This window comes from Orcinus orca, chromosome 15, assembly GCF_937001465.1.
Source record: "Orcinus orca chromosome 15, mOrcOrc1.1, whole genome shotgun sequence".
Taxonomy (NCBI): domain Eukaryota; kingdom Metazoa; phylum Chordata; class Mammalia; order Artiodactyla; family Delphinidae; genus Orcinus; species Orcinus orca.
The window spans coordinates 75,011,247-75,297,520 of NC_064573.1; the positions used below are offsets into that span (position 1 = coordinate 75,011,247).

Sequence of the window (286,274 nt, forward strand, 5' to 3'; positions counted from 1 at the left end):
CTACCCTCAGAGCTCGCCCTGGAGGCGGCCCCGGCTGGAGGCCTGGCTCTGGTCTGCCACAGGGCATTTGGTTGGCACTGTGACTCTGCTGGAGCCTGACTGCTTTCCTAGCTCAAATGCTTAGCAGCTTTGAGCCCCCCATCAGATGATCAAACTTTCTGAAGCCTCAGTTTTCAGGTCTATCAAATGGGGTTAATCACAGAGGGTTGTGGTTAGGATTAAATGAGATAATGTGAGCAAAACGCTTAGTTCTCCCTGTGGATAGGACCTTGTTGCTCCAGGTGGTGGGTCCCAGAGGTTTAAAAGGGAAGGGACTTCTCCTTCTATGGTGTGGACTCACACCATTTATTAAGTGCCTATTGTATACCAGCACTGTGCTCCATTTGTGACAGACATTCCTTCCCCCGCCGATTCCTTCCTGAACATTGTATGTCTCATCTCATTTAATTCTCCCGCTCTTCACGTACATTTGGCCTTATCGAGCCCACTGTACAGATGAGGAAACCGAGGCTCAGAAGGTCAAGCCACTTAGATTCCCAAGGGCACACAATACAGACATTGCAGAACTGGAGCTCAAACTCCCAAACCCACGCCTTCCCCTATACATCACAGTTCTAATCGGCTTCCTGGTTTCCAGGCAGATCCGCATTCAAATCCTGCCTTTATCACATCCTTGCTGTGTGACCTTGGCCAAATACCTTTCTGAGGCTCTGTTGCTTCTCTGTGGAGTGGGGATAATAGCAGAGCCTGCTTAAAGGGCTACTGTATGGATTAATGTAGAAGTGTGCGGTGTTTAGTAAATGTCCACTAATGGTACCTACTATTTTCATTGTTGTTATCATTATTATTTCTCCACCTGTTGGGAATTAGAACCCATAATCTCCAAGTTCCCAGCTCAGGCTCCCATCACCATGTGGGGATGGCCTGGTCTTTTACATTTTGGAGGGGCTCACGTGTCTAGATGAGCCCCTTTGGGGAAGGCAACGGCAGGAGGGGCTGCCATTTCTGGATGCTCTCAGCCCACTTTTTAATCATCTGCCTGTTCCCGCCACGCAGCATTAGGCAGGGGTGTGTGAGCGTGGAGGGGCGCCGGGGAGGGAGGGGGTGGCTTTCCCCGTGAGGCTGCCTTCTGTCGCTAGACAAACAAACACACAGCACCCACGCTCGCTTGGAAATGGAGCGAGGCGTTAAATACAAGCAAACAGCAGAGGCTGAGACGGACGGCCAGCTTCCTTGGACCTCGCTGGCCATAGCCTCCCGCATGGCTACTCAGGAAGCAGCTCACGTTCCCTGGTGCCTGCTGCCCGCAGCCTGGGCTGACTCAGCACTGCTCCAGACAGCGACTGGAGGTTCACGCGGGCTGCAGTGTTTGCCTGGCATCTGCCACTGCCCCACTGGAGGGCAGCGAGGGGCCTCCGGAGGTCATTGTGGTGCCCCCCGCAACTTCTGAGCAGCATTTCCAGACAAAGCGTATCCACTGTGTGTCTCAGACTGCAGATCCCCTCAAGCGTGGCTAAGACCCCCCAACTATTCGGAGTACATCATGGATTCTGCCTTGGGAGAAACCCCAGCTGGGGAGACAGACAGGCCTGGGACCACCCCAATGCTGTGTGACCCTGAACAAGTCACCTCACCTCTCTGAGCCTCCCAAACCTCCCTATTTGTAAAATGGTAGGTGTAATAGTATCTACACATTGATTCAGGGGTTACAAACCAAGTATATAGAGTTCCTGACATACAGGTGGGCTTGATCAATGATGTATGTCAGCATGATCATTACTATTTACTATGTCCCGAACCTCACTTTCCAAATCTGCCAGATGAGGATAATTACATACCTACCCCAAAAACAATGAGCCCATGTTGCTGAATATACTTTTATTTTATTCCTTCCTTCCCCTTGGCCAAGTAACAATAACAACAACAACAATAATAATAATGGCTAAGATTTTGGAACACTTATATTGATTTAAGCCGGCGCTATACAATAGATAACCATTGTGACCGTTTAAATTAAAATGAAATAAAATGAAAAATTTGGTTCCCTGTCGTACAGTCACATTTTGAGTACTCAGTACCCACATGAGGCTTGTGGCCACCACGTCAGGCAGCACAGATATAAAACACTTTCATCATTGCAGAAAGCTCTTTTGGACAGCGCTGGCTTAGATCAGCATGTCTCAAATTTAACGTTGCATAGGAATCAGTGGGATAAACAGGGTTAAATGCAGACTCAGTTTCGGGAGGTCTGTGGTGGAGTCCGAGACTCTGCATTTCTAGCTCCCCAGGCCTGCAGACCACACTTTGAGTAGCAAGGATCTAGAGCTGGATGCGCAGCACGGTGGCCACCAGCCACACGTGGCTATGTAGCACCTGACACGTGGTGTATCCAAATTGAGACGTGCCCTAAGTGTAAAACACACAGTGGGCTTCAAAGACTTCGTGCAAAAAAATGTAAAATATCTCGTTAATACTTTTTAATTGATTGTATGTTGAAATAATATCCTAGACATACTGGGTTGAATAAAATATATTTTCAAAATTAATTTCAGCTGTTTCTTTATACTTTTTCTTTTTAATAAGGCCAGTAGAAAATTCAGAATAACATATGTGGTTCACATCTTTCTATTTGGACGGCAGTGATCTCAGCCCTGAGCGCTACTTGCGAACTATCTCATTTCAGATGTATAGTTTTAACGCATATCTCTTTAACTCTGCCCATTCTCTTTTCTCCCCTGCCCCTGAATTGTTTCCGGAGCATTCTTTGACTCCAATCAAAGGGTAAAATCCTTGATAAGAGAGGCTGTGTCAGTCTGCCCCCTTTCATCCATCCCAGCACAAAATGTCACCTCCACTTGTGTGAACCTGTCTTGCCCTAAAGAAATAGCATCTTGCTTGACCTTCCTTTTTGGAACTCTCCTCTCCCCCATGCTCAGGTCACACGTCTTGAATGGGGCTCACCCTCCTGGTCTCTGTGATTGGTCACGTGCCCCAGGTTTGACCAATTAAAGCATTCCATCCCCAGATCATTGATTGGCTCAAAGACAACCACGTGACCTGGGCTAGGCCAATGAGATGCAGACCCTGAACTTTGTTGGACTTGCCGGGAGATTTTGACTGGATTTGAAGCTCATAAGAGGATATAAACCTGGAAGTGCGGGGCTAGGCTGGTTGAGCCTGAGAATGAAGTCTACTGAGGGGAAAGAGATGAGTCCTTGACACTATCTGAGCCCTGGAGGCAGCCCTCTCAACTGCCTGGCTTCATCTGGCTTTTCAGTTAGATGAGTCACTAAATGCTCTCCCTTTTTATTATTTATGAGAGTTTGAGCTGTGTTTTTGCCATTTGCAACCTAAAGAGTCTCAGAACCAGATACCTAAGAGATGTCCGAGAGGGACTCAGGTATTTATGTCTTGGCAAGAAGGGGGTGGAAGACAGATCAAGTCTAAATCTTAGTTGGATCAGGCAACGGCTGGGAAGTGTCTCTGGGCATGGGGGACACTGGAACTGGCAAGGGGTAGAGTCTTTAGTCAACGAGCATCTTTTCCCATCCTGCTTAGAAGTAATGACCACTATTCTTTCTCCCTGTGAACAAAAACAGGCCAGAAGAGAATTGAGCTGACTTGAACTTGGAGTGTTATTTTGAGTCAGAGAATGCTGTCCTCCCTAAGAAAGGCAAGAAGGGTCTGAGGCTGCTGTGTCATAGAGTGTCCCAGAAAGAGATGGGGGGGAGGTGTTAGGGAGAGGACATTCAAGAGGGGACATTATGAGCAGGACCCTCTACTACCAACCAACCCTGTCCCCTAGACTGTAAACCCCTCTGCCTTAACCTCCTTCTGGAACCTTCTCTGATGGGTGCTGTGTATTTTCCAAAAATGACCATGGCCATATTTCTGACCCCACATGTTCTCACTTATCACAGAGAACCTCACCACCGCCCAAGCAAGAAGTGGAGTCTATTTTCCTGCCCTTCAACCCGTGTGACCTTGTGTTAGCTTCAACAATAGAATGAGACCAAAATGACACTGTATGATTTCCAAGGCTACATCATATATGGTTTCCACTTGACTCTCTCTCTCAGGACACTCACCCTGGGAACCCAGAAGCCATGTTGTAAGGAAGCCCAGGCTACACTGAGAGGCCATGTATAGGTGTTCTGGCTAGCAACCCAAGCCAACAGCCAGCATCAACCTCCAGACAGGTGAGTGAGCCACGTGCCATGGATTGAATATTTGTGTCCTCCCCAAATTCATATGTTGAAACCCACTCCCAAGGTGATGGTATTTGGAGGTGGGGCCTGTGGGATGTGATTAGGTCATGAGGGTGGATCCCTCATGAATGGGATTAGTGCCCTTATAAGAGAACCCAAGAGAGGTCCCTTCCCCCTCTGCCATGTGAGGTTAGATTGAGAAGATAGCCATTTATGAATTAGGAATTAGGAAATCTGATTCCCAGCAGATTTTGGATTTCCTAGCCTCCAGAACTGTGAGAAATAAATTTCTATTGTTTATGAACTACCCAATCTATGGTATTCTGTTACAGCAGCCCCGACGGACTAAGGCAGCACCCTTCAGAGGATTCCAGCCCCAGCCTTCAAGTCTTCTAGCTGATGCAGAATGCAACGGAGATGAGCTGTCCTCAAACTGCAGATTCGTGAGCCAAATACATGCTGTCATTGTTTCAGGCCACTGCATTTAACCAATAGATGTTTGGTACGCAACAATAGATGACCAAAACTGGCACTCCCCAGGCTGATTGCAACTAGGTATTTGCTATTTTAAGGAGAAAGGGAGGAAGTGTCAAGTTCATATCCCCTGATCTCATTCATTCATTCAACAACTATTTATTGAACTCTATTCAATAGTAGATGTCTGGACAGGACTAGGACAGTAAAGTTTGCTGTCCTCATTGAAATGATATTCTAGTTGCAGAGAGAGATAGACTGTTTCAGAGTCATTGATGCTACGAGTATGATTAAGCAGAAGTCCATGAAAGTTGCTGGTTTAGGGGTTGTCAGGGAAGGATTCTCTTGGAAGGGGTGACATTTGAACCTGGAGGGTGAGATGGAGCTAGCTGTGAAGACTGGAAGAAAAAGCCTTCTAGACAGAGAAGATGGAGCAAGAACAAAGGTCACGAGGCTGAGAATTCTTGACTTTCCTTGGAGGTTCAAGGTCTAGTTCCATTACTAATTCCCTCTAGGAGAGCCTCAGTTTCCTCATCTAGAAAATGGGCACAGTCTACCCAACTGCCCTGAGCTATTGTGAGGATGGTGAGAACACACTGATGGGAATGCTTGTGGTTAACCCAGTCTTGCCAGGTGTTGTGGGTGTGGGCTACTGGTGGCCTGTGAAGTTGGTGTGGGGGTGGGGTGCTCCACAGTCGCTATGGAAACGGCCTCTGGGATGCTCTGGGGTGTGAAGGAAGATGTGAAGACACAGGGAGGGGGCATTCCTCATGAGGAAATGGAGCTTGTGAGGCTTGCCAGGGTAGAACGGAGTGCCTTGATTTTAAATAATAATGCTAGCTTAGAGTGACCCAGTTCTTACAAGGCCCTGGTACTGTTCTGAGCATTTTCCACATATTATATCAGGTTAATTCTTATCACAGGGGAGAGGTTCCACTGCTGTCCCCATTTTCCAGAGGAGATGCCTGAGGCTTACTATGCCCTCTCAGCCCGATATCTCCCCTGACACATTGAACTTGCACATTTAGTTGCTGGCTTAGGTCCTTCCTGTTTTGCAACCTCCTGTGTGTCCGCACCTAACACTTCCTGGCGCAGGTGAAGCCCTAATACATGTCAGCTACTGTTATTAATAATATGCACTTATTTGTAGCAGTTTTCTGTCTCCCCTACAAGAGTGCCAGCTCCATGTGGGCAGGGATCTTTGTCTGTTTCACTCATCCCTGTCTACTCAGTGCTTAGCACGGTGCTGGGCACACAGTAGATGCTCGATGAATACTTGTTGAAAGAGAGATTATCCGCCCTTGGTTGAGTCCTGACTGATCACCGACCGGGGTGAGCTCCATTGGCCTGTCTCTTTAAGAACCTTGTCTTCCCTCCCCCTCTCCTCCCCAAAGTTAATTAAGTGCCCTGCCTCTGCAGGGTTAATCCTGTTATCAGCTGCCCGACACGCTTTAGCTGTGTGTTTACTATTTGTGGTCTGTATCCCTCCACCCACACTTAAACTGTCCGCCTTATGCATCGCTGTATCCCACAGAGCCTGGCACACAGTAGGTGCTCAATTCATTTGCATGGAATGAATGAGCTGACATCTCCCTTATTACATACCCAGGCAAGGAGAAGAAGAACCATTACCCGATGTGTTCAGACACTGGGAGACAGTGTGATGAGGTGGACCGATCTGCCCGTCCGCGGAGCAAGCCAGGACTGGATTCTTTGTCTGGGAGGGGCGGTGAGTAAATGTCGGCAAAGCCTGCCCCCTAATGCAGGGTTTGGGGACACAGACCCTACTGAGAGGCAGGTATAGACAGAATGGCCTCTGGCGTTCCTTCTTCAAGTCCAGAACATCCGTGTTTGGGAGATGAGGCCATGCAGGAAAGCCTTTCTTTCTGGATGTGACCTTTAAAGCCGGCAGCCTCTGATCGTGTGTGGGGCTTTCTTGGCCATTTTCAGACGTCCTTGGCTCAGCTATGCCATCTCAGCGGCAGCGGCCCCGAGCTCGGACGAGGGCAGGTCTCAATGTCCTCAGTGACTGCTGGAACGCCGAGTGCCCCTGAAGTGCAGGGGGAAGCTGGCCCTGTCTGACTCAGGGCTGGGTAACTCGGCCACCTGGGACCCTGGCCCATCTGGAGCATGGGTGGTCCACTGCCCCCCTTCCTGATGGACACAGCAGCTGTCCTCCTTCTTTCCCTGCCCCCCACCCCATCTCTTGTTTCCCTGTTTGCCCAGCGGCCTCATCCCAAAGGGCAAGTCCTGTGTCCTCGCTGGAGGAGGGCTCTGTGACCCGGGTCCACCCAACCCCCGATGGAGCGCCCACGTGTCTGCCACCTCCCGGGCAGGTGTTCAGCTGCAATGGGCTTCCACAGAGACCAGCCAAGCCTGAGCGTGTTCCTAAGACACACCAGGGCCAAATCCTGCTCGGTCACCTGTGCCGTGCATGTCCCTGGGCACGCAACCTCGCTGCTCATCTGTCAAGGGGAGTGTCACGGTACCAACGATGTGGGGTTGCTTTGAGGATCTGCCTGGGTCGGGGCCCCTAGAAGTGGAGCCTGGGGCAGGGACGTGATGCAAAAACCTGAACAGGAAAGGACAGGGGAAGGAGCCCAGGCAGGGTGTCCCCCCCGCCCCCATTCCCTGGCCTTGATCTCATCCCAAGGGGCAGAGAGGGGCCCTGTCCATTTCCACGGGACTTCGTTTACGGTTCAGTGTGCCCATCCCTCAGCTGCTGCAGCTGCTCCGGCTCTGCATTCACTCCTGCAGCTTTCCCGGGAGGATTGCCCCGGATGATTGGAGCTGCCTTCCCGGAAGTGCCTTGGAATCACGTCAGCCTCCCCAAGACAGCCGGGGTAGCCTGTAGTGAACGACTGACTCACGTGGGTACGAAAGCCCCATCCCCTTGCCTCAAGGTGGGACAGACTCTGCGGTGCAATTTATGATCCAGAGCTCCCCTGGTTATCAGGTTGGGACTAGACGTCACACCTTTGCTTGGCATCTCCCCCTGCCCTGTCCTTCCTCCCCCAGTCCCCTCGAGGTTTCACCTGAGAGCTTTCTCAGTCAGTCACTGGCTCCTTATGAAGCCCCATCACAGGTCTGCTTCGAGAGAACCTGCCTAGTGTTCCCTAAGACAGAGACTTCAGACAAACTCTTGGAAACTCATGGATTGCTGAACCACAAATTGGGTCTAATTACCCTGTTTTGGGCCAAGCATTTCAACTTCCTTCTCAAGAAGCCCTGACAACACTGGAGACTCAGAAACAACAGTCAGATATTACTGACAATTGCTATGGGGTCTAGGACAGGGCCTGGCAGAGAGTGGAGGATTCAATAAATATTTATTGAGGGAAAGACCGGGATGAATCAACGTTTCTAGTGCTGGGGAGGCAGGGGCTTCTGGAAGGACAGAGTGTGCAGCAGCTTTTCTGGAGCAGATATCCAGGAAGTACACAAGCTCAGGGACAGGCTGGGAGTATTGAAACGCGGGTCAGGTGCTCAGATCTTCAGAGGTTCAGCAGAGGCTTAGCCTAAGAGGCGGCAAGGTCCCAGAGGAGAGCCCAGACCGGGAAGGGAGTCGTGATCACAGCAAAGATTATAAGAGCTTGTCAAACAGAAAGCCCTCCTGGCAGATGGTCAGCTGGCTCCCAGGGCCCAGACGTGGGAAGGAAAGTCCTTTCCCATTAGGAATCCCAGAGGCCTTGAGACCACTGGAGCAAATCATGCCTTCCTGAGCTAACAACAACAGCTATAACAATAATAATAACGACAAAGCATTTAGCAATTACCGTATCCAACCCTCGCATGTATGGGGTTTGTGCTTCATAATAACCCCTGCAAGGGACACACTATCATTCCCATTTCACAGAGGAGGAAAATAAGGCTCAGAGAGTGGAAATGATGTGCCCAAGGTCACACTGGCGGCAGGTGGTAGAGACATCACAGAAGCCATCCGAAGTGGCACTGACATCACAGCCTCTACACCGTCAGCAGGTGCTGAATTTAGAAGGATGGTGAGGAATGGGTTGGGGAAACTGAGGCATAAAAATGATTAAAGATGTTGTAAGATCAGAACATATCTCCGGATGGATGGATACAGAAGAGACCAATAATAGTGGTTGCCATGAGTCGGAAGTAGAAGGGAGATTTTTATGACACACATTTTACACTTGTTGACTGTTGAACCATGGTGCAGTAGATGACAAAACCGGCCCCTCTGCGTTCATCCATCCCCCCATTCACACCTTCTGCCGTGTGATTTTGTAGTCCTCGTCCACTGTGATTCTGGGTTCATTCACACAACTTGTTTGGCTAATGGGATGTTAGTAAATATGACACAAGCAGAGCCCTAAGAATCACTAGCCCGATTGGGCTCACCCTGATTTTGGACAGGCCCTGGCTAACTTGCTGGAGGATGAGAGCCATGTGGGGCACAGCTGAGTCACTATTTATTCCCAGATCAGCTGACAGCCAGCCGAGGCCCTGACGTGTAGATGAGCCCAGTCAGGATTAGCAGAGCTGCCTGGATACTGGCCACCACACTGAGGTTTTGTGACGGTTTGTTACGCAGCATTATTGTGGTCATTGATAGCCGATACACATGGAGGTGCATTGCCTCTTCTGAGATGAAAAAAATACAATTTAAAGTTTAAATTTATACATAGTTCCTGCCCTATATGAGACCCTGAAATATAAGGGTTCTCCTGCTCCCCTCAAATGTACCTTTTCCATTCTGACTTTGAGGCTTGTATTTAAGCCTCAGAATCAAACTCACTTGACTGTTCCTCTAAACGCCACCTCCTCCAGGAAGCCCTCCTTACCTCCACAGCCCTCGGCATGGCTGCCAGGCTGCTCCTTCTAAAACATAGTATTATTAGAGAGAGCAGTGAACGTACGGTTAGCGCTGACCACGGCCAGGCACTGCACTAAACACGCTACAAACGCCATCACATTTAATCATCATTATACCCTGTAAGGTAGGTGCTCCTATCATTATCCACAAGTCATAGCTTGGAGACTGAGACCCAGAGAGAGGGAGTCAGTCGCTCAAGGTCACACAGCACGCAAACCCCAGAACTAAGATTCAACCACACAGCTGCCCAGCTGTGCCCCTCACACCCACCCTATTGGGCAGCCCATCTCCAAGCTGCAGGAAACTGTCCTCCTTTTATTATCTCTGCTTTGCCAGCTGGAAGGGGAGCCTAATGCTCTCATTGGTCAGTCTGGGCGTGAGTAGCACATATTCCAGTCTCATCCTCATCCTCCCCTGTCGTGGGAGGCAGGGACGTGGGGAAAACTGAGGACCACTTTTAATGAATAAACTGACCTGACTGGGGGTCACATGGCTAGTCAAGCACAGAGTGGGGACTAGAGCTTGGAGTCTCTGCATTCTGGGTCCAGGGCTCAGCAGTCACACACTGCACAGTGTGAAGGTCCTTACACGTATCCACACTTCCCCCTTCTGTGTCTTTTCTCAGTATCTCCCCTCCTCCTGGGGTCCTCTTTCCTCCAGAGGGCACAAGTAGAGATTTGAGGTCAAGCATTCTTGGGGGAGCCTGGGATATGTTTCCTCCCTCCCTCCCTCCCTCTTTCCAAAATTTATTCAACAAAAATGTATTGTGCACCCATTCAACGCCAGGTGCTCTGCTTGACTCTGGAGATATGGTGGGAGAGAAACAGACAGGGACCTTGGCCTTGATCTTATGGGACAGCAGGAAGACAGGAACTTAACAAATTGTTCAGACAATTAACTCGTTACAGTTGGGGGACAGGCTAGTGAAAACACGAAATGTGTCAGACATAAGGCACAGTCTGAGTTTAGCCCTGAAACTGGCTGGGTTGCCTTGGGTTGGTTAGCTGATCTCTCTGTGTCTTGGTTTCCTCATTTGGGGACCGTGAGAGTTAAAACGAGATGACCGAAAGCATTTAGCACAGAACTGGCCCCTGGTAGGCGCTCACGATTATTGTTACTGCAGCTGTTGCTGTTATCTCTGGACCCCGGCTGCCCCTTGACGGGAAGCTCCCACCCGCGTGGCCGTCTTATCTGGGACGAGGGCTGGCTTCAGTGGCCCTTCTCTAACCTTCTGAATCTTAACCCATCTTTAATGCCGCTGGAAGAAGGAGCTTTGAACAGGAACCAGTTCCGGCTGCTCCTGCTGTCCAGCGGCCAATCCTGGTCTTTCAAGGGCGTGACGAGTCTTCCAAATTCGCTCCAGGAACCTAATGCGATTGTCTCACTTCTGCAGCTCTGCTGAGAAGCCTCAGCCTGGGACTTCAGGCTGGGTTTCCAGATGCCCCTAGAGCGGGGGTGGGGATGGGGTGGGGGGAGGCCCCAGGGGATGCTTACGGGAGACCAGCAGGCTAAGGAACTGAGTCTGGAGAGAGCAGAGCCAGGGTGGAGGAGACCACGAGGGAGCACCTCCTATGTGCTTGGCAGGACCCGCCCAGGAAGAGACCCTTCCTCAGTGTTAACGGAGTCATGTAGACATAGTCACCTTTGATGACCAGAACTTGGGGCAGGGAGTCCCGATGCCTAGGTTCAATCCTACACTGAGTCGGTGCCCTTAGGACTAGCACCCGCTAGGTCTCAGTTTTCCCCATCTATAAATTGTGTGTCTCTTTTATAAGGCATGCAGTTCTGTGTTGGAGAGCTGACGCTCTGGATCTGGACTGCCTGGCTTTCCATCATTTAATGTCTGTGTGCCCTTGGGCCGGTTGCTTAACCTCTCTGTGCAGGTTCTGAGACCATAAAATATTGATAGGCATAAAACCTGGCTCTGTGGCCTCCCAGCTGGATGACCTCAAGCAAGTCGCCTCACCTCTCTGAGCCTCCGTAACCTCCTTTGTGAATCAGGATCAAAGAGAACACCTAATGCCTGCTTTATGGGGTTGTCGTGAGCATTAAATGGAATGACACTTGGCATGGGATAATCATGTTAGTGTGGACGAACTCCTGCTATTATCTTTGCCTCCAATCTGTCCTGGTCTCTCTTCCGCCTGTCTCCTTCCCTCCCTCCCCAATCATAACTTGGGCATCCACCATGACTCAGGCACTTTCCTTGGCACGATGCATCTCTAGAATTATTTTAAGAATCAAATGTACCAAATGGGAAAGAGCTTTGCAATGTCAAGGCTGATCTGTCATGGAAAAGAAGGGGTCATAAATTCACACGGTGGCTTGTGGTGACTTCTTTTTCAGCTCACTCACATCTAGCGGCATTAATTTAGGGCCCTGACTAGGATTTCTATCCTATGGGGCTGTAGTGACATTGATATTCACCAACCTCAGTTACTTGCGTATCACCATCATAATTGTTATGATTTGCCGTAGTCAAATACCCCATAAAACGATGCTTTAGATCATATTTTGTTCTGAATCCCACATTTTTAAAAAATTAAAATATAACCATAACCTACTGTTCATGAAACCAAAAGTTTGATGGGCTGGGACACATTCAACTAAACACTTTGCTATTATGTGAAATAATAGCCATCCCCACCCCCCAAAAAAGGGCATCCTCATGGGTACCATATCCTAACAGTATCTAATACCAGGCATTACCCTCTCACCATTCAGCTAAGTAGAAAACCCTTTGATTCATTGCTTCGTGTTTATTAAGTGCTATCTCCTTTCCCCAAGCCTAGGGCTGGCTGTCCTGTGTGGCTGTAATGGCATTCATCTGATGGTGCTAACTTCAGTTACTTGTGTATCACCCTCATAATCATCATTATTATTCTTTATTTGCCATAGCCACACGCCAAATACAACTATTACTCATTCTGTTTTGGATCGTTCTTTTTTCTCCCCCCGCCCCGCCTTAAATGTAACCTCAACCTAAGTAACATTATTTATGAAATCATGAATTCAGTGGGCTGGTTATGTATTTCTTTCTCGCACACATGAAAGTGAACACTTAGCTGTAAAATAATAAAATGTTTGCTCATCGGCCGCCCCAAAGTGTCTCTAAGTATGCCATTTACTAACGGTGAGCTGCTGTCCCATGCATTACTCTGTGTCCATTTAGCAAATTAGGAAACTCCTGGATTTATGGCTTCCTATTTACTGAGTGTGACCCCCTTTTTCCAAGTCTTGAGATCTATAAAGGCAGAGGGAGGTCAAAGCTCTGGTCTGGGGTGACATGGCAAACCCTGGAACTCAGGAGTCCTGGTCCTTGGAGACCTCCCTGTGGCCACGGGATCCCCAGCCTTATTCTGACCTGCTTTGGGTTCATTCAAAGCACTGTACAGCCCCCATGCTTTCCCATCCTTATCTTTCTCCTCCCTGGCACTCAAAGGGTTAACATCCATCTCCCACTCTTCTTGACACATCCCACCCTGTGTTCTCCTGGATAATCACTAGCTTCCCTTGAGCAATGACCTTGCCCACCACCATGGGGGTTATCAAGAGACAGATATAAACACCTCAAAGTTCCCAGCTAGTTCCCTTAATTGGCACCTTTCTGTTCTGCTTTAAATTAATCAAAGCCAGTCCGATATTAATACTGTAGGGGGAATTAAAATCATGCAACACATTAAAGATGTAATTTAAAATTAATAACTCATAATTATTTATCATGGCGTATCAGTGGAGCTATGAATTTTCCCTTCTAACCCAGCGCACATCCTACTGCCTTTGCTTTTAATAGCATCTGGACCATTACTGCGCCCAACCTTGGTTCTTGCAGACACCCAACGTAAGAGACGTAATTCATTTAATTTAATTTTGGGGGGCTTAATTGTGGTAAATCACTACTTAAGAAAAGACATCTATTTGAAAGGATAAATTGGGATAATTTAATAAAAGCTGGAGCGAAGAAACCCAAGGACTTAATCATGCACTACGGGTTTTGATCAGAGAAGCCCCCTAATTCTTCGATTTATTGAGATATGCAAAATTCAGTTTCAAAGTCTTTAAAACAATGGTACCATTCAAAAGGTTTAACGAACAATGGCAACAACCCACATGCCCATCAATATGGGATCAAAGAAATAAACCATGGTCTATCTATCCAATGGAGTACGATGCAGTCATATAAAAGAATAAGGATGAATTATATGTATTGATATGGAAGTATCGCCAGGACATATTAAGTAAAAAAAAAATGTTAGAACAGTGTATAGCATGCTATTATGACAAAAATAAACTATATATATGCAATTATGTATATATAGAGAGTATCCCTGGAAAGAATTGTAAGAAACTGGTATCATTGATTGCCTCTGGGGACAAGATTGGGTAGTTGGGGAACAAGGGAACGAGGAAAATCTTTCATTCTTTTTTTTTTCTTTCTTTTTTTTTTTTGCGATACGCGGGCCTCTCACTGTTGTGGCCTCTCCCGTTGCGGAGCACAGGCTCCGGACGCGCAGGCTTAGCGGCCATGGCTCACGGGCCCAGCTGCTCTGCGGCATGTGGGATCTTCCCGGACTGGGGCACAAACCCGCGTCCCCTGCATGGGCAGACGGACTCTCAACCACTGCGCCACCAGGGAAGCCCGAAAGCTTTCATTCTTTATACACTTTTGTGGCTTTGGAATTTTGTACCATGTGCAAGTACTACCAATTCAAACAGATAAAAAATTAAAATTGTAATAGTAGGAAAGATTTACCAACTTGGGTCTTGCAGACCTCACACGCTTTCACTCTCCTTTCAAAACACTTCACTGTGCTCCATGCAGCATCTCTATTTATGGTAATAATTGCTATCATGCATCGTGTCCTCTCTGGACTGGTCACTATGCAGACTTCATCCCGCTTGGTGCTCACATCAACCTGGTTAGACAGGTCTTATTAACCCCTTTGTCTCCAACATTTATTTTTTTTATAAGCTGAGACATTTTTTTAAAGTTAATTAATTATTTATTTGTTTGGTTGCACTGGGTCTTAGTTGCAGCAGGCAGGCTCCTTAGTTGCGGCACGTGAGCTGCTTAGTTGTGGCATGTGAACACTTAGTTGAGGCGTGCATGTGGAATCTAGTTCCCTGATCAGGGATCGAACCCGGGCCCCCTGCATTGAGAGCGTGGAGTCTTACCCACTGTGCCACCAGGGAAGTCCCTGTCTCCAACATTTTATTATGAAGTTTCAAACCTAAAGGTGAAAGAATTTTTCAGTGAACACCCACATTACTTTTTCCAGAGCATTTATCACCATCTGACATATTAGATAGTTTTCTTATTTTTCCCTTGCTTCCTGCTCTACAAGGAGAGGAATTTTTTTCAGATATAATATATACATTCAGATTATTTTCCATTATAGGTTATTATAAGACATTGACTATAGTTCCCTGTATCTGTTAATAAAGAAAAAAAAGTCTATATAATATTGCAAGCCATACTGTTAATCCCGTACTCCTAATTTATCCCCTCCATCTTCCTCCTTGGTAACCATGTTTGTTTTCTAAGTCTGTGAGTCTGTTTTGTATATAGATTAATTTGTATTATTTTTAGATTCCATATATAAGAGGTATCATATAATATTTGTCTTTATCTGACTTACTTCACTTAGTATGATATTCTCTAGGTCCATCCATGTTGCTGCAAAAGACAATATTTCATTCTTTTTCATGGCTGCGTAATAGTCCTGTGTGTGTGTGTGTGTGTGTGTGTGTGTGTGTGTGTGTGTGTGTATTTCACATCTTCTAAAACCAATAGTCTGTTGATGGGCACTTGGGTTGTTTCCATGTCTTGGCTATTGTAAATAGTGCTGCTATGAACATTGGGGTCCATGTATCTTTTCAAACTAGAGTTTTCATCTTTTCCAGATATACACACAGGAGTAGGATTGCTGGGTCATATGGTAGCTGTCTTTTTAATTTTTTTGAGGAACCTCTATACTGTTCTCCATAGTGGCTGCACCAATTTACATTCCCACCAACAGTGTAGGAGGGTCCTCTTTCCTCCACACTCTCAAGGAAAGGGGATCTTCATCTCTGTGGCTCACAGCTGTATGCCAGGACCTAGAACAGTGCTGGCATAGTAGGTGCTCACTAAATGTTAGCTGAATGAATCACCCAGTGATTCAAACTTAGGCATCAAGCCTGGCGCACACGTGGTGCCCAGACAATCCTTAGGACATAAATGACTGACCCAGCCTGCCCACGACTGGGTGCTGGCTTGTGTCTCTCCAGAGCCCCAGGGGTGTCTGTGCCAAACAGCCAGGGTCCCTGCAGCCTGATGTGGCAGCTGGAGGCTATGCTGGCTCTTAAGTAAAACCAACACGCTCAGCCCCTCTCAATGCCTGTTGACTGCGGCCAGAGGTGGAGAAATCAATATAAAGATGACTTTGGAGGAAAGGAAAAGAAGAAAAGCCCTTCTCTACTTTGTCGAGGAGGCAGCCCCAGAAAGGACAGGTGGAGGGGCTGACCAGCAGTGTCACAAGCAGCGCACGCTGATCTCTGCATTCCTGCCTCGCGCTCTGCTCCGTGAGCCGTTTGTATAGATTCCCTTTCCCAGGCGTCATTCATAGAGATGCTCGGCTCCGGACACCCTGAAAGTTCCCCCCAGACCACACTTTCTCTGCTCAGAGTATTTATCGCAGGCAGGAAGATGCCACGTCACTTAACGGGTCTGCCAGTGTCTGACACCAGTGTCTGGATGCTGGGAAGATAGCGGTCAAGACCGACAAAAATCTCTGCTTTCATGGAACTGACGCTCTAGGGAAGGAGAAAGATAATGAACAAGATAAATAAATAAAATGTGTAATGTGTTATGGTGGTAAATGTCAAGGAGAAAAACAAATCAGGGACAGGATAAGAGACGGTGGGTGCAGGGTTGCAATATTATATATTGACATTTTTTTTCTTTATTTTTTTGGCTGCGTTGGGTCTTAGTTGCGGCACACAGGATCTTTGTTGAGGCATGCAGGATCTTTTTTGTTGCGGTGCCTGGGCTCTTCGTTGCGGCGTGTGGGCTTCTCTCTAGTTGTGGCGTGCGGGTTTTCTCCCTCTAGTTGTGGCGCGTGGGCTCCAGGGTATGTGGGCTCTGTAGTTTGCGGCATGTGGGCTCTGTAGTTTGCGGCATGCAGGCTCTCTCGTTGAGGCGCGTAAGCTCAGTAGTTGTGGTGCGTGGGCTCAGTTGTCCCGCGGCATGTAGGATCTTAGTTCCCCGACCAGGGATCGAACCCGCGTCCCCTGCATTGGAAGGTGGATTCTTTACCACTGGACCACCGGGGAAGTCCCCTGTATATTGACATTTGATGAAGGAGCAAACCATGTGCTTATGTGGAGAAGGAGTGTGCCAGGAAGATGGAAGAGCCAGTGCAAAGTCCCTGAGGTAGGACTATACTTGGAGAGTTTGAAGAATATAGAGGGGGCTGCATTGTTGGAGTGAGTGAACAAGGGGAAAGTGAGTGGGAGGTGAGGTCAGAGAGGTAATGTGGGGGTGTATGTGTGAAACCACTCTAATTGTTGAGATTTTCTGATTGAGATGGGAAGCCATTGGAAGACCTTGAGCAGGGAACTGCATGGTGGCTTCCATGCTATTGGACGAAGAGAGTGGCAAAGGCAGAAGCAGGGAGGCAAGTTAATTAGGAGATGGTTGTGTTGGTGGCTTGACTAGGGATGTAGCAGCGGACGGTGTGGACTCTCATTCATGAATTCACTCCCAAACTCTTTCATTTAGAACTCATTCTCTTTGCTTAAAACATCTTATGAAAAGAAACATAATAACTTGTGGCTGGAAAATTCCAAGAGGGTAGGACCTCCTATTCCACCTTCTTCTGCAGCTTTGACCTCATCTTTCTTGGAACGTGACAGCTGTCCACACAAACTTCCTGTCCAGGCCACCGTGTCTTTCCACCCGAGCCACCATTTTCTCCTGCTTGTTCCTTGCTTCTCGAACTTACATCTACCCTATAATGCCCAGGTGATTCCACCGAGTGCCCTGGTGCCACCAGCCCTGTCATTGGAGGGGCAGAAGATTTGGAGGCTGGATGGGATGGGAACTTTTCTTTTCCACAGGAAGCCTGCATGATGTGGTGGCCAAGGGCAGCGACTCTGGAGTCAAGTCCCCACCCTGCCTCTTCCAGGCTGTGTGCCCTTGGGCATATGAGAACCTTCTCTGAGCCCCGTAGCTCTCTTCTGCAGAATGGGCATAAAAAGAGTACCCCCTTCCAGGGTGGGTCCAAGTTTGGCGGAGCCTGCAGCTTACACAATTTTGGAGGATCTAATTAAGAAAAAATTTAATTATGAATAAAAAATTACCTACAGAAGTGAATATTTTTTTTAAAAGGAGCCCGTGCAAGTAAGAAGCCCTGAAGATTCGGCTTCAGAAGTGCCTCGGTAAATCCGCCTTGGAGGATTACATGAGGCGATGCTCATAAATTCTTTAGCTCGGGGCTGGGCACACGGTTCTGGACAATTCGTGCGAAACGTTGAGGATGAGAAAATAATCATAATAACAGCAATGACTATTAGTGTGGAGTTTGCATAATTGTCTGAGCAGTAGACCCTTGGGCCATGGGTTCAAATCCTGACCCTACCACCAGCATGCACAGGAGGACACGGAGAAGTGGCTCGTCCTCTCTGTTTGACCTCTTGTTCCATGTGCAGGGGGTTAGACCAGGACAGCAGAGACCCAGGGGTCCTCCCCTCCAGCCTTCCCAGCCCCCCTCCCTCCTCCAGCATCCCTGTAAGGGGGGGAGGGGAGGGGGGGAGGGGAGAGGAGCCCGAGGTCTGGCCCACAGACCTTGCCGACCCTGGCTGCTGCTAGTTCTGCCTTCTCCGGGTTAGTGGGAGGAAACGGATTAAGGGCTTGCTGGGAAAAGTTTTGCCAGGATAACAAGAGCCCCTTGGAGGGCCAAGGTCCTCACATGCTCACTGCTGTAAGGGGAATTGGCAGAAGGAGGGAGGAGGTGGGAAAGGAGCTGGAGGCTGGTGGGGGAGAGGGAGGAGAAGGGCAAGAGGTTGAGGGAGAGATGGGGGAAAGAGTGGGGGAGGGGGAGGAGGAGCAGGAAGGGGAAGACAAGGAGGAGGGGGGAGGGGGAGGGGAGGAGGGGGAGGGGAGAAGTGGGGAGGGGAGGAGGGGAGGGAGGGGGAGGGGAGGAGGGGAGGGGAGGAGGGGGAGGGGAGAAGGGGGAGGGGAGAGGGGGGAGGGACAAGGGGAGACAGGGCAATTCTCTGCTTGGTAGAGAAAGCCTGTCAATGGCAAATGTTGGATTTCCCAAGCACACCCATTCCGGGAAGGACAGATAATGTACACACGGAGAGACTATCGTATAAATGTCAAGTGACACACTCCTCAAAGACCCCACCGCACCTTGTGGCCCAGGGACACCGAGTTAGAAACCGCAGGTGTGACCTGCAACTTCCTTTTACAGATGCACAGACTGACGACAGAGACAGGGCAGAGGTAATGTCCGTATTCTTATAAGATATAACCATTCTTGCCTCAGCTAATTGAGTGCTTACTATATGGTTGGCGCTTTATTTTCAAAAACTAACGCCTTCTGTTTATTTAGGTGTTTGTGGGCTCTTTTTTTTTTTTTTTTGGCTGCTTTGGGTCTTCGTTGCTGCGCGCCGACTTTCCCCAGTTGCAGCGAGCGGGGGCCACTCTTCAATGAGGTGCACAGGCTTCTCATTGTGGTGGCTTCTTTTGTTGCAGAGCATGGGCTCTAGGCATGTGGGCTCCAGTAGTTGTGGCTTGCGGGGTCAGTTGCTCCGCAGCAGGTGGGATCTTCCCGGGCCAGGGATCCAACTTGTGTCCCCTGCCTTGGCAGGCAGATTCTTAACCACTGTGCCACCAGGGAAGCCCATGATTTGCGGGCTCGTGTGTTTCTCATATGTCTGAGGTATATGGCTCTGTCCCTCTGTCTGCTGAGGAAGCTGAAGTTGGCACGTGTGCTGGCTGGAGCAGCCCCTCAGCACCTAATGCGTCATATCTCACTTAATCCTGACAACAAACCCATAGTAATAAGAACGTCTGGCATCCAGTTCATTCTTGCTGCCTACCTGGCACTGTACTAGTTGCTTCCTGTGACTGACTTCATTTAATCCTTACAATAATTCCATGAGGTATCAGCAAGCTTTGCTGTTCCCATTTTGCAGATGAGAAGACGGAGGTTCAGGGATGAACTGACCTGCCCAAGGCCGCCCAGCGTGTAAGTGGCAGAGCCAGTGCAGGAACCCAGGTCTGTCTGACTCTAGTGCAATTAGTCAAGTGTCATATCCAAACGTGGGAGGATGGCTGGGTAGGTTCTTTAGAACAAGAGGTAGATATCAACTACGGCATGCAGAATTTAAGTCAGCTTTAGAAAGGACTTCCTGACAATCTCATGGGCCTGAGGGGAGTTTCAGAGGTATCCCTGAAAGAATCAGACTTTCCTCTCTGTCCTTGCTTGGAGGCAGAGGGGTGGCCCCCATGACCTCTTGAAGTCACTTCCAGCCTGGATTGAACATAGAGGACCATGAGTCTCCCTCTGCCTCTCAGAGCTCGGATTAGTTTGCCAGGACTGCTGTAGCCAAGTGCCACAAATTCGTTGACTTAAAACAACACAGATGTACCGTCTTACAGCTCTGGAGGCTGGACGTCCAAGATCAAGGTGTCGGCAGAGCCAGCCCTTTCTGAGGCTGCGAGGGAGAATCTGTTCCTTGTCTACCTCCTGGCTTCTGGTGGTTTGCTGGCGATCTTTGGTGTCCTTGGCTTCTAGGCACATCAGCTTGACCTCTGTCTTTGTGTCCGCATGGCATTCTCCCTGTGTGCGTGGCTACACCCCAACTTTCCCTTCTTATAAGGACACCAGTCATATTAGACTAGCACCCATCCTAGTGACCTCATCTTGACTAATTACATCTACAACAACCCTATTTCCAAGTAAGGTCACGCTCGGAGGTTCTGGGTGTTAGGACTCCAACATAGGACTTGGGGGTGGGGGGGACACAGTTCAGCCCATAACAGAGCTCCATCAGGGTCCTGCTTTCCTCTTAGGCCCAGGCTCCAGGCTGGCCTGTCCCCTCCCCTGAGGCCACACATCTCTCTATGCCCATTCAAGCCATCATGGGTCTCTTTCTTCCCTGCTCCCCTCTCTCTCCTCCCTCTCTCAGGACGCTGCCCACCCCTCAGGACACTTGATGCCCAGACCAAGGGGAGGTGGTGGGGGGTGGAGCAGGTTTGGGGGTAGGGAGAGCCAGGAGAAGTCTGGGATGCACTTTTATGAAAGGTTGTCAGGGTGGCATCAGAGAGGGAATAGGATTTCAGCAAAGACTTGGAAAAGGTGAGAGCTTGCTATGAGGCTCTCCAGGCAAAGAATGTTCCGGGCAGAGGGAAACAGACAGTGCAAAGGCCCTGAGGTGGGGTCCAGGAGCAGAGGCAGCCAGTGGCTGGAGTGGAGTGAGGGAGGGAAGGAGAAGTAGGTAGTAGGGGGTGAGGGTGGCCAGAGGGGCCAACGGCAGGTCACACGTCCCCTTGTGGGCCATGGGGAGGACTTTGGCTGTTTCTCTGAGTGAGATGAGAGCCACGGAGGGTTTTGAGCAGAGGAGGGATGCGATCTAACTCATTAGGTTTAGCAGGATACCTCTGGTGGCCGTGGGGAGAACAGACCGTAGGAAGGCAGGGTGGAAGCAGGGAGACTGGACAGGAGGCTCTTGCACTAGTCCAAGCATGAGATGATGGTGGCTTGGACCACAGGGGTTGCAGTGAAGGGTGGTGGGTGGGATTGGGTCTGTTCTGGATGTTTCAGTCACACGCTCATTCTTTCACTCATTTATCCCATTATTCATAATAAATATTTGTGAAGATCCCCCTCTGTGCCAGACACTCGGGATACTAAACATTAAGCAAAACAGACCCAGACCCCTGTGCAAATGGAGTGGAAGTGTAGCAGAGAGACAGATATTCATCCAACAAGCATAAAAGAATGCGGTGCTGCACGCAGCAGGAAGACTCTGAGAGAGACTGTCACGGCCACATGCCCCAGCCTGGGGACCTTCTCCTTCAAGGTACCTGGAGGGGATGTGACTGGCTGAAGGTCACACAGCACGTCCCAGGCAGAGCTAGGAAAAGGACCCAGCCCACCTCTCCCCCTCCCTGGGTTTCTCAGAAGGTGGATGTCAACCACCCATCACCACTTCTCCAAGCCCGGGCCTCCCCAGATGCAGCCAGCCATGGTTTATGACCCCCAGAAGCCCCTGCGAAGTGTCTTGGCAGCGAGACCCTGGGCCACAGGAGATGGACTCGCCCCGCTTGGGCCCAGGCGGCTGCAGATCGATTGTGTGCGCGCCGCCCTGATACTCCGTCTCATTAGGCCCTCGTTTTCATCTCCCGGCTTCCTGGCAGCCTTCAAATTATCCCATAAAATTTATTTACTATTTCATGAATACATGAGCAGCAGGCAGGCACAAGCTTTTTATATATTTACACTGTATATATTTCACGGGAGACTTATAGCTGTCTCTAAGGCAGAGAAGGGGAGACAGGGAGAGAGCAAGCATACGGAGGCAGCAGCTGGTGGCAGAGGGAGGGAGGCGGCAGGGAGGCACACGGAGGCTGGGCAAGGATGAGGCCACGCCGGGCCACGCCGGGCCACGCCGGGCTGGCCTGAGGCTGGGGCGAGGGAGGGAGGGGAGCTCCACTCTGGGACACTCATCCTGCGGAAGTGGAGGCAGGGCAAGGGGCTTGGGGTGTGAGGATGGGGTTGACACTGATGCTCTGGTCAGTGGTTCTGGGGTGTGAGACTCCAGCTTTGGCACATCCATGGTTGCTTATGACCGCAGGGCAATTCTGACCCTAGTCAAGGGCTGGTCCCTCATCCTGGCCCCAGGTTAAGCCCTGACTCTTGCTCCAGACTGAGCCCTGATCCTGGTTGTAAACTGAGCCCTGATCCCAGTCACAGCCTGAGCCCTGATCCCTGCCACAGCCTGAGCTCTTTTCATAGCCTGAGCCCTGAACACAGTCACAGAGTATTCCCTACCCCAGTCACAAACAGAGCTTTGATCCTGCCCAAAGATGGACTGCTGATCTCAATCCCAGACTAAACCCCAACTCTAGAACCAGATTGAGCCCTAACACTGGTCCTAGACTGAACCCTGATCCCAACCATAGGCCGAGCCCCACCCCCAGCCTTACACGGCTCCTCCCCCTGGCCTGCATCTCACAGTCTTTCCCATGCACACGAGGAGCAAACGAACAGCTCACAGCCGCAGCCACAGGCCCTTCCTCCTCCCTGTGGTCTGTGCCGTGATCACCAGTGGGGATCATAGTGTCACCTGACTGATACAACCAGAACCCTCTTCTCCTCTGAAGGCAGCCACTCTGGGTCCTGCCCACTCCTAGTCACCAAGATTTCGTCCCACAGCAGGGCCCCAGGGCCCAGAAGCCGGGGCCATGTGAACAGAACGTGGATCGGCATATGAGGAAAGCCCTCACAGGGCGCCAGGCCCACGGTAGGCTCTCAATAAATGCCTGGTGAACTGAAAAATATGGGCTTTTCCCTCTGCTTCTGCCTCGGTCATTCTGACACAGTAGGATGCCAGTTCAGGACCCCTAAAGGACAGAGGTTGTGCCCAGGGGTTACTCTGGAGTGGAATCCTGACTCCAGAATCAGTAGTGTGACCCTGGGAGAGTCCTCCCACTTTCAGTGCTCAAATTACCCATCCGGGGAACGGGAAGAGAAATCCGAGCCTCTGTGTGTCTCTCTTGCTAGCTCCTCGAGAGATCTGGCTGGTCAGAGGCTCCAAATGCCAACCCACTGTTCCCATTCACTATCATCCTTTATTTACCCACTTATTCATCATCATCGTTGCTGACGTTTATTGAGCACTTACTATGTTCCAGGGCCAGTGCCTTTACTCATTTTAATCTTCATAGTAACTCTCTAAGGTCAATTCCCACTCTTTCATCTCTCCATGAGTTTATTTATTGACTATCCATCTAGTGATCTCATGTATCTCTCCCTCTCCCCATCCTTCCTTCCTTCCATCCTTCTTCCTTCCTTCCTTCCTTCAAGAGGCCGTCCAGTGCAGTGATTAGGAGCATGGGCTCTGGGTCCAGACTGGTTGTTCAAATTCTAGCTCATCCCTTACTAACTGAACGATGTGGGGCAAGGTAGGTAATGCATCTGTTCAATGGAAACAGTAGAAGTTCTTCCCTCTAAGAATTGGTGCAAAGATGAACTAGTTAACAGATGCAAACAGTTGCTTAGAATAATGTTTGGCAAGAGTGAGCGGTTAGGGGCTTCCCTGGTGGCGCAGTGGTTGGGAGTCCGCCTGCCGATGCAGGGAACACGGGTTCGTGCCCCGGTCCAGGAAGATCCCAAATGCCGCGGAGCGGCTGGGCCCGTGAGCCATGGCCGCTGAGCCTGCGCATCCGGAGCCTGTGCTCTGCAAGGGAGAGGCCACAACAGTGAGAGGCCCGCGTACCGCAAAAAAAAAAAAAAAAAAAAAAAAAGAGTGAGCGGTTAGTAAATGCTGGCTGTGATTATTCATAGAGCCAGTGACTTACCCACATGCACCAAGCCCCTTCTCTGTGCCGGATACCAGGCTTTTAGTGATGGACAAGACACAGGATGGTAAATACCAACAATGACCATTGGCGTGGTCACTGTGTGGAAGACACTTTATACTTATTATTTATATCCTCTCAAAAGCCCCATGAGATGGGCACTATTGTTATCACCATTTTACAAAGGAGTGAACTGAGACCCAGAGAGGGTAAGTGACTTTCCTGAGGACACACAGCTCATAGGTGGTGAAGCCTAAATTAGAACCCAAGAGGTCCAGCTGTTGAGCTTGTGTGCCTAACCATTGGGGAACACTTCCACCTTGCTATCACATGCATTCAAAGTGAGCAGTGCTTTCTGAGAGGGTGTGCGAAGAACTATGGATGGGAGAATGAGCAATGGACTCTGCCCGGGCCAGGGTGGGAGTGAGGTCCATTGAGCCGGACCACCCAACAGAATCTTCTGGACTCCCTTCATAAACAGCCAACCCCTAGGGATCTCTCCTGACCTCCCTGCTTGCTTGTGGAGCCCTTACTCTTTCCTACCCTCCCAGGGAAGTGGTGAATAAGCGCACCATGGGAGCAGAGACTCTAAGAACAGTCCCCTCCCAGCCTCCCCCTTGCAGAGCGGTGCTCTATAATTGCACAGAGCTGAAAGCAGAGGCAACATCGGGCCGGCTCGCCAACACATACAAAGCCTGGGCTCCAAGGCACCCACTTCATCGTAGCTTCTTTGTCCGGACAATGTAGCATTTATTATTAATGGTAATAATAATTATAATTGCTTATTGATCTCCCCCAATGCACCCAGCGCTCTACCCAGCACTGAATTCGGGTCACTGCCCGGCAGACTCACAAATCCATGCCCGGTGCGATGCATCGCATAGTGTTGGTGTTCAATAGACGTCCAATAATGTGACCACGTCCGCATGTCGAGTCCCTGCCTGCCACGTCCAGCTGTGCACACTTACCTGGTTCATGGCTAAGTAGATAGCCTCTACTTCGGCCACACGGAATCAGTCTCTGACCCAGAGGCATTTATTATTTGCTTTATATTTTTAGCATTTGCCATGGACCATGAAAATGCTCTCCTGGAATATAAGAAAAATAAAAGGAGGACACTCTGGTCTTCAAGGATTATCTAGGACTGAATTTCTTAACCTTTAACATGCACTCGCCTCACTGCACGCTGTTTGTTGAAATGCCTCAAAGGACAGTGGGCAAGGCAGGGATGATTATCCCTCCCATTTCACAGATGAGGACACTGAGGCCTGTGAAGGTTTGATTTATTCAGGCGTCCATTCAACAAGCATATGCTGGGTGCCTGCTGTGCACCCGACGTTGTGTTAGGAACACCATGGACAGGGGTTCAGGGGCTCACCTGGTGTTTCTTAGCCATCACAGAGCACCAGGATCCCTCAGGGAGCTTGTTAACATGCAGATTCCTGGGCCCAGCCCACAGAGATGATGATTCAGTGGATGTGATTCAGGGAAGGGCCAGGAATCTGCATATCAGAAAAAAACCAAACCAACCCTGAAGGTGACACCAATTCAGAAGGAGAGGAGGATTCGGGACAGGACAGAAGGACGCACAGGACCCAGAGTCGAGGCTGAGATGCACCCCAGTGTGAGGGCTGGAGCTCCCCGGCCAGCGGTTTCTTGGTCAAGGTTCTTTCCCTGTCCTTACGGCCGTCTGGTCTCCCATTGCCAAGATCCCCACTCGTTGTGTATCCCAGCCTCAGCGCTATCCACGTCACCTCAATAGGAGATTTTTCAGGTGTCTTGGACCAGGCAGGGACTGGAGCTTATAGGTTTTAATTTTACAATGTACCTTTCAATTGTAAAGCAATCTACAGTTTATAAAGTACCTGCCCACATTTTGAAGCACTTCCCAGTTTAAAGGACTTTGCAGAGTGTTCTCACCCTCATCACCTTTCATCAGCTTTCCTTTAAGGACCCTCTGCATCAGCCTTCAGCAGCTGAGGAGACTGAGTCTACAGGAAGCAGCCCAAAGGCCCCGGTGAGCTGGCCTTGCCTAGAACACACGAATCTTCCTCCGAATTCCCAGCTCTTTCTGACCAGGGAACCACAGAGATCAAGACATTGCCCAAAGTTTCCTCCAACATCTGAGGATGAAGCCTGCCACCCACTGATGGGAAAAATGCCCCAGCCCCGGGTGGGCCCATCTCCCCATGCCTCCCTCTCTCCTAGCATCCTCAGGCTTCTGGCACTTGGGATGACGTGTCCGGGTTACTGGATGAGGCTATCTCCCTGCACCCCTCCCCCGACTTTTCCAAAAGCTCCCACCGGAATAGCAACCCTAGCCATTTACATCTCATCGTCACAGCCCTGCAACATGGGATCTTTATACCTGTTACACAGAAGAAGAAACAGAGGTTCCAGGAGGTCAAGTCGCTTGCCTGAACTCACATCTACTAAGCAGATGTGGCAGAATCCCATTCTTTTTAATTCCTGTGTTTTTGGTCCTCACTGCTAAGTCACAGTCTCCGCCCTGTCCCGGAAGGTCTGGATTCTTGCCATGGGACTCAGAACCATCCTTACGTGAGCAGGGACGTGGACCGGCCGCTCCATCCACAGCTGTCCTCAAAGGGGAGGGAAGGGGGCTGCATCTCACCATTCAGACCGCCACCTGGTGGAGCCCACGTCGCTGGGAGTTTGGGGATGCTCTTATTACTGAAGACTACAGCAATTAGTTGCAGAGGAAAACAGGGGAGACAGGAGGGAGATAGAGAACTTGCTGGGCCGAGAGAGCCCTTTGAAAGATTCCTCTGTCGGCCGTATGGGGACTAAGAATAGACTTCCTCTCCCTGTGGGCTTTTGCTTAGGAAATGACCAAAGAATAACCTAAGGAGATCAGGCTGGGACTCGGGAGACGCGGGAAGGTCACTGGCAGCTCAGAGCCTGTGGGCCTGAAACAAACCAGTCCTGGGGGTCAGACAAGGCCACCGCGCAGAGTAGGGCAGACCGGTCCCTGCACAGAAGTCCCAAGCCAAGAAGATGCTCACCCAACCATTTTCCATGGCCCAGAGCCATGCCCATCTGGAAGAAGGGAAGGCTTTTTCTAGTTTTCACCAAGGTGCCATGTGGGCTTGCGAAGGTCCTGGTTCAGAGGCAGCGAGAACCTGGTGGCCAACAGGGGCTGCCCGCAAGCTATCAAGAGTCTAGAAGGAGAAGGCTTAGTTTCAGTCCCACTGAGTTACAGGGGAGAGAAACGAAAAGGAAGAAAATGGGGAGGGGGAAGATTATCATTTTGTTTTGACTTTCTAAATACCCTCAGCTGCTTGAAGATGAGAGCCATCGGGCCAGGTAAATACTTCTTTTTTATTTTCCACCTGCACGGCGTGGCATGTGAGACCCTAGTTCTCCTACCAGGGAACGAGCCCGTGCCCCCTGCAGTGGGAGCGTGGAGTTCTAACCACTGGAATGCCAGGGAAGTCCCTTTATTTATTTATTTTTAATTTTCTTCTTTCATAATGAAACTTACCTTCTTTCGCTTCTGATGGGAATAATGTTTTTTATTTTTTACATCTTTATTGGAGTATAATTGCTTTACAATAGTGTGTTAGTTTCTGCTTTATAACAAAGTGAATCAGTTATACATATACATATGTTCCCATATCTCTTCCCCCTTGCATCTCCCTCCCTCCCACCCTCCCTATCCCACCCCTCTAGGTGGTCACAAAGCACCGAGCTGATCTCCCTGTGCTATGCGGCTGCTTCCCACTAGCTAACTATTTTACGTTTGGAAGCGTATATATGTCCATGCCACTCTCTCACTTTGTCCCAGCTTACCCTTCCCCCACCCCGCATCCTCAAGTCCATTCTCTAGTAGGTCTGTGTCTTTATTCCCGTCTTACCCCTAGGTTCTTCATGACATTTTTTTTTCTTAGATTCCATATATGTGTGTTCGCGTACAGTATTTGTCTTTCTCTTTCTGACTTACTTCACTCTGTATGACAGCCTCTAGGTCCATCCACCTCACTACAAATAACTCAATTTCGTTTCTTTTTATGGCTGAGTAGTATTGCATTGTATATATGTGCCACATCTTCTTCATCCATTCATCTGTGAATGGACACTTAGGTTGCTTCCATGTCGTGGCTATTGTAAATAGAGCTGCAATGAACATTGTGGTACATGACTCTTTTTTAATTATGGTTTTCTCAGGGTATACGCCCAGTAGTGGGATTGCTGGGTCATATGGTAGTTCTATTTGTAGTTTTTTAAGGAACCTCCATACTGTTCTCCATAGTGGCTGTACCAATTCACATTCCCACCAGCAGTGCAAGAGTGTTCCCTTTTCTCCACACCCTCTCCAGCATTTATTGTTTCTAGATTTTTTGATGATGGCCATTCTGACGGGAATAATGTTTTAAAGTGGTTTTCACTGGCGACTTTCCTTTGACGGTTCAAAGTCTAAAGTCTCAAATCCTCTGGCTGTGTAAAATTCCTCTCTCCATCCATTCATTTATCCATCCACCCTCCTAACCATCCATCCACCCATCTACAGCCCCATTCACCCACCCATCCACCCATTCGTCCATCCAAACAATAATCCATCCACCTAAAAATGCATTCATTCATTCATTCATTCATTCATTCATCAACTTAGATATCCATTGAGCACCTACCACGTGCCAGGCCCTCTCTAGGCAATGAAGATCCAGTGATAAACTAGGCAAATGGGATCTCTGCCCTTATGGGGCTGATATGCCATTGGGGAAAAGACAGATCATAAACAAGTCAATCAATAAGCAAGATCGTCTCATCAATGACAAGGGCCACACTTAGAATTAGGACATTTCAATGTGCTAGAAAGGGATGGAGGCCTAACTTAGACCACGTGGTCAAGGATGGCCTCTCTGGGTGGGTGACACATACACGAGACCTAGATGGCAAGCAGAGAGCTCTTCCATGCGGCTAATCACTCGCTATTTGATCATTACAATATGGCCATCAACATCGTCAACATTAAACCCTGCAGAATTTTTTTTTTTAACCTGGAAATATTGAGCCAGGCCCAGAGTAGTTGACAAGGTCAGTCTCTCAAAGAGACAGGAAAAACACACCTGGTCTTTGGTAACTATCTTGAGCTGACGTCAAAAATCATGTATTGATTATCACTGATGACAATGACATGCTCCATTTTGGGGGGTGGAGTAGAGTGCAGGGAGGTGGGAAGATCATGGGGCTGGATCCCCCATCTCTTCCCCTGCTGTTGCCACTTCTAATCCCCTGATTTCAAGCTGCTGACAACATGGGCCTTGAGATCTGAGCTATAAATTCTGACTCTGTCATCTATAAGCTGTGTGACCTTGGACAAGTAACTTTGCCTCTCTGAGCCTCTATTTCCTCATCTGAAATGGACATCTGCCTATGTCCTTGCTTCTAAAATGTGTCTTTTCCCCCATATTTTAATGATTCTGAAAGCAAAATAAGTTTTGGAATGCACACAGTTTCCCTGGAGAATCTTGTGAAATTGCAGATTTTGGTTCAGTAGGTCTGGGGTGGGCCCAAGATGCTGCATTTTTACCAAGTTCTCAGGTGACAGCGGATACTGCCAGCCCACGGACCACCATCTGAGTAGCCAGAAAGTGGTCGCCTTATACATTTAATGTGGTTGTTATTAAATCAAGGGGGCAAAGCTACAGTTGATGGAATCCTCCATTCCAGGAAAGGCATTAACCCTGTGTTTCATTTTATCCCCCCAGTAACCCCATCAAAATGTTTGTAAAGCACCCAGCACACAGCCCGGCACGTTGAAACCATTAATAGATGTTAGCTCACTCCTTTGAAAACCTCCAGCACTGGTGCGGGATGTGAAGGCGGTCGCTGGACTTGGAGGTCCATCTATAATTGGATGTGATCCCCATGGGGCCCAAATGTAGGACGGGGCGGAATGCTGGCAGGCTCCTCAGAGAGAAAAATGTTAATTCCTCCCGCCATTCCCCACATCCCCCAGGTTCGGGGGACGTGTTTGATCAGGCCCGCGTCAAACAGCACGTTTGCAACAAGACAAAACAGAGTGTAGGGGACTCAGTTGTATTCGACTTGGTCCTGCTCACAGCCCAACCACCCCCAACCCTGACCTCCTTCAGATAGACGCGTGCAAATGCTTGTTTCAAGTCACCCAAACTGACAAGCACCTGGAAGATTCTGCCTGCGGTTAGGAACTCAGAGAGGAGGAGCAGGGAGAGGTGGGAAGGGGAAGCTGGGTTTTATTTAGGGACTGGGGACGTGAGAGGGAGAGATGAGCTAGGAAGGAAATGGGGAGGTACGGGGCTCTTTTATAATCTTCCAGCCACTCATAATAAGAATGCCACCTTGCAAGAAGCATATTCAACTTTGCACCTTCCAGTGCATTCTCTCATCTGATATAGGCGACAGGGTAAGAAGGAGGCAGTAAAGGACCTTATTATCTTTTATATTTCAGCTGAGGAAACTGTGACTTGGAGACTTGGAGGAAATGATACACAAGCGAGTGGTAAACTAGATTCAGCAGATGCAGGAGGTCCAGGGTAGGGCCTAAGACTCTGCATTCCCAACAAGCTCCCAGGTGATGCCAATGGGGCTGGTCCTTGGATCACACCGGGAGTAGCAAAGATACACTGACTGATATATTGAAGGGACACAGACCAGGAAAATGATCTGCCGCTACTCCCAGAACTTCGTCATTTATTTATCTTGGCCATCGGTATTGGGTATTTCTCATTGCCCAGGCATTGTGTTGATACCACAGAGGACAAGACAGGCCTGCTCACTGGCCTGGTGGAATCTAGACCAAAAGCAAATAAGTTAAACTCCTACAAATTGTAATAAGACTGGTTATGCTTATAGCGCATTGCAGTAAATGATATTTAAGAAAAGAATGTAGCATGCAGCATGACCATTGCAAAGAGCCTCTAATCAGTGTACCAGAGCCAGGACGTTGGCAGTCAGGCTCAGGCCCCAGATCCCCCTTGTCCTGGGTGTCTCTGAGCCCATCATGCCTTGATACACCCATAAAAGTGGTGAGAAAATCAACCCAAACCACAGCGTGGCTGCGGAAGCCCCAGCCCTTGGTACCATGAGACTTAGATCTTTGGATTTTTCCCGTTGACAAGGACGTCATCTACTCCAGTGTTTTCCTATCTCTCTGGGCATCAGAATCCTCTGGGCATATGGTTGCCAGATTTAGCAAATAAAAACCCAAGATGGCCAGTAAAATTAAAATTTCAGGTAGACAACAAATACATTTTTGGGTAGAAGTGTATCCCGTGCAGAATTCGGGACATACTTATACTGAACATTTTGATTTGTCGTCCATCTGAAATGCACACATCTCGATCTTATTGGCCGTAAGTATCATCAACTGCACTGACCTTTCTCTGCCCCAGCTCCCTCCCAGCCCATCGGAACTGTAAATGTCCTGCTGTCACCTTCTATCTATCCACCACGTCTCCAGCTTGGGTCCGGACAGCTGGGGCCACAAGAGGACGCTTATCCCTAAGCGATATCGTCCCCCACCCATCTGCTAAGCGGACAATAGGGGCAGAGAGCCCTGCTGGGGTACCGGTGAGGGCCCCCGTCGTGGCCTCACCCTGGGGCAGCAGCGGTAGCAGCCCTCACCGACCAGCAGGCCTGCTACCCTCACATTTGCCGCGCTCTGCTTGGTACGTTTCAGAGTGGATCCATTTATACTGGGTAATAAATAAGCCCATCAAGGCGGCACTGGAGTGGATCCTGCCTTCTCCTCTTCTCCCTTTTCACTGGCCCCTAGGGAGGGAGGGGGGAGGGGAGGGGGAGGGAGGGGAGGGAGGGAGGAGGGCAGGGGAGGGGGAGGGGGAAGGGGAGGGAGGAGGGGGAGGGGAGGGGGAGGGGAAGGGGAGGGGGAGGGGAAGGGGAGGGGGAGGGGAGGGGAGGGGAGGGGGAGGGGGAGGGGAGGGGAGGGGGAGGGGGAGGGGGAGGGGGGAGGGGAGGGGAGGGGGAGAGGAGGGGGAGGGGGAGGGAGGGAAGGGGGAGGGAGGGAAGGGGGAGGGAGGGCATAAATTCAGTCCAATAGCTTCACTAGCCTCCTGCCCTTCTCTGGGCCATGCCAGATGCAGTGGGGGCTGTAGGTGGTGGGCAGCTCAGGAAACATGCATACCTACTACGTGCCAGGCACTGTGCCATGTATCTGGGATCCAAGGATCAATGTTCCATGCCCTCTGGGAATATTGTGGGAAGGATAGGGGGTAGGTAGAAAACCAAGGACCAAAGGCAGCACGATGTCACAGTCTCTTTGCATTCTGCTATCATCTGCTTATTATTCAAATATTCCACATGAAACGGTCATCACTGTGCACTCACCCAGGGGTGGTTGGGAGCGCTGAACACATAGAATGCCCATCATACTGCCCGGCACATGGCCGGCCGGCCTTCAATAAATGAGAAGCAGTTTTGCTGGAGGGGTGCCGTCTGGGTGAAAATTCCAGCCCCACCTTGAGCAAACTCTGAATGTCTCCTAACCTCTGTTTCCTCATCTGTAAAATGGGGTGAATTATAGTAAGTCCCTTATCAGGTTACAGTCAGGGTGAAACGGGTTGACACATATGCAAAACTCTTAGACGCTATTGGGCACGTCTGAGTGTTGTGGAAGCGCCGTTGTTTTTCTTGCATGGGAGCTGTTGGTTTTATTTTCCTCAATGCAGCGATTCTTTGGGAGCTTGAGTTTTTACCTGGGAAGTGGGGATAATAACAGTACCTACCTTAGAGGTGAGGATTCAAAGAGGTCCTGTATATAAAATGCTTGACCCGGGCTTGCTGCTCAGTGGGCATGCAATATGCTATTAGTAATTAATATAGGTTTTCGTTAACCCAAAGCTTGCATTGGAATCATTAAAGAATATGACTTCCCCATCCTCCCAAGGTTCACAGTCTAATACTGTGACATATTAGGAAACCAACACATGTCTTAGTGCTGTAACCATATAAAACAAAGGCACGTGCCTCTGGGTAGCTCTGATGGGAATGTCCAGCCTCGTTGAAGGCAGAGGAAGCGTCCTGGCACCTCCAAGCCTTTGTCCTGGCTTGTCCCCTGCCCCGCGTGCCTCTTTTCCCTGTGTTAGTTTCCTGGGGCTGCCGCAACAAATGACAACAAACTGGGTGGCTTAGAAGAGCTGAATTTTTTCCTCGCACAGATCTGGAGGCTAGAAGTCTGAAATCAAGGTGTTGGCCAGGGTGTTTCCTTCTAGAAGTTCGGAGGGAACATCTGTTTTATATCCCTCTCTAGCTTCTGATGGCGGCTGACGAGCCTTGGTGTACCTTTGCTTATAGATGCTCGACTCCAATCTCTGTCTCCTTCTTCATGTTGCATTCCCTTCTGTGTGTCTGTTTCCACTCTTTTTTTTTTTCATGAAGACACCAGGCATTGGACGGAGGGCCCACCCTCATCTTGAGATCCTTAACTAAGTACATCTGCAAAGACCCTTTTCCAAATAAGCTTACATTCTGAGGTTCCGGATGGACACGAATTTGAGGGGCTACAATTCAACCCTGCACACTCCCTGCCTCTTCTTGGCAAACTCTCTACTTCCCTTTCTCTGCCTCTCCTCTCCCAGCTCTTGCCCCTGCATCTCCCCTCATGATGTTTCTGCCCCTTTAGTCTGCAACGAACTGGGTCCTGCTCACAGCACAGGATACGTCTGACTCAGAAGAGGGCAGCTGGCTGCTAACCCCAGCAAACTCAGAGGTGAGTAGACAGAGGGAAGCCCACATACCATATGTCTGAGATTTAAAAGTTATAAATGGAGCAAACCAACTCTTAAATAAAATATGTTCTATCCTCCTGCCTGGACAGATACGCCATCATAACAAACCGGAAGGCCAGCTTTGAGCCTTGCATTCTTAGATTCCGGACAGTTCTGTGCCCACACGAGGTGGCCCAGAGACAGCCAGCCCCTGGCCCACAGCCTAATCGCAAACAGGTCAGGATTAGGGTTAGCCAAAAAAAGTGCAGTCAGGGCTTCCCTGGTGGTGCAGTGGTTAAGAATCCGCCTGCCCATGCAGGGGACACAGGTTCGAGCCCTGGTCCGGGAGGATCCCACATGCCGCGGAGCGAGTAGGCCCGTGCGGCACAACTACTGAGCCCGCGTGCCACAACTACTGAAGTCCGCGGACGTAGAGCCTGTGCTCCGCAACAAGAGAAGCCACTGCAATGAGAAGCCTGTGCACTGCAACGAAGAGTAGCCCCCTCTTGTCGCAACTAGAGAAAGCCTGTGCACAGCAACGAAGACCCAACGCAGCCAAAAATTTAAAAAAATAAAAGAAAGTACAGTCAGATCCTGTATTTATTTAACACCGTGTTATTTTGTGTATCGTGGATTCAAGCACATCAGGCTAAGGGCTTCATAGGTATCATTTCATTTAATCTTCACAAAAGGCATAGGAGGTACTATAATCATCCGCATTTCACGGATAGGAAAACTGAAGCCCAAAGTCATACCACTAGGCAGTGGTGGGGTTGGGATTCACATCCAGGTCTGTATGATTCGCAACAATCAATGCACTCAAACTTCCCCTGGACTCAGCTTGTGCAGAAAGAACCCTTTTCTTCCTCCCCACCCCTGCTTGCCTCTTCCCCCCGGGGTGGGGTCTCCCACACATTTCCCTTGCCTCCACTGGCCCCGACCCCCTTTTCTCTCTCCCCAAGCCTCCACAAAAGGTGCTTTCTCTCTTCATATGCCATTTCGTGCGGCACAAACAGGCATTTCTGAAAGGAACTTTATTTCCTTTTGGCTTTCCCTCAGCTCCGTAGTGAAGAAAATAGAAATTGCAAAAATATAGACAAGTTCTCAGATTGCAGATTCCTGATCCTGAGAATTCCCTCCAGCCAGGACGGGTTGGCACCACTGACTGGTACCACGCCTGGCTTCCCTTCCTCCCAGCTTCAGGCCCCCACCTGCTGGGCAGTATCTCGTCTCCCATCTTCAGCAGAGGTTTACCTAAAATTAACAGTACGTGATGATCTTACTAGTAGAGGACGTCTGTGCTTTCCCCTTTACGTCTTCTAATGTTAAAGGCACCCACATTTTCTTAGGGGAGCCTCAGCTCTCAGGCCAGGTGGCCTTTATAGGGCTGACCCTACCCCCAGGTCCTGGGATAGGCAGGTGACCCCAGGCAGGCCAGTGAGAGTACCACATCCCCTCTCCCCATAGTGATTGGTTCAGGCAGAGGCACATGACCCAAGATGAGCCAATCAGAGCTAAGGAACAGGGATACCTGATGTTTGCTGGCGCTCTTGGGTAAAAGTCGCTCTCATTTTTGCTGTGCGTGATGCCTGGAGCAGCTGGGGGCCATCTTTGCCAAGCTGTGAGGAGAGACTGCCTGAGGATGAAGCCAACTCAGAGGAAAACACAACTTTCAAAATGAAAAAGAGACAAATTCTTGATGACATTGTTTCAGGACCTAGATCCAGCTGTACCTGAAGTCGTAGATATAACTATAAACTTTTCAGTCAATGAGAAAAACAAATTGTTTTTGCTTAAGCCACTTTAAACTGGGTGTCTATCTGGGACTTCCCTGGCGGTCCAGTGGTTAAGACTCGGCGCTTCCACTGCAGGGGGCACGGGTACGATCCCTGGTTGGGGAACTAAGATCCCACATGCCACGTGGCACGGCCGAAAACCAGACAAACAAAAAATAATAGTAATAAACTGGGTGTCTATCACCCCCCAGCTCAATCAATGCAGTAACTAACATTTCTCGAGCACTGTCTGAGTTTGGGTTCCCCCGAAAGCAGCATGGGGGTTTGATACAGCAGTCACAGGAAGCGAATACAAACCATAACTTAAATGTCCAGGCTACACTGTGTATAGTTCAGCAGGTTCCCATGGCATCAGACAAGACCTGGGACTGGAGGAAAGACACACAAAGATACTTTTTTTTTTTTTTTTTTTTTTGCGGTGTGTGGGCCTCTCACTGTTGTGGCCTCTCCAGTTGCGGAGCACAGGCTCCGGACGCGCAGGCTCAGAGGCCATGGCTCACGGGCCCAGCCGCTCCACGGCATGTGGGATCTTCCTGGACTGGGGCACGAACCCGTGTCCCCTGCATTGGCAGGCGGACTCTCAACCACTGCGCCACCAGGGCAGCCCACACAAAGATACTCTTAAGATAGGATGCTATCAACAAAGATGTGAATCTCAGCTTGCTTGCACAGACCTGCACTTAATTAGAGGTGGGCCGAGGGGATGTGGCAGGAGGAACCAGAGGCAGATGCCACAAACAGTCCCCATGGGCCAGCCACTGTGCTAAGTGTGCCACATGCAATATCTTGATTATGCCTCTATTCAAGTCAAAAGGATATGCAAATCCCCTGGGCCCCCAAGGACCTCTCATCTAATGGGGGTTCCAGGTCAAGGGTCCCCTCTTGGTGTGCAGCTCACTGGCACGGCAATGTTGAACGACCCACCTACTCTCAGAAATGATCAAATGGCCTCTCCCTGCCTCACAGGTTGTCAGCTCCGCCTGCCTCTTGGCTTTTCCAGGAGTCACCCTTCAGGTGCCCACATCTGATCACAGTCTAACCTCCCAGTAGTAAAAATATCCAGGAAGAGTAAGATACGGAAACAGAAACAGAAGTGGATTATTCTTTCCTCTGGACCTGGAAATGAGTAAAATGCAGCTGGGTGTAAGACAAAAAAGGGAGTGGTGAGGACTGTGGCAAACTGGAGACTGAAAGTAGTGACCGCTACTCATCTCCAGCAAGTGGCTGCCATGCAGAAGTGCAGGCCCAGCTTGGATAGACTTTCCTGTTTTTTTTAAGACCCCAGAAATCCAAATATTTATATGAGGTCTCCCAATTTTTAAATGTTGGCAACAAATGCAACTAAAAATCAGAACTGAATGAGGCGGACAAAACTCATTGTCTACATGCTGATCTGACTCACACGTCTCATTTTATAGATGAGGAGACTGAGGGTCAGAGTGGAGAAGTGATTTGCCTAAGATTTCATGGGAAGGGTCACCCTGACCCATTTTCCTGAGACCAGAAAGCAGGCAGTGCCTCTTCTCTGGGTCACTAACCCCAGCCCAGGAATTCCAGGCCCAGGAAATTTCCCTGTGGGCGGGGGGAAACCAGAGTAGGAGATGGAGGCGGGGCATTTTCTAAGTGCAGGGCTCATCTGGGGCTCCAACATTCCTGATGCATTTTATAGAGGCTGGAGAGTGATTCCCAGTGCATGGATCCAGCAATCCTCTTTTTCACTTTGGTCTCTTGTCTCTCTGCCTCTGTGTCTCAGTGTTTCTTTCTGTCTCTGTCTCTGTCTCTTTTAGCAACAAATGCTCTGGCTTTGACCCCTTCTGTCTCGCTCTGCATCTCTTTTTCTCTATTTCTTGGTCTTTCTGTCTCTCTTTGTTTCTCCCCAGTCTCTTTCATCTCCCTCTGTCCCTTCTTTCCATGTCTCTCAGCCTATTTCTTGGTCTGTATTCTTTCTGTCTCTCATAATCTCTGCCCCTTTCCATGTCTGTGTGTCTGTCTCTCTCTCTCTGTCTCTTCCTGTTTCTCTCCCCATCCATCTCCCTCTGCTCTTTCATGATCTCTGTCTCTCTCCATCTCTGCCGCTCTCACTTACTCCCCTCCCACAGCCCCCCGTCCCCCCAGGCCTCTCCTCTCCTGCCCTCCAAGTCCCTCTGGCCACCATGGAAAGGTTACTGTAAACGGGAATGAAGCCGAGGGCAAAAGTAATCAACCCCCTGACTGACCTCCGATCCCGCTCTCCACACCCAGGCTGGCGGAGCCGAAGCCCCGCGGTCTTTGGCTGCGCCCCCTCCCCCGCCACCACTCCTGCCCCCCTCCCTCTCCACCCCCAGGTCCCCTTGCTGACAAAAGGCCTATCTTCTCTCTGCCTAAATGATTTAAATTCTAATCAAACATCATTTATAGTACATCTCGGAGCCGTCTCCTGGGAGCTGCTCCCACATGAGACGTTGCCATGGCAACCGGGGGGTCTTGTTTCAGAAATGTCAGATTGTATTATTGTCTTCACACTTCTCTGATAACCTAGTGTCTCTCTCTCCCAGCTCCCTCACTCACACCACCATCCCTGGGATTTTATTCCTCCTCTCTCTCTCCCTCTCCCTACCCTCTATTCAACCCCCCACCCCCAGGCTCTTCCCAGGACCCCCAGCCTTCCTCCGGCCCCAGGAGAAAATGGCCTGATCGATTTCATCCCCAGCCTCTCACCAGGCCCGACGCCCCCTCCCGTGTTTCTGGCGCCGGGGCCTCCCCCCTTTGGGAAAGGTGTCTCCCCCACCCCTCATCTTTGGCAGACACGCTCCCCCCTCTAGGGGTTTGCTGGAGTGTTCTGGTGTCATTTTATTTTGCTAGATATGAAAATGAGACATAGATTTTTCCCGGCGATGTGTGTGTGAAGTTCTAATCTGGCTTTTCAGATTTTTTTTTTCTTTTGGGGGAGGGGTAGCAGTGGAAGGAACCAAGTTCCTAACAGGATGCAAACAGAGGGGTAGAGTATGGGGCCAAAGGTGTGGTGTGTGGGTGCACGCGCTGTGTGCATGCGTGTCCGTGTGTATGCCTGCGTGTGTCTGTGATGTAGAAGGCGCCCTTCACAGCCCGGCTTTGGCACCTAACACCTCTGAGAGTCTGGGCACTGCTTGTTTTCACATGGTCCTTGTAGAACATAAATGGGCGCATTTTACCAAGTTTCTCATATTCAGGTCAGGTTCATCATTACCCTGTCTGCTGTCAAGACGCAGTAGCCCTGCAAACGGCCCAGAGAGATTTTCTACACCCAACAATCCCCATTGCACAGATGGGTACAATGAGGCCCCAGAAGGAGCAGTGGCGTGATTAAGGACTGAGGTCCCAGTAGGGCCAGAGGTGGCACTGCAGCCCGAGTCTTGCCCTGTCGGGACCCTGGGAGATGGGCAAAGTGTAGGTGGGAACTAGAGCCCCACTGTCCTTCGGAACCATGGCTCTCAGGAGGGGGCCAGGCCAGCAGCTTGGGCAGCAGCCCCACCAGGCCCTGCAGTGATGCTCCCTGGGTGCCAGGCTCTACCAAGCCCTCTACAAGAATCATGTCCTTTAATCCTTGTAACAACTAATAGGAGGTACTATTATTATTCCCCATTTTGCAGATGGGGAAGCTGAGGCTCAGAGAGGTGATGTGAGACAGCCCGAGTTGGCAGAGGTGGGATTCGAACCTAGGACTCTGGGGCCCCAAAGCACACCTTTTCCATTCACCCTGCTGTTTCCTGTGGTGGGGGGGGGGGGAAGAGAAAGCCCTGCCCTTTCGAGCACTGAATACATGATGATGGAGCACCCCGGCTTTGTCCCGAACATCCAGAGGGTCTCGTCATGGGGCAGAACCAGAGCTGGAGGGACAGGCAGGGCTTAGAAGAGGTGGGGGGAAGGACAGTGATTTCTGGACACAGCTGAGTGTGTCCGCCGACTGCAGTGACCAGGAGCTGTAGCATGGAGAGTAGGACCCGGGCTACAGCAACCAAAAATCAGATGCAAAATGACCCCAAGAATCTTCCTCCTCCACTTCCCAGATGGGGAAACTGAGGCAGGAGTGGTCAGGAACTTGCGTGAGGTCCCCAGGGCTTATAAAGGGCAGTGGTGGCCCTCAGCCTGGTCTTAGTGACTCTGGTGATTTCTATCGTGTGGTTAGGAGTCAGAGGACAAGGGTCTAATCCCAGCTCTGCCCCTCACTGGCTCTGTGACACTGGGCTCCTTACCTAACCTTCCCAAACCTCCGTTTCCCCATCTGTAAAGTGGGAATAACTTATAGGGTGGAAGTGAGAATTCCATGAGTCAGTCCTTGGACAGCACCGGGGCGGTGCCAGGCCCGTGGGAAGCCTGGTTAAGGTTTGCTGTGTGATGATGATTCTGTGTGATGTGTGATGTGCAGCCACGAGCACCCTCCTGGATCCAGACACCTTCCTCACCCGATGTTCCGTTTCTTTTTAATGGCTGCGTTTGGCCAGGGACCATCACCCCCAGGAGTTCCAGAGACTGAGATCTCCTATCCCTGAGCTTTTGGGGATCAAACCCTTAAGAGATGCCAGTTTTCCCCTTCTCCTCTTCTTCTGGCCAATCTCCCAGTGAACTGGGGACTGGGAACGGCAGTGAGTGGGGTCAGCGTGGGCTTTTCCTACCCACCCCCCGTGCCTGTCACCTCTGCCACCTTGGACCCAGCACACACTTCGATCCTGGCAGAGACCAGGGCGCGCCCCTGGTGCCGTCAGGCAGAATCGTCTTGAAAGTCTTGTTTTTTGACATTTTCATTTTTCACTGGGCCCCACAAAGTATGTATTGACACGTGGTCCTGACTGACACACAGGTGGACACAGAGGAAAACAATGCATTGTCTCTCCGGGTCCTCACTGTGTCTGTGGGTCTCTATGTCTCACTGCTTCTCTGGGTCTCTCATTGTATCTCTGTCTCTGGGTCTCTCTCTGTCTCTCTGGATCTCTCACTGTCTCTTTCTGTCTCTCTGAGTCTCTGTGGATCTCTGTCTCTCTGTATCTTTCACTGTCTCTCTGGGTCTCTCTCTGGGTCTCTCATTGTCTCTCTGGGTCTCTTACTGTCTCTCGGATTTCTCTGTCTCTGTGGGTCTCTCCCTGTCTCTCTGGGTCCCTCTCTGTCTCTCACTGCCCCTGGTCTCTGTCTCCGGGCAGAGACAGCGTGTGGGAGTGCTGGAGACCGAGAGGAGCGGGGCAGCGGGCGGAGCGGGCAGGAGCGGGTGTTTGTCCAAGGAAGCGCATTGATCCCGTGGCCGCGCGGCCATCGGAGAAATCCCGGCCTTGGTAATGAACCTCGCCACACGCCGCTCGCAAAGCACACACCAGCCCTGGCCCCAGCGGTTAATATTTAACTGAATAAGGGCCATAAATATGGAAAATGGGACTTTTAATTAAATAAGCAGCTTTTAAAAGGGCCCTTGGGCGGGAGAGGCTTTTGTTTAAATATGATTGATTTGACATGTCCTTCCGCTCTCACACTCTCCCGGCTCCCTTCCGACGTTAACTCTTGGCCTCGGCCCGGGGAGCAAGTTGGCGGACGCCGGACTCTGTCCTGCTGGAGGAGGGGGGTGCGATGGACAGGAGGTGCCCACGGAGGCTGGGATTAAACCTCTGGCCGTGTGGCCTCCCACATTTGGGTTAAACCTCATCTGAGGCTGCCAGCATTGCAGGGAATGTGTATTTCAGCTTCTAGAAGGAGTGAGCTAGTGGGAGTGAGATACCTCCAGGTTCCGCGGGTGCAGGTTCCCAAAGACCTGGGTTTAAGCCACCACCCAGCTGTGTGCCCTTTGGTGGCCTACCTGGTGGTCCTTCCCTGTGTGCCTCAGTTCCCTCATCTGTAACATGGGATAACAATATTACCTACTTCACAAGGCTGTGTTCAAATTAAGTGTGTTCCCGTCCATGCTGGGGCCTGTAGAATGTTCCTTTCCGAGTGTCTGCCGGGATTACGGCTGGAGGCTGGGTGACCACTGAGAGGCCCAAAGAAGCAGCTTGGAGGGCACATTCCTCTGCCCAGCGTCCACGTTATGGGTTTGCATCCTGTAATTGCACAGAGCCCGGCGCTTAGAAGGGCCCCAAGCTTGGTTTCATGCTCTGTTGTCCCCATTTTGAAATTCTTAATAATTTTTTAACAAGGGACCCCACGTTTTCATTTTGCACTGGGCCCTGCAAAATACCCGGTCCTGCCTATACCCATCAATAGGCCAACAATCTTGGTGGCTTGAGGGGTAGTAACTCATCTGAGGAGCTTGGGACTCTCAAATTCCAGGGCTGGAAGGAGTGCCTCCTTGCTGGTGGCCTTTCACTTTCAAAACTTTTCCCTCAGTAGAAAACATATCCTATTTATTCTCAAATTAATGTTTATGAGGCACTTTCTACATGCCTGATTCTGTGCATGTCTGACCTCAGAATCCTATTGGTCTCCCCAATTCCTGGGTGAGGGACTCGGTGCTCAGAGAGGCCAAGTCATCATCCTGGGGTTGCCCAGCTAAGGAGCAAGCAGAGCCGGGATACGAACCCAGGCTTCTTTGCCTCCAGTGCCCATATCTTAAGTCCCATGTAGTTTTAGCCTGATGCAGGCCCATATCTTGAGACTCATGTCTGGTTTGGTCCTGACTCCTCTGAGCTGACATAGAAGTCACTTCCCTGGATAATTCTGCCATCTTCCATTGCCTAAGGCGGGGGGTGGCAAGGGGAAGGGGATGATGGTCACTTGGTTTCCTGATTTATCAAGATGTCCCTCCCCCACTGTTTCTTCCTCTTCCTAAGTCAGATAAGTTCTTGCTTATTCCCACTCATGGTCCACCTCTTCCAGGAAGACTTCCCAGATATGCTCTGTTGTGATGGTGCATCCCCTTCCTAAATCTTCCAGTATTGGCGGCACACGGTATTTAACCATACTCCTTTGTATTGTTTCTGCAACCATTCATTCATTCACATAGGCAGTTACCATTTATTGATGATCTGTTCCTTTCTTTCTCCAATTTTAAGATCAATTTCTTTTTTTCTTTTTAACATGTTGAAATTGAGCTATATTACATGTATAAAACCCACATCTATTTTTGGGAAACACTGTAATTAAATGAATGGTGCCTCTTACAATTGATGGAATTTTCAGACTCTGAAAATAAGAGTTTGTGCCCTGTGCTGGGTGTTGGGAGAATTGGAATAAATCAGAAAGACCTGCTTGCTACCTCCTGGAAGCTTACAGTCTAGTGCAGATAATATTTTATTTTATCTTTTTCAGATAATATTTTAAAACCATCCTTCTTTTTAATTCTCAGTACATCCAGTTCTGACTTGTTCACACTTTTACAATTTTATTTAACCCTCTGCATCTTCGTGGCTCTGTGGCCAGAAATGTGTTCCTCTCCTCCCGAGAATAAATGGTTTCAGAGAAGGAAAGCATGATGAGAATTGAACACACTTACTGTGCCAGACACTGTCCAGTATCATCTCACTTAATCTTCACTGAAATCCAATAAAGTGAGTGCTGGAGTGATCACTCCCTGATTTTGCTGATGAGGCCCAGAGATGTGGAGTTACCGGCCCAAGGTCACACAGCTAGTGAGTGACAGAGCCAGAGTCAAACCCACGCAATCTGGCTCCAGAGGCCACACCCTTAATCTTAACTCTTTTGACCCTTCTTTCATCCTCTTCCACCCCCGTGTGCACCAGGCCCGTCACAGAGAGGAGTTTCAGCTGAATGTCAGTCAATCCAGGGCTTGGGGCATCAGCTCCCATCAACACAGGAGGGGAGAGCTGCCAGGAGAAAATGGAAGCAGGCTGTCTTCCAGAAGGAACCATAATCAAAGGCATCATAGAAAGATCTGGAAGGACCCAGAGCCTTCTTTTGGGTTTTTTTGTTTTTGTTTTGTTTTTTGCCGCACCGTGCAGCACACGGGATCTTAGTTACTCAACCAGGGATCGAACCCACACCCCCTGCAGTGGTAGTGTGGAGTCTTAACCACTGGACCACCAGGGAAGCCCTGGAAGGACCCAGAGAGCTCCATCATCAGGTTGGCCCGGTGCTCTTCGTCTAGTCACATCCATGGGCAAACCTCTCCTTTGATGGGACGTCCAGAGCCAAGTTCCCCAGTGCCAGCTCCAAGGAGAGTTGATGGTTCATGCCTTCTGTCTACAGGGCAGCCAGTGGGCCGGGTATGGGTCAGTAAAATTCCCCATCTTGCCGTGCTGACACGCCTGTTGCCATGGCAACTCCTCCCGGGCATCACCAGGTTCTGGGTCTGTTTCATGGGCTCCGTGTTGGGGGGTAGGCAGGGCTGAGGCTAGTGCTGGTTTTGGGTGGAGACAGCAGGGTAGAGACACAGGGCCATTTCTAATGCTCAGTAATTTCTAACTACCAAGTTCTAGTCACTCATGGCAGGGACAAGGGCGGTGGGTGAGGTGCCTGGACTCCTCCCTTGTGACGAAAAAAACCTGTGTGTGGGACTTCCCTTGTGGTCCAGTGGGTAAGACGTTGTGCTTCCAACGCAGGGGGCCCAGGTTCGATCCCTGGTCAGGGAACTAGATCCCACATGCATGTCGCAACTAAGAAGTCCGCGTGCCGCAACGAAGATCCTGCGTCCCACAACAAAGACCTGGTGCAGCCAAAATAAATAAATAAATATTAAAAAGACCCCAAACCTGTGTGCGTACACTTGGGAAGGGACCTTCCTCCGAGACCATCCCTCCCAATACCCCTCAGTGAGCCCTGAGATTCCACCTTCCCAGTTTCTGTCCTATCCACGCTTTATTTCCCACTAGCACCCAAATTCAGCCATCAGCATCTCCCTCCTGGATGACGGCAAAGATCTCCTAACCGGCTCCTTGGCTGGCAATCTGCCCCCTCATATCCACGTTCTACCCAGAAGCCAGCTAAGCTTTCTTGAGTTGAAGGTTCTCCCTTCTTCTAGCAGGAAACGCTGGCTCTTGCAGCCCTCCCTTCACTTGGTCCAGGCCACGTCTGTGCTATGGGCAGTGCGACTGCCGTCAGGCCCTGGGAACGCCAGGAATCAGGGAGCTGGGGAGCAAAGGTCAGGGCGAGGCCAGCTCCTTTTGACGTCAAAGAAGATTACGAGTCCTGCTCTCAGAGCTGAGGTCTGGGGCCGAACTCAGCTTGTGATCCCAGTGAGCTGAGTTCAGAGGTCACCAGCTGCCCCCTTTGTGTGTCAATATTAACACGAGAGTCACCTAATTGGGGTGGGTCAGCCAGTGGACACAGCCAGGATGCACATCTGGAGAAAAGAAAGGGACCGATGGTCCCCCAGGCACTGTGTAGGGTGCTTGACATTATATTAATATTCCTACTAATAATCCTAATACAGAGGTAGCAGAAAATAGCAGTGACCACATACACTGGAGGCTGTGAAAGTCAGGCTTGGCTCCTGGCACTTCATTAATTGTCTCATTTTTCCAGCCTCCTTGTAAGTTAGGATTTTTTGCTACAGCCAAGGAAACTGAGGCACAAAATGGATACATCAGGGGTCCAGGGTCGCACAGCTTGAGTGGAGGACAGGGAGTTGGATCCAGTCAGTTTGCCTCCTCCCAATACTGGGAGGCAGGGATGACCATCTCCCTTTTATTGATGGGGAAAGTGAGGATCAGAGAGGGTTAACAGTTGTCTGAATCCACACAGCTAGCTGGTCAGTGGCAGAGCTGAGTTACGAACCCTCCAGAAGTATGACTCCTCCGGAGTCTGCAAGAGCATGTTGTCTCCTTGTTATTATTTATTTATTTATTTATTTATTGCGGTACGCGGGCCTCTCACTGTTGTGGCCTCTCCCATTGCGGAGCACAGGCTCCGGACGCGCAGGCTCAGCGGCCATGGCTCACGGGCCCAGCCGCTCTGCGGCATGTGGGATCTTCCCGGACCGGGACACGAACCCGTGTCCCCTGCATCAGCAGGCGGACTCTCAACCACGGCGCCACCAGGGAAGCCCGGTGTCTCCTTATTTTTAAGCTCATCCCTTCCATAGATTTTTTGAAGGCCACTTTTGTGGCCACTGTTCCTTCCTTCCTGGTCCTAAAGGCGTAGTGAAATTTAATTGACTAATGGATGCAGATCTGCCATCTACATGGCTCAGACTGACCACGTATAGACCCCACCACCCATCTCCCTTGGTTTCAGGATAGACGGACCCACGTAGACACTTGCCGAAATCATGGCATCCTGGTACCTGTCCGACACTCACTTTATGTAGGCTGAGTGATCAGAAACACCCCTTGCCTCAAATGATTGGAAACTGGGTTCAATAGCGGTTAATACAACTAACATTTCTCGAGGGTCGGCTGTGTGCTGGGCACTGGGCACTGGGCACATAGCAGTGACCAGAATCCAACACTTCCCTGCCTACCTGCAACTTACATTCGAGTGGAGGAGTGGACATTAATCAAATAACCATGCCTGTAATGACACATTGAAACTGTGACAAGAGCTACCAAGCGTAGGACAACGTCATGGACCAACTGGCCTTGGCCAGCAGGATTAGGGGAGGTAACCCTGACAAAAGGACCCTTGAGCTGAGAATCTGAAAGATGAGTAGAGGGTAAGTCCACAAGGAGGGAAAGGAAGGGCATTCTGGGTAGAAAGAATAGCTCATGTAAAAGTTTAACATACGTTTTCCCATCAGATCTATACTGTGATGGGACTATTAATAGCCCCATCTTATAGAGGAACAACTGAGGCTTAGAACAATGGGAGTCTTGCCTAAGTGCAGGGCTCTGATATTAATCTAGGTGTGTCTGATGCCAAATTTGATGCTCTCTCTGCTGTTCCACACTGTCGCTTAGAAATGACATCATGTGATGGTGGGAGGAAAGCTTTCCCTGGGAAAAAATAATGCAAACAGCTTTTTGGGTTTCTATGGTTAAAACCCAGCTCAAACTGACTTAAGACAAAAATTTTTGTCCTATGTAGCAAAAATCCAGGAATAGATGGCTTCAGGCTCAGCTGGATCCAGGCGCTCAAACCATCATCAGGGCTTGATGTGTCTGTCTCTCTTCTTCCCTGTTTCTGCCTCCTGGGTGTTGGCTTCATTCTCAGGCTCCTCATGATAGCTACTAGTAGTCCCCTGCTCAGTCTTTCTCACTGTTTGCAGTTCTGGAATAAGGAGAGACTCCTCTTTCTCAGCCACTCCAGAAAAACAAACATTCCTGGACTAGCTCCAATTGGACCAACTTGCTTATGTGCCCGTCCCTGAACCAATCAGTGTAGCTAGGGGACTGAAATGTTCTGATTGGTCAAATCTGGGTCACATGCCCATCCCAGACCAGTGGATGAGGCCAGGAGGGATGAAGTATTTTGACCAGTCCTGAGTCATGTGATCACCCCTAGATCTGAAGGTGGGTCAGCCTCACCCAAGCTCTGTGGACCTAGAGTTGCAGAAAGTGGTGATGCATTTATGGAAGAAGAGGGAATGCCTGAAAGGCAAAAAATCCATGGCTGGATCCCCAAAGGAAGCAAAACAGAAAAGACCTTCATCACCCCTTAAAATCAAGCTGGGTTTCACTTTACACAGGGAACACTCAAAAAGATGATTTCATATGTCCCTTCATGATGGCTCATCAGGCAGCATCACAGACCTTCACAGCATCCTATCATCTCCCAGGCTTTTGTGGTTTAGTCTCCCATTCTTTCCTGCACCCTGCTTCATGCCAGCTTCTGTTGGAATTTAAGATGCCCACCACCTTCGGAAGCTGCCAATCTCCCCCTGGATAGTTTATCCATCTCATCTGGAAACTGGAGATCATTATAATCCCACCGCTACAAACTTTAGAGGTCATGTAAATCAATTAATTTAGCCCAGTGCATGGGTCCATAGTTAACACTCTGTCACTGTTAGCTAACAGTATGAGCTTTACGATGCCTGTTTTGCAGACACATAAACTGAGGTAGAGAAAGGAAACACAGCTTGGTTTAGGCCACACAGTGAGTAATGGAACCAGACACGGCCAGATATGGTTCTTCAAAGCCCATGCTTTGTCATCTCGCCTCTGGAGCGGGGCTTCTATGTCATTTGCTGTGGTCGTCCTTTTAGCTGCTGGGGTCAATTCATGGAATGAGGTGCACTTATGCACACCTCATTTTATCATAATTATGATTGAAAGATTCCTTAGACATTGATCCAGCTGCCCATTGGTAAGCAGAGGGAATGTATGCAACATTAAAAATCAATAATTTAGTCTAAGATGCAGTACATGAGAATCAGAATTGAGAAGTCCAAGAGCAATCTGGGAGGGAACCAACAGGGCAGATGTGGGAAGGAGACATCCCACCTCTGACACCTTCACAAAGTTGCTCTAAGTGCTCTCAAAGGCAGCCATTGATCACACTCTCACTGTGATCAATGGCTACTCGTTCTTGAGCACCCATTATGTGCAAAGTCCATTAACATAATCTCATCAAACCATCCAACAGCCCTGTGAAAGAGGTATTATCATGTACACTTTAGGGATGAGGAAAAAGAGGCTCAGAGAGGCCAGGTGACTTGCCCAAGGTCACAGTTACAATGTAGCACAACCAGGATTTGAACTCAGGTCTATCTACATCTGACTCAAGGATCAATTTCATAACCATGATCTTCTGCCCTCTTTCAGGATGTCCCATGATTTACATAGCTGGTTCTTGATCGATCGATGCATAATTGGTTTCCAATTTTTTAGCAGCGCTAGGCATTTGCATGACTCTAAGAGTGAGTGCTTCCTTAAATTGTACACCCTAGGCACCTCACTTGCCTCACCCTAATCCTGGTCCTGTGTTTTTAGAATAACAGACAATACTTTGATTCCACAAGTCTTTACTGAACACCTATGATCTTAAGTGACTCCCTTGCTAGGCAGAGCCTGGGACGGGGATTCACAGGAAGTGTTTTACTGAAGGAGCATTTGCAGGAGAAATCTGTGAGGGGTGAGGGAAGCAGGACGGAGCAGGGGAAGGAGCTGGGTGAAGATGTCGTTTTAGCTAGAGTCCCATGGGGAGCTCGGGAGGGTTGCCCCGGCTCCTGAAGCAAGTGGTGGACCTTTTGTATTCCTGTATCAACCAGGCATTGGCTGTGGGCTGAGCTGGGGGACGGGGTGAAAAAACCCGCTACTCCACGGCAGCTCCCATTGGCAGAGGGCGTGTCTCTGGAAACGGAAGGAGCCGCCAGCCTTTAGCGGCCACCTCGAGGGTTGGGGATGGGTGCTGGGGAAAGGTGATGTGGGTGGGTTACCAGCGGCATTTGCTACACCTGCGATGTGTCGGGCACTATTTACCCTCACAGTACTTACCCACTTCTTGGAGAGCGGCTGTCATGTGACTAACACTCGGGACCCATGATTGAATCTAATTCTCCCTCCAGCCCTAGGAGGCAGAAACAGCCCACTTAACAGATGAAGAAGAGGAGGCTCTGTCGGTAGCCCAGAGCTGAGCAGATTGCAGAGCCCACCTCGTGTCCCACACTCCAGTCCCCCGGCCTGGCTACCCTCCTGCCGTGCTGTCCGCAGCCTTCAAGAAGGTCAGCGGCCAGGTGGACACCCAGCCAGCAGCAGGCCGGAGCTGCAGCAGAGGCGGCCTTAATGGCCCTGGCATTGTCTGACATTTGGGTTTCACTCTCTGTGTGAAGTGCTAATTACTCCTGTTCATTCAGGAGTCCAACTTAACTACCACTTGCATTTTATGGAGTTCTTTGGGGCCGCCATTTCTGCGTGACTTCCGGAGACCACGGTGGCAGGAGGCAGATGTACCTTTTCCCCCAATCTCCGGCCGGTGACTCTTGGGGACTCCGGCCAGATCGCAGCCACATGCTGGGGGTGCCTCCCTGGCCCGCTCTCTCTGTGCCAGGCACACACACAGCTCTGCCATCCCCCAAGCACCCCAGGAGGCAGGCACGGTGACTCATCCCTATTTTGCAGATGAGAAAACAGAGGTCCCGAGAGCGTTGGTAGCCTAGCTCCCCACGTACAAGCTGTGTGACTCTGGCCACCTCTCTGAGCCTCAGTTTCCTCATCTGCAAGACGGGGGTAAAAACAGTACCTGCCTCATAGGTTGGTTGGAGGATGAAATCTAAATGCTTAGGACAGCATAGGATGAATGCAAAGCTCTGGGGACAAGCTGGTGATTATTATAAAGGTGGCTCCAGGGTCACTTTGGGACACTAGTGAAGGTCCTCACTGCCCCAGGCTCTGCTTTCTCCTCCCCACTTGCATCCCTGGACCTTTGCTCCTCTCTCCCAAGTAGCACCTGCTCTTAATTGCTCCCACCTTGGCAGGTGTCCTGAATCCTCATGACTGGGGACCAGCAAGACTTCTGCATTTGGGGGGAATATTAGGCACTAGGTTAGGGAATCACTTTCAGGGAAAAGGAGGGGTCTAAGTCCCCCCAGACCATTGCATGTTAGAGCAAGAAGGAACTGTCTTGTCCAATGACCCCCCTCCGATCCCATGCTCCATTTTATAGACAGGGAAATGGCATCACCCAATATCTGTTGATGAATGAATGAGTGAGTCACATGTGAAAAGCTGGGGCAACCACGAGTCAAGCCCTGGGCTAGGGGCTGGGGTTGGGTGATGAGCAGAGCTGCCTGGTAAGGTCACTTAGCCTGTGCTTTGCACACATCCAGGGGGTGCTGGTCACAAGTCATAAGGTGATAGGTGGCCTTGAAGGAGTAGGGCAGTGGCTGTATGTCTAAGACACAGTCTTTGCTCCTAAGGAGCCCATGGATAGGTAGGGGAGAAAAAAGACAACCATTCATCATGTTAAATGTGATCCTAACAGTGGGAGGAAGCCTCTGCACAGCATTTTCTGAGCACCTACTACATGCAAGGCACTGTTCTAGGTGTTTCGTTGAATCTTCTCACTAACCCTGGAAGATGGATATTACCACACCCATTGTACAGATGAGAAAATGGAGGCTCAGAGAGGTTAAGCAATTTGCCTCAAGACCGCACAGGAAATGGCTGACACAGAATCCAAACCTAAGCTCATCTGGTCCAGAACTGTGTGTCCAGGACAGGGGAGTGTCCACTTCTTTAGGAGAGGAGGGGATGTGAGGCCGGAAGCTTCCCCTCTGGAATGTGGCGCCTGGGATAGGCAGTGGCCACAGCAAAGTCCACCCAAGTCAGAAGCTTCTTAGCCAACTCCCTCCTCCTCCTCTGAGCCTCCTCCTGGGATGGGATTGAAAGTGAGCTTAGCCCCTTTGTGTGTGTCTGGAAAGCGGACGTTCTGCCCCGGTGGGGGCTCTGGCTTCCGCTCCACCCCCTGCCTGTCCCCAAATTCCAGTGGCTTTCAGCGTCCCACCAGGCCCTCCAGACAGCTGACATTTTACACCGCCCCTGTGGTCAGCTCTGGGCAGCGATAACAGGATTAGCCCCATGGAGGCAGATCACTTAATTAAACTTGGGGAGGAAGAACGCTGTCGCCTCTCCTCTTCGCAGCCCTGGGGAAGGGGGAGCTGGGGCTCCGAATTGTGCAGGCTGAGGGATTTTACCGCCATCCCCCACCCCCATCATTAATTCTGACCCAGCCAAAGGCCAAGAGCATCCATCCGTCATCCCTCCACCTGTCCGTCCATCCCACAAATATTGGCTGAGATCCTCACCTATGCCTGGCACTGTGCTTTCGCAGGGATAGAGAAATGGTGGACCAAACTGGCTTCCATGCTTGGTTTGACCAAGAGATTATTGCAGAAGTTACACTACACCAGCTCCAAGCCTAGACCTCAAGAGACCTTGCAGCTTCAGCTCTCTCTCGTAGCCCTGCCTCCACCTGGAGACTGAGCCTAGGCTAACCTGCTCCTGGAGTGACTATATGGGGGAGAGCCAAGTTCTCCCAGCAGAAGCCATTCTAGCTCAGCTGAGCCTCAAACATGTAAGAGAGGCCAGCCTCCATCAGCACCCACCACAGACCACAGAGGATGAGAGAGCCCAGAAAAAGCCAGAACGGTGACCCATAGACTCTTGAAGCGATACTTAATGCTTATGGTTTCAAGCCACTGAATGTTGGGGTGATTTGTTTGGCAGCATTATTATAGCAGTAGCTGACTGATACAACTTCTCCTTGCCTTTTGTATTAAATCCAACCTCCCCCTGCACCTCATCTCTTCCTGCTCTTTCCTTCCCTCCCTCACTTCGATCCAGCCATGTTTGCACTTATTTCCTTGTAAGAATCTAGCTTCTTCCTGCTTCCTGGTCCTCCCAACCCTTTCAATCTGGCATATGGTAGGTCCTCAATCAATATCTATAGTATGAATGAATCAACAAATGAACATGGGGCTTACCACCCAGCGGAGGAGGTGATGATACCAAATCACAAACTCTACATGCTACGAGGGAGAGTATCAGGGCAGGAGACGCAGGCTGTCCAGAAAGGTTTTCTGACATCTGAGCTGAGGTCTGAAGGATGAGGAGGCATTGATTAGGTGAAGAGGGCGTGGGAGAGCATTTCAGGGAGGGGGGAGCAGCAGACGCCAAAACCCTGAGACAGGAGGAACATGATGACCTTGAAGATTTGAAGAGAAGTCAGAGTAGGGGGGCTTTGATTTTTTTAAATCAAAGAGGAGGAGGGAGGTGAGGAAATGAAGTGAAATGACGGACAGCCAGCACTTTTGTAGACTTGTGGTCGGGATTATACTAGGCACATCCCACTATTTCTTTTTTTTTTTTTTTTTTTTTGCGGTACGCAGGCCTCTCACTGTTGTGGCCTCTCCCGTTGCGGAGCACAGGCTCCAGATGCGCAGGCTCAGTGGCCATGGCTTACGGGCCCAGCCGCTCCGCGGCATGTGGGATCTTCCCGGACCGGGGCACGAACCCGTGTCCCCTGCAACGGCAGGCGGACTCTCAACCACTGCGCCACCAGGGAAGCCCCCCACTGAGTATTTCTAATCTTCCCAGTGACCCTGAGAGGTATCACAACTTGCTCTTTGCAGATGGGGCAACTGAGGCCCATGGAAGTAAAGTGACTTGCCCAGGGCCACACGGTGGGTGGTAGAGCTAAAACTAAAACCAGTCTGTCTGACTGTAGATTCTGTATTTCTCTTTAAAAGCTTCAGAGACATTTTTTTTTAAACGCATGAGAAATCGAGACCCATTACCCCTTGTTAATGTGGGCGACTGTTTGTGGTTCCCTTGTAATTTTCTATCGTTTCTGTTGTTATTATGATTGAGAGATTACAATAGGCCAGACACATTATATATAAGTCTCACTTCATCCTCTCAATAACCGTATGAGATGGCTCGTGTTCTTATCCCCAGTTGACAGATGAGGCAACTGAGGCTCAGACAGGAGTGCGATTTGCCCAAGCCCTCCTTGGGACGGTGCTGGGATTTGAACCCCCTCCCTCGCACCCCCACCCTGCAAGCTTCATCTGCCTTTGGTGAACATCAATGCTGTTACCTCCCATATCTTGTGTTTTTATGGTCCAGATTCTCCAGAATGTTCCCATCTGTTATCTCCGGTGTGGGTGAGGGGTGCAGGTGGTGAGTGGAGGAGGGAGTTCTTATCCCTCTTTTCTCGATGGGGAAACTGAGGCCTGAGGAGGGGAAGGGGGGGCCCGTTCAGCTTGGACAGCAAGGCTACCCTCCCTCCCACCCTCTGCAGCCTTCCCCCTCTTCCCGACCCCTTGCTCAGAGCCCAAAGCCCCCGTCCCTCCCTTGCAACCCCCCCCCGCCCGGCTCACCCCCTGAGGGAGCGCTGAGGTAGACAGTGATAGATTTGGGCCAGCCTTCATTTTCATCCTCTGGCCTCGCATCCCGGCTGGTTCCCCCACCCTCCACTTCTTCTCCTGCAGACGGATGACAAGTGAGAATGCCTGTGACCCAGAGAAATTATCTTCCCTTCTCTTTCACTGCATAATTTTCTGCCCTCTCGTCTGGACAAGCCTGGGTGATTTTTAGCTACAAAAAAAAGGGGGGAAATTATCATTCAGGAAAAAAAAAATAGAAGGAGGCTCCTAGCTACCCGACAGACAGGCTGTCTCCTGGGTGAAAATGAGAATTTCCTGCCTTGTGAACTCTGGGGGACTTGGGGGGGTGTTCACACTCGCAGGGTGATTGTGGGCACCCCGGAGGGCGAGGCCCATGGCTCCAGCAAGTTCCAGTGGCTTGAGGCAGGTGCATGTTTTTCTGGGGGCACCCCAGTGCCCATCCCCCACGTGGGTGCAGACCTTGAGGAAGTCAGGGGGACACAGCATGGCCCTTGGTCACCTGTGAGCACCACGGCATCACCTAGCAATCCAGTGTCATGGTGCCGGGAACCCGGGCAACTTTCCCCCCAGCTTGTGGCTTTCTGGAAGTTTCTCTCCCCGCCCCAACACACACACATATGCATAGGCACACACAAGGTCGCATACTCAGGGCCTGCTCATGGGTCAGCAAGAAAAGTATTATTGACTTTGTTTTTCAAAATCTCTATTTGTTTTTTGATTGAAAATTTCAAGCATTACAAGTAAAGGTCCATCTGTTTTCTCAGTCCTGTAAGTAACCACTGCCTATGGTTTAGTGTCCATTTTTCCAGACTTTTCCATTCAAACATCACGATTATAAGAATGTACACAAACACAGACACACGGACACACAGATACATGCACACACACATGCAGAGAACTCCCTGAGTTCTTCACCTAGCACTGCCACTTACTGTGTGGCCTTAAGTAAGTTACCTAACCTCTCTGAATTTGTTTGCTCATCTGTAAAATGGGCACAGTTATGGATCGCACATGGCAGGGAAAATTTAATGAATCAATAAATGTCACGTGCTTAGAACAGTGCCATGCATTTAGGATGTGTTCCATAAACATTCTTTATTATTTCAGTTTTCAAATTATGTACATGGAGCTCTGGGACTCTGTGGGGGTATTACTATTACTCTTCTTATGGAGAGAATCTTACTCTATTTATGAAGCACAAATACACACACAGCACATAGAAACAGACCTACAGTGTATCTGTGGTATTACAGTCTTGTGGGGGAGGAGGGGAAGTGATTAGGGGGAAAAATGTCTAATAAGTCTCCTGAGAAGGATGATAAAAAACAAAGGCTGAGAAACCTTGCTGTAGCTGACGGACAGAAGTGTGGGTCAGGAGCTGTGGCCTCTGGCAGAGGGAGACAGTCATGGTGACCCCCCAGCAGGGGGGCTGGTGAATCTGTACCCCAGTCTCTTTCTCCTTCTGCCTCTCATCTTCTTCCAGGGCCTCCTGCTGGCCACACACACCTGGGAGCCTGAAAGGGGGTCCATTGATGCCAGCCTCCCACGCACACAGCAGGTGGAGAACAGAGGAGAGTAGATCTGGGCAAACGGATGGTGTCCGGCATCTGATCCTGAGTTAATTTCTACCACTTACAAGCTGAGCGATTTTGGGTCAGATCTATTTGACACCATTTTCAGCCTGACTTCCCAGCTCCCTGCTGGAAACTTTATCCCTCTCTCCCTGTCTGTCCAAGAAATTGGGTCAGAAAGTGTGTGGTTCAAAAGTGGATATGTCAATCATGGTATTTGGGGAGCCTGTGGTTTAAGAAGGAGTTAGGCTTGCAAAATGGACAGTCACCCTGCAGGGAGGTGAGTCGAGGGAGGTACAGAGGTCATGTGAGGGGAGGAGAAGGCAGAGAAGAGTCTAGGGAGAGGATTCCCAGCTGGTTGAGGCCCTGAGAGTTGGGTAGTGCTCTTCATACTGAGGCTGGTCTGCCTCTGTGCCTCCGTTCATGCCATTCCACTCTGGAATGCTTATCCTTCCACTCTCCATCTGCTTTTTTTTTTTTTTTTTTTGCGGTACACGGGCCTCTCACTGTTGTGGCCTCTCCCGCTGCGGAGCAACAGGCTCCGGACGCGCAGGCTCAGCGGCCATGGCTCACGGGCCCAGCTGCTCCGCGGCATGTGGGATCTTCCCGGACCGGGGCACGAACCTGTATCCCCTGCATCGGCAGGTGGACTCTCCACCACTGCGCCACCAGGGAAGCCCTCCATCTGCTTTTGTTTGACTCATCTAACTTGAGACCCATCTTTTCCACAAAGCCTGTTCTTCCATGAGGTCTGTGCCAACCTCTTGCTTGAGATTTTTTGGAACTAGAGACAATCCCAACTTTCAATCATTTCTGATACCTTATCTCTTGGAACAGATGGGAAACATCTGGACGGAGGGAGGCTAGGGCTGTTCTTGAGACGGAAGTCCCAGGGCCAGGTTGGAAGCTCCATGTGTGGCTGTGATTGGCTCACCAGAGCAGCAGTTCTCAACCCTGGTTTCCCATCAAAATTACCTGGGGGGCTTTGAAACATCACCAGTGCCCCAGATGAGTTATTTCAGAATCCCTGGGGGGTGGGGTCAAGGCATGTGTTTTTAAGAAACTCCCCAGGGAATCCTAATATGTAGGCAGGTGCAGGATGAATCACTTAACAGGCTTTATAACTGGATGACACACAGGTGAATCTATAGTCTTCCTTTTCTAAAAAAATTAACATGCACATATAACTTAAAATGCACATTCCCATGAGTTTTTACCTAGGTAAACACCCATGTGACCACCACCCAGATCAAGATATAGAACATCTCCAGCCCATGGCAGCCTCCCTCGAGTCCCTCCGTCACTCGCCCGCTCCCCGGGGGAGCCACTGTTCTGATTTCTATCAGTAGCCGTTAGTTTGGCCTCTCCTTGAACTCTGGACCGATGGAGTAACCGCCGTTTTGTATCTGGCCTCTTTCACTCGGTGAAACACTATCTGTGCTGTTGGGTCCATCCTTTGTTTCTTCTTCTCTGCTGACAAGGATTCGGTTGTGTGAACAGGCCACAGTTTATCTACCCATTGTACTGTGGATCAGCATTTGGGTTGTTTCCAGTCTTTAGCTACTGCAATCAAAGCAGCTCTGAGCATTCTTATACAGATGTTTTTGTGTCTATGTCCTGATTTAAATGGTATTTTATTCCTTTCTTCCTTCACCTTACACCCCCAAATCTAATTTTTGATGGTAAATGTTCGCAAACCAACAGTCCATTTGTGCTCAGAAAAGGAAGTTAGAATACCGTGTGGCCACATCCCTGCAACAGGAGAGAGGACAGAGCTGCAGCAGTGCAGGGCAGAAAACAGAACTGAGTCCAAGGTACGCGGGGTCGCGGCACGTCTCCTACCTTCTTCCCTGAAATCTTTGTATTTTCAATGACACCAAGGCCCTGGGATACTTCCTCCAAACTGCTGGATCTTCAAATGATTTTCAGCATTCACGCCACTTCAGGCGTAGATCACATCCTGGTTGAGAGGCAGCTGAAAGCACACTTCCTAGCAGAGAAGGTGGCCGTTACAGCGTTCTTGAGTCTCAGTTCTCAGTTCTGCCAGCTACCTTGACATCCACCTTTTATGTTCATAATCCTTTGCACCCAGATAATTTCAGCACCCGAGACAGTATGGACATAGTAGGTCTTCAATACATTGTTTGTTGATTGAATGTCAACGTGCCCCAAGCTTAGGCAGAGAGCTGTGAGTTCAGCATCTGAGCTGCAGCATTGGCTCCTCCCCCTGAGGCACGATGGCTTCTCTTGGTCCAGTTGGCCCTTGACCTCAGCTGGGACCTGATTAAGGGAGTAGAATCAGGATGGCCCTGATGCCAGATGCTAGGAACCAGGGCTCCACATTCATCCCATCTGTGTCACCTGCGTTTTCAACCATTGCATTTCTGAGGCCTCAACTCTAGGAAATCTGAAGTCTGTGGCTACTGTATGATTTCTATTTCAATGCATACCTTCGCTGAACAAGGATTTACGTGGGCCTCTTGAGAGAACACAAAACACCGAATAAATGTTGTTTTTGCTTCTTCTTCTAACATTGTGTAAAGAATCTGCACATTCTCACAATTTTTCTTTCTTGTTCCACACAACATTTATTGTCACAATGTACCTCAAACCCAGAAACCCAGGGAATAGCACGAGGGCCTCTTCAGGGCTTGTGCAGAAAATTCCTCTTCCTCTCGCTCTTTATCACCTTTGGCTCTTTCTCCATCAAAATTCAAACATGGCTCCTCCACACCGGGTGCTCCATGTTAGAATCTCAAGGCTGCTGCTTTTGAACTCAGACTCACCCATATTGTTATTCACTTCTCTTCAGCCCCAATCCCTTACTCCATGTGCCAGCCCAGGGATGCTTTTGACAACACATAACAGAAAATCCAACTAACTATATCTTAAATGAATGGGGGCGATTCTTCTCATCTAATGAAAAAATCTAGAGGGCAGAGTGGATTAAATGGCTTGCCTGTCTTTGTGATTCTCTTGGCCTTTCCCTCAAGGTTGCAAAATGGCTGCTGCAGTGCCAAGCATCACATCCAAGTTAAAGGCAAAGAGACAGGTGCTGCAGTTTCACTCTTTATCCGGAAAACAAAAGCTTTCCTGCAAAGCTTCTAGCAGATTTCTGCTTAAGTCTGATTGCTTAGAACTGTCTCTTAGATGCCTCTAGCTGCCAGGGGGAGTTGGGAAACCAAGTGGCGGGCAGCACAGGTGAAGGAGATTGGAAACCACCATTTATCCCACTGCATCTGCTGCATCCTGTTTCTACCCCACCTCCCACGCTTCACTGTTGGAACATTTATGTCTTTCCTGTTTGAATGAATGGCGAGTCCTCGACGGTTGCCTCTAAATATCTCTCGAGTCCATTCTTGACATCGTCCACTATGTTCCAGGAATGCTGGCCAACTTTCTGTCCTCAAAGAAAGGTGCCCCTGCTTCTGGGACTCACTTGTCTCTCTGCCCGACATACTGCTCATCCCACCTCCATTTCCGTCATGCATGGGTGGTTTCTTTTCAATCTCCAAGTCTTGGCTTAAATGTCACTTCCTTGGAGTGGCCTTCCCAGACCAAAGTCGGCTCTTACACTAGCCCTTATCCCTACGTGAAATTATACATGTATTTGTATAATTCGTCTTTATCATCTGTTTCCCCATGAGACTTAGGGACATCGGAACTTTCTGTCCTAGCGGTATGTCACTGTGCAAACCACAGTGCCAGGCTCCCAAGAAATATTTGTTGAATGAATAAGGGAAAAGGAGGGAAACAAAGTCGATAGTCTCAGAACAGTTGGCAGATACCGTCAAGTGGAGACTACGGTTCAAATAAAACCAGACCTTTGAATAACAGCAATTCTGTTAGGAGTAAAATGTGTGTACGCAAACACATCCACGTCCACACACAGACTCCAAAATAAAACAAAACAAGAAGAAAAAAGTAGAGGAATTTTGAGGCATAATAAAGACACCCTCAAACTTCCCATCAGCCTTTTTGCTTCATTCCCGTCTTGGGGACCACAAAGGGGGCGACGGGCCACATCAGTGGGCAGATTAACAGAATTAATCATCTGCAGTGCTCTCTTATTTTATTGTTATTATTTTTCTCTCTTATGTTTAAGCCCCAATGCATTTCTTTTTATGTGGTCCCAGTGTTGCTAGTTTGTGCTAATCGAACCACGGCATGGAGGCACCGGGCTGTGTTTCACACAAAATGCAAGTGGGCACCTTTGTTTGGAAAAGACTTGCCTGAAAATTGCCAAGCCCCCCTTAGAGGGGTCTCAAGGCACGTGTGGCTCCTCGCCCACGAAGGCCACTGTAGCTGCCCTGCCTTCACCGTGGCGACCTCCCACCTTGATGCTCCCCTTCTAAGAGAGAATCTGCATGCAAAGGTCTTTCCCACTAAACTTTAGCCCGTCGATGCCAAGACCACGTCTCTCATCTTTGCCACCCTGGTGCCTGGCGCCGAGTGGGTGCTTATTAAATGCTGGTCGTGTTCTTATTGGAACCCCAGCTTCTTCCAATCTTTTGGAAGACTCTGCCCCTCCAGTAACCCCGCACCCTATTCGAAGCTCTTTTTTTGCACAGGATCTGTGGCTCTGCCCCTCGGCATCCAGCCTGCAGGAGCTCTGCAGACACAGACCTGCGGGGGCAGCTTTCAGAATGCTGGGTGCAAAGTCCCCGCTCCCGTGTACGCAGAGCAAAGGGAGCTGATGCTTTTTGAAAAAGGAGGTTAGAAACAAGCTTGGGGATGTCTCCCTCAGCCCCGCTTTGGCCTTTGGAATGTTCTGGATTTGAGAACATGAGTTACAGGTGAAGGGAGATGTGAGAGAAGCCAGCGAGCGGAGAGAAGAGCAGGGGTCAGTGTCTTCAGTGCGGTGTCACATCCCATCCACAGACCTCCTTCTTCATCTCCTTCCTTCCTGGACGACCTCCGCTGGCCGTGACATCCCCGTCCCCGTGCACAACGCCCAGCCTCTTCTCCGGTTGCTGGGTCCCCTCTGTCCAGCCAAGTTTGCTTCTTCGGAACCTGTTGCCACCCGGATTCTGCTGTGGCCCCAACTTTCGAGGGTGTTCAGGGAAGGGGAGCTGAAGCCCTGAGCAGTCACAGCCGGGGCAGAGCTGACCGCTCTGCGTGTCTGGGTGGCAACCAGGGGATGTCCAGGGAGGGTGGCAGCAAACGGGTGGGACTTGGGCAATATCTCCCCTTTCAAGGACGGGAGGGTGACCGCCTGGGCCTCGTCCGGAGCCCATGGAGGAGGCTTAGGGCTTTTTTTCTCCAGCGACGGCCGTTCTCAGAACCAGAAGAGGGAATCTGAATAAAGAGGAGCTGCAGGGAGAGAGTTGCCTCCCCGCCCCAACTGCGGTTTCCAGGCGACACGCGGGCTGTCGCGGTCGCTGTCATACAAACCCTCTTCCCGTAAGACGGCAGGTCCCATGGGGAGAAGGGGTGAAGTGGAATATTTTATCAGCCGTGTACACATGTAACCAGAAATGGGGCTGAAAAGCGAAACCTCGTTTCCCTGAATAGGGGGACAGAGAGCGGGTGGGTGGCTGGAGGGGACTTATCTCCACGAGGTCAACAGCCAGAACACAGATGCGACCGCGGTCTTCACCCTCCGTGTTGTCAACTCGGAAAACCTAACACCGAGGGCTGTTCTGGGGATGAAGTTTAAAAGGCCTCTTGTTTTTGTATTAAAAATAAGAATCTGATATGCAGAGAAAAGGTGAAGAAAAAACAAAGAATAAGAAATATTTAAAAACTGAGTAGGAACGGGAGGGCGACCCTCCGAGAGAGAATGGAGCTGGATTTCCCATTCATGGGCCATTCCTCACTCGTGGTTTGAGGACAGTTTTGCTCCTGTGGGGAGCAAGCCCTAAGTGCTGGCATCCTGGGGGTTGAAGTTCCAAGTTCATTCTGCAGCACGGGCGGGTCAGTGTGGTGCTTGGATGGAGAAAGTAGGGCTTCCCCTCGGGGTCGGGGGAGGCAGGAGGCTGTCCAGGTACCCAGAGTGAAAGGTACAATCTCTCCTCTGCTCCGAAAAGGCAGCATCTCTACCCTGCCTCAGTGAGTGCCATCCTCCGAGGGTCTAAAGAACGAGGGGAAAAAATAAAATAACGTGCTGAAATACTTGCTTTGCCCAAGGATTTAGCGTGAAAGTAACCAACCCTGCAAACAGTCACCAGCCCCTTTGCGCGGGGAAAGTAACCACTTGCACGGCGTGTCATAGAGGAGGCTGGTTTATTTGTGCATCTTAGTCTTTTGTGCTAGTTGGGGAAATCGAGGGGGAGAAGGCAGAGACGCACAGGCTGGCTGGGAGGCAAGGATGAAATGTTCTTCTGATGGTCAGTCTTATGCCCATTTCCAAAGAACAGAGCACAGACATGATCAGATGGGCAGACAGCACATCCTCCAACAGTTCTGCCCAGACTCAGGCTGGGGGCTTGCTACAAGCTCATTCAGAAGTTTGTGAGATTATTAAAGTTAAGCAAAGAGGGATGGAGTGTGAGCACGAGAGAGAGAGAAGAGGAAAGACCAAGAGAGAGAGGGAAAGAGAGAGAGAGAGAGAGGTGAGAAACGCAAGAACCCATCTGGGCAATGCATCACATTGAAATTGCCCCGTATTAAAAATTCACCAGCCAGTGAATTTTCAAGGGATTTGTAGTAATTAGATGACAAAATGCCGGCAAATCTCAGGCTTGCCAAAGATGTTACTCAGGGGTCAAAGACTCGACACTTTCGGCTGGGTAATTTGTAAGTGTCAATCACTTGCCGCCATCAGAGAGGAGGGAGCGATCTAACGGCTGCATTCTAACTAAGTCGAGGCGCGAGCCTTCAGCTGCCGTCTGCCAGCAAACCCCCAGACCCCGCGGCGCTCCGGCTCCGGTGCAGACGGCAGCTGCAGCCCCGCCCGGGGCTCAGAGGCACATCGGCCGCCCCAACTTTCCAACTTCTTGACTGGTTTGATTCCCCTCTGTCACTTTCAGGAAGCAGCAGCAGTTTGCCAAGAGTTGGACATCCCTCCTTCATGGAGGGGAGAGCATCTTGTGGCCGCCACCCCTGAAGGTTGAAACGGCGACTCTCTGCACCTGGACGGGCCCCGGGGCCTAGTCTTCTCATCTGTGAAGTGGGGCTGAGACTCGCCTGGCGGGGCCGTCCTTCCTGAAGGAGGAAGAAACCACTCTGTACCTGCCAAAGCGATTCCTTTGCTCGGTATCTGCCCGCCTTTGTCCCAGGAGCTGTGCTGGGCTCTGAGGACTGGACAGTGACCAAGAGGACACACCTGCCCCCAGGGAACATTCTAGTTGATGGGGAGGGCAGAACGGATAATAAACCAATCAACAGAAAGCACGTCAGAGGCTGTTAAGTGCTAGGAAGAAAATGAAACAGAGTCAGGAGGATTAGAGCGTGTCGGGGGACCCTACTTTACACGGTGATGAGGAAAGCCTCTTGGAGGAAACGAGGGCACGGAATGCTCCCCAGAGGGCCTGCAAGGCCAAGCCCCGAGGCCCGGGCTGGACGATTCTGTTCTGAGAATTATCGCGAGGCTGGAGACTGGGACGAAGGTAGGCAGGGATACGGCGGGGCTGGGCCCCCGAAGCCTTGGACGCTTTGAGGCCCCGCGAAGCCAGGCTCAGTGCAGCCCAGCCTGGACAGTCCCTGCTCAAATCTGATTTGGGTTCTAAGGGGAGGGAAAGCACCTGGAGATGCCCGTATGTGGTGTCCGGCCTGCCTGTGGGCCTGGGCCGACACTTGCCGGGGTATCTCATTTCAGCGGCTCACGCTGATTGAAAGCGAGCTACAAAGGGGAACAGTGAGCCGGAAGGTAAAATGATGCTATCAGGATGGCGGCTGGCCTGGAACTGCCTGGACCCCAGACCAGCCTGAAAAGGAGACCCTTTACGAGATGATGGGTGCAGAGCGACCCCTGTCTCCCTCACCGCCCCTGCCCAACAGGGTACTTTTTGGAAAAAGCGCTGGCTGTGGAACCAGACAGATCCTGGGCCCTGACTCTGCTGTTTCTGAGCTGTGTAACCCTGGAGAAGGTAGTCCATCTCTCTGGACCTCTGTTTCCGCATCTGGACAATGGGCACGTGAGCCCCACTCACACAGTACAGACAGGCGTTATTCGTAAGAACCTGGCTCAGGGGAGGCTCTCAACAGAAGCACTTCCAACTCCAACACAGCCCTGATAAATGAAAGATGGTCGTCTGGCTGGCCGCTTAAAGAGTATCTCAATTAGCAAAAGAATTCTGCGGCTGAACCACACTTTAGGGGTATAAGCCAGGGGGCAAACCTCTGCTTTAAAAGAGCTGAAACGGGGTGTCTTTGTATAGCCTGCAGCCTGGTTTGCAAAATAAATGTCCCAAGTGGAATCTATATGCTGGGGATATTTATGTATTTGGCTAATATTGGGTCCAGGGAGGGGCCCGGGCTGGGATCTGTAAATCACTTTCTCCCTTGAGCTCTTCCTGGTTATTTCTCATTTGTTGTTGGCAGGGGCAGGGCACCACGCAGGGTGTATTTATTCCCCTCACCCACCTCCTTTCCTGGGCCTGGGTCTCCATCCCAGCGAGCCTTTGCTGCAGGTTTCACTGGGCTGTGAAACTGCTCAAGGGGAAAATGAGAAACTACCCAGTGTTTCATGGGAGGCAGTGGGCTGGGCTTCCTGAGCTCCGATGGCCAGCCCTCACCACTCCACGGAGCAGGGATAACTGGAAGCCCCTGGACCAGGAGGCAGGAGCCTGCGGCACCCCCCAAATCCACGCCAGGCTCCCCTGCAGCTCGGAGGCCTGGAGGCCCACTTGAGATGCAGATGAAAATTAGCAGCAGCAGCAAGTTGGCTCAACTATTCCCCACGGCCCCTCGTTAATATCATCCATCTTTGTAGTTTCTACTGGGGAGTTTGGAGCTGACCCGGCATCTGCTTAAGAATCAGTGGGACGGAGAATCGTAAGGCAAACAACGCTGATCGCCCCCACGGAGCTGCCGTTTACTGAGCACTTACTTCATGCCAGGCGCTAAGCTGAGGCCGCTGGTGAGCTTCGGCTCAGCTGATCCTCACAAGGACCCAGGGATGGTAGATGACTGTCCCCTCATCAGTGGGACCATCCCTGAGCCCATGTGAAGGTGTCCCCCCGCCCCCACTTCCAGTGCCATCTCCGTGCTCTGATCTCCAGCCCTTCTCTCTGCCTGACGTTATATTACAGGCACTTCAAGGATGGACCCAGGCTTTGTTTGTGATGAAGGCGACCGACCTCTTTGCCTCCCTGGGTCACAGAGGCTGCGGTTTTTAAACTACCTGTTTGTTGCCCTGAATCAGAGGAAGAGCCGGTGCAGTGGGGAGGGGCGTGGAGGACACTGAATGCGCGTCCTGGCTGCTGTCTGAAGCCGAGGCTAAGCTCCGGACGACCCAGAGCTGCATGCGCGTGACTCCCCTGTCCTTTGCACAAAGGACCCACAGACACACATGCCTCAGCGGAGCTAGGGACCTCCCCAGGGCCCCTGGAGCATCCCCCACATCTCAGCAGTCCACTCCCGCCCAGCCTGCGGGCCCCGAGGGGCAGGGGCTGTGTCTGCCCTCTTCCCCCTGGACCCCGGGAGCTGGCCCAGGGAAGGTGCCGGTCAACGTTCTGATGAATGAATAAACGCACGCGCTCTCTCTCAAAGGCCTCGGTGGGCGGTCTGGGGCTTGGGGATGAACGTCAGGGAGACCCAGCAGGAACACCCCAGCCTCTCCGGAGCTGGGAGACTCTGGGGATGTCCCCGGAATAGCCTCGAGCCTCAGTTTCCCTAACTGAAAAATGGGGGGAGAGAGCAGTGCCCGTGGGTTGCAGGGCTGTGGTGAGTATTCAATCATGGAACATTGGACTTCATTTTATCATTGAATCCACAGGGCCAGAACTTAGCTCTCAGAGAAAGATGGCTGAGTCATTAGGACTCAGACCCCAGCCCTGAGACTCTGTCACAGGTGTGCCCGGAGGGCTCAGGGTCTTCTAATGTGGGCCCCCGGTTACTCAAGTCCTTACTCTGGGTTGACCTCCATCCCTGACAGAAGGGACTGCCTTTGGAGACACAGCACAGGTCCTCGCTGGGCGTCTGAATGCTGATGCCGCTCCCACACCCACGGGGAGGACGGGGTGGGAGGGTGGATGCCGCTTCTCGGAACGGGTTTCGTCCTAATAATTAGGGACTGTGGCACCAAGGTGGCATCACACCAGGAAAGTCAAGGATGCAGTAGGATGTAATCTCTGCAGACGCCCCGCGAGCTCTGGTTAAGAGTCCAAACACTCCTCCAGGTGCGAGAGGAAAAGGGACAGGCTCTGCCTGCCAGCAGCCTGGCTGGAGGGAAGCTTCCAGCTCACAGGAACGGGCAGAAAGGGTGGTTCAGAGCCTTGCCAGCCTTTCTCAAATGGGTGGGGCTGTGTTTCCAGGCAGAGGCAGACACGGAGGGTCAGGACGGGGTGGGGAGTAGTGGGGACGCAGCCTGGAGGTGAAGAGCACAGCCTGGAGTTGGCCGCCTGCTTCCCACCCTGGCTGACCCTGGAGCTGTGTGGTCTTGGGCAAAGCACCTGACCTCTCTGGGTTTCTGCTTCCTCAGTGGAGATGAGGATGGTGATAATGGTGCCCATCTCGCGGGGAGGTGAAGGATTAAGTAAGTTAATCCGTGTTTAGAGCAGTGGTGATTATGGTCACTTAGGATGGTGGATGAACCAAGCCCACAATGGGGGAGGCCAAGAGAAGGGAGGAAGGACCCTCTCCCAAGCCCACAGCGTGCTGGGGGCTTTATGTCTCTTTCAGCCTATGGATGGGGCCCTGGCTCTGAGAGGTGCAGTGTCTAGCCTGAGTCACACAGCAGGGCGATCCCCCGCCCAGGCCCGCTCACTGAATCCTCCGAGGTGGGCGTTCCTGTCATCCCCATTTTACAGAAGAGGAGACCGAGGCACAGAAAGCCAGGCCACTTGGTCCTGAGGTCACAGAGCTTGTCGTAAGCAGCGGAGCCGGGATTTCGACCCAGCAGTCTGGCTTTTCCCACCCAGCTGTGCATGATTCAGATTCCCTGACCTCAGGCTGCGGGGAGGGTTAGCGAGCTTGTCACCCACGGGAAGTGCTTGCAACTCCCAGGCCAGGACCAGCTCTTCCTCACTTGGTGACGAGGGGGTTGGTCCTCCTGGGATGGTCTGCCCCAGGCAACCGGTCTCTCCTGGGGTCTCTGGCTGGACCCCGTAACTGCGGTCAGGAGATCCCTGAGGGAGAGGTTAACCTCCTCTCCCTCAGAGGGGCCGGGTTTGGGGTCCCAAACCCTCAATGCCAGCCAGACGCCAGGGTGGGTGTCAGCACCCCTGAGAGGCTGCGTCCCCTCTCCCAGCCCCTTCCATGTGCTCTGTGTCCCGGGCCCAGAGCCTGCCCCCAGCTCCCCCGAGGGCGCTGGCTGCTGTGAGGGGACCCCTGCTCCCCATGCTGTCTGGCAGCTCCTTGTGGGAGCAAGTGGCCACGGGCCACCTTGCCATCTGCAGCCCTGCCTTCAGGTTTCCCAATTCCGGTCACATCGTGCCCACACCTGCCCGCCGCCGCACGCCATTGCCACTCTCCTTCCCCGGCCCTGGTTTGGGGTGAAAGCCTTGCTTATTAGTCAATCTGGAGCCCACTTACTGTGAATTACCAGGCCTGATTGATATTCATGAGTGGATACATCTGAAACCTCAGTCAGCTGCCACGTGACTCTGCCTTGGGGAGGTCTCTGCTCTGAGGACGCGGGGACCTGAGCGGCCCCGGCACACAGCGGCGGTCCCCGGCTGACGGCCGTCCATGCCCAGCAGTGGCCGGGACCGGGAGGTACCAGCTGGGTTTCCCAGTCCGGATGGTGGCAGGGAGGAGGGGCCGGGGGCTGGGGCGGAGGGAGGCCAGCAGCCAGCCGCCCCAGTTCTCACTGCTCCACCTTTGCATGGCCGTTCCTCCCACCCGGACCTCCTCCTCCTCTCTGCCTAGCTACCCGCTCCCCCCGCAGCTGGGACATCACTTCTGAGAGGTGCCTCCCCAGCACCCCCATCTGAGTCAGGCTCCCCAGCCTTATTCTCCTGGTGCACCGCACTATGTCTGCGCGCACACACCGCAGGGGCATCCCGGTCTGCAATCTCGTTTCCGGTGTTTGGGGTTGAGTTCCATGGGGACCTAGTCTTGTACCCCTGGCTCACCATCTGGTGCCTGGCACAGGGTAGCGTTCAGTAAAACTTGGTGGGATGCATGGTAAAGTGCTTCCCCCGGACTAGGCCCTGGGCTGTCGCTCAGCTCACATCTCCCCTGGGCTTGAAAGCCCCTGGGAGGGACAGTGTATTCTCTGTTTGCAGACGGAGCAGATGCAGAGATTCAGGAACCTGGGAAGCAGAACCTAGGCTGGTGTGATTCTCAAGCCTGTGCTTCAGGGTTAAAGGGAGGAACTTAACCTCTCACCCCCAAGGGCTTGGGTTTCTGGCAAGTACCGTGTCTTGAGGGTCTGGGGGCTTTTGCTGCAGGCAAGATGGCGTGAAAGTAAATATTGACGATCAGCTCAGAGAACATGCAAGCCCCTCTCCATCCTGAAAAGCTGCTCTGCTGAGTGGGGGCTGAAAGCATAGATCCGTCTATATGCTTCTTTGCAGATCAGACACCCAGCTGAACAGACGAGAGATGCGGAAACGGGGACTGCTTTCCAGACGCTTGGAAGTTCAAGGCTGGCCTCTCCAAGCAGGAACAAGGAAGGGCTGCTTCACAGGCCCAGCCCTGCAAAACGAGACGGGCGGTGCGCCCAGCCCTGATTCCCGGCTTCGAAAGCCAGGGCAGGGCGGCCTAGGGATTGGAGAGGGGTCAGTGTGCAGAGAAATGAAGCTAAATCCAAACTCCGATTTCGAAATTCAAACGTTTCCCAAAGAAAACAAGATTGGAACGGACTGAGTCTTGGGAACCAGAAGGAACGGGTGTTTTTTTTTGTTTTTTGTTTTGAAACCCGAGGGCTTATTTTAAAAGGGGGGTGGGGCGGGGATGGGAACCATGCCCCACGTACTGGGCGCTCAGGGCACTGTGGGGAGGGGCCGGCTCCCCTTCCTCGAGGAGGATTGGCGTTGAGGCCGCCCGGCTGGAGGGAATCTGTCAGTGACCCCCGGGCAGCTCTGGGGCCCATGTGGCTGTGACGATCAGAGGGCAAAGAGCAGAGAAACTTCCAGCAGGAGGATATTAACTCGCTGGCCCAGGGACACCCAGGGGCTTGATGAGCGCCATCTGGGTCCCTTGGCAGCGCGAACGCTCCGGAGGAGAGAGGATTCATCTCGGAGGCTGGGCTCACCTGCCTGGCTAGGACTTTCCTGGGTTTGGCAGTAAAGAGTCTCTGGATGGCCTGCTTCTCCAGAGGTCGGACTAGGGGCGACCTGGGTTCCAGCAAACGCTTAGTGGGAGCCCCTCCCCGCCCCGCACTTGTGGACAAGCCCTCGAAGGCTTCCTTTGGGGACAGAGCACACACACTCTGTGCCATGAGGAAGCACCGTGGCAGTGACAATGCTGAGAAGCTCTGAGGGAGGGCACCCGAGTCTTGGGTGGCCAGGGGGAGGGGGGAGACTGCTCAGAGCCAGTGGCGTCGAGACACGAAGGATGAGCAGGTGGGAAACAGTGGGGGAAAGTGGGAGACGAGGTGTCCCAGTCATCCGGGCCACAGATGGGTGCTGGCACTAAGATGGTCCCCAAGGGAAGGGATGGGTGCAGGGTATGCTAAGTCGTGTGTGGGATCCTGACTGCACTCACGGCCCGATTTTCACCCCCTCCACCACCACGTCCATGCATTTTGCTAGTCCCCTCCCTTGCTGACTTTGAGCTCCGCCATGTGACTTGCTTTGGCCAACAGGGCAGTAAGCAAACCTGTCTTCGCGCGTAAGCTGCGTGTAAGCAACAAGAGCCTCACGCTTTTCTGGGGTTTTTCATTGACACCTAGCGCTTGGGCCCTAAACCCGTTATCCAAATTCTTGCGTTAAGAATCCATGGAAAGATGTGGTATGTGTGTGCAATGGAACATTACTGAGCCACAAAAAGGAATGAAATTGGGTCGTTTGTAGAGACGTGGATGGACCTACAGACTGTCATACGGTGTGAAGTAAGTCAGAAAAACAAACATTGTATATTAACACATGTATGTGGAATCTGAAAATATTGGTGTAGACGATCTTATTTACAAAGCAGAAATAGAGACACAGACGTAGAGAACGACCGTATGGACACCAAGGGGGAAACGTGGAGGGTGGGATGAATTGGGAGATTGGGATTGACATACATATACTATTGATACTATGTATAAAATAGATAACTAGGGCTTCCCCGGTGGCGCGGTGGTTAAGAATCTGCCTGCCAATGCAGGGGACACGGGTTCGAGCCCTGGTCCGGGAAGATCCCACATGCCGCGGAGCAACTAAGCCCATGCGCCACAACTACTGAGCCTGTGCTCTAGAGCCCGTGAGCCACAACTACTGAGCCCACGTGCCACAACTACTGAAGCCTGTGTGCCTAGAGCCCGTGCTCCGCAACAAGAGAAGCCACCGCAATGAGAAGCCCGTGCACTGCAACAAAGAGTAGCCCCTGCTCGCCACAACTAGAGAAAGCCCGCGCACAGCAGCGAAGACCCAACACAGCCAAAAATAAATAAATAAAATAAATTTAAAAAAAATAGATAACTAATGAGAACCCACTGTATAGCACAGGGAGCTCTACTCAATGCTGTGACCTAAATGGGAGGGGAATCCAAAAAAGAACGCATATATGTATACGTATAGCTGATTCACTTTGCTGTATAGCAGAAACACACACAAGATCGTAAAGCAACTAGACTCCAATAAAAATTTAAAAAAAGAATCCATGGAAGAATATTTTTGGATCTGTGAATGGCGCTCACGTGGGGCTGAGTTCTAAAGTCAGCTCAAAAGGTGACAATCAGGGACAGTGAAATTGATCTTGACAATGACCCGTGAAGACGCCGGGCAGCAGCCTGGCTGCGTCCACGGCAGATGCTGCTATAGCCACTCCCACACTCCCTCTCCTGCTTTCTGCAGCACCGGGACCTCCATGTCTTAATGGGCCGACGGCCACCCAGGAGAATGACTATTTCCCAGTGTTCCTTGAAGGCAGGTTTGACCATGTGACTCTGTCCTGGCCAAAGAGATGCGGGCAGAAGTGACATGAGGCGGCCCAGGCTGTGTCCTCCTGCTGGCCGGGTCCTGCACAGAGAGAGCCCTCCTGGCCGTGTGATCTGGAGGCAGCCAGGTCCCTGCCACTATGCAGTGCCCTGTCAGAGCGAGCGTGCTCACCTTCCCAATGTCACGTGAGAGAAGTCCGCCTCCATCTTCTTGAAACCACTGATTTTGGGGTCTGTCACAGCAGGGGAAACACACTCTAATACACCGTCTGTCTGCAAGGCCACCACAGTTGGCGGCATCTCTAGCTGGCTTCTGTTCTTTGGTTGCGCACCAGGTGAAGAAGCTGGCTAGCATTTCAGTCTACAAAAGATCTCCCAGCTCAGAACTGTTGCGGTGAGATGCTTATTCTTTGAGGGCTGGGCAACTGAACCCAAGACTAGAAATACTGGACGGGGAGGGGCTTAAGGGCTCTGGACCCACATCCCAGCTCCTCTGGGAAATACAGTTTGAGAATCATTAAAGGAACCAGTGTTTTAGGCTATGTCTTATGTGGCCCACCACTCCTCAAGCGTCCTTCCTTCTCCCAAGCAGCCAAAACTTTGACTGTGGGCGGTGGCCAGTGAAGATGCCTGGAGGCAAGGGGGCCTGCCTTGTTCCAGCATCTTCCTGGAGTGTTAGCCATGCACGGCTCACTGCAGTCCTCTAGCCTCAGTTTCCTCACCTGGGCAATGAGAGCGACAGCCTCTGCCTTGTTGCAGCCGAGACTCAAGGCTGCGAGAGCACCTTGTAAACCGCGGGGCAACACACAGACATGCAAGATGGCGGTGATATTATCGCCTGGAATGTTTTTGGGGGTCCAGGAGAAGGGAGGGCTCCAGACAGTTCCTAGGGAAGGCAGAAGCAGCTGCCGTCCAGAAATCTGCACGACTACAGAGAAATGTCTGCTGTTGGCCTGAGCCCAAGGATGGGGCACTGCAGCCCCAGTGGATCGCTTTCATGAGAGCTGCAATTAAGGGGAAGTGGGGTCTATTAAAGAAGCTGGAGGGGACGCAGCCCTGGCTTCTGGCGATGCTCTAATTAGATTGCAGGGCCCCTCTTATTTTGCTGCTGAGCCAGAAGGCCCTGGGCTCGGGGTTTGTGCTGCGTGGTGGGTGATGGCGAGAGCCTGCCGGGGCCCGGGGGGCACGCCTTACGCTGCGGAATGGGGTAACTACGGCGAACGCTCGTACAGTGCTTGCTGCATGGCAGGGACCATACTGTACTCACTTGATCCTCACAACTCCAGGAGTCGTATGGCCGTTGTTCTCAGTTCACAGATGAGGAGACCGAGGCACAGAGAGGCCGAGGAGCAAGGTCAAGGTCACGCTGCAGGCAAGCGGCAGAGCTGGGATTCTGGCCCAGGGAGCCTGGCTGGGTCTGGGCAGAGGTGGCAGGATGGGGAGGGCACAGAATGGGGAGCAGTGCCACGGTGTGACCTTGGGGAAGCCACCCGCCCTCTCTGGCTCTGGCTTTCTGAGCTGCAAGATTAGAGGGGCTTGCTTTAGATCAGGGATTGGCAAACTTGATGTTAAGGTCCAGACGGTAAATATTTTGGGCTCTGCAGGCCATACAGTCTGTTTTAACTACTCAGCTCTGCTACTGCAGCAGGAGGGCAGCCTAGACCATCTGTAAACTAATGGGCATGGCTGTGTGCCAATAAAACTTTATTTTTACAAACAGGCAGCAGCTGGACCTGGTCCACAGGCCCGCAGACTACCAACCCCCAGTTTAGATCACTCATGTCCCTTATTTACCACTTTTTTTTTTGGCCAAGCTGTGTGGCTTGCAGGATCTTAGCTCCCTGACCAGGGATTGAACTCAGGCTCTTGGCAGTGAAAGCATGGGGTCCTAACCACTGGACAGCCAGGGAATTCCCTTTACCACTTCTGTCTCTCTTTTTTTTTTTTCCGTACGCGGGCCTCTCACTGTTGTGGCCTCTCCCGTTGCGGAGCACAGGCTCTGGATGCGCAGGCCCAGCGGCCATGGCTCACAGGCCCAGCCGCTCTGCAGCATGTGGGATCTTCCCGGACCAGGGCACGAACCCGCATCCCCTGCATCGGCAGGTGGACCCTCAACCACTGCGCCACCAGGGAAGCCCCCTTTACCACTTCTTCTTTGTATCACATTCATGTTCTTAATAATTTTCTTTATACAAATTCACTATTTTTTTTACCTCCTCCTTAGGGCTTGGCAAAACCATTGGCTTGATGAGCTAGCTGTATATTTCCAGTTGTAACATACATGTGAAAATAAACCCATAAGTTAAAAATTAAAAAAAATAAAGTTTATGGGCTGCCTGAAATCACCTCGTGTACCACGGAAGCCTGCACTCCATGCTTCATGAGACATGTTTACATCAGTGGTTTTCCAACCAACTCCTGACAGGGAGGATGAACACGTGCGGGCTCTTACACCCTGACTTTGAATAGAGCGGTTCTACTTTCTCTGTTTTCTACATTGGGGTTCTTGGTTTTTCTAAGACTTTTGCTTGGAAAAAGGGATCCTGTGGTCAAGAGAGTTTGGAACCACGTAAAAGTGGCTTCAAAATGAACTGGGAACTGGTGAGCTTTGAGCGAGGACATCCCAGCTCTGCCTGCACGCGGCTGTGAGCCTCCACGCTGCTTCTTAGATTTCCTAAAGCAAAGCAGATGATTTCCTGTTACACTTTTGGTCCAGCCCTCTCTCCTGAACTGGAGACACGCATCCTCTGGGAAGCTCTCCATCTCCACCCGACAGCTCTCTCCAACTGAACGCGTTAAAAACCCAACTCCTGGTTTCTCTTCTGGGCCAGCTCCTGCATGTGGCCTGTCTCAGCACATGCTGGCTTCTGTCTTCCCGGGGCTAAGGGCCCAGACCATGGCGCCGCGCAGCCCACAGCCAGACCTCTAGTCTGTCCCCTGGGCTCCACCTTCAAAACATCTGGGACCCGGCCGCCTGTCACCTCCTCTGCTGGCTGAAGCCGCCACGCCTCCCCTGGATTACTGCAGGGGCCCTGGGCTCGGCAGCCCAGTTGAGCCTGCACAGTGGTCTTCCCAGTCCCACTGCCCCTCCGTCCCTTCCTTCCCGCTCTGCTCTCACGCCACCTCCTTGGGGAGTCCTCCCTCGGTCCCTCCGGACACCCCGTACAGAAAGCAGCCTCAGTAGCACCAGAGGAGAAAACATCTGCTTGCTGTCTGTCTCCCCACATCCCACTGTCAGCTCCTGGGGACTCGGGAGTGTCTCTCCCAGCACCCAGGGCTGGGCCTGGTGCACAGCAGCCTGAGCAAACATCTTAGGATGCCTGCGCCCAGGTGTTTCAGGTTCAGACCTCTCCTTGGGCTCTGCAGCAACGGGAGCCCCCGGGGATGAGGCCACGGGCTCTGCCTTCGGGAGGTGACCGTCCTCCGGGGGTCTCGGGGGTACCCCATCACCCTCATGCTCTACCCTGGTGCCCTCCACAGCCCCACTGAGCCCCAACATGTGCCCGTGCACTGGGGATTGACGGCATTCGATGGTATTAAAAACAAAATCAAACAGCATGTTAGGAGTTCATGGTAAGTAGGTGCTGAGCAGGAAGAGACCTGTCAGGGGAAAAATGACTGGATGCCTTTCATTCAAGCCGCCCTGAGGTCAGATTGTTGATTTCCAGCACACGCCGGCCTTCCTTCCTGAGCCTCGAGCACATCTGTAAAATGGGACAGCAGCGCAGCCCGCGGTGCAGGGGTGACGAGAGGAGGGTGTGCATTAAGGCCCCGAGTGGGGCCAGGCTCTCCTGCGAGCACGTGCTGCCCCACCGCCCGGGGCAGGAGAGCTCGAGGCAGGTTGGAACTCGGGCTTCCCGCTACCTGGAGCTGGGCGCGAGTCCCGGGGCCAGCCCCTTGTGCCGTGTCACCTGGGAATGTCGCCTCCCCCTTGGAGGCTCCACTTCTGTACAATCTCGTAAACTTACCTCCCACAGCTGCTGGGAGGACAAAGTTGGCGTTCGTTCCTTCATCACATATTTACCAACCACTTCCTGCCCAAGAGGCACAGGAGATGCGGTGCACAGGGAACAGGTATGGACCCTGCCCTCCTGGGGCTGACAACCCCAGGAGGGAGGACAGACACGAAACCACGACACAGACAACCATTTACAGCTGTGACGGGGCCAGGGAGGCGCTTAGGTGTTACGAGGGCATGCAACACGGGGGCCTGGCTTGTCTGGCGTGGGGTTTGGAAAAGTCAGCTAGGGGAAGGTGCCTATTTCAGTGGCTGGGGCAAGATGGGAGAACAAATTTCTTATTAAGCCAGGATTCTATTAATCTGTTATTATTAATACTGCTGAAAAAAATGATTGCATGTTATTAGCGAAGCTCAGCAAAGAGAACCAGAGAGGCTTTTTCGTGGGAGGGGAGCGTGTTTCATTTCTGCAAGGCGTACCAAAGGGTTAAAGTCATTTTCATTAAAATTCAAATTTCAGCAGGCGCTCACTCTCCCTTCGCCGTCCTTTGAACGTTTGACTGGCAACCATTTCATATTTCAATCTCGGCAGAACAAATTGAATTAGATGTTGAAACCAAACTCGGCTCTGCTCACCAAAGCCTCCATGCTCGGCTTGCACTAATCCTTTCCTAGAAGCTGCAGAGCACAGACAGGCGCTGGGAGGGACGGGCCCCGCCACAAAAGACAAAAGAGCCCAAGGCGGCGGCAAAAGGAAAGGAGGAAAAACACGGGGGCAAAGGCCGCTGGAAATTGTCTTCCGCCTGATTCTCGGGTCTTCAAGCCCAGGAGACAAACTCCCGTGTGGATCCAGTGTTTCTGTCCCTGTATTCCTGGCACCCAGCACAGTGCCAAGTGCAGAGGGATGCCTAGTGTCCGATGGATGAATGAATGAATGATTGGGGGTGAGGATTAGCCGTTGGTTTGAGGACTTAACTCCATCACCCTCTCTCTGCCTCTGGCCTGTGCTGTTCCCCCCGCCCCCTTTCCTTTCTGAGACACTGCAAAATGCCTGGCGCCCTCCCAGGGTCAAGGTGCTTCCGCTGGGACCTGGGCTTACTTCAGTCCTGTGATCTTCCACACCAGCCCCTGCAGAGCGTGCAAACCGGCTGGAGGATGCCAGCTCGCGTTTCCCAGGGAGGAAGGGGGCAGACCTCACACCCTGGGATCACCCCACGGCTGAGGGTCTGTGGAATGACCTACAAGCGCTGACACAAGGGCCCGAGCCTGGCTTCCAGTCTACTGTGGCAATGGCATCGGTGCCCACGGGTAACCCCAGGATGGAAAAGGTCAGGAATAAGCACAGCGACACCGGCCGTTTCTGGGGGAGGGGCTCACTTATTTCCCGACTGCACCACGGCAACCGTGGGCCCATCCTGAGTCTGGCTTTGGCTTCGTATGAGGAGCAACTGGGTAAACCACGTCTCTGCTTGGCCTGCTCGGGGGCTGCTGGGCAGAGGTCACTCCCTCCAGGCTGCCTTCCTGGATACACGGGCTCCTTTCCACCATGACCCACCTCAGAATGCTCGTGCTTCCTCAGGTGCGACCTCGTGCTTTATTTCTGGAATTTCTCTCCTACGTCTTCTGGTGGTTTGGGACCTCTGATGTCCCATCATCATTCGAACTCACCTGAAGCCCCCTCCCTGGAAGCTCCCCCGGTGCCCCACTGCTCTGGTGGCAACAGTGACCGTCAATCTCCCCAGGGCCTTGGCTCCAAGGCCCGGAGTCTCCCCAGTTCACCCGGCACACACTGGGTGGAGGCTTTTCTTCTGAAATGCTTTCACGCAGTCCCTCTCCCTCAAAGGCGGAAAGATGGGCCCTCCTCTGGGCCAGGCTAAAGACCTGGCTTTATTTTATTATTACCTAGCTACACTTTTTATTCCAGAATACCAATAATAATGCTGATGATGATTATGATAATAAAAATGACGAGAGCTTTAGTAGTTCCTATTTAAAGAGTTACTTTCAAAGGGGTGGGGGACAGGGCTCAGGGTTACTGAGACACTTGTTCAGCCTCCAGGCGCCAGGTGCTGTGACTGAAAGGAACAGGGACAGGATCGGCTGAGGACGACATGGGGGCAGGGGCTGGGCATGGAGAGGAACGGAGCGTGGCTACTTTCCATAAGGTGGTCGGGGCTGTCTCTCTGAGGAAGGGAGGGAAGCTTAAATGAAGATCTCAGAGTGGCTGGTGGAGATGGGGGAAGGAAACAGGAAGAAAGTGGAGGAAGGGTGTCCCAGGCAGAGTAAAGAGCAGGTGCAAAGGCCCTGGGGTGGGACTGTGCTTCCAGGTCGGAGAGCAGTAGGTGAGCGGCAGGGGCAGGGCAGGCAGGGCCTTCTTGCTCATCGTGGTGAAGAGTGTGGTTTTACTCCAAGTGTGCACGCGGGGGCAGGGCCGAAGGGCTTTACACTACATTCCCCATGATCCAGCTCATGGCTGCATGTGGAGAATGCAGTGCTCCTGGGGCAGCGTGGAGTCTGCTATGGGCGTTGGTGAGGGCCAGGTGTGGCACGAAGGTGGGGTGATGGGTACCCCCCCCGAGATCTCTAGGGGAGTTGAAGTGACTGCTTCTATTTGCTTATGGGGGAGCCCTTCCCCCCCAGACAGTAAGCCCCCAGGGTTGGGGGTACAGACGCCAGGCTGGGACGGGCAGGCAGGAGGGAAGGGGCCACAGTCTCCCTGCGTGCGGCTGGCTGAGCGGCTGGCGGCTTTCCCGCCTGCTGCGCCCTCAGGCCATGGGCTTCGCAACCCCCTTGCTCCCCTGCTGGTCCTGAGCTTTCTCTGGGCTCGGGCCCGGGGCTTGCTTGTTTTTTCTTCTGGACTCAGGGAAGATAGTAAAGCATGAAGGTCAAGAAAGACCTGAGGCCCTGGGGTCAGATTCAGCTGCAGGTGCCTGAAGCTCTCTGGGCCTCACAATACCCCCGGTATATGGAGGTGCTGTTAGCACCATCCCATTTTAAAGATGAGAAGACTGAGGAATCAAAGGTTAAGTCACTGGCCCACACTCACAAGGCTGGCGAGTGGTGGATGTTACCAGGAACCCAGAATGGTCTGAATGCAGAGCCCGAGCTGGCATGGCAACAGCAGGAGGTGGTGAATTCCGATCTGGGGACATTCTAGTACCTTCAGTGAAGCCGGTGCCAATGTCGCCTCCTCCCGTGCCAGGCCCACGGGTCTGCAATCTTCTTTAACCAAAAGAATCCACGTGGTCCTTAACGGGACAAGCAGTGGGGAGGGAGGGGGTGGACCCCAGCCCTGTCATCCCTGGGACCCACGGAAACTTGGGAGCCTGGTCACCCGAGGGACCCCACACAGGCTCTACGGTCTGATGTCGGGGAGACACCTCACTATAAAAGCTGGGATATGAGCCGCTCCGGGTCTGGGTCTTTTGCTTCCATTGTGTCCCAGGGATAACCTAGGATGGATTAGGAAGCACCTGCGCCCCAGGGAGCTGGGGACACGCGCAGCCTTGCAGGACTGTCAGCGCTGTGTGGTCTTGCTTGGATCCCAGGCCACTCCGAAAACTGCTTGGTGTGGACTGAAACCTCCTCCCAGAAAAATACACAGACCAAATTTTACACAGCAAGTCAGAAGATCCCTGGGCTCTCACTCGGGGCCCAGCTGCCCCAAACGAAGAAGGACAAAAACGCTGACGAGTGCTTGCTCTGGGCTTTACTTGGACTGGCTGATGTAGTCCGAGCACCGTCTCTGAGGTAGGTACTAGATCACCCCCATTTTATAGAAAGAGAAGCTGAGGGTCAGAGGGGACCGCGCCGGTCCAAAGTCACACAGCTGGGGTTCAGACCCAGGGCAGACGGGTTATAGCTCTTTCCTCTCTACCATCCCCCTCCTGGTGTGTGCTGGGTGTGAATCTCCAGGCGGGAGTGGGTGTGGGCACCCCAGGTCTGGGATGAGCCTTGGGACGCTGCTTGCCAGGGCTGGGGACCTGTTTGCATTTCACGGCGTCCCCAGCCTGTGAGTAGAGGGCGTCTGCCGTTAGTGACACAGCCGGGCTCAACCCATGAGCCGGTGTCTGGGTTTGGAGCTTAGTGCTTCGTGAGTGGCCCCACGGTCAGCACGGACGGAAGACGCTCTTGTGACTGAACCAGGGCCCGTGGTCCCAAGTGGCGAGGAAGGGGCAGGACAGAGGCCACGTCCCAGGCTGTGAGCAGTCCCTTGGAGAGACGGAGGCGGGAACTCCAGCTTAGCAGCCCTGGAGGGGGAGCGAGAACAGAAGCTTCTGGGGCCCGCCTCACACGCTCAGCACTGTTCCTGGCGTTCTTCACGATTATTACATTTCTTTCTCGCTAAAGCCCTCTGAGGTGGGAACCAGTTATTGAGGAGGCTGGGCCCAGTGAGCTGAGCTGACTTGGCAGGGTCCCCAGTCTGTGCTGGGTGGAGCGGGGCTTCATGCCCAAAGCGCCCAACTCCAGAGAGCTGCCTTCAGCCTGGTGAGTGTTCCCGGCTCGTGGGCAGTGGGGCCCGAGGGTCCTTGCGCCCATGTAGCTGCGCACCCCGGGGCAAGCCCTGAAGTCCGCCTGCACCCTGGCCTTGGCGCCAGCACGGTGAGGCCCTGTCTGCATCTCAGGGTTGCTGGGAGGAGAAGCAAGAGGGGGAACTTGTGCGGGAACCGCCAATGGCTGGGCTGGACGCAGGGCTCGGTGGTTTCTGCCACTTCCAGATCCTCGTGCTGCCACGAGGGACTGCCCGGCGCGGTGGCATCCTGCGCCTGTTCTCTGGCCCTGCAGTGCTGGGCACAGAGCAGTCGCAGTCAGTGCCTGGGGCCCGGGATGCCCGGGCAGTGGGCTGAGGCCATCGTCCCCTCCGACCTTGGACCAGTGGAGGGCGGGGCTGCCTGCTGCTGCTGCCCCACCGGGCGGTGCGGCCCGCCCGGCCCCCGTGGTAGGGGATGCAGAGCCGGAGCGGCTGTGCCCCGTCCCCAGGGCTCTGGAGCCACGTACCCTCGGCGCCAGCTCACGGCTGAAGGGTCTGCTCGTCACCGCCGTCCTCACTGTCTTCCAGCTGCTCCAGGATCTCGTCCAACACCACAGACCGCTTTTTCTTCGGGGGTTCTGCGGGAGCCCAGATGGCAAGAGAGGAGAAAAGAACAGCCGAGAGGGTTGGGAGTCAGGAAGAGAGAGACGACAGAGAGGGAGAGGGAAGGGAAGAGCAAACAGGGAGCAGGCGGAGGGGATTCAGGAAGGGACAGAGGGAAGGGGTGGGAGGTAGGAGAGCAGGTACAGACCCGGGGTCGGGGTGGGGAGACGAGACAGAAGAAATAAGCAAAGACAAGAAGAGGGGGAAGGAGCATCAAAGGAGATATGAGAAAGGGGAAGAGAGCACAGAGCGGGAAACAGAGAAACACGGAGGCTTAGTCTACTTCACCAGGGGGCAGCCTCTCTCCCAGCCCTGTCGGCCACCCCTGCCCATCTTCCACCCACCGAGGAAAGAAGGGAGGAAGGCCCTTCCCGGCAGGTCAGAGGTTAGCGAGTCTCTGCCTGATGTAGGGGGAGCCAGAACCTCCAGAGAGGCCAAGTCAAGCGAGGGCAGGGGTTGGGAAACAAGTTCCTGTTCTCTTGGAGTCGCAGACTTTTAATGGTATAGTAGGTGGCTGGCATACAGTAGGTGTTTAGTAAATGCTGGGTGACTGGATGCTCAAGGACTCCAGATGAGGCATGGAGGGAAAAACAATTAGAGATGGCTTTAGAGAAGAGGGGCTATTTGACCTGGGCTTTGAAGAATGCAGAGGAGTTCTCTGTGAGGAGACGGGGAAGGGGAGGTAGATGCACAGTGTGAAAGGGCATGGTGGGCTCGGCAAAATATATGTCCCCAGGGTGCCAAACACTATTGACTATCTGCTCTGTGCTATGGCTCTTATCTCCTCAACAATCCCATGGGGAGGTATTATTATTACCTCTCACAGGTGAGAGCACTGAAGCAAAGACAGGCAAGTCTAAGGTCACTCAGCTAGGAAGTGGTGAAACCAGGACCCAAGACACACCAAAGCCCACCGTCTTTCCTCTTTTCATAAAAGCCTCAGGTGCTGCCCAGAGACTGCTAGGGAGACAAAGGGTGGAGGGGGGAGGTGTGCTGGTCCTCGCGGCCCTCCAGGAAGGGAATGGGGTGGGGGTGGGAGGGGGAAGGCTCTGGGCTTAGATTGACTCTGTCAGTCCCTCTGCTGTCTAACCAGTCATTCATGGTCAGCCTCACCCCCAGATAACGCTGGGCTTGTTTTGAGGCAGCTGTCGGATGCTGTCCCAATAGCCTCTCCTTCCCTGGTTCAAACAACACCTCCTCTGTGAAGTCCTCCGGGCGGGCCAAATTGCCACTGCGATCCTTAGCTCCCATCTCCCCACTGGGTCTGGGGCTCCTGCAGGCAGCGGGTCTCCCCAGAGCCTAGCCCAACGCTCGCCCTCGAGATGCAGCATCTTGGGTCTCTTCCAGGTGGTCTTGGACAAGTGACTTGACCTCTTTGAGGCTATTTCTCCATCTCATTCCTAAGAACCTGACCCGGACGCTGACCCTTCTCCTCTTCTCCGCGGCTAACTGCCTGACCCGAGCACTCGCACCTTCTCAGCGGACTCTGCTTCCGCCCTCACCCTCAGGGCCACCTATTCCCCCGCCAACAGCAGCCCGAGGGATCCTTCCAGGACAGGCTCTCCTGCTCCGCTCCGGGAGCTCTCCGTGGTCATCTCAAGGCACTGCCTGGGCCGGGCCCTCCCAGGCCCGCGAAGTGCGCTCCCACCCGGAGACCCCTGCTCCCACGTCCCCTCCTCAGAGAGGACTCCCCTGGCCGCTGCCTACAGGCCCCGCTCTCCAAGCCCGCCTCGCCCCATAGCACTTCTCACCACCCGGCGGGCGCTTCTTCGTCTGGGGACAGAGCTACCCCGTTCACGGCCGTGTCTCCTGCCTCAGCGCACTGCCTGGCACCTAGTGGGTGCCTGTGAGCAGCTGTTGAACGAGGGGATGAGCGAATGGGGCAGAAAGGGGGGACGCGGAGGGGCTGGCCCCTCGGGGAGGGTGAGGAAGGGGTGGGAGGCCCGCCCGGCCGGAGCCTCAGGCCATCATCACCATGTTGTTAGTCATGAGGAGGGAGGGGGACAGGAGGGGCTGGGGCGGACACCTGCTTCCTTCGCCCCCGCCGCCCCCTCTGGGTTTCCAAATAATTGCCGGAAGTGCGCAACGGTCTCTGGAACTTGGACCTTTGGACAGGTAGTAGGAGCCAGGAAACAGAAGGGCAGCAAAATAGGACCTGCGGGCCTGTCACTGACACCCCCCGCCCAGAGGCTAACGATGGGCTAGGTTTGGGCTCCTGGACGGCTGCCCCTGCTCTCCTGGGCTGGCCTGGGGCGCGAGGCGGCGGCCAGTGGAGCAGCAGCCGTGATGGTGGCAGCTACCGCTTTCACCTTGGCAGAATTTTTGTTCTTTCCCACGGCTTGAGCATGACTCTGAGACTGGCAAGGGGGCAGGTGCCAGGCACAGGGGTGGCTCTTACCCAGCTGGCCCAGGAGCACCGCGCAGGCGGTGACTGGGGCGTGAACTCCGGGTGCCCCCAGTGGCCAGCACAGGGCACCCCTCGGGCACCAGCCCACCTCGGGGACCTTTCAGAGAAGCACGGCCCAGGGTCACCAGGGGCCTGGCCAGCTCCGAGGGCCTCTCTGTCACCGGAACATCCCGAGCGCTGCACTGGCCTGGCTCCACCACACTGTGAGCCAGACTGCGAGAGACCGTCCCAGGGCTCAGCGCACAGTAGGTGCTCTGTCATCATTTGTTGAACATAAAAATGGATGAATGAATGACTGAGTGAATGAATAAAAAGGGGCACCAATGTGGGTAACTTTTAAAAAGTAAAACTGCAGTTGTCGGGACAGCAAACAAACAAATGGAGTGGCGGGAAGAGAGGCACCATGACTGGGGAAACTGAGGCCCAGAGGGAGGGGCGACATAGCTGGAAGAGGAAACACACAGGACGGGCACTTAACAAGTGGTGTCTCACCTTAGTTTCATAAACCCTCCGGAGGCTGGTGTCATCACCCCCATTTCATGGGTGGGAAAACGGAGGTGCAGAGGAGCATACAGACCGGAGGCGCCCCCCCGCCCCCAGCTAACACGTGGCAGCCCCTGGATTCCGCCTCAGACGGTCTAGTTTGCAACCCACGCATGCTCTGTGCTGAGCTCTGTGGCATCTCCCGAGGGGCCCTGCCTGGGGGCGGGGCCAAGATCACGCAGGACCCTGTGGTGACAGGGCGTGTGGCCACTGCGTCTGGCTTTGACCATTCCCGAGCTGGGTGACCTTGGGCAGGGCATGTGCCCCGTCCGAGATTCAACCCCTCACGTATAACGTGGGGGGACGGGGCTGTTCCGCCACCCCTCCCTTCTCTGTGGCTGCCTTCTGCTGCCGTCCTGACTCCCCGGGAGGTGAGGGCTCCTTCTTCCTGCAAAAGCCCTTCAGAGCCCCCTGACTTGTCCCCAGCACCTATTGTAACTGTGCTCAGGAACAGGGGGCACTGACCCCACAGCCCAGGCATGGACTGGCTGTGAGGCTGTGAGCAGCAGACTTAGCCCTTCTGGGCCTCAGTTTCCTCATCTGTAATATGGGGACACTAGGAATGCCTACCTCCTGGGGCTGTGGTGAGCACTGAGGAGAGAAAAGAGCAATGCCAGCACCTGGTCAGGCTCCATGACAGTGCTGCGACCACCATCTTTGTTACTACTGCTCATGTCAGAGGTGTTGATTTAATGTGTCCCTCTGCCATTAGGCCAGGGAGTGCCAGCAGGGCAGGGGCTGTCACAGGAAGGTTGGTACACAGTAGGTGAGCAATAAATAGTTGTCCAGTAAGTGAATGAAGTGATTTGGCTGGTCAAGGCCAAAGCAGGTATGGTTCCCCCTCCTCCAGCTGGAAACCAGAGGCACAGGGGTCTCCACTGACAGCTGTGGGGTGAGTGGCAGGCAAGTCGTTAGCGACCAGCTGACTCCATGACACCCAGAAGTCAGACAGTCTGAGGTCCCAGTTCTGCCACTTAACGCTCAGTGACCTTGGGCAGGTCACTTGTATTCTTGGGGTCTCGGCTGCCTGTCTGTACATTGGGGGTGGAGACGCGACCTCCCGGGGCGGCGGCAAGGATCAGTGAGTTCACTCACGGAGCCTGGCGCTCCAAGGGCTTGGTACCCTGGGGCCTGGTGTATCTGGCTCAGGCTGGGGCCCCCAGCACCGCCCCGCCCCCCAGAGGACACGTCAGGCCCCGAGTCCCCACCAGACAACACCCAGCAACCACCCCCCCACACAGGCCCCATCCGCACGCGGAGCGCCCTGCTTGCCGGGAACAGCTGCTGAAATCCCATCTCCCCGACATCAAAAGCCTCAGTGGGTTTTCACCGAACAAACATAATGCAGAACCAGAGAAAGGTGTAAAATAAATAAACGAAACAAGCTGTGCGTTCTCTTTCAGTATCACAGCTGCACCCGGAGATAAACAACAAGTGAATGTCACCAAACATCAACACCCAAGAAATTAACTTGACAAAAAGCTCAGCCGTCCCCCAGCAACCCCCCAGTCCTGCCCCCGTCCCCCTCCCCACTCTCCAGCCACCATTTTGCATTTCTGGAGTTCCCATCTAATGATTTTATTTTTCAATTAATTCCTTGACAGAACGCCAGCCCGCATCTCTCTCCCGTCCCTGGCTGGCGCCGGCGCCCTGTGCACAAGGCAAGGGCAGGCAGGCGGGCGGGGGGCTGTCGGGAGGACAGGGCAAAGCTTCAGGGCTGGTCGGGGAGGAGGGGATCCTGCAAGGAACCCTGAGAGGAGGCAGCTGTGACCGGCCGGGGCGGCCGGGCTCGGAGTTGATGGCGTTGCCGGCTGTAGCCAGGCTGCCCGGCCCGGAGGCAAGCCTGCCGCCCCCCGGCTGAGCCACCTGGGGCCGAGGCCTCCCCTCTCTGTGCTCAGTCTCGGTAGTTACTGAACAGCACCCAGCTCCTGGGGTCCCAAAGGGCGTTAGAAGGGCACAGATGAAGGCCTTTACAACAGCACCCGGCACGCAGGAGCCGCGGGGGAGAGGTGACGCCCTTACTGTCGTTAATGGGTACTGTTACTGAGAGCGCGTGGGCAGGTCACTTCCCTCCTCCATAAAATGGGGATGGCAGTACCGGCCCTCGACAGATGCGGCGGCCGCGGTGGGCGCCCCCCTCCTGACAGTCACGTACGGCGTTAGCGGGCCGCTCTGGGGCGTATTCATAGCTCCCCGCCTGGAGGGCCAGGAGCTTTCTCTGGCCACAGGGGCACACGTGGCCCTGGCATAGGGTAGGCTGGAAGTGTTGGAGATTTAAGGCCCCTGGAGAAATGTCCCAGCTCCCTCGACTCCAGGGGACAGTTCTGGGGCAGGTGCCACACGGCTCTCAGGGGTCCCTGTGGCCTGTATGGTGGGGCTGTTCACTGCATCCCCCAAACTGGCTCCCCTCCTAGCTGGTCAGGGGCTGCTTCCAGGGAACCCAAACTAAGACACCATTGTCTACAGGTGACCAATTGGAATGAAGCAGGCCTCAGCCGGCAGGCCCACTGAAGGGCATCTGGATTTGCTGACATCACGGAACGTTCAAAAAACCCTTAGTTACTAATATGTAAACACAAGACAGGCTACACAAGAATCTCCATTTCTAGTTTCTCTCGAAACTGGCTGATCTGGCCACACTGGGCCCGTGTCCCCACCTAAGGATAACAGATGGGGTGTGTGCCAGTTGCCCCTGGAGATGGGAGGTCTCGTTTATTTGGGTGTTTTCTAGCTGTTCCTGGAGGTCCCGAGCTTGCTACTCCCCGAGACAAAGGGCAGGCGAGGCCTTGGCAAACCGTAAAGTGCAGGCCCGTGTAGCAGGTTTCCCCTGTTAAAACCGTACCTGAGGCGACTCCAACAGGCTGGGGGGGAGGGGGGAGGGGGAGCAGGTGGCCCCTCTCTCCGGTCTGTCCCTCGAGGGGAGGAGAGGAAGGAGGTTAGGGTTGAGAGTGGAGGGCGGGATTCCAGGCTGGGACAAGGCACCACAGCCTTCGGACTCAGTGGCCTGCTGCCCCAGGCCATCGGGGGGCACAAGCAACCTGCAGTCCCCACCCTTGGGGACATTACGGTGCTGGAGACACAGGATGTGGGTCTTGCGAGGGGCCGGCACCCTGAGGGCTGGCCTGGCGTGTGAGGCTGCCTGCTCCTGGGTCCCCCTGCCTCCCAGGCTCCAGGCTGGCAGCCCCCATGGGCAAAACCCTCAGATACCGCGATGGGTCTGCCTCCCAGGGCTCTGTTCACAGCAGGCACACACTAGATGATCACAGAATAAAGGGCACTCTTTAGAGAGGATCAGCCTGGCTCCTAAGACCAAACGCGTGGCCCTTGCTCGGTACCAGGAGGTGTTTCATGGATGTGCCTTTGCAGAACATAGCTGGTCCCCCAAGAACCAGGCGTGATCCGAAAGCCCCTGCTCGGGGCTGGCAGACGGGAGACTGGGCCCCAGGCCCACCTCTGCCACCTCAAGGATTTAAGGGAGCCTCTTAACTCCTTTCCTCGGTGTTCCTGTTTGTTAACTGGGAACAGTTACCTGCTCTCCTGATCTCAGGCCTTGAGGGTTCCAGCCCTCAGTCATTCACAGCAAACAGTCATTGAATATATACTATGTGCCAGGCCTGGTGCCAGGGATACTGCCGCCAAAGGAGAAACTGAGCCAGCAGCCATGGAGGCCATGCTGGGGTCCCAGGGCGGGCGGAGCTGGGCTCTGAGCTCTGTCACTCACTGGTCCCAGGCCACCTGATCGAGTTGCTCTCTGTAGAAAGGGCGTGGCAGTAGTGCCCGCCACAAGAAGAGTCAATAGATAAGGCTTGGGTGCACACAGAGGTGTTGAGTCATGTTAAAAGTAACAACGCAGGTGTCGTCCAAGGACACCCAGAGAGCGGGCGGTACTCAGGAAACTGGGAACCTAGCAGGCTGAGCCGGGGCCGACCGTACATGAAGGCAGAGAAGCCAGCATCCCCGGGCTTTGAGCCCAGCCTCTTTGGGCTCCAGGCATGGGCTGGGTGTGGACTCACTCACAGGTCTCCCACGAGCCAGGTGATATTACTGCCCCACCTTCCAGATGCATAAGCAGCTGTTCTAGGGCTTGGGGAAGACTCGCCCGAATGGGGCCTTGAGCACAGATCAGGCTGGTCCCAGGGTCTTCCCGTCACCCCACGGCGATGCCTGTGGTCCCGTGGCTCAGCTGCCCGCCCTGCGGGGGGGACGCCAGCCCAGACTCCTCAGAAGGAACTTCTCAACAGGGAAGGCGTGAAACAGACTCAGGCCGCGTGGCAGCGGCCCAGTGCCTGCATCAGCCGTTTTTTCAAGAAGCTATTGGTTCCCAACCCACGGCCTGATAGAATCGTCTGGGAAACCTCAGATACCTGGACCCTACCCCCAGAGGTTCTGATGCAAATGGCCTGGGGTGGACACTGGCTATTGAGACAGCTGTGACTACAGCCGTTATGAATCACAGTGCTAAGGACTCTGGCTCCTGGGAAGCAGGAAGCCCCGGGGCAGCCCGGCGGGTTCTTCTTGCTCTGTGCTCTGGGCATCCAGGGCACACAGGAGTTCCAGGCGGCCGGGCTGGCGGCTCTCCATCCACCAGGGCTGCTGAAGGTGCCCGGCCTGGATTATTGTGGGTTCAGCCCTGGTAGGGCCGTGGGGCCACTAAGCCTGGGGGCTCTGGGGCTTGGTGCTGCATGCGTCTGCATTAGTTACAGATGCTGGAGTGGCCTCTGTGGGCCGGGGAGGCAGGGGAGTGTCCAGGAGAAGGTGACTCATTGCAGAGGACAAAACAAAAAGAAACCAGGAGAGGCTGGAAGGCGCCCCCCACTGCTCCCCGCCCCACTCTCCTGTCTCGGGCCTGGAGGGATCTCCCCATTTCTAGGGGCTTGGTCGACATTAACTACCTGTCCTTTTCCTCTTGGCAAAGGCCCTGGGTTGGGAGTAGAGGCTAAAAAGAAAGAATCAGTAACATCATCTCGAGGGGCCAAGCTGTCTGCACTAGGATCTGTAAGTGCGAATGTGATGGAGTTAAACGGTCTGGGTGGGCGACTATAGGGAGGGCTGCGGACTGCGGCAAAAGAAGAAGAAGAAGAAAAAAAAGCCCATGTAACTCGACCCCAGCTACTCTATGTGAATGTAGGACCTCGGGTGGTCAGACCTGATTTTTCAAGAGAGGCCATAATCTTGACTTTCAGGTCAAGTCCTCTGATAGCAAAATAGAGACAATTAATTAAAACAAAACACTTTTTCTCCCCCTTATCTTCTATGCAAAATAAAGATCTGTGATCTCAGCCGACAGCTCACCAGTGCAGCCTCTGGTTTACTTTCTCTCTACTCTCTGTCTACAGAACCCCACTAGTTTCACTTGTGGTCATGAAGCAGTAATAACAACCTCCTCGTCTGTGTGTTTTCCTTGGGTTTCTCAGGCCTGGGCCAGCCTACAGTTCAGAAACAAACCCGGCCACCCTCGGTCACCAGCCACAACCCTGGAGGCAAGTCCACCCTCCTCCTGACCCTATTTCCAGCACTCTGGTCCCCAGGTCCCCGAACCCTCATCCAATCCGGGCCCAGCCCCTTCCCCTCCCAAGTTGCTCTGAAATTCTCCTTCTGTCAGTTTAATTCCATGATCAATGAGGAAGAGCAGGAGAAATGGCCCGGCACAGCTGGCTTCCCCGTTAGCCCTAGCAGGGATTCCTGGCCTCACTGGCGACAGCCGAGTGAAATGTTTGCAGAACGCAGAGAACACAAGTCAATAACAATTTAGCGGGATTGGGAGCAAGTACCTTCCCCGCACGGACAGCCGCTCCCGGGGGAAGGGGGAGAGAGTGTGCAGGATATTGCCGAAGCGCTTGGAAATATTTCCAAAACACCACTCAAAGAGGCTCGGGGAGTGGGGGGTGGAAGGAGGGAGGAGTGGGAGGGGGTGACCTGGAGGACAAGGACACCTGCTCCACCTTGCTCCAGGCCCCCCCAGCCTCCCTAGCACCTCTGCAGGGAGAAGCATTCGGCTCTCTGAACCTGGCTCCCTGGACACAGCTCAGCCATTTGCACCATTGCTAGCAGTTGCCACCGAGGAGACACCTTGACTCCGGCTTCTTGACTTTTCTTCTCTCGATTCTGCCTGCATCAGCTGGGGTGGCCTGGGGCATGTGACAAAGAGTGGGTCTCCCGGCCAGTTTCAACCTCTCTCCTGCTGCTACCCACCGACAGGGCTGGGAGCAGAAGGAAGAACAGATTCAGCACCCTGGACAGGGGCGGGCACCCGCTTCCAAGGGGGCAGGGGTGCAACACCTCCTGGGTGGCCCCGGGTGCCCATAGTGACCTTTCCTCTGTCAGGACCCTTTGTGGCAATCCGGGACAGCCCTCCCTCACCTGTCTTCTGCTGGAGCCTCTGACAGCTCTGGAGGAAGGGCTGCCACAGCAAAGCCTTACGGAGGGGATGCAAGGCACCCAAATGGAGGAATAAAAACGAGGCGAGGGGAGCCTATAGGAACCTTCTGTCTCCAGGTAGCTGGAAAGATCCATGGCAGAGGGATATTTTGAATAATAATTTCTGTGACTTCACATACTTGCTTGAACTTTCCTGAGTGTGATTTTTAAAGCCCGATGATTATGTTTTCAGGGCCATGATTAGTGAGGCATATTTGCAAGGGCTGGCATGGGGATCATGGGCTCTCCTGGTCCCCAGTCTTTTGAAAGTGTGCCGTCCTGTGAATGATTAAGTTATGGGTGGGGGGGGGGGTTGGTGAACTGTTGCAGGCTTTAAATATCATCTGTATGCTGATGACTTCCAAATTTATATCTCAGCCCAGACTTCGCTCCTGAGCTCCCAACTCATAGATCTATCTGCTTGACATCCCATGGGGAGTCCTAATAGGTGTCTCAAACCCCATGCGGCCGGATCACTCCCACCCCCACCCACTCTTCCCAGCTTCCAGGGCCTCATCATCACGCAGCACCACCATCCTGTGAGTGGCTCGCTCTGAGCAAAAATCTCTGTACTGGCCTTAATTTCCCTCCTGCTTCCCAGAAGTCTGGCCAGCTCTACTTTTACCACATATGCTCAATCCACTGGCTTCTTTCCACCCTTCCTGTCTCTGTCCCTGCTCAGACTACCGCCGTGGCTTGCTGGGACGACCATAGTGGGACTCCTATTCCATACTCTTACTCCTCTACAATGCATGCCCCGTGCAGCAGCGAGGATGAGGGATGGAGTGTAAACCGGGCCCTGGCACTCCTCTTTCTAAATCTTCGAGGGATTTCCCACTGTATCTTGAATAAACGCCAGGCTCCCTGCCCCACCCCACAAGACCCCACCAGGGAGCCCTTCTGGCCTCTGCAGCTTTGTTTCCAACCACTCTCCACCCTGGACTCATTCTCTAGTCACAATGGCCTGCGATGAGCATGCTTCTGCCCCAGGGCCTTTGCACCTGCGGCTCCCACTGCTCGGAATGATTTCCTCCCAGATCCTGGGCTGGCTGGCTTCTTTGAATCACACAGAAACACTGACTCCTCGGAAAGACTTTTTCCAACCACATTTGGAATCTCTCCTCCCTCTTCACACTCCTGAGTGTATGATGTTATCTTTTTGCATTTCCTCCACAGGGCTTGCGATCACCATAACTTTCTCATTATTACTGTTTTTTTTTTTGAATCATTCATCTCTCCCACTCAAATACTAGCTCCATGAAGGCAGGCACCTTCTCTTTTGCTTGCCGCTTTGTCCTCAGTACTGAATAAGGCTGGATAATTAGATGATCAATGGAGAATTGAGTGAGTGAATGAATGAAGTGGGAAGCAAGGCACTGCGGCTTCTGTTCCAGGAAGTGCTGGGGATTCTTTTTTTTAAATAAATGTATTTATTTATTTTTGGCTGCACTGGGTCTTCGTTGCTGCACGTGGGCTTTCTCTAGTTGCGGCGAGCGGGAGCTACTCTTTGTTGCGGTGCATGGGCTTCTCGTTGTGGTGGCTTCTCTTGTTGTGAAGCACAGGCTCTAGGCGCGTGGGCTCCAGTAGTTGTGGCACGCGGGCTCAGTAGTTGTGGCTCGTGGGCTCTAGAGCGCAGGCTCAGTAGTTGTGGCGCACGGGCCTACTTGCTCCGCGGCATGTGGGATCTTCCCGGACCGGGGCTTGAACCCGTGTCCCCTGCATTGGCAGGCGGATTCTTAACCACTGCGCCACCAGGGAAGCCCGAGCTGGGGATTTTTAAGCAGAGGACTCTAGCTGGGAGGATGCGGGTGGGGTTATGATGCCTCTAGAATTGTTCGTTCTCTGAGAAAGGGGGGTTATGTGGGAGGAATTAGCCACCCGTGGCTTCAGACAAAAGAAGGGCGGCCATCTCACAAGCCCTAGGGGCTGTAAACTTTTTCTGTAGAAGGGGAGATAGTAAATGTTTTAGGGCTTTGCAGACCACACTGTCTCTGTCACAGCTACTCAACTCTGTCCTCACAGGGCGAAGACACAGCTAGAGACGCTGCGTGAAAAACGGGCATGGCTGTGTTCCCCCCAAAAGCTTTATTTACAAAAGTAGGCTGCAGGCTGAATCTGGCTGTGGGGCTGTAGTTTGTAACCACGGCCCTACCTGGACTGTGGAGCCCAGATCCAATAAAAGGGGGGATAATTTGAAATTTAGGAACTGCTGGGGGTCTAGGGAGTGGCCTAATACGGTGAGCTGTTCCGTAGTGTGCAGAGCTGTGTGCCCTCAGGCAAGTTACTAGACCCCTCTGAGGCTCAGTTTGCACCTCAGAAAAATGGGAACAGCACTTCTTCTAAGGAGCTGCAAGGCTAAAATGAGAGTGCATGAAACCACCTGGCAATGTCCTCTGCACGCAGTATGTCCTCGACCGAGCTCTCTCCTGTTTTCTTTTTCTCCTGACTTCACCTTTAAAAAGAAGGCACACAACTGCCTCTTCCAGACTAGTGGTGTTTCGAGGGTCAAGGTTAGCGCCACCTGGCTGCACACCATGCAGGGCCCCTCTTGCAGTGCCCAGTACATAGCTGACGCTCCACTAGAACGGGCCCTTCTGACGATCAGGACTTTTATCTGTTCGTTTATTCACCCCACCGATTGTTACTGAGCACCTGCTCTGCGCTAGATGCAGGGCCAAGGCAGTGGGCGTGGAAAGGGCCTTGTTCCCTGGAGGACAAAGCCTCTCGGGGAGCAGGGAGGTGAAACCCCCACACACGTGAACACAAAGTTCAAGGGAGACGAGGTACACGGTGCCACAAGGGAACTTTCGGGGAAAAGTAGAATCTCTGACACTTTGGCTGAGATCTGAATCACGGGGGGCTGGGGGCCAGGCCGACGGGGCAAGGGCCCCAGGAGTCGGGCTCCCTCCTTCCTGGCTAGGAGGGCCACCGTGCTGGAGGCCAGTGACCGATGGGACAGGCGCCCATCGTCTGGGCCTGAAGTTGGCAGATCTCGCATCCCAGCCTGGCCTGGTTTGGCCGAGGGTGGGGGCGGGCGGACAGGCGGGCGACGGCGGCACTGCCAGCCACTTGCCATGCCGGTCATGTCTGCGCTCCCAGCTCCGGAGGTGAAAGGTGCAGCCGCTAACCACAGCCCATCAGTCCTCCCAGCTGGAATAAGACAATGCCGGGAAGCAGAGCCATGCTCCCGGCCCAATAAAAGCCTGTTTGCCCAGGCCTCCCGGGCTGTGCCCGCTGGAAAACAGAGGGCTGTGTGGGCGGGTTGCTTCCGTACCATTATACTCTGTCAGCGGCGCTCGCAGGTACTGCGGCCTGCCAGGGCCCTGAAAGCTGCTCGATGCCGCGATGCCGCGACCCTGCTGGTTTGTAACACGCTCGGGAAGAAAAGGACACAGCCAGTGGCCGACTTTCCTCTTTCTTCCCTCTGCGCTCTCTCTTTTCACCCGCCCGCACCGAGGCACTGAAGTACAGCACTTCACCTGCCGGGGGCTGCCGAGCGGCAGCTGACAAGGCTGATTCCGGGGGCCGGGAAGGAAGGCAGGGAGAGGACGGGGAGAGGGGAGGGCGGTTCTGTGGAAGAGGGCCACCTTGCCCTTCCCTCGGCCCAAGCACCGCTGTCTGGGGTCAAGGGCTTTGCCTATCCAGGGCAGCTTTTTGAACAACTTTCAAAGAGCTGCCCTCGGTTGTTTCATTTGATGGGCATTTCGTAAGCACCAACTCGCAAGGGAATATCTGAGGACCGCCGTGATACCGGGACAGTGGGTGAAATGAAGACCCTCCTGCTGGAGAGCGGGTGCCGGGAGGGGGGCTTTGAAAAGAGTTTTGGCCGCGGACAGGGAGCCTAGAGAAGTGGCGACGTCCAGACTGGGCGCTGAGTGTTTAGTTCCCACAACTGCCTCGGAAAGCAAGACATCACGCCCTTTTACCAGCGAGGAATCCCCTTCCTCCCCCTTGCTGTTACTGTGTACTAATTAAGAGCCTACCACGTGCCAGGCCTGGGGACAGGTGGCATCTACAGATGCAAACGTACCGTCCTGAGCACTGCCCAGGTGATGGGCTATTCATTCTCATTCATTCTCCCTCCCTCCCTCTCTCTCTCACACGTTCCTTATTGTCCGGGCTTCTAAAAACTGCGGTTCTTCTTTATGTCTCATTCCTCCACCCAGAGAGCATCCTCCCTCGGCCTGGCTCCACCGGAATGCAAGGAAAACAGGGAGTGTTCTTGGTGGCCCAGAGAAGGAAGAAGCATTCGCGCCTTGCAGGGGAGGGGCGGATAAGTAATACTTGCTGCTTTCTCACTGTGCACCGAGAGCTTTAGAGACCTCATCTCCTGTAAGCCCCCCAATTCCCCTATGAGGCAGGCACCCTAGTCCCGCTGTACAGATGACAAAGCTGAGGCCGAGTGACTTACCTGAGGTAACAGAACGGACATGAGGACACACACTAGGGTGGAACGTTAAGGGGTAGCGGTGCCTAGCTGCTCATATGAAGCCAGCAGGATGGCTAAAAGTCCAGGTCTGACTCCTGACTCGGCCACTAGTAGCTGGGCGCCCCTGGGGAAATCATCTGCCCTCTCTGTGCCTCAATTTTCTCGTCTGGATAATGACGGTATTTACCTCCCAGGATTCTGCAGGATTAATACCTGTGAAAGCCCCACAGATAGTACCTGGTGTGGAGCGAGGCTTAACAGATGAAAGTTGTCATGGTAATAATAATAGTAATTAGTATTACGTGGCCTGAACTGCACATGGAGCTGTACCGGGACCCTGACATCCACCCGCGGTGCCGGGGAGGGTCTCTCAGGGCTCCCTTTCTGTGCACTTGGTTAACTCAGAGCCAGGGGCCCCTTCCAGAACCTGGGGGAGGGGGGAATGTGTGGCTTGACCTAGGCTTGTCAGGGACCAATGCAGGAGAGAAGGGCTGGTCACAGGGCCTGGGCAGCTCTCGGCCCACCAGCACCCCATCCCCACAGCCTCCTCCAGGGGAGCTGGAGCTCAGAGGCAGAGGTGAACTCTGATTGTACCGGCCACAGTAGGGCCAAAGCTCTTCTCTATTTCTCTGGCCACCCCCACTCTGTCCCCGAGGGCAGCTCAGAGGCCACGGTGTCCCCAGCAAGCTTCCTGCTGGTTCCCGCCCAATGGTTAAGACGCCTGCCGTAGGCCCACCTTCCCCAGGGAGCCCTTTGTCGTGGCCTCGGTGCTCAGGCTGGGCAAATGGGGCTCGGGGCCTCCACCTGAGTCCTGAGTGCCTTCCTGGCACAGATCAGGGCCGGGGGAGGGAACCGGGCATGGATCCCACCGGCCCTCGGAGTCTGCCAGGGCCCTGGATGCTCTGAACAATGAGGATTTCAACACAAACAAGCTGGGCATTTTTCACCACAGGGAAGGGGCAGAGCGGGGAAAAGGGTCCAGTCAGGAGGGCAGGAGGCCAGCAGCCCTATTCTGAGTATCGAGGGCAGCCGTGGGTACCCCGTTTCCAAAGACATCAAGCAGACAATGGGGTGGGTGGGTAAGAGGGCTGACATTTGCAGAGCACCTGTTCTCGGCCGACTCGTCTACCCTGTTTCCCCCCGCGGTGTCCTGCTTACTTGGGAAGGATGTAGGGCGCAGTCACCCCAAGGATGGAACGCTGTAGCCAGACTGTCCGAGTTCAACCCCTGCTTCTACCACTTACTGCCCGTGTGATCCTGGGTAAGCTACTTCATCTCTGCGTGCCTCAGTCCCTTCATCTGTAAAATGGGGTGATTAAGGGCATCTACCTCCTAGGGGTGTTGTGTGGGTAAAAAAAAAAAGGGCAGCTCGTGCTGCTCGTTTTTGCCCTGACCATCTTCACCAGTACCCCATAAGGCAGTACTCTTGTATCCCCATTTGTAAAATGGGAAACGGAAGCCCCAGGGGCACAGTGACTTGTCCTGGGACACTCAGCTGGGAGGCCACAGAATCCAGGACTTGATGATTCCAAAGCTGATGCTCTTCCTCCTAAAACTAACTTTTTGGGGACCATGACCTGAGAGAAAATCTGATGACGACAAAGATCCTCTTGCCAGAGAGGTAAACACACACGTGCACACACGCACCAGATGATACCGTTTCTGGGTGTTCACAGCCCCTCTGAGGCCAGCCCTAGACTAGGGCCCATGAAGACAAGGTTTCATGGATTCTGGGTTAAAAATCCCTGTCTCACATCTTGCTGTGCTCTGGATAGCGCCCTTTTGTTTTCTAAGGATTATATATTGGTTTGGAAAGAGTGCTGTATAAGTATGATAGGTAATTGTTTCAGACTCTTCGGGTCCCGAACTTTCAGGCTACCTCTTTGCTGCCTTTTCACGCCCCAGACAGGTGAGGCCAGCTAGAGATCTGACACTTGGCCATGTTTGCCAGTGACCCTTCTGGATGGAACACATCCCGCCAAGCCAGGCACTGCTGGTCCCGCCCCCCAGAAAACACCCCCCGACCTCCGCCCTATGCCCTGACCTTCGTGGGTCACCACAGACGCTGGATATTCTGTTTGGAGCTGCCAATCCCTCCCCTGTCCTACTCCATCCCCTGGAAGGAGCCGTCACTGGGGAGCCTGGCCCTCTGGCTGACGGATGGGCCAACGCGAGACCTGGGAGGAGAGCAGAGCAGAGAGGGGGGCGAGCGGGATGCAGGCATATCTTGCCTGGCTCCCTCCCTGCTTTGGTTCAGGGCCCTGGCACTGGCTGCATCTCTCCAAACCTGGGGACCAGCTGGCCATCCCCAAGGCCCCTGCTCTCCCTGGAGCCCAGGGGCATCACTTCCTCCTGCTGCCCCTTCACCTCTGCCCCCTGCCCCCACCTCTGCATGGCAGGCCTGGGGTAAGTTCTGTTCCCTGCTGGGACCCTGACATCCACCCGCGGTGCCGGGGAGGGTCTCTCAGGGCTCCCTTTCTGCGCACTTGGTTAGCTCAGAGCCAGGGGCCCCTTCCAGAACCTGAGGGAGGGGGGAATGTCCCCTCAAGGGGACTCAAAAGAAGTGCAGGGGCTTCCCTGGTGGCACAATGGTTGGGAGTCCGCCTGCCGATGCGGGGGACACGGGTTCGTGCCCCGGTCCAGGAGGATCCCACATGCCGCGGAGCGGCTGGGCCCATGAGCCATGGCAGGCTCGCCGCTGAGCCTGTGTGTCCGGAGTCTGTGCTCCGCAACGGGAGAGGCCACAACAGTGAGAAGCCTGCGTACCGCAAAAAAAAAAAAAAAAAAAAAAAAAAAAAAAAAAGTGCAAACACATGGCTGGGCTCTGACACCCAGCGCTGGCCTTGGTGGGGCCTTTTCTCACCTCTGCACCTCGGTTTCCTCATCTGTAAATGGGGACAAGGTAACACGCACATCGCAGGGTGTCAATTCTAAAGCGCCAGCTATGTTTCTCACTGCGATTTGGTATTCATCCCCTCCATTTCGGGAAGGGACCCTGTACATTCTGGGTTCAGGGTCTGGATGATTCAGGAGGAAGGAAGCCGTGCGGTAAACACACACACCCTAGATCTAACGGAGGCCCAAGGCTTTTACAAGTGGCATCTGCTACTATAATGCCATGCGTAGGGTTGTGGCAGGGCGGGGCAGAGGGCTCTAGAGCTGGCCTAGAGTTCAAATGTCAGCTGTGCACTCTCCAGGCTTTCTCATGTCTTGGGCACACGGCTCTTTCTCTGTCTGTTAAATGTAGACAGCTGTGCCCATGGCTGGAAGGGTTGCCGTGAGGATGAAAGAGACAACGCGTGTCACATACAGAGGACGGCCCGGCACAGAGGAAGCCTTTAATAAACAGTAGCTTTCACGAGTCCCTTTAGTGCTCGGCTGGTCTCAGTTCTGTCATCCGCAAAACGGGGCTAATCAGGCCCACCTCACGGGGCTGTTGGGGCATTAATGGGAAGATGTATGCAAACAACCTGCTGTCTTTCCTGATATTATTATTGTATCTGCCCCTGTCTGGGCCTCGGCCTGCAGCTGATAGGGGGAGACAGCCAATTCCACAGAAACGCCTCCAGCCAAGGCTTTCTGCTGGGGTAAGGCAGTAAATGCTGTCTTTGGAGCTCAGTTTACTGAAGGAGGCTACTCTCCAATGCAGGGCAGGACTGCTGAGTCTGCACTCCCCCGCGGGGTGGGTGGGTGGGGGGCAGGGGGACGGGAGAGTCCCTTACACAAACATTTGCCGATGGGTGCATTTAGGCTGGTCAATGGCTGTCGATAAGGACAGGCTCTCCTCCTGCACAGCAGGATTTGGGGGCTTATTGAGTTGTGTGCTTGCGACTGTGTACTTAGCCCTGACGGCTCTGCTTTCTCGTTCGCCTTTGCTTATGTATTCCCCAGCCTCGGACTGGTCCAGGCTGGCACGGGGGCCCGGAGATGAACCAATCACAGTGACAGAGGTGACATGACGGCACACGACGGCACGCTCTCCACACTGTGGGAGGCGCCAGTCCAGCGAGGAGAAGAATCGTTAAGAAATACAGGACGGGGACTTCCCTGGTGGAGCAGTGGTTCAGACTCCACGCTCCCAATACAGGGGACCCAGTTTCGATTTCTGGTCAGATCCCACGTGCAAGCTGCAACTAAGGAGCCCGCCTGCCACAACTAAGACCTGGTGCAACCAAATAAATAAACAGAATTAAAAAAAATAAATAAATACATGACGACGTGGCAAGGAGGTTTAGAAACACAGGTGGGAGAGCAGAGGACGGAGCCATTACTGATACCTGGGGGTGGAGGGTGGGGAAAGGGAAGGCTTCTTGGAGGAGGTGTCATTTGAGCTGGGCCTTAAAGGCTGGATAGGCACTTGCCAGGTTGGAAAAAAAGAGAAAAACAAAACTGAGAGGCAAGGCATTCTCAGCACAGGGAACGGCATATGCAAAGACACAGAGTCCTGCCTGGCGTTTGGACGGGAGGTGTGGTGGGGAAGGATTAGGCAGGAAAGGCCACTGGGGTGGGCACGGGGGTGTGTTCTGAAGGATTTGACAGGTGGAGCTAGAGTCAAAGGGCTTCCACGCTGTTTCTAGACAACGTGCTAGAGAAGGCGAGGCCTGTGTGAGGCCTCTGGCTGCCCTCTCCAGCCACGCTGGCCGCCCCGATTCTCGATGTGTCACGCTCATGCCAACCCTGGGCAACCCTCCTGTGGGCACGAACGCCACCTCTGCGGGGAGGCCCTTCTGGACCTAGCCCCTTCCACCTGGACCCAAAGCCCCCCGAGGTCACCGCGGCACTCCTCGTACTGGGACACGGCAGGGGCTAAGTATTTTCTGGAGACGGACTGCGTTACTGGCGAGGCTGTGTGAGGCCACCAAGGTGTATAAGAGGTGGGGCTGGGTCCTGTGACCATCGGGGCCCGGGCAGGAAGCGGAAGGCGCTCAAACTGGATAACTGAGGAGGGTCCAGTAAACAGGTAGCAGGCGCAGGGAAATCGGGGCAAGTGGTCCCTGGGTCAGCCACTGGACCCTGGACAGAGAGTGCTGGGTGCAGAGAGCCACTGGATGTGAGCTGTGGCCTCTGGGGGCAATGACAGCCAGCTGGCAGCAACCAGGCAGGAAGTGAGGGGGGGCGGGGGGATAACCACCCTCACCCAGGCTGTTCCTCTCCCCGATATCCTGCCAGGCCTCCCAATGACCTGACTTGACTGGGAAACCAAAAGGGCATGGAGGCCACCAATGCCACCCACTCGGGTCAGCACCTCCCACTGGCACAGAGAAGCGTATGGATGGCGAAGGGTAGATGTGAAGGAGACGGGGGGAGGTCCGGGAACCTGGCCCCCGCAGCGCGGCCGGCGGACGGCAGTTCTCTTACCGTGGAAGTGCTCGGCCGTCTTCCGCCGCAGGGCCTGCAGGCTCACCTCGGAGTCGGCCCACTCCAGCACCAGCCTCCGGCCGTACAGGTGGGTGCTGTGACACAGGGCGCTGAAGGCCCTCTGCAACGAAACACAGCGCATGAGCAAAGACCCACTGGAAGACGCCACAGCCTGGTCTCCTACCCGCCAGCACCGCAAACCTAACGGCCAGCTCTGGCCCCGTGACACCTGCTTCCCGGGGCGGGTGTAGGGAGCTGATGGGCACTTCTACTCCATTAGTGGGTTACGTGCCCAGGGACAGTGCTGCAAGTGGCCGTGTGCTCAATACATCCGCTCTCTGGGCTGTGACTGGTGCCTGGGCCGGGCAGCCGGCTTCCCTCCCGTGTTCCATCCCATCTGGGGACGGCGACCCCGTTAGGCGGCTGGCCTCCCACCCGGCTGCCAGGGGCAGTGCCTCTGAGGAAGCCGAGCCCATCCGGCCCCTCGATGACAACCACAGGGGCCCTTCACTGTCACTGGGCGGCACCGTCCTCCGCGGGTCCTGGGGATTCTGGCCCCCATCTCTCTCTGCTGGCCTCCGCTGAGGCTCCCTTGGCCACCGCACTGCCGTGGTCCCCCAGCCACTGGCTTCCGCCCCGGGCTCAGCGGCCTGGGACCTGCGCATGCTCTTGCCTCCCGCTCTTCACTCTTCCTGACCCCGCCCCCCCACACTCTGCCTACTTCCCTCTTTTTGACTTTTGTTTTGTAACAGCTTTATTGGGATATAACTCACCATACATACAAGTCACTATCATAGAAGTCACCCGTCTACAATTCAATGGCTTTTAGTCTATTCATAGTCGTGTGACCACCACCATACCTATTTTAGAACATTTTCATCATCATCACTGCAAAAGAAACGCTCTACCCATTTGCAGCCACTCCCTATTCCCCCTGCCCCCCAGCAAGCGCCAGTCTACTTTCTGTCTCTGTGGATTTGCCTGTTCTGGACGCTTCCTACAAATGGATTCATATGGCACCAGTGAGCTCCCTCTTAAACATCACCAGGTCTAGAGCTAAACTGGCTCTGTGCTGGGGCTCTTCCCAAAACACCCCTGAGGTACACAGAGGTCACTGCACTTGGTAGCCAGGAGCTTGGGCTCTGAGGCCACCCTGCCTGGGCAGGGCAGGTCCTGCACTTCCTAGCTTCAAGGTCTTGGGCAAGTTAAATGAATCTCCCTGGCCTCAGTTTCCTCATCTGTAAAATGGGAATGTTAACAGCACTATCCTCTAGGGTTCTACAGAAGAAGACAAAGAGTTAACACGCAAAGTGCCCAGAACACTCTGGGGGCACACAGTAAGTGCTCAATAGATGCTACTTCTCGTGAAGGTGGTGTTGCCACCACAGACATTTGCAATTTCTCTCGGCACAGAGGCCTCGGGTTAGTGCTAGGTTGAAGGCGCGGGCTCCCAGGCGCTGTCAGCACCAGGGAGCAGCAGTGGCCAGTGGTGGCGTCTTGGTCTCTGCTTCTGGGTTGCAGGCAGCGCCACCTGCTATGAGAAGAGGCGCCACGGGGTTTGCCCCTCTTGCTTCTTTGATGCTGTGAAGAGGCAGTGTATAACCAGGGATCTGGATTGGAACCAGTCCCTCTCTGGCCTCATCTGCACTGTGACTGTTAGAGGTTGGACTGGGTCCCCCAAAAGAAGAGATGTGGAAATCCTAACCTGGCACCCCAGGTTGTGACCTTATCTGCAAACAGGGTCTTTGCAGATGCAGTTAAATTAAGATGAGGACATCCTGGAGTACGATGGGCCCCTGATCTAGTGTGACTGGTGTCCTTACAAGAGATGGCCATGTGAAGACACAGGGTGAATGCACGTGACAAAGGAGGCTGGAGTGATATCCACAGCAGGGAATGCAGGCTGTCACCGGAAGCTAGGGGAGAGGCATGGAATAGATTTTCCCTGAGAAGAACCAATACTGCTGACAAGCTGATCTTGGACTTTCGGCCTCTAGAACTGTGAGAGAAGACATTGCTGTTGTTTTAAGCCACCCAGTCTCTTACAGCAGCCTAGGAAGGCAACAGTAGCCTTGGGTAAGCCAACTGCCCCCACATGAGCTTCAGTTTCCTCACCTGTCAAATGGGGCTAACTGTGAGACTTACATACCATCAGCCCCGAGGGTGGCAGAGAGTAGGTATCTGATAGACGGCTGCATCTGAAAAGCACCGGTGCGAGGTGGGTGGGACATGCGTCTTTTAAAAATTAGACATGGGCCCAAATTAAAGAAATGCTTTTGTTCTCCTTCGTGCTTTTCTGAGAAGGGCCAGGTGCAGGAAACTTTTTCTTTTCTTTGTTTTTTTTTTAAACGTTAATTTAAAAAACTCTGACTGCCAGCAGAGCCTCTGCATTTTTTTTTTCCATGTGGATATAAAAATGCATCTGGACTCCAAGCCGGAATGGCCCATTCAGAGCTTTAAAACACACGCATTCTCAGCTGGTGAGGCAGAGAAACAGCCTGACTGGGGGAGCTGGCGTTTTAAGAGCGGGGAGTGAAACTGGTCGGGAGTCTGGCATGGCGGGTACTCCATCCTGGTGCCAGGGTCCCTGAGGAGCTGCGGTTCTGGGGACACGGTCGGATGGGGGCGGCCAAGAGGTGGCATCTGGTAGGAACTAAGTCAGAGTCAGAACAAGGGGGTACTGGAGCCTGGCAGGTGACTCCAGGCGAGATGCCCCAACTCCAGCCGTCATATCTGTGTTTCTTACCCTTGGAAATCCACTCTCCATCCCTGCGGCACACAAAGCCTGGAGCGGTCTCTGTTCATTATAGGAGTTGCTAAAAATTCCCTCTCCCAGCCTCTCTCTGACATCACCCCTTGCAAATTCTCATCTCCTCTTAGGAAGGGCTTTTCACTCTAAGAGGTGAGGGGGCACGGCAACTAACACTGGGGGCTCTGGACCTGGGCTACTATGGTTCAAATCCCTGCTTCATCGCTTACAAGCTGTGTGATCTCGGGCAAGCTGCTTAACCTCTCTGAGCTTGAGATTCCCCACGTGTAAAATGAGAGGCAGCAGCAAAGAATGGATGCGCACATTCAATGAACTATTAAGTCTGACACCACACTGCCTGGCACGTGATAATTCTCACCTAAATGTTGGCTGTTGTTATTATTATGATGTATGCCCTCAACTTCCCATTATCACGCTAAAGAGCAGGGAGAGTGGTAAGTAGGGTACAAAAGCTCTTTTGTATTTGAGGTTAGAGCACAATGTGTGAATCTCCAAAAATAGCAGAATTACCCTTCCCGGTTCTAGTCCCCTCAGGTTAATAGGAAATCAGGTTGTGTTTCCGGCCCTAGTGGCTGGAATGCGGTAGCCCCAAACTATCGCAGGCAGGAAGCCAGTGATTCCTGGCTAAAACTGGCCTTGGATAATTCCGAGTAGTGGTGCTTCATGCAAAGAGCCTGTTATGTGTGAGACCCGGGGAGGGTGACGGGGAGACACAGCCCCAGGGCCTTGGGGCTTTCGGGCCCGTGCAGGGGAAGGTTCCAGGCACAGTCCCGGCCTCTCTGGCCTGCCCTCCTCTAGCAGCTTCCTCCCAGGTCTGTGTCTACACTAGACTCCACCGAAACCCACACCACCTTCTCCCCAGACAGAGACTTCCCGAACCTCAGCTCTAGGGCTGCGGTCGTCTCGGGGTGCCCGGGGTTCCACAGAGTGCCGGGCGCTGCAATGGAGGAAGTGGAAAGTTAGCTGTTCCCAGCCCTTTGCTTCTCTCCGAATCCTGCTTCTGCTGCCTGTGTTCCTCCCTTGCCATCCAAGGGCCTTCATACCACAGATTAGAGATGTCCTGGGTTCCAGAGAACTCTAAGCACTTGACCTCAACCTACTCATGAGAACAGACATCATTCTCCCATTTCAAGGAAAGGAAAGCTGAGGCCAAGGTTGGTATGCAGGTCAAGTTCCTCCTTACTTTTCCTTTCAGCCTCTATGTGTTCCATCCCTGGGCCTTCGTAACATCCCTCTCAGCCTCGGAAGGGCTCCCTTTGTACAGACTGCAGCCAGGTGCCCTCTGTGTGCCCTGCGCCCCCAGCCTCCTTAGGAACACCTGCCCCCTTAATGCCTGCTTGTGTGCCGGGCTCCCTGGCTCGACCTTGAACCTCGGAGGGAGGCCTCTATCCTGGCTACCCTTGGCACAGAGCTCAGGACAGAGCGTGCTCGGTAAATTTCTGCCGGGCGAACCATGGAGTGAGAACTTCACCGAGGGTCGTGAAATCACGTCTCCAGACTGGGAGGGACGCTGAGGTTGGTCCCGGCTGGAGACGGAGGGCTGGTTTAGATGTACTGCCCTGGCTCCTCCAACCCCTGAGATTCAGCCCACGAGGGCAGCAGGGAAAGGAGCACGTCTCGCCCACGACTGTCCTGTCCTGTACAAGTGGGAGGCTCTGCCTTTGGTTAGGACAAGAGCTGACACATACACAGTCCTGGGTGCGGCACAGAGACGGACAGGAGGCCCCGCTCCCAACATGCGTGACTTTGGGACCTTGGGATGGGAAGAGTCTCCTGTGCCACTAACACCCGATCGCCCAGCTGGGTCACTGCCGAAGCCTGAAGGTCTAGAATGGAACTCTAAGGGTGCACTGGTTTGGCAAAGAGGAGGATGCTGTAGAAGATGAGGTCCCCCCCGCCCCCCGGCCACTTCGGGGCCACTTCCTTCATCACCCGATGGGCCCGTGCTGGTTATTCCTGATCTTCCCCTGCACCCCCTCTCCGGGCTTTCAGAGCTGCCTCCCCTGGAGGGCATAACCAGGGCTTGCTGGCCTCGGGTACCATTTAGGATGAGCAAATGGGAGGCGGCGGTGAGAGGCTGGGGGAGGGGCAGAGAGGCCGGGAGACTTTCTCCCTGGACCCCTCCCTCCAGGACCACAGCTCCTGCCGGTGGCCCCTCCTTGACAGCTCAGGCTCTCACCTGTCCCTTCAAGGTCCCTTAGCCTAAGGTGGCGACAGCTCCCACTGCCACTGGCCCTGGTGGGGGTGGGTCACATCCCTGGCGAGCCCCCCCGAGCCCTTCTTACCCCTCCATGAATCTCTCTTCACTTGAACCATCTGGGGTTAGGTTCTGTTTGCTGACACAGATGGTCGCCTGGAGTCCCTCTGCCTTGACCCGGGGCAGATGGACTGCCCCCTTCAGAGAGCAGGTCTTAGACAACGTGAGGCCCGACAAGGGCTACTCTGAGCGGGTCTAGCCGGAGTCTGGAGCTGCCCCATCACCCGGTTCTCCGCCTCAGCTATCTTGGAAACACACCTCTTTCATCTCCTCTGACCTAAGCCACCAACTGTGGGCGCCAAGAGCCCTGGCCTCCAGTGCCGGCTAGACTGTGCCCAGGCCTGGCAGCCACCTTTCCAGAACAGGGAAGGCACCGGAAGGCTGCCAGCTCAGTGCCAGGCCTGACCTTTCTGCGGCTCTCTCTGGAAGACGGGCTTCTGCCTCCTGGCAACAAAAGCCCATGTGATGCCCTTGGCAGGACTCCCGTCCCAAGGGCCATGGCTCCCGGGCTGGGCTGAGGCCAGGCCTCCTGTCCTGAGACGTCCAGGTCATCTCTCAGCCCCTCTGCTGTCTCTCGCCGAGTGGGAGGGCCGCATCTCTCGGCGGATGCCAAATCCACCTGAACACGGACGCCGCCAACCTGCCCTAAACCATCTGTGCCCCTGAATCCTGGAGGAAGTGTGGCCAAGAATGACCACGTGGCTCAGAGCACAGCAGCCAAGCCCGGGGAAAGGGAGCCGCGGCCCAGCTGGGGCTGCCGGGGGCTCAGCCCCTTCTCTGCCGGGGGCTCAGCCCCTTCTCTGCCGAGGGGGGTGAAAAACAGGGGCCTGTGATTCTGGGAGGACAGTCTGCTGCCCTGGGACGTTCTGTATCGGCTCCTTGTGGACAGCATGCTGAGCTCTAAGGGGGAGATCACTTTTGTCCCTGTACCAATGCTCCCCGACTCCTGTAAGTGAGCTCCCAGCAAATCTTCCAGCTACCTCTGGCCTCCACTGGGGAAGAGCTGGTCCCCAGAAAAAGTGGGGCTCTTTGCACAATACTGCTAACTTCAACTGTGGGCCTCCACTCAGCACCTTGGGCCCCTCCGACTTACAATGCCGTGGAGCTGAGGGCAAATCCATGCCTTGAAATGCAAGCCTCAGGATTCAAACACGTTTTCCTTTATCCCTGGGCCCTGATGATAGGAACTAGGGAAAACCTGCACTTAAAACACAAGCACGGGCTTCCCTGGTGGCGCAGTGGTTGAGAGACCGCCTGCCGATGCAGGGGACGTGGGTTCGTGCCCCGGTCGCTCCGGGAAGATCCCACATGCCGCGAAGCAGCTGGGCCTGTGAGCCATGGCCGCTGACCCTGCGCGTCCGGAGCCTGTGCTCCGCAACGGGAGAGGCCACAACAGTGAGAGGCCCGCGTACTGCAAAAAAACCCCCCAAAAAACCCACAAAAAAACACAAGCACGAGCGCACACACCTAACACAGACAAGTGGGGATAGCACCCCAATTCCTGGATTTGTGGCCAGTTAACGTTTCAGGAGACAAAAAGCAACTGATACCTCGGCTTCAAAGCACAGCACCTCTGCCCCGTGGGGCCCGGGACACTCCACTGCCTCTGCTCCTTTGGTGCCCTGCGCCGCGGCCTGTGGTGAGTGCTTGGCATGCGGCTTTCCACTTAATCTTCATGGCTGCCTCAAGGCGCAGATCATTTCCGGTTGTGGACATGAACAGCCTGCGGTGTGGGGACATGAAGCCCCTTGCCCACGTTCACGGAGATGGAAGGAGGCAGCTCTGACTCCACGGGCCACGCTGCTAACCACTGTGCCGCCCTGCCTTTCTAGAACATGGGCTGTCTAGGGAGGACACAGCCCACGGAGTCTTCATTTCCATGGGGCCATGTCCCGTTCAGACCCTGGCTGCACACCCTCGGGGCCCCTGGGAGGCTGTACTCTATGCACTCCTTGCACTCAGATGAGCAAAGCTGTGTGTGTGTCTGTGTGTGGAGCGCACACCACCCACCGCTAGTCTGATGGCGATCGCCGTTTACAGCACCTGCACCGTGGCTGGGCACCCAGCGAGAAGGTGGCTGTCCCTGCCTTAAGAAGCTCTGCCTTGCTCACCGTCACCTCTTCCCACCACTGGTCTTGTTTCAGCGGAATCTGCAAGGCGAAGGCCATGGGTGCGGAGAGGCCTGATGGGACCCCCCTACGAAACTCTCTCAGCATTACCCCAACTGGGGTGGGCCTGGGGCTGTGTCCACGCCCCCCTCTCCCCCGGCACCATACAAAAGTGAGAAGTGAGAACGGAGACGTTAACTGGCACGACTCCCCAGTTAAAGCTGTGGTTGTTTACCAGTGAGAAGAGAAGAGCGCTGCCTGCCAACGCCGACCGCCATCCCATCTCCCTACTGCCGGCTCCCCCCAAGTGTTTATTTAAGCCAACACATTGCTTTGCTAATTGGATAACATTCCATGTGAAAACAGACCTTTTAAAACAACAGCAGCGGTGGCAAATAAAAACAGCTGCAACTGCAAAAGTACAAAGGCTCGGTGGGCTCCGGGAAGGGAGAAATTAAAGGCGCATGCATGGGGGGAAAAAAAAAAAAGAATGTTCTGGTTTCCAGGCTGCAAGTCTGCTCTTTGCTTTCTTTCCCTTCTTCCTCCATGACCAGCCAGTCCAAGTAAAGGCAGAGGAGGTGGTGGCTTCTAAACGGAAGCCCAGTGACTACTGGTGGCCGCTTGGCCAATGGGCACGGGCACAGCTGGCTCGGAATCCCAGGTCACCTGCCCAGGTAGAAAGCTGCTGTCTCCAAGGCTTGGGACGGTTGGCAGGAGACAGTGTGCGGCTCTGGAGGCCCCTAAAGGAATGCCCACTCCTCCTCTGGGGGCCCCGGAGGAGCTGATTTCATCCTGGGCTTGTTCCCAAGAGATGTTTTAAGGGCCAACCTCTTGGCCTTCCTCCAAATGTCTAATTGGTGAGTTGCTGGGGATGGGTGAGAGGTGAGGGGTGTGGTGTAGAGAGGAGGGGGCTGGCGCACGGTTTGGCCGCAGCTGGCACTCAACTTAAGTGAATACGTGAATGAAGGGAGGAAGAGCTAATCCGTGGACTCTGGAATCAGATCGACACGCGGGGTTTCCCAGCTCTGGCACGTGGCGCCAACCCTTCGGACCTCAGTTTACCCATCTGTCAAATGGCTTCCTCCCGCTGACGCGCCAAATGCCCAGTGCCGTCCCTGCCAAAGACGGGCTTTTAGAAGTTGATGGTTTTTTACTGATGCCAAGAGGCTGCCCTTCCAGAAACATCATCAGGACCCAGAGAAACACGTGGCACCTGAGACACTACAAACATCCCTACACACAAGCGCAGGCCCAGGCCACTGGGGAAGACCACCTTATTTGGGACTTCCTGTCTGCCCTCATCGACCTTTGTCCCTGCTTCCCTCCAGCACGTGGGAGAAGATTCTTTGAGAAATGTGGGCTCATCACACTTGGAGGTTTAGATAATAATAACAGCAGCCCTTTCAGAGGGACTGACATTCATGCCTGGGACATCGGGGGCTGATGAAATGCCCTAGGTTGGGAGAACATGCCAGCTCACGGAGCCTGTGACAGGGGCTGACGGCCAGGTCCCACCCCTGGTTTAGCATCTCAGCAACAGAGCCAGGTCCTGGCTTCCCATTGGTTCCCAGGACCCTGCACACATGGAGCTTAACAAGCGCCTGGAGAAACCAGGGAGGGAGTTATGCAAATCTCCAGCTGAGTCCGGGGCTGCTGCAGGTTGGGACGAGACAATGCGTGTACGGTGTACATGTCACACACAAAGCCAGCTCGGCCGGTCGCGGGCGCCTCTGGCTATTGTCATCAGTTGCCTGGTTACCCTGAGCTCTTCGTGGAGCCTTGCGCTAGGATTCTCTTCCCTGTTTGGGGCATGTGCTTGACCCAGAGGGGCCTGACGGATGACGGAGTTCCCGAGGATGTGCGGGGTGGAACATGGGGTCACGGAGCAAGGTCGGAAGACTCAGGGTCCCTGGGGGCGGGGAGGACGCAGATGACCCGTGCTTGGGGCCCACAGAGAGATGGGGGTGCTGAGCGGATGCCTCCAGGGACCAACCAGGGTGCCTAATTCTCTCCTCAGCCAGCTGGCAAAGTGGACTGGTTGGTGCCCAGGAAAGAGTACTGTGCTGTGAGTCACATCCCCGGGTTCACAGCCCAGCCTGGAAACTGCTAGTTTCTCCACTGCTTTCCAGACCCAAGGTTCTACCATCGGCCTCTACTCCCTCCCTGCCTCCTCCCCCTAATATGTGTCCGCTCCCCTCATCTTTTCCTCCCTGTCTCCTCTTTTCCCCTCTGAGGACCGCCTGGCGCCCCGGGGCACAGGAGGCTTACACCTCCAGGTTCCAGTGCTCTGACGCCACAAGAGTTACTGACCACTTCTTCCTGGAGGACGCCCCACGGCAGGAAGCAGGGGTGAAGCCCTCGGTGAGGGAGCCGAGTGGTCAGTGTTCAGTCAAGCCCCGGGAAGGATTTCTAAAGCAGGTCTTCTTCCCTGAAGCGCTTCAAAGGGAGAACCGCTGGGGGTGGTGGTGGGGTGGTGGGCGGCGCTTGTCCTGAGAAACTGGGGGTCCTGGAGGTTCCCGTACCAGCCCTGGGATTCCCACGAGTTCCTTCTTTCGAAATGAAAATAGGGTCTCTGGGGGTTTCTAACTCAATGTCTCCTTCCAGCATTGCTTTCCCTCTTCAAACTCACGCCTGCCCTCGAGCTAACCAGATATTTACAATATTCAGAATTCTATTCACCAACATGCAGCGCGCACGCTCTATGGCTCAGTGGAGAGCGCTAAATGTTCCACTCGGGGGACAATAAAGTTCTTCAGACAGACAGGGAGAAGGAGAAGGAAAAGTCACGGCAGCTTCTCCGGGAAGCAAAAAGAGCAAAGGAATCTTTGCGGGAGAGGTGCGTTCCCGGTGGGCTCAGACTTCATGGGAGACCAGCTCGCCCAGCGGCGGCAGAGGGCCCGTCCTGGTGCGGTGAGAGGCGGGAATGGCGGGGCCGGGACAGCTCCGGAGCCAGGCTGCCGCCTGTCGGAGGTGAGGGGCCGCAAGAGCCCGTCCTGGAGGGGGTGTGGGTTGAGCCCTCGCCGTCCTCGGCTGCCCTTTCTCTTCCTGGAGCCGAGGTTGGAAGGGACAGAGGGGGAGGAGCCACCTCCATAAGTCAGCAGAAGGCTGTGCTAGGCTCTGCAAAGAACATTTGCAGCCTGGCCTCCGGCGCCAGGCGCTAGCCAAGCGGGCACTGGCACTGCCCGGCTACCTGAGCATCTCCCCCCCACGCCCCGTTCCCATGACCCCAGGGAACAAAGCTATATTGACTGCATCCTGGCGACGGGAGCGTGGAATTTCAGGGCTGGCAGTCCATGCCTGGTCTAGCCCTCTGGGTCACGAGAGCCACGTTAATTCTGACTTCAAGCTCCGGAGGGAGGCTGCCGCGTGGAAGAAGCTTCTAGTTGGAGGGCGTGGACAACTTTTCTCTCTGCTCCTTCCCTTCTTCTTAGATCACCACCATCACCAACCGCCTCATCACAGCTAACAGACGGAGCTCACGGAGGCCAGATCCCGTCCTAAGACTATCATCTCATCCCAGCCTCGCAACGATTCGGTGAGGGAAATTCTATTACCGTTTTATAAGGGGGGAAACCGAGGCACGTAGAAAGTAAGTCACCTGCCCAAGGTCACATAGCAGGTAAGTGCTAGGATTCGGGCAGCAGAGTCTGTGCTCTAACAGCTAGCCCTCGCACTGGTCCTTAATAAGAGATTTTTCTTGGAGCAGGGAGTGAATCCCCCTTCATTTCTCCCGTAATCGCAGTCTCACACAGGAACCCTGACATAAAACAGATGACAATGGTCCCACACACTCACAGAAGCTCAGGGCTAGACGGACGCAGTGGAGAAAGCGCTGCCTGCACCCCTCTCTTCCCTGTCCACAGATGGAGGGCTGGTGGCTCTGAAGGGACCTGGGCTGGTGGGAACGAGGAGGAAACAGCTCACTCATCTCGAGCACCGTGTGCCAGGACCCGTGTCACCATCTGCCTTCACCCTGTGGGCGTGGGACCTGTCATCATTCCCATTTTACAGATGAGGAGACTGAGGCACAGGGCAGGGCCGGGGAAGCCAAGCAGCCAGCAGAAAGTGCAGTGCTCTGGACGGCTGTTCCCTGGCTTCTCTCTGAGCCAGTGGCGGGGGGACCCCGCAGGTGCCTGCCTTGCTGGTGAACGTCAAGGCCGTGGGCCGGCTGCACGCAGGGGTTGTGGTCCCTCCTGTCACGACAGGAGGCGAGGGGAAGACTGCCAGCCGAGAAGAAAGAGGCGCAGATGTCTGGACAAACATGGCCACGTGTCAACAAAGCGTGCACTTGAGTTCAAGACGCTGAGACAAAGGTGGCTGGCAGGCCTGCCGAAGTCCTGGGGCACCCTCTCTGCCTGTGCGTGTTCCCAGGGCCCACAAAGGCCGCAGCTGTGTCCCTGAGATGACACCTTCAGCTCCACCCACAGGGCCTCTGGCAACGCCAATTTGCTGCTGGCCAAGAGTGTGATTCCAACAAATACTCTGCTTTTCTGAAGATGCCTCCTCAGAGGCGGGGGGATCCCAGCCATTAGTGACACGTGCCCCTTGCTTTACTGCACCCTCAAGGGAAGACAGGCCAGGACGGGGGAAGGCTGCCTGTGGCACGGGCTCTCGGAGGGAGCCCACGAAGACGGCGCCATGGCCCCCTCCCCCCAGGATCCTGACCTGCGACTGTGAGAGCAGCAACCGCGGACGCAGCCAGAAGCCCGGTCACACAGCCTCTGCCCCTGGGCTGCTGCCGCGGAGGACGAGGACCCCGGACCTACTGCACCAAGCCCACACAAGGGGCTGCCTTGCTTCAAATATAAAAGGTGGTTCTGTCTCCAAGGAATGCCGTACACGTGCTTACACACAGCAGCACTTGCCTGGCCTGAGTGCACCTGAAATCAGCAGAAAACAGAAGCCCCAGGCACCAGCAGAAGAAGAGGGGAAAGAGCTGTCCCCGCGGGTTCCCACTGGGGTGCCTGGCGGCCTCTTCTCCGAGCGCTGTCCCCTGGTTCCTCTCCACACTCTGCACAGCATCTCCCACGCTTTCTGTCTGACCTGGAGCGGCCCGGGACACAGAACTGCCCCTTCCTCCAAACACAAGGCCCATGGTCTTTTCTTCCAAGGACATTGTGTAAATTAGCAGGGCTGGGGAGAGGAGGGGAGAGAAAATCCGAATGGGGAGTGGGGGCCGCGCCCACGTCTGTGAAGAGGCCTTGCTGCTTCTCCCACAAAGGACCCAGAAAGGAGAGGCCGGGAGGGAGGGGCCCTGGTCTCACCTTCGCGTCCTGCTTGGTGAGGAAGTCGACGAAGCCGAACCCTCTGTGCGAGCCCATCCCCGTCATCTTCTTCGGCAAGCGGACTGTCTTCAGCTCCCCGAAGGTGCTGGGAATAAAAACACGGGAGTTTCAGAATCGAGGCCTGCAAAGGGGGCGGGGGGAGGCAGGACCGATTCTCACCCGCTAACCCTTTCCAGTTAGAAGAGAGGAGTGCCCGCAGATGCACGAGGCGGGTACGTGTGCACAGCCACGTGCACGAACACTCGTGTCAGTGTCAGCTCCCCACTGGCCAGCACGTGTCCTGGGGGCCTGGGTGGCCTTCTCCCTCCGGCCTGGCCATCACGCCAGCAGGGAGGGAACCGTCAGACTGGGGATGCCGTTCCTCCCGGGGGTGAGGGGGTGGGGGGAATGAATATTCAGCAAGGGGGATGCAGCCCCGTGCACGCATGGCTGGGCTGGGGAGGCACTGGCCAGGCCAGGGCCCCGGACTCGGGGTTAGCACGGACTCCCCACGGACCCCCACGAATCTGACTGAGTAAGCAGGGTGAGTCCCTTCTCCCAGATCCGGGACCTGGGATGGTTCTTCAGCGCTTGGCACTTGAATGCCACACAGCCACGCCCTCCAAACCCCACTCCTGCCTCAGGGTTTTGATATCTGCGAAGCCAAAGTCAGGCAAAGCTGACTCTGGAGGAGAAAAGGCAGATGTTCCCCACCGCCCCCCCGCATCCAGCAGGGATCAAACAGGTAAACACGGCCTCCAACCATCTCCCCAGTGCCCCCTCTCCCCCTGGATAAACCTTTGAGAAATTCCCGGACAAAAGGATCGGGCCTCCCTTGCTTTCCTCTCTCACTCCCCCGCCCCCAGCCCATCCTCAGGTCCATTTATCAAACATATACGCACAAATTGTTGCCGATAAATATTTAATGTGCGCGGCATCTGCAAAGAGGTATTATTTTATTTGAAAATCTACACACACTTGTGGGCACCCGGGCACACGCACCTACACACGATGGTGCAGGACGCCTCGGGGCCAGAGACCGACTGGGCAAAAGGCACAGTAAAGGCCGTAAGCTCTCGTGAAATGATCTAAGCTGAATCTGTGGAGTTAACCCGCAGCCCTGCCGGCATGACCAGGCATCTGCCCGCCCAATTTCTGGAGGCAGGACGGTGTGTAAATGCGGCATTATGAAGCCTCAAAATGAATCTGCATGTCTCCCCGGCACTCTCCCCGGCAGCTCCGCTCCCTCTCCTGGCGCCTCTCCGAGCAGAGGCCACGGAAACTGGGCTGCTGGCTCCACGGCCAGCCTCCCGGGAGGGGAGGGGCTGCAGAGGATGGGCAGTGGAGGCCTGTCAGTCATCCCAGCCCCCGGCTGGGGCTCGTGGCCCACCTGGAGCGGCCCAGAGGCTGGGCAGGTGGGGACCAACACGAAGGTGAGGTGGGAGAACCCAGCGGAGTCCTGCCCACAAACCCTGCTTTCTTCTGCCACCTAAAGGCCGACACGCCCCACGACAGACACGCTGCCTCTTTTTCCAGCGAAGCCCCGCTGGCCTTGGACACGGAGGGCAGGGGACACACATATTTTCTGGCAGGCTCCTTTGGGTAAACATAAATGGCGCTTTGGCACCAAGTTCTTCAGAGAGTCACGGGGACTGTGGGGACAGTGTATCTGACGGATTCAGACCTGGTCTCAGGAGGCTGAAGGGCACAGGGAGGCCTTGCCGAGCACCCGCTGTGTGCCTGGGTCATGCTGGGTGCTGGGCAGACACGGCCACAGACAACCTATGGGGTGGGCCGGTCTCTCTGCCTGACTCTCCACCCCGGCCCAGCCTCCAGGCTCTCAGGCCTCGGCTTCCGTGAGCAGCCTTGGCTGACCTGCTCTGGGTAGGGGCGGATGTGCCCCCAGCAGTCAGGGCCCACTGTGCTTCAGGGCGCTGCGGTGTGGACGCCTGGGTAACGCTCTGCCTTCCCCTGGGGCTGGAATTCAGCTCTGCGAGAGTGGAAACCACATCTATCTTGCCCATCACGGGATCCGCAGCAAGGTGCCCCAGGCCTGGCTCACAGTGGACGCCTGGAGGTAGTTTTGGACCGAAGAAACAGCAGCCCTGGAAGGCGGACACGACCATTGGGATGTCGCACCTACGCTCCGAGGGTGGTGATGAGGATTCCACAAACCAGGCCACGGGGTACATATGAAGAGCACAAATGTTAATTACTATTGGTCTCACCAACCCCATTTTCAGATGAGGAAACTGAGGCTCAGGGAGGTAGCGGTTCTTGCGAGTAGGTGGCAGGGCCAGAGTGTGAACCTGGGAGTGTCTGATGCGAAGCCGGAGGAGCTCTCTGTGCTGCGTGATGTTTCACCCGCTTCAGTTATCTGGAGGGGACCAGCCACTTTCCAGAGCGGGGCTTTCATTCTGAGGCTTGGCCTGTCTGGCAATGAAGAAGGAAGGCCGTGTACGGGAACGGCTAGGATTGTGCTGGGCAGGCTCCGAGGGGTCCAGTGACTTGCCCGAGATCCCAGGGCAAGGGAGGCCGACTCAGACCCAGTCCCTCCTGCCTGCACTGGGTGCAAACCCCCTGCCTCTGCCCACGGGGGCTCTAACTTCCCGTCCCTTGATGCTGCCCAGTTCTTCTTAGCCGTGGCTCATTTCTGGGGACCTCACCCGTATGTGTACGCAAGAGAGATCGAGAGAGGGAGAGACTGGTGAGGTTAATTCCTCCCTCTCTGCAGCGCACTGCAAGCTGTGGACGCTCTATGCATGGTAAGCAGCTGAGGGTCCAGAGAAAGGCGAGGAAAATAATTAAAAGGTGGAGAAAAAAAGCTGATGAGAGAAGCTAAAGGAGCCATGCTTACGTGGCCTGGAGAAGTGGCATTTGGGAGCTTGGCAGGGAAAAGCCAGGACGGAGGGGCATCCTCGATCCACGAGGGAGTGAGGGTGGGGACCAGGGAGCTGGGGGGCCGTGGGGGAGGTCACTGCCTGTCTGGGGTGTCCAGACAGACATCTGCATGGCCAAGGAAATGCTGTGTCCCAAGACCCTAGGAGCTTAAAAAATCCCACCATTCCTCACGACACGGAAGAGTGAGGGCTTCCAGAAGATTAGGGTTAGATCTTAGAACGAACTTCCCGATTCCTGTGAAGCCCCGGAGTGAATGGCTGGAGCTTCAAGACCGTCACTGCGGCTGTCACCCCAGTGGCCAATGACAGAGTGCCTGTGGAGTGCTAGGCCTTTTAAATATACCGTTTCTAGGTACAGCAATTGTGGGGTAAGAGTCACTGTCTCCTATTTTTACAGATGAGAAAACCAAGGGCTGAAGAGGCCAAGTGACCTGCCCAAGCCCCACGGCCTGGGACTCGAAACTCAGGCGAGCTTTCCCTCCCAGCTCAGGAAGGATGGCTTCAGCTGCTTGTGTAACTACTGTGTGGGAAAAAATAAAGCCGATACTAATGATCTCAGAGAGATATCAAAAGAGAATTAAAAAGAAAAAAAAGGTAAAAAAGGTAAAAAAGGCTGGGGCGGGGGAATCGATGAAGTAACTTTAGCTCCTTGGAGATAAGCGATATATAAATACCGGCCATTATTAAAGTTCTCATCTGACAGCAAAGCCCACAGAGCCATTTTTAAGAGCGGCTTTTGCAGGAAGTTCTGCGCGTCTCCTGGGAGAAGAGGCCTGGGCATGGCTGGGCAGGGCCGCCAGGGACCGGAGAGGGAGGCAGATGACCGGGCACCCAGGAACCAACCCCCCCAACCCCCACCAGCCCAGACTCTACCACTTGGGAAGGAGACACGGATGCTCCCCACTGTGTAGATAATAGAAACCACAAAATAGCAATTACTGTATCAGAAGCTGTGAATAAAGAGGACATACGGGGCTTTTAAACATGGCCCTCCTTCCCTCCCCCACCATGCTCACACTTCAGTAACAAACTCACACCTCACTGTTCCAATTATTTCATTCACCTCGGGTTCACCAATTACTCCTCCACGCCGCAGCCCCGCCCCGCTCCGCCGCGCCAGGAGCACGTGACTGGTGGGGCTCCGTGGGTGTTTGACAACTGGAGTTTGTTGTCACATTTTTAATTTCTTTCGAGGTGCAGTGGGGGTGGGGGGGGAAGAGGAGGAGGAGGTGGGGAGGGCGCACCAAGGTGTGGAGCGAGGCAAGCCAGTTATGCCTGGGCCTCGCAAACAAGTCCAGGCACGCAATCGCGCTGGCACACAGGCCTGATCGCAGACACAGAGAGAGAGAGAGAGAGAGAGAGAGAGAGAGAGAGAGAGTGTGTGTGTGCGTGTGTGTGTGTGTGTGTGTGTGTCTTGCGTGCGTGAGGGGATCCCCTCCCCTGGCGCCCTCTGACTGGACCTGCCACAGCCCTGGATGGCAGCGGCTCGGTGGCGGGGGTGGGGGTTGGCTCTGCTACTGAAAGGGATGAACCATCCTCTCTCTCCTCCTTGACTGAAGGGATGGGATGGAGTGGGGTGCAGTGGGGACAAGAAAGTGTGGGGGACAGAGAGCGCCCTCCAGAGATGCCGAACCTGATGATTTGGCAGCCGTGCTGATGCCTGGGTTCGGGGGTTTAATGGGCAGGCTGGGAGGGCGGCCCAACCTTCTAGCCCGCACGCTGACACCGAGTAGGGGTCAGGCACACCCCCAGGAGCCTAGGCCCCCCTGCTCCCTGGACACAAGTTCTTATCACTCTCCTATTTGGATCCGCTGGAGGAACCAGAGTCCCAGCAGAAGTGCTGAGTCACGTGGGGAAGTCTGCTGGCCTGACTTCTCTCCACCTGCACTCAAGGCACTGCTGAGGGGGAAAAAAAAAAAAATCATCTGCCCCAACAGTGTGGTGTGAACAACAATGAGATAAAGGGGTGGTTCTGTGATAAGAATAAACTGCAGGCTTCTTTCTGTTCCTTCTGGAGTAAGAAAAAAGGGCTAAATCTCTTGGCATCAAAAAGCCTTTCCAATATACCACCACCAATTTTCTAACACACACACACACACACACACGTAATATCCATTATTCCCCCCGTCCTTCTCAGTGCCATGTGCCCCGCGGTGTGTTAAATATTGGCTATACATGATCTTACAACAGCCTTATGACCTAGGCACTGCTATTCCCATTTTATAGATGGAGAAAACTGAGGCTCAAAGAAGTTATGTGATTTCTCCAAGGTCACCCCGAGTCATTACCTACGACGGGGGTGAAGTGACTTGTCCAAGGCCCCACGGGTGGCAATGAGCCAAGCTGGACTCCAAGTGGGCAGTTTGTCCCTGAACTTGTGCTTTGCTCACTGGAAGTTTGTGTGGTCTGTCTTGTCTATTAATAATTGGCCAGAGGGATCTGTGTGCAAGGTGCTTGGGCGAGGCAACGGTGGGCCAGACATCAGCTTTGTCTTTAGGGACCCTTGGCTGGTAGTAGGGAAGAGCTACAGGCAGGCAGTGAGCCCCCTGCTGCCCCACGGACAAAAGAGGACTCTGGGGTCAACCCCCGCGTCTCAGCTGCTTAGGGTCCACAGCTGGGGGCTTCTGATTCCCGCTCACTGCTCTCTCTTCCACGCCCACATCCACCATGAACTCACGGGGTAGTTTCCACGGGGTGAATGAACGTGGCAGGTTGGCAGCCGCTCTGCCCGGTATCCCGTCTCGTGTTCCCCTTTCCTTACTGAGTCGCCGTGTGGCTACGGGCCCCAGCTGAAGCAGGGTGGAGGGACAGACAGGCTGAATGGACACCTAGGGACAAACCCACCCCTCCGTCGACGACAGGTGGTTTCTGCAGCGGAGGGAGGCTGGGCCACAGGACCCATCATCCAAACCTTCCGCTCCTGGAATGTATACAGAGCGAAAGCTTTGGTCAAAGCTGCTCGTCCGATCCTCCAGCCTCACAAACGGGGAAACGGAGGCTAACCCAACCACACTGGCTTTCCTCCTGTGCGTGAAGCCACCGAACTTAGGCCAGGACCTATGACCTTGCTCTTCCCATAACCCAGAACTCTCCACGCCTAGCCGTTCCCACCACAGACCCTCCTGTCATTCAATCTCAGCTCGAATGCCACCTTCTCAAGGAGGCCTTCCACTGCCACCTTATTTAACGTCGCTTCCCCGCGCCACCAGCCACGCTGTCACATCTGAGCACCGTCTGGGATGGCTTGTTTACTTATTTGTCTTTCCCTCCCCCTTCTAGAGACACAAAGAACACTCTAAGACGGCAGAGTCCAGTCTCTGTTGTGTCTGCAGAACCTAGCCTGCGCCTAGCCCACAGAAAACACTCTATAAACATTCATGAAAACACGCACTTGACATTGACCGAGTCCTCCCTAAGCGCCAGGTCTGCGTCCTTCACCCGAATCATCTCACACGATGCATACGCTACTGCGATGGCACCGGCACGCCCGGGGCCGGAACACCCAGTCCTTCTGTCCTCAGGACACTCTCTCATCTTCTACAACCACACGCTATTACAAGGAGTGTTTGGCCCCCAGGGGCTCCTTCCAAAGTACCTGCATCGATTCCTTCAATTGCAGGCAGTGAGCCAGCAAAAAGGGGGCCGGCTGGATTACTCACCAAGGAGCTAGCGCTGAGACAACGGGGTCCAGAATCCTGCCCTGCTGCGTAGGAGAGAAAAGACATCGTTCCCTCCAGCCCTGGCTGAGCTGCAGACAGGAGTGGGGAGTCTCAGCGAGGCTCCACCTGTGGCAGCTGCTCCCCAAGAAGGTTACGCAAGTGAGCTGTGCATTGACCCTGGATCGCACCTCTACTCCACCCAGGGGGCGTGGGGAGGGGGCAGTGGCTTTGGGAGCCGTTTCATGGAGGTATATTTAAGCTCAGAGTTTCTTCCTCTTTTGTTCTCTCTCTTTTAAAGAGTACCCATTAGATTGAACTTTTCCAATTACGCACTGCTCATCACGGTGAAAACTGGATGTAGAAAGGTTACCTTATCACCACTGGTGCACTATTCCTTTCATTTTTCCCTCTTGGAGGCTGAAGAATGGCCTGGTTTCCACGAAAGGGAGAGAGGAGGTGTGGAGGACAGCGCTTAGCTTTTCTCAATAGCCTTTCATAGGGTCCTCTGCAGGCAAGCGTAACCCTCTTGTTTTCTAGATGAGGAGTCCCGAGGATAAGCGGTTCAGTGTTATCTCTGAATCAGAGTCTGGGCCCGAGTTCCAGGTAGAGCCCAGAATTGCCTGAGAGACTCTGGTGGAGGGGACCTGGCACTGGAAAACAGAGGCTTCCTGTAGTGGCTCTGCCCTCACCTGCCGTGTGACCCTGGCTGAGTCATTTCCAGGCTGGACTGATAAGAGAGAGAGGATAAGAGAGGAGGAAGCTGTATCAAAACATCTTGAGACGTGCCAGAGCCAGGATAATGCAGGGAACAGTCCCCAAGTAAAGACCTCTGGGGCCAGACAGATGATAGGAGGGAACCAAGAGAGCTGGGGCCAAATTGGCAGAAATGCCCCCAGCTCTGGGTGATTCTTGGACCTGTAGCATCAGTGTCATCCAGGAGCTTGTCAGAAATGCAAAGTCTCAGCCCACTCCCCTCTTTCTGAATCGGAAGCTCTGGGGGAGACCCAGCAGTCCAGGTGGTAACAAGCTCACCTGTAACAGGTGACGGTGATCCTACCCCAGGCTGAGGACCACTGTTCCACCAGAGCAGGCAGGGACCCCTCAGGCCCAGCCTGAACAGCCAGCTAGGCCCAGGACTGGCAGATCTTTCTTCTAAAGAGAGCCCTGCAATCCAGATTCTTTTAAGAAACGGGATTTTAAATATTGGTACCGAAGTCAAAACATTTTCAACACTGTGTTGCCAAAGATACCAGATGCCCCGTCTTTAGCATGTGCACATGTAAGTTCCATTCTGGTTCAATTCTAAGAGATCAGAAGGGCTGGTCTACTTCCAAAGTGATGGAATTTCCTTCCCTCCTTATTACCCCAGATTGGGGCCCTGCCCTCTCCCTCCTGGCCCCCTGCAGCCTGTCGGCCCCCTTGGTGGTCTATGTCCACGTAATGTGGACACCTTCGTGGCTGGCTCCACGTGCACTGAATGAACTGCCCCTCACCGTTCTCCAGGACCCAGCCCCAGACACGAAGCGCGGCGGGAACGCCAACGCGCCTTGTCATTCGGGTATTACGGATCCTGCCTTCACTCGGCGACTATTTCCTGACCAGGTCCCAGGTGTGGGCACCACGCTCTGTGCTGGGAAAGAACGGCAGGCCAGACGCGCCCGGGCCTCCACGGGGCACAGCCTCTTTCTTGTGGATTATAAGCCAGTGGTTTTCATTTTTCAACCCCCTAGGGTTGGTGCACATCCTCAGTAAAACAGTTTTGAGCATTCATCTCCAATATATGCACACTTTTAATTTGTAAGTGACGTGCATACGTACTGCTGTTTCACTGTATATGTTCATCCTTATTTAAAACATTTAAAAGAATGAGATAAAACAGAAATAGAAACGGAAATTGTAATGATTTCCTACTGCTTCCCCAGCTGACAGTCAGAGGCACTTTTTAGAGTCCCACCACACACAGTGGATCAGGCATTGTCCTCACCACACACAGTGGATCAGGCATTGTCCTAAGTATATTTCATGCGTAATCTCATGCCGTCCTCAGCAGTCCTGTGAGGCATGGATCACGCACCCATTTACATATGGGGAAACTGAGGCTCCAGCTGCTTAAGGGATTGGCCAGAACTCAAACCTAGGCCTGAAGAAATTCTAAAGCCTCTGCACTAGAAGGGGGCCATCTGTGCACGGTTGCAGGGCTTCAGAAGAACTGAAGGCTGAACACTGCCTGCTGAATCTGAGTATACTCCTCCGGCAGATCATGTCAGAAAAAAAATTTTTGAAATCAGAGGTAACTTTTAAAAAACAACATTTCTCAAACTTGTCCTGAAAGATGCTATTTGGTATTCTGTGTAAAAAGCATTCGGAAATTAAATAAATTTGGGAGAGACCTGCCTAAACAGACTTCAGTAAGCTTCTCCGCTGCAGACCTTGTCAGTCCCTTTAAGATATTTGATGCAGGGAGGATTTATCTGGAACAGCGAGAGAGAAGACACAGCGTTTCTCAAACTCATCCAGCCATTGAACCCCTTCTCCCCTCAAACAAGAAAACCTATCAGCACCTCCTAAGACACTGTTATTCCACGGAACACAGTTGGAAAATACAATCTGAAAAAGAGAAAAAGAAGACAATCACACACCTCAAGGTGAAAGGCCTTTGCCTTGAACACTCAGGTGAAACCTCGAATTCGCCAGGGACCACACAAAGTGGGGAAATGCTGCAGGAGTCTAGTTTTGACAGTGAGGGGTCAAGTCACACATTACTGAAAGAACCTAAGTTTGGAGTCAGATGTGAGTTCAGATCCCAGCCCTGCACCTGACGTCCCCTTTCTGAGGCTCAGTTCTGTCACCTGTAAAATGGGGACAATCAGCCCACCGTACAAGGCTGCTGATGCCATGGTTCCTGGCAGGTACCGGGAAAGAAGAAAGGGAAGCTGTTATCAGGAATGCCCTTGTCCTTTACACGGATCTGTACTGGCGCCAAGCGAGTGACACCTTCCGAGCCCTTACGATGTGTCAAGTCGAAGCTGACAAGGAGCGCGTTGGGCTGGGCTGCCTCTCCTGGGGGCACCCCGGGGGTTTCCAGCAAGAGGGCCAGACGTGATTTTGTGATTCTTGGAGCCCTGAGAAAAGAAGCAGTTCTCCATCTTATCCATGTGTCCTACTAGTGTTGCAAGATAATTAGAAGAAATCGTCCCCAAGGAGGCCTCCGTCAGCCAGACGCAGGCCCCTGTGTCTTCCCTCGGGCCGAGCGAGCCCAGTGGAACAGCTCGTGTTCCCTCTTCCTTTCGGAAGACGCAACCTCTGGCCTGGGGCGTGCATTCTGGTCGGCTCCACGCCTCTGCCAGGGTAAGTTAATAGAATACACAGTGGATGCTTTCCGCCACCTTTTCCCTCTCTGGTCTCAAGTACAGCTAATCCCGTTACAAGAAAATTCAGGCTAATGAAATCGTTACAAGAATGTGGCCAGCCAGAGGTGGACCTTCAGAACGAATTTAACACCCTTTGGTGTTATTCTCATTACAGGAAATGTTTGAGAGGAAGGAAAAAAAATTAGAAAGAAAGAAAAAAAAAAAACAAACTCTCCCAAACCCAGCCTCTTTCTGGTGGGCTTAAATCTGATTAAAGAATTAATCTGCCACATATCTTGCTTCTTGCAATTATCTCCGTGGTACCCAATATCGCCATAGTAACTCCAGAAAATATGAGAGGAGGTGGAGAGAATCCAGGAAGTCCGCAGGCAGGGTTAAACTTGTCTATAACTTGATACCTTTTGCTCTGCCCAATGCTGCTGCCACTCAGAGAAGGGCCACTCCCGGGCCTCCACTTAAGCACCACACGCGGGGCCCTCTGATACTGGATTAGATTGTGCATCCCTGAGGTCTCTATGAGGCAGGAGAGGGTGGGGTTAGCTCCCACGCAAAACGGGGCAGGTAGCTAGACCCTCTGTCCAGGGTGGGCACGGGGTGCTGGGCAGTGCCCCTCGCCACTGGTCCACACCCCTCACGCCGCCCGCTGCCAGGTCACGGCCAGGCCTCCCGAGAAGGCTGAATGAAGGGTGGCCCCTCTACTTCTCAGCCCTCACCACCTCCACTCAGTGGCTGCCCCCTCCTCTGCCACATCTACGCATACACAGAAAGGGCCCCTTCAATGTCATTTTTTTTTTTTTTTTGCCATGCCGCATGGCATGTGGGATCTTAGTTTCCCAACCAGGGATCGAACCCGCGTCCCCTGCATTGGAAGCACCGAGTCTTAACCACTGGCTCGCCAGGGAAGTCCCTCAGTGTCATTTCTTTTGGATCCATTTTACCGCTCAGAACTCTAAGGACGACTGCATGTCATGCACCCAGAGTATCTCCGGTTGATTCTCATCAGGCCCACACCATTCTCCCGAACTCACGTGGCCTGTTCTAACGTCTCCAGCTAAGGGCACAAGTCTTTCAGCGATCTAAGTGGCCCTAACTGGAGACTGTGGAGGGCAGGTGGATGGGCATAAGGAGGACGTGAAGGCAAAGGAGAAGCCAGGTCTTTCAAATATGGGGAGAACTTCCGTTGAGCTTGTAAGGTTCTGAAGGGATCTTAGGGGGCACATGTGGATAGGCAGAAAGTTCTGGTCGCCGGGGGTTTAGAAACTCTCCACTGATGGTCCCCCTATTATAAGTGCCAAGCGGCAGCCCACAGCCACCAACACTGCCTTCCACTTCTGATTCATCAAGAGGAAGCCATCCCAGGGAGACTCGAGATGGACCACAGAGCAGCTCGGGGCTGTCAGGGTGCAGCAACGCACATGCCTACATCACGGCCGCAGGGCCCCATCTCTTCCCATCTCTCTGGAGAAGCACAAGGCGGCAACTCAACATCCAGACAAGTCTGGTGTCCCGGCAGCATCTCTAGGAAAAGGGGCGGGATGGTGGCAGCAGCGCCCTGTATGGGTTCAGGAACCAGAGCACGAACGGGATGCGAGCCAACGCCACCACTTAGGGACCAAGGACAGAGACTCGGGGAGCAGGGGGCTCAGAGCACAGCAAGTCACACGTCAGCAACGCCATGCAGCTCCTGTGGCCTGAACAAGGAGATGCTGTGCGCACTCGTTCTACAGAGAATCCAGAAGGAAGAAAAGAACCCCCCGGGCAAAACAGAATGACGCCAAGAAGCCCATGCACTAAGCTCTGCCCGTCACCCATGGGGAAGCCCTTGACCCTGCCCCCTCCCACTGAAAGCCTATTTAACTTTTACTTTACAAACTTGTTTAATTTCTTGTCCCAGAGCAGCTGAGAAGGGCAAAGGGGTTAATATGGGCAGGTTCCTAAAAGGCCTCAAGAAGGGAGGGCTGACGGTCACAGATTAGACCAGGGCCATGCGCACTTCCTCTGTAAAGGGTCAGATAGTAAATAGTTTTGGCTCTGCAGCTACTCAGCTCTGCCACTGCAGCGCGCAGGCAGCGACAGACAACACGCGAACGAGCAGGCACGGCTGCCAATGGAACGTCACTTACAGAGACGGGGCTGGCGTGTGAGCCTTAGTTTGCTGACCCCTACCCTAGTCCAAAAAACCAAAACGTGCTATCAAAATAACGGGACAAGCACAGCAGCCCGGGGCTACCAGGTGCAGGGCAAACAGCAGACGCACCTACGCAGCCCCAATCTGCCCCGTGTGGTGCGGCCCGGGCTCAGCATCACTGAGGCAAACACACAGACCCATGAGCCTGGTCGCTGCCCCGCAAAGGGGCAGAGGGACAGACTGCCGGGCTGGAGGATGCTGAAGGCTTCCCACCTGGTCTGCCGACCTGCACCGGCCTTGCACTGCCATCACCTGACTCACTCCACCCCCTGGGTGTCATCGACGTTATGTCCTGCTGTGCATTTTGTTCTCTGCGTGTGGTCCTCCTTCCTTGCTGGGCTGCTGAGTGGCCAGCGCCCAGGATGGGGCTAACAGTGCCTGGCGCGCAGTAGGTGCTCAGCACAAACCGCATGTGGTCCCTCTTATGACCCAGGTCCTCAATTTCAGAAACAGGAAACAGAGAGTGGGGAGGGGACCAGGTACCTGATGCCTTGTCGGATGCTCTAACTCACTGCTCAGAGCAAGGCCCAGGGCGGCCGCGCTCCCAGGGTGCATGTGACACCGAGGGGGCGTCTGTCTGAGCTCAAAGGGCTGCGTCCAGGGCTGTCCGACCATGGACGTGGAGTTCCCCGACTTCCTCCTTTGCTGTGCTATGTCCCCATGCCACACGGAGTAACTTCTGCCTGCCAGCCTACTCCTCAGGTTCTCGCTGGAGCCCGCCAGCCACTGGGAAGCCGTCAGGCAAATGATGGAGGAAACAGAAAAAGAGGCCAAGGAGATGTTGACAGATATGGAAGGCAGCTTCCGAAGAGCTCAGCATTCTAGAAGCTTCTGACACCTGCCGTTAGGAAGAACACTCCAGACCCCCACAGATTAGAAAGCTCTCCACCCCCTTGGCAAGAGTCCCGAGCATCCCGCTAGCCCTGCTCATGGCTGGAAAGAGGCAGGGAGGCAGTCACCGTGTCTCCCCAGGAGGCCCCAGACCAACGAGTCACAGCTGGGAGGGGACCACTTTTCTGGTCCAGCGGGGCTCAGACTGGAGTGTGCCTCGGATAACCAGCCTCAGCATCGGAGCTTGCGAAGAAAGCCAGCCTGTCGTCACCAGGGGATGACAGCTGACACACCCTTGCAGAAGATGCGAGAGGTAAACCCACAGCGTGGGCCTTCGATGGAAGGCCCTGGAGGCCCTTCCAGGGGCCTGTGGGAGACGGAGTGGAGGACGGTGATTCACGCTGGTGAGCCTGCCAGCGCTGAGGGGAGGGGAGGCGCTCACTCCGGCTGGGACAGATATGATTTTTAAAAGCCTGGGAAAGAAAACAACAATAAAACAACCTGAGCTCAGGCTGGCTGGCGAGTTTTCAGAGACAGGGAGGGGTGGAAAATGGATTTGTGAGGGAGAACCATTTGTTAGGGGCCAAATAAACCAATATGGAGCTCGATTCAATTACAGGAGAGAAGAGGAATTTAGTTGAGAAGAGGAAGATGGGCCAGATAGCTCGGTGCTTTGTGACCACCTGGAGGGGTGGGATAGGGAGGGTGGGAGGGAGACGCAAGAGGGAGGGGATACGGGGATATATGCACACGTATAGCTGATTCACTTTGTTATAAAGCAGAAACTAACACGCCATTGTAAAATAATTGTACTCCAATAAAGATGTTTAAAGAAAAAAAGGAATCTGATGGGACATCAGGGGCCAAGAGCCAAAGGGGCCTGACTTGGGCTCTGCCTGGTCTGGAGTCTGGGACAGAGAGAAATGGGCTCTGGAGGGCTGCTTCCAGCGGCCCCAGGAGGAGAGGGAATGAGTCTGAGGTGTGTGGACGTGAGAGCCATGATGGGTCCCACCGTGGGGCATATCTTGGTGTGCGCAGGTGTGTGTGGGGGGGCTCTTTCCATGACAAGAAACCCAATCAGGGCCAGACAGGATTTGGGGTGTAAGAAAACCAAGGAGGCCCAGGCAGAGGTGAGGAGAAAGGGGAAAAGTCAGCAGTCAGTAGGGAAAGGTCCCCTCTGCAACAAGCACTGTTTATCTCCCCAGCAAGTTAAAGGGCATCATTTGCAAAGTTCAAGAGGAGGGAAGGGTAAGTTATCCTGTCTCTGGCTTTGTGCGTTTGCCACAGGCCTGCTGCCTCAGAAGAAGCTGCAGCCACATTTCCCCGTCTTCTGGGGGGAGCAGGGGAGGTGAGGGAGGCACAGCCGAGATTCACACCCCCAGCCCCTCTCCTGCGCACCGAGAGGCAGCCGGGAGATAAAGCACCCCATATTTGGGACGGCCCCCACTCAAACCGGGAGAGGTCAGAGGTCAGAAGGCATAGATGGTGCTACAAGGGATACACAGGGGTTACAAGCACAAGCCTGGGGGCCAAGCTGCCTCCCCCACTCTCTACCTTGGGTTGCTCATCTGTAAAATGGGGATAAACCCCCCCCCCCCACCCAACAGAGCTGTGGCAGGGCTTAGAGGAGACATTTTATCTGAAGCATTTCCCACAGAGCCGGGCTCCTAGTGCGCGCTCACTAAGAAGCAGAAGGAACAAATGCAGGGGTGAATGACAGAGTCAATAATGGAGATCAAGTGAGGTCGGTAAGGATAGTCCTCCCTGGGAAGTGTTCTGGTATTTGTGTTCTCTCCTGTCCTGAGCCAGCGGCGAGGGGTCCTGGGTCAGAACTGGACTCCCACTTCACAGATGAGGAAAGGGGAAGGCCCCTGGCCCTGCCTCCCTTTAAAAGGCCAAGTGGCAGAGATGGGACTGGAACCCACAGACTGATGCCCTATTCCCCCAATGGGCTGCCCTGGGGCCATGGAGATGCTCCGTCTCATCCTCTCCAACTCGAAACTGGGAAGCTCCGTGAAGGTATGGTTTGCACTACACGATTCCGGGGGAGCGATTTCCTTTGTCGGGAGAACCCCCTCCTCTCCACCAGCACCACTGCTGTGTTCCAGGGTCACTGACTGAAGGTGGATGGGCAGGGGGGAGGTCAGTTACTGTGGCAGAGACGTCACTTGCTCTCCGGTATCCACGGCTATTCCGATTTTCAATGACAATGAGGAAAAAGTGACTGGTTCTTTTAAACCAGGGGTTGGCAATCTATGGCTCAGGAGCCAAATCTGCCGTATTACCTGTTTGGGTCAATAGGTTGTGCTGGAGCACAGCTATGCCCATTTGCTTACGTCTTATCTAGGGGTGCTTCCAAGCTGCACAGAGCTGAGTACCTGTGACGGAGACCACACAGCCCACAAAGCTGAAAATATTTGCTCTCTGGCTCTGTATCAGGGTTCCCCAGAGAAACAGAACCAATAGGTTATATATAGATATACAGAAAGAGATTTCCTAAGAGGGACTGGCTCACACGATTATGGAAGCTGAGAAGCCCCACAGTCTGCAACCTGCAAGCTGGGGGCCCAGGAAAGCGAGTTCCGGTCCAAGTCCAAGGGTCTGAGAACTAGGGGAGCCGATGGTGTTTTCCCTGATCAGGTATTTACAGGCAGACCTCGTTTTCCTATGCTTTGCAGGTACTGCATTTTTTTTTTAGCAAATTGACGGCTTGTGGCAACCCTGCATTGAGCAAGTCTATCGGCACCATTTTTCCAGCAGTATTTGCTCACTTTGTGTCTCTGTGTCACATTTTGGTAATTCTCGCCATATCTCAGACTTCTGCGTCATTGTTACACTCGTCATGGTGATCTGTGATCAGCGCGGCCTTTGATGTGATGATTGTAACCATTTTCAGCAATACGGCACTTTTCATTTATTGCTTTATTTATTTAGGTCGCACCGCGGGGCTTGTGGGATCTTAGTTCCCCAACCAGGGGTTGAACCCGGGCCCTCGGCAGTGAACATGCCAAGCCCTAACCACTGGACCACCAGGGAAGTCCCAATAAGGTACTTTTTAATTAAGGTAGGTACATTGTTGTTTTAGACACAGTGCCATTGCACACTTAACAGACTACAACAGAGTGAAAGCATAACTTTTACATGCGCTGGGAAACCAAAAAATGTGTGTGACTCGCTTTACTGTGATACTGTTTATTGAGGTGGTCTGGAACCCAACCCGCAATATCTCCGAGGTCTGCCTGTATGCTCATGGGGCACTATTAGAGGCAGTGAGAAAACCCAAGGCAGCTGGTAATTAGTGAGGTTTGCAGAAAGCATCCCTAGGCCTCTCCACCGGGCCCTCCCAAGGCATCATTTGCCCAAGGGGGCCTCATGAGGGACGCTTTCCCGGGAGCCTGCCATCACAGATGGCTAGGCCTGGTGTCACCCCAGCAGCCCCGCACCCAGCTTTTCTCCACAGGACCAGGAGAAGGGAAGACCCGGCCGGTCACTCTGCCCCGGGAGCAACGAGATGCGGTGCTCAGAAGAACAGGGTGCTTCCCCCACCTCCCCACCACGCAAACACCCTCAGCCTGACCTTCACCCAGCCAGCACACCACGGACAGTGACCTCCCAGGCAGTAGGAAGGCAGTCTGCGGTCATCTATTTCTAATGTTAGAAAACTGCTCCCCAAACTAGATCCTCGCCAAGATAGGTGATCAAGTGGAAAACAAAACAAAACAAGACAAAACAAAAAAACAACAGGTGCCAGAGAGTTAAAACGAAAAGCGGCGGGAAGAAGGCAGTACACAGGTGTGCACATGTGCACACTATTATTTCTGGAGAGAAACAGAAGACGTCAGCTGCAGTGGCTGCCTGTGGGGAGCAGCACAGGGGACCAGACCCTGTGTCCCCTCCCCTGCACCATGCTGGCGTCTGGCTGAAGCGATGGTGGCCGGTCCGCATGAGCGCTCAGATTCCCCCTACCTGCCAGTGTCCCACCTCCAGCGGCCCCCAATCTGCCCCGGGTGCTTGCTCGATCCCAAGTGCAGGGCAGCCCCAGCCCCGGGGGCCGGTGCTCAGCTAGCAGGACACAGGCTCTCAGGCGGACTGTTCTGGAAAGGCCTTCTGTACTGTTCTCAGGAGTCTCCGTGGGATCAGGTCCTGGTACTCAGCGCAGTGGCCTCGGTCACACCCCTGTGTATGGCTGCTTCCTCCCCGACCTCCCCTCACTGCTCCCCGGGTCACCTGCCAATACACTCTCTGTACCTAAATCCTTCTCCAAGCTTCTGGTGTGGGGAGAACCAAATGAAGATATATACTTGCCATTTATTCTATCCCTTTTTATAGCTGTTATACTATGTGCATGTTCTATAAAAATAATCATACATATGTATAAATATAATACATATTTATATATACTATACGTAATACATCCAATATATACAATTATATATACATGTATACAATTTATGTGTATACACACACATATATATATACATACGCTCATACATATGTGTATATATACACATGTATATATAGTTTGAGCCACGTCACGTGGCTTGTGAATCTTAGTTCCCTGACCAGGGGTTGAACCTGCGCCCCTTGCAGTGGAAGCGCGGAGTCCTAACCACTGGACTGCCAGGGAATTCCCTGTATATATTTTTCTAAAGGGGAGAAAGGAGACCCACTGACATCTCAAATACTGATCCCTTCAACCATACTTGGATTGCGACTTCATTTCTTCCTCTTGAGAGTTTAGTGCTAAGAAAATAATGTTCTCCCTTTGATCCACGTACTCAAGAAGCCCAGTGGGACCACTTGTTTCCCTTATTCCCTAGGCTGCCTGGGAGCTCAGGCTACATCCAATATTCCACTGCACGAATCCTCCAGAGGCCAAGGTTTTCTGGCCCCAATACTGCCCTCAGTTGCACAGACTCCTCCATTTGCCCCTCTCAGATGCACTATGGAGGGCATCACCTAACTCCCCTGTGGGCAGGTTGGAGGGAGGGGTTACAGTATTTCCTCCCAGCGTCCTTGTGCTTTGCAGGCCCTTCTCTGGCAGCAGTTCTGCTACAACAACAGTGCCCCCAGGCAGCCCCTCCTCCACGCTGGACCACAGACTGGCTCCCCATGCTGTCACTCTGGCCCCAGGGGTAGTGATGAGGGCTGCCAGATAAAACACTGGACACTCGGTTAAACAAGAATTTCAGATAAAGAACAAATAACTGTTCGGGATAAGTATGTCCCCAATACTGCATGCAACATACTTACACTTAAAAGATCCACCTTATTAAAAACATTTTTTAAATCTGACACTCAGATGACACCGGGTATCCTGTACTTTCACTTGCTACCTCGGACACCCCTGTGCGACAGATTTCTGCTGCTGATCTTTGGGTGCCTCCTCCCTCACCCCCCACCGGTTCCTTGTGGGTTCCAGAATCCTGCCCACACCTGCAAGGAATGCGTTCACTGGAGTATTTAAAGCAGAGGCGTGAGTTCCGTTCCCAGTTGGCACCCTGGCAGATAAGAAGCCTCTTGTTCTGTTAGCCTTGTCCGAACGAGGGTCCTCTTTCAAGTGGCTTCAAATTCCTTGGGTGCAGGATGATGTAGCTGCCACGCCTGGTTAGACTCTGAGTTAGAGCTGCACTGACTCAGGCTTGGAGCTCTCCTGCCTCTGTCTCTGTAAGGTTAGGTTTTTCTCATCCTTCGAGTCTCAGGTCACAGTCACCTCTTCAAGGAAGCCTTCCTCGACCACATGAGCTATGCTCCCAGACGCGACCAACCCCATCACCGCAAAACGAGTCAGCCTTGCGTGTATCACTGTCTGCTGTCCCCTGTTTGTTGTCCATTTCCCCACGTGTCCATCAGCTCCGCCAGGGCGGGGATCTCACTGGTCTTGGCCACCTACGTACCCCCCATGGCCCTACCATGCACTCCATATTTCGAGAAACCAATGAATGAGAGTAAAAATCAGAACTGCAAAAGGAAAGGGACCCTCTCTGCCTCCCCCTCTTCCTGAAAACACTGCTGTCATCAAATTTCACTTAGCCTGCAAATGCAAATGCCCTTTCATTTTTGGCCTGTCAACTTAGACACCTACGAGTCACCCCTCAAATGCCCCATGCCCCCAATTTGCTTTGTTACACAGGCAACCTAATGGGTGTGTGGACATGGGAGGGAGCTTTCGAACACTTATTGTCTTGGATTCTCTGCCTGGCCCTGATAATGACTTTTCTCGACCAAGTTTCTCAGTGAAAGAAAGTGATAGAACCAGAGGCAGGTACAGTTGCCATAATACAGTCGTTTAGCCTCATTTAGCCTGAGCTCTGGCTCCCTTGGAATAATTTAACGATCTGTCATGGGAAGGGAGGAAGGAGGATGAGTGTCGTGTGGCCTGATGTCCCCACCTCCAAAAAATAATCGAAGTTCCCACAGCCAGAGAAGGTCCCCGGGTGGAAAGATGGGAGGGTGAGAACATTTCTTACAAGGACCCAGGTGGGCATGCCTTACCTATCTATCTTTGCAGGAGAGAAACTAGTGAATTAGAAAAATCGTAGGGACATCTATTCCTAACTGTGCCTTCCTCTGGCCGCCAGTTACGTTCCTTCTATATCCAGAGCCTGGAGGGTCTTTCTTTAAAGCCACTGCTTGTCAAAGCCTCTGAGTGGCTTCCTGCCTCCTTCAGGGGCCTGCGGCATGGAGGAAGAGGAAGCTGGGAACGGGAGAGGACAGGATGGCAAGATGCTGTGCTAAGTAGCAGTTTGGACGGTAGGTGTGGACAAGAAATGGAGCCACGTTTGTGGCCCCGTGACCTCCTGTGTCCCTGACTTGAGAGGAGGTGGCTTCTAGGAGCTGGAGAAAACCCCTCATTCTACAAGCCACTGCTGCCTCCTTACACCACTGACTCTTGAGATAACAGGGGACGGGGAATGGCTCTGCAGGTGGCTAATTACCCCTCTGGATGGAAGCCAACCCCACCCCAACACACAGGTGATGCACACACCCTGCACCACCCGGGGGTGTGTCCAGACTGCACCTTACTGACTGTGCACCCGGCCGGCACCCGGGGTCGCTGACCCTCTCATACTCAAAAATCCGCCATGAAACCTCCGGGCCCCATTAGCAGGCAGGGTCCTGGCGGCCTCTGTTCTCTGCGAGGTCCAGCTTGGACCTGTCTGCGGATGTGTCTTCCCTTCTCAGGTGAGAAAATGCTGGAAGTCGGGGTGCCAGACACTGAATGGCAGTAATACAGGAGGAGAGGCACTGCTGGGTCCCCTGGCTCGAGGTGAAAAGAAAACCTCACTCATCTTGGAATGGACAGATTAACAGGCTTCCTGGTTCTCTGCGTTTTAACCAGTTGTTTAGAGACATTGGCAACCTGGCCCATGGGGCTCTGGGACCTGGGACAAGTCACTGACCCCATGTGTGAACTGGCCTCAAAGGCTGGGTCACCTCCACAGGGGTTCACGGAAGGGCTCTGCAAACTGTAAAGCTTTATCCCAGTCCGCCGTAATTCTGTGTTCTAGCAATACTCTCCCCACTCCGGGGTAAAGGACCAGTATATTTTACTTGAAAAGCGCTCTAAGGTCCTACTAAAAAGAGTTGCGAGACAAAGCCTACTTAGTACCAGGAGGAATGAGAGAAAGTTCTGGAGCTGGGGTGAATTTTAAATGAGAGCTCTAGCCAGAGGGGGAGGGAGGGCTCAGAGAGTTATGGGAAGGGGAGGAGGACCAAGACCAGGGACGGCTCCAAGGAGTGGCCCGGGGGTACCTTGGTCTTCAGGACTTCCACTGGTCAACCACCCATTCTCTAAGTAAGACATGTGCTCCATTACCGTGTGAATGCAGCTCCCACCCTACCTCCCCACTGGAGAAATGCTGGAGCCCCCACTGCTTCCAGACGCTAAGATTCCCACATCCAGCAGGTAAAGGGCAGGGATGCTGCTGGAGTTCCCACGATGTGCAGGACAGCCTCTATCACAAAAAAGTTATCCAGCCCCAAATGTGCTGAAACCCTGGCCCAGCGGCCATGAGACCCCTGAGCACACCTGGCACCCAGACCTTGGTGTCTAAATACCACCACCCCCTGAGAAGAAATAGCGCTCCTTGGAGAAATGGCTGGTTCCAGGGCTGGAGCTGAGAAGTACAAGATGAGTCTGCAATATCTTGCTAGGCCAGAAAATAAGGAAGTACTCAAAAAAAGAAAAAGAAAAGAAGACAGGGACATGTCAAAAGGATACAACCATGCTTGAAGGGGTTCCCACTGGTCTAACTGGGGACAATTTCAATAACGCAATAAATAACGATAATCATGGGTTAGGACTCATTGAATAACCCGAGTCCACACTGATAAAAATTAAATAAATAAATATAGGGAGGGGGGAACGGGTAGAAAAGCCCTTCCCAGGAGGAGAATATCAACGAATAAACGTGAGGAATGAATGAATTACAAAATCACCATTTGGTAGCCAGCTTGGTAATGAATAATTCAGGCACACACCCGTCAGTGGATGCTAAAAGCAGTACAGTGAGCCCAGACCCAGGATATTTATAGAGCCCCAAAGCACCCCCCGAGATATTTATTAACTGCAAAGGGAACAGAAACAGGTTAACAGTGGAGAAAGCTGGCAGGAACTACTTTATCCAAGTGATCAAAGTTAACATCGCCAGCAGTGGGACATCGGATGTGCCTCCTGACACTAGGCACTGTGGAGGACGCCACTTCTGCGGTGTCACCACCCAAGAGCCGCAATCCAATCTAATCTAATCCAATCGAATCCCACAAACCCAACTGGGGGACCCAAGCCAAAACCACTGGCCAGTAGACTTCGATATGGTCAGGGGCATGAAGGACAAAAGAAATGCCAGGTAATGCTTCCAAAATTAGAGGAAACTAAAGACACGTGAAAACGAAATGCAACACGTGATCCGGGGTTGGATCTTGAATCAGACTTTTTTTTCTACAAAGGACATTATTAGGACAATTGAAAAAATCTGAATAAGGTCTGCAGATTAGATAAGACGGCTGTATCTAAGTTAATTTCCTGATTTTGAGAACTGCACCACAATGATAAAAAGAATCTTGTTTTTGAAGAAATACACTATTAAACATTTAGGTGTTTAAAAAAAAAAAAAAAGCCAGTACCCAGAGGTTCCGCTTTAATTGGTCTGGGGTGGGGCTCAGGCTTTCCTACAGCTTCCAAGGTGATTTGGATGTGCAGCCAGACCTGCGGTTGGTCCCCCCGACTTGCAGCCGCCCCCCCCCCCCACCCGTCATCCGTCCAAGCTGGGGAGAGAGAGACGGCACAGAATGTTGCTCTATTGAGATTCTGAGCTGGGGGACTTTACCACTAGGCCTGTGATGCTTTTTGTAAAAACTCAATGCTTTAAAAACATTCCCTTTGAAATGCCATTATATAACCAGTCTGTGTAATGACACAGCATGCAGACAATCCTCAAGAAACCAACAGCACATCACCCAAAGGGTATTTGCTTTGCAGCCACTTTGCACATTTTGGCCCCAACCTAGTCTGGCTTTAAACCTGACCTTCTAAGTCCACATTCCAATGGTCACTGACTCAGCTGACGACACGGGTTCATGAAGAACGCTTTTCACTATTCACGTGGTTTTAGATTCTTGGCAGGTACAACATTCACTGAAATTTCCTTACACTTGTATTCTGTACTTTTTTTTTTTTTTTTTTGCGGTACGCGGGCCTCTCACTGTTGTGGCCTCTCCCGTTGTGGAGCACAGGCTCCGGACGCACAGGCCCAGCGGCCATGGCTCACGGGTCCAGCTGCTCCGCGGCATGTGGGATCTTCCCGGACTGGGGCACGAACCCACATCCCCTGCATTGGCAGGCGGACTCTCAACCACTGCGCCACAAGGGAAGCCCCTGTACTTTTTCAAAGGTCCTTTACATGCATTCTCTCTTAAGAGTCCCAAGAAAAACATCTGAGGTGGGAGGACAGTTATCATTTCCCCCCATTTAACAGATTAGGAAACTGAGGCTCTAAGAGGATCAGTGAGCAGAGTGGTTGAGTGGTTTGGCCTCTGACAGGTCTGGGTCTTAACTCTTGTCTTCCCTGGTTCTTAGCTGCAAGTAAGGGATGTCACCTCTCTAAGCTTCAGTTCTCTTCCTTATCTTTAAAATGGAGGTAAAAACATTGACCTCCTGGGACTGCTGTGAAGATTAAATATGAAAAGGGATGTGTGAGAACTTACGTTGGCACTGGGCACGTGGTCATCACTAAAAACAAAATTAAAGGCAGGGATTTTTAAGGGAAGAGGCACCTTCCCCCCCGAGGGATCTGTGGGGGCTGCTTTTGGTTGTCACAATGAAGGGGGATTTCACTGGCATTGACCAAGTGGCAGCTATACAGGTGAAATACTCTTTAGGCATGAGATAGCCACCCCCCTTCGCATGCCAACAGAACCCCTATTTAGAAACACTGGGACACTCACAGCTCCTCTGCTGTTTCCTCTGTAAAAGGTCCCTTTCCCTACAGTCCAGGGTTTCTCCACCTCTGCACCACTGACATCCTGGGTGGGATAATTTGCTGCTGTGCCCTGTAGGATGTGTGGCAGCATCCCTGGTGCCTACCCACTAGAGGCCACTAGCACCCTCCACGTTGTGACAACCAAAAGAGACTCCAGAGACGTTGCCGAGTGTCCCCTGATGGGCACAGATGCCCCTGGTTGAACACTCCTGCTACAGATAAATAGATGCATCATGAGGGTGTAGCTCTTTTCAGCTCTCTGGTACCAACGGGCAAGGGAAATCAGTAGGGATGAGGTGGGTGCACGTCTATAACACCCAAACCATCTTAGCCCCAAGTCTGACTGCAGCAGCCGAAACCCAAAGTGAGAGACTCCCATTGTGGAAGTCTGAGTTGATTTGGGAATTTTATGGGTAGGAAACAGGAATGACACATGGTCTCCCTTGTCGGGTACACAAAGATTACATTCTCTTGCAGTCACTGTGCCTTTGAGATTAGCCCCGCAGGCCTTCAATTTAAGGCAGAAGTGTGCTCGCTTCCTGATCACAAAACATCTGCTTTCTGGTGTCACTGACATTTTTTTCCCCCATACTTAAAAAAAAAAAAAAGGAAGAGAAAAGAATGAATTTTAAACGGCTTAGGTAGAAGGCAGTGAATACAAAGTATTATTTATTCCTCTGCCTGGATGCACAGCGCTTAGAAAGGAACACGTGGAGTGACTGATATTATGAAGAGAGGAGACTCTTCAAGGGAGAAGGGAAAACACACGCATTCCTCTGCACTTCAGTCAAGCAGAGGGAGAAAAAAAGTAACCATAATTGATCAGAGCTTAGAGCGCCTGGTTCTCTGCTTGGCACCGCACCCCCCCCCCCACCGGCTCAGGGGCTGCATCCACCCCCGCTTTGCTGGCTGGCAGCTGGGACCCCAGGAGTGGTAACCTCGCTAATTCAATAAATGAACTCTGACACACCTAAATAGTTGTTTAGGGGGATGCAGCCTCTCTCGTTCCCCCTCCCTCGCTGCCCAAAACCTCAAATAAAATAAACAAAACACGAGACACAATCTGAGTCTTTTACGGCCACCTTCTCTAGCGGGAGTCGGAAAAATGCTAAGGATTCCGGAGGCGGCGGGGCTGAGCCGGGGCTGCCTTGGGGCCTGGAGTAGCTGGGGAGGTCTGCCTTCTCCGCTCTTCTGTTTGCTTTTCCTCCCTTGGTGCCCTGGTCCCCCCTGCTCCTGGCCAGGGAGGGGGCGGGGCAGGATGGGATGTTACTCGACACGCTGCCTTAGGTGTCTTCAGCCAATCGGAGGCGATGGCAGCTGCCTGCACCTTGCTGACAGCTGCTGTCAAAACACCCTCACGACCGGCGGCTCGATAATAACTAGAAAATGAGAGACAAATGAGTGACTTCGTGAGCGGGGAGGAGCCACCGTCCTCCCCCACCCCACCGGCTTCCGAGCACTGGCCACGGTGGAGGAGAGATGGGTTAGGAACAAAACCCCAAGCCAGCCAGACATGGAAGACTGTCCCCATTCCATTCCCCTTAAAGGGGATCCCACAGGCCTTTAAAATGGATCCGACAGACATCCTTCCCTGAAGGGATGCTACACACTCCGAGATGCAGCTGGATGTGCTGATGGAATCTTTTGAGTGGAAACAACCCGCAGGGGTCTTTTCTGTCCACCCATCCAGGGAGGCTGTATCAGGAGCCCCAGGGAGAGAACCGCGGGCTCCTTCCCAGGATACCTCACTCCCCGCCCTACCCCCTTTCCCCGCAGTCCACAGCCAGGCCTCTGGGCCGTGTTTTTATTATCAAGCCAACTTTTTCCTTCAAACTTGGGCTGTTACTCCCCTGGGGAGGCCAACATTAGCACAACTTGTTTAGAAAAGCACAAGTAAGCCCCAGGGAATACAAAGCGTGTGGTCAGCACTTCTCCGTGTTTCCTAGGATGGAGGGGGCTTGGGGCAGCAGAGGGGCAGGCGGATCTGAAACTTCCTTCTCGTTTTGCCAGGGCCAGCCCTTGCCTGGGATCTAAGGCAGGCTAGGATCACCCAGGTGGGAGAGGAGGCAGGGGCTGTAACATTCACTTACTTGAGGATACAGAATGCCTCTGAAAATTCCAGAGTACATGCCATACTCAGGAGGCCCTGAGTAGAGATCCACTGTTTTGTGGTTTTTTTTTAAAACCCTTCTGGGTTGAGCTCGGCTATATTCAGAGAAGCCGAGGTGATGGCTTAGGCTCCGGTCAAAAAGAACGCTTTTGCGGAACAAGCCATTAAAGGGACTTTATTTAAATTCAAGGTAGGCAGAGGATAATTGTCCCAGGGAAGTGCAATCATGCTGCCTGGATTAAAACCTCTTCCACATGACTCTTTCTTCCCACTCATTTCCCTGCAGAAAGCCTTTATTCCTCCGTCCATGTGTCGGGTAAACATTTAGCTTACTCCGTTTTGTGTGCGACAATGCACATCTTGAATAACCCCGCCTGTGTCACCCGTGCCTACTTTAAAGAGTAAACTCCCATAAAGAAAGGATCAGCCCAGTGTAACTTACTCTGTGAGCTGAGCCATTATAGAAGGCTTTTAAGTGCTACACTCGGAAGGACAAGAGGCTCTCAGCATCCCATGAATAGGTGAGGAGGCTATTTGGGGGTTACGTCAAACCTCACCTATAGAGCTGGGGAAAGAACGCAGACTAGAACTCAGGCTCGGGCCTCGGTTCTGCCACTTAACCAGCCATGAGACCTCAGGCGAGGCACTTAACCTCTCTGACCCGCTGTCTCCTCATCTGTGAAATGGTGATATTAATACCTGCCCTGCCTGCAGAGGCATATGAAAGAGGATGAGGGAAGGCACCCACAAAGGGGACTGCTGTGTCCTGTGGCGGGGAGATGGGCGGTTTTCTCCGGCTTATGTTCAACTTCCCAAAGACTCTGGAATGAGGTTACTTTTCTAATCGGAAGAGAGAATTTGAAAAAGAGTAAAACTCTGCCTTGCTAATAACAAAGAAAGATTCAAGAGAGTTCTGTATGTGACAGAGTTTTGAAATTCTATAAAGTGCTGAGCAAAAGAACCCCACTAAAGCGGTATATTGCCCTGTCTCCGTTCAATGCAAGTAGATTTTTAACAGGTTGGCTTTGGAGTTCAAGGGCAATGCGGAACAGAGATGGGGAAGAGAGAAAGCCAAGAACCACTCAGAGGGTTTCTTACAAGTGAACTGGGTCTGGAGTTTGACCAGAGTATTTCAGGAAACACCCTCCACGCACCACTACCCCCTGGCCCCTGAAACTGTGACAGAGCAACAGACAGCTGTCTTATTTTGAAGAAGTACTTTTCCTTCTGAATCTAAAGCAATCTTCATGCTCACGTAGGCGATCTGCCAAATGCACAGTAATACAGAGAAGGAAGGAAGAAGCGCCGTGGAATTTACCAACAGCGACTGTTATTTTGGCGCATTTCCTTCCAGTCTTTTTTCTACGCGTGTTTACTCGGAGATCGCATGGTGCCCTGTTTGGACTTCCTGCTTCCTTCACCTAATTGCCGGACAAAAGCATTTCCCCTCTCAGCGACGCTCTTTACGAACGCTGTTGATGTCTTCTTTCTGGCATTCCATTCATAATTCACTTAACCCATCCTCTCTCACTGCTGAATAGTAACATTTCCAATTTTTCCCTGCCATAAACAACCCTTCACGGAAGAGCCCCGCACAGCAAGCTTGTTGATACGTCCAGTCATTTCTTTAGGGTAAAACTCTAGAGACAGAATCACTAGATCAAAAGGTATGAACGCTGTCATACAGTGCTGTCCAATATGGCAGCTACCACTATGCGTGACTGTTTCAAATTAAAAGGAAAAACACTGCATTTGCTATTTAAGGTTCAATTAAACAGCACTGAAATTCAGTTCCTCAGCTGCACAAGCCGTGCTGCAAGTGCTCAATGGCCACACAGGTTAATGGCTGCCACATTGGACACGTTTCCACTGTTGCAGAGAGTTCTACAGGACCGTGTGCCCTTGGCATGCACTACACACTCACAGCGGGGGCTAGCGCCGTAACACAAGCTTGGCACTCGTGACCTGCACTGGGCCTTCCACCTTCTCCTGACCTGGCACCATCTTCCTTCTTTCATTCCCTCTTTCTATTCTCTTCTCTCCACTTATGACTTAAGACTTCTCAAAACTTCTCAGAGATGCACCTTATCCCAAAGGGCAGATGAGAATAAATGCCCACTTCTAAAGACTCAGTGAGTGTAAGGCAAACTTATCTTGTACTCATTTTAACATTTCGTGTAAACTTTGCATTCTATTCCACAATAGGGCTGTAAATTTGTGCAAAAACATTAAAAAAAAAAATTCATCCTGTCAGTCCCCTTGGAGCCCTCCATGGGAGCAGAATCTCTTTAGAGGGCTGGGTGGTAGCTTAACAATTAGCAGGTGCTGGTGCTTTTTTCCCCTTCTTGCTTTGGTTGCTAGGGAGCTCAGACTTAAGTACTGCTTTACTGAAGGACTCCTCAGCCTGGGAGTTGTAACATAATTTTCTTCCAACTGACATTTTTCTTAAACTTCTATACTGACTGAATTGAGGTCTTGTTCCTTCCGAAAGTAGGTGGAGAATCTACTTGCAAGTAGAGGTAAAAAGACAAGGTTCCTATACAGATTCCTAGGCAAGTTGCTGGTACCTTGAAGTTCCTTCAGCTCTCAGAGGTTCCTTTTCCTGAAAAGGGAAGAAACTGTACACCTATTCCTTCAAACAAGGGAAGGTCCGGGCTATGACTCAGGCCACTGCTGCCTGACTGCAGAGTCCAAACTCCGGCCAAAGGTGTTTTGCAGAAGCTCAAGTAGGATGCACCTAGTGGGACGATGTTAAAGTCACGCGATGCACCCCCAGATGTCCCTGAGCTTTCCGATACTGGATAAGGGCTGCCCCTTTCTCTAAGCCTGCTTTTCTGGCCAGAGGACAAGGCCCGTCGCAGGGGACGGCATACGCAATGAGAGTCGCTCAGGCCAGCAGCCAGGACGCCCCATTAACCAAGGCTTCTGCCCGGCTTGCGTAGTGGTAACTGATATTTGTAATGATGACCCGGGGCCCTGCAGGCCCTAACATTCAATTACACTCCACTGAGTTCCAACATTAAGTAGATTCTACTCTATTCTAATTCCTTGGAAATTAGATTGGCCATCCATGGTATCGATGGTAACTCTCCATTAACCTGAATGGTGGGTCTGCCAGGAAGCCCCATCCCTCAACTTGGTTTGGGCTGGGTTGGAGGGAGTTATAATACGTCAGTCTGTAAAGGATGATGCAGCAGGCTGCCGGAGGCTCGGGAACAGGGGAAGGCTGCTGGGGGGAGAAAATTCAGCCTGGGCTGGGCCACCTCCCAGCTCTGTGACTTTCCCCACTCTGAACTCCACTTTCCTCATCTGTAAAATGGGCTGCATGATTCCCTCAGAGCAAAGAGATAACGCAGGACATTAAGAACCAGGTAGAGCTACAGGGACTAAATTGGAAAGATCACCAAGACACATTTCAGAGGGAAAACGCTTAACGATGCATGAAACATGGCACCATTTCGGTCTAAATGGACCCAACGCAATTGTGTGTGGTGTCTTCAGGTTCACATGTATATGGAATGCACAAGGAAGGATCTAGAAGGAGGGCTGCCAAACGGATAATGTAAGTTTCTCTGGGGAGGAGGGTGGCACCGACCAGGGGTAGCAGTTGATGAACAAGGGTTTTGGTCTTCAATCTTTCTTTCAACAAGAAAAACATATTCCCGTTTTAGTTGTGCAACTAAATTTTATTTTTTTTTAAAGAAAAAGATTAATAAAAAGAGAGTGCGCACACGAGGAACTGATGGCTGCGTGGAAGGGATTCAATTAAGGGTGAAGAATTACCATTAGGCTGAACTAAATAGAAGTGTTTTGCAGGTCAAAGCTGACCACATACTGGCATGTTCATACAGTTTAACCTAATATCTGCAGGCTAAGGCGTACCCCCCAATCCCGCCAGACGGCCAGAGGCAGCTAGAAGGAGGAAGGGAATTAAAACCAACCACACCAAACCACACACATAAAACCCTGGGCCCTGGGCTCACATATCTTCCCTGCAATGTGCTTTGTTCGCCAGTGCAGGGAAAGCCGGGCAAATCCTCCAGGGCCCGCAGCCCATCACATATGACCTTGCGAGAGCTCAGAGGGATTTCTCAGCTGGGGGCCGTGTACACTTCAAAGGCTTAGGGCGGTCAAGGCCGCCCCCCCTCCGCCACGCCGGGGTCCAGACTGCGGGTGCTGGCCCTTGCCAGGAACTCTGTGAGGCATGGATACTCAAGTGAATTAATTTCCTTCTAAGACTTTTATGTTTTGGATGCTTCACGACACCCCTCTGAGATGACTGCGGGCAGCCCGGGGTTGTTTCAAAATCTGAGCTGGGAAATCAATGTTGTGAAATGCATTCTACCAGCGAACAGGAGTGAAACGCGGGGAGGCAGGAGGCGCAGCCTCGTCATCTTGGGTACCAATCCCACAAGTGCAAAGTCTCAAGAGCTGAAACGGAATCTTGCGGCCAGCACAGCCTTTCTGGTTGTATTATTATGAAACAATCCCTACTCTTTATCGAGCTGTGATTTGTACCAAACACGAGGCCACAGGTTCCCAAACTTTCTTGGTTCACGCACTGTGCCCTGATGCCTCAGTAATTTTCTCACGGCATTTCTAGGCCCAAAGAAACACCTAACAGTTTGGTTACAACAGCTTGATAGTCTAAACCATTAATAGGTCCAAACAACTAAACAACAGTGGTTGGCACTATGGCTGATGATGTTGCTGTGTCTTTCTTGAAAATCTAGAATAGCCCGCAGTGCACCTGTGTGTTCACTGAGGCACCCCAAGGTGCCTTGGTGCACAGTTTGGGAACCGCTTCACTGGGCTAACTGCTTTACTTTCATCCCCTCATTGAATTCTCCCGATAACCCTGACAGGTATGTACTATGGTCCCCATTTTACAGACGCAAATACTGAGACGCGGGGTATTTAAATGACTTGTCCGAGTCTGACAGCGGGTGATGGAGAAGCCAACATTGAAACACTGATCTGATGGACTCCCAGGGCCACCACATTCAGCTGTACAGGTTGAATACTGCACAATTCTGGAGGGTGTCACAGACTACAGTGCTGGTGCTCTGAATCCTGAAGCTAACGGGTGGTGCTGGATTCAGCACAAAGCCCCCACGCTGAGCAGCCTTTTGCTTTGCCTTCTATGATCACCTCGGCCCCCATCCTTTCCCCAGCAAATGGGGAGGGCAAGCTAAAGAGCTCCAAAAGCTTCATTTAACTTTGGGTGACCAAGTAGCCAAATGAGTGACTCCTACAAGCATGAACTGCATAAAAACCAGTGGCATTTGAACCCTAAGTAGGCTTGGCAGGGAAAAAGATCCACAGGTCTAAGTGGACCCCACAAGTACCCCAGACTCAAAACTTGTACTATGGTAAGAGCCTACTTAATAGAACAGAGTTTCTCATCCTAAGGTCTGCTGCCTCTCAGATCGATTTGGGTACGTATATGAGGGTAGGGGCAGGGATGTGGAGAGGATTAGCTACTTCTGTAAGATAATCTTAAAATTTTCTGTTTGTATTTAGATAATGTAATTTTTAATATATGTGCATATATATATGTGTATTGTAACAGGGCTGTGAAGAGTCTTGGTACAAGCACGCTGACCTCAAAAGACCTGTAACTGGAGTAGACAGCACTCAGGGTAAGAGCAGATGCTGTATCGTGCGGAACTTATCTTTACATGTACTGACCTGCAACAAGAGATCGATTAGCCAGAATGAATGATGAAACACTTTTCTGTCCTCAAGTCTAAAAGAAATTGGTTATCCATTCACTGATATTTTCAATGACACTATAATGCTAACTTTTATTTCTAAGTGATCAAGATGGCTTTACAGAACCACTCAGCGACACTGCCTGAAAAGGGGTGTCTGATGACTGGCTGAGATTTAGACAAGTGAGAGGTCTGATGACGATGAACTGGCAAGTAAAGCCTTCAAACCCGTGTTCCCGTCCTGCACGTACTGACTCATGCAAATAAGCATCCTCTGCATTAGTACGACTGACGTAAAAGTAGCGAAACCGACTATAGATCTGGACCTGAGGCTACGACTTTCTAATATTAAAACCCACATTCTGAATTTGGTTTCCGCAAAACAACATCATCCGTCACACTAAAATAATGTTGTTAATTTGAATTTTATTGATTTTAAATTTTGTTTGTATTTAACTTGAAAATGTGTTTTGGTTTTATGGTCCTAATAGAACCATAAGCATAAGCTGTCGGTTTATTCTGGGTTTTACATTTGTACATAGTTAAGTAACATAATAATAAAAATATTTACATCACCGCTGTGCGGGGAAGGACCACGAGATTTTTCTTTTTCTTTAAATGGAGGCTCTTTATACATTTCTCAAGTTTGAGAAATACGGTCATGGCCCATGATTTTATGAAATGCTCCTTGAAAAGAAAACCCTTCCGGAGACCTTCCTGTTGTGAAGCTCCGCCACTTCAGAGTGTCCTTGGGGAGGACCAGAAAGACAAGGTAAGCTCCTAAGAGCATTCGGCTAGTTAGTAGCAGGGCTGGGAGTAAGCGGTGCCCTCCTAGTGTATTCTAGGAGTTCTGGGTACCAGATACAACATCCTCTGGACTGGAGAAGGGCCAAGCACTTTACCAATATCGTTGACCTTGTCATTATGGCAAACTGGATACAGTTGTTAATCTCGCCATTCTACAAAGACGAACACTGAGTCCTGGAGAAGTTGTCACCAGACCAACGACGTGTATGACCTGGCCTCTGCTGTGAGGGTTTTAATGGAGTGAACCTTGTATCCACTTCTCCTTAAACCAAGACAGTCCCTTCCCTTCTGGGAGTTCACGTTTGTTTCTGTAACCCAGCACCTGGCAAAGCCCCTGCCTCATTAGAGATGCTTCGTAAATATTTGCTAAACCCACGGGTTATTTCCTAACTAAAAAGCAGTGTGGCAAGACCCCTTTTCCATGGAAAGCTCTGAGACAGGAGAGGATTCAGAATCTGTTCTTACTCAGAAGCCTCCCAAGATTTCCTGGGGCTCCCTCCCCGCTGCCTTTCAACACCAGGGTGCTGGTGACACACAGCACAATTATGGGTGGCTACAATGAGCTGACTGTCGCCCTCCCAACAAGCCTAGACAAAGCGCGGAGACCTTGTAACTGAAAAGGCACTGAGCGCAGAGAGAGGAAGTGAGAGCAGGCGGCTGTGGTGGGAATCAGGCACAAGGCACCCTTCCCGTTCACCCACCCACCCTCCCCTGGGAACCGCACGTTCTCCCCAGGGTGCCCCTTTCCACCGTCTGGGCTTTGTCAACTACTCTGCAATCAGTCTAGGCGTGGGGCGAAAGGAAATGTCAGCTGTGATGGAAGACCATATCTATGGAATTGCAAAGGAAGAAGAAAACAACAAAAAGAAACATCCTCTCGACTTTCAGTGTATTTTTATTTTTTTTAAAGAGGAAAGCTAAGGCCACTTCCACATGGGCTGTGGTTTGGGACTGCTCTACCAGTCAGTCTGGCAGACAGAAACGTAAAAGCTCTAGCGACATGCGATAAATACCAGAATCTTCAGCGAACACCTGCAGCTGCTTGCCTATCACAGACGCTGCGCCCGGGTCCCTGGCAGACATCGCTAATCAATTACAGTGCCATTTCCTGCGGAGCCCAGGCAGCCTCACAATTCTCCAAGACAGAACTCTAGCAGCCATGACCAACGGGTTTGCACCGGCTTGCGAGGGGGAAGCTATCTGCTCTGGCTGGCCTCGCCCAACCCCGTCACTGATTCACTCAACAAACAGAGGCTCTGAGAAGTCACCAAGCGCCCAAGGTTATGTAGCGGGTGCCAGGCAGAGCTGGGCCAGAATTCAGGTCTCCTGACTCCCTGGCCAGGTGGTCGCACTTGGAAAATCACACTGGCTGCTTTCCAAGCTGACAGCCGACTTCTGATGACCGGCGGACAAGACAGCATGGAAAAGGAGAACTCAGGTAACCCGAGTACCTCACCTGGGCAAGCGCTGCTTTGTCCTGCTTTGAGCTGCAGTCACTTTTACATCCTCTGGCCAGCCCTGGGTGGACATCCTGGTGGGCAGGGAGCAGGACCACTCAAAGAGGGAAGCAAAGAGTTTGGCCTGCGGTTTTCTGCAAAGCAGGCTTCCGAAACGAAGGAAGTATCACCCAGAACACATCTCTACCAGATTCCTCGGGGCTACGTTCCCAGGATCTTAAATGGGGGGAGGGCTGCTCTGAGAGACAGGGCTCTGTGCCCAGCCTGCAGGACAGAGAACCTGGAGGCGCCCAGACGGACAAGAGCCTGGGGGGCTACCTGGGTGCCCTTGGCTCTCTGGAAAGGGTGCAGAAACACTTCAGCCTCACACAATATTAACTGAAGCTTAATATTTTTCTATAGCCAGGTTCGTGCCTAAACCTACGAAATGAGAATAGATCCTAGGAGGTGAAATATACTGACTAGACCAGTCTTTTCATTTCCTGGAGTTCAATTAGCCTAGATTTAAGTCATAAGGAGGATATAATCTTTATACAAGTTGGGATAATTTCTCTTCCCCCATTTCCCTTCCACCCTGGCTGTTAACTGTGAGGCCACTGAGTGTTCATTTCCTTCTGACCACAGAATCAGACCACCTTCCGCAGACACCACAGCCCAGAGGATTTTCCTTTCTCTGGCAGAACGGACTCTACTGCTGACATACTTAAGGGTGGAAGTGTCTCAAAGGGAGTGAGCCTGGCCTCCCATTCCATCAGAAATCCCTTTCACAGCATCCTTAACAGTCACCTTAGCCTTCCTTTGCTTACGCCTTGTAACGGGCAATTCACTAATTCAAGAAGTGACCTTTTTTAATCCGTTTTGGACTGGGATACTTGTTTTCAGAACACTTTTTATTTTAAGATAATTACAGACTCACATGCAGTTGTAAGAAATAACCAGAGAGATCCTATATACGCTTCACCCAGTTTCCCCTAATGGTAACATCTTGTAAAACCACAGCACAGATCACAACCAGAAAACTGACAGTAATACTATCACTGACCTTACTCAGATGTCACCAGTTTTGCATGTATTCATGTGTGTGCGTATTTAGTTTATGCAATTTTATCACATGTACACTCGTGTGACCATGACAGTCAAGACACAGAATGGTTTCATCGCAGGATCCCTTGTGCTACACTTTTATGGCCACACCTCCCTCCCTTCTTGCCTACCTAATCCCAGGCAGCCACTAATCTGCTCTCCATCTCAGTAATTCTGTCATTTGAAGAATGCTGTATAGATGGAATCATGCGGTATGCAACCTCTGGGGATTAGCTCTGTCCACTCAGCATAATTCCCTAGAGGTCTATCCACGCTGCTGCACGCATCAGTGGTTTGCTCCTCTTTATTGCTGAGTCATATTCCATTGTATGGAGGCATCACCGTTTAACGACACGCCCACGTAAGGACATTATGAATAAAGCTGCTATGAACACTTGTGTGCCGCTTCCTTCCTTCCAACAGCTTTACTGAGATGCAATTCATATACCATACAATTCGCCCAAAGTGTACAATTCCACAGCTTTTAGTGTATTCACAGAATTGTACAGTCATCACCACGGCCATTTTATAAAATGTCATCAGCCTTCGTGTCCTTTAGCCGTCACCCCCACCCCCTGCCCCATCCCTAAACCACCACTGGCTTGCCCTCTCTGTGTTTGTCTATCCCGGCGCTGCGCGTAACGAAACCGCACGGTGTGTGGCCTTTTGTGCCTGGCTTCTTTCATCTAGCGCCTTCGAGGTCCTTCCACGGTGCAGCAGCTATCAGGACTTCACTCCTATTTATGGCAGAACAACATTGCAGTGTCTGGATAGGCCACACTTGGTTTACCCACTCATCAGTGGCTGGACATGTGCATAGGGGTTTTTTTTGGCCACACTGCGCGGCTTTTGGGATTTTAGTTCCCCAACCAGGCACTGAACTCGGGCCCTTGGGCAGCGAAAGCGGGGAATCCTCACCACTGGACTGCCAGGGAATTCCCGTGTATCGGTTTCTGTATGAACACAAATGTCCATTTCTCTGGAATAGATGCCCAAGAGGGCAACCGCTGGGTCACGTGCTAAGTGCCTGTCTCGTTTGTCCGAAACTGCCCACACTCTTTTCCAGGGTAGCTGTACCATTTTACATTCCCACCAGCAATGCGCGAGGGATCCAGTTTCTCTGCATCCTCGCCGGCACTTTGTGTTACTCTTGTTTTTTTCTTTTAGCTATTCTGACAGGAGTGTGTATCTGCCATGTTTTTCCTCTGAGCAGAAATCTGATTCCCAGTAACATCTGCTGTGCGTCTCCGCCCTGCAGGCTCCTCTAATCTGCCATAGCCTGGTTAGTTCACACCTCTCTCCTCTAAACCAAGGGACCCCCACATTAAAAGCTGGATCCAAGATGTGGTCACACCACAGGGTGGGGATGGGACCTCTGGGATTTGGACCAGGTAAGTCCTTTGAGCTGCATTCTACAGCTGGCTCGTGGGAACCCTGGAGTCCATTCAGAACCCCAGATCTTTTTCCCAAATAAAAAGATGTTAGGCAAGCACTCCTGCCTTCTGTCTTTGGGACAGTCCCTTAATGGAAGAACCGATTCCTCCGCATTGTTTTGTTTCTGCCTTGTAACTATAATCATCTTCCCAGGTGGGCCCCTCATTTTCCTAGAATGTAGTGATCCCAGAGGCAGAAGCGGGCACTTTGAAATGGGCACGGTACTTAGCTCACAGTGAGCGCATGTTACGTATTTAAAGATCGGTCTTGAGAGGCATCATAGACATGGAAAATCACAGGCATATTCCAAGGACTTAATAGATATGAGCTACATGGATACGTGAGAAAAGGCACGTCTCTACCCCTTGAATCTGCCACGGGAACAGCAGCAGAGAAAGGGAGTGACTGGGAGCATGAATCCGACTCTGCCACTTGCTCGGGGTTTTATGGCTGTGCAGCCATCTGCCTCATCAGCGGCTGTTCCCCAGGCTTGTGGGGGAAGAAACAAATGAAATCATGAGCACAAAGGCACTTCAGGCCCCGGCAGGGCCCGCTGGTAAGGGCTGTGCAAACATCCGGAGTACTGTCAACAGTCCTCCCCCTAACGGCAGAGAACACGCCCATGAGGGATACTGACAGAGCGACGCCGCTGCTACGGCTGACATCCACGCGGCTAACGGGCGGCCCTGAACCGGAGGTGTTGCCGAACCCCCAAACACATGCACACACGTGGGCAGATCAGCTGAGAAGTGCAACTCTGGCACCACGCTGTGGCCCCTGTTATGTGTGATGCATCGAGGGTGAGGAAAGGGTGGGCGTGCAGAGTGGAGCCGACGCCTCCCCGGACTGCCCTGACCCCAGATCATCCAGCTCGTTGCTTAGGACCTAAGTATAGGGGTCATTCTTGACTCCTGTTTGCATCACGGTCCTCATTAAAGCCATCAGCAGGATTCTGAAAACGCACCCCCCGGCACCGATCTGGCATCCCACTTCCACGGCTGACACCTGGTCCAAGCCACGATCACCTCTGGCCCAGGGGACTGCAAAAACCTCCCTTCGGGTCTCCTCACGAGGTATTTCACAGATGGAAGTCAGATCCCACCACTCCCTCTGCTCAGAACCTCCAGCTGCTGAGGAATAAAACCCAAAGACCTGATGAGCACAGGGCCGAGAACAGCCGAGGCAGTCTTGAAGAACAAAGACACCACAGAGCAAGCTACTACAAAGCCACAGTAATTAAGACAGCACGTATTAGCACAAGGGTAGACAAACAGACCCGTGGAACAGATTAGAGAGTCCAGAAACAGACCCTCGCATACACAGTCACCTGATTTATGACAAAATCAATACTGCAGAGCAGAGGGGAAAGAATGGTCTTTGCAATAAATGATGTTGGACCAACTGAATCTCCATGTGGGGAAAAAAAATGTCCCTTGATCTCTACCTCACGCCGTACACAGAAATCAATTCCAGATGGATTACATACCTACCTGTGAAAGGTCAAAGATTTTAGAGGAAAACATAGGAGACTGTCTTCATGAGCTTGGAGGAGGCAAAGATTTCTCAAATAGCACACAAAAGGTTCTAACCAGGAAGCGAAAAAATGACAGCTTGACAATATTTAAAATTAAGAGACTCGGTTCATCCAAGGACACCACTAAGCTACCCACAGAATGGGAGAGGGAGGGGATGCAATCATATATCCACCAAAGGACTTGAACCCAGAATATATAAAATTATATAAAAAGTAATTAAGAAAATTAATAAGAAAAAAAGACAATCCAATTTTAAAATATGGGCAAAAGACTTGAATAGGCATTCTACAAGAGTATAGCCAAATCATGATAAATGTATGCAAAAGCATTTGATTTCCTTAGCCATCAGGGAAGCACAAATTAATATTACATGATGATGCCATTGTATACTCACCAGACACGCCTAGAAAGAGAAAGACATACACTACCAAGTGCTGGCGAGGACAGGGGGCAACCAGAACACTCATGGAGGAAGGGCAAACTGATACAACTACTTTGGAAACCTGCTTGGCAATATTTACTGAAGCTGAAATACGCACACCCCATGACCCAGCAATTCCACTCCTACAGGTACACCCTATAGAAAAGCATGCACATGGCCACCAACAGACATACATAAGAACGTTCCCAGGAGCATATGTTATTCAAAAAAGACAAAATGCTGCAAACTACACATTCACTGAGTCCAAATGTCCCACTCTGGTGGGGATGCTGATTGATAGTCAGGGAGGCTACGTACACACAGGGGCAAGGAGGCACGTAGGAAATCTCTATACCTTCCTCTCAATTTTGCTGTAAACCTAAAACTGCTTGTAAAAAAAAAACAGTCCTACAACAAAACAAACCAAAAACAACCCCAGCAAAGTCAGAGGAGCAGGGATACCTCTGATGAGAAAAACGAGTCAGAGAGGGGACGCGGTTTGCAGAAAGGAACACAGAAATTCTCTGAGCTGGGACCTTATCTTCAGCAGGGTCAGTGGGGCTATAGCTTTACCTGTAATGTCTGTATGTTTCATAAACAGGGGAAGAAAAAAATACCTTATGTGTGCAATTAAAACTAGAAGACAGAACCAAAACCCCTAGGGCATGCCCCATCTCCCTGCAGGCGCTGCCTGGGTTTAATTTAGTCCAGGGGTCAGCAAACTTTCCCCCATAAAGGGCCAGATAGTATTTTATAAACTTGTGGGTCCTCTGGTCTTTGTCACAACTACCCAGCTCTGCTGCTGCAGCCTAAAAGCAGCCAGGGACAGCAGGACAATGAGTGAGCGCGGCTGGGTCTGATCACAATGAGCGAGCACGGCTGGGTCTGATCAGTGGATGCACTGCCTTCTTCTGAGGGTCGCTCTGCGGGGGTACACCTGGCGGGAGATGAGCGGGGGTGCGGAGGCACCTGGGGACAGCTGCGCCCTCCTTACCCCAGCCCCCTTTCAGAACCTGGCTGAGGGTTTTCTCCGCCACCCCCCACCCCAACCCCCCCTTCTGGAATGGTCCAGGCTGGCTCTTGTGAACTGCCCGAGCCTGTTTTTTGCAGAGCTTCTCCCTAATGAACGGGAAGTGGCCCCGTGCAGGTTACAGGGCTGCGGAGAGCAGGTTACAGGGCTTTGCAGCTTTTGGAAAAGTGCTGCTGACAACCAGGAGTTAAACGGGCAGTGACCCTGCCACTGGTCGGGGGACAAGGGGGGAGCGCGTGAGAGGAACTCGGCAGGCAAGCTGTCTTCAGCCCTTCCTCCACGGTCACGGTCACTGCGAGAGGAAATGAGGAGGAAAGGAGGCCTGGGACGGACGGACGCTGCCCACAAAGTGGGCACAACAGGTGCACCGGGGAAAGGAGATGCAAACCCAGTAATTAAGGCCTCCAGACACCTGTTGTGAGCTCACCCATTCACACCCCTGGCAGGTGGTTCACACCTCTGAGGAAGGGGGGAAAAAGGCTCAGATGAAAAGCTCTCCATCTGTAGCCTGCAGCCGAAGGCCTAGCCTGACAGAGATGGCGGCGTGACCTCCAGGGACAGTACCCCAGGGGTGGGGGTGAGGGGGCTCCAGAGTGAGAAAGAGCTGGCTGTGCCGCTTCAGAGCTGTGTGACCCTGGGCAAACTCCTTAACCTCTCTGTGTCTCACACGCCCTATCTTTATCAGATTCCACAGGGCAAGGCTTTGCACAGTTAAATCTATGTGATCAGCAAACATTTACTGAAAACCATCTACGTACCAGGGGCCTGTGGCCACTGCAGCAAACCAGGCAGCGTGTCTGGGGGTGGGGGGTGAAGGACATGAAACAGCCACATGGATAGCACTCCAAGGGGAGCTGTGAGGTGGGCTGGGTGGAACGGGAATGGGGGCCGCGGGAAAAGAGGACAGGCCAAGCTACCCTGGCTGGGGGGTCGGGAGTGAGCCAGTGGAAGGGTAAGCTGAAGGCCTCATTTTCAACAGCAAGAATTCTAGCTAACTCTGCTTGCCCTGTGCCAGGAACTGTTCCCAAAACCAATCTTTATAACTGCCTGCTGAGGTTATATGTCATTTGGAGGCCTATGCCCATTTTCCAGATGAAGAAACAGAGACACAGAGAGGGTAAGTGACTTGCCCAAGGTCACACAGCTAGGAAGTGGTGGAGGTGGGACATGAACCCAGGAGGGCTGGACCCAAGCTGCATGTCCTTATCTGATTGCACTGTAGACTTAAGCTATACCATAATCATCACCTAAGAAGGATGCCTCTGTGCTGTGGACATTTTTCAAATCGAGGCCAGCCTTTAAGGGGCAGGATCGCTGAATGCGATACATTACTCGGGGCACTTGTAAGTGAAGTCGGAGGAGGGGGAGGGGCCGGAGAGGGGCTGTCTAGTCCCCATATCCGCTGTGACGCTCAGCCAGGAATCATAAACTCTGTGTCTACCAGGCTGGTGGGTAAGGAAGAGTGAAGTGGGCCGGGTGGGAAGCTCAAGAGCAGGTGTGAGCAGCCACTACATACAGCAACAGTCAAGGCCACAGAGGAACCCGGGCCTGATGGACTCAGACCTTTCCATGTTTCTTCCCAGGTCAGAAACCAGGCTTGGATGTGAAACCCCACGCTTTGCAAATATGGGACACCAACTCGTCCCCACCACCCTGTCCCCGACACTGTGTGGGCCCAAGCAAGCCACGCCAGGGGCCGCATCTACCCTGCTAATTTGCAACCTTTGCTATAAGGAGAGAGGCAGTGAGGAGAGAGGCACTGAATCAACGGCAGCACCTGCTTCTCAGGTGAGCCTTTCATTGCCTGGGGAGGGAGGATAAGTGGGCATGACTGTCAATCCCCTCCTGCAGATGAGGAAACTGAGGCTGGCTGACTGCCAAACTATACTCTGCTCCGAATCTGATCTTTCCATTGGTTTGCAGGCAGGACTGGCTGCATAGTCTGCTGGGCCCAGTGTAAAATGAGAATTGAGGGCCCCTTGTTGGAAAATTAAGAATTGCAGGATGGCGACAGGAGAGCATGAAACCAAGTGTGAGGCCTTGCGGGACTATGCAGGTCAGATGTTCACGAGGCTGGCCCTGTCTGGAGAACCTCTTTCTTGGAAGATCACTGCCTTCCAGAAACCAGGTGCCTCAAATCAAGGCTGCCCCAGAGTACAAAAGAAATGGGCAAGCTGAGGGTCCTTCTAGCAATAGCCCCTTGACCTCTCTGTGCCTCAGTTTCCTCATCTAGAAAATGGACACAGCAATAGTTCCACTAGGCTGGGCTGTTCTGAAGATACACTGATACCATGAGTGCCCAGGATGTGGCCAGCTCAGTGTCCGAGGCCTCCTAAGTGCTCGCGGGCACTAGCCACCTGGTTCCCAAGGGGTCTTTGCCATCTCAGGGCCATCACTTGAAATGTGGGTGGGAATGAGACCCTTCCATCAGATGCTTTGGCTCTGCACACACGCGCTTGTGCATCAGGACGGGAGGCCCTGAATGTACAGGCTTCCACTGAGCGAACGGACTGAGGCCCCATGGAAGCGTCCGCGGGTCTGTTCTCTGAACCACATTTCTGCCCTGGGGTCTTTCAAACCCAGCCTTTCAGATGGAGGCGGGAAGAGAATGAAAAAACAGCTTAGGGAGGGTGGGAGGGAGGCGCAAGAGGGAGGGAATATGGGGATATATGTATACATATAGCTGATTCACTTTGTTATACAGCAGAAACTCACACAACGTCGTACAGCAATTATACTCCAATAAAGATGTGAAACATAGGGCTTCCCTGGTGGCGCAGTGGTTGAGAGTCCGCCTGCCGATGTAGGGAACACGGGTTCGTGCCCCGGTCCGGGAAGATCCCACATGCCGCGGAGCGGCTGGGCCCGTGAGCCATGGCCGCTGAGCCTGCGCGTCCGGAGCCTGTGCTCCGCAACGGGAGAGGCCACAACAGTGAGAGGCCGGCGTACCGCAAAAAAAAAAAAAAAAAAAAAAGATGTGAAACAAAAAACAACTGAGCAAAACAACTTAGCACAGGCATGCACGTGCGCACACCTAACCCACAGTCAACCCAGAGAGCAGGGGGATGCCCACTTTACATCTTCTTCTGGAATCGATGCTGACTTAAGGCTGTGGGCACCTGCTGGGTGAGCCGAGGACCATCCCATCCTTGCTCTGGTTGTGGGTTGAGGAGTTGGCTCCCTGCATCCGTGTGTGCCCTGCGCAGTCTGGGGAACCCTGGTTTGTCCTCCACATGTCCTTTCAGGGCTTGAGGAGGAGCAGCTCGGCCTCGCCCTGGGTCTCACATTCCTTACTGACCCTCTCTGCCCCAGAACCTAGCTGCAGGGGGACAGCACTACAGTGGAGGGCGTGGGGAGCTTGGAGGGAGGGAGATAGTTAGGGAAAAGAGGAAAAAAAAAAAAAAAGGATATGCTGCAGAGAACTTCCAAGGAGTCAGCACTACTGCAACACGGGCTCTGTCTAGAGTCAGACCTGCCCTGGGTTCAAAGCCTGGAGCCGCTGGCTTTGTGCTGTTTGATAACCACAGCTAATGCTACGTAACTACCCACTCCACACCAGGTGCTGTACTAAGTGCCCCACATGCATAATCTCACTTAATCCTTTTAACAGCCCCTGAGGCAGCCGCATGGTGAGGGAGCCGGGTGGCAGCCCGAGCCATCTGACAACCCAGTGGGCAGGAATTCGGGCTCTGGAGCTGGTCTCTTCACTGGGCAATGGAGCCGATGACAACCGCTCCGCGGGGCTGTAATCAGGCGAAGCGCTTCAGCCCACAGTGCCTGGCACGGAGGTCGCGCTCAAAAAATCTACTTCACTGATAATGACAAACACTAGCCTCGTTACTGAAATTCGCAGCACACGTCATCACCAGTATTATGGCTACTATTTTATGCCAGGGGAAACTGAGGCCCAGAAAGGGGCAGCAGAGAGAGAACTGCTGTCTCCTAATTCACTGCTGTGTCTACTCTCTGACTCTTCTGAAGGGCGAGCCTCGAACTGTCCCAGAGGACGATCCCGCAGAGGCATGGATCTGCAGGGCCTCTTGGCACCCGTCGGGCTGGGTTTAAGGGGTTGGGGTGTGGTGCAGTGAGGCCCGGGTGGAAGGCTGGTGGCCCCCAGGAAAGGCCCAGGCAAACACTGCCTCGGCTGAGAAACGGCTGCCCCCAGCACTCGGGCCGGGCCCCCAGCGGCTGCGGAGGGCGGGTGAGCTGCTGTACCCCAGCGGGCTGCCTCAAGAACCAGACCATGCCCTCCCACGGCGCTGCACTCATGCCCTCACACCCCGGGTGTGTCACTGTGCGACTGTCACTGTCGCTTTCCTTCCTGGTCCTTCACAAACAGTGAATTCCTTGAGAGAGGAGCCTGTCTCTCCTGAAATGGCTACGTGCCGGGCGCCTAGCACAGTGCCTGGTACAAACGACACACGTGCGGGATGGTGGTTCCACTGAGGGATAACAGCATCCCTCCTCTGCAGCGCTGCTCTGCTGCTTAATAAAAGATGCAGCATAGGAAGGCATGTAGCAGAGCCCAACACACAGTGAGCTGGTGATTTTGATTATGCCTGGTAGGATAACTCCATGAAAACTGCCTGGCAAAATGGACCGGACTGGTTCCCCTAAACCCTGACATCTTCCCCTGGCTCTGACCTTTGCTGGCCACTGGCTTTGTCTGAAACTGGGTCTGTGTGCTTTCCTGGCAGAGCTCGTCTCCCAGAGAAGGTTCACAGCGACCCCTGCTGCCTGCGCTCGGAGCGGCCTCAAACCCCCGGCCAGAACACACAACAAAGCCAGGCTCCAAGCAGGCTCTGGATTTCCAGGGGTTGATGAAAACTACCACCAGAACAATGGCAGGAAGAGACACCACATGTAATGATGTTCGGGGAACACTAATTCCCTGTCTTCTCAAAATAAACATAAAACGTGAGATCAGACAAAGCGCTTTTCCCTTCCCCTTGCGGTCTTTTGTTTCCCTGGATAAGTGTCATCCTCAACAGGCTGCGGAACAAGCGAAACTGTCATTTCGGCAGGATGCTGTTCCCTGATCAACGCGTGCTGCTCAGAGCCAGCCCGTTCTGATCTGGCAGTTCTTAAACTGGACTCTTTAAAAAGCAGGAGCATGGTTGAAACCAGCGGCCGTGCGAGGCTCGGGATACATACCTTCTCGTGACGGCGACCCACTCCTCTTGACTCGTCCCCCCAGATGCTGGGAGATGGAAAACAGCCTCCTGCAGATGGTGACCCCACCTTACCAGGCTGTTACTACCACGCAGGGGACCCTGGGATCATAGATAAGACCCCGCTACTAAGAAATCGACAGGGTCCCTGTCTTTGCATCAGCACTGGGCTAATGTCTGTTAATGAACTGTGCGCCAGTGTATGATTTAGAATGGGGGGGAAGACGACACGGATTTTTAAAGCAGACCCTTCAAGGGGTTCCCCATTCTTTACACCACGGAGTAGGAGCAAAGAGGGTAGACTTCACACAAAGATAATACATACTTTCCAGTCTCCAAAATCTAGGACTTACATTTTGCAACCACAGCTGACCTGGCAAGATGCTAATTGGTAAAATCCTAATCGGGATTTAGCTTTCCTGACCTTCACGCCAGAACTGGACAAATGCAGGTTAAACAAACAAGGTCTAGTACACAGAATCCTGAGTGTTCACCCCTATGCAGGCCGCAGAGCTGCAGGTCCCCAGAATACTCTCAGACTGCAGCCGAGCTTCCGTGATCTGCTTGGTTGGGGCCGATGGCATCTGCCTTAGGTTCTGACAGCTACAAGGGTCTGTTCTCTGTGCCACACAGCACACGCCTGGACAGTGCCCTGGCTTTATAAACGTTTCCCCCTTATGCCCTCTCTCTAAAGACGTTTCATCCAAGGCTTGGTGCTGGGTGATACCTAACTTATCTGAAAAACCCAACAGTGTAATGTACTGGCACAGGGGTTGCAAACTCGTGGCCTGGGTTATAGCCGGCCCTCAGGTAGACGTTGTCCCACACAGTGTTTTTAGAAAGTGAATTAGTTGCCAACTCAAGAATCCAGATTGCCAGTTTCTCTTTCAAAACGCGGCAAGAACTGGTCCTATGACATCTGCGTCCCTGCCCAGCATCACCGCTGGCCCTCCAGTCCGTCAGTTCCCACCCAGTCTGCTCTGCCAGGCTGTTTGCTGCCTGGCCCCCAAGAGATCAGAGTTTTGACTCCTGTGCTGTAGCATCTGCTGGTGGACTGCATTATTTAGGCAGGTGGTCCCCCCTCATTTCAAAGTGGGCTTTCCATAGACAGCAGTGCAGACCAGTGTGCTGCCCAACCCTGGCTGGATACCAGAATCCCCTGGGGCGCTCTGACCCGAATACCAACATCTGGGCTCCACCCCTGATCAACTGAATGCAACTTTCTGGGGGCGGAGCCTGAGCAAAGGTGTATTTATAAAAGTCACCAGGTGATTCAAAGGTGCAGAGAAGGTAGTGGGCCACTGGCTTAAAGCAAAGGATGACTTGGGCGGCAGGATTTCAGGCAGATCATGGGCAGAGCTGGGCGTCAGCCGCCTGGCTCCCTGCCCCTCCTGCAGGTCGGTGGTGGGGATGAAGAAGACTGACTGCCCTGTTTGGACATGTTTCTGCCCGGCGGTCTGGAGAGCAACGTCTGAGATTAAGGGAGATACATCAAAGGCAGCCAGAAGATGACCTCTGAGAGGCCACCGCGCTGGCCTTCGGCAGACCATCGAGGACCCGAAGGCTCAGCAGCTCCCCCCGACACGACGGCCCCGCGGACCGGACTAGCGCCTCTCACCTGAAGAGCTCGCGGATCTCACGGCTGTCAGCCTGGAAGGGGATGTTCCGCACCAGGATCTTGGAGGTTGTCTGCTTTCTGAGCTCCTGTTTCTTCCGAGCGGACGTCAGGGCTGGCCTGGAGGGTTGGCGGAAAGCCTTCAGGTTATTCGGGGCCTCAGCAGCTGCTGCCCTCTGCTGACTCCACCGGCCCCTCCCCCCACCAGCACTGACGCTCCTGTCCTCTGTTCAGGTGAGGGACTCGAGGACTCTGCGTGGACGTGGCTGAGAGGAAAGGGGAAGGAGGCGGGCTCCCCTGGGTGGCACGCAGCCTAATTATCTTCTCCCCCCAGCAGCCGTGGATGTCCAGTCGGCACATCCTACCCTGGGGTGTCTGCTGCCCTTCATCTGAGACACTCAGGGACTAGCAGGGACTTGAGGAAAGAACTCCGATGGGGGGGTGGGGGCAGCCTCTCCCTAAACCCAGTCTCCTCTGTCTCTTTCTTTGCAGGTGCCCAGAAAGACGCTGGCTGGTCCCAAGGTCTTGTTGGAGACATTTCCTCACGAACCCGAAGTGCAGAATCCAGGGGCCTGGAGCAGTTTCTAACCATGGAGGTGGGTCAGGGCTGTGAGACGGAACTCTCTCCACCTGAGGTTCAAGGCCATCCCGAACCTGTCCCCCTGCTCTTCCAGGGAAACCCTCCACTCCACGGACGCAGGGGAGGGTCACGAGCACAGCCATGAGTTGACAATCTGGGTGTGAATGCCCCGTTGGCCACTAAGGATCTGTGTGATCTTGGACAAGTTATTACTTGGCCTCTCAACTGTAAAACAGGCCTAATAATAGTGCCAACCTCATCGGATTGTTTGAGGATTTAATGAAGGACACGTCAAAACACCCTGCACTGTGCCTAGCACAGGGTAAGCGTTCCATAAACGGTAGCTGTGATTATGAGGACGGTTACGACTCACTTCCTTTAAGTCTGCTCCGGGTCACCTCCTCCCTAACTGTCTCCACTAAAATAGCAGCCCACTCCCACTCCCAGCCCGGTCGATGTTCCTGGCACTCATCACTGTCCAAGAGCACATTACATATTCAGTCATGTTTCTCTTCACGGTCTGTCCTCTAGGGCTACGCTGTCCAACACGGCAGCCACCAGCTGCACGTGGCTAACAGTTAAATCGATATTAAAATGACACAAAATTAAAAATTCAACTCCTCGGTTGCTGGGCTAGCCAGCCTCCAAGATGGTTCCCAATGGTCTCTGCCGCTTGCTTTCATGCCCCTTGTGTACTCCTCTCCTGCTCTGAGCCTAGGTCATAAAAGACGCTGCCGCTTCCTCCCTACTCGCTCTGGGGGAAACCAGCTGCCAGGCTGTAAGGACACTTGTGCAAGCCTAGGGAGAGGCCAACATGGTGAGGAACTGTGGCCTCCTGCCAACAGCCATGTGAATGTGCCATTTTGCAAGTGAAGCCACCAACCCCAGGGGAGTCTTCAGATGAGACTGCAGCCCCGGCCAACGTCTTGACTGCAACCTCATAAGAGATGCCAAGACGGAACTTCCCAGCTAAGCTGCTCCTGAATTCCTGACCCTCAGGAACTGTGAGATAATAAACGTCTGCTGTTTTAAGCTGTTAAGTTTTGGGATACTTGGTTATGTAGCGATAGATAATTAACACAGTGGTAGTTGCCACGTTTCAAGAGCTCAAATGCCATGTGTGGCAAGTGACTACCACGCTGGGCAGTGCAGATGTAGAACATTATAGGATGTTTTCATCATCGCAGAAACTTCTATCAAATAGCACTGCCCTAGAATGTAAACCCCATGAGGAATCTCCCTCCCCAGCTCCTGGGAAGAGTGTCTGGTGCCCAGGAGGCTTTCTGTAATTTTTTGTTGAATAAAAGACAGACTAAATGAACACTGCCTAGGAACTGAGAGCCTGCAAGGTGACTTCAGCCTGACTCCCTGGAGTCAGGGGACTGAGAAGAGAAACGGGCGCCACTGGCTGAGTGACCACGTGCTGGCCATGTGCTAGACGCTTCATGCACAACCTCCAGTTTCCACATTTTACTTTACAGGCAAAATCACTCGCCCAAGGTCACACAGCCTCTGGATTAGACCCAAAGCTGCAGGGCACAAAGCTTGGACCCCCCCCACTCTTAATTCATGGCTCAAGAACCCCCGTTAGCTTCTGGGGGCTCCCACACCAAGCCTTCTTCTGGCTAAGGATGCTCAGCATGGGATGGGTGGACACCACCAGAGGTGGCCGAGGCTGGCTTCACAGGGAGCATTAAAAAACAGAGAGAGAAGGAAGAGATAGCGGCAGCTTCAGGTCAGCTCACTGGCGGCTAATCTGCTCAACGACCACAACAAATGACCGACTTTCTGAAAACCATCAAATAAATATCTTAAACCAGCCCAAGGATTGTTAGAGGCAGTCACTTCATCACCTGAGGCGGACAGATGGGATTGACAATGACAACAATGATAACGGCTGACCCCAGGTACGCGTTACATGCCGGGCACTGTTCAAAGCACCTCCAGTGTATTAGTTCAGTTAGGACTTGCAAGGGTGAGGATGTAGGGGCAAAACTAAAACTCCCAAGAGACCTCCACTACTTTAGGAAACTGGTCATTGGATCCAGTGGTCTGTCTCCATCTCTAACATCTACTGAATCTCTTTCAAATTAAGCGGAGGCCGTCTCTGGGCACCGCTGTCCAGCTCCAAGAAAGAGAGTCCCATAATGCGAGGCGTCTAGGTTTTCTCACTGCCTCTGGTTCGTCCAAGGCTCCAGCAACTTGCAAGTCTCCCTGGGTTTATTTATAGGGCCAAGGTAAGTGGGTTTTGCTTGCTTCTCCCGCCTGTGTTCCTTTTGTTATAAGAGATGTGTACTAACACGTTTACTCCGGGGACTGGCATGGTCCCAGTTTACCAGGGAAATGGGTATCGGAGCTGGCATGCGGGACACCTCCTTTATTAGGAAGGGGTCCCAGGGTGAGGGGGGTTGGGTCGGGGAGGATGTTCAAAGACCATGAGACACCCTCCAGGGCACCGGCACCAACACAAAAGGGACGGACTCAATCCAAGGAAGAGGGGGCAGGGGAGACTCACTTGGTGGCTCGTTCTGAGATCCTGACTTCCAGCTTGTGGCCGTCCACGACGTGACCCTGAGAGATGAGACAACACAGCCTGTCCCTCTGTCCTCTTAGAAGCACTCACCCGTAGCCCTGTCCTTCACCGGAGTGGGCTTCGGCTGAGTGAGGGGAGAGAGAACTTCGAGGGGGGCACTGACTATTCCCAGGAGACAAGCCCGCTGGAGTCAAGGACAGAGAAGGGCTTTTCCTGGAAGTGGTTCCCGCTGAGCCCGGGCAGCAGCTGGTGGTTATGGAGACCCAGCCCTCCAAGTCCTCTGGAGCCACGAGTGGGCCTTGACCTTTAAGCCATTCAAGGGGCACAGAATTTTCCATTGTTTATAAGCATTTTCAGGCAAAGTAAGCCCCTTTGGTCTGGCTTGCAGAGAGAGTTTGGTTTGGATTGTATGCCGTTAAAAAAAAAATTCTAAATCACAGCAGAGCTGCATCTAAAGCTAGGCTCTTAACATGGGTCCCTTAAGGCAAAACTGGTGTATTAGCAAAACTACCCTTGAAAATCCTTTAAAGTCGCCCATAAAATACAGCACACGTAGCTTCGTATAAACAGCTCTTTGCGGCAATATGCCCGTATGTAGCACACAGCGAGGCACAGAACATAACTCTAATGTGTGCAAGGTAGACTCTGACAGGCTCCTGAATTACATGGAAGAGAAAGAGACCGCTGGGCGTGCAGAGCTGAAATCCAGTTAAATGAGTACACAGCATCTAATGACAGAGTTGGATTTCTAGTGTCTCTTGAAAAAACAACAAACAAAACAAAAAACCAGAGAAGATCTGGTATGGCTGGGGCCCTCCTGCCCATCAGGCAGTACCTGGCTGAGGCCAAGAAGTGGCTGCCCCGGTAGAAGGGGCGCAGGTGCCCAGGCTCTGTTCTGGGTGGTGCTGGCCCCGTCGCTAGTTTACAGCTAGTGGCCCCATGGGCACGTGAGGTGGAGAGCAGAGAGACTTTCCAAGTGAGAGCAGAGGCCCCAGAGGCCATCCCTCCCCACCACCGCACCCAAACCCAATTCAGCCCTCCCTGGAGTTGCTTTGGGCCAAGGGGAGGGTCATCAAAATTCTACAAAAACGATCATATTGGCTAAGTGCCCAGTTACATTTCCTATAATCCCCAAGGCCTTTCGCTTGACTAGCAGGCTCTACTGGGACAGACTCCATCACCTGGAGGGTCCCTATAAAGCCAGGCTTCACAGGGAGGTGGGCCGGTATGGGTGCCCTTTTCACCCAGTATCCAGCCCAGCTGTGCAGGCCCAAGCACACGTCTCAGAGAGAATGGGAGCTGGGAGGGCGTGCGGCTTGCTACGCGCTCGCTTGTCAACTTGGCCCTGGTCAACTCCATCTTATGTTGCCGCTGCCTGGATGGCCTATACAGACACGTGACATTCTGAATAGGGTTTAAAAGGGATCCTGGACCCCCTGGAGCAAGTGGGCCTCCAGAAAGAAAGAGGCTCGTGAGAAAGCACTGTTCCTTGTCCCCTTCCTGCCACCGAAGGGCCTGGGGACATGGGCTGTCAGGGAAGGTGCTGAGGACACTGTCTTTTTCTTTGGCGGTACACGGGCCCCTCACTGTTGTGGCCTCTCCCGTTGTGGAGCACAGGCTCCGGACGCGCAGGCCCAGCGGCCATGGCTCACGGGCCCAGCCGCTCCGCCGCATGTGGGATCTTCCCGGACCGGGGCACGAACCCGTGTCCCCTGCATCGGCAGGCGGACTCTCAACCACTGTGCCACCAGGGAAGCCCTGAGGACACTGTCTTAAGCTGAGGCCTGGCCCACTTTGGGGCTCTGTTCTGCTCCCTGTAACCTCAGCTCCCTTCCTGCCATCCAGGGCCCTGATCTGTCCCTGCACTTCGACCCAGCAGGAGGGCATCGCTCCTTTCTCAGCAGGACATAAGTCTGTGTCCCAAACACCTCTGCGTTCAGCCCCCTTCTCCCCATTGTCACTGCGTCCACCCTGACCTGTGCCTGGAGGACTCAACGGTCTCCAACCTGCCCTCCTATGATGCACCCTCCACACAGCAGCTGGAGACATTGTTCTGCAGCAGAAATCAGATCCTTCCCCAAAGTGCTCCAAGCCCTCTGATGGGATCGCACTGCCTCTATGTTGAATTCCACAGTCCATAAAAGGTCTGCAAGATCCAGCTCCACATACCTCCCACCCTGTACCCTGTCCCTGCCACACTGGCCTCTTTCTGCTCCTCAGACATAGTAAGTTCACTCCTGCCTCAGAGTCCCTGCCCCAGGCCCTTTGCACATGCTGTTCCGAGATCTCTGTGTAGCTGACTCCTTCTTGTCAATTAGGTGTCAGCTCAACTGTCACGTCTTCAGAGAGGGCCTCTCCTGACCATGCGATCTAAAGCAGCCTTCCCCTCACCACAGTGTCTGCTTTATCTGCACCCGAGCACTTCTCATGACCTGGTCGTGGCGTGTTTCTTCAGAGGTCTGCTTCACCCAGCTCCCTGAGGTCTGGCACAAACCAGGCTCTTGATCAAGAGTTCCAGACTGAAGGAATGCCTTGTAGTGACTGTGGGGGGCTGAGGAAGTTCAAGGCCATGGGCCACAGTCCCTAGGGAACTGGAGAAAGCAACGGGCCTGGGAAGATGTGGGCTGCTCGGCATTCCCACTCAATTTCCGAAGACTGACGGGATACCGCACCACCTGCCTTGTGCCCCGTGGACCTCGGCTGAGAACGCCCACTTACCTGGAGCTGCTTGAGAGCTTTCTGGGCCTGCTCCGGTTTCCTGTATTCCACGAATCCAAACCCCATGGACAGCAGCGCGCCTGAGAGAGAGAGAGGTGGGAATCGTACGGGGGCGCCAGGCAGGGAGGAAAACAAAGAAGGTGCACCAGACCAAGTTCAAGGGCTCCAAGGGGCCCCTGGACGGCCCCTCGACATTCTCATTTCTTCGTGCCCCTCTTTGTTCCCCAAGATCCCAGCTCCCGGCTTGCCATTTATTACCAGTCGTCTTGAAGAATCAGCCAACGAGGTTATACAGCCGCCACCTGAGGCCCAGTTGACTATTAATTAACAGATGATCGACGTGATAATTAACTTCATAATAGAATTCCGCCTTTGGGAGGGAGGGGTGACCATCGCCACGACAAGCGGCGAAAGCTCTACCCGGGCAGTCCCCTGCTTCCATACATAATGCATAATACGAACACATGCATCAAAGTCAAGCACGCCAAAGGCTTACTCTTTACAAAGTATTTCTGACCACCCGGTTACACCTGGTTCCTGGGTTTCAGACATAAGGCTAGGACAGGGAGGTTGTGACCACCTCGTTAGAACTCCTCTGGTTCCCTATTGCTGGGTCGTGAGTAGCAAGAGTTCAGATAGCCAGGGGTGTCTCCAAAATTTATAGAGAACTTTGCTTCCTGAGTGTAAATATGCATAACTGGGGGCACACAAGAGTAGGGTCTCTAACCACACCTTGCTCTTTGACACAGAAGTGGCGCATGCCTCCGCGCCGCGGGTCACGCTGATTTACTAACTTTACTCTCTATTGCTTCACAGCTGACCTCAGAGGGTCGGCTCAAGGCTGATGGGCCCGAACGAGGCTCAGGGTTCACCACTGTTGACCCAGCAGTCCTCATCTTTGTCTGTACTGTTTGTGAGGCTGTGCCCCTGCTTGTTTGCATTTCTACTCACAACTACGTGTTATAAAACGAGGGCCCAAAGCAGGAAGAAATTCCACAAACAGCCCAGACATGGTTCTGCGGGCGACACGAAGGAGGTTCAGAAAGAACTGATGGCTGATGGGTAGCGCCACCCCGTGGTGACTTTCAGTATTTGTTTTCCAGTGGATACGTGAAAACACTGTTCTGAGGGCCAAGGCTGGAGGGTCTGTGCCCGTAGGATATTTAAAAAGCTCATTAAGATGGTGTTAAAGGCAACTACAGAGAGTCAAGTTCATTGTCGATTCACTGACGCTGTGCAGATCCATTCTGCCCTTCTGCCCTGGAACGCTGATGTCCATAGAGACCACGACTTGGGCTCCCCGGCCTTCTGGTTTCCTGTTCGGTTTACCCAATGGAAAGCTCCGATTTGACATAGGCGGGTGGAGGAGGTAGAGCTAGGGCCCCCGTTCTTTCCACTCACCCCATCGCCTCCCCGCTTTGGCGTGGTTCTGGCAGCGCCGGTGTCCAACCCACACCCTTGGCTCTGCTGGTGGCCCTTCTGTGGCTCTGGTCACACCACTCCCTCCCCACGGCCTCTGGGCTCTGCAGGGGAGGGGCGTTCTCCCACAGGATCCACTGCCTCGACATTCCCGTGGGTCCCCTCAGCCCAGCCCAGACCTGGGCACTCAGCCCCTTCACTACGAACATCTCCTTGACAACCGCAGCTGAGCGTGCTTTCTGGCTCCTGCTGAGACCCTCGCTGAGAACAGGCACCATCTAGATTCCCCCCAAGCTGTGACGGATGAGCCCAGAGAGTAGGGCTCTCAAATACAGGCTCTTAAAAAAGACAGGGTAGCTTTCAAGAGCTGCTCACGACACTGAAAGATCAGACAACTGTTCTAAAGCACGCGCACGCTGAAGAGCGCTCCCGAGGGCTGAGGGGCCGGCTCCACAGAGCGTCTGACTGCAGAGAGGGGCACGGTGACACTACAGCCTGCAGGGACAGCCCTGGATGGAGCTGGCGACCCCTCTGCCAGCCTGTCTCACCCCCAGACTTCAGGGGTCACCTCTTTTCCTGAACTCCATCCCCAGACCCCCCCAAACTGAGCCTTCATGTCGTTCACTCGGTGCTTAGCTGCCTTTCCCTGTAGCCCAAACTACATCTGCGGTTCCTGGTGAACAGGGATGTTATGGTTTGAACTGTGCCCAGCTCCCCAGTGTGTGTTAAAGTCCTAACCCTCACATCTCAGAATGTGACCGTATTTGGAAATAGATCCTTTACAGAGGTAATCACGGCAAAAATGAGGTCCCGACGCTAAGTGCTAATCCAATATGATCGGTATCCTTATAAAAAAGAAAAGGGGCGGGCTTCCCTGGTGGCGCAGTGGTTGAGAGTCTGCCTGCCGATGCAGGGGACACAGGTTCGTGCCCCGGTCCGGGAAGATCCCACGTGCCGCGGAGTGGCTGGGCCCGTGAGCCATGGCCGCTGAGCCTGTGCGTCCGGAGCCTGTGCTCCGCAGGGGGAGAGGCCGCAACAGTGAGAGGCCCACGTACCGCAAAAAAAAAAAAAAAAAAGGGGTGGTGGTGAACTCTGAACACAGGACAGGTGCACACAGGAGAATGCCACGTGAACATGAAGACAATCACTTATAAGCCAAGGAGAGAGGCTGGAACAGATCCTTCCCTCACAAGCACTCAGAACGAGCCAACCCTGCCCACACCTTGATCCTGGACTTCTGGCTCCCAGAACTGTGGGGTAATAAACTTCTGTGGTGGAAGCCACCTGGTTTGTGGTGCTTTATTATGGCACCCCTAGCAAACTAATACAAGGAACTCCCCAAATTCTATGCCCCCGTCTGATTCAGCCCCTCCAAGGCTCCTCCGCCTGGCAGCAAGCCCTTCTGTGACCTGGAATCAGCCCACCTTTCTAGGCGCGTCTTCTGCCTCTTCAATACACTCCTGACCTGCTACTGCGCCCTCTCCCGCCTCCGCCACCCACCCCCGCCCCCACCAGCTGACTGCTCTGCCTCCCTACCCTCCAGGTCGCGGTCTGACGTGGAGACCCCTGGCCTGGGCTCCTGTCCAGCCAGGGCCCCCTCTACCAGACCCCTTGTTGCTGTGTGCTGTAACCACTAGCTCCTTAGTCTCTCAGGACACAGCCACGGGACAGCCCACGTGGCATGCCTACAAATCCCGGCAAATTGAAGGGATGGGGAGCGCACAGCTGTGAGAAAGCCAGGAGCAATGGCCCCTCTATCACCTGCAGGAAGCCAGGGCCGGAGGAGGAACAGAGAGACGCCAAGGGACTCGTGGCAACGCCTGAGGCTGACAGGAGAGATGAGGGTGGGGTCTGCGTGGCCCAGGCACCCAGGGGCCAGTGAGGTGCGTGGCTGGTGACTCAGTGGAGTGTTCTGGATGTTCTACATCTGGGTCACTTCTCTTGGAAGGGAAGAGGGAAAGCCCGAGACGGGTCTGTTCTCGCTCTCCCCTGGAGATTTCCAGAGCACAGAGATGCTGGGAGCAGGGAGAGGCTTCTGCCACCGAACAGTGTCAACCCTGCCAGCCCTCTAATCGCACTGCCCTGAAAACACCCGACAGTCCGGGGTGGCAAAGGGTCTAGATTCAGAAGAATCTGACATGCATGGCTGCTCCCACTGGAAACCAGGAGTCTCCAGGGACCCAGAAAGGAGGACCATTTTAGACGAGCCAAGCGAGAGAGCGTGGGGCTGCCAATGCTTCAGAATGAAAGAAGACCCTCAGAATAAGCAAGAGAGAGGTACCCTTACCCCTACCCAGAGCGACACTGTTTCTTTCAGAATCGTTCCTTTCTGAGATCTCCTGTGAAATACCTGCTTTGTTCTTCTTCTTGGAAATGGAGCAGCTCTTCACCACACCCACTTTGGAAAACACCTGGAAGAGAATGTCGACAGGTATTATCAGAATTTCTGTGCTAATCCCGCAACCTGGTGTAGGCGTGTCTCGAAAGACAGAGGGGACCAGGCAACTGCAGGCATGGAGAGGGCGAGAGTAAGAGAAGAGGTAACCCCTGGATGCGCTTCCGTGGCCGGGCCCTGGCCCGAGCCCTCTGCCTGCATGAACTCATCCAGCCCTTGCAGTGATTCTAGTGGGTAGTAGGTGTTACTACCCACGTTTTGCAGATGACGAAACTGAGGCTCCAAGGGGTTAGAGACGCACCCAGCGTCACAGCTGGGAAGCCCCGGAGCTGATAGTTGGATCCAGGCGCCAGAGCCCAGGTTCTAAACGCCGTGCAGGTGGGGGTCCTGGTCAGACACTAGGCTCCCCAAATTTGCCCTAATATCATCTCGGGGGTCCCAAAAATGTCTGGAGGCACTGGATCATGGCCTACTTTAAGTAGCTTGAACGCTCCCTTAGGGTTCCCCGTTAAGGGCCGCTGGGCTGGGTCCTGGCTCCCAGTGTCCAAGAAGGACCTGGGACACTCAACAGTCCAAGGAATCACCGAGGGCCATGCAGTGGGGAAGCTGGGCCTACGCTTAGAAGCTTGGAGTCCACTGACCCCAGTCCTGACCCTCTCACTGCCCCTGCACCTAACGCCAACTAATGTTTAAAACTTTCAAAAATCACATTCTGCTCTATTTTTCCCTTTACTTTTTTTTGTCTCTCTTGCTAGAATTTGAGAACTGACCAGTGCGAATTCCTGTCCTTCTGGTTCACTGCGGTGTCTTCCCCAGCACACACAGGGCCCAGGGAGAGGCAGGTGCGGGTCACTGTTCACCGACTGAGTGAAGGGGAAGCAGAGGGGAGGGGGGATCCTGACCAGCAAACACGAACCGCACGCAGCTGACATTCACTGACTCTCTTATTCCGACTGTCAAACACTTTACTTGAATTATTTCATTCATTCTAATCAGATCTTCCAAACAGCTCCGCAGAAGATTCTATTAACACCCCCTTTTTACAAATGGGGAAACTGAGGCACAGAAAGGCCAAAGGACCAGCCCAGGGTCACACTGTTAGTAAGGAGTGAGGCTGGGACCCAAGTCCAGGCAGACTGACCCTTAAGCACAACTCTCCACTCAGGATGCTGTTAACAGGAGCCCTGTGAGCTGGACGCTGCTCCCCACAGTGCCTCGAATGGGCTGTGTGACCCTAGGTCAGTGAACTGACCTCTCTGAACCTCAGTCTCCACATCTGTAATATGAAGAACCTGGACTAGATCATTTTGGCTGTACCTTCCAGCTCCAGAGTTCTTTAATTCCAAGGATGCTCTTAGGCTGAAGCTTGGGCACATCTTCCAGGAAAAAAATGGTTCCCGTTGACGACATCCCCATACCAGATACAGGGGGGCCAGCACAGCCGAAATAAAAAACAAACCCTCCACAAGCTGGTTTGACCTCTTCAAAGCTATCTAGCCTTTGGACACTACTAGCGTGTGCCTGTTTGTAAAAGTAAACTCAAACCAGACCAAAATGGATTCGGGAAGTAGTCCAGGAAAAGTCCAAGAGTGGGTTTCCCACTGCCCCAGAGGGTGAACCTCTGCACTTAAAATGCTGCTGCTTTTGCCAGGCACCTCTGCTGCCGTGTTGGCTTTTCTAACTGGCAAGTGACAGTCACATTGGAGATTTAGCCAGAGGGTCCCAGCGTGCAGGCTCTGATCTCCTGCTTCACCTTGACACCCTGGGCTTTCCCGCCCAATGCAGGCTGGACTCCTTTCCACCCATCCACCACCTTCCTGCCTCTAGGACTCAGTGGACCCCGTCTCCCCTCCTGAATCCAGCTCTAGGATTTCAGAGCTCAAAAGAATTTGCAGAAACCAATCAGCTCAATCCTCACGGCCTTCTTCCTTTTCAGAACCAGTTCATGGCAGTCAGGCTGCTAGTCACCAATTCATGCATTAAAAAAAAAAAAAGGCATCGAGCATTTATTCTGTGCCAAACCCAGTTCACAGAAGCGGAGACTCTCCCCGTGGACAGTTCTCAGTCCAGTGGGGGAGCTCGCAGACCCCAGTCCTTTGGCACTAGAATTCCCACTTCCAGATCTCTGGCCCAATTCCTTCTAGAAGCCCCCCAGTGCCTATCATTTGGCATTTTCCCAATGCGCACTTGGAGTTCCCCATCCCTTTCCCCTCCACCCCCTTCCTATGAATGCAAAACTCTCAGCCCATCAGGGACTCCAGGCAGGACTGCCCCTCCTCCAGATTCGCTCAGTGCTGTGTCTTCTGCGTGTTCCCACCAGGCCAGGAGGGTGTGCTGGCGTTTACTTTTGGGTGGTTACCCTCGCAGACACCATCTGCGGAGGGGCTTTGTTTTCTGACTACAGCTCTCACACCGCATCCCAACAGGTCCCCTTCAAGTGCATGCAGGCGCCCCTGCCAGCCCCCAGACTGGTCTGGTCAGGGCTCCGATCTCCGGGTGAGATGTCTACTGGACAGCTCGGTGGACGTGTCAATGCGGTAGCTGTTGGCTGTTAATCTACACGCTGCCACGAGTCACTCGTCCAGGCAGGATAAACACAGTGACCACATCAGCAGACTGGGTCTCCCGCCCCGCCCACCCCCGCCCGCTCCCTCCGGGCCGAGTGGTCACTCACCCCCTTCAGCGTCTCCTCGGTCGTGTCGAAGTGGAGATTTTTGATAAACAGCGTGCACCCGGGAAGGCTCTCCTCATTCTCTTCCTCCTCCACCTCTGCTGAAGTGTCGTGTGCTGCTCCCTCTGTCAGCTTTTCACCTTCTGGGGTCTCGCCGTCTGCATGGGCCCCCCCCGCACCCCGCCACCAAAACAAATCTGTTAAATGATGCCTTATCTGCCTAAGCCCCGGGACCTAAAGCACAGAACCTGCCAGACCCAGGGGGTTGTGTCTCTGAGTGGGCAGCGTCAGGAAGGGACGGCTTGTGCTGGGTTTTAGCAACTGCTGGGGGGTGGGCTGAGGGAGGGGAGAGACCGCCATGCTTCCTGACTCTGTTTTAAAGAGAAAAGAGTGTGAAGCACAGACCAAAACCCGGGAGCCCTAACTTAGACTGACCCGCATTATATCACCCATATAATCTGAACCTCAAAATAAATTACTGTGAGCTGCAAATGTAAGCGACGTGGTCTTTTTCCTCAAAAACCAGCATTTGGCGAACTTTCAAAATAAAACGCAACTTAAAACTGCAAAAATTACAGAATGGGAGCAAAACTCAGAACGTCCTAAATACCCCTTGAACCTAAGGGATGTTACGTTCATTTAAAATCCCCAATATACATAACTTCAGGAAGCATACACATGAGAGTATGTTTTCATCTACACAAAATATATTCAATTCAGAGCTACACATAACAGCAAAAAACTGAAAAAAAGACAAAACCCCACTATATTCATAAACAAGAGATCTGGAGAGTTATACTGCCACCAAAGGCTACACTAATACGTAAAGATGACGTTTCAGAAGAATGTTTAAAGACGTGGAACAATGCTCGTGACAGAAAAATTAAGAGAAAAATGAAGGTGCAAAACAACATACGACGTGACCCCAATCACGTTCCGTATCCAGAGCTTACGAGACGCATACGCAAGAAGAGAAAATAACGCACTCCCGGTTATTTCTGGAGACTGTGATTACGAAGCGCTCCATCCTGTCACTCCCACCCCTGTGACACGCCTACTCTGAAGGAACAGCATTGCAGGAGGAGGGAAGGGCAAGCGTGAGGCTGTGAGTTAGCAGGGCGGGCGTGTGGCTGCGGCTCAGGATGGAGCCCTGGTGGAGAACGTGGATGTCACCCGAGGGTGCCGGAAGCCTCACGAGGTTGGAGGTGGCGTCGTGACCTCTTGAGAAGTTCCGCTGCTGGAAAAATGTGTTCCGTTTGGGTCAACCTCCCCAGTTTTTCACATGATCGGGGCCTGGGGACAATCATCTCTTCCCCCACGTTCAAGCTCCGGGAGCTCCTCCCGTAGCCCCCGGGGAAATCAAACCCCATCTCAGCCATTCTCCAAGATGCCCGCCCGCTCCCACCTCATGGTTCTGAGCATGTGGCCCCGACCCCCCCTCAGGTCGGAGCCCTGCACGTGCCAACCTGCAGCGGACGGGGACACTCATTCTCTCGTGCCCACTTGCACACAAGTAGTTCAAGGCCAAGGGAGCTTCGGGGCTTCCAACCCGTCCCCCACGCTCTCACGCCGAGCACGAGAGCCCTCTCCGTCGCCCCCGGCCCTTTCTGATGCAAGTCTACTGCTGGCCAGTCCTAACTGAACTTCAACCGCTTTGTCATAAAACAACCCTTCCAAGCCCTAATGGAAAGAGCGACAGTGAGGATGTTGCCCATTTCACATCAGCTGAACGGGCAGCCTTCTCCCTTCACGCTCCCTCAGAGGTGAACCCAGAATCCAGACTCTCGCTCCAGGACAAAAAAGGAGAAATGTACATAAAGGCTCCTCCCCCACCCAAGCGACTAATGCAATTTACCCACCGGGACTCCGTGGTGTGGCCATTTGTCCTCAAAACCCAACTTCCAAAGCAAAGCAGGGTAGAAAAAGTATTACTAGTGATGGGGAAGCAAAGCTAAGCAGACAGGCTAAGATTCCAGGTTGTGAATGAGAACTTCAATGGAAAGGAAGACCACGCCCCTCAGCTGCGAAGGACACCCACCCCACTGGCTCGCCTCACGTCTGACGTGTCTTGGAGATAAAAGGAGAGAGGAAGGGGTGCCAATCAGATGCCCCACTGCGTGCGGGGACTGGGCTAGGCCTGCGAGGATGCTATCTCACCGCAGACCATAGCACTGCATCACAGTAAACCGGTGGTCCATGGAAAGTTCTGGAGTTCGCTGCATCTGAACTCTAAACCTCAGGCATCTTCAGGTTGGGAGAGAGGTTCATGCGAGACTGAAAAAATTTTTTTTGTAGAGAAAAGAATGGGGGGGATGATGGTGACTGAGAGAGCACCATGCTGGTTTAAGGGGCAGCCCGTTCGCAGCACCGGCCAATTGCTGTCACGAGGACAGATCAACCCAAGTGTGGCCAGGTGTTCAGAGCTTTCACGAGAAGCTGAAAATCCAGCTTTTCATGGGAAAACCCACATTTTAAAACTCTTGGCAACTAACTCAGCGGCATGTGGCTTCTGTACTAGGCAGTGGTCAGCAGACTGATTTAAACCAGCTTATGGGCCTTTGTGCCCTGCTCCCCACTTCCAGCCTGGCAAAGCCCAACGACCCATCCCTCTGCCTCTCCCAAGGGCCTGGAATCCAGCCAGTTCCCAGCGTAGCATTCCAGGGATCTGAAGCCTCACAAGGACAACAGCTCTGGGGAGCCCAGGGGCTGTGAGCAGGGCCAGAGTCCACTCCTTCCTGCCTCCCTGCCCCAGGAGCAAGGGCTGGTCTGCTTCAAAGCACTTATTTCAAAGGTCACAGGCCCCTGCCCAGAAAGTGTGATGTTTGGATTTCATGACAGAGCTGAGATGAGCTTGCAGTCAGGGTTGGCACCCCAGGAACAGACAGATCCCTTCCCCGGAGGGTGAGCTGCCCTCAGTCCCAGCCCAGGGGGAATAAGAGGGGACTGAGAGGATGGCCAGGACCTATCACCTACCCAGGTGTGCAGCTGGCCTGGCTCCTCCCACTTCTACTAAGTCAGCCAACGCCCCTGACCCCCAACATCCGGGAGAACATCCAGCTTGAAATAAAAGACACGATTAAATGCAGCCTGGCTTTGCTCCAACAGCACAGAGGTGTCCGTTGTTTCTCCAAACCTCTGTGTACCCAGCCACCACCTCCCCCAATCTGCAACTCCCCCTGGGATGCTGGAAGAGCTAACAAAGACAAGGGCATCCCAGTCTCGAGATCTGCTGAAAAAAGGGGGCCTGAAGAACACGAGAAGGGGGCCCAGAGACCGCAGTCAGGAGGCAGCGCAGAGCTGTGAAAGCGCACGGCCTTCGAAGTGAGAGTGGTCTGGGTCAGGGTCCCCGTGATGCCACTCACTAGCTGTGGGCCCTGGGTGACTGGCTTACCCGCACTGCCTTAGCATGCTACTCCATACGCACGCTGGGTTCCCGGTCCAGGGCACCGTTGCCTCTTGTGTGGATGACCGGGTGTTCTCCTCACTGGTCTCCCGTCGGCACCTGTCCCTGGCCTGCCAGCTTCTCCCATTCTGTCTCCTCGCCTTCTCCATTCCAGCTGCACCAGCCTCTATTCTGATCTCTGAGCCTGCCAAGACCCATCCCTGCCACAGGGCCTTTGCACTTGCCATCTGTCTCCTCTGCCTGTTCTGCTCACCCCATTTTCCCAGGCCTGGCTTCTTGTCAGGTCTCAGCTCAAACGTCCTCCCCTCAGAGCTCCTCCTGTGCAGTTGTCCCCAGCACAGGCCTGGCCACTTGCCATCAGAGTCCCCTGGGTACCTTTCCTTCAGAGGCCTTACCCCTTTCTGAAATCACCTTATCGGTTCACTTCTCTGTGTCCCCCAACTACAAGGGGAGCTCTCTGAGGACGAGACCACATCTGACTCAGTAACCTCTGCACCCCCAGCACCGGGCCCAGAGCAGATGCTCCAAAAATATCGGCGGATGATGATCTGCTACACAAATGGCACCTAGTGTGACTGACAGGAGCTGTGGGGTCACAGCTAGGAGCACAGACCTGGGAGCTGGTGGCTCTGGGCACAGCCCAGCTCTTTCCAGATGTGTGACTCTGCATAAGTCACTCAACCTCCCTATGCTTCCTTCTTTCCATTCAAAAAAGGAGAAAGACAATCACAGGGTCCACTTGCAAGACAATTATGAGAATTAACGCACAGAAACCCAGATAAAACAGTGTCTGGGCCAGGGGAAAATGTCAGGAATCCCTACCTCCGCAGGCCCATTGCTGGAAGAGGCAGGCCAGCTGGCTGCAGGCTTTGAGAAGAACAGCCAGCGCCGCAGGTCTGAGTGCAGGGGACTGTGTCTCTGTTGGCCACATCCCTGGGAAGAGCTTCTGCCCCGCTCAAGTGGCCAGGCCCTGCTACGACCCATGCCCATGTCCAGAGAGGTGTGGAAACGGCCAAGGGCCAAGAACGAAGCCAAAGGTCACTGTTAAAAGTGCTTTTCTGCCAGGCTTCCCTGGTGGCACAGTGGTTAAGAATCCACCTGCCAATGCAGGGGACATGGGTTCGAGCCCTGGTCTGGGAAGATCCCACGTGCTGTGGAGCAACTAAGCCCGTGAGCCAGAACTACTGAGCCTGCACTCTAGAGCCCGCGAGCCACAACTACTGAAGCCCGCGCGCCTAGAGCCCGTGCTCCGCAACAAGAGAAGCCACCGCAATGAGAAGCCCGCGCACCGCAACGAAGAGTAGGCCCCGCTCGCCGCAACTAGAGAAAGCCCGCACGCAGCAACAAAGACCCAACGCAGCCAAAAATAAAGAAAATAAATAAATTTTTAAAAAAAAGAGAAAGAAAAGCGCTTCTGCCCCTGGCCTCAAGTGGGGTGACGACAGGAAGACTAGCAAGGAAAAAGGAGGTATCACAAAACGAACAGATGTTTGCCAACGACCTCACCAGGAACCAGGAAAAGTGGGAAGAAGCGCAGGATGGGGATGGGGATGGGGGCGGGGCGGGGTGAGGGTGCGAGGAAGGCCCGGAAAGCAAGGTGGGCTGGAGGGGGCTGGGAGAGGCAGGGGGGGAATACCGTCCATCTGTAGTTGGCACAATAAAATCCAGTCACGCATCACCACATGGGGCTTTATTATAATCAGGCCGCAGAATTTACGGTCGCTCCCTCCCCCTTCCGGCTCTCTGCGCGGAAGGCTGACAGCAGAGACTGTTATCAGTTGCAAGCAGCTTTTCAGGACCTCCCCCGACTTGGAGCCCTTTATCTGGAGGTGAGGGTCTTGGTTGTGGGGAGATAAAACACACTGTCCCCCTCCCTCGAGAACGGTACAGGGAATGGAGGGCTTCGCCGAAAAGAAAGGTGTCGGGGGGGGGGGGCGCTGGTGAACAAAACAACCCTCTCTGTCCACTCCCCTCCTGCTGCCTTCCTGCGGAGCCTGAGAAAATCCAGGGTTTGGGGGCCGGCTGGTCCCCGGCAGTGGGGATGGGGAAATGGGGAAGCTTCAGGAACCATGTGCAGAGGGGCAGGCGTGGGGGAGCAGCAGGTGAAAAGGAACAGCTCGGGGACCGGGGAGGGGACCGTGTATGTGATACAGGTAAGAAAAGGAACAAAAAAGGGCAAAAGGAGGCTCGGGAGATGAGTCCTGCGGGGATCCGCCTGACGACACAGGACTCAGCGGGGCGTGAAATCAGCTCAGGCGTGCACAGCCTCTTGGTCCCCATCCGATCTATTTGCTGCAACTACTGGCTCCCTCCTCCTAGCTCCGAGGCCTCCTTTGTGTGAGGGGCGGCAGGACCCTGGACAGCAGCCCCCTAAGAGGCAGGGCCTGTTGGGGACAGTCTGTCTGGGATGCTCTCAACACCAGAACCTAGGCCCGGGCACCCAGGGGATGCTGGGGGCAGGCAGGGGCAGCCCTCCACCTTCCGACCAGGGCACGCTATCTCTGCAAAGCCTCCCCTCGCTGTGCTCCAGAACATTCTGCACCCAGGGCCCACTTCTATTACTGTGACATCTCAGCTACCCCCAAACAGCCCCACCTGTCCTCCTAGCAGCCCGGGAGCTTCTGGGGAAGCGGTATGTGTTGGGCCCATCTTGGTCGCCCCAGCTCAGTGGCTGGAATCCAGCTGGTGCTCAGGGCTGAGTTAGAGACCATCCACTTCACCTTATGCTGCTGAATTAGGACGAGGGTCAGAGAAACGGTGACTCGGGCGGCTTCTCACTGAACTCTCACAAAGGCCTTCTGCCCATTTTACAGATGCAGGAACAGCCTCGGAGGCTGGTGGCTTTGCCCAGTCACTGGGCTAGGCGGGGACAAGGAAGACAGTGACTTCCCCGGGAGCTGTAAGCCTCACGTACGGAGGACCCAAAGTGCTTAGTGCAGGGCCAGGCATGGAGGAAATGCTGCTTTTGCCTGTGGATTCGCTCAGCACCTACTGACTGCTCTCCCACCAGACGCCGGGCACCTTCCTGGGTGCCGGGGCACAGCAGTGCACAAGCAGACGAGGTACCCGCCCTGCGGGATGGACGTCTAGTGAGGGAGTCAGACAGACACTGAGGAAGGGAACCCATAATGACACACTTCTGGGAAGCAGTAAGCCTTTAAAACAAAGTTTAAGGGTGAGGGGAGGGGTGGGTATAAATCAGCCCCATGAAGGGAGCCACGGTTACGCGATGGGTGGCGCCACGCTCTGATGCTTAAACAACGATGCAGAACAAACGTGCCGACGTCACCAAGCTCTACTATGTGCCGGGGCTTGGGACACAAGGACGAGGATGGCCCAGCCCTACTCTTCACAGGTAAAGAGAGACAGAGAGGCACAGAAACCCTTCTTCCTGCATTCCTTCACTCCCTCAACTCACATTCCTGAGCTACCCCACGCCCGGGGCCCTACGGGATGCTTGCGCCCAGCAGTGAGCGAGACGGCCACGTGGCTCACTGTCTGGCAGCAACGGATGTTAAACAAGTAAAACAAACGAATAAACAGGATAAACACAAACTGTGACGCGTGTCACAGAAGAAAACAACAGAGAGAAGGGAGGGAAGCACCGGGACACCTGCAAAAGAGTGTGGCCACAGGGCAGCCGCCCCCCGGGGAGGCACCATACTTAGTGGTCCCGCCAAAGCTAGGAGAGGCCTCTGCTGGATCTGTTTCCAGGGCCCTCGCTCCTGGCAAGTCTGTGCTTTAAAGGAGGACTTGCTTTTGCCCGAAAAACATTAGTCATGTCCAAGTTTAGTGACTGAAGTCGAAACCAAGGTCGCTGATAATTTGGGGGTGATGGCTAGTTAAGAAGAAACCGTGACTATATAAAGAGAATTCTTCTTGATGGAAGCATAACCACGGTAGAAGAGAACGCTAATCTAATCTGTGGCCAAAAATAACTCAACAGGGGCTAGTGAGGGGCTTTTGAAAGATTTATATCAGTGGTCAGTAGGTAACCCCAATGGCTAAGGGATGCTTTCGGGGGCCTCAGAAAGCAGAGACTGAAGGATTTTCCTTCCTGACTGAAACAAGGCTTCTAGATCAGGGGTTCCCAGATGCCTTGTAGTGGCTTGGGCCGGTCCTGAGGAGGTTTTACCGATCCAAGATGAACTGGGAAGTGCAGACAGCCTAGGGAGGTTTATGGACAGGGAGGTCTATTCAGTTAAAGGACTGTTCTTTAATCTGAGAATTCCCATCCCCACCCCCATTCTTTTATGAGGACAATGGAGAGGGTATACAGGAGATGTATTTCTTTTAATCCTTATTTTAATCAACCGGCAACCCTACGTTAAGATGGAGGTATGGAGGAGGGATATTACCGATGGGCAAGATCTTAATGTCTGGGTAAGGGTGTTCTTCAAAGCTTTTCTAAAGGTCTTTGCTTCTAGGATGGAGTCGTGGTCCCCTAAGTGGTTCTCAGTTGAGGGCTGCACTGCCCCCTAGAGGGCATCTGGCATACAGGGAAGGGGTATCTTAGATCGTCACAATTACAGGGGCAGTCCTGACATTCAGTGGGCAGGGTCAGCAAAATGTCTTACAATTTGCAGAACAGTCCCGACAGGGAAGAACTGCGCTGCCCTGAGTGCCAGGAGCACCCCCTCCTCACCCGAGTGTGAAGCATCAGCTGAGGGTTGGGTCCCCGCCTCCCTTCCTTTTCCTGCCTTTGCAGCCACTGGGCACCAGAGGGCGCCATACCATCCCAGGGACCCGGGAGAATAAACATCTCCAACAGCCCTGCTCATCCCGGGGGATGTATCAATACGACCCAGAAGGCTATTTTCTCTTGCTCTGTTCCGAATCCCTGTTAACAGATTCTAGTGGGTTTTTTAATTTTTCCTTTCACAACCTATACTTGATAAGCCAAAATAGTTGGCTACCTTATGTTGTATCCAGAATTTTTATGCTCTATTTTTTTTAAGGACATTTTACGTGCCTATAAAATTCAAGAGATGGGGACCCACCAGTCTCAGGATGAATACAGAACTTTAAAAGAAATACCTGATAAACAATTTAGTGCTGCCCCCTAGCCCTCTGTCCTTCCCCTGCCTGCTGCCCCAGGACATCCTGATCTCAGGCCCAGCTCTTACCTGTTTCTGGCTCCATCCTGTCCTTTCCGGCCGGCTCTGCTGGTGCATCTTGGAGTTCTTTCTTCTGTGGGGCTGGGCTGGAAAATATGCCCACCGGAGCCCACTCCAGATACAGGGGGACGTGGTGGAACTGCAGAGACGGGGCGGGGGAGGGACTCAGTCCACGACACAGACAAAGAGCCTGAGGCTCAGAGTATAGAACTCTATGTGCTGCCTGATCCCCTCGCTGCAGCTCAGGGTTCAGGTGAGAGGCTGGAGCATCTGCTGTCATTGAATACGTCTGCATCCCCCGGTGCTTTCTCTAATCAAGAGTGTGAACAGGGAGTGGGACGGGGGAGCAGAATCACTGATACAGGGCAGCCCTCCTGGAGGAAGTGCAACAGGGCCACCGGACACCAACCATGCTTTCTCTCCCTCCACATACGTACACTCACAGGCAGTGAGTATACACATACGTACATGCAGAGAGGTTTTTTTTAAAAGAAGGATAAACAAGACACTGACAAACAGTCAGCAAAGCATTAAAGTCCTTGATAAAGAGAAGCTACTTGCAGTGGGCTGAATGGTGGCCCTTCAAATGATATGTCCACATCCCAACTCCCAGAAGCTATGAATGTGGCCTTATTTGGAAAAAAGGCCTCTGCAAATGTCATTAAATAAAAGATCCTGAGATGAGATCATTCTGGATTATCTGGGTGGGCCCTAAATCCAGTGACGAGCGCCCATGTAAGAGAAAAGCAGAGGGAAGAGATGGAGAAAAGGCCACGTGGACAGAGGCAGAGACTGGAGTGATGCGGCCACAAGCCAAGGGACACCTGGAGTCACCAGGCACCGGAAGAGGCAAGGAAAGATCCCTCCCCCCACCCACAAGAGCCTTCGAAGGGAGAATGGCCCTTGGGCACCTTGATTTTAGACTTCAGACCCCCAGAACTGTAAGAGAATACATTTCTCTTCTTTTAAGCCACTAAATTGGTAGTAACTTGTTATGGCAGCCACAGAAAGGAATACACTGACACATGTAACTTTTTCTTCCTTATGACCAAAAATCAGGAGGTAGCCCACCTACAGAATTGACTTTCAACTAATTGTAGGTATAAGATATCCAAAGCGCCGAGGATGATGGTTCAAAGTCATGGGGGAATAGAAAGCTGAGGAAAGCCAGAATCGGCAGGGAACCGAGGCAGGCTTTCCGGAGGATGTTTTGAGCCTGCCCCTCACACTGCCCCGTCCAGAGGTGCTCCCAGGGGCGGGATGACATTCACAATCCCGACAGACATGGCTGGTTTCCAGCAAGTGCTTGCACGTGCCAGGTCTATGCCAAGACTGTCCGCCCGTCAGCTCCCTCTGTCCTCTCCCTGAAGCGGGGCTCGGGCGGCCCTACCTTGGAGTAGGCCAGGTGTCGGAAGGCCTTGCGGGCCTCCAGCGGCTCCAGGAACTCCACGATGGCCGTGATGCCGCCCTCTGGCAGCAGCACGCGACCCAGGCTGCCGAAGCGGCCAAAGGTCTCTTGCAGCTCGGCCGCCAGGGTGCCGGCCGGGAGGTTCTTCACCAGGATCACGGTCTTGCTTCGCTCAGCGGCGGCCTGCAGGGAGGGGACAGCTCATGTGGGACGATGGAAAGGAGGGTCACTGACCCGCGACGCCAGTACTGATCGGTGGGTGACTCTGGACCAGGCGGCCACGTGGGACCTCGCGTACCAGGCCCTCAGGAAGCAGGTCCAGGAGACCCCACCCTCCCGGGTGCGCCACCCTGTGGATGAGAGGCGGCCCCGAGGAGTGGATGAGGGAGAGGGCGCTGGAACTGGACCCCCCAGGTCAAATCCCGGCCCCTCCACTACTGAGCCGAGGCAAATTCTGACAGCGCCCAACCACAGCCCTCGCTGGACCTTCCAGGACCCTCCAGCCCAGGGCCGGATCTGCATCTCTGTGCTAGGGGTCTTTTCCCGGATCTGCAGAACGCCTGACGCCACACGTGAGAAGTTAACACCCCGTGGGAGCTGCCCGTGGCTCTCAGGAGTTGGCGTGTCACCTGTCCTTTGGGTGGGACAACTCCGAGTTGGGCGGTGTCCCCGGGGAAGGTGCCAGCCCACTGTTCCACCAGTGGCACTGGGACGAGCATGCCCTTTGCTGGTCTCCCCCCTCCCCTCGTCCCTTCTCGCCAGTGTTTTCCGTCCAGTGAACTACTTGCGCTTGAATCTTTGTCTCAGTCGGCTTTTGGAAGAACCCAAACCAAGACACCAGATGTACGGCCTTGAGAAATGCACTTGAAATGTATTCAGCCCCTCCCCTGACATGAGCACACAGCACCTATTTCATGGGTCGTCCCAGGAAAGGAGTCAATCAAAAGCGTTGACGTAAGCACGCTGCTTAGCAATTGCTAACATTAGCAATTATTTTATTATTAAAGCATGCTGGATGGAGAATAAAAGAGCCAAAAAAAATTAATGGGAGGATTCCAGGCATAGGGCACATCTGGGTATGAGTCTCCACCTGGCCACCAATCTAATTTGAAACCTTGGGTCAAGTGCTTTTCTTCCCTCTGGGCCTCAGTTTTCTTTCTTTTTTTAATTTTATTTTACGTTGCAGTATCGTTAATTTACAGTGTTGTGTTAGTTTCAGGTGTTCAGCAGTGATTCATTTATATGTATACATATATCCATTCTTTTTCACGTTCTTTTCCCACATAGGTTATTACAGAATACTGAGTGGGGTTCCCTGTGCTATACAGTAGGTCCTTGCTGATTATCTATTTTATATATAGTGATGTGTATTTGTTAATCCCAAACTCCTAATTTATCCCTCTCCCTCACATTTAACCTTTGGTAACCATAAGTTTGTTTTCAAAGTCTGTGAGTCTGTTTCTGTTTTGGAAATAAGGTTTTTCTTTTTTAGATTCCACATGTAAGTGATATCATATGATATTTGTCTTTCTCTGTCTGACTTCACTTAGTATGACAATCTCTAGGTCCATCCATATTGCTGCAAATGGCATTATTTCATTCTTTTTTATGGCTGAGTAATATTCCATTGCTAATATGTACCACATCTTCTTTATCCATTCCTCTGTCGATGGACACTTAGGTTGCTTCCGTGTCTTGGCTATTGTACATAGTGCTGCAATGAACATTGGGGTGCATGCATCCTAACCGTCCTTTTAAGGTGAAACTCTTAAGGTTTGGTGAGGCTGAGGAAACAGCAGTTTGGGGGTCAGAAGCCCTGAGATTGAGTCCAGGCCCCTGTCACAGACTCACTGTCTGATCTAAGTCCCCTCCCCACTCTCTGGGCCTCAGGTTCCCAGTCTGTAAGACGAAGGGGAGGATGTCAGGTGTTCTCAGCGGGCCCTCCAAGACTTCATCATCCAGACACCTAAGAACTTCTACCTGCTAAGGAATAAGCACGTGGAGGAACCTTCCCCTATGTGATTCAAGAAAGGTCTCGATCCCGAAACAGATAACAGGTGCTCTTAGTAAGGTACTAGGTCGGGGAACAGGATGCTCAGGGTCCCCCCCACCTGCGTGGAGAAACTCTTGCTTACGGCCCCCGAGGGACCATCCAGTTCCGATGGGCCACTGGGCCACGAGTCTGAGCTTATGATCTTTCTTTCTCTCTTAAGCGACAGTTGCAAAGTTAATGCTAATCATCTTTGAAAGGCCTGACCCTCCCACCCATCCACACGTCTGCTGATGTGAGACTCCGCCCCCAGCTCTGGGGGTGGGGGGTGGGGGGGTGGGGCTGAGCTCTGAGCGGCTCGCTGCCCAGCGGGCACTCACCTGGCTGAAGGAGTCCAGACTGACCCCATTGTCGAGGAGGAAGCGCCGCACCTCTTGGACGAGCTGGGTCTCTCCCAGGGCCACGCGCACGGCCACGCTGCCCTTGGTCTCCTGTGGGAGGGAAAGGGAAGATGCCCGGTTGGCTGTCGGGCAGGTGACGGGTCGGCTGTCCCATCTCCCAACAGCCTGAGGAGGAGGCTTGCACGGAGCCGGACCCCGCGGATGGCCCCCGCGGATGCTCCCCCCGTGGACACCCACTCTGGCTTGATGGCTCTGGGTTCCGCATCTGTCAGGGTGAATCAAGAACCCCGCGCCTCCCCTCCAGCTTCCCCTCCCCCATCTCCCGCCTGCTCCCTCCCCTCCAGCTTCCCCTCCCCCATCTCCCGTCTGCTCCCTCCCCTCCAGTCATATGTACGGGATTCATGCCAAGTTCATTCCCACCTGAGGGCTTCTGTGCCCTCACCTCTGCCCTCCATTCAATTTCTGCTAGAATGTCCCATCCCTGAGCAGCCTGCCTCGCTCTCACACCCTCTCCCCTTACTCAGCTTAAGCCTTCTTCAAGCCATCACGCCAACATGCGGCACCTTTGTTAATGAGCTAGTGTCTTCCTCTGCTGGAAGGCTCTAGAAGAGCAGGACTGTTTCCCTTTAGAGCCCTGCTCTCTTCCCAGTGCTCAGAGCACTGGTGGGATCTGAACCAGCTGCAGCCCCTCCTGACTGGCTGAGGTCCAGAGCTGTGTGGCCAACACAGTGCCCACGAGCTCAGCCACTGGGCACCTGAAACGCGGCACGTCCGAACCCAGTGTAAGACACGCACTGAATTTTAAACACTCAGTGAGGGGAAAGAAAGCAGTGCAAGACAGCTTGTCACTTTTTTACATTGTGGATGATGAACTAATAATATCTTGGCCGTATCGAATTAATAGAATAGATTCTATTCTGAAAAATTAACTTTGAAAATTAACTTTGCCCGTTCCTTTTTGCTTTTTAAAAATGTGGCCCCTTGGACATTTACAATTCTGTGTGGGGCTCGCATTCTATTTCTGGGGGACAGCGCTGACCTTCAGCATGGGGCAGGGGCAGTAAATGACGATGGCCAGCGAGTTTATGGACCAAATCTATGGATATCCTTTGCCTGCTGGCTGAAAAACACACTCCCAGGTTTTGCCAAAGATGAACTTGGCCATGGTCTAACTGGAGACACAGCATTTAAAGGAAGGTATGTGATCTGGAGAAGCCAAATGGACGGAGGGGAAGGTCGGGAGGAACAAGGTCAGACTTGGAAGAAGGGGACGGTCAGAGACCTACGACCTACCCCGTGCTCATCTCAAAGACCTGGGCTGGCTGGGCCCAGAAGTGGGTGGGACCACCTCTGGGGAGTGGTTCAGAGCAAGGGCAGTGGATTCGGGTTGACCTGGGTCACCCCACCTCTGCCTGTTTCCAGGCGTGTGACCCTGGGCAAGTGCCTTTGTGTCCCTGGGCCTCCAGTTCTTCATCTGGGAAGTGGGGCGAGAGGAGCACCGCACGCTAAGCGCTCATCGTCAGTTCCTTTCTGCACGTGGCTCCACACTCGCCCACGAGAAGCCAGGGCAGGGTGGATGCTTCCATGGGGGAGGCCCCAGAGGACAAGCTGGTGGACAACCCCAGCCCGACCCCACCCGCTCCCCTGCCCAGAGCCGGGGGCACATCAGAGAGGGCGCCCACTCACATGGTCGAACACTTGGCTCTTGGTGGCGCTGTACTTCTGGGCGATGGCGTCGGCCACTGCATTCGGGCCCATGAACAGCGTGTTCCAGTTGTGAGAGCTGAGTCAGAGGCAGAACAGAGAGGTCAGACCGTGGCTGACTGGGGGCAACTGTTTGCAGATGCAAAGCCTGTAAGAAACGCGCTTGTGGGCCTGCCTTCCTAAGTCCCCGAAGCCTCCTCTCCCCCATCTTACTTGGCATGGGCCAAGTACCAGGGCCTGAAGACAACAAAAGCCACGATGATATTAATAAGCCCTAACGTCTGTCAAGCGCTTACTCAGCACCAGGGACCAAGCACTTTGCTTACATTGACTCAATCCTTATGACACCACAAAAGTGAGGCACCACTGATTCTTCCCATTTTGCAGATGAGGAAACTGAGGCTCAGCAAAGTTATGGATGAGGGGCTAAAGCCACCACGAGGAGTCAGGGTACCCTGGCAGCTAGGCAAGGAGGGGCGAGGGCAGCCAAAGCCTGGGTCAGAGGCAGGTATGGACCTGGAGCTGTTGGCTTTGTCTTTTGACTCTTTCTTCTTCTTGTAAGACGATGATCCTGGGGCGTCTGCGTCCTCGCTGGCCTCCTTCTTGATGGTGGATGGTAACACGTGGAGCATCCTGCCCTGGAGGAGGACGAGGGGAAGGGGGTAAAGACAGGAAGGGGGCAGGCGCTTCTACATCCTGCCCCGGGTATGTCGGCCTCTCCACGAGGGGGCTGGACCCAGCACTGAGACCCTTGTCGCAAGACGGGGACCTCGGGCAGGATGCCCACGAGGCCGCCCTGAACCCAGAACGGGGGCCTGGCCATGTGGCACAGGGGCCTGACTTTGTGACGGGGGCCACCTGACAAAGCTTCACAGAGGACGCTGATCGGTTTGTAAGTGACACCTGCAGGGCTCCCCACCCGACTCTGTCCCTGTGAGGGTGTGAGCTCCACGCGGGCAGGAGCCAGGTTCAGCCTGCAGTCACAGGGGATCAATAAATCATGAATGAACGAACGAACGAACGAACAGGAAAGGGAGGCGAGGCAGCCTGGGGCTTCGGCTTGTGTGCTAAGCACGGTATCTGGAAGAAAGCAGCGTTTCTTACATTCTACTGTGGCCATTTCAATGACTGGGTCAAAACTCTTTCTTTCCTTACTCCTTCCTCTTCCAAGTGGTATTTTGAGAGAGCATGTTCATTTAATCCACAGACACTTTTTAAGGGCTCACTATGGGCCAGGTGCTCCTCTAGGGGCTAACGATAGACCCGTGAACAGGACAGAGCAGACCCTGCCCCTGGAGGCAGCTCAGATCAGGAGGCAGCTTCACGTGCATCAGGTGTGCTTCCCTAGACGCGTGGGTGTGGTTTCGTGCCTGCGCACACACGCCCACGCCCACAGCCTCTCCCCATCACCTGGGCCCGGCAGCCGCCCGCCACCCCACGGGCCATCACCTGGAACACCTGCCCATCCACCTCCGCGTAGGCCTTCACAGCGTGCTCCGGGAACATGAAGGTGACGAAGGCAAAGCCCTTGGGCTTCTTGGTCAGGCTGTCGATGGGGTAATGCAGCTCAGACAGGGGACCTGAGGGTAGGAAGGGTGTCAGTGTCCTGCAGGCCAGAGCTGGGTGAGAAAACTCTGGGCACTAGTCAAGCTATGGGTTTTAACCAGGGAGAGCGTGGAGCTGCTGCCGCCGCTTGGCCCAGGACAGAAGGTGGCAAGGGGCTGCCGTGAGACCCCCTCATGGGTCAGGGTGTCCTTCCACAACCCTTCGTGTGTCTATTCTGAGAGCAGAGGTGTCTGGCCTGGACCCTCCTGCATCACATACTATACGTGTGGCCTCGGGCAAGCCACAGGGTTTTACGGGCCTCAGGCTTCTCATCTGTAAAATGGTATCGTTAAGAATACCCAGCTCGGAGGACGGCAGGGAGGGTTAAACGCACTAATACGTGTCATGTACTAAACAGTGCCTGCTGGTGACGTAGGGCCACAGAAGTGTCTGCTGGGATATTATTATGATGCTCACATTAAAGTACACACCTTCCACTCTGAACACCAGAGTGTTCAGACCAAGTCCTCCTTCCCGGCTTTATCTTCCCGGATGGATACTTCGAGTCTATTGACGACCCCCTCTCCAGTGCCCGGCCCTGCCACGTAAACCAGGGCACCAGCCTGTGCGGGAAGATCTGGCGACAGGACAGCAGGACACAGGCCAGGAGGTGACACCAATTTGCCTGATCGCAGAATCCTACTCAGGGCCTCCTTGTCCAGAAGACAAGCACTCGGCTGAGCTCGGATCCCCTGCAACCCACAACTGGTCTCCGAAGAGAAGCGGGGAGACGCTCCAGGGGACCTCGCCCTGCCATTCTGAGCCCTAACTTCCTTCCCTTCAACAACCACGACCCTACAAACAAGCACAGCTCCATGTGCCAAGGTGAACTACAGGCCTTCAAGTCTGTGTCCTGCAAAATAAAGCTAGCAACCACGACAACAATGAAAACGGCCCTCACTAGCGAACGCATCCGGATGCTCGGTCTGGAGAGCAAGACTATTTAGACAGCAGAGTTCAGACTGGGGAGCACTTCATATCAACACACACAGTGAGTGGGCTTCCAAGAGCAGAGCAAGGGTTCAGATACCAGGGACATCTCAGAAAACTGTACCCAAACCCCGTCAGTTCTGAGTTTAGTGATGAAAGCTAAGGGAGTCTGGGTTCAGACCACGAAAGGTGCCTGTGATGCCATCTAGGACTTCGAGTTCTGCTGTCTACATACTGTTTGAATCTTCACAGCAGCTCAGAGATGGTGAGGCCCATTTTATGGATGAGAAAACTGAGGCCAGAGGGGGCCGTCATTAGCCCAAGGTCAAGAGCTGCAGGAGGCACATGGGGACTCGCACCACCCGCTGCAGGTGCCTGTGGTGAGCCGGAGGCCACGCCCCTACCGTATTTGGAGAAGAGCTTCTCCAGGTCTTCCTCGGAGCTGGTGTAGGGCAGGTTTCGCACAAAGAGCCTCCCAGAGTCGGCCAGGTCCTCTTCCTCTTCATGCTCCCCGAGTGTCCGGCCTTGCCAGGGTTTGGCGCTATTCTCTGGGGGCACCTTGGCTGCGGGGACGTTCTTTTCCCTAAACACCTCGATGTAGCGTCCACCTGCACAAGGAGAGGCAGTCAGGGCCCCGGGGGAGGCCCGGAACCTGCCAGCTTCCAGACTCTGTTGCTGCCTTCCGGAAGCCATGGTGAAGGTGGCTGGTGACAGCGCCAGACACCAGGCTCTGTTAACCAGGGTGGTGGCCCCAGCCAAAGCCAGGCTTCAATCTCACTTATCCTGCGAGCTCGGCTTTAGCTCAGGGGGGAGCCTGCCTGGGCCGCCTGGCCCGTGGGGCTGCATCCTCCCAATTCCAGGGCACGGCCCCTGGCACTGCCCTGGGAATCATCTCACGTGACAGCCCAACCCTGAAGAGCCACCTTGTGCTGCTGCTGAACTGCGTCCGTGCATTGCCCCGGGCTCCTGATTAGACCACGACCACCACCACCATCACCTCCACATGCACACAGCAGGTGCTCAATAAACACCTACCACCTGACTTGCTAGTAAGACTGCTTAGGTTTCTCCTCTTCCCTAACAGAACTTGTGTCTTCACAAGGGGTCAATGGCTGGACCTGAATCACCTGTCCATACCAGGGACAGGCCAAAGAGCACGTCCTTGGATATCTTGTTCAGGTGACCTCCCAGCTCCAGACCCTGTACTTGCTGTTCCCTGTACTGGAACGGCCCCGCTCCACAAAGCCAGAGCAGGCTCCCTTTACCCCTCTGGCTTTTGTTCCAATGTCGCCGGCTTAGTGTGGCCCAAGCTGACACGATCCTGTTTAAAATGCGCCTCCTCCTTGGGGCTTCCGTGGTGGCGCAGTGGTTGAGAGTCCGCCTGCTGATGCAGGGGACACGGGTTCGTGCCCCGGTCCGGGAAGATCCCACATGCCGTGGAGCGGCTGGGCCCGTGAGCCATGGCCGCTGAGCCTGCGCGTCCGGAGCCTGTGCTCCGCAACGGGAGAGGCCACAACAGTGAGAGGCCCACGTACCGCAAAAAAAAAAAAAAAAAAAAATGCGCCTCCTCCAATCCCAGCCCTCTCCTGCATCTGTCCACAGCACGGCCCCTCTGGTTACCGCCTGTCTCTCCCCTCTCGATGTCAGTTTCCTCTACAGGAAACTTAGCCTAATCTCTGCCCCAGGAGGGCGGGGGCTTTGGTCTGTTCTGCTCACGGCTGTATCCTCCGTGCCCAGGGCAGTGCCCGGCAGGCACACGGCAGGCCCTCAATATAACCTTACAGAGCAACTGAATGAGCGAACCCCTGCCACCACGTGGCGTGGGGCCGCCCAGCACCCTTACCCATGTATTCCCTGTTGCATTTCAGAGCTTTCCTCACTTCCTCTTCACTGCTGAAATCCACAAAGACGTACCCTGTGAAAGGACCACGACAAAGGTAAGGGCTGCAGGCCCTGCAGACAATCGTGGGAGTCACGGAGGAACACCCACACTGTGCTAGGTGTTTGGGGGAATCTGAGCAGAAAGGGGGGGGGGAACCTGTACTTTTCGCCCAATCTCCAAAATGCAGACACTCCCTGATGCCCCCCAGGCAAATTTCCCTTTGTAGGCAGCGTTCGGAAACGGGAGGGCCTTGGCCTGCCTCCCAGCCTCACCCTGTCCTGACCAGTGCCTGCTCTTTGACCTTCTCTGGACAAATGCCTGTGGGTGCGGTGCTGCAACCCAGCTTGGCACCAAGGGGCCACCTCCACAGTGACTGCCCGTCAGTGCCCGCGGCCCTGACTTGCACAGACGAGCATGTGGAGTCTTCCCTAAACACGAGAGACCTCGCCTCCCCACTTTTCTAGGAGTTAAGTGACATGCGCACGGACACACAGCTAACGCGTGGCAGTGCCATAACCTGCGCCAAAGCCTGTGGGTTTTGGTCTCTATCACAAGACCCTCCCTTGGGGGGGGTGCAAAAGCCCCCACCCAGCCCACCTGTCCTTGGGCCCTGCCCCTGGACCCTTCCCTCACCAGCCAGGGGACCATCCTGAATCTGATCACGGCCTCCCCTTGCTTTGAGCCCCCGGTGGGCCCCTGCATCTGGGCTGAAGGCCGCAGTCATTACTGAGCCCCCAGGCCTGGGGGCTGGGCCCTGCCTGCACAGGTGAAAACCTCACACTAGGCTGCCAGCGGCAGGGGACAAGAGGCAGACCCCTGTCCTGAGCACTTTCACCACATCCACAGAAGTGGGGACCACAAATAGGAAAGAAAGTAGCTGCCCTCCAAACACCTCCACAGTTCCACTGCCCCAACCTTCCAGCTCTAGCATCTGCCTCTCCAGCCCCCTCGAAACAGCCCAGACCTTACCTGTTTTGTTTCCATGGGCATTTCTCACTATTCGAATGGCCACCGGTTTCAGGGGTGCCAGGAATTCCATGACATTTTTCTGTGAGGAGAAGAAAAGTTTTTTCCCAAAAGTGCAAACCGAATAAAGAAACATGGGTCAAATTTCTGAATTCAGAAAGGACACCAAAGTGTTCCATCTTTTGTAGTCTCTCTCTTTCCTCTAAATTATACACATTTTCTCCATCGTAAATTAAAACCGCCTTGGAAAAGAAATTTTTTTTTAAGTTGGAGAAGAAACAAGGAGTGTAAATACAGAATAGTAATGGCACCATTGGTATTTTAAGGTACTGCTTCTGATCTTTTTTTCCCAACTACCTTTTACTTAATTGGGGTTAAACCCAGCTTTCTTCACGTCTCATCAAAGCACGATTATTTGTCCATGTTACTTCACGGGGATGATACACATAGAGTACTGTTGTAGATGGTTCCCAATTTTCTTAACTACTTCTCTATTTTTTGGACGTGAGGGTGATTTAAACTCTTTTTAAAAAATGCACAAACACAGAGAGTAAAAAATTTAGCAAATGCTGAAAAGCCCCAAGAAGAAAACAAAAATGGTCCTAACTGCAAGGCCCAGATCACCTTGTTGGCACTCCAGACGGGGCCAAGTGTTCCCTGATAGGGGTGGGGGGGGGACTTTCCCCAGCTGAGACCCGCTAATTTAACCATTTCTCTAGTGATATAGCGTAGAGGTTGTTTCCAGTTTTTTGTTTTTATAAATAAAATGACATAAATTAATACATTAATTTATAAATAAAATAAGAATTAGAAAATGCGGCAATGAACATTCTTGCACTGACCTCTTGGTGTACCTGGCTGATTCGCCTCTAGTGCAAATTCCCAGCAAGGTAACTGCTAGGTCAAAGGTACGTACGTATATTTTAAATTCTGACTGATGCTTCCAGATTGCCTTCCAAAAGGCTTCACCGCAAACTTCCCCCAACAGTGCGTGAAACAATTTATTACTGAACTTAAAAAATTTCTGCAAAAATGTAACCTTCCTGTTTTGCTCTGTATTTCTTTAATTATGAGTGAACTCAGGCATATTTCCCAGCCATTTGAATCCTTTCTCTTAGAAGACCTCCTATCTTTCGTCCACTTTTCTATTGGGTCATACGTAGGTCCCAATATCTACTTACCTATTTGTAAATGAAAGAAGCAGGTTTTTGTCTGTTGTTTGTGTTATACATGTCTGTTTGTCTTTTGACTTTATGACAAAAAGTTGCCTTAGAGAAGTTTTAAATGTTATCTAGTCAATTAATCCATCTTTTTCTTATGACTACCAAGTTCTGCAAACTGCTTAGAAAGGCATTCTTTTTTTTTTTAATTGAAGTATAGTGATTTACAATGTTGTGTTAGTTTCTGGTGTACAGAAAAGCAATTCGGTTATATGTGTATATATATATGTATGTGTATACGCATATGTGTGTGTACATACATGTATATATGTGTATGTATACATACACTTTTTCATATTCTTTTCCGTTACGGTTTATTACAGGATACGGAATACAGAAAAGCATTCTTCATTCCAAGATTACAAGTAAATTCAATGCTTTCTCCTAGAACTCTTATTGTCTGTTTTTTATCTTAAATCCTTGATGCATCTGAAATTTAGCTTGCTATGAGGAGTAAGGCGGGGCTCCACCTTTTTTTTTTCTTCACATAAGTTAACTGGTTGTCCCATTACTATTTATAGAAAAATCTCTTTTCTCTTCATTGATATGAGACACCCTATCCTAAATTAGATGCTTATACATATGTGAGTCTATTTCCGAATTCGATTCTATTGAATTAACCTGTGAACAGCTTCACCTGAACCAAACTGTTTTAATTACTGTAGCTTTAAAACATGTTTCAACATCTTGCAGGGGAAGGGTCTAATCCCACAGCATGTTCCCAGCTGTTCTCCGGGATCCCACCCCCACTCCCCCAATCCTGACGAAACTCTGTGATCCCACTGAATTTACTCATTTATTCGCTAATTAGGGAGGAACTGGCATTTTTACTTTCTAAGAATGTATGGCTTTACATTTATGTTAGCATTCGTTTATATCCCTCAGTGGAATTGAACATTTTCTTTATATAGAAACTATAAATTTTTTATTAGAATACCTATAAAGTCCCCAATACATAATTTTCATTAGAATATCTAGAAATAGACTGTCTTTTCGTTTCTTCCTTCCCTTCCTTCCTTCCTTTTTTTCTTTCTCTTTCATAAAAGTAATCTGTTTTTCCATTACATTTTCTGTTACTGTTTGTGGAAAAAAGTGATCATTTTTCATGTATTTATTTGCAATAGTCCATCTAATGTCCCCCGTCCCCACTGAAGCACATGATTTTCTGCATGGTTGGTACTGACAGAACTCTGACTCTATATTAGCAGACAATTTAGATAGTCCAGCAGAACCCAAATGCTTGTTACTCCGAAATGCGATTAAGTTTTATTTAAAAAAATAATTAGCAAATATACAGACTCAAAAAAGGTGAGTACTTTGAGAAAAAAAGAGCATAAAATATAATCAGGCACTTTCCGAAAGAGGATACACACATGATACACAGACGTGAAAGAATGATCGACCTCACTAATCATTGAAAATATAAATCAAAATGAGATACCATTTTGACCTGTCACATTCATAAAGATTAATACCCAGGGTTCACAAAAATGTGCACTCTCATTCTCTGCTAAGGGAGTATAAACTGGCCAGGCTTCCAGAGGGCAACTGGCACTCTGTATCAAAGACTTAAAAATGTACTGAATACATGGATGTGCTTAATACAGTACTTATCTGGAGCAAGGGTTGGCAAACGATAGCCCACAGGCCAAATATTGCCCACGGCCTGCAAGCTAATAGTTTTTACATTTTCCAAGGATTATCAAAAAAAAAAAAAAAAAGTGCAATAGCCCATATAGCTCACAAAGCCTAAAATATGCACTAAATGATGTTGATAGAAAAACATCTGTTGACCTCTGATCTCAAGAAATGCGCTGACTGCATTATTATTCAAATCAGCAGAAGACTGGAAACAATCCCCACGTCTCAATTTAGGAGGTTGGGTGAGTGTAACACAGTGTGTCCAGAGTAAAGAATAGCATGCAACGTGAAAAATGATGCTGTAGCAGATATTCACTATTCAGAGATATTTATGACATAATGTGATGAGGGAGGAAAAGAGTTTCAAAATAGTTCCTACTGTAGGATTGCTTTTTAAAAAGAAAAGACACAGGACTTCCCTGGTGGTGCAGTGATTAAGAATCTGCCTGCCAACGTAGGGGACACAGGTCAAGCCCTGGTCCGGGAAGATCCCACATGCCGCAGAGCAACTAAGCCCATGCGCCACAACTACTGAGCCTGTACTCTAGAGCCCGCGAGTCACGACTACTGAGCCCGCGTGCCACAACTACTGAAGTCCACGTGCCTAGAGCCCGTGCTCCACAACAAGAGAAGCCACCGCAATTAGAAGCCCGCGCACCGCCACGAAGAGTAGCCCCCTCTCACCGCAACTAGAGAAAGCCCAGGCGCAGTAATGAAGACCCAACGCAACCAAAGATAATTTAATTAATTAATTAAAAAAAAAAAAAGAAAAACACAGGTCAACGTTTCTATACAAAGAAAAAGATGTCTAAGAAGATATACTGAGAATTCATTACTGGTTGTCAGTGTATGGGATATAGACGTGGGGGATTGAGGGGGGCTTGCTCCAGTTTGCCTGGGACAGTCTTTACTCCTATAGTAATCAGACCTGTAGGTAATTAGCTCTGCATCCTGGTACCCCATCTGGTTAGCACTTCTCTCTCAACACAGTTTGCTTGGCAATTTATAGAGTGATAGGTAATTTTTACTTCTTGTTGTTTAGCTACATTAAAAAACATTTCCTAGGCTGAACTTCTACTACTTTCATGAGGAGGGAAATTGACAAAGTGTTCTCTCCTGTGTAGACCCAGAGTCAGCAAACTACAGTACGCAGGCCAAACGTGGCCCACTGCCTGCTTCTGTAAATAAAGCTTTATTGGCACACAGCCAGGCCTATTTGGCCACCTCTCACCTCGGGCTGCCTCTGTGCTGCGACAGCAGGGTTGAGTAGTCGTAACACAGACCATACTGATCACAAAGCCCTGAGTATTCACTAGCTGGTCCTTTTTAATTTTTCAGCAGAAGTATGCCCGCCCCTAGCATAGATGACTGGTGACTGAGACCAGTCCTTCCTGGTCTCATATAGGCGGCCCTGTTTCCCGACCGTGACGATGCCCGAGATCCTGTGTGTCAGTTGTTCTGGCCCCCAGTTCCCTCCGGCTGAAGTCCTCAGCTGATCCTGAGGCTCCCGTGCAGCAGAGGCTCCTGGGACCCTCACCCTTGTCTCCTGCTCCCCGGGGGCTCCTCACCCCGCCCCGTTACTGGCGCGTACCTCTGTGACATTGAACGGGGCTCCCCGCAGCTTCACGGTGTGGGTGGTGGTGCGTTCCTTCTGGTTGGCTGGTGTCTCGGTCTGAGTGATGGCAAAGAACAGAAACGGCCACAGTGAGCTCCCTGGCGCAGCCGCAGGAGGTGCCGACCCGGGCGTCGCAGTGAACGCTGCAAGGCCCCTGGCGCCAGGGCCAGCTGGCAATGCCGGAAGCATCGTGCCTGCCAAGGAGGCAGAGTCTGGCCAGAGCCTGCGGTAGGAGGTGCCAAGCCTCCACGTGCCCCTGAGATGAGGGCCAGAACCACAGGCCGGCTCGCTGGGGGTCTGCTCACAGGGGCGCCAGGCACACGGAGGGGCAGAGCCTGGGAAGGAGCCCTGAGGTATGGTGACATTTGCTACCACTTATGTAGGGCGTATTCTGTGCCAGATGTTGTGCACTTTGCAGACACAGCTGTCCTCCTGAATCTTTAAAACAATCTTACAGGGTTTGGGACGTCTTCTGTAGTTTTAGAATCGAAACAGCTCTGAGAAACCTAATCTTTTGGTTAATTCGTTTGGTAACAAAACCTGCCCTGACTTAGACTCATTTGCCGGCAAAGCCCACTCTGAGCTGTTACGTCACAATTTAGGGTTTACGTCTTCCCCAAGTAGATGAGCAATCATTTCTAGCTTCACTGCAGAAACAGTCCTGTGCTTTTATGGACCCATGTAAGTTATGGGGTATCTCCCTGAAACCTGGAGCTTCTGATTTCCAGTGCACACCCAGGTGCAGGGGTTTTGGAAACTGGACACAGAGACCAGTGCTCTGCCGAGCATCACCTCACATGACGAAGATCAGAGGCCCAGAGAGAAGCGCCTCACCCCACCCCACGGCCACTCCACGTCAGGTCAGAGGCCCAGAGAGAAGCGCCTCACCCCACCCCACGGCCACTCCACGTCAGGTCAGAGGCCCAGAGAGAAGCGCCTCACCCCACCCCACGGCCACTCCACGTCAGGTCAGAGGCCCAGAGAGAAGCGCCTCACCCCACCCCACGGCCACTCCACGTCAGGGCTGGGATGTGAACCCACGGCTCCCTGACTTAGCCACACTCGACTACCTCTTCAGAATTTCTAGGAGAAAAGGACAGGAGATGGCAATTAGAAGGGAAAGAGAATGAACGGAGGGAGAGGGGGAAGGAGAAAGAGGAGGAGGGAGATGAAGGAATGAAGACCCAAAGGATGTGTGAAGCTGCCCTAAGCAGAGCGGACCCCCGGGTGGAAGACGGGGCGGCCATCCCCAGAGGAAGCACCCACGTTTATGACCTAGACTCCAGAGCCCAGCAGACCTGGGTCTGGGTGCTGACCCCACCGCTTCCCAGCCGAAACCTTGAGCGAGGCACTTCCTTTCTCTGGGCCTCAGTTTCCTCACCTGTAAAAGGGGACAAGAATCCCCATCCCCCAAGATTCCCATGAGATTCAACAACAAATGACATGCCAGGTACTGAACCTCACATGCAGTAAGTGCTCAATTAATTTCATCCATTATTGTTGATTACGGGCTCACACCTGTCTACTTTGCTAGTAACTACGAAGTACAATATGCTTGGGATACTTTTTCCGCTCATTTACGCCCCCCTCCCCCCCAAGTCAAGAGGGGCAGGCAGCCTCTGCGTTAGCGACAGGAAATAAATTCAGAGAGGGAAGATGCTTGCCCAGGGTCACACAGCAAGCAGGCAGCAGTACCGAGACCTGAAGACAGGTCTCTGGGCTGCTGAGCTGTCTTTCCCCGATGTTACAGGCCCCGACAAAGGGGCTGCAGGGAACGTGGGCGAGGGCCAAGCAGACCTCCTCCCTCCCCAGGCTCCCAAGCTCACCCCGATGCACACGCACCTCGGCTCGGGCCGCCTCCCTGTCCTGCTGGGCGGCGGGGGTGCAGGAACCCTCTTCCTCGGCCTCGCTCCCTTCCTCGCAGTTCACGGCTTCATCTTCACTCTCCTCTGAGGATGGCGACTCGGCCTCCACCACCTTGGATTTCAGGTAATCCATGTCCGACAGCTCCTTCCGTGTGGCTGCCTTGGGTTCGAGGCTGCTGTCTTCCTCTGGAAAAACGGAGAGGTTGGGAGCCGGTGACGGTTGTGAGCAAACGAGAGGGCTGGAGGCAGACAGCATGGGGGTGTGACCGGTGGGTGGCACATAAGGTGCCAAGCCTGAGGTGACCAGGGGCCCCGTGCCAAGCAGCCAGTCCCCAGTAGGTCCTTGAATAAATACCGTCAAGTGGGGAGAAACTGATGGAGTTTTGACAGTTTCCGTGCTACACACTGAGAACTTCGGGGTTCCCTCACCAGCCTCGCCAACTGCGAGGCTGCGTGACTTTTTTGAGCCTACAGAGAGGACTCTCACTCCTCGATCAAAACACACCAGGGGCTCCCAGATGCTCTCAGGGTGAAACCCAAACTCCTCGTCGGGCCCGGTGAGCTCACTGGCTTCTCACCGGCTCCCATTGCTGCAGCCACCCTGAGCCATGTGGAACCCCCCTCCAAGTTCCTGTTTTTCCTTCCCTCTGTGCCTTTGCCATGCCGTTCCCTCTGCCTGGAACCCCTTCTCTCACCCCATCCCTTCTGAGTCGCACCAACTCCCAGTGAGTCCTTCGGATCCCAGCTTTGCAGAGACTTTACCAGCCATAAAACTCAACGTTAAATTCATTCCCTCATCTTTTAACCAAAGGCGATTCCCACCCCACGACCACGGCACTCACCAGGCTGAGCCACAGTCGCTCACAGGTCCACACGCCCCCCCATGACACTGTGACCCCCTTCTGAGGACAGAGATTCACCCCCTCAGTCCTGTGCTCAAGGGCCACCTCCTCGGAGGCCTTCCCCGGTGACTCTCCCGTCCCCCTTTCCTACATTCCTCCCTTTCCTGCTTTCTCCCTGCAGCACCAGTATTCACATCATATACTAAATAGGAGACCAATGTCTTTATTGTTTCTCTCCCCAAGCAGGGCGACAGCTCCACGGGGGCAGGATTCCCTGTCTTTTGCTCACTCCTATATCCCCAATGCCTGAAATAGCGCATGGCATACAGTTGGTGCTCAATCAATATCTGAGTGAGTAATCAACTGACTGAATAAGGAACCAGGATCGGTCAAAGCCGACGTACCCGCAGGCGGGATAATCACTGCTCCACGGGGCAGCGTCTGACTCGCAGTCTCCTGGGCCCGGCGCGGAGGGGCCCCAGGTCACGTGTGCACAGGCCCAGGCGCTGCAGGGCACGCACTCAGGTAGGGGCCACACCCTTACCTTCCGGGGCCTCTCCGGCTCCCTCCTCCTCACTCTCCTGCCCTGAGTCGGAGTCGAAGTTCAGGTAGTCTTCAGCCAAGTTGTTCTTCCCTTTCGAGGGCTCAACGTCCAGGGCATCATTCGCCCAGGTGGCCACCTGCGTCCGCTTCTGGTGAACTGACAGGAACTCCTGGAACTCGTTATCTTCCCTCAGCTGCAGGTGCCGGGTGGCAGGGAAGCAGGAAGGAGGGAGAACAGGCAGAGAAGGCTCAGGCAGGGCTCACCCTTGCTAACTCTTCAGAGGGTAAGCACATCTTCCGAGGCCATTTCCCCCAGTGTCTAGAGGACCTCTGGGGCCAGCTGGGTCAGTCCCAGGGAGGGCGGCGTGGACTCTTCATCAGACAGAAAGACCAAGGAGCCACAGCCATGGCAAGGCACTGACTGCCGGGCCCGCCCTCGCCGCCCGCCTTCCGCTTGTCACCAGGACAGACTCACCTTCTCCAGTTCACCTGCTACCTTTTTCTTCTTGTCATCCTAAAAACAGAAGGCACAGGTGGTGAGGGTCACGACGAAAGGAGATGGAAACGCACTGCCCTGGAAGGGCTGCTTTCGGGAACCATCCGAGAGGGATTCTCAGGTCCCTCCCCCTCCCCTGCCTTCCCGGGGTGACCACCCTGCTGACACCCGGATGCAGCCAGGAGTGCCCATCCACGCACCTTCTTAGTTTCTGGGGAGATGGAGTCTTTGTCTTTCGGAGGGGGCTTGGATTGGCTTGTTTTCTGGGCATGCTTGCTCCAGGCTCGGGGCTTTGTCGGGTCCCCAAACGACTTGCAGAACTCTACCTGCGAGGGACAGAGAGGGGGATGATGACACCTGCCACCACACCCGGCACAGGCAATTCAGCCACTGACTGGGCGAGTGGATGAATAATGGAGACCAGCGCTTCTCATCCTGGGACCAGCAGCATCACCATCACCTGTAAGCCCGTGACACGTGCAAATTCTTGGATTCCCTCCCCCAGCGTACAGAATCAGAAACTCCGGGGAAACTGTTTCCGCAAACGCTGCAGGGGATTCACAAGCGTGGGAGCTTGAGAACTGTGAGGAAGACCAAAGATGCCACGGTCTGGAAGGGGACAGGCTTTGGACTTGAGCATGTAAAGAAAGAGCCAGTGGGTCGCTGTTGACAGGCAGGAGAGGGCGAGATTCACACCCACTCACCGTGATCCGGGACATGTCGATAAAACTCTTGTTGAAATGGTTCAGCGCTGTTTGGGCCTCCTCCTCGGACTTGAAGCCGATGAAGCCGAACCTGCGGAACTTGCCGCCTTTGGTGAACTTGAGGCTGCAGTCTGTCAGTGTGCCGAAGGCGGTGAACAGCTGCCGGAAACGCTCCTCCTTCATCTAGGGTGGAAGGGGGACGATGGGGGGGGGGCCGGGGAGCCCTCAGAGCCAAGGGGACAAAAAGGGCTGGAAACCTGAGGCCCTGGGATTCCCCAGAGGTGACCTTAGAAGGGGCGGTTGCAGAGCATGCGTTGTAGCTGGACCCGGTTCCAGCTCTGGCTCCAACACTTACTCGCTGTGTGACCTTGAGCAAGGCCCTTCCCCACTTCATTGATAAGGAAACCAAGACTCAGAATGACTGCACTGAAATCTTTCTATCCTGTGGGCTGCTAGGAGGCTGAGACCCATCGTACAAGCAGCCCAGCATCCTGGCTGCTGCATAGTAGACACCTAATAAATGCCTGTCACAGTGATGTGTGAACTAAGGAAATGGTAAACTACACAGTGCCTGCTAATTGTGGTACAAAGGAGTATCCTTTCTACCACAAGGAGTACACAAGATCTCTCAAGCTATCTTTATAGCTTGCTTTTAGGACTCCTCATAAGCATGGCTCTATGTCCCTATACTGAGCTCTCACTTTCATTTCTTGGCTTATTTACCCAAGGACTATCTGCTGACTCCCACTATGAAAAATAAGAAACCTACGTCATCTATTTCTCCCTTCTAGTCTCTGCTATTTATTGGCTTTTTAAAACTTTTTATTTTATATTAGAGTATAGCCGATTAACAATGTTGTGACAGTTTCAGGTGCACAGCACAGTGACTCAGCCATACATATGCACGTATCCATTCTCCCCCAAACTCCCTTCCCATCCAGCCTGCCACGTAACACTAAGCAGAGCTCCCGGGGCTATACGGTAGGTCCTTGTTGGTCATCTGTTTTAAATATAGCAGTGTGTACATGTCAACCCTAAACTCCCTAACTATCCCTTCCCTCCAGCCTGTTACTTATTGTTTTTAATTCTTCCATCATTTATTCTAAATAGTACACTTAAAAAATATCTACGATTGATCCATCCGACAGCTTTAGATAGCGTCTCCTGATGCCTCACTCTGATGGATGAGGATTTTAGCATGGCTACCCTTCCTTCCCCTCTCCACTACCATCTCATTTTGCTTCTCAGTATGGCTGTGTCTCTTACCATTGCACGTCTTGTTTGATGAATGAAAGAGTTAATAACAGTAGTAGTAGTAGCTAACGCTTTGAGAGCTTACTATGTAATTACATTAAGGGTTTTGAGATGAGGAACTTGTCAAGAGATGCAAGCTGTAAAGATGGTTACTCCTGGAGAGAGATGGAGGATAGGATGGAACAAAAGACTGTGCTTCTCGTTTTATACTGAATTTTAAAAATCGTATGATAGGTGCCCCCCCATCCGCCGGGGGGGGGGAAGGTAAAGTTAAAAAACCACAACAATGAAACAGAAATGGTTTTATGTTCTCACTCTTTCTAAGGAGTACACAAGATCTCTCATACCGTCCAAACGGCACATTTTGTATTCTGGGAATGAGTATACTGGCCACACCAGTCGTGTAGGGGCTCTCTATCCAAGAAAAGTCATAGTGAAATAGGTACGGATGATTCACTTGGGCACAATGCACTAACCGTCTGACACCACGCATTCAACTATTTCTTCACTCTTTCATTCAGCATGTATTTACTGGATGCCTACCACGTGCCAAGTTCTGTGCGGACTCTAGGCGGAGACAAGTACGACTGGGGCACCCCTCCCCACTTACTGGATAAGTTGCTTAAAGCCCTGCACACTCACTCAGTTTTCTTAGACTATCTATTCCTACCTTTTCTAAAGGCGGGAGTGGGAACTGGAACGCAGGTCCTCAGTCTATTGCTCCCCACTTTCCTCCCAGACAGTGTGCCCAGTGGGAGAGGGATACAGGCGCAGTGTCTGACCCAGTCACGAGTCAACCCAAAAAAGCGACTGACAAGAGGGCTGTGGGAGCAAGGCATTCGACACAGCGTGGGGGCTGGCATGTCCCGGGGAAGGAGGTGTCTGGCTGGGATCACGTACCATCGGGCCGGCTGTGAAACCCTGAGCAGGCACTGTCCCTCTCTCCCAAATGGCAACGGGGAATCTGCCGAGAAGCCCCTTTCGGGCTCTGAATCCTCCGGGAATCCTTCCCGAGATCGAAAGCCCCTCAGTTCTCCCCAGGCACCTCCCTCCCAACCTCCAGCTCCTAGCTGGTCCCAATTTCAGATTCTCAAGTCCAGGCTCTGCACTCACCCCATCTGGGAGGTTCTTCACGATCAGTCGCGACATGGCGCACGGTCCCACTGTTGTGATTCCAGCACGAATGGCCTGCGACTACCACCACCAAATTTCACGCTACGGCTCTGGGCGCCGCCATCTTCCGCAAGCCGGAACCAAGTCACGTGCTCCAGGCGTAGCCCGCCCCGGAAGTAGGCGTGGCCAAAGAGAGCAACCCAAGGAAGTTACACCCTCCAAGGGGTGGGCCTGAGCGCTTGCATTCTGCGCAGGCACGGGCTGTTTGGCGGCGCCTGGAGAGACCAACGTAGTGGCCAGGCCGCCAGGGGCCGCTGGTCCCTAACATTGGCGGGGGATTGCCCGTAGGCAGAACAGCGTTTTAGCTCTGCTTAGGCTCGGAAATCGTTTTAGCCATTTCCTGTATTTAAACAGGATCCTGGCCAAGATAGTTAAGATGCAATCAAAGGAATAATTTCAATGAGCCTAGGCTCTTGCATCTTCCCACACTAAAAGTGCTAAAATCATTAACTCGAGATGTCTGTTTCTGTGATTAGCAGTAATCTTTTTTTTTTTTTTTTTTTTGCGGTACGCCTCTCACTGCCGCGGCCTCTACGGGGCCTCTCCCGTTGTGGAGCACAGACGCGCAGGCTCAGCGGCCACGGCTCACGGGCCCAGCCGCTCCGCGGCATGTGGGATCTTCCCGGACCGGGGCACGAACCCGTGTCCCCTGCATCAGCAGGCAGACTCTCAACCACTGCGCCACCAGGGAAGCCCAAGCAGTAATCTTTTGATATTCAACTACATTTTTTTTTCCCCTCATATATCCTGTCATCTCCTTTACCTCTTTGGAACAGTCCCTCAGAGCTATCTGAGAAGCTGTATCCTCCTGGGCTTAAGTCCTCAGTAAGTCTGCGGAATAAAACACAATTCTCCATTTTTAAATTGTGCATTTTTGTTTTCAGTCGACATAGGATTATGGGGTGTATTGGTTCCCTACCACCTACTCCAAGTTTCCAGAGACTTAGTGGCTTAAAACAACAGAAATGTGTTCTCTCACAGTTCTGGAGGCCAGAAATCCAAAATCAAAGTGTCAGCAGGGCTGAGCTGCGCCCGGAGTCTCTGAGGGAGGACCCTTCCTCCTAGCTTCTGGGGGCTCCAGGGGAGCCTTGGCTCTGTGGCTGCATCACGCCAACCTCTGCCTCTGTCTTCATGTGGTCTTCTCTCCTCTGGTGTCTGAATCAATCTATCTCCCCCTCTGTTCTCTCATTAGGACACCTGCTATTGGGTGTAGGGCCCATCTTAAATCCAGGATGGTCTCATCTCAAGATCCTTAACTTGATGTCTCTAAAGACCCTTTTCCAAGTAAGGTCATGTTCACAGTTTCCAGGGGAAGGATGTGGGCGTGTCTCTTCAACCTATTACTTGAGGATTTACTTGCTTGGTAATAGGTTACTCTGAAGGTCAGACTTCGCCCTGTCCACCTCTTACAGTAGACTGTCTATTCAAAGAAAACACACACACACCCATGTAAAAATTTACCCTCAAGCCTAGAGTAGGTGACAAGGGGTCACTGTGTTTCCAAGTCATTTTTTATTCAACAGCTATTTATTGATATGTATGAAAGTGCTCTTTAATTAAATGACAATTAGGGGGTTGTTTTCTGCACACCGCAACCCTGGTCAGAACAGGCTGGAGCAAGCTTTACGAGGCAGTGCTGAGATCTTAGCCTTTTATGAGAGGGCAAGTGTGGGTTGCCCAGCCAGGCCTGGTTTCACATACTTTTCTTTTATTATTTTCAGGAACTGCCTTTATTAAAATGTGCAACCAAACGTAGCCCTCCCTAAAGAAATTCACAAATCAGAAGGCCTTTCAAAGGTATTAAAAGAAAATGGAATGCTCTCGGCTAATCACACGACCCAACTCTGGGCCAAGAAAATATGGTCCCCACATGTCGGGGAAAGGAAGAACCGTTCCTGGGCTGTATATCCCTGGGCTTTTAATAAACAGCTAGGTTGTAACATTATTATTAGCCTTCCTGCTTTCCTGCCTTCCTGTTTTGTCTCCGGCCTCCTTTTCGCTCCCACCAAATATTATCCAGGAGCACCTGGCCCCCACCAGGCTGGGCTCTCTGATTAGACATGGGGATTTAAAAAAAAAAAAAAAAAGCAGGTAAATCTAAAATCGAAACTAGCTCCAATCCATCACGGCTGCCTTCACAAATGTACTCAGGCAATGAGAAGTCTGTCTAGGCTCTGCAGTAATTAATGTCCCACCAGGGAAAGGCCAGCCGTGGGGAGAGATCTTGGAAGGGTTGGAGGATGGAGAGAGGAGAGAAAGTTGGACCCTTGATTTCTTCCACATGAGGCGTCTAATTATGAAAAAATGTCAGACAAACTCCAATAGGGTGGGAGGGGAGACATCCTACAAAAATCCCTGACCGGAACTCTTCAAAATTGTGGAGGTCTTCCAAAACCAGGGACGTCTGGGAAATTGACACAACCAGGAACAGCCTCAGGACGCAGGAGGACGCAGTGGAATGTGGGGTCCCAGGTGAGATTCTGGAAAAGAAAAAGGACATCAGGGGAAAGCTGAGGAAATCCAAACACGGCGCGGACTTCCATTAGTAATAACACATCAATATGGGTTCGTTCCTTGTGACCAACGTACCACAGCAATGTTCACAGTAGGAGAAACTGGCTGCAGGGTGCGTGGGAACTCGAGTATCCTCACAACTTTTCTGTACATTGAAAGCAATTCTAAAATAAAAAGTTTATTAACTATCTCTTTAAAAAGACATTTTGAAGATTAAAAGAGAAGGATGAAGGAGGTCAGTGTTTACAGAGGTGGAATAATTGCCAAGGCATATTATAAAAGGGCGAAAAGCACGGTGCACAAGGATATTCCCGTTGGTGTAGAAAAGAAAGGCGCGGGGGGTCTCTCTGCACGCCTGCTTCTGTACGCGGGGCAGCAAACCGTGTCCTGGGCCGGATGTGGCCTGTTGCCGTGTTTTGTCATGGCCTCACAGCTAAGAAGGGTTTGCACATTTTTAAGAGGTTGAAAAAAATATCAAAAGAAGAATCACATTGCATGACTCATGAAAATGATATGAAATTCTCATTTCCCTGTCCATCAATAAAATTTTATTGGAACTGAGTCACACATGTTCACTTATGTCTTGTCTGTGGCTGCTTTTGGAGACAGCAGAGGTGAGTCGTTGTGACCAAGGCCATATGCCTGCAAAACCGAATCTATTGACTGCCTGTCTCTTTATAGAAAATGTTTGCTGATCCCGTGCTTGGCTATCTCTGGGGGAATAGACGAGAAATTGGTAACAGTGATTTTCTCTAGGAAGGCAAACAGGATGGCTGGCGGAAGGGGTGAGTGTTTGATCTATGTTTTAAAAAATCTAATTCATTTACCAAATGCAGAAGCTGGGCTCTTTGGGGCACATGGGTTGGGGGCTTGAGACATTTTAAGTAGAAAAGGTAACGCCCCAAAGCATTTTAGGCATCACTTATTTGACTGTTTAGAAAGGCTTTCCAAAGGTAGCGCTCTGGTCATGGTGGGTCGGCGTGCTATCAGGGAAGGCTTCCTGGAGGCGGTGAGCCTTGAAAGCTGGCAATTGACTTGTTTGGAGGGTTATGCGGAGAAGGGGCTTAAGGCAATGATGTGATTAAGTTGGGGAAGAAGAGTTGGGACTCCACATTTTGTTGGACGTGGTCCCTGATCCACGTGGCAACAGTGTTGTAAACTAGCTATTACCCACGTTTGTTTGTTGAGAGGAGTAAAGGGAAATGTAAATGTCACAGCTCAGAAGTCATACAGCCACGATTCCAATCCAGCTCTGATGGAGCGAGTGCTAGGATGACCTCCGTTGTTCCCTCCCTTTCTCCACATCCTCGGCGTGGAGCCTCAGAGTTCTTCCCATTGGGAGAGAGCCCGTTTCCTCTTCTTGCATCAGGACCCGCTGGGAGAGTGGTACTAAGCAACAGAACGAGGCAGAAGCAGCGGTACCACATCTGAGCCTTGAAGACGCGGGGCCCGTGTGCTGCCACGCTGTCTGGGAGCCCCACACACCCAGAGAGACACATGGCCTCGTCACCCCACTGCCCCCGGTGACAGCTACCCGATTACCAGAGAGGATCTGGTTTGAAAAGACAGTTCATTTCTTGACTTCAGCCTCAAGGTCCTACGAGGTCCATCTGCTGACCTCTGCTCCCCTTCCACTCAGCTCTGGCCATACCAGCCACTTTCTGCTTCTCAGATGTGCAAACCTTGTTCTCACCTGCCATGGGTTGAATTGTGTCCCACCACCCCCAAAGTCCTTGGAACCTGTAAATGTGACCTTATTTGGAAATGGGGTCTTTGTCGATGTCATTAAGTGAAGGATCTGGAGATGAGGTCATTTGAGGTCATTTTAGATTTAGGGTGGGCCCTCATTCCAATGGCCGGTGTCCTTACGAGAAGGCCACGTGGAAACACACACAGGGAGAGTTCTGCATGGTGACAGAGGCAGAACCTGGGTCATACAGCCACAAGATGAGAATTGCCAGCAACCATCAGAGTAGAAGAGGCCAGGCATAGATTCTCCCTCCGAGCCTTCAGTGGAAGCATGGCCCTGCCCACACCTTGATTTCAGACGTGTAGTCTCCAGAACTGTGAGAGGATACATTTCTGTTGTTCTAAGCCACCCAGATTGTGGTGATGTGTTACAGCAGCCCTCGGAGACAGACACCTCACCCCAGGGCCTTTGCATATCCTGGGCTCCCCCTTCAACTCTTCAGCTGCCCAAGTCCAGCTCATCCCCGGGGCCTCAGCTTAGATGCCCCATCCTCAGAGAGGACACCACAATCTACGTTAGGGCCACGCTGATTTGGCCTCTGAAAGCACCCTCCACCTCCCTCAGCCATTTGTCATCCCGTAGATATTCGCTTGTCCACATTTTTAATGCCTGTTGCCCCCAGACGGAAGCCTCGCTGGGCAGGGGCTGCATCTGCCTCTGCTCGCTCGGGTGGGTGATGTGAAGGGCCGCCCAGCTCCCCTTCCATGAATTCAGGATGGTTTGTAGGACTCCTCCTCCGCGGCAGGAGGCTGCCTCACCCCGTCCTGCGTGGCCCTGGTCCAGTGACTGAGTGATGTGCGTGCGGGAGCGGTTATAGAAGCCCAGCTTCCTTGTCCAACTAGGGGCAACCCTGAAGTCTCAGCCCATCTTCAGAATTCTCTGGAAGGTCAGCTGAAGCCTCCTGTGACACCGCAGCACAGCCTGACTTCCCCTTCTGCGCACTCCTGCTTCCTTCCCTTCCCAGGTGCTACCTGTTCCCAAGATCCGTGCTCTTGTTAATGTCCATCATGTCCCACCCCCACCCCGCCCATCCTTTTCCTGCTTTTCCTTATTGGGTAAGAGGCTTCTTTACTCATCGGGTCTTCGCGCTGCCCATTTAGAAAGCCTGTCTGCAGTTCTAGAGATTGACCAGCAGATAGCGCCAGAGGATCATGTATAAACACGTTCAGAGCAGCGGAAACAAGGGGAAAAATCCTTGTGAACCTGAATCCACAGAGCGGAAGGTTTCAAGGACACTGTCCACTGGGCCCCCAGACATACGGGCCTAACCTGGTCACAATGGGTGGGGCTTATTCCTGACTTCACCTCGTTAGGGAGACAGAACCCTGCATCCTTGCCAGCAGAACCCTGCTCAACGGAGCGCCTGTCTAGAGTTTGTCAGTAAATATTTCTGGATAAACAAGTGGATTTGAACCCAGAGGAAGTGCAAGAAAGCTGTCTAACTGCAGAAAGCAAGAGGGAGAGTTCTGTCTGGGATGGAAGGCAAGGACACTGCTGGTCAGGGTAGCAAGCAGGGAAAAGACCATGGAGGTCTTGAAGATAGTTTGAGTGAGGTAGGGACCATCTACAGAGTCATGGGCAGGGTTAGGAGATGCCAAGGATCAATGGCAACAGATATGCATGCGACAGGCTGAGAAACGGCCCCCCCACGAGATAGCCACGTCCTAATCCCTGCAAACTGAGAACACTACCTTATGTGGCAAAAAGAAAAGAAAAGAAAGAAAGAAAAAGAACAGGAAAAAAAGTGTCTTTGCAGATGTGATTATTTTGAGATTTCTGTGTGTACCTAGAAGAGGGAGGCAGACAGAGATCTGAGTCCCACAGAGAAGACGAGCGATGCGAGATGGGGAAAAGGGAGACTTCAAGGCGCAGCCTTGAAGGTGGGAGCGATGCAGCCACAAGCCAGAGAATGTTGGCAGACACGCGAGGCTGGAGAAGGGAAGGGATGGAGTCTCCCCAGAGCCTCCAGAGGCAGCTTGGCCGCACTGACACCTCGGTGTCTGCCCAGTGAACCGGATTTCCGGCCTCCAGAACTGAGAGAATAAGTGCGTACTGTTTTAAACCCTCAAGTTTGTGGTGATCTGTTAACAGCAGTCACAAGACACTAATACAGAGACATTGCTACTCCAGGACTGAAGAGGTAGAGAGAGGGAGGGGGGCGACCGGGGGCTACTTAGAGAGGAGCTATGGGCGCAGTGAGACTCAGCCACTAACTCAGGACACGGTCCAAGCTGGGCGTGGGCGGGACCGAACTGCCTTTTCTCCCGCCTCCGATTGCCTGATGGTGCCTCCCATTGGCTGAGCCCAACAGGCGGGTGAAGGATGGATAAGGGTGGGGCCTGGGGGGGGGGTCAATGGACCCTAGCCAGCCCGCCAGCTCTGTGCTCGCAGCGAAGATCTCCCATTCCCAGGACAGCCCCATATTTTGATGGATTTTCCTTTCTTTCACAGGACAACATATATACCTCACAGTGCGACGCTTCTGGAACACTTTCTTGAAGTTATCTTTAATGATTAACTTATCATTTCTGATTTGGTAAAAATTTAAAAAAGAATATAATAATCAGTATCAGTGATGGTGTTGGGAAATGGACATTCTGTAATATTCTGAAAAAAGTTGTGCGAAATTGTTACATTTTGGGGGGATCATGATTTGAAAACCACATAGGAGACTTTTTCACAACAGTTGCATCTCTTGGAGCTTATTTTAGGAAGTTTTTTTTTTTTTGCGGTGTGTGGGCCTCTCACTGTTGTGGCCTCTCCCGTTGCAGAGCACAGGCTCTAGACACGCAGGCTCAGTGGCCATGGCTCACGGGCCCAGCCGCTCCACGGCATGTGAGATCTTCCCGGATCGGGGCACGAACCCATGTCCCCTGACTCCGCAGGCGAACTCTCAACCACTGCGCCACCAGGGGAGCCCAGATCCTGTGCTTTTAATTACAATGTTGTACTGCCTTTCTCACAAGCAGAGGCAAAGTATTTGCCCATTCAAATACTTGTTAAGTTCCTAGCTCATCCCAAGTGCTTTCCATGTGCGATCTTACTTATTGCTGTGCGAACTACTGGCTTCAAGAACTATTCTTATGCCCATTTTACACATGAAGAAAGTCATGCCCAGAGAGGTAGAGTGACTTTCCCACAGCCATGCAGCCGGAAAGTGGTAGAATGTGAACCGGAGACCCTCTGACTTTGGAGCTCGGGCTTTTGCTTTTGATTCTGTCTACAAGGACAGCACACTGGGGCAGGGCTTGGGAAATTAAGTGCCAAGCCCAGAGGGCATGAGAGAGGCAAGTCCAGCCTGCCTCCTTTCCAGACTCCGTCTGCCCCTGGGACCCAGCCTCACTCACACAGCTGCCAGGGATCAAAGTCCTCTCCGAGATGTATTTGCTGCGAGTTCTAAACAAACGGGTGTTAGCATGTAGCTAAGAGAAACACTGGGAGGACACAGTGTACGAAAGCCGACTGGCCTTTCAAGTCCTGTTGATTGATCAGCTCCCTCTTGGGTCTCATGCTCTCAGGGGCCAGGATGGAGGGGTGGGCAGACTCCCGCTCTGGGGCATCGAGGCAGAGCGGTGGGCTACCAAGCCGGTACCGTCACACTTTCTCCAGCCTCTAGAAAACTCCCCTTTCAGCCGACAAGCCCATGAGACCAACACTCACAAAATAATAATGAAAAGCTACCAGTTACTGATGGATTACGCTCATCACGCTCAGCACTTTAAATGCATTGAAGCCAGATCACAAGGCATGTATCTTTATTGGCCCATTTTACAGACGAGGCTAAGAGCACAGAGCTGTTAACCAGTGAGGCTGGATGCCACTTAGCACTCAGCAAATATTGATTGAGCAAGATTGTGGGACACAGTTCCTGTCCTCCAGTTGTTCACATTCCTCAGGGGGCGACAGAAAGAAGAAGAGACCCTGTGATCCAGCGCGATGAGTATTAAGACAGGGCTAGGCAGAGAGGACGCTCAGTATGGGTAGACCAGTTGTTTATACTAGAAATCCTCCCTTCTGATTGAGTCAAAGTCAGTTCTGATGGGTTTTTATCCCAGGCTTACTGGTTAGATGTTTTTTTAATTTTAATTTTTTATGAAGTATTGTTGATTTAAAATGTTTCAGGTGTACAGCAAAGTGATTCCGTTATACATATATATATCTCTATTCTTTTTCAGACTCTTTTCCATTACAGATTATCACAAGATATGGAATATAGTTCCCTGTGCTACACAGTAGGTCCTAGTTGTTTATCTATTTTATAGTGTATATCTGTTAATCCCAAATTCCAAATTTATCTCTCCCGTCCCCTTTCCCCTTTGGTAACCATAAGTTTGTTTTCTATGTTCGTGAGTCTATTTCAGTTTGGTAAAGAAGTTCATTTGTATCATTTTTTTAGATTACACATATAAGTAATATGATATCTGTCTTTATCTGACTTACTTCACTTCATATGATAATCTCTAGGTCCATCCGTGTTGCTGCAAATGGCATTATTTCATTCTTTTTTATGGCTGAGTAGTATCCCATTGTGTGTGTGTGTGTGTGTGTGTGTGTGTATCACATCTTCTTTATCCATTCATCTGTTGATGGACATTTAGGTTGCTTCCATGTCTTGGCTATTGTAAATAGTGCTGCTATGAACATTGGGGTGCATGCAGAGTTTTCTCCAGATATATGCCCAGGAGTGGGGCTGCAGGATCATATGGTAGTTCTATTTTTAGTTTTTTTTTTTCTTAATTTATTTATTTTTGGCTGTGTTGGGTCTTTGTTGCTGTGAGCAGGCTTTCTCTAGTTGTGGCGAGCGGGGGCTACTCTTCGTTGCGGTGCATGGGCTTCTCAATGCGGTGGCTTCTCTTGTTGCGGAGCACGGGCTCTAGGTGCACAGGCTTCAGTAGCTGTGGCTCGCGGGCTCTAGAGTGCAGCCTCAGTAGTTGTGGCGCATGGGCTTAGTTGCTCCACAGCATGTGGGATCTTCCCGGACCAGGGCTCAAACCCGTGTTGCCTGCATTGGCAGGCAGATTCTTAACCACTGCGCCACCAGGGAAGCCCTATTTTTAGTTTTTTGAGGAACCTCCATACTGTTTTCCATAGTGGTTGGACCAATTTACATTCCTACCAACAGTGGAGGAGGGTTCCCTCTTCTCCATACTCTCTCCAGCATTTGTTATTTGTAGACTGGTGATGGCCATTCTGACCAGTTGGTTAGATATTTCGAATATCACTCATTCTTGGTGGCTTCTATGAATGGTTGGAGGGCACAGAGGAAGCCCTTACCTCTCCAAGCTGCTCAGTGAAGATAAACCTCGAGGGAGGGTGAACAACCCGTGTGTACAGAGCAGAGGTGTGGATGAAGGAGGCATTCGAGGGCCTGAGATGCTTGAAAGATCACACTGGACACATAGATGCGGTCCAGAGTGGACCTTGACCTTGCTAGGGCGTTTGGACATTCACCAAAGAGCTCTGGGTTACCCCATCAAAATTTGAGGCAGGGGAGGAATTTCAACCCCCTTGACCGTGTACAGTTCCCAGGACCATGTGAAGTCAGATCCTTGCGCCAGGACGCGGTTCTCGGGTTCCAAACTATACAGCAGTGACTTCTCTACTGCTACTCTTGCGTCTTAGGAAATATCTGGGGACTGTAGGCAGATACAGCACCTCGTGAGGAATCGCAATTAGCGTGTGTGCTTCAGCTCGCCCTTCTAGTGCCAAGGCTCAGGATTCATGTGATGTTTGGACCTTGATCGGGGAAAGAAAAATGAAGCGGCTGGGTTTTCCTAAACATATTTGAATGGAAAAACGTGCGTCCTGGAGAATCTATGAGATAATTCCCTTAAAGGGCTCTGCACACACCCTGGCATACAGTCAGCGCTCAATAAAGCGAGCCATGATTCTCATCAATGTTGGGTAGTTCTCAGCCGTCTGCCCAGTGAGGTCACCATCCATCCCCCCCGTCAGGGCTGGCGTCGGGGCTGAGACCTTCGTTTAAAGCTTGTAGCATCCATAGAACAGGATTCAAATCATGTACTTTTTATTCCCCATAGAATGATTTCTCTCTGCTTACATGAAACTTGCATTTTATTTCTTTAGGTACCTGGAAGACGAGGCATCCTGGTGGCTCTGAGGCCAGGCTTAGAGGACAGTGTGGAACTCTGATCGGGGCTGGGGTGACTGCAAATACAGTGCAGGCATTAAGAGCACAGGTTCTGTGCTTATATACTGATATTTCAAATCCTGACTCTACCACTGCCTATAGTATGTGCTGGTTAATGTTCCATAACGGTTCTCTGGAAAAAACAAAATCCTGACATGTAGCATTTGTCAGTTACCATGGTGTACCTTCTGTTGTGGCTGATTTCTACCCATGTCACTGAATGTGGAGTTGGGAAGAGATACACAGTAACGCCCCACTGTATAAAATTTCTACCAGCCAGAAGTAACCACAAGAACAAAGATAATGGCAAAACGTCATAAGACAATTAGGAAGGGATGAGTTTGGAGTAATTGCCTTTGTTCGTAACATAGTTTATTTAATTGTAACTTTCTATAATTTAATTTTGAATGATGGCCGTGTTTAACAACTCACCAAAGTTCCTGAAAATTGAACAATCAGCTCTCAAGAGTGGGTGTGGCCAGCTCCAGCGCACCCCTGTCACTGGCCCTTCTGTGCGTTAGTTTCTGCAGCCGGTAAAACCAGGATGATACCACTGATGACAGTAGTTGTGAGGGTTAGAGAAAATGTATGCACAGGGCGAGGCACAGAACAGACACTCAGAAACGGGAGCTGTCATTATCTGAGGTTCAATTAGAGTTTGTGGCCTTGGGGTTTCTGAGGATGGGAACACAGCTTTTCCAGCACACCATACGTTTCCATTTCTCCCATGGGAAACAGAAACTGGAGTAAGGCAGGGAGATGGGTTTGCTACTGCCAGTCAGATGACGGGTGCTGGGGGCTCCCTGTGTACTTCAGCTCAATTTTTCCACCCTTATATCTTGTCTATCTATGTATCTATATATGTCTATCTGTACATATATCTATCTATGTATCTATCATCTATCTACCTGATGATGATAGTTATATCATCTTCTAGAAAATTGGTATCCAAGTATCTACACCATTTTATATTTTGCCTAAATTTCAAAATTCTTATCACAAAAATGGCATATACTAAGTGCAAAGTAGAGATAAGCCAGTTCTGGAATCCAGCAAACATTTACTAAACTTAGGTACTATTATTGGAGAACATGGCCATACATTTTGTTGCATTGATGAAAGAAGATGAAAAGTAAATGTTTTCTCTCAGCCCAGATACGAGTACTGTAGGTTTTCTGGTGTACACGCCTCTACTCTTTTCCCATAACTGTATTAAAAACAAACAAACACACACACACAAATACCCAAAACCAAAATTCCCACGATTATCTTGTATATGCTGTTTCATGCTCTGCTTTTTATTTAATTAATTGTAAACATAAAATTCAGCTCTTGACGACCTGCAAGAAAAGATGGAGTCAATGGGGCGAATCATGTTAACTGCAGGGAATTATTGTCATTATAAAAGCTACTGGCAACCTCTACATTAATCTCTGAGATTTTGCCTCTGATCTCCTTTTGAGGTTTGGGCCCCTGAAGCTTCTGCGTTTTCAAAGTTAAGCTCATTGCATATCTGCCCCCGCATCAGCTTCTCTGCGCAGCGCCGGTGGACCCCGGTCCTTCTGAGACCTGCACTGACAGGACCAGCACCCCAGCCGGGGGGCGGGGGGCCGGAGTCCCCCATCGCCCCGCCGAGCCCCGCCCCCAGGGCTGCCCTGCTCCATCGGTCACGTGTGCGTCCCTCCCACCCTCCCGCCTCTACCCTACGTGCGTCTATAATCTTGTGCTCTGGGGAGGGTCCGGGCAGCAGCTGCCTTTGATCAGCCCAACATCTGGGAGACTCGGCACTTCAAGAACGCTGACTGGTGATCAAAGATGGGAACGCTGTGACAGCGGAGACTTGGCAAGGACCCAGCCCGGCTAAATGCACTGGTGGGGGAGGGGAAGGAAGGACAGCGGGAGTTGGGGGGCGGGAGCGAGGAGCAACCCACCCAACCGCAGGGGCTTGGCGGCGGCGCGCGCGGGGGGGGGGGGCAGTTAGGAGCATGGGCTTTGCTTCTTGACCTTGACTCGCGGTGCCTCAGTTTCCTCCTCTGCAAAATGGGGATAATAACGTGAGGACAAAATGAGTTCAAAAAAGAAAGAGTACTTAGAACAGAAGCCTGGATCCCAGTTTGGGCTCATAAATGCCAGCTGTTGTGGCCGTGCTATTAGGGCTCTTCTTATTCCTAGAGCCGGGTCTGGGAGGGAACGATAGAGTCTGCGTAGTCCCCAAAGCTGTAGTGCCTACTCATTTGTAATGATCTATTTTGAGCCTCAGTTTCCCCATCAGTAAAATGGAGAGCCACACAAGATGGTGGAATTCAGTAAGGATTACCGCTTTCCATTTGACTCATGGAGAAACCGAGGTCTCGAGATGCGAAGTCATGCAACCAGGAACCGGCTCAGTGTTTCACCACCTGGGAGCTGGCCCTAACTGGAGGGTTGGGCTGCTGCTTGGTGGGCCCAATGCTGAGTCACTGGTTTTTTTGCTCAAGCCAAGAATTCTCCCATTATCTCCTACAGGCTGGGTTCAATAACATTACTACCAACAGCACCAGGTTATAATTTTATTTTATTTTATTTTAGGCTTTTGATTTCTTATTAAAGTATAACATACACACAGGGGAATGCACATATCATCACACTGAATTGTCCCAAACCAAACACACCCATGGAACCAACGGCCAAATGGAGAAGCAGAATGTTCCCAGCTGCCCCCTTCCCCAACTCCCAAAACTCCCTCGTGAGCCCTTCCGGTCACTACCCTCTCCATGGAAACTTCTCAAGTTGTTTTTATGCATTGCATGCTCACCAGGAACTAGGAGGGACAGGAAGTGGCCTGGCAGGCACTGGCCTCATCTAAACCTTGCAACAACACTCTGAGGCCAGCCCTGCTAAAGATCCCTATTTTACAGATGAGAAGACAGAGGCACAAAGAGTCTAACAAAATCGCTCAAGGTCACACACTGGTCAGCGAGGCTTCAAAGCTTTAAGCCGTGGCTGCAGGACTGTGAGCTCTTGCTGTTACAGGGATGATGCCTCTTGGAAGTGGGTCAGTGGGGAGAGCGTTTTTAGTTTTTGGAGGAGAGGGGTGTTAGGGAAGAAGCAAGCTTACATACAATAGTTGTGGGATGCATCAGGGCTTTTAGGAAATAGAGCTGTTCAGTGGCCCTGTGGGCTTTTAGGGTTGCTCCTGAGTTCCCAGTAAGCCGTGGCCAGTGGCCTGCTCTGAGGGACTGGACGCAGCCCCTGGACCTCTCTCCTCTCACCAATTTTTTCCTCCAAGAGCTCCATCAGTTCATAGAGGGGACATGCAGATGCACCAGGGAGAAGCCCACTCCCCTTTCCCTGTGGTTTTAGCCTACAGAATACCTTAGCCTGGGTCTGAAAGCAGAGCTTGAGGCAAGGGTTCATGTGCAGGCATTTGACTTGGGAATTGATCCCAAGGAGCAGGAATGAGGGACAGGGAAGGAAGGAGAGCCAGTGTGGGCATGTGTTACTGATTTGGCCATGGCTACAGGCAACCGGTGTGGCTTCTGCAGGACCTAGGAAGCCTCATGAAATGCATCTCAGAAGCATCCGCCCATGGCATAAAGAAGGGAAGCGTTTCTCCATTGGCTTCTATCCCCCATGGGTCAAAGTGACCTCATGACTGTTAACTGCCACCCACTTCTAGGTTGCACATTGGTGAACTGGTCCCCACATCAGTGGCAGGGGCAAGAGAGGGGATTGAGTAGATATAAGAGGTGCACAGAAGGTCTGGAACCCTGGATGCCACTCTTCTCAGAGTCCATGGGCTGGGGCTGGCTCATGCCCTCCATAGCCAACTGGTCAACCCCACCCGTATCAGTCCTTCCTCCTCCCATCCTCTACTCTAGTGAACATACTCCCTCCATACCGCCTCTGACAGCACAAGACGGCACCTGCCTGACCTTAGGACATCCTTAAATTGTGTATCCCAAATATTCTCATGTTGAAGTTCTAACCCCTAGTGCCTCAGAATGTGACCTTATTTGGAAACAGGGTCATTGCAGATATAATTCGTTAAGAAGAGGTCATGCTGGGGTAGCGTGGGCCCCCAATCCAACATGACTGTTTTCCTTCTACAGAGGGTGACTTTGGACACAGACATGCATGCAGGGCGAACACCACACGAAGATGAAGGTAGCGATCCAGCTGAAACATGTACAAGCCAGGGAATGTTGAAGATTGCCAATCAACCCACCAGGAGCTAGGGGAGAGGCAAAGAACAAACGGATCCTCCCTCAGAGCCTCAGAAGGGACCACCCTTGCCGACAGCTTGATCTTGGACTTCCAGCCTCCAGAACCGTGAGAATAAATTTCTATCATGTCAGCCACCCCGTTTGTGGTCCTTGGTTACAGCAGCCTTAGCAAACTAGTAAACATCCTAAAATAGAAAAATTGAGCGCTGCCAAGGAGAGGAGCTTCTCTTCAGGTGTGTTTTGTGTCATGGGCCAGCCGCATCGTTAAATAAAACAGCAGACCCTCTCTACAAAGATCTCATGTGCACGTAGGATTTTGGAAACAACTTTGGGCAGTCCTCAAATATCCTCAAACCCATCCAGTCTTAAAAGACATTCTGGAGACATGTAACTGCTCAGAGCAGTTTCAGGCAGACATGAGGAAGCATCTCTGAGCTGATTAAGTCAAGTGGATTTGATATACAGATGTTCTTTGTATGAACAACCTTTGTTGAAACATAAATCATGAGAAGGGAGAGAAGCCCAAAACCTTTCATGATGGAAGGAGTGTGAACGGCAAGAACTGTGGGTAAGGGGTTGGCACAAGTAATGCCCCTTGAGTCATGTCACAGCTTCCGGCTCCCAGGAGGGGCCCACCAATGCTGGTCCCTTTCTGCTGGCCCCCAGGAAAGGGAGACATATAAGCAGGATCTGGAAATAAATGGAGCTGTTCATTTTAACCAGATTACCCAGATTTTCAGCAGATATGCACCATCACTGCTCCATCCAGATTCCCTCCCCCCACACCCCCACTATTTTATTTTTTGGCATATCTGTGCGATCATCCTCTAGCTTCCGTGACCTTTCGCTCCTGGCATCTGCACCTGGAACTGTCTTTGGAGGTCTGCTCCCAGGCTACCGGCTGCCCTGCCTGCAAACCCAGAAGGCTGAGGTGCCAGGAGATAGACTACACCCCGGGCACCACCCTTAGCTGATGACAGACTGGTCCAGGAGCATGAAAGCTCGGCTTCTTTGCCTCGATGAGTTGAGAGGAGCTCTGAGGTATAATTTACGCTCCCAAGCTCCCCACAGGATCAGGCTAATCTGAGGCTTCGTGGAAACCTCACCCCAGCTTGGCTTCTTCCCTGTCCCCCTTCTGCTTCCCCCGTCACCTATTGCTTCCTCCTGGAGCATTTCCTTAATAAATCACATGCAGAAGACTCCTAGCGTCCGTTCCTGCTTCTGCGAGTCTGACATAAGTGGGATGGTTTAGTCTGTTCAGAGGATCCCAAATATCTTCTCAAATAGCCTGGACTGTCTCCTGTGGGCCTGACCCAGATTGTGTTTAAGTGATAAGAGGAGAAAGAATAGCAGGAGATATTATTATGAGAAAACTTTTAGTATTAGGGAAAACGTCCTTCCATTCTAAGATGATCAAAGCAAGAGGCCTGGCAATAAGCCAGAGTTTCTCCATCTTGGCACTATTACCATTTGGGCTTGGGTGATCCTTTGTGGCAGGGGCTGTCCCGGGCATTGGAGGATATTAACCAGTTGTGACCACCAAACATTGGCAGATGCCCTCCAGCTGAGAACCACTGCATTAAACCAAGACCTGAGCGCCGAGTAAGACTTAGGTCAATGGAAGCAACGTCCTACGCAGAGGAAACAGCCTGTGCGAAGTCCCTGAGGTGGGAAGAACTCGGATCATTGGAAGAAGAGAAAGGAGGTTAGTGTGGCTAAAAGCAGTGAGTGAGCGGGGAGATGGTCCAAGAGGAAGCTGGGAAGGGGGTCAGGGGCCAGATTGCGCAGGGGCTTGAGCGGCAAAGACTTCAGATTTTAACTTAAAAGCAATGGAAAGCCGCAGAAGTGTTTCCCCCCTAATTTGACGTGTAATTACTGAATGTCTACTCCATGCCAGACACCATGTAAGTGAAAGTCAGAGGAGGGCTTTCAGAGGAAGAATCACAATGAGTGGTGAGGTCACCTCCGTATATGAAATGGTCATTCCCAGCTCCAGACTCAGGAACGTCATACTGATGTTTTGAAATCAGCCACAGAAATCAGTAAATATTGCAAATCAGGACTTCCCCCACCATGTGCCCCATGGGATCATGTTATCTGCAACCAGAAACAGTTTTACATCTTCCTTTCTAATCTGGTTGCCTTTTCTTTTCTTGTCTTTTCTTTTTCCCTCCCTCCCTCCCTCCCTCCCTCCCTCCCTTCCTTCCTTCCTTCTTTCTTTTTTGCCTATTTCCCTGGCTGCAACCTCCAGTACAGTGTTGAATAAACACAGCAGGAGTGACCATCCTTGTCTTTCTCCTGATCTTAGGGAGAGTGGGGAATGCTTTTAATTAGGCTTTCATCGTTAAGCCTGTTGCTTGCTGAGGGTTTCTTGTAATCAGATTGAGGAAGTTTGCTTTTTTCTTTTTCCTCACAAAAGTGTTCGATTCCAGAAGGATTTGCAGAGGAGTTGCCTTGAGCTGACCTTTACTTTGAAAAGCCTCCACTGGCCGTTTAGAGGAGAGTGGCCTGCAGGAGGCCGGAGTGGAGGCAGGGAGGCCAGGGAGCGGGCCGTGAGGGGTGCTGGTGGCCTCAGTGCTGCTGGTGGCCATAGAAAGAAGGGTAGAGCTTCAAGAGATGCGGGAAAGGTGACACCGAAGGGAGTGCACCCGGCCGTATGCATCGTCCTAGGTCAGGATTACTAGAAGCAGAGTCTGAGGTAGGGATTCAGGAGAACTTGATTGATTGCTGGAGACCGCTGGGTCAGGGAGAGGGAGTGAGGCAAGCAGGAAGGGCCAGGGATGGGAGCCCAGTCAGGGTGTGGCCTCAGGTGAAGTCTGGCCTCGACCTCACCCTCGGGGGACTCTGGAGCATAACTTGCATTACAGAGTTGCCCCCCAGGTCAGTCAATTATCAGCTGCTCCCAGTAGGTGGGGCACAGCCTCCCAGGGGTGTCCATCTCTGGGCAAAGTGGCTTGATTCAGTCCAGGTCAGTTTCCCAGGGAAGGTTGCATGGTTGTGAGCCTCCTGAAGCACTCGGAGAAGTTCAGGGGCAGGTGCATCAGGGATAAAGGGGATGTGGGCGGGGCTTCAGCTCCATCTATCACGTTTATGGAATGTCCATAGGGCTCCATGTGGTGCCTAACAGGTCCAACGGGGTGTGGGGCTAGTTTTTGCAAGTGAACCGCCAAAATCCTTGAAAAGATCGGGGGTGGCCTTGGAGTGTGTGTGTTTGGGTTGCCTAACCAACCCAAGTGCTTTTCCCAAGACTGAGGGGTTTCCCAGGATGTAGGACTTTCAGTGCTAACCAGGAGAGTCCCAGGCAGTAGTCACCCTGTTGGTGAAAAGTGACAAGGCGCCTATTACATAGAATTATAATAAAATATGCTCTACCTACAGACTGCATGCAGGTGGCACGCCTTTACAAAGTCTATTTCTAGTATTTATGTGGTGATAAACCGACCAGCGGGAAGCATTTTCCAGACATGACCTAAATTTCCTCCTAAAGACATCAGAAGATGGTAGTTTGGTGGTGGTTAATTCAAGCCCCTGTTTTGAAGGTGGGGAGATATTTACGAAGTCCTAAGGTCTCCAGTGCCCAAGTCACATGGCCCATGAGTGAAAGACCCCTCCTCACGCATCTGCTCTCTAACTGCAGTCTGGAAGTTAGAGGGATCCTGGAATTCAGATTTCCCACATATCCCCCCTTTTTTTTTTTTTACCCCAGAATCTCTCTCTCTCTCTCTCTCTCTCTCTAAAAAGAGAGACTGACCGACTTAGATCCTGAAGGTTTCAAATTTCTGCTCCACCAGTGGCTCCAGCCTTGACTCAGCTCCTTCTACATAGACAGGAGATGCAAATGCCCGTCTTGTGAACTATCTCCCAGACCCTCTTCCCTGCTTTGCCAAGATACACAGTCACCACCTCTCCTCCCGAGCCTGGTGCCCAGCTGTCTCGGAGAGAATGAGCCACTTGTGAGTCCTACAGGGCAGCCCTGCCTGAAGTGGTCCATTGGCACGTCCAAGAGCATGACCTCCTCTGCCCTGGGCTCAGCTAGCTCCGGCCAAAGCTGGCCTGACTCTCCCAGGCTCCTGCCCAGGAGAGGCCACACTACCTCCCACTCTGGTCAGAGTTCTGAGTTTTCTTGGAAGCACATGATGACAATTTTCAAAAACCTTATTTGACTTTTTTTTCCAAAAAGAGCCTACTAAAACACTCTCACAGCCAAAGGAAATGCATCTCGGTTGGGGACTGCCCATGTTTGGGCAAGCTGATGAGAGATTTTTTTCTCCCTTTTTTTTTTTCTAATTGAAGTGTAGTTGATTTACAATGTTGTGTCAATCTCTGCTGTACAGAAAAGTGACTCTGTTTTACACATATATACATTCTTTTTAAAAAATATTATTTTCCGTTATGGTTTATCCCAGGAGATTAGATAGAGTTCCCTGTGCTATACAGTAAGACCTTGCTGTTTATCCGTTCTAAATGTTATAGTCCCCTTTGCCTAGTGTTTTGAGAAAGTTGACAGCAACTTGATTTTCCGTTCTCAACTTTTAGGGACGTTTTTATTTCTCCTTTCTTTCTTTCATTAAAGTATAGTTGATTTACAATGTTGTGTTAGTTTCAGGTTTACAGCAAAGTGATTCAGTTTTATATATAAAAATCTATTTGTTTTCAGATTCTTTTCTGTTATGGATTATTACAAGATAATTGAATATAGTTCCCTGTGCTATACAGTAGGTCCTTGTTGGTTATCTACTTTATATATAGTAGTATCTGTTTATCCCAAACTCCTAATTTATCCCTCCCCTTCCCCTTCCCCTTTGGTAACCGTAAGTCTGTCTTCTATGTCTTTGAGTCTGTTTCTGTTTTGTAAATGAGTTCACTTGTATCATTTTTCTTAAGATTCCACATATAAGCGATATCATATGATATTTGTCTTTCTCCGTCCCTTTAGTGATCTCCAGGTCTGTAGATCCTGGGAATATCCCAGTTTATCCCCTCTCCTCCGTAAGACTCTGTCGGCTCATGGTCCCTCCCTTTTGAATGGAATTTGCGTAGGAACCTGTCACAGCAAATGTAGCATGTTGAGGATGGGTGAGGCGTGAAGGCTGAGAGCCTACACCTGAGTCTGTGATGTCCAGAACTGCAGGCGCTTTGCCTGTGTGAGATGAGACAGGAGCAGGGGAGGCTGCCCTCTGCTGCAGAGGAAAGTGGTGAAATGGAGCAGCTCCGAATGCCACCTGGGAAACCATCCTCTCCCATTAGCTGCCGTGGCTGAGGCAACCTGGCCAAGTGCATCACGCACATAAAAGTGACCTCAGCCCCCGGTCAGGCCAGATCAAAGACTCAGATTCCTGGGCTAGGAGGTGTCTTGGGCTGGATGCCCCCAGAAGCAGACCCTGAGCCAAGGAATCAAGTGCAAGTATGTTTGGGAGCTGATGCCAGGAAGCCCTGGGCAGACGGGAAGGCACTGAGATGCAACTGCTCAGAGATGGAATCGGGCCTGAGGATCCAGAATCCCTGTCTCTCACTCTCCTTTCCCAGAGGGAAAAGCGTCCGTTTGGTGACTGGGCAGCCCTGTGCTTAAAAACAGAACTAAGTTGTCTGGAATGCAGCGTTGTTTGAATACGTGTATGACATTGTTAGTTTGCTGCAGCTGCCATAACAAAGTCCTTAAACAGAGATGAATTTTCTCACAGTCTGGAAGTCTAAGCTCAAGGTCTCGACAGGTTGGATTCCTCTGAGGCCTCTCTCCCTGGCTTGCAGACGGCCGTCTTCTCTTTGTGTCTCCCTATCAGCTGCCCTCTGTGTATGTCTGTCTAAATTTCCTTTTCTTATGGGGACACCAGTCATGTTGGATTAGAGCCCGCCCTAATGACCTCCTTTTACTTAATTACCTCTTGAAAGGCCCTGTCTCCAAATGCCAGAGCATTCTGAGGTCCTGGGGGTTGGGAGCTTAACATATACATTTCTAGGGGACACAATTCCACCCATAACAGATGTTGACACTAGCAATTGGAATGCAGACCGTAGGAACCCTTTTACCCAATATTAGGATGGTTGAGTTTCCAGTTCATCCCTGGGGGTGTATTTATCCTCTACAATGCAGCCATTTACTGTATTTCATTAAGAGACTTGACCTACTGTAGAGCACAGGGAACTCTTCTCAATACTCTGTAATGACCTATACGGGAAAAGAATTGAAAAAAGAGTGGATATATGTATAACCGATTCACTTTGCTGTACAGCAAAAAGTAACACAACATTGTAAATCAACTATACTCCAATAAAAAATTTTTTAAAAAGAGACTTCTGGCCTGTGACATCCAGCATATGCCATGCTGAGGCCATCGTCCTGTGAATAGTTACTGAATCCCTGTTGGAATTAGGGGTTTAGGTGAAGGAGGAGGAACAAATGCCAGGTGGCTTCCACGAGCATCGTCTGCAGGGACTGAGACTGTCATAAATCCATAGCTCTCAGACTCAGATGCACATAAGCGTCATGGGGGGAGCTCTGAATAATCCCGGTGCCCAGGCTCCACCCCTGACCAATTACATCAGATTCCCTGCAGGTGGGACCTGGGCATCAGAATTTTTCAAAGTTTCCCAGGTGATTCCAGTGTACTGCCAAAGCTTGAGAAACACCTTTTTTAGGCTAATGTGTCCCCCAATAATACTTTGTGGTTCAAAGTCAAAGATTTGAGAAGGCTCCCGTCATAAAGAGACTCTGTGATAATTCATATATAATGCAAATGACTCTTCCTTAAGGGATTTTGGGGGTTTTATTCCCAGGGTGGGGAGGGATTCTTTGCCCTCTACTCAGGCACCAGCAGTAATGTGGTTTACATGTAAGTTGGTCCCATTGCCCCCTCCCTCTGCTTCTCTATATGATCTCTCTGTTGCCCCTACTCTCCACCTCTCCACACCGTCTTGCCATCCTTCTCCATTCTGTTCTGTGTCCTGCAAGGCTGACCTACATGAACCATCAAGGGGTCCCCCTACACTTGGCTTCTGGCTGATTCTGGCCATAATGGAGCCTTGCCAGGAGAAAAGAAAAGGGAGAATGAAATCGGGGTATTGACTTGTGTGGTTCCCTCCCTGGGAGGTTGTCTTGGGATGACTGAAGTTTCCTCCTTCATGAAAGCCATGAAAATAATGTGATATGTTTCTAACCGTATGCTCTTCAGCCAAAGTCTTGAAGCTTATTTGTGTGTTTAACCAGAGATGAACAGGTGATCAAGAGGCGTTCGTGGCACACCAGCACCAAGCTGAGACTCTCCCGTCCAGGTAATCCCAAAGATGGAATGGGAATAAACGAATGAGTTAGTGAAGGTGGAATCGACTTTCCCAATGTTATTTGATGCTGTGCCCATGCAATAGATCCCTTCCTGAATCCCCCGTGGGAGACGATGCACATATAGTTTAAAATGTACCTGGGTTTTGGTTTAATCAGGTCTCATAAGACACGCAGACACAGCCATTGACTACCATGAAGGAAAGCATTTATACTAAGAACTTCCGAGAAGCAGGAGGCATGGCATGGCACTGCGGGGCCATGGGTATGCACCAGGGTCTGTCAGGAGGCAGAGTCAGTGAGCGGAAAACGTGGGCAAGAGCTTTTCCTGTGATTTCATCGGGAAAGGCGGGGCAAAACAAGGCACAGTAAGCAGGCTCAAGATTGGCTACTTTGAGTAATTTCAGCAGGTTCTGGGGCATAGGGACTGTCCCTAGTTGCCTGGTACCTGGCCCTGGGGGTGATTAGGGCAGGGGGATAGTCACCTGGAGTGTGAGAGCCCAGTAAAGGAGAAGGTTGGCGTGTGGGCTCTGGACTGGTTGGTTTGCACAGATACACTTGCAGGCAAGTCCTTTACTGTCTCTAGGAATCAGCTAGCCCTGGGCGGGACGGTCTCTCCAGAGTAAGTATGGCTTCCCAACATCAAAACATCAGAAAATATAGCAAATGACAAAATGTGATTAATACACCTGCCTCGCAGCAACCTTGCAGAGAGGGACAGGGAAGGCAGGGTGACCTCCCCCCACCCCCAGGCCAGGTGGAGGTCTGGTTAAATTCCACCTATCGTAAAAGTGGTCATGGAGTTGCTAATGTCCCCAGGTGGCACTTGTTCCCCAGAGACCAGAACCAGCCAAGGGCTGGGGAAAGGGAAAGGAAGGAAATGAAGAGCAGGGAGACACAGATGACCAAGGAGCACCACGTCCTATCAGACAGACAGCTGGAGAAGACGAGGTGGCCAGCTGACAATCACAGAACGGGCAAACCCTGCCAGGGACCTGATAGTCCAGAGGTTCCCGGTGTCCGAGACCACCCGGGACCCGGCTAGCATCCACGGAAGGAGAGATGGACGGCAGGGAAGAGAGAGAGGAAAACAGGTCCTGAAGTGTCTGGTTGGAGAATCCTGGGCTCTTCTGCAGTCTCACTGTTCGGATGGAAATGCTGAACCAGAGAGGGGAAGGGCCTCGCCCAAGGTCACACGACGAGGGCAGGGAAGAGCGGGGACTGGGACTCTGGTCTTTCAGTGACAGAGGCATCCCTGTGGGTCCCCCATATTTCCTTTCTATACGCAGCTGAACCCTACTGTAGGTACTGCCTGGGTTTCCAGCTTCCCCTAGAGATGTGAGATGAGAGGGCATCAGCTCTGCGCTGCCCCCTTCCAACATGTCCCCATCACCTCAGAGTCCGGGGCAGAACCTTTCTCTGCTTTTGGCTTATTTTGGGTTCACACACAAAACCCAGCCCCAGTACCTTAGCTCCCTGAAGCTGCCCCTTAGTGTAATTAACTAGTGCCAAGGCCTGGCACTTGTTATGTGCTGGGTACCCATTTGAATGTGTCCGTGCTTTATCTCACTTGCCCCTCACTATGACCCTAGAGGCTAAGTTTTATTATTATTTCCATTTTACAGAGAAGGAGACTCAGATCCATTCTGCAGATATTTCCAGAAAGAAGAGCAAGTGAAGGTCCTCTTCCAGATACTGGGTTCAACGTGCGTATTCGAGTTGCTTCCATATCATGAACTTCCTTCCATTAAACGCAAGCTGCTAGGCACTTAATATACACGATGCCATCTCATCTTTGCAACAACGTCACGAAATCGACACCATCAGCATCCCCATTTAACAGATGAGGCAGAAAGAGGTGATGTGTCTTACTCAAGGTGACGTGGCCACCCAGAGGCGAAGCTGCGGTTTGAACCTAGGGCTTCCTACGGCACGGTGACTCAGTAACCTATGCAGTGCAGAATGCAACTTCTCAGCCCCATCTCTTTTCCTTTCCATCTCCCTTTCTGCTCCAGCATCCCATTGCCATGGAAACCAGCTGCATGCAGCCGTAGCCAGACAGAACCTCACCTCATCTGTCTTTCTCATCCTTTGCTTTCTTCTCTGGGCTTCTCTGCCCACAGCAAGAAATCCTTCTACCATGTGGACACCTACACATACTTGGAAAATCCAGGAGTTAACATTCTCCGGGAAAACCCTTGACTCACGGGGTCAAAAGCTGGTGGATTAATACTCCCCATACCCTCCTCCTGTGACTTGGGTGGAAATATTTGAGGTGTGTTCTACGTGGTTCCTCAGAGGGGGCCCGGGTGGGACTGAGCCCAGGTGTCTTTAGGGCACCCATCTCAATAATGCACCTTTGAGTTGGCTTTTCCTCATCCCTATTTCACCCATCTGGTCCCTCCCCAGACCACCCACTGCTCCAGCTACCTGGGATCACTTCCCAAAATAACCTTCATCTTGGGCTCTGACGTGAGGGTACCTCCAGTAAGAAAGTTAACACTGTTCATCTATTTCACAGTCTTCCTCAGCATCTGACCCATGAGGCTTTCTGTTCTCAGGCACTGTGGGAGCCTTTCGTTTTCTCCATGATCCTAAGGTAATTCTTATTTTCCCCTCGGTACAGATGAAGAAGTGACGGTTCAGAAGGGTTAAGTCACTTGCTCATCTGGTGTCAGTGACTTCACGGGGGTCTTGGGAAGTTTCCACGATTTGAGACTCACTATTTGCTGGACACGTGCTTTTCTCCCTCGGACTCTGCAATTCTTAGGAGCTCACTAAAAAAGAGCACGATGACTGTCAGAAGCGGGGCTTTAAGATGTTTGAGAATCTTCGGAATCAGTGGTTCTCAGCTTGGGGTGATCCACCACCGCCCCTGCCCCTGGTGACCTGGGGACATCTGACAACGTCTGGAGCCGTATTTGGTTGTCACAACTCGGGGTGGGGTAGCTACAAGGGTGGTAGGCAGAATAATGCCCCTCCGCCCTGCCCCAAAGATGTCCGTCTATCAATCCCTAGAAACTGTGAATATGTTACAAGGCAAAGGGGAATGAAGGGTTCCACATGCCATTAAGGTTGCCTGTTGGCTGACCTTAAAAGAGAGAGATAATTTTGGATTATCTGGGTGGGCAAATGGAATCACAAGCGTCCTTAAACGGGGAAGAGAGGCAGCAGAAGAGAGGCAGAGGAAATGTGACCGTGGGCCAGAAATCAGAGACACGCGCTGTCGCTGGTTTGAAGACAGAGCCAGGGAATGTGGGTGGCCTCTCAGAGCAGGAAGAGGCAAGACAATGGACGCTCCGCTTGAGCTTCCAGAAAGGAATGCAGCCCCGCTGACACCTTGACCTTCACCCAGTCAGACCCTCATCGGACATCTGATCTAAACAACTGTGAGATAATAAATGTGTGTGGTTTAAGCTGCTGTGTGGATGGTGCAATAGCAGCAATAGAAACTGAATGTGACTGGCATTCAGAGAGGCCCGGGATGCTGCCACACGTCCTCCCATGCCTGGGACAGCCCCCACCACCAAGACTCATCCAGCCCTGTTGTATGAACACATGATCATGGGTTTTAGTTTACATGGTATTCTTCAGATCTTTACTTAACTTTTTTTCTCCCAGAAACTTTCTTTAATTATCATAGCTGGAAGTAATCTCTCCCTCCCTTGAAGACCTAGATCCTGCATCTCAATTATGATGTGTACCACATTCTCTTTACTATGAGATTGATACTTGTTGTTTTCATATCTCTTTAACCAGATAGTAAAGCTCTCTGTGGTCCCAAACTCTGTTGTACCCTTTCCTGGGACTGCTGTCCCCTTCCCCAGTGCCTGGATCAACCCCCGCCCCACACATTACAGTCCTGCTGCTGGAGTCGTTCAGTCCTGGACTCAAAGCCCATCTCAGCCACTGGCTCAGCTATTAGTTTCTGGACAGTGCACACATTATTCATGTCCACTAAACCACGGTTTTCTCAATTGAAAACGGGAATAACGTATTCCACAGAGGGCTAGGGTGAGTATTGAATGTGGTGATGTTTCCCAAATGACCTAGTCAATTACTTGACACGTGGTAAATATTCAGAGATGGTTAGTTTTCTTTCAATACACGGTGTGCGATAAATAAATGCTTGCAGAACAAGTGAATAAATGAATTCATGAATGATCACCTGGCAAAAAAAAAGAGAGAATTATTCCAGCCCCAAATGTCCATAGTTTCAAAGCTGAGAAGTTTAGGGATTATAAACATTGGTTGGGGCTGGAGGGAGTCAGAGGTCCCATTGGGAATTGAATGAAAGTTAGAAGCTTCTGCCCAGATTAGCATCTCACAGGCATGTGTACACATGTACACTTTTGCATTCAGTTTCAGGGGGTTCAGGGAAGCCCCTTGGAGTCCACAGGCTCAGGTTAAGAACTTCTGTTCTAGAAGAAGAGCATGCGCAAACTCTTCCCAGGTGCCTGGTGGGAGGGATAGCCTGGAGCAACGGGGAATCCTATGCAATGTTGTGGAAGCTGAGGGGAGGGGCACCTGGACTTCGATCCCAGCTCGGGAGAGAGACCCGATATATACATGGGCAGGACCGTGATTAAAAGCCAACACTTTTTGCAAAGACATTTTTCTTTTTTTTTTTTTCCACAATCAAATCAGAGATAATCTGGTGTACTATTGAATAAAAGTCTAACTATCATCACATACCTTTCTAGTGACAATTAATAATAATGGTTGTGTGCATATAATAAGATGAAATAGGAAAAAGACAATGATGGAGTTTGGATGGGATATACCTCACCGTGTTGTTGTGATGTTCAAATTAGTTCATTGATGGAAAGCATTTTGACATTGAGTCTCTACAGGAAATTGTTCTTACACCTGATTATGTTCAAGTGCACCTGTTGGGATTTACACGAGACTCACACACCTGTATAGACTATGTAACGTGTGCATACGTAGCATGGGGCCATCCGCCATGGAAGCTTGTAGTTACATGATGCCCAGTGGCTCCCATCCCCACCAACCACCTCTGTGTCAAGATTCCACCCGTTGGGGCAAATGGACCCCATTTTGTGCACCATTTAATTCGGAAAAAAATCCTTTTCCCCTAAACTCTCTGGTGGGCTGCACATCAGGGAACGTTTATTTGCCTGTGAACAAAAGAATCAAGGAGTCAGACCTGTTTTTGTAGACAGAGCAGCGGTTGAGTGAATTAGTGCACAAGGAATAGATTCTGAGGTGGATTAGACACAGTTCCATGTGGGGACACATCTCCTGGACCAGGGTGCTGAAATGCCATGTATGACAGGGCTCTGAGTGTAAAGAAGAAATTGGTACAACATAGTATGGGGGCTTGGAGACAGAAGCCATTGCCAGATGTTTGGAAACGGGAACCCGGGAAGGCTTCACAGAGGTGGTGACATTGAAGATACATCTTGGAGGACAAATGCAAAATACTCAGGGACAAAGAAGAGAAGGGACAGTGCAGACACAGGGAGTATCACGTGTGTAATTATGATTTTCAGATCTCCCAGACAGCCCAAGGGAGAGATGAGAATACATAGTTTCTCCCAATGTGTGGTATACTTACCACTGGAGGCATAATAAAAATACAACAAAGGAAAAAGGTTTCATTTTTACCTTCTGTTTGTGACTAATAATACTGGTTTTCCATTTTGCTGTACTGATAAAAAATTAAGTATTTATCATTTATTTATTTATTTATTTATTTATTTTGCTGCACAGCATGGCTTGCAGGATCTTGGTTCCCTGACCAGGGATTGAACCTGTGTCCTCGGCAGTGAAAGCGCAGAGTCCTAACCTTTGGACTGCCAGGGAATTCCCAAAATTAAGTATTTAAAAAATAAAGGGCTTCCCTGGTGATGCAGTGGTTGAGTGGTATGGAGTTTTAGTACCTCCACTGTACAGTTGAAGAATTGAAGGCTAAGATTTATGTGTATGTGGGGAGCATGGAGAGAGAGAGAGAGATGGATGGATGGGGGAGGGAGGAAGGGAGGAAGAGAGAGAGAAAGGGAAAGATAGGGAGAGGGAGAGAAGACATAGCCATCTATCCATCTATCCACCTGCCCATCCGTCCATCCATCGTCTACCTATCTAAGAGACAGAGACAGATAGACGCTGATTGGGAAGAACTTGTTGCTTTTCGGCTAAGCATGGGCAAAAGTGGTTCAATTTATCTTTCTTCCTTGGAAGGGGCGTCTAGGGCCCATGACTGGGGGCATGTGGGCTCAGGGCCCCAAGTGTTCACAGAAGGCGCACAACAGCCCCAGAGGAATAGACTCTAGAAAAAGTGTGGGAGTTTGAGTCCCGGCTTTGCCGATTACGGCGTGGATTTGGGGAGAGCTATTCAGCTAACTGTGCCTCTCTTCCGTTATCAGGCTGGAGAGTTTGACATGGCGCCTCAAGCACAGTGCCTCGTACTATGTAGTAAGTGCTCAATAAATAAGGTGAGTGCTTCGCTCAAAAAGTAATGCCTGGTTTAACTTTAGGATGCCTCATGGTACCCCCTCCCTCCTCCATGGAGAAGTCAAGGGGCTTATAACAAACATCAGTGGGGTGCGGGGGTAAAAATAATTACACCTGCATTTCACGGGGTGTCTAGGGCAGCATGCAAGATCCCCTGGTATCTTGTTCTCATCAGGATTTGGATTCAGGAGGGCTGGACTGAGACCAGGGACTCGGCCCCGTGGTCCACACACCAGCCTTTGCGACCAAGCGCTGGGGCAGCATCTCAAATCCAGGACTAGCTTCCAGTGGGTGATTGTGGGCAGAGAGACTGGGGAGGTGGCAGGACCAGGACACCCCTGTATTTCTCAAATTATTATGCCAGGGTCCTGCCGCCCAGATGGCCTACTCTAACCTGGAATGCCCTCTTTTTCCATTGAAGGTGTGGTCCTGTGTTAGGATGCAGGGCAGAGGTGGCAGAACGGGAGGAGAGCAGGCTTTGAATCCAGACAGATCTGGCTTCAAACCCTCAGTCCTCCGCTTAGCAGCTGTGTGAACTTTGGTGGAATTACTGCCTCTCTCTGAACCTCAGTGTCTTCCCAGGTAGGAGAGGGGAAAGGAAGTGCCCAAGGTCTCACAAAGAGCAAGGGCAGCCTTCTAACACCCACGCACAACTTTTACCAGGTCTGTAGGTAGGTTCCTACTGTCCTATGAAATATCAGTCAGTTGATTGTTGGATGGGTTTAAAAATGCTCCTGCAGGAAGAGGTGGCAGGCTAGGTTAGTAGAAAGCCTACCTAATGGTCTGGAAGGAAGAAGATGCCACAGTGGGCGGGGCTTGCTGGCTAGAGCCAGTGGCTAGCCGCTTGCCTGAGGATGGAGCTGCTGACGGAGTGTGAGGCAGAGCTGGATTTCTTTAAACACCTGCAGGGCACCTACCAAGTGTCAGGCAGTGGGTGTGACAGCATCCCATGTGGGGGACATTCTAAAATGCATACGGGTGTTTCCCCTGGGGGCTTTCAAACTTCCCACCCCTTCTCCAGATTTTACCCTTACCACGTTCCACACCGATGCTGAGGACAGGCTTAGAGGAAGGACAGGTCCCTGGATGAGCCACATACAGTGTGAGTTTTGCCTGTTCCCTTCACCTCCAGTGGGCAGGGTTCAAGAGGCAAGTTGTTGTCCCATTTAACAGAAGCAACATCGAGGCGTGTTGTGTCTACAAGATTGAAATCCTTGTCACGTTGGCAGCCACTGGCCCAGATCAGAGAACTGATCCAACCCCCGGAAAGGTGTCCCCAGACGATCTTGCCCTTCCACTTCCAGCGGGGGCTGCAAAGTCCCCACTGGAAGGATTTTTAGCTGCAGGTCACGAAGGGCCTTTGAGGAACCAGAGTGCAGTGACTCGCCTTCTGTCGGACACAACTGAGTCCTTTGAAGCTCATCTAGTCCAACCTCATTTTATAGGTTGGGTGGACTGCGGCCCCCCACGGGAGGCTTTCTTCTGTAATAGTATGATAAAAAGAATTTTTAATCTTTTCGTAGGACAGTGTTTTTCTCCAGAGGAAAAATAAAGCATTTAGGCTTATCAAATGTGGAAAATGCAAATAAGAAGGATATTAAAAATTGCCTATAATTAATCTTACCATTCAGGTATAACCATGCAACATTGATTTAATATATGACTCAAAGGATGTAACATGTAGATTGTGTCTATTAAAGATGGATCAGCCGTACATGATTGTTTCCCGCCCAATTTTTCAAGAACCTTTTCAAGGGACTCTTTCCAAATCCTTCAAAGAGCTGTGACATCAGGTTGAATGGCCTCTTTTTTTCTACGTGGGCCTCTCACTGCTGTGGCCTCTCCCGCTGCGGAGCACAGGCTGCGGACGCGCAGGCTCAGCAGCCATGGCTCACGGGCCCAGCCGCTCCGCGGCATGTGGGATCTTCCAGGACCGGGGCACGAACCCGTGTCCCCTGCATCGGCAGGCGGACTCTCAACCACTGCGCCACCAGGGAAGTCCTGAATGGCCTCTTGAATTGCATCAGATAAATGAATCAATTGAACCAATCTCTTGTTGTGGCACATTTGTGTTGTTTTAATTTTTCACCTTCTTATAGATGCTGGGATGGAATAGCTGAGTCGCATTCATGGGAGCCTCTCTCTTCTCTCCGCACAGGGGGAGAAACAATCCCTCCTACCCCTCTCTCCTCTTCCCCATCAATCGTGCCCTTTTCTGTTGGAGTTGTTTTCAAGTGAGGCAGAATTTTGCCACAAGGGGTCCTTCATACTCTTTAGGCGGAAGCAACCCTTTGTTCGGAGTAGAAAGGGATTTAGTGCCTGAGAAACTCTGGTTTGCAGCTCAGCTCTGACACTCGCTCTCTCCGAGGCTTTGGACAAGGGATTCGACCTCTATGCACCTCAGTTTTGCTGTCTGAGGACTGGAGAGAGCACTCCCTTGAACCACATTATCTAAGCATCATAGCCACCTTGAAAGGAAAGCGTTGGGCGTGGTGCCCGGTGCACGGCGGGTACTGGGTAAGTGACAGCTCCTTATAATGTGCTCAGTTCTGCTGCCCAATTCCTGGAAAATGGGAATTAGAAGAGTCCCCAGATCATGGGGGTCATGGGCAGGATTAAATGAGATAGTACACGTAATGTGCCAAGCCAGGAGTTTCAGTTGATTGAATTGTTAACTTTTTAACCGTTAATAAATAATTTTGTGGTTTTTATTACTGTTAGGTCCTTGTCTGCTGCTGTCCCCATTTACAGAAGAAGAAAGGAGCCTTTGACAGGAGGTCAGAAGGGGCAGTGAGCTTTCTGGGGGCCTAGGAGTTGATCCCCCTTCCCCCGCTCATCCTCTGCTCACTGCCCAGTGGCATCTACTAAAAATGTCCTGATAGTGCTGCCGTGTTGGCTGCCCCAAGAGCAGCAGCTGCCCCAAGGTCACAGAGAGGCCCCCCAGCGTGAAGTATAAGTGGCACCCTCCCCCGCAGCTGTGTAGCAAAATGACCCAGCTCCTTGCCCGTCTCCCCAGAAGACCAAGTATTCACCCTGCAGCACAGAAGCCCCTTCAACAGTCCTGCCCACACCGTCTTCTCTCGTTGGGGAAATTCATCCAAGTGGTCCCTCATTTTGCAGGGACACTTCCCACCTGACACCAACTCTCCAAGGGGTAGCAATAGGGGGATGCTTTCCCAGCCTCTCCCTGGCAATCGTCTGGGGAGACTTAGTTATCTGTGGAGCCGGGGTTTGAAACCAGGTCCAGTCTGAGTTCGACACCAGAGCTCTTAAATACTATTTGAAAGAGAAGTTACTGGAAAGAGTAAGCACTTAATAAATATTGGCTCTGTTCTTATCTATAGTAAGAACAGAGCCAATATTATATGTTATAATATATAAAATGTATAAAACATATATATGTACATAAATATAGATAAGAGAATATATATAAATATATATGTATATCTATATCTATGAGGATATAGCTAAGAGGTTAGATGAAAGAATATATGAATACGTACATGTACACATATAATCTTACACCCACACACACAATCTTTTGATCCACACATATAATCTTACACCCACACACACAATCTTTTGATCCTCTCAACAACCCGCTGCGGAAGGTACTATTATCCTCATCCCCATTTCACAGATGAGCAAACAAAGTCCCAGAGATATCAGGTGTCTGTCTTCAGCGTCCATGCTCTTAACTGTGCCCTCTGCTGAGGAGGCTGTGACACGGTAAAGCATTCAAGGGGTCCGTGCAGTGCCTGGCACTGAGCATTAAAGGACTCAGTGCCTGGTGGCTGTTTTCCTAGGAGGCTCCGAAGAGCCCAGAGAGGCAGCCGAGGGGGTTCCTCCAGGCTGATGCTTTTTAACTGACCTTCTGCGGGGTGGGGGCGTGGAGCTGGGTTATCTCACTGTGGCCTTTCAACCTCTGGGAGGGCTGGGGTCAGGGCCGGGGCAGCAGGCCTGCTGAGGGCTGGAGGGCTGGGCAGCATGGAGCCTGTCAACGTGAGACATCCCAGGAGGACCGCTGGGGAGGGCCCAGGGGGCGGCAGAGAGGTGGGGGGACCATGCCCTGCAATCCACCCTCCAGCCTGGGACAGCAGACTGAGGACAGAGGGGCAGGCGGAAGGCCAATTCTGCCCCCTCCCCAATGCTCCCTCTTTGACCAGCCACTCTTCAAGGTTTTAGTCTTCATTTTGTAACTGAATAGCGCTCATGATCTCTCTTTAAGGGGAAATGCGAAATGCAGAGGGATGTATCATCCTATCACCCTGAGCTAGACAACAAGAACTGCTGGACGTGTGACCTTCCCAAACTTCTTCCTCCTCCAGATAAGAAACATATAGACACATAGGATTTCCCCCCTTTTGCAAAAAGTAGATCACATCAAACTGTTATTCTGTGGCATGGCTGTTTCACTGATAGGTCCCGGACACTTTTCAAGTTAAAATTCATGGGTCTGCCTTGTTCTCTTTTAGGCATTGCGTAATATTCCACACTATGGCTGGGTCATCACTCAGCCATTTCCCTGCTGATGGACAGGAAAGTCACGCCAGCTTTTTTTCACGTTATAAATCGTGCTACGATCAAAACCCTTGCCCGTGTTCCTTCAGCCCTTACTGCTGCTTCTAGAGTTCCAGAGGTGCGTCAGAGAACACAGAATTTTTGAATTGTAGTCGATTTTTATCGGACTGCTTGCCAAAAGGGCTCTGACAATTTACACTTTGTCCGCTGAAGTGTTTGTTTCTATACAGCCTGAGTGTTATCTGTGTGTGTGTGTGTGTGTGTGTGTGTGTGTGTGTGTGTGTGAGAGAGAGAGAGAGAGAGAGAGAGAGAGAGAGAGAGAGAGAGAGAGAGAGAGAGGATCAATGAATCTGGTAGATGAAAACTGAAAACAAAATTATATTTAAGACTTTTATGTCATATGCCTTTGAAAGCAAATGTTCTTCTGCCATTTTTAAAGGGAGAAGAAAATAAAAATCATAGTGTCCTAGTCACACTACAGCCTTGTTTCACAAAGGAGATTGCGATCTGAAAGGGAATGGCTTGGTCCTGCGACTAGGACAGTGGTGTCCAGAAGAAGGGACGCAGCCTGGGATGGGGGTGGAGGTGGGGACTCAGGTGCACGTTGCCGTCAACTTGACGATCCAGAGGGCGGGATGAAGTGCTCAGGATGGAAGGAGTGAGAATCTTCAGGTGGAGAAGCCTCTCCTGGCTTGCCGCCCAGGTCCCTGGGGTGCCATTTACTCTGCCTGAGTCCCCATCACCGCCAGCGTCTGTGCCCTTGTGCTTCTATTGGCCCGAATCTAGACCTCACCTCAGGTGGCCCCCGGGGCACTGGAGTTGCTCTGCCCTCGTTGCCAGGCAGATTGAAGAATCTAGGACTCCATGTTTTGCCGGGGCGGCCCTTGGGCTGTGATGGATTGGTGGGCTGTAGAGAAGCCCAGGTCCCTCGCCTGAGTTGGGACAAACTCAAAGGTACAGTTTACACTCCAGAGTGCCCTGTGGGATCAGGTTGAGACTTTGCCTGAAATCGCATCCTTGCTGGACCCTCTCTCCTGCCTCTCCCTCTGCCTTACAAGTTTCTCCTGGGGACAACCCATTAATAAATACCTTATACACAAGTCTTGTCTCGGGCTGTGCAGACCTGAGGCACCGGAACACTGGCAATACCGCGAAGCCCTCTGTTGGGAGCACTGTCTTCATTCAGCCGTCATCCAAACTCCAGACGTCAAACTTGCACACGCTGCTGCAGAACAGGTAAAGTCAGCCTCCCAAAGCGAGTCTGGCTGTGTGAACCGGGAAGCCTCAAGACTGTATCCTTCTTGCACTCGTCATTCTACATCCAAGAATGCAGCCTGAAAAAAGAGCTGTCACTCAGTCCACCATGTGCCAACTGGGTAACCTTGTACAATTTGCTCATTCTCTATAACCCTCAGTTTCCTCATCAGTGAAATGGAATAGTAATAGTGCCTATTATCATGAGCCAGTGAGAATTAAATAAGATAATGCATTTCATCGCTTACATCCCAGGGCCTGAGTAATGAGTAAATGCTCAATAAACGCTGTTGTATCTCCTGCTCACAGCATGTGGGCATTTATGTTTCTCAAGCTCAGGGATTAATAAACTTATTAACTGCTATCATAATAATATGAGGGCATATTATTAAGTAGAATTTTTTTTTCCTGGAAGAATATAAAGGACTCTTAGCATTGGTTATTTTGGGGAAACCGGAGAGGCGGGTGGTGGTGATTAGATAGGGAGGACTTTTCATTTGGATTTCCTTCCCTTTTGTACTGACAGTCTTAAAAATAAAAAGACCATCAGAAAGTGTAAAAACACAGTGTCAGCAGGGGTCACCCAGGTGATGACACAGGGCCCGGCCCATGGTAAGTGTTCTAAGTTTTTAGAAATATTCAATCATTTCATCTTTGCAACAACTCTGTGAGGTAACTACTGTCATCATCCTTATTTCAAAGAGGGGAAGAGGAGGCACAGGGAGGTTCAGCAACTTGCTCCAGGTCGCCCAGCTGGCAAGAGGCAGATCTGGGATTTGAACCCTGGAAGACTGGCTCTAGAGTCCATGCTCTTAATCATTAACGACACTGATAGCTTTAAAACATTCATTTTGGGAGCACATACCATAGAAGGCACTGGTCCTCCAATCCATAAAACCTTACTCATCCACGTGCTGGACTAATGACCGTGGGGATGAAAATACCGGGGCCTGGGACCAAGTCTCTGATTCTGAAGTTGATGAACTGTGTGATCTGAATCTTGGGGAAGTGATGACCTAGCCCAGGACACTGGAAAGGCCTTCGGCTCCAGGTCTGAGCCTCCAAGCTTGCCGCTAGGAGTCCCTGAATGGAACCCACAAGGGCTTTGGGGCTCAGGGTCTGGAACACACCTGGCCAAGTTGCAGTGCTTCACGGTCAGCTCAGCTGACACAGGAGACAGCTGGTGGGCCCTGGGGGAGAAGTTATTAGACTCAGACCCTCTCTCCTAGGCCTGGATCATTCTAGAGCTGGAACTAGATTTTCACCTGAGATCTTGTTGGCTGGCTTAAAACCAAGCCCTCCTAGGCTGCCACTTCAAGTAATGCTTGAAGTGGGTCCTGGAGCAGGTTATGTCATCCCTAGAGCCCTGGTCAGGACCTCTGCTCAGCAGTTCACTAGAACTCGGCAGCCCCCTTGCCTGGCCCTGAGCAACTATAATGTCAGAGGCTGAGTGCGATTGAGATCGCCGTCTGGGTTCCAGGAGATGTTTTACTGCATTTCTAACGAATCTACGAGACGCTGGAGTCATAACTGGTCAGACGGGGTCTATGTCGGAAGAGTCTGGGTGGGGGATATGACTGGGGTAACCTTGGAATGACCTTGGGGCTTTCCCAGTTTTGCGCTCCGCTGTAGTCTGGGCTGGGGGTTCACGCTTGTCCCTACAGTGCTTGTTTCAGCAGAAAGAAAACGTGGGGTCAGATGGTTACCCCACCACTCACTCTCCACGTGATAACATCTGAGTCTCAGTTTTCCCCTCTATGACTAGAAACAACTCCTTCTCTCATTAGGACTGTCATGACCATTAAGTGGAAGGTCATGACCATGGCCTTGCATGGAGTTAAGTTCCCAGCTCTGTCATAACTCATACTTATGATCACCTGGGCACAGGAGGGCCACCTAGTGACATACCAGATGTAGGACCAGGAGAGAAAAACAGACAATCTATGAAAAAACTCAGCAGAGTTTTAATGAAAGACAAAAGAAAGCCAAACAAATAAATATAGGAAAACAAAAGCCTCTGTTGACCCTCCCCAGACGTTACCACTGTAACTAGTTTGGGGAGCTCTCCAGTTTTTCTTTCCATGCATTTTTTTATATTTCAAATATAAATGGACATCTAGAGAGTCTGGAAAGTATGTTTTTTGAAAAAGAGGATCGTATTCTACCTGTTTTGCAAGTTAGTGATTTTTATGTAATGCATCTCAGAATGGGGTAGAACATTTCAGCATCAATATCTACGGCTCCGTTAGCATGTTGTCCTATGACATACCACTCGGTAGTTAGCATTCCTTTAACGTTCCCCCTTTGATGAACACCTAGGTGACTACCTACTTTTTCCTTTGGAAGTCATTCTGCACACGAACATCTTGTGCTTGTTCATCTTTGTGCACCTGTGGTAGTATTTCTATATGATACATCTGTTGACCCCCCCTAAAGACCCCGCAGAGAAAACCGTAGGTCAAGAAGGTTACGTTTTTTTTTTTAATTTTTATTTTACATTGGAGTATAGTTGATTAACAATGTTGTGTTAGTTTCAGATGTACAGCAAAGTGATTCAGTTATACATATACATGTATCTATTCTTTTTCAAATTCTTTTCCCACTTAGGTTATTATGGAATATTGAGCAGAGTTCCCTGTGCTCTACAGTAGGTCCTTGTTGGTTATCTATTTTAAATATAGTAGTGTGTACATGTCAATCCCAAACTCCCAAACTACCCCCGCCCCCCTTTCCTCCTGGTAACCATGAGTTTGTTCTCTAGGTCTGTGTTTTTGTTTTGTGCTATACAGTAGGTCCTTGTTGGTTTAAAATAGATAACCAAGAAGGCTAAGATTATTAGACTGACTGCAGTAAGGGACAGTATTAGCCGTGTCTCAAAAGGCAAGTAGGGCAGAGTATTGACAGGGTTTTAGAAGTTGGGCTGGATGATTCTAAAGTGGGTCTTGCAGGGCAGGGAATGGTTTCAAAGTTGGCAGAGCTTATGACATGATGGCTCTGGATAGGTGGACACAGTGAGGCTAGGCTTTAGGGTGAACCTTGATGAGCAAATGGTCTTGATAAGTTGTCTAGTCTTGTCTTCAAGGGGCAAGTATGTCCTAAAACCAGCAGCTGGTTTCTGCTTGGCCTCAGCGTTGTTTCACACAGGAAGAGAAATTGATGTTGGTTTCAATTTTTCAATGCCTGCAAGGTGAATTTTGGGGTCAAAAGTGTGACTGCTTAGAACCGCCAGCATATAGCAAGCAATAATAAAAAGCAGACCAACTGTTAGTCCATTTTATTGTTGTTTTTCTTTACAGATGAATGTGTCTTCTTATTGCCCGGGGCAGCCACTTCACTGTGCCCCTCCCTTAAGCTCCCCACAGTGTTCCAGTGATTGGCACAGAAGTATTTTGGAGAATTGGCAGGAGACAGTAAAAGTTAAAACAATACCAACGATAGAAATAATTCCTTTCTGCTGTTGCACATACCACCCCTCCCAGTACGAGACTGGTTCCAAGTTATATTTCTGCCTACAATGTAAGAGGTTAATTACTTTCTTTAAAAACAACTTTAAAAGTGTTGGAATAATTTTAGATTGATGTCACAACTGCACAGATAATACAGAAAATTCCCGTATCCCCTCGCCCCTTGTGCTGGCATCTTCCAACATCATGGAACATTCATCGAAACTGAGAAACCTGGGACTGCCCTGGCGGTCCAGTGGTTTACACTCCGCACTTCCACTGCAGGGGGTGCAGGTTCGATCCCTGGTCAGGGAAATAAGATCCCACGTGCCGCGCGGCTGAAAAAAAAATTAAAAATATTTTTTTTTAAAAAGTGAGAAACCAACTTCAGTACATAACAATTATCTAAATGTTATTCAGACTTTATTCAGATTTCACCACCTTTCACACAGTCGTATTTCTTTTTCTTTGTTCCAACGTCTCATCCAGTATCCCACATTGTAATTACTCATCTTGTTTCCTCCGATCTCTGGCAATTCCTCAGGCTTTTCTCGTTGTTTGTGACGTTGACCGATTTGAGGAATACTACTGGTCAGGCGTTTTGTAGAATGTTCCTGAACTGGGGTTTCACTGATGTTGTTCTCATGATGAGACTGGGTTGATGGGTTACTGGAAAGAAGACCACAGACGTGCGAACACCATTGCTCACCTGCCCTCACGGGTGGTGGTAACCTTGACCACGTGGTCAAGGTGATGTCTGCCAGTTTCTTCACTGTAAAGCTAGCATTTTCCTCCTTTCCACATTCTCTTATTTGTGGGGGGTGGGGGGACGAGGGGAAGGGGTTAAGCCCCGCCTCTTGGACAGGGAGGCGTTTACTTATTACTCTTTGGTTTCTCCTGTAATGAGGGTTTGTCCTGCTTCCCTCAACCATCACTTTTGTAAAAAGAGAATTTCTCAAATTCCACTAGAATACCTATCTTTCTCCAAGATGGTTAACAGCATGCTTGATGAATTGAAGATCTCCACCCCGCACTCCAATTTCATTCAATTTGATTGATTGGAATTTCCCCAAAAGTTCTCAAGCAAGATCCCCAATATCCCCTGAGCTCCTTCTCAGAGTTCTCTGAAAGCCTCCCGGGGTCAGGCATCAGCAGGGGAATTGGGTAGCATCTTAGATGTGGCTTCTCTTACTGTGGCCCCTGGCCCAGCATCGCCAGCAGCACCCGGGAGCTGGTCAGACATGCAGAGACTCAGGCCCCACCAACACTGCCTGATTCAGACTCTGCATTTTAACAAGTCACCCCCAAGGTGACCGGGGCACAGGTCCATCATTTGAGAAGTGCTGTCTTAGGATCCCAGGGTCTCCGGAAACGGGGCAGGGAGATCAACTCCAAGCAGGGGGTGGTCCCATCTCTATCAATGCCGCACCTGCTGTAGTTCGGGCTGCACCTTGCTCAGCGGGAGGACAATTAGGAAGGGCAGAAGTGAGGGTCACGGAGGTAAGGTGGGAGAGCCAGGTGGAGCAGGGACAAGCCTGAGGTTGGAGGAGGGCTGGCGGGCTGGGGAAGGTGGGCGAGAGGCGGATGGTATCAGCATCACTGATAGATGAGCGTGTGGTGTCTGGGATGGCCTTGAGGAGACAGATGAGAGCAGGGACCCAGTGATGGATGGGCTGGGGTGGGGAAGGCTGCTTGACAGCTGCAAGGAGCAAAGGGCTCAGGGTTCAAGAGTCCACTGTGGGTGGCAGCAAAGCCCAACAGCCACGAGAGAGTAGGCGCTACTCTCTTCCTGCAGCAGTGTTCAGAAAAGCTTAACTACGCCATTATCTCTCTTAAAAAAATTTTTTTTAAGTGTACGGTTGGGTGGCATCCAATACCTTCCCACTTTAGGGCAACCATCACCACCATCCACCTCCAGAACTTTTTCATCTTGCAAAGCTGGACCTCTGTACCCAGTAAACAATGACTCCCCATTCTCTCCTCTCCCCAGCCCCCGGCAACCACCATTCTACTTTTTGTCCCTGAGTTTGACCCTCTAGGAAACTCATATGAGTGGAATCACACAGCATCTGTCTTCCAGGATCTCTTTCCATCTTCACGACTGCCTTCTGAACCAGATGGAGCAGGAAATGGTAGTCCCATTGTAGAGATGAGGAAACTGAGGCCTGGGGTGAATCACTGAGCCTGGCTCTCACACCTAGTAAGTCAATGGCACACTCAGTAGAGTCAGGGAGACCAGGAGACCATCATGACTCTGCTGTGGAACATTCTGACCCACCAGCCATGACGGTGGGCTGGAAAAGAAAGGAACAGGACTGAGGGGACATGGGGAGGTGGGGGGGATCATCTCTGAGATCAAGGGCTCCGAGAGGAACGAATGACTGTAGCTTCCAAACCTCCCCAGCACCTGTCTTTGTACCTGCCATATCAAAGATGCTGAGATATTTCTTGAGTAAGTAAACTGTGGACTATTTTCTTTCCCATTTTAATGATCGAGAAGAATGAGTTTGCTAAGACAAGATGGGGAATCTATTCAAGGAAGCTTGGGTAATAGAAACGTATGGCTTTTGTAAAATCAAGTTCATGGCGAATTCGGAAGGCTTTCATGGATTTTGCTGGGTCTCCCATATTTGTCGCTGATCACGCAGGGCTCTATGTACACATGTGCCACCTACATGCCAGGATTCAGTGGGCCTTGAAGGAAGCCATTTCATGTTTACCTTTTAAAATAGAAATCGCAGAATTCCCTGGCGGTCCAGTGGTTAGGACTCTGCGCTTTCACTGCTGGAGCCTGGGTGCAATCCCTGGTCAGGGAACTAGGATCCTGGAAGCTGCGACGCACGGCCATGAAAGAAAAATAAAAATAAAATAGAAACCTCTGCAATGCATGTGAACTCTTTCCCGTAAAAGGCAGTGTCACTTGGAGGCTTTCATGATGTGTCGCAGCTAATTCAGAAACCAGACGCTATTAATCGCCAACCACATACCTACATTTAAAAACAGGGATTACGTTTAACTTCTTCCTACCCTGTCCTCTGAACAACTTAAACTTGTTTTACTAACCATAATATGTTTTTTCCACTAGACCAGAGGTTGGCAATTTTTCTTCTGCGAAGGGCGAGACGGTAAATATTTTAGACTTTGAGGGCCGTACATTCTCTATTACAACTACTCAGTGCTGCCATTGTACGTTAATGAATGAGCACGGCTGGGTTCCAATAAAACTTTATTTACAAAAACCCACGGTGGGCCAGATTTGGACCACAAGGTGTAGTATGCTGACCTTGCACTAGATCATGAACTATGCTGTACTGGTCTTTGGATCTCCGTGATCCTCAAACCAAGCAGAAGTTCCAATCTTTGGAAACAGGAAACACGCATTCTCCTTCCGTTCGCTAGTTGCCTAGGAAATGGGCTGGTGTGAACGACTGCAAGGGATGTTCTGTTGACCCCCAGATCCTCCCTGCACCTCTATGGAGAGGCTGACCAGGGGGCACTGATCACCTGGGCTCACTTGCCCTCTGACTTCCAGTGGGGCTCTGCTTTGGAAGGTGAAGCAGGGTATCAGGGAGAGGAGGAGAGAGTGCAGCGTATTTCCCCCTGGCTCCCTCCCTGACGGGCCACTGGAGTGCTGGGCCACTCCCTCCCATCCACTGCTACCTCACCAAGGGCTACAGCTCTCATCAGGCAGCCTTCTCCGTACGGCTCTTTTCTTCCAGTTCCAGGAACTGCACCCTCCTTCCTAGACAGTTCTGGTTGCTATAACAAAAATACCACAGACTGGGGGCTTAGACAACAGATATTTCTTTCTCACTGTTCTGGAAGCTGGAAGTCCAAGATCAAGGTTCTGGCAGTTTCAGTGTCAGGAACCAGCCCCTTCCTCGTTCACGGCTACCATCTGCTCACTGTGTCCTCACATGACAGAGGGGGTGAGGGAGCTCTCTGGGGTCCCTTTTATAAGGGCACTAATCCCATTCACGAGGGCTCCACTTCATGGCCTAATCACTTCCCAAAGGGCCCACTTCCTAATACGACCCGCTTGGGGGTTAGGTTTCAACACATGAATTTGGGGGGGATATAAATATTCAGTCTACAAGTATATACTCTTCAGGTATAGGGGCATTAACAGTGTCTGCTGTTACTAGCCGCAGGGTACTTCACATCCCCCCTTTTTTTTCTATGCTCCCTTGCCATCCCTTTGGGGGAAAGTTGAATCATTTGAATGTGCCATCCATGTCCTGCTGGGACCCTGAATGCCAGGAGAATTTATTAAAAAGACAATCCAGGCCCTACACTAAGTTCTTCACATACATCAGCTCTTTCACTCCCCCACTGTGAGTGAGGTAAGCCCGGCAGACATGCTCTAAGATGGTCCCCAATGATCCCTACCTCATGGTATTTATGCCCTTGTAAAACTACCATCCCGACCCCCTTGAGTGTAAATAAGACCTGGGACTTGTTTCTAAGCAACAGCACATGGCAAAGGGGATGAGATGCCACATCTGTGATATGTTACATGGATTGTAACTTCCATCTTGCTAGCAGACTTTCTCCTTTGCTGGCTCTGATGAAACAAATAGCCACGCTGGGAAGGCCCACGTGGCAAAGAACCAAGGGCAGCCTCCCGCCAGTAACCAGCAAGGGACGGAGGCCATCAATCCTACAACCTGCAAGAAACGGGGTCCTGCCAACAACATAGGAGCTTGGGTGCCAATCCTTCCCCAGTTGAGCCTTCAGCTGAGACCCCAGCCTTGGCTGACGCTTTGTTTTGTCGTCTTACTAGAGACCCTGCCTCAGAAGAGAGCCAAGCAGTGTACCAATTACCCACAGAAACTGAGAGAATAAACATGTGCTATTTTAAGCTGGGTTTGATATAATCTGGTAAGCAGCAATAGATAACTACACAGCAAGATAACTGCCTCTGTCTTACAGGTGAGGACAGTAAGGTTCAGAGACGTGAGCTAATTTGCCCAAGGGACACATCTAGGAAACTGGCAGTCTGAGGACTGTCAGGCATCAGAGCTAACTGCCCCTCCTCTGTGTGCACATATTTCCAGCAAGTGGATGTCCTTTCAAGTGTCACTGCCCTTGGTGAATGACTTGCCTCTGAGCTCCTTCCTGTTCTACCCGGCACCACCCGGGGAGCAGCAGGGGTCCAGGGTATGTAAAACACAGTCCAGCTGTCAGCACTGGCATTTGTCAAAGGAAGTGACTGCTCTTGGGCACCAGCACGGTTCCCAAAGTGGACGCTGCTTTTGAAATGTGCTAACGTACAAGCTTGTCAGACTCAGCTCGGGGAGCTGAAGCAGTGATCTGATGCTGGGGGACAGATAAGGGAGAGGCAGCTGCCACAGTAAAGCTGGGCATCTCTTTCCCTTGCTCACCTCTTGTCCACAGCCTTCCTCCAAAGCACTCATGGGCTGGAAGATGAGGGGCAGGGTGAGCAGAAACCACCTCTCTTCAGATCTTCTTATTCTTAGGACCCAGAGGTGATGAACCAGTGAGAAATACAGACTCATACACCCTCTTTCTGGTGAAAACCAGTACCATGGGAGCTGAGAAGGAGGGCACACCTCCTCAGCATGGATTGGAAGCAGAAGGGTCCCTTTCTGTTATAAGGTAGAGGAAGAAAGGGGGTGCAGGTCGCCAGCTAAAAGAATTGGGATCAGATGTTAGGGAGAAGTATACCCTTTGGAAAGTGGACATGTGAGGCACTGACAGCCTGGGTTAAATGTGAAGATACTCCCAGATTGTCCTGCCTCATGGGTCTACCTTATACCACTATGGTCTGTCTGCCCTTGCTAAACAGGAATAGGTAACTCCAGATAAAGAATGTACACACGTCATCTCTAATCAATAAGAGGGCAGGAAACTTTTTTGCCCAGGAACTGGAAATACAGTGGTGAACAAGACACTGCACCTACTTGAAGGGCTTTAACCACCTATTAAAACACTTGAGTAATTATCCAGTACCAAGTACCACACTAGACTCGGGGATACAGTAGAAACAAGACAAAATCCTAGCATTTGGGCTCACATCTTGGTGAGGGGAATCATGATTGCTGAGTAACAAACATCCCCAAACTTAGTAGCTTCAAAAAACACTGATTGCTCATTATTTTGTGGGTCTGGCATTTGGGCAGGGCTCAGTTGGGTGATTCTTCTGCCCTAGGTGATGTCAGCTGGAGTCATCTGTGTGTTTGCATTTACCTGGTGGTTCGGATGGGAAGCCAAGATGACCTCTCATCCTCCAAGGTCTCTCTGCGTGGGGCCTCTCATCACTGAGTGGTCCAGCTTGTACTTCCTCACAACATGGAAGCTGGGCTTCAAGAAGGGAAAGCAGCAGCTCAAGTCCTCTTAAAATCTCAGAAGTCCCAGAACATCACTTCCACCACTCTCTACTGATTAAAGCAAGTCCCAAGGCCAGTCCACACTCAAGAAGAGGAGAAAAGAACTCCACCTCTTACTATGAGGAGTGGCAGGTGCACACATCGGTGCCAGGGGGAGACGGAGTTGTTGGTGACCAATTTTGGAGACTATCTTTCCCGATACGTAACTTCAGATAGTGATACACTCAGCAATGAATATTAAACACAGTAAAGAGAGAAAACAGTCTGGAGGATGAGTGAAATGCTGCTCACAGCTAGGTATGGGTATACTTTTAGGTGGTGGTAGGAAGGATATTTTATGATGATACATATCTAAGTTTATATGATTGTTTAGCTTCAAGTATTAAATGATGTAAGTGTTATAACCATGATACACATGAGGAAACTGAGGCTGAGGGAGGTGAAATGACTTAGGTTACAGAGCTAGTTAGCTGTGGGGCTAGGGTTTGGTAACCGGGCATGACTTCACAGCCATTTTTGTGTTAATATTCCAGATGCAGATGTATGACTTAATTGTTGAAGTCTTCCTTTTCCACCAATTGACCCAAGTAGCTAGAGGGACAGAATTTTGTCCCCACCTTAACATGATCCCTTTGCCACCATTTTACAGGAATAAGTTTGATTCCTGGAAGATGACAGATAATTGGAAAGCATGTAGGTTCAAAACATCCTTTGAGACAGAGGAAATCCCCAAGGGATGGATGAATTAAACTTCACCTGTCCATCTCTATGGATGAAAATCATCCCAGGCTGGCCTTATCTGCAATGGGAAGCAAATGATAGTTATTATAGTGGCTATTTTAAAGCTATACTTTGAACACTCATTGTCAAGAGGTCATGAGGCTCCTGGGTCACAGCGCTGCAAGCAACACTATCATGGTGTCCCCGTCGTCCCTCAAGGAGTGACCCAGGTGAACACTGCACACTCAGTGAGTTTGCATCCCAGTTGAGAAGCCCCAAGCTTAGGGAGCCTGACTCTTTTATAACAGGCTGCAAGCAAACCTGCCTGAAATTGCCCCAGATGAAACATTACCTTTATTGCATTGGACACCAAACAAAACTATTCCCTGCTCTGGAGCGAGACACGAATTCTCTCTTCCAAGGCAGTGTGCTTTACAAACATCCTTGAAAAGTTAGCCCAGAATGAAAGGGCAGTGAGTGCCTCATGCACAAGACAGGTAGAACCATGAGATGCCTATGAAGAATTGCCTGCCAACACTTGTTATGTACCAGGCACTGTTCTGTGGTCCAAAGAATTGAAACCTCGCAGCCATCCCGTGAAGTAGACCCTGTCATCCATCTTTACCGTTGATGACACTGACCTTGGGAAGGCCCCTTCACCTCTCTGTCCTCCACAGCTAGCAAGTGACAGAACTGAGTTGGTGCCCTGCCCACCCAGCTCTTGCAGTCCCCGTCTCACCACCACGCCACACGGCAGACAATATAAAATATACACTCACATATATTTTATATTGTATTGTGTAAAATATTATATGCATACATGACTATAACATATATAACACACACACATAACAGACACATGTATATGATACACATACCTTGTTTTACTGCACTTCACAGACGAGTGCATTCTTTACAAATTGAAGGTTTGTGGCAACTCTATATCAAGAAAGCCCACCAGCACCATTTTTCCAACGGCTTCTACTCATTTTCCTGTCTCTGCGTCACAGTTTGGTAATCCTCACAATATTTCAAACTTTTATATTATTATTCTATTTGTTATGGTGATCTGGGATCAGTGGTCTTTGATGTTCCTACTCTACTTGTTTTGGGGCACCACGATCCGCGCCCATATAAGACAGGGAACTTAATCGATAAACGTTGTGTGTGTTCTGACTGCTCTACCGACCGGCCAGTCCCAGTCTCTCCCCCTCCTTGGACCTCCCTATTCCCTGAGACACAACAATATTGAAATTAGGCCAATTAATACAGTGACCTCTACGTGTTCAAGTGAAAGGAAGAGTTGCACGTCTCTCACTTTAAATCGAAAGCAAGGAACGATTAACTTAGTGAGGAAGGGCATGTCCAAAGCTGAGACGGGCACAAGATGCCTAGCTTTTGGCCTGACAGTTGGCCAAGTTGTGACTACACAGGAAAAGTTCTTGAAGGAAATGTGTGGTTCTAGCCACCTCCTTATGGCTATGGGAGGTTTTCAATACTTTGTAGCCAAGAGCTGGGCTCCCTCCTTTGCCCGTGTGGTGCCCGTCCTCCATTCTCACCCCCTGAGCACAGCATGTCCCTCAGAACCGACCCTCTATCCTGTGCCCAGGGGCAAGGCTGCCGGGAAACGTAACGCATCCCCACTGCCACGTCCAATGCCAGGGAAGCAATGGGCATCGTGAGTCTCATGAAGGTTCCTGGGAAAAGGGGCAGCCACAGCAGTCTCAGTGGAAGCCCCCGCACCATCCTCTGTGTTGCTGTTGAGAGATCTGAAGCCCACCTCTGGACGCGGCACTCTTGTCTGCCACCGGGCATCGGAAAAGCACTGCCTTTCTGCCAGAAAGTGAGTCCTTCCAGGAGGGGGGCGGGGTGGGGATGGAGTCAGTCCTGCACTCTCGGTGCCTGGATGTAGGCGCTCCACACGCGCTGGCAAACGTCCAGCTTCGTGGAAGGTCCCTCCATCCTCTGGGCGGCTCACCTACGGAGAGTGACATCCTGGGACCTCCTCTCTCTGTGGCCGCCCCAGGCTTTGGTTTCATCTGCTCCCGAGGCCCCCCACTTCCGGCTGGCCGGCCCTGCAGTCTGTCACCGACAGGATGGTCAACCTCAGAGCCGGGTGACCTTTCAAAGACACCAGGATTTGTTTAATTTTCAGAATTCACCTCTCTCCATCCTTATCAGAGGCGAGCCAGTCCCCAGCTGGGAAGACTGCTTGGCATCTTTCCCTGAGTTTTGAAACAGATGGGCTGAGAGCTTCTCAGACGGTGTCCTTTTTTTCTCAACGGAAAGGAATGGAGAGAAAGGAAAGACAATGACAGGATAGGATGGGGCGGCGGAGAGCTCCTTAGAGAAGAGAGGAAAAAGCCAAACACACACTGAACGATTATAATGCTGGACGCATCATCATGGAAACTTTCATTACTGCACTTTCAGAGAAAGGTCTTCCGGGCACTTAACTGTAGCTTACGTTTGAAGAGCTTTTCTCACGCACCAAGTGCTGTCTCCGCTAATCCTTACTGCCGCACGTTGGGGTCCTGTTATCCCCATTTTACAGGTGAGGAAACAGAGGCAGAGTCATTGCCCAAAGCTACAGGTAGTGTGGAGGGTCCAGGGTCCAAACACAGCGCCACAGACTCCGAGGTCTGTGCATGAGGCAGGTCTGAGTAAACTTCACCTCATCCTCACAGTAACCTCAGGGAAGGAATGGACCCTCCCCCATTTTATATGATTTTCAGGACGTGACTCTCATTTTTCAAGTCACACAGTCAGCAAATGTCAAGCACAGGGGGAATAATAATATAACAACACTAAACAGTGTCTGGCACAGGGCGGTTCAAAACCCTTTACTACCTATGGATTTATTTAATTCCAACAGCCACATGAAATACTATTTCATGGACTTCCCTGGTGGCGCAGTGGTTAAGAACCTGCCTGCCAATGTAGGGGACACGGGTTCAAGTCCTGGTCTGGGAAGATCCCACATGCCGCAGAGCAACTAAGCCCGTGCACCACAACTACTGAGCCTGTGCTCTAGAGCCCCTGAGTCACAACTACTGAGCCCGCGTGCGGCAACTACTGAAGCCCACGGGCCTGGAGCCAGTGCTCCGCAACAAGAGAAGCCACCGCAATGAGAAGCCCGCGCACCGCAACGAAGAGGAGCCCCCGCTCGCTGCAACTAGAGAAAGCCCAGGTGCAGCAACGAAGACCCAATGCAGCCAAAAATAAATATAAATAAAATAAATAAATTTTTAAAAAAAGAAATACTATTTCATGGTACTATTATTGTTATTTATAACAATAATATTGTATTTAGGAGAGAAAAAGAAGACTCAGGTATGTAAAGTATGTCCAACAGCAAACTGCTGGTGGGTGTTAAAAGCAGGTTGAAATCAGAGTCACCTGACACGGTAAGCCTATGTCATCCGTGACTGTTACACTCTTCTCCTTCCTATGCAGACCCTGGTCGGCAGGACCCCAACATCAAGGTCTTTCTCCAGTGGGGTCACCTGGTGCTCACGGATGAACAATTCTGGATGTCCAGCTGCAGCAGACCCTATGGAATCCCATGCCAACTTACCTTCCTTTTCCTTTCTGCTCTGACCCGTCCAGACACCCCTACACATGCCCCTAGAAACCACAGGGATATTTTGAGGCCGGTGCAAACTGGTTTGAGTGGGAAAACATCCCTTAAAGAGGGAATCACTGTGGCAGGCTCACACCACCTAAGTCAGGAAGGGAGGGCAAGAGATTTTCTAGAAGGGAAGCTGCAGGAAGGAAGCCATGCTTGGGAATTACGGGCACACACCTGTTTTTTTCATTTTTTTGATGGAGGGAGATCTGCCAGGAGAAGCCAAGCCTGAGAGTTTGACACCCAGGCTCACGCCGGGGCACGAGGTGAGAGTGGCGTAGGGTCCTGCTCAGCCGGAACTTAGGAGACAGCGCTTCCGTGGCCTCTTGCTGACAAGTCCAACCCTGGGAACACAGGTGAGTAAAAGTGTCTCCCTTCTGGAGTCGAGCTACCTCGGTCTGAAGACATCCAGGCATCTGAACCTAGAGGGTCCCCTGGGAGCTTAAACACACAAAGGAAAAAGCTCAGGACTGACACCACTTCCTTTTAGCCGATGAAGTTCTTGGCTTCTTAACTGTACTCTAGAATTGTTTCACCTATTTTCTCATTTCAGACCATGATTACATCATTTATCATCTTAGCTTACGCCTTACGTCAGTTTCTAAGCTTTATCTTATCCTTTCATTGGAGATTTTTGGGTCCAGGGGGGCCTCACTGAATAAAACTGCAGGCAGGAAAAAGGGGAAAACGCCTAGTGAGAATCTACGTGTGTGGGATACAACGTTGAAGGCGGCAGCCACCGTCCCTACGTTTCCCCTCTCCCGGGCATTCTTCTGGGTGTGGGGTAGTCAGCAAATATATGTCCTTTATGACTGTGAGACGTTCTAGCCAGGGGAGTGCGCGTGCTTTGAGGACCGACAGCTAGGGGTCTTAACCTACTCAAGGGAGTTATTTTACACTAATTCTGTTATTTTAACCTCTTCTACTTTTATCCGCCTCTTTAATTGGGTTGATTTTATCCTTTGTTTGGAATGTTACCCATTTAGAATTGTATTCTTAGTTGACGGAGTAGCAGGCAGGAAGTGTGGATATAAGGTGACCGCTGCAAGGAGAGTCCACGCTCTAATCAAGGTGGCCCTTCCGCCGCCCCTTCCAGCAGCTCTTAGTAACTCAGCAAACACACACACACACTTCAAAATGCTGTGGGATCTGCGTTATCAAGAAGACAACTTCCTCAGCATTTATACTTTCACTGCTGGAACTAGGTTACTTTCTCAAAGTAACCTCTTTTTTTTTTTTCCTCTTTTCTTTAAAGTGGTGGTTGCGTATACTGCGTGTTCCCAAGGTCCTAAGTGAAATGTCTGACATCTGCAAATGTACCAAGGTTGTATCTGATCTGCACCATGGCTCTAGCAGCAAGGTGCTCTATCCATTTCCAGATGGAGATGGGAGGCTCAGCAAAGCTGAGGAACCGGCCCAAGGTCACGCGGCTCTCACTAATGGAGGACAGCACTTACCCACCCAGTCTCATTCTAAAGGGTGAGCTTCTCACAGCCTCTGGATGCCCGCCCAATAGCCCGAAGTGTGGGACTAGCCTTGTGATGGTCTGGAATCACCGAAGCCACAACACCATGCCACCACAAGCTTTTAGAATGGAGTTAAGCTCCTACCATGCAAGTTATTGCCTATCTGGGGAAGGGACCGTTGAGCTATACACTCCAGGGGGTACAGAGGATGCCCTTATACGGTTGAGGGACTGTGATTTCTTGAAGGTCATGATTGTTACTAAGTGTGAGGTGGAAATGAGATCTGGATCTGCCTCCTTCCCATCAGTGTGACCTGGGTTCCCCCTCAGTTTGCTTGTTCTTGACACAGGGATTCTACTAAGTCCTCCGTTAGAGGATGGGTTTGGGGATAAAACGAAGTCCATGAAAGGAGGGTAGGTACAGGGGTATGCGGAAGGGGTATCAAACGCGTAGGACCTGCTGAGATAGAGGAACGGGTCGCTTCCAAGCAGATGAGCATCGGCAGAGGTGTGGGTCGGCGGTTCTCATGAACGGTGAGTAGGAGTGTCCAGACTGCTTTGGAAACCAGGGTGGCCTCATTTGCTTTTTCTGCTGCTTCCCCCACTAATAGGGCATAGAAATGTGCTCGGCACCCAGTAGCTGCTGTTCAGTGGTTTCAGTATTAACTCGTTTAATCCTATGACGTGGACCCTATTACTTATTTTACATGTGAGGAAACTGGGGCACAGAGAGGTGGAGTAGTTTTCTTAATGTCACTCAGCTAGTGAATTGCGGAGCGAGAACTTGAACCTGGGCAGTCTGGCTCCAGAGCCTGAGATCTGGGCACCGTCTTGCCCTGCTTGAGCCCTCGGTTCCTAGGGCTTTGCATGCAGTAAGCACTTAACGGTTTCTGAATGAATAGCCCTCAAGTGAGGAAGGGAAGGCAGGAAGGCACCCTTCTCCCCACCCCTAGGTTGGCTCAAACCCAGCAGACAAGGGGGAGCAGAGACTGCCCCAGCGCGGGGTACCCGGACGTGCCATGGAACGGGGGTCTACACGCGTGTCCACGTGTGTCTACACAGCAACCCCCTCACTGGAGCCGGGTCTTTCCCTGTTTGAAACGAACCCTCCAACTCTTCCCCTGCCCCCTCCCAGCCTCCTGCCAGGGGTCTCGGAACAGAACAACCCCATCGATTCATCAGGGGACGCCAGCCTCTCGGAGCTGTTTGGGGCATAAATCAAACCACGGGGAGGAAAGGGTTTTTTTTAAAAAAAAAGGTAGTGGGGAGAGAAGACTCAGGGGAGGGGGTGGGGAGAAAGAGATGGAAGGAGGTGCGGGGGCGTGAGATCAAAGGCAAAAATTCATCAGAGATAACGAAATTATTTATTTTTCCTGCTCTCAGGCTCTGGGCCTTTGAGGCCTCCACGCTGATGTATTTGGACATCTTGGGGCCGTCTGTTACTGGAGGCCACCCCAGCCCCCCAAAGGCACGTCGGTTCCATCAGCCGCGGCTGCCCACGGAGCCTTTTGAAGTGGATCCTGGTGGTGTTTACTCGCCTTCGTGTAGGAAACGTGTGCACGGTGCTGGCGGCGGCAGCTGCCCTGGCGGGGGAGGGGTGGGGGGGGGGTCCCCTCATCATTCATGAGGCTGTTTATTTGGGAACCAGAGTGGCCCTTTCTCTGGTTATTACTCAACGTCCTCTACAGACCAAATGGCCTCGTTCCACAACGTGGGGCAGGAATAACACACACGCCGCCCACGGCCAGGCACGCCCATCTCGCCCGGGCCCCGTGGTGCACTTGGCTTTCAGAGAAGCCTTGGGCCCAGCTGAGCGTCCTCTTGGCCCCCTCATTTTCAAGAGGGCTGGTTACGAACACAGACCAGGACCAGAACCACGGGCTTCCAATGCTCGTTCTCTTACTAGCTTTTGCCACCATCACGGGCAAGTGAACTCACCTAATCCTCAAAGCAACTCTCCTTCCCCACATTACGGATGGAGAAACTGCGCTTCAAAGAAGTTAACATATGCAGAGAACTTAGATGAATGCTCAGTACCTAGTAAGGCCAATATAAACGTTATTTGCAAACCAGCAGTGGCTAAGGGCTACACGGGGTTACTGTGGCCCCCCTTAAACATCAGCTCTCTCCACGCCGACGCCCCCCATGATTTAGTTAACTGGTAGACAGCTGAAGACACGATTTCATAATCTGTGTTAATAGGACAATAGTCTGAGAAGTTGCTTAAAAAGTAGTTTGAACGGATCGTGTTGAGGCGGATGGACGCTGAGGCTACAGAATGCGAGGTGCCCACGTTCAAGGAGAAAAGCCATCTGGCGTCAGGTCACCCAATCAGTTAACTGCAACGTGAAGCCGGGGGTTGAGGCAAAGACGAGAGTCAGAACGCCGAGCTTCAAAACTCGGAGGCTGCCGTGGGCCGGCTGTGGGGCCTGGGAGGCACAGAGACCCCAGCTAACGGTTTCCTCATCGGTAAGAAGGAGACCCTCGTCCCTTCCCCCGTGAGGTTTCTGTGAAGACTCGGGGGTTTTCTTGATTAAATAACATTTATATAACATGATGTGCCAGGCACTGTCCTTGCTGCCTGATAAAATATTTGCTTATTTAATCCTTAGAAAAAGCCTCTGGTCTAGATGAGCTTTGTCAGAAATAGAGACACAGACGTAGAGAACAAATGTATGGACACCAAGGGGGAAATGGCGGGTGGGAGGAATTGGGAGATTGGGACTGACACATATACGGTATGGATACTACGTATAAACTAGATAACTAACGAGAACCTACTGTATAGCACGGGCGACTCTACTTAATGCACTGTGGTGACCTAAAGGGGAAGGAAATCCCAAAAAGGGGGATATATGTACATGCACAGCTGATTCGTTTTGCTGTGTACAGTAGACACTAACACAACATAGTAAAGCAACTATACTCCAATAAAAATTAATTAAAAAAAGAAGAACAAGCCTCTGAGCTGGGCGCTATTCTCCTCATTTTACAAATGAGGAAACTGAGGCTCAGAAACGCGTAAGGTTACACAGAATAACACTACCAAGGACACACAAGAGGGGCGCACACAGAGGCTGGACACTTAAGATTTCTCACGTTCGTGTCTTCAAGAATGGTTCAGAATTGCAATACGTGGGCTGCTTCATGCTATAACCCCTTGGACAGGGCACTCTGGCACACAAACAGGCAGAGAGACGACTCTTCTGAAAGAGGTGTAGGAGGATGCCAAGGCCCTCGGCCGGAGACTGCAGACAGGGAGGTGAGGGTTGGAAATTCTCAAGTCTCGGCGAAGAGGTGACCCAGGCTCTCCACTTTACCTCTCCTGCAGCGGCAGGGACCAAAGTCCCGCTGCAAGGGCTGTGGACCAGCTAGATTCTAGCTGTTGGACCTCAGGGGCCCACGAGAGCCAGGAGAAAGTAGGGCTCCCCTGGGAACACACAGGCGAGGCCAGGCTGCTCCTTTGGGGGAGAAGCAAGTCTAGTGCTGGGCTCTTGGCTCTCACGGGCAGCAGGGAAAGTGGTCCAGCAGCTCCCAGAGACTCTACAGGACCTCCTGGGAGTGGGGCAAGGGGTTTCCCAGAGCTCGAGGGGTTGCTGGAATTTCTGGTTTGAGTGGCCTGGAGTTGGGACCTGCTTCACACCATCCCGGCTGCCCCTACAAGCCCTGCCACCAATAACAGGACAACAGGGCCCACTGGCATCAGATTTTAGCATCATGCAGTCAATGATATTATTTTTGAACAGAAGGGTATGCCTTCGATCTCCTCTGCCATTAAGGGTATTCCACGAGGCGTGGGAGCAAATGCATCCCAAACGTCCTTGCTCACATCCTGTATCATCCAACCCAGCCTTGGGATCATCCTTGCAGAAGAAGCAGGGCCAGAGGTGGCCAGTAGCTCACTTCGTGAAACGGGGACGGGCAGATGACCCTCAAGAACTTGCCTCCCTGGTCTTGCCCTCAGCCTGGCTGGCTTGTGCTAAGAGGAAAGGAGAGAGAAACAACTCCCTGAAGGACACAGACCCTCGGCACAAAAGCTCACAGGCGGAGGGGGAAGGCTGGTGTCGGTGAGGTGCTCGCCGGGTGAGAGGCAGGGTCTGGTTTTGATTAAACAATCATCATTTACTCACGTCAGGAACAATGCTGGGGAAGGCAGATGTCACGTGACCCACAGGCGGGGTTGGGAGCCGGCAGCCCTGCCAACCCAGAAAGTCACGATGCCCTTATGTTGCCTCCACTTTGTGCGATGATCCCGACATGGCCGGAAGGCCCCATGAAATCCCTGTGATGCCCCTACTGAAACAGACGCTTATCTCAAGATGTCGTTATTCCTCTCAGGAAAATGCTGATCTCTAGCCTTTCAGACTGGAGAGCCCACTCAGAATGCTCATGGACCTTTTTACCAAAGACAAAACTAAAACAGATTCCAGACTTTTCCATCTTTGGGTTTATTATTGCTACGTTATTGAGGATCGAGCCAGAAATTAAGTCATCAAGAGTTACAGCCTTTTCCCTCCCCTATTCCCAGCTCAGCCAGGGAACTTTCCAGAAGAGTATGTGGTTCAAGACTCCTTCCACTTAGGGGAATATGGTGGATGTCGGAAATGGTAGCTGTCATGATGTATCAGGTCTTTAAAATTGATGCTTTAATTTCAAGCACAGTAAATTCTTATCCCAGTGGCCGTGAGCGTCGTCATTCATATTATACGAGAAAACGGAGGCTCCTAGAAGCGCATGAGGCAGGTTCACCCCAAATCTTTACATCCCTGCGGAGGGTGCATCCTGGGATCCAACAGTTCTTGATTCTGTAACTCCATGAGGGCAGGGACCTTGCCTGTCTTCTGCACAGTAGGACAGTGTCGGGCTCAGGAGAGCTCAGGCCTGGGATCTGGAAGCTCAGAGAGGTGATGGGAGTTCAGTTCAATTTCTTCATTAAAATGGAAACAGTGAAACTGCTTTGCATCTACCAGTAGGTGGCTCTGTCAACAGCACAGGTGATGAATGTGGAGTGCTACGTCCAAGGCTTTTTCATAATTTGAGGTACATTCAGAATGAGCTGAAAGGGACCTCAAAGTGGCACCAGCATTGGTGACACCTTTTCATGGAGGTGTGGCCATCAGGACAGATGTGTCTTGGGTTCTCACCCTCATCTCTGGGTAGCCACTGTAGGGGCGTAAGACCAGCCACCAGGCAGAGGCAGGTATCACGCTTCCCATCGTGCTCCTGAGCAGCTGAACAGCTTACCCCCTCTTAGTCGAGGGTTCCCAAGCTTCCTGAGCCCAGAACCAACAAGCGTTCAAGTGTGTGTCCTTTTCCTTGATCAGAGAAGTTGCAAGGGTCTGATTTTTTAACATCTAGGAAAGACTGAGCACCAAACTTATCAGTATTATTTAAAATAAGCTTTATTTGGGGATAGTTTTAGGATTACAAAAATGTTACAAAGTAGTCCAGAGGATCGTATCCATACACGCTTCCCCCAGCTTCCCCTAATGCTCTACGTCACAATGGAACATTCGTCAGAACTAAAAAAAGAGTCCGTTAACAGGAACTCACTCCAGGCTTTATCCAAATTTTCAGTGTTTCCACTGCTGTCCTGTTTTTGTCCCAGGATCCAATCCAGGGCACCACACTGCATGTAGAAGAATGTTCATTTATGTAATACAGTGCTGTAGTATATTTCCTAAAGAAGCCAAATAAAAAGAGGGAAAGCCCTGTGACTCCTATTCTCCCGCCCCAATGCCATTATTAAGTTTGCTCTCTACCTTCTAGACCTCTGCCATCCAGTGTGGTACCCAGTAGCCAACGAGGCCATTTCCATTTCAATGTTAATTCTACTTAATTTCTCAGCCGCACTGGCCACATTTCAAGTGCTCAACAGTGTGTGTTACTAGTGGCTATGGTACCAGGCAGCAGAGGTATATATAGATTTCTATTATCACCTAAAGTTCTGTCATATAGCGCTGTCCTGGACCTTTTTCTGTGTGTTTTCCTACAAATATATGCTTAAATACATGCCTTTAATTTTTGACATAAAGATTGTAGGCTGCCTAGCACATCACATTTTTACCTAATGTGTTTCAGCCATCGCTCCACATCAGTACATTTTTAAATTTATTTTATTGAAATATAGTTGATCTATGGTGCTGTGTTAGTTTCAGGTGTACAGCAAAGTGATTCAGTTATACATATATATCTATTCTTTTTTAGATTCCTTTCCATTATCACTTATTACAAGATATTGATAGAGTTCCCTGTGCTGTACGGTAGGTCCTTGTTGGTTATCTGTTTTATATACAGTAGTGTATACATTTAATCTGCCTCATCTTTGCGGCAGCAAATGGGGGCCCATAGTGAGGGTTACCATCATATAAGTCATCTCCTCTTCGTGGGCACTTAGGAGGAAATTGGGAACAACCTATTGCAACAAAGACTACAAGGAACATCCCTTATTCTTTCTAAGAGCACTCTAAATTGACTTAATTCAGAGTGGAGTGACCTTAGCTAATAAGAGATACTCCCCCAGAAGAGTTCTGTACCATCAGAACTGTGTTTCAGGCAATGACCCTTCAGTGAGGTGGACACAGGAGAGAAACTCAGTCATGCCTCAGTGTGGGCAGGATGCCAGGGGCTGCCCAGAGGTCAGATGTATCTCAGGCCACTGTTGAGAGGCGTGAGCCAGAGACACCATCTGGCCACTCACAGGTAAAGCACTGTGATAACCAGACTAGAAAACGGCATCCGACCCGTATCTGAGGGTCTGAATTACATGGTTTGATTGGCAAATACCAATTACATGGTAAGAAATAGCAGTAGTTAGTTCTAAAAATGCAGTTGTGTGGCAGCAGTGTGCAAACCCTTTACGTGATGCCATTTAATCCAAAGCGATTCCACTAGGTAGGTTCTATCAACACCATTTTACAGATGGAGAAACTGAGGTGAAGGGTTAGGGAACCTCCTCATTATGTTTCTGCAAAAAGAAAATCCCAGCTGTCAGTGGCAGAGCTGGGACATGAACCCCACATGGAACCCGTGGTCCTAACCCATGCCAGCCACCTGTGCCTCCCCTGTGACCGGGCATGCAAAAATAGCACAGAAATACATATACCCTTCACCCAGCCTCCCCTAGTGTTAATGTCTTACGTCCCCAGGGCACTTATAAAAGCTAGACGTTAGCACTGGTCTATTACCACTAACTGAAACCCCGACTATTTGGATTTCGGCAGTGTTTCCCCCCTTGTCCTCATCACTGCCTACCACGGATCAGACTCCTGACTGTAGGTATTTGCTCCATTTTACAAAGGATGTGTAAGAAGGAGGCTCAGGGAACTCTGGTCACCAACCCAGGCCTGTCCAAAGCCAGACGGTGCTCTGACCTTGCTGAGTGATCTTGCATTTGCATTCTCAACGGCCGATGTAACGATGTGCTCGTAATGTGTTCATCATTAATTCTAATGATGAGATTGGAATTGGGCTTTAAGGAATGGGCAGGATGGTGGGGGGCAGGGCATGGGATCCATCACTGGCTTTGAGCGGAGACCTCCTGTGTCTCCATCTGTCACAGCCCTCCCTCCCAGGGAGTACCATTTTAGGCCCAGAGAGACTTAGTACTCAATAACTGAGAAACCCTGGGCCTGGAGGCCTTGGACCTCTAGATCTCTGTGCTTCTGATCAAATTCAGGTGGCAATTCATCCACATGGCTCAGATATGGGGTCTGCAAACCCTCCAGAAGCACGTTTGCTGTTGCTGACTGCACAGCACGCGTGGGTCAGCCCCTCAACCTAGATCCATCTTCCGAGATGGCCAAAGGCCATGGGGCCCACCTGTAAAACTTCCAACCCGGGCATCCTCAACGTGACCTGTCATAGTGGAAGAATATTTTATTGTGGTTTCAATTCCACCCCTCATTTATCACAGAGGGCCTCTAACCACGGGCTCGGGCAGAAAATGGTCCACAAGAAATCGGGTATGGTTACATTAGAATCCCCCGGGATGCTTTCAAAGCGTCCAGAGGCCTGGGCCCCGCTCCAGACCCAGTGAAATCATCGTCCCCGGGAGTGGGGCTCAGGCCTCTGGACTTTTACAATCTCTCAAATGGTGGATCAAAGCCAGTTGGAGGCACGATCCTGGATATATTTCCCGAGATTACAGGAATCTTTTCAAGGAGTGGTTTGGGAAGGGAGGCCTCCTTAAAGATACCTTGGGTGTGCTGTGTGGACTGGGCCTCTGCCTGGTGTTATTCCTGTACCACTCCTCGCACTCAGGGGTCCTGCTGGAGACACAGCAAACACGTCACTTTCTTCACTGTATTGATGGGAAATGGCATCCCACCTCCGGAACAAACAATGACGATGAAATGATGGTACTTTGTAGAGAGTGTGTAAAAGATTCAACTTTGCAAAGAACCATTAAGGACACGGGCTTTCTGAATTTTAAATACCTGGCCTTATTTTTAAATTATATTTATTACATTGGGTATGTAAACTTTGTCTCAGCATCTCCCCCCTCCCCAAACCAAAGGAAGACAACTTTAAAAAGTCAATTAGTAAAATAGCCTCCTCCTCCAATTCCGCTACTGGGAAGAATTCACTATTGACATCTTGGTATGTATCTTTGTCTCCAGGGCAAAAATCACCCCCCTGCTGAGAACCACTATTCTAGCCTACATTCAGCAACGCCTGCAGATACACCTGAAGGTTGCTATTGACGTCAGCGGATAGTGGTCAGGGATGCTGTACATACAGGACAGCACCCCAAAAAGACTTACCCAGCCCCCACTACCTCTACTGTTGAGACTGAGAAACTTTGTTTTAGATCTATTCTGTGCACATATCTGTGGGCATGCATGTTGTTACTCTTCTGCAATTTTGCACTTAATATTGAGGACATCTGTCTATTGTTCTGATGAACGCACGTCCCATAGAGCATTTTAGAAAACTGGAAATAATCTAGTGCTTATTACCTACATCTTTGCACGTTTATCCACTGAATCCCCGAGTCGTCTGAGCTGTTGCAGATGTGGCTCTCGTAGCCAAGAGAGACGGCTCTGAAACACCACTAACAGAAAAGCAGCTCAGGTCGGCAGAACCGCACGCTGCGTGGTTGTGTGTCTACACACGTGTGTACTCCAAGAGTCTTCTGAATCATTTAGCCACCCGGGGCCTCAGAGGAAACCTCTCAAGAAGGGAAACCTGTGTGGAGAGCTCATGGTGGAGGTCGCTCTCCAGTCCTAAGCCTGGAAGCGCACGTGAGTCATGGCTTTGAAATCCACCTCAGATGCCGGCTGAAGACAGAGGCTTTGCATAATCAAGTTGACAGATGAAGCCTGGCCTGCCCTGCTAGGGACAGACTCATCCATATCTTGGGTTAAAAGAAATATTGCGTTTTTAAAGAGGAAAGCAACATATTTAAGAGATAAAGGAGGGGGAAAAGAGAGAAGAGTTTTCTGGTCATTAATTATAATAAAACACAGGGGGAAAAATTCACTTTAAAGGCAGCCTAAAGCCCCATAATCTTCAAAGAGACAGAAGAGGCTCAGCTGCCCGGGAAGAGAGAAACTTCCCCGGGACAGCACCATTTCTAAGCAACTGCAAACAGCTAAAGTGAGGGCTGCAGTTGGTGGACTGCCTTGGGCTGGGAACGAGTTATATTCCTACCTAGCTCAGGTCAGCTACTGCCCCTCGGGTGTTGTGCTCAGATCCAGCCACAGGCCGTGGAAGGGCGCTGGTTTCCAATCTCCCCCAGGGCTGTCATGCCCAAGTGTTCACCCCTGTTCTTCTGGGGTCTCAAACTCTTGCCCCCTCTTGGGACCCTGGTTTTCAGGGCAGAGAGTTCCAGTTTAAGGCCGTTAGGTTGTGGCCAGGCAAGAGCACAGACCCAGTCTTGCCAGACTTTGCTCACAGGAAGCCCATCTCCAGGTTTGTGTCCAATTTCTCCAGTTTGCACAAGCCAGTTGACACGCCTCCAGCTGAACGGAGCCCTGCTATAGCCAGCTGGCCAGTTGTCGGAGGTACCGAAAGCCTTACACCATCTTGAGGGAGGTGACGTCAATCAACGCCAGGGTATTCATGGCGGAATATGGCTTTATTTATCCAACAAGCTCCTGGCTTGATGGCCTAACCCGTGGTGTTGGAAGAACCCAATGGTTCTCTGAAGCTGGGGGAGGGGGGGTACTGGATGAGAGAGAGTCTTGAGTACTTTTTGGGAACTAAATCTGCATTTCAGTCTCATAAAGCCCTGAGAAGTGTGTTTGCAAGTGGGGAGAATTAGGTTGTCCAGCGGGAACCAGTTCTGTAGGGGGGCTTATACCAAGAAAAGTAAGGACGCTTTGCAAGCGTTTCAATGTTTGAAAACAAAACAAAACAAACCAACTCTCCACTCATCCTACCCTCCCCACCTCCTGAATTAAGAACTCTCGGATCACCCTGGAGGGGCAGGAAGATTCCCGTCCCCAGACACTCCCTCCCTCCAGCCTTCAGCTGCTGCTTGCTCTGCTAAGCAGGACACGCTCCTGACGCATGCATTTCAGACCACGGTCAGGACCCATTAGAGGCCTTAAATCCGTGACTTGAGACGCACTTTATTTTATTTTTTTTAACACCTTTATTGGGGTATAATTGCTTTACAATGGTGTGTTAGTTTCTGCTTTATAATAAAGTGAATCTGTTATACATATACATATGTTCCCATATCTCTTCCCTCTTGCGTCTCCCTCCCTCCCACCCTCCCTATCCCACCCCTCCAGGCGGTCACAAAGCACCGAGCTGATCTCCCTGTGCTATGCGCCTGCTTCCCACTAGCTATCTACCTTACGTTTGGTAGTGTATATATGTGAGACGCACTTTAAAATAAAAAGTGAAAGGATAGAAAAATCATCATCACTCCGTATAGCAAGGGCAGGTATTGCTCCAAGATACTTGTTTAATTACATACGCACACGTGTGTGGGGATGCAGCGTCCTGGGGCTGACTCCCTACGGACCTATAAGCCCATCTTGCCCCTCTCGTCCCAATTCCACATTCGGTGACTTCAAGATGATAATTTGAAGGTGGGCATGGTGGGAGTATTTACACCCTGGAAATTGGAAATTGGCAAATCAGAACTTTTCCCCCTGGAGAGGTGGTTGTTAACACATAACTAGTGGTAGTCTGGTCAGTGTTAAGGACAGGTGTCAAACTCTTCGACCTGTTAGTAAGAAGGTCACGTGCTGTAGGTTGAGTTTCCTGGGATTTGCATGCAGGTGGGTTTCCTGGGGAGGACCCTTAGCAGTAGCACCTGTGGAAGCCAGGGAAGAAGGGTTGGGCTTCTTCTGGGAGAAACGGAACTGACATGCTGCTGCAGAGGCCTCCCTGGGCCCCGTGGGGAGCCTTGGGACAAGTCTGAAAGGCCATTCCAGTTTCAAAGCGGAGAAGGTATCAGCTTTGTGCCCTTCACAGACTAGGCATTGAATGTAGGTTGCCCCTGAGAAGGTAGCAGATGTTGGGGGGAAGCGGCTCTCTAGGGCCAGAAGCCAGTTCCCAGAGGACAACTGATCTGTGAGCCATTAGCAGCCCAAACTCACAGCACCTGGGGGGTTGTTTCAGTCCTGAGGGAGGTGATCTGAGTAGCACACTAAGGATCTACGACTTCAGCTGGAGTCTAAGGAGTAGACATGCTACCACCATGTGAATGAACCTAAAGCTAGACAGTGGCCATGAGGGCCAGCTGTCCCAGCCAAGGTCAACCTAGAGCCGGTTGACCCTCAAAAACACGAGAAAGCCCAGAGCTGCCCACGCAAACCCAGCTGATGAGAGATGCATGAGCGAGCCCAGCTGACACCAAAATACACACCTAGACGAATCCCAGTAGCAATCATACACACTTACCTTAGCCCACTGAGTTGAACCTCTACAGGCCATGTTGGAGGCCTTTCAGAGAAAAGAATGGACTTGATGCTGAAGGCAGTAGTGAGCCATAGAAGGTTATTGAGCAGGGGGGTATCCCTTCCCAAGCGCTGCCTTTCTGGAATCAGAAACTGTTCCAATCAAGACTTTTTTGGGCACTAGAAACATTCACTCAAGCCAGCTCACAGTTTTGAAAAGTAGAGGGGAGTGAGGTGGGTTTTGTTTTTGTTTATTTGTTGTTTGTTTTTTTTTAAAGGGTGTGGATCTCAAAATCTAGGGACAAGAAATGAGATGTCTGGGCAAGGCTAGGAGTCAGAAGACTGTCGGTAACAGAGGGTACTTTCCATCTCCCTGTGCCCTCACGGCCTCTCCCCTCCATGCCTAGAGGTCTGCTCCATTCTGTTCCTCCTTGAGAGGATAGAAAATGCCAGTCTTCAAATACCTGAATACCTACTGTGTGTGAGGCCAACACTGCTTTGCTGGTCATTACCTGTTTGCCTTTCCATCAATTTCTCACCCTTCCCTCTGCTCAGCTTGTGAAGACAGCTGCAGACTTCCCCAGGCTCCTAGGCAGCTGGCTTCAGTTTGGGTCCATCCAATGGGAGCGGAGGAGAGCAGGAGAACCAGGCTATTTCTACCCCTTCCTCTCTTCCTCAGGTGCTGCCTTGTTCTTATTTCCAGGTCCTGATGCCACCTCCATCCCTCCCTGGTCACCAGCCACCGCTGGGGAAATCCAGTGCCTTTCCAGACTCAGCCCAATGGCTCCACCCAAAGCAAGAGGTTAAGGCCACCTCTTCTGCCCTCCATCCTCCGCAGCAGCGGCCCCCAGCTATTGCTTATCCCTGGGTTGCCTCACCTTACCCTGCGTGCTCCAGCAACAATTTAGGGGCTTTGAAAGGGATTCTCTGTATTAAATTCCCTGGCATTTCCCCCCACCCCCCACCCCGCCTGGGACCTTGCTGATGGGGACACCTATTGGGCCATTCAGGTATACAAGGCACACATCCAGGGCACCTCTCACATAGTGCCTACTTTGACCTATTCAGTGCCAGAGCTCTGCGGTCAGGTATCGCTCTGGGTGCTGGGACGCAGCAGCGAACACAATGAAATCTCATCCTTTCAGTGCTCAACTTCCAAGCTCGTACTCCCCATACTGGGGGAGCCAAGTAAGCCAAACATATGCAACTTCAGTTGGTGATAAGAGCTACGAAGAAAAATAAAGCAGGAACATGGGTGGAGACGGCGCAGGGGCATGCGGGTAGGGTGGCAATTTAAAATACGCTAGGAAAGTTCTCACGCGTAAAGACTTGAAGTAAGCATAAACCACGCTAATATCTGGGGCAAACACCTCCACAGAGGGAATAGAGGTACGAAAGTTCTGCTGTTGGAATCCGTCAGTGACCCCACCTCTGTCACGTTCTGATCGGCTCCTGCGTCCACTGGCTGGACTCCATAGGATGCAAAAGAACAGAGTGTAACTGGCACAGGAAGGAAATGACGTAGGTCTGGTCCAGATAGGACGTGGAGATACGGAAGTGGGAATTGATACCCATTTGTCTAATAGCAGGACCTAGTGAGTAGGTCTGTGTATGTGTGCGTCTCACTTGACAAAAACCGATTCCCCCTCCCACATATGCAGAGCAGACCTGCCATGGAGATGGACCTCCCAGATCTCTTTTTTAAAAAAGAGATTTTTGTTCAGCTGCAGAAACGTGGTTTAGCTGACAGACTTGAGATCAGCCTCAGCTTTCAAGCTGAGATCGTGCTCTTCCTGGGCCGCTCATTGGCAGTGTCGGAGCAAAGGCAGGCAGACTGGGGTCTCGCGCTTTCTGCCTACTAGAAGGGTCTCACGATCTTTGCTCGAGCTCCCTATTGGGTTACCTAATACTTCGTCAGCTCTGCTTCGGAGGCTGAGGCCCTCCCTGCCAATTCTTCTTCCCACCCTCGTCTTTCGGAGGCATATCAGTGGTGTTGTGGAAAGTGGTTAACAACTGGCCCTGATTGACGGCGTTTGCCAAATTCTCTGGTGTAAATACTTCCACCCCCCAACCAGTTTCAGCCTATCCACTGGGTATCACTGAACGTAGAGTTGAGAAGTGATGCCAGCCCCAGCTTAGCACTGGGAATTGCCCTAAATAAGACACTTTCCCTTCTAACTCCATCTCTCCCTTACTTTCTGAAAGACCAAACTAACAGATTTGAGAATTCTAGCTTACAAAGGTCTCTTCCCATATCCCATCCATCTGCAAGTCACAGACTCTCAAATATACCCTGAATCTGCCCACTTCCTTCCTGCTGACTATTCTAGAGAGAATGGAGGAAGACCAGGTGGCTTCACCTATGGTGATAACATTTTAAAATCTCATCTTAATGCTTCTACTAGTTTCCCACTGGCCTAAAAATAAAAGCCAAACCCCCTTCTCTAACTAACCTACAAAGTCCTGCGCAATCCAACTCCCTTTGTCCTTTCCAAAGGCATCTCCCACCCACCTTCCTCCAGCCAGATCTGGCTCTCCTGCAGTTTGATGCCAAACCCAGTCGCATCGTACCCTCCCTTCCTCTTTGGTCCCTTGACCTGGAATTCTCTTCACTCCTGCTGTTGGCTTATCTGGCTTCCTCTTCTTCAGATCTCAGCCTAATCAGCTGCAGGCCACCTTTGGTATTTCCTCGTTTGTCTGAGTATCCGTGGAGGCCAAGTAGGGCGATATGATGAAGCGTGACTATATACTATTGGGTGAGGAGAATTAGGGCTATTTCTCGGAGATAGGAGATAGCACCTGTATTCTCTAGGTCCACAATCTCAGTACCTTGAACAGTGCTGGAACACAGCAGTTACTTCAATATCTGTTGGCTGAATAAATGAAGGCTGCTAAACTCCAAGCCCAAGCTGGAGTTCGTGGAGCTGGAACCCTACGCAACCCAAGTTTCTGAATGTAGCACACGTTCCCTACACCCTCTTGGCCCGCCCTGAAATTTACCTACGGCATCAGTGGACCGCTCTCATCCTGTGGCCTTCATGCTGCCTGCCCCCCAACTTCCAAAGCCCCAGCACCTCTGCCTGAGGGCTTTCTCTGGCCACAATAATCATGAACGATCCAGAAGTGCTGATCAGTTAACGCCCAGAGAGATCCTCCCAGCCGGTGAAAGACCACTGGTGTTAGCGGTTAAATACCCCCAGCTTCCTTCTTAGAGAACAATCCTGAGGTTCGGTCTAAGCAGTTTCTTGAGAGGCTCCCAATAGGATAAACCTTAATGTCAAAGGTGGTCACATTATTAACAGGCCCCTTTAATGGGTGGTCACCCCAGAAAGCACGACGGAGTGCGGAAATGTGACAGAGAAGGGAGGAAAATTAGCAAACGCGATTGTACCCAAATTCTTCTCTCAGTCTGGGATCCCTCAGACAGACCCTGAGTCAGCAAGTCGGCTAAGCTGGTCCCAGCACGAGCTGGAAGTGTGGGACCCAATAGGAAGCCTCGCCGATTCAAGTCTCCAACGACACTTGGTTCTAGAGCTGGTCCTTGCTGGGCAGGGCAGCTGTTGGCTGCGTGGACCAACCGTTTCCCATGCAGCCGAAGCAGGTGCGCGCAGGAGCCCTGGAAGGTGGAGGACCACCTTGATCCACTTAGCCCTGGCATCCTGGGCCGGAGACTGCAGGAGCTGCCCCGCCCCACACGTGGAAGCCTTCAGAGGCAAGTCTGTGCCCACAGATTTATAGGTTGCAATCTCCTGCCCTGACCCTGGGCCATTCACTTCCCGCACCCTCCCTGTTCTGCATTCTCTACCTGCTCTGAAGTTATTGGGGCCTGGTGTGAATTTAGGGACAATAAAACCATCAAAGGGCTTGGTCCTAAGAACAATCAGTTGGGGAGTTTGCAATAAAGGAACATCCTGCCCAGGAAGGTGTGAGACTTCAAGGCAAGCTGATGAGAGACCTCTGAAAGGGCCTTCTCTGGGGAGTCTGGCACGGTTCACACCTGGGATGGCTTAAGGTGTCATCTGGCCCGGAGACAGGCACATGGACCTCAGTCAGCTGCAGCGCGAGTCCCTGTCTCTCCAGGACTCCGGGAGGAAGGCCACTCTGTCCTCCCCAGGACATCCATTCCAGTTGTCAACGCACCCGGCAACGCATCATATTGCGCTGTGTTTTCTACACAAGCTCCTCCACACCCAGTTCCCCGCACATGCTTCATCTCGTCTTACCACCTGGCCCCTGCTTTTCTCCGATCTCTTCCCTCACTCGGGCAAAGCCCTTGACTGCGGCCAAGTGTGTGTGCTGGGGATGCTGAAAACACAGAGTGGGTGCCCGAGGCAGTGTCCCTGGGAAGTTTCCTATTCTGGGGGGAGAAATGAGCATCACAGTAGACAGAACTACCTCCCTATCAGGGAACAATGAGAGCTGGGAAGTCCAGCAGGGTAAGGCTTGGAGTGCAGCAGGGGCCGTTTTAGGGAGCCATCAGCCTCCTTAGGAAGACTTCCTGTATGTGGACGGGAAGTGAGCCATGCAGGTGTCTAGGAGAAGTGTGTTCCCAGGGCAGAGGCTTGAAATAGGAACACGCTTTGTATGTCCAAGGACATCAGTGGGACTGGTATCTGCTTTCTTCCCCCACCTTCCCTCTACTCTTCACTTGTGATGTCTTTGTCTAGACTCTCCCTCCAAGACTTTTCACCTGGTCAACTCCTATTCACAGAACCTTTAAGAGCTCAGCTCAGATGCCACCTCCTCCAGGAAGCCTTCCCTGCTCCACCTCACCTCCAAATATCTGGGAGGTACCACACAGATCCCCTTTCATAGATCACATCAGCTGCAGAGAGCTGCTCAACCCAAGGTCATGCTCTTCCCTGTGTAGCCCACAAACAGTGACATGCCTGTGCAGGGGTATAAAGGCCTGGCCAGACCATCCCAGGATACCTCAGAAGGGTCATTCCAGGGCTCCCATGGGATTGGCCAACACTGTCGTTGGGTTCACACTGGAGATCAATCCTCCCCGCTTCCCTAGGGGTTGATCCCAAGGTCACCCTCTAAACTTCACTTCAGTCCATTTCCTAGGAAACTCAGCCTGTGACCTTCCAGTGGCCGTTGTCACAGCCCATTGTAGTAGCAGCCATGAACAAGCAGACAGTTGCTCTCATTAAAAGAGTTTATTAGCATTCAGCATGCGAGGCACTAATAAGGACTGGGTGTGATTACATAGCTTGTCATCAAGTGCTCAGAGTTGGGTAACCTTATCCCCATTTTATAGATTGGGGGGAAAAGGACTCAAGTAGCTCACCCAAGGTTTCCTAGCAGATAAGAGGCAAGCTAGGGGCTGACACCAAACCTGCGGCCTCAGGCACTAATCAACACAGCTCCCTATTTCTTGGCTGGCCTATCTCTGTCTCATTCCTGATCCCAGGATGGGTCACTGACCTGGCCTCCCACTTACATGGCCCCCAAGAGTTGGGTCTGCTTCTCTCCAAGGTACCTGTGAGCCTGGGACGGATGCTACCAGCGTGTCATCAGCCATTACCTAGTTTCCTTGGTACCATCCCATGTCCCATCCTTATGAGTTTTCCTGGCTTGTGGATTATGTTTCCTTTCCGTGCTTCTCAGTGCAGAGCCCATAACCACCGTCTGTTACCAGCAAAGGTCCTGCCCCTTGATGAATGAACACACCTTCATCTGTAAAGACTACAGGATCCCAGAGAAGGAGTGTGTCTTGTTCACCATCACACAGCATTCGTGCGGGCTAGCTTCCATCTTGACGATACCAAGGTGCCTGTGCTTGTAGGGACATGAATGTATGATAGGAGGGGACCAGCTCTGGGGTCTGAGCCAGCAACAAGGGTCCACGGCATTTGCTAGCAAGCTCTAGGCTGAGATCTTTCGGGGCTCAGGGTAGAAATAAGTTTCAGATTGTTGGCATGTCCTTTCTACTTGGCGTTGCGGGTAGCTCGGATGTAGTAGGGAGAGCAGTGGATTAGGGGGTCAGGATTCGAACCACGAGTCCTTCCAGGATGCGTAGACTTGGGCAAGTTCCTCATCCCCATTTTACAGCCAAGAAAACGGAGGCTCAGCTAGGAGATGGGCAGGCATTGCTTATCTTCTGTCATGAAGAGTAAGTGCCCGATTTACAGTGCTATGAAACACACATGCTTTTCTCAGCAACCCCGTGTCTAACTCTGAGACTCAGCAACTAGAGATGGGGGTGCCCCCTCTCCGTAACGTGAAGTCTGCAGAGAGGGAGAGTGTCTTTCATATCTTGTATGTCCTAAGAATCCTTGATTTCGAGAGGCCAAAAAGGACTGTGTGTGCTGCATGTGGGGTTGACTGACCTCTGTATGGAAAGCTCGTGAGGACAGACAATGATCAGGTTAGTTAGTAGCACAGGGAAGTGCAGGGTTTAGGGTCAGGCAGATCTGGGCTTGAATATTTGTTCTCTTACCAGTCCTGTGTCTTCAGGCATATGACTTCACCTCTCTGAACCTCTATTCATCTGTAAAATTAGGGGTTCTTTTCCCAGACCTCACAATTGGTGTTTCAGAGCTGGGATGCTCTTTGTATCTTTTGCCCAGACTGAATGCCATAACCAAACAGAAGCCATTGATTTTGTCCACGGATCTGCTGGGACATGGGATGGGGGTGGGGACCACATTTCCCCATGTCATCAGTTGGGACAACTTGACTGAGCACTCTTGGAAGTGGATTCTTTCCGCCTACCCCAAATGGCTGATGAGTTGGTGCTGGTTATTGGTTCCCTACCAGATGGGCCTCTCCTCAGGGACGCTTGGGCTTCCTCACAGCATGGTTGCAGTTTCCAAGAACAAGCATCCTAAAAGAGTGCCTGATGGAAGCTGTGTCCTCTTTTGTGATGTAGTCTTGGAAGACACATGGTCATTTCTGCCATATTTGATGAGTCGAGGCAGCTGCAAAGCCTGGTTTAGGACCCAGGGGTGAGGAGGCAGATCCCAGCTACTGAGTGGGCTTGGCAAAGTGGACAGGAAATACTGTGATCATCTTTGGAAAATGCAATCTGTCACTCTGTCTTGGGTTCAGTTCAGCTGGCCACAATGAGCATTGGAGTCTCTGCCTCTTTGCCTGTTACCTTTCTCCACCTTGCTGGGCTTTGGGCTAAGCCAGCACTCCGCACCAGCCTGAAACCACTGGGGATCTGACACTTCTGAGGCCAACCTCAACCAACACGTAACCCTACTGGCTCTTTCCCATCCCCCCTCTTATGCTTTTTGGGTCGACAAAGCGGGCACTTGGAGACACTAAGGTTTACTAAATACATAACTTCAGCCCCTTTGACTTTTGGCTTTTCAAAGAGTTATAAGGGGGCTGCCGCCGTTCGAGGTGATTAAGGTACCTCTCAAATTACACGTGCCATTAGGCTTGCAGATATAGTTGTAAAAGAGCTACAGCTACCACATGTTCTACAAGGGTCACATTAAAATGGGCACTTTTTCTGCATGCATCAGCCAGACCCTCCAAAGAACTTGAATTCTTGGAAGGGGAAGTGCGAGTAAGGAGACCTCCGTGTGGCAGCCACGGATGTCCATCCCCCTTCAAGAAAGAACTTGCTGTTCAGTCGTACGAGAGCACATAGCAGTAGTGCTTCTGCAACCCATCACGGCACCCATGCTGTCTCCATGGTCTTCCCAGGTCACCCCAGCTGATGGTTGAGTAGAGTTGGGCGGGGGGTGGTCCAAGGGCCTGGCCATTGCTATCCCCGTGGAGCTTCCCGAATGGGCAGTTTTTTCTCAGGAGGCCCTATGGAGTTGAGCCCTTATCAGATCTGCGCTGGGATCTGAGGCTCTCCCTGCCTGTTTCTGCTTCTTCTCCCTTTATTTCACACAGGCATCCCCCACCCTCCCTACAAGCACCTTTGCCCAGTCTCCGCTCCAGTCCCCGGTCCAGCCCCCCCCCCTCCATCCGCGTCTCGTCTCGTCCTCCTCCCACATCAGGGCAGCCCTGCTCAGGTGGCCATGATTTCCCAGGGAGCTTCCGCCCCGGCTCCTCCCAAGGGATCTTTAAAACATAAATTGCTGACCCGGGATGTGTTGGGGCTGAGTTTATCATGAAGCTAAACGTTGGCATTTTCCCCTCAACTCGAGAGCCAAAACTAATATAAACACCCCACTCCCCATTCGTTACCCTAATGCCATCAGCAATCTGACCAGGCCTGACCCCAACTGAGGCCTCCTGATTTATGGCCTCATGAACAGATGCCCGGCTAGTTCTCAGCCACTGCGTCTGGTTACCAGGGAGGAGGGTGCTTCAGGAGAAAGAAATGGCATCCTCCTCCAGTGGCCGGGGGACCACAGGCTTTGTCATCAAGGAGGAGATTTCGAAGTTGAAGTCTTTGCTGGTGTCTGGGAAAGGACAGAGGCGAAGCTCTCTATTTAAGGCAGAAACAAGTCTTTTCTGCATCCCCCTTATTTCTACCCTAAGTCGGTTGACCTTGGAAAAGGGGGACAGAGAGGGAAAGTCATGGCAAAGCATGTGCCAGTGGCATGAGAAGGAGGCATGTGAGGTCCTACCCCTTTATCCATGATTGAATCCTGGACCCTATTTTTTTCATTTTAGCAGCAATAGGATCATGGGCAGAATTCCCAAATCAGTATTTTTTTTTTTTTTTGCGGTACACGGGCCTCTCACTGTTGTGGCCTCTCCCGTTGCGGAGCACAGGCTCCGGACGCGCAGGCTCAGCGGCCATGGCTCACGGGCCCAGCCGCTCCGCGGCATGTGGGATCTTCCCGGACCGGGGCACAAACCCGTGTCCCCTGCATCGGCAGGCGGACTCTCAACCACTGCACCACCAGGGAAGCCCCCAAGTCAGTATTTTTATGTCTATGTTTTTTCTTTACAGTAAATTTTTATCCCATACATACGGAAAAGTGCACAAATCATAAGTATAGCGCTTGATGAATTTTCAGAGTGAATGCACTTGTGTAGGGCCGTAATTAAGCCAGTCATCCTTATATGCTGAGATGAGTGTTTTTGTTTTTTAGTGTTTTTTTTTTTTGTTTGTTTGTTTGTTTTTTGCGGTACGCAGGCCTCTCACTGCTGTGGCCTCTCCCGTTGCGGAGCACAGGCTCCGGACGCGCAGGGTCAGCGGCCATGGCTCACGGGCCCAGCCGCTCCGCGGCATGTGGGATCTTCCCGGACCGGGGCACGAACCCGCGTCCCCTGCATCGGCAGGCGGACTCTCAACCACTGCGCCACCAGGGAAGCCCTTTAGTGTTCTTTTTAAAGACCTGCTTTCCTGTAGAATTTACCGTAGGTTTCCTTCCTACATGCAGAAAATCTCGTCTGGTTTATTCAACTTACTTTACAGGCTTTTTAGCTACCTGGTGGGGGGATGACCCCAGCATAAGGAACCAGAGTCAGTCACAGCCTGGGGTCCCTTGCAATCAGGATTATTTGATATTCTAGTCGGCAATTTTGCCATCTCCTCTTGCTGTCTTCACTTCCGTTTTCCTCTCAACCCCGTCACACTTGTTGTTTGATGCCAGGATCTAGGGAATTCCAAGTTTAAAGCCCATCTCTGCCTCTGTCTTAAAGGTGCTAGGCCCATATTAAAATTCAGGAAATTGAGTTTAACAGTTACGTCCACTCCTGACAATTTCCAAAGTGCTACACTCCAAGCAAAAAAAAAAAAACACGTGAGAAACCTAGGTAGCCTACCGCCCTAGCTTTGGCCGGAATCTCAGAGGGGACCTTATTAGGAAGTGGGCTCCGGACCCATCAGTCAGGGAGCAAGGAAATGGGACCAGGAAGGCAAGAAAGCATTGAAGCCTTAGTATCAAGCCTGGTTCCACAGAGGGTAACACGTTCAGTTCTACGGGCGAGCTCCGGAGACCATATAAATCATCCCCAGTTGGCCTCATGGCGGCGAGGGAGCTGGAGTATTTATACCCCTGCAGCCCCCAGTCATTGGATAAGGTGTTTATACTTCACGTCTGTACTGACCACACCTTGAGTTCCGGCCTCTAAGATGCCAGTGTTGGCTGTTAGAAGTGCTTCAGGAGCCACTGGGCACGAAAATGGCAAAGAGATGCCAGGAGAGAGACTGCAGGGGGCATCTACCTGCCCCCCAACACTAGGACATGCCACAGAGACTGCAGACATTTCCGAGATGCCAGATAATTCCTGTTACGGTTCATGAAGAGGCCATTTCGGGGCTGAGAGTCCAGGTCCCTGTACCCTTGCCAGCCTTCTGAGCCACGGATTAGTCCCACCCTCTTACACGTGGCTCTCACTGTGCTGAGAACCACAGCCAAAGAACGATGTTCTGGTGAAAACTAAGAACCAGGGATAATTTTGCTGCAAAACGTACCAGGCACTTGATTTCTAATCTGCATTGCTGTCAGGGACAGCAGGTGTGGAGCCGATGGCATAGAAGCGAGATCTGCGTCAGAGGGAACCTGAGGGCAGCACGAGTGGAAGCAGGAATGGTAGCTGTGACGGCGACAGTGGTCGATAGAGCAGAAAGGGCAGCGTATTGGGAGCAGCCTGGAGAGAATCTCCTTATGACCGGGTGAGGCAGGAGAACTGTAATAAAAAGGTGAAAGTGCTCCAGATCTACAGGGGCCAGTTCAGTGCAAAGGACCCCAGTGGCAGAGAACCATACATGGCTCTATATACCAGAAACCGTCCATCCTCACAGTCGAGTATAAACCAAGGAATAGCACACCCGCTCAGATCCTGCTGTCAGCCTGATCTCGTTTGCCTCCAGAGATCCACGCTTTCTAGCATTCTGCCCCTGGTTCTGTGCTCTGAGAGGGAGGATCATTTGTTTATATTCATCTGGAAGACAGAGGGCGAAAGAACCAGTTGATGGACCCAGTGAGAGTTGCCAGCAGATGATACACAAGAGGAGAGAGGTTGGGGTATTTAGTCCCCTTCCTCCAACCAGTGGCCGCATTTCTTTCGGACTTTAGCTTCCATGGCTCCAGCTCACAATCGGGCCCCGTGAGCCCTGGATATTTCCCCTGCCTTTTCAGTTCTGGGAGGGGAAGTGGTGTGACGAAGCCTTGAGACGCTAGCAGAGGGATGCCATCTCTCATTGGTTCCCTCAACCCAGCCCATGCCTATGAGTAGTCATCTGACACGGATTCTATCTCCGGTTGGGACCCTCATGGAGAAGAAAGGCATTTCGTTTTCAGGATTCAAGGCATGTAGTGGGCAGGCTGATAAGAGACACGCGCAACACGAGCTGATTCCCACAACGACTGGGTCAGCTCGTAGACCAGCAGACTTTTTGATGAAGAGCAGGGGCATAACTTCATGCAGAAACTGGAACTCAAAGGGTCCTTCTTCCAGATTAATCAGGATGAAGGCTTTGGTACACAGAAGCATTGTTCAGAAATCTGAGGTTCCCCAAAGAGAAAGAATTCCGTCCAGTGAAGAAATGCAGGAATCCCCTTAAGAAGGGACTTATCCTCTTTAGGAGGAGGTGACTCTCTGGCGAGGAGTTCCAGTTCAGGACCCTTTCCAAGGGCAAGTTGATTCTCCCGATGCACGCTGGGAAGGCCCCCAGGAAGAGAGCCAGACGAGTACTTTACGTAGCGCAGAGTCCATTTTCAGGCCCATTTAGGACCATCCTGGACCCCACGGGATAGGACAGGAGATTCCCTAGGTTCTGCCGAGGAGCCTGACCTCACTTCTGAAGTCAAGGGCATCCCGAGCAAGGCCCCACTGCTGGGAACTTGGGTCTGTGGTCTCGGAATACTCCAGCAGAACTTGCTCTACTGCGTTCACGCGGGATCCGCCGGAACCTGAAGTCCTTGTACCTTCTGAGTTTATCTCACTTCGGTTCCTCCACCTCCTCCATTAAAACAAGACCTCAAAGCTTATCGTTCTTTAAGTGCGGTCTGTCCCTCTGCTTCTGGCAAATCCCGCCATCCCTACAAGAGCTCCCAAGACTGCAGAATCCCAGGTGGTGCCGACTATTCAACACTTAACTCACTCTAGTCACCTCAGCGACAGCCAAGAAATCACCAGCGAGGAACTCACTCAACTCGACACTCATTATTAAAGAGGCCAGATACTCAAGGCCAAGTCTTTAAAAACTGCCAAGTGATTGCAGGTTGAATGTCACGTCTCTGCTCTTGTCATCGTCACTCACTTGCAAGGGCACGTGGGGTCTCTTAACTTTTCAACTGCAAGCAAAGAGAGGACAAAACGGGCATCCTCTGAATTTTTCATCCTATGGCTACGTCTGTGGCTTCAGAGGGTGGGTCACATGCATCTGCTTCTGGGCCACAGGACTGTCCCTTTGTTCCTTGGCTTCAGGCACAGTTGACTCTTGGTCATGGACTATTCATTTGTTCTTCACCTACCTGCACAGAAATCCTGATGATAGACTCCATCCTACTTCCTGTTAAGCCCAGAGTTTCACTTTGAAATGTGTGTTATTTGCACTATCACATTGTTTATCTGCAGTATTTTTATTGCAGTGCAGAAGGAAGTCACAATTCATAACGGACTCAGTCCCTTGCACAGCTGTGTACTGCCCACATCTACACATTAAGTAGCTCATTAAATGTTAAATAGGGAAGTGGTGTTTGAAATTTTGTTTGATTAATAGAATCAAATAGAGACGTTATGTGGAGACTGTACACTCATCTCTCCCCCAGAGTGATTCCCACATAAGCAGTGAACAAGAAAGTCACATTCGGGGAGAGCCTTAATGGTGAGCAGTTTGGCAATGCCTCTGGAAAGGCTTAGAACAGAAACAAAAGCTCCTACTAGGGCCCTTCTTCCCACCAGGCTTCTAGAGTTGAGGTGAACCCTTTAATCCAAAGTCGTTGAAGACATTGCCTTTAAGAAGAGAAAGATTGAAACACCCTAACAGCAGTGGCCTCAGTGAGTTTTATTACCCCTTCTGAGTTTTTAACTTAAGAATCTGGACCAAGATGGTATGTGTTATGAGACCTTTGCAGAAGACACCAATGGCTGAGTTCACCTAAAACTCGATTATCAGGTAACTACACCAATGCAGCATCAAGGGAAATAGATTGTTCTAGAAGAGGTTACCCACATACAATCCCCCACCCTCAGACTAAGAGGACCGTATAGCATGTTCTTTGTGTTCAGAAACCAGATTTAATGATACAACTATGATATAAAGGAGAGAACCAGGTACAAATAGCCAGAAGGGCATACAGATCCTCACCCGTTCAGAGTTGGTCCCTTATCCTACCGCTAAGTCCTCGGCACTACAGACATGAGAGAATCACCAAGTTTATCTTCTCTGGTTTCCAGCTTGAGGTGCCCCCAATCCTGATCCCCACTAACATAAGGGAAGGCTTTACTTTACTTGGCCTGAAAGAGCTAATCCTTGGGTCTTCTCATGAGGTCTCTCCAGGCTTCTCCATGAAGCCAGAGGAGCTGGAGAAAGAGGGAGATGCCAGCAAAGGACAAAGTAGCAACAGCAAAAACAAGAAGCTCTTCCAAGACAAAGCCTAGAATGTACAACAGGGCATCGCAGCCTCTGATATGTGGGTCCCTCTTTATAAGGATTGTGGCTGAACCCTGTGTGCAAGGAAGAGCCGATGACTTTCTGAAGTGTCTATATTGGTTATCCTGCAGATTATGCCCTGTGATATTGTAATATAAACATGCATTTGGTCTTAGGCCTCATCCTGGCACATAGCTCCTGAAACCCTTCTATAGGAAATTACAAGAGCCATCGGAGCATCTTGTTACAGTATTTAGTTTTGTTCCCAGTTCCTGAAATAGTTCTAGAGCTCCAGAGGTAAAATGGGTGTCTTGTTATTCATAACAAGCCCCTTTCAACCACACAGTTATGTTAACGGTGTTACTTTCCGGAGAGCCCTTAAGATGGGGGCTGGTTGCCAGGGGAGCCAACCTTAGGATTAGGGAGTTGGAAGTCTCCAAACCCCATCCTTTTGGGTTTTTATAGAGGCTTTGTTATGTAGGCATGATTGACCTGATCACTAATAACCGATGATATAATCTATCTCCAGCCCCTTTCCCCTCCCTGGAGGTGGAGGTGATGGGTAGGGCTGGCTGAAATTTCCCTGTCAGTAAACACATGCATGTTCTGGAAGGATGGTGATCCTGGAGATGGCATGGAAGCTCTCTGCCCCCTCCCCACACGCCTTGCCCTATATCTCTCTTCCATCTGGAGATTTGAGTTATATCCTTTTATAATAAATTAGTCAGCTAGTAAGTGTTTTTCTAGGTTCTGTGAGCTGCTCTAGCAAGTTTACTGACCCCAAGGAGGAGGTCATGGGAACCACTGATTAATAGCCGGTCGATCAGAAGCACAGGTAACAACCTGGAATTGTGATTGGTGTCTGAAGTGGGAGGTGAACAGTCCTGTGGGACTGAGACCTGAACCCATGGGGGATCTGATACTTATCTCCAGGTGGATGGTGTCAGAATTGAGTTAAATGATAGAACACCCAGACGGTGATGCAGAATTGCTTTATGTGTGGAAAAACCACACATCTGGGTGAAGTAGAACAACTGACCCTTGAACAACTCAGGGGTTAGGGGCACTGACCCTACATGCAGTTGAAAAAAAAAATCCACGTATAACTTATAGTTGGCTCTCCATCTACTTGGCCCCTCCGTATTAGTGGTTTGGTATCTGCAGATACAACCAACCATTGATCATGTAGTATCAATTTATTTACCATTTAAAAAAGCATAAGTGGACGTGCATAGTTCAAATCCATATTATTCAAGGGTCACCTTATTGTAGTAGAGTACTGAGTAGCAGGGTCAAGTTTTTCCCTTTACATTCTGGATTAGAATGTCATAACCTTGACAAAACCATGGTAAGAAGGGCTGGCCGTAGACCTAAGTCCTACCTTCTACGTCCTACCTTCCAGACACATGGAGTGCTTGGAGGTGACCAAGGTAAAGACCACCTCCATGTGGAGGTGACAGTGAGAACATATAGAGAGAGGCAAACCCCCAGGTGGTGTGTGGTCTTTAGTGGTGATGTTTTGAGGCAGGAGCTCCGTCAGGTGGCCAGAAGCAAAGCTCTACCATGCAGACTCTCCAAGCTGGTGACCATAATGTGAAAAATTAGACCCTTCCTACTGGTAAATACAAAACAAAAACAACAAAAAACTCAATTAGAATTGGGAGGCCAGAAGAGGAATCTCATGCCCTACAGTGATACTCGAACCCAACAGGAAGAACGCTTTTTGTATGGCAAGAGCTCAGCCAATGAGAGACTGTCATAACTTAGCCAATGAAAACACACTCAATTCCTCCAATGGACTGTTTACTATAGCCCTCCCAACTTCCTTTTCCCCTCAACAAAAGAGTTCTGTCCTTGTTGCACGGGACTTACATGTGGCTTGCCAGGGATGCAGACCCCGAATGGCACTCCTATGCCAATCCCGAGTAGACCCAATTTTTCTGGAGAGATACCTGGCAGTGTATTTAAGGTTAACATTTTGGTGGCCCATATAGGGATCCAGAGAAGACCCTTGATGGTGCTAAGGCAGGTGAGCAAACAGGTGCAGTTCCCATAATAACCCAATCGATGCTCGCTGCTTTTCTCGCTGACCCTGGGATTTGAGGGTAGGTCTTTCTCCTGGATCCACGCTTCCACCCTCTTTGCATTTTGAAGCTCTCCAGGTTTTATTCAGGATCTATTTTAAGGCTTCATCCTTTCTGGTTAAGGCTTTCTGTATCTCCAAGTACTCATTTAGCACTTCGACCTGACTCTTGAAATCACGGGGTTCCAACTGGAACTGCATCAGCCTTCAGCCTGATTCCTTGGGGAACAGGGGCGGTTTCACTGGAATTGCAGTTTTCCATTTAGGGCACCGGATATCAGAACAAGAGCTGCACTTAGGATGCCATGAAGTCTGTCTGCATCTAAGTTCTCCCAAACCCAAAACTAAGCGTCAACTGCAAGTTTTTCTCGGGTTAGTTGGTGATTGCTGGAAGTGTATTCCAAACTTCTCTTATGGCCAAACCTCTCTGTTTTACTAAAGAATGACCACCCCTACAGAATTTCATGGGAAAGAGCTGGATGACATAGTTTTGATGAACCCACAGACTCTTGGGTATCCCAATTGTCAAGATTCTTTTTTTCCTTTTTGTATATGAAAAGGGAATGCCCTTGGAGTACTCATCAAAAAGGACAAGGACCACCATCAACCCACAAGATATTATAGGCAGCAAGGGGACCCTGTGACCCAGGTGATCTCCCTTGCCTTAGAGCCATTACTTCCACTGCCCATTTGGTTAAGGCTGAGAAAGCACCTTTACCTATGGCTACGTCTGTCCAATAGGCTGAATTATACTCTCTTGCATGGGCTTGTACTTTGGCCAAGGGCAGTGATAGTAGACATGCTTTCTGAAGAGCTCATGATTTTGGAATGTCGTGGAAGCAATGTGACGTCCTTACTTCCAGTGGAAATAATTTAAAATGGTCCCTACGTTTAGGAATTATTGGATGCAGTACTTTACCTGCTGCTTTAGCGAGTAAGATTCTGGAGCATTCTAAACGTGACTCTCTGGAAGCTAAGGGAAATCACCTTGCTCACGTTTCCGCAAGGAATGCTACCCTTAAAAGGAAGCAACAGCAGTCAAACCTCTGTCACAGTCCAAAAGGGAGATTTCCCCAAGTGAAAGTTAGAAAAACTGGCTAGAGAAGCCCAACCATCAACCTCAGAAAGGAAAAGAGATCAGAAACGCAACCATTCCACTGGTGGATTTGGCAAAAGGGATAAAACTGAGTTGTTTAGTCCAAACCCAAGCTGCCAGACACTCAAATTCCCACCCCTCACCACTGTGCCTGTATTAAACCATTGGCTACTGACAACATGCGTGAATATAGATGGGGAAACGTTAACAAGACTGAAAAAGAGTGCCTACCTCACTTGTGCAAAATACAACCTGGGGAAGTCCTTTCGTGCTGCTCCCAGACATTTTAAACTGCCTAATGGACCATTTGAGATCGGCGAATGCATTTCATACGACTTCCTCGATCCCATGGATATAAATACATTTTAGTCACGGTCTATGTTTTCACACTGCACCAAAGCCTTCCCTTGCAGACAGGCTACTGCCTCTTCCATGGCTAAAGTCCTTTTGGGAAAAGACCGTACGTACCCGGGGAACGCCTCTCGAATTTCAATGATTGAGCAGCCCGTTTTACTGGTCAGGTACTTCAAGTCTGCACTACTTAGCTGGTGTGACAACACTTTCACTGCCATTACTACTCTCAATCCTCTGGTTTAGTCGAACACACTAAGGACATGAAGACTCGGTTGGCAAAATTTGTACAGGCCGTCCAAATACCTTGGCCAAAAGCATTACTGTTGGTCTTTCTAAACCTCAGACCCACCCCTTTTGGAACTCAGGAACTGTCACCCATTGAGATAGTCACAGGAGGCCCGATGCACTTGGCTTCTGCCTGTTTTGACCCAGAACTGATAAAAGGAGAGATACTCCAGTATTGCAAAGACCTAATAGCTTCCATTAAAAATAACCACATTTTGGTAGAACAATCTCTTCACAATGTCCCCTAGAGAGACAAACACGTTAATCTCAGCTTGCAACCTAGATACCTCATCTATTGTTAAAGACACCTCCAGAAGACAATTTTTTTGAATAAGACAAATTAGATCTTTAAAGAACATAAAATTCTGTTAAAAAATGGCAAATGGACTCATTTATTCTACCCCATTCTGAGTTCTTGACTTGAGAAATCTCTAAATCGAGGTGTCTGTTACATGGTGCATGTCTCCTTGGAGATTCAACTGGTTGGGCTTATCTGAAGCTTGATCAGGTACCCCAATCCATCCAACCTCAAAGGAGATCATTCCCTCTCTTCCGGATGCCCACGGACAGCATTGAAGATTTGTCTTTCCCCCAGAAGGGCCCCTCCCAGCTGAGGTGCTCTTCCCCCCATTTCCTGGTAAACTAGCCAGCCTGTAGTTTAGCCTGTATCTCCCATGAAGCTATCAACGTCCCAATTGCTTTTTACCCTAACTTCTACCGTGTTTAAGAGTGCCCTCCGGCCTGGAGGTCTCCATATTCTTGTGTTTGAAGTCAGTTCCACACCGAGAGATTTGGAGCTCTGTTCTACGGCTTTCAATCCAGAGAGCAGAATATGAGACACAGCTCCAGTGCTAGTGGTGGGGGAAATTGTGAGCGTCTCCTACACCCTCACTTTAGGAGGGGAGCCCTTGGCGGATGGGGCCAGCAACTCCAGGTCTCCTCGGCTTGCTTCTCACCATGAAACCCCTGCCCCACGAGTCCCAGTATTTTCAGCAGCACAGAACCCAAGGTAGAACCTCGGCCCCAAGGGTGGTGGTCCGGTGGAAGGAGGGGGTTCCCTGCATCTCAGCCGTACGCATACAGGGCTTAGTCTCAGCAACAAGTCGCTGGGACAGGATGAGGAATGCTGACGCCCTGCACCTCCCTGAAAAGAAAGCTGGGAGCTGAGGGGAAAGGGGGCCCTGGGTCCTCGGCTGTTCTATGCTGGAGTGAAGTTTAACCTATCACTGAGCTAGATGGGAGAAGGGAGTCTGCAGGTCTTGGTTCAAAAACCAAAGACTCTGTGGTTCTAAATTGTAGATTTTCTTGATTAAATGTATATTCATTTGCTGTAGGACCTTTGGGCCATTTCCAGAGACTTTAAATGGTTAATATTTTCCCCAGGGAACAGGTCCACCCCAGAACTCTTTATGCTGTCATGCTGGAAGGGCACCTCTGCATGTCTTTTTTTTTTAAGAAATGCATACAAACAGATGATGTTTGCTTCCAAATACAGAACAGGAAGTGGATGGACTATAGATAAGACTTACCATGAGATAATTTTTGAATAACGACATGAGGGTAGAGCTACTGTCTTTGCATAAGCCCCTCCAAAATATTTGTGTCTTTTCCATAACCCCTGAACTTGGTCTTTCTATTGGTTAGTTCAAAGAACTAGAGTGGCAGCTATAAGTTTTTTCTATATGAGATATTCCCTTGGGCAGAACTCTGGACGTGCTTTTTGCACTGTTGTGTTTTGCTTTTTGATAATAATTATTCATGAATAGGTGTAGACTGAATGATAGGGTTAGAAGATTGCGAGCTTACAAGCACCATCATTCGATACGGCAGGAATTGAGTAAAATAAATGCAACACCATTTAGGGATCTCACATTTTTTACACATGAATCAAAGTGGGGAGAGGAACCTTTACAATGAAAAGATGTTTGAGTGAGAAATCTCAGCATCCCTAAAGGTGGGCCGTCCTGGCACGTGCCTCCCAGACATGAGGCCGGAAGAAATACCCACCACCTCCAGAAGGAACCAACAGCAGGAATCCCATGATCAGGGTTAAAGTGAATTATTTCTTGTCATTTAAGAGACCAAGTTATTTGTCATGCAGATTATCTGACATTCTGGATGAGCCCATCCTGAGACCGAAAGCTCACAGCGAGTGGGGCCCGGTGCAGACCTTCTCTATGGTCTGACCTTCCGGACGTGTGGTAGAAATACTCAGAGGTGACCAGAGGGACAATTACAGTTGAAGTCAGACATTGTCCGTTCCACAGGGGTCTGAACCTTAGAATGTATGGCAGGAAACCCTTGAATGACAGTTTGGGATTTGAGGGCTCCATGGGGCAGACGGGACACCCTTGCCATGGCTCCATCATCCACTGACTCAGGGTTGGTGACCCAGAAGTGACAAAACTAGACCCCGCCAGCCAATTGGGTAGAACCTGGCACTACCCGCAAGCCTCGCTAGATTGATTGCCTGCTCTGAGCTCAGGAATAAGCGCAAGTGGACCTTGATTTCAAAGACAAAGGTACTCCTTTGAATGAAAGCGGCAATGAGATAGCATCCCTTCGGCCATCACCATGCTTTACCTACCTTGCTGCAATCTCTAGTTTTACAAGCTTCACTTGCTAAAAAAAAAAAGTAGAAAAAATGGCTGATTCCATCACTCACAACATGGGAGACTGGGATAAAGCAAACTGAGTGAGGAAGAGATGCCATCTCTGGGAAACTTATGCTTGTCGAGCAAAACGCTGTGACGTGCCACTCAGCTCCCCGGACACCCTTCATTTTGATGACTTCACTTGCTGGCAGACAGCCCTTAGCAGTCAGCTCCCTGGGGGGATTATTTCAGCCAAAGAACTGCCTTCGCCTAGGTTACATGCCCATTTCCTGACATTGCCCCTGCCAGTGACTGATCAATACAGGATGGAGAGGTCCGATGCTCTTGCCGCCACTCGGGACAGCTTTAAAGGATCTTCCTCTTTAAAACCGCTTGCTGGACCAAAAGAGAGGTGGACAGTTCCACTCCTCTACCTACCCAATCCTGTTTCCTTCTTGGCTTCCACAGGGATGAATCCCAAGAACACTCTCGACAGCAAGACAGGCGAGACAGATAAGAGGGAAGAAAGCATGAGGGTCTCCACTTGAGAGAGCCTCTTCAGGACAAAGCCAGCATCTAAGAGGCTGGGCAAGAGAACCGAGGATCTTGGCACCTTCTACCGTGAAAGACTTCTCCGAGCAAGTACCAGGCAGCAGCCTCAGGACACCTCGGAAAGCCAGAGCTGCAGTGCATCCAGGTGGTGTCTGTTACATTCAAAGCAGATCAGATCTACACACAATTGTAAGCAGGGGAGCAAGCGGGTCAGCCTCACGATGCCATTCATCCCCCATGGATTTTCTTGAGTTGTTTTCCCAGTTCAGTAAGCAGGGCTACTTCTAGAAGCTTGTGTCCTGCTGTCTCAAAGGCAGCTACCCAAGCTTCTCAGCAGCCTGCTGGGATACTGGTGCTAATAGCATTCTACAGGTGTGCCACCGTTGACATGGCTGTCACCTACTTGTCCCAGAGCATTTGAGCCACACTCTCCCCCCACCCCACACACAAAGGAATTGGGAAGGAATGGTAACAACCTTGCCGCAGAGCTCCTGGAACATTAAGTTCTGCTTGGTGAGGTGTCAGCCACCATGAAGCAAACCAGGCTGGAGCTATATCTAGAGCGTCTTGGATACCCGTCACCACCTCATTCAGCCCCTTCCTTTCCAGCTTCCTCATTCCAGCTCTAACCCTGTTTTACCCAGAAGTTCAAGTAGCTGGTTTCTCACGGTCCTTCAGATCTCAGCTCAAGTTACTACATATAGTCACGGAGATCAGGAGCAGAGGGCTTGACTCAAGACCATGGGAAGAAGGTGTCCCTGCTTCTTCCTGAGAGCAAATGCTGAGGGGGTGCGCAGACCTCGCTCTCCAGTGCTGGAACTCAAGGCTGCAGGGCTCGTTCCCAGAGGAGCTAAGAAAAGTCGCAGGATCTCACATAGCCATGTTTTGACTCGCACACTCATCTGGAGATGTGCCTAGAAAACCAGTCAAAGACACTTCTCCCTCAGCCTTTATGTACTACCTCAACCTCTGGGATAAAAACCATTGCTGGCCATGTTTTAGAAGATGAATCAAGATGCTCTAACATGACCTTGCCAGGAGCATCCGGAGTCATCTAAGGCATTCTTCTAGAGAAGCACCCACTGACCATCTCTCGACAGAATAAGCTTGGAGTCACTGAAGGATTTCCCCTATTCACAGTAGGGTTATCCAGCACACATGCCGTAGCAAACAGTCTCCTGTTTTTAAGCAGATATTATTCAACCCCTTCTAAACCACAGTAAGAGGGAAATTTCATCTCTATGTCCAAGTTCTGGACCTGAAAATAACCATGTCCTCCAGTTGTATATCCGTATTTTTGTATTTAATTTACCGCAATCTGCAGCGTGGTCTGTACTCACCCAAATTACATAGTTCAGAAGGCCTACCTCCATGTAAGCTTCGTTGCTAATATAGACCCCCACTGATACTGGGACACGGAGACTGGCTAAATAAACGGCATCCATGAACATAGTACTCTATCAGATTGAACGGGTTCAGGAGATGCTGGAAAGAGTGGGTCACATCAACCGTCTCAACATGGGTTATCAAACTCTACTGGGAAATCACATTCGTTAAGGAAACAGTCACATCTCTGCTACCATATTATAGCACAAAGGGTCGCCTTTAATGTTCTAAATACCACTTGATCAACACTTTTACCAGAATCACAGCAAAGTTGGAAGTACCGTCCATTCCTGACCAGTGAGTACAAACTGCCTAATCAACTTCCTGGAGTAATGAATCCTGCTTTCTGAGTGATTGCTGGGGGGAGAAACAGGTAGACCTTGAAGCCATCACGCAAGTGTTTACAGTTCTGTCTGGAGTGTTAGCTCTACAGCTGTTTTCATAAGCACATGAACAGACAGATCCCGTCACTTAAAGATACCCAGGGCGGCGGGCTGACTGCGGATTGCCTCAGGAGTTTTCATCCAGAAGGAGATCTTTGATTAATGCAGTTAGCAACTCTCTCTCGTGATAGGATCCCCTCCCCCACAATAAATGAAGGAAGTTCAGCCATCTAGAGGCCACACGGGGGAAAGTCAAGTGGTCCAAGTCTGAGTGCTCTGGAGTTTCGGCATTCACGATAGTCCATTTCTGAGGCTCTCTGGGAAGGGAACCTACTCCCAGGAATTTCCATGGAATTAAACATATGCGCCCGTCAAGAGAAAGATCATTAGACCAGGTACAGTTTAGCTACAAGGAAAGCTCCAGAGGGAGGGGTGGGCCAAACATGTCTTTGGCCTTCACAGTCTGTTTTCCCTGAGAGTAAAATGCAGAAAAGCAGGGGAGGCGCCCAGTGCAGAGGCCCTTTGCACCAGGCAAACAGGGACCCTTTCCTCTGCATGATCACTTGCTATTTGCCCAGTGTCCCTTAGCTTTCGAGCTACCATAGGATTCGCCCCGAGGACCCTGTGTGCACACGACCTGCCCCTCTCTCCTGGCCTCAGCGACGTTAAGGTCCTCATTCACATGCAACGCCCCATCGGCACCAGGATTGGCCAAGGACACTCTGTTGATACCACATCCCTCCACGAGCGAGCAGCTCAGGGCATCGGCTGTCTAGCAGGAGAGTCTCTGGAGAAGGGTGTGAGGGCAGGGGAAGCCCAGCTTGCTTTGCAGATTTTCCACCCCAAATGGAGCTACATGCCCCGAATTGTCCCTTTCAACAATCAAGCCCTCCAGCAATAGAGTTTTCTATTTTTCTTCCTAGTGCTATCTATTGGTATTTGCTCTGCAGAACAGATAGTATTGAAGGGAATCCTGATAAACTTCTCTCACCAGCCTGTCCCTAGACCTGGGGGCTATTCCACTGATGCTTTATATGGTCGGAAACCACAAACGTTGGTGAAGATCTCAAAGTCCCTGGCATACAGAACTGGCTCCATATTTGTTCGTGGCATAGATCTGGGGGAAAATAAGATTCCAGGAGGAAAAGAAGGTGCGGCTACCTTCAGCCAAGATCAGCATAAGTAAGTTGTTTGTGTGAAGTTATGAAAAGCCTTTAAGAAAACTTTGTCAGCATGGGATGGGTAGCTTTTTTTTTTTTTTTTGCGGTACGCGGTACACTGTTCTGGCCTCTCCCGTTGCGGAGCACAGGCTCCGAACGCGCAGGCTCAGCAGCCATGGCTCACGGGCCCAGCCGCTCCGCGGCATGTGGGATCTTCCCGGACTGGGGCACAAACCCGTGTCCCCTGCATCGGCAGGCGGACTCTCAACCACTGCGTCACCAGGGAAGCCCCGGGATGGGTAGCCTTTAATCTAGTTGGGTCCTCAAACTAGTAGGGGCCAGTGGCTCTGGGACTACACTTATCTTGGAGGAGACTTAGAGGTCATGGCTACTAGCACCCAGCAGGCACACTGGCCGCAGCCCCTTCTCTCCGTAGGAGAAAGCATTTCCCCCGTTCCTCACCGGCTGGATGGTAGCCGACAGTGGCCAGACACTCCACCAGTAACCAGAGCAGCCTAGAAGTTACTGAGCAAGAAAGCAGAGAGTCACCCTCTTGGCGACACGGCCCGACCTGGGGAAGGAGGGACGGGGAATGAGTCGGGGCAGGGGACACAAATGGAGACTTTTTAGCACATTCCGAAGTTTTGGATTCTTCAGCTCCACAGTTGATCAGAGAATCATTTTGGCCTCAAAGACTTAGTCCTAGACTGAGGTGAGGTGGGGGAACATGAACGCTGTTCATGGGTCTACTATGCCCCTGGGTACATTTCTCTTAAAGATACTTCATCCTCTAAATGGGAGGTGAGCTCTGCCTCAAAGTCAAGTGTGCTCTAGGCAGTAAGAAGTTTCAGCTGCCAGTTGGCACTTACAGCTCATGGGAAAGAAGCAGCACCCTGGTCCCACCCTTTTGTTCCTCCAGCAGAGGACCCCAAGGTTCTAGGAGATGGACACACAAAATGAACCCAGTGGGTCTCTGAGTGGAGAGGTCCATACGTGCCTCCTGCTGACATTGGATGGGTACACAGAGCGGCAGGGGAACGAGACGATGCAGAAGAGCTTGTAACTTACGTATCTGGGAGAAAAATAAGTCCATAGACGGATCCGGCATCAAGCTTCAGAAACAGATAGAAATCTAGAGGTAAGTATGAACAGGAACTAAAGCTCGTTCCCTAAAAGCAAAAGATTCCAGAGAGGAGGTTCACAGTGAATCAAATTCACCAGCCCCACCAGCTGGGCAGAAAGAACCAAGTCAAAACCAAGCAAGTCAAAAGAAGCTCATGCTAAACCTTAACTTTTCCAGTATCTAAGAAGATGAAGCACCAGAAAGCAAGGAAAGAGACAGCCTGAGTGCCCTTCGCTCTCCCAAAGTACATGTTTGCGGGGAAGAGTACGAAGCGACTGGCGGGCCACGTGCTGCTCGCTGGGGGTGTCCTTTTCCACTGTGGGTATCCAGGGCTACTGAGACGCCTGACGTGAAATGGGAAAAGGTGAGAAAAGGTGCCAGGCAAGGGTGCTATGACTCCCACCAGCACCTGTTCCTCAGGTAGCCAGTCCCCCGAGAGCGGGGAGCAGGCTTGGAATCTTCCAGGCAACCTGTCTTCTCAGATCAGCCTCAGAGAGGATGCTGCCCTGATCTCTGCACCTCCTCTAGGTCTGATTGCTTTGGCATTTGAGTTTAATCCCTCCTTTGCTAAGCTGATGCAAAACAAAAACCATGCTTGCTTTCTTCTTTAGAGATAGAGAGCCCACCCGTGCCCCCCGAGCAGCAG

At 51.7% G+C, this 286,274-nt stretch overlaps 2 protein-coding genes and 1 long non-coding RNA gene across 11 annotated transcripts; 2 read left to right on the forward strand and 1 right to left on the reverse strand.

Moving 5' to 3' along the window:
- Nucleotides 1-71,689: 71,689 nt before the first annotated feature.
- RBM19 (RNA binding motif protein 19) lies at nt 71,690-199,631 on the reverse strand. 3 transcript variants are annotated; one of them, XM_033408751.2, is made up of 25 exons: nt 199,473-199,631; nt 197,106-197,288; nt 196,602-196,727; nt 196,381-196,419; nt 195,907-196,099; nt 194,498-194,706; nt 192,632-192,712; nt 188,183-188,261; nt 187,175-187,246; nt 185,736-185,939; nt 184,246-184,376; nt 183,313-183,434; nt 182,779-182,875; nt 181,072-181,182; nt 178,684-178,884; nt 177,303-177,432; nt 168,777-168,931; nt 166,058-166,118; nt 162,289-162,368; nt 159,553-159,608; nt 156,461-156,577; nt 110,648-110,753; nt 98,249-98,369; nt 78,959-79,069; nt 72,537-72,676 (listed from the first exon to the last, which is right to left on the reverse strand). In XM_033408751.2, exons 1-24 carry the CDS (start codon nt 199,506-199,508, stop codon nt 78,972-78,974), a joined length of 2,808 nt encoding a protein of 935 aa, XP_033264642.1. In that variant the 5' UTR covers nt 199,509-199,631; the 3' UTR covers nt 72,537-72,676; nt 78,959-78,971. The 3 variants fall into 3 exon arrangements, with proteins under 3 accessions (XP_033264638.1, XP_033264642.1, XP_049553562.1); XM_049697605.1 differs by lacking the exon at nt 72,537-72,676 and adding an exon at nt 77,655-78,210; XM_033408747.2 differs by lacking the exon at nt 78,959-79,069 and having other exon boundaries at nt 71,690-72,676.
- Nucleotides 107,158-111,579, forward strand: LOC117197288 (uncharacterized). 7 transcript variants are annotated; one of them, XR_007471551.1, is made up of 5 exons: nt 107,168-107,273; nt 107,401-107,448; nt 107,618-108,353; nt 108,815-108,918; nt 109,247-111,579. XR_007471551.1 is itself a non-coding variant. In XM_033408752.2 (3 exons), the coding sequence occupies exons 1-3, from the start codon at nt 108,246-108,248 to the stop codon at nt 109,782-109,784; spliced, it is 750 nt and encodes a 249-aa protein (XP_033264643.1). In that variant the 5' UTR covers nt 108,036-108,245; the 3' UTR covers nt 109,785-111,579. The 7 variants fall into 7 exon arrangements, 1 of the variants encoding a protein (XP_033264643.1); XR_004477851.2 differs by having other exon boundaries at nt 107,158-107,273; nt 107,401-108,353; XR_007471549.1 differs by lacking the exon at nt 107,168-107,273 and having other exon boundaries at nt 107,289-107,801; nt 107,988-108,353.
- A 16,031-nt stretch (nt 199,632-215,662) lies between the features above and the next one.
- LOC117197276 (uncharacterized) lies at nt 215,663-223,191 on the forward strand. Its single transcript, XR_004477817.1, has 3 exons — nt 215,663-215,857; nt 221,357-221,421; nt 223,054-223,191. It is a non-coding gene; the product is annotated as an uncharacterized LOC117197276 (long non-coding RNA).
- The last annotated feature ends 63,083 nt before the right edge of the window (nt 223,192-286,274 follow it).

Excerpts from the sequence above, each read along its gene's own strand:
- LOC117197288 (XM_033408752.2), top strand. The coding sequence starts at position 108,246 with ATGGGAGACCAGCTCGCCCAGCGGCGGCAGAGGGCCCGTCCTGGTGCG. Across the intron at positions 108,354-108,814 it reads CAGGCTGCCGCCTGTCGGAG|ATCACCACCATCACCAACCG; the intron begins GTGAGGGGCCGC and ends CCTTCTTCTTAG. Across the intron at positions 108,919-109,246 it reads CCCAGCCTCGCAACGATTCG|ATGGAGGGCTGGTGGCTCTG; the intron begins GTGAGGGAAATT and ends CCCTGTCCACAG.
- RBM19 (XM_033408747.2), bottom strand. The coding sequence starts at position 199,508 with ATGTCGCGACTGATCGTGAAGAACCTCCCAGATGGG. Across the intron at positions 185,940-187,174 it reads ATGCAACAGGGAATACATGG|GTGGACGCTACATCGAGGTG; the intron begins GTAAGGGTGCTG and ends CTCCTTGTGCAG. Across the intron at positions 183,435-184,245 it reads TGGATGGGCAGGTGTTCCAG|GGCAGGATGCTCCACGTGTT; the intron begins GTGATGGCCCGT and ends GTCCTCCTCCAG.